Raw genomic sequence first — 288,358 nt, forward strand, 5'->3', positions numbered from 1 at the left:
AACATAGACAGGTCGGATTCAAAACGAAAACATAAAAGTCTTATTTTTCCTACAACAACCAACCAACTAACAAACCAGCCAGCCAAACAAATAAAGATGCACACATATTAGAGGAATGGCTGGCAGACCGTGACAATGAGTCAGCTGAAGAATGAAACCTAGAACTAGAAATTGAAAAATGATCGATTGAGTCCACTAAATCCACTTAGACACTGTTAGAAAACTAAAAAACAGTTAGAATAGAAAGACTCTCGAAGCACTACAATACATTGGGCTATTGTTTAATGAACTACTGCAAACTATAAAATGTCAAATTAATCATATTTAATTTCAGTGACATATTACATTACAAACATTAAAAGCACTGTAAGCAAAAAAGTAATTAAGGGTCTAATAAGGTCTGAACAAAGGTCCAGGTCTTCAGAAGCGTTAGCTCAGGCTGGTAAGACAGAGTTCTTACCTCGACTTGTGTCCATGAAGCATGAAGTCCAGTGCTCCTGTAGATATTCATGAATATTTGTCCCTGTGCATTTATCCATTCAACCATCAATCTTCTGCCACTTATCTAATTCAGGGTCGTGGGGGAGCTGGATGCTATTCCTGGTGCCACAGGGTGAGAGGCGGGATACATCTTTCACCTACAGGCAATTTAGAATCACGAATTAACCTAATCTTGGGCTGCAGGAGGAGTTCCCAGAGAGAATATGGGGAGAACATGCACACTGTACACAGAAAGCCACTACAGTACATCACTGTACTCCTGCATCTTTTTTTTTATTTTTAGACAAAGGAGTGCTTTCAGCTTACACTAATGCCACTTTAATTCTAATGTAGAAAAAAAAAGAAACTTACTGTCATCAGAATGTGCATAATGTAACTAAAAATATCACTGTATGACCTGGATGACTGAGAACCTTCACAGACATCACTGTACTGTGTTATCAGAAAGTGTTAGTGTGAAATATTTGCCTGAGGTTGGCGTGGTGCATTAGTTAGGACTGCTGCCTTACTGCAGGAAGGTTCAGAGTTCAAACACTGTCATGGTCCTGGGTCCTTTTGACCCAGCGTTTTGTGTTTTCTATTAGTGTGATTATTGGTTCTGTTCTTCCTCTGTTTAGTGTTTACTCTGTTCTGCCCGTGTGTTCCTGTATCAAGTCCGCGTTTCTTAGTTTGTGTCCTTTCATGTGTAAGTTCCTGTTTTATTTTGAAGGTCTGCGTCTTATGTGAGTGTTTTCAGTTGCCTCCCTAGTCTCGTCAGGTTAATCACTCCCAGCTGTGTCCCCCACCTGTGTGTGATCTCCCTGTGTTCTCTGAGTGTTTTTAAGTCTTGTCTTCTGTCTTAGTCGTTGCTGGTTCGTCTGTGTTGTTTCCCCTCGGTCTCCCTGTGTCTCTCCGTATGTATTTCCCCGGACCTCCCTGCATCTTCGTTTCTGGTTTGTTTTGTTAGTTTTACCCAGTTTAGCTTCTAGTTTTATGTTCCCAGTGCCACTGTTGTTTGTATTTCCTTTTGGTTTAATAAATACTCACCTGCACCTGAGCTGCCGCATTTTGGGTCCTAATATATTCCGCACGTCTGCCACATGTGACAAACACCTTACAAAACTGATTATAGATTTCCTAGTTAGAAGTTTGCTGCATAGTTATTTAGTACTAATCATATAAAACAATTATACTATCAGTGTGTCCTAGCATTGCCAACCTGTCCACTAATTAATTACAGTGGGATAAATCTCCCATTGAGGTATGAACTCTGCTGGTACCGTGGACACTTCACCGTCTTCTGTTTCACAGTCATAGTACAGACAAAAGAATAGAAGCCACGGGATCTTCAGAGAGATGTTTTATTTAAGAGATTTTCCTCTGATTTAAAGAGAGTTCATCAACTCTATGTGGAAATATTTTAGTAGACAAACACAAGGCTGCATCCCTGAGAGAGTTGTTGCTAACATGGCTGATGGATACAAAATTTTACCTGCACTCAGAAACCCAGCATCACTGGATAAGTGGGGCTTTATGAAAGCTTAAAGGTTTATTTTGAATGGTCTTGACAATGTGCATGCTGAGAGGCATTTTTGTAACTCTTTTTCTTTTGCACACACACACACACACACACACACACACACACACACACAGTGATGGCTGTGTACACATGGGGCCTCACAGAATGGCTCTGTTTTCCTCAAAGGCTGATGAGGCATGATGTAAATAAATTACGAAGCCATTAACTTCATTAAGAACATTTGATTAACAGTGTTTGAAGCAACTGCAGTGAATAATAATGAAAACATGACACATAATATGGTATTTAATACATGTTTTTATCCACTTATATCCATAGATATAAGTGGGTACTCCAGCTTCTTTCTTTCTATCTATCTATCTATCTATCTATCTATCTGAGATAGATAGACAGACAGATATTGTGGAGACGAGGCATTTAGTGCTCTGTCGCTTCTTCTTGGTGCTCCCCATTAAGACATTTAAGTTTGGGTGAAACATGCAAAAACAGTAGAATGCATTTAAAAGTACAGTGTTTTAGATAAATACACACTGGAAAACTACAGAGAGATGTCCACAGCACATCCCTGCACTTGTGCATATTTCATTCAACTTGTCTTTTGAACTCCTGTCTTTTAAGGTTTGAAATTAATGCAAACACTTAATGTCCTCTATCGTTCTGATTTTTCCACTTGCCCCAGTGGCATTTTGTGAAATTGTGATCCAATATAACTAGTTTGACTGCAGACACATGACTTAAAACTATTGGGTCAGTAGGTGGATTTGACAGGAATAGTCAACCAAGAAAATGGAGGGTTCAAATATGTGGTCAGTCTATGCTGTGATCTCTTCCTAATCCTAACCAAGTATTCTTGTTACCTAAACCCAAGCAAACAATTTCATTGACAAGGCAGTTTTGTACCTACAATTTTCACAACCTTTGAGGCAGGCTGTCAGCACACAGGAAATGAAAACAACCCATAAACCAACATCCCAAGATCATTTACTCCCGCTCATTACAAATGTGTAAAATGCCACATAGAAGCTGAACACAATTTATCGAATGTAACATTAGTTATGACTAAAAGTCTCCGTGCAAGTGCTCATATGTTTGTATGTGACCATGAAAATAGAAAAGAAGTTCTCGGTGACATCTGTGGACAATGCTCGAGTTATTTGTCATTGACTGAGCTCAGTAGACGTCTCCCTGCTCCCTCTTCTGTTCACACGCTCTAAGTGACACACACTATTGTCATTTGCAAAATGAATGTGACAGGACATCCAGACTGCTAAATTAGTTTTTCATCCACTGTGCCAGAAAGAGAAAGGTCTAAATAAACCACAAATGGAGACTGCCCCAAGGAAAGAGAAACAGACGGTGGGGTAGAAAGGAATGGAAACCGATAAAGGACAGATTTAATCACAATGTGTTTCCACAAGCTACCAGGTGGTGCTGAGGGGAATAGGGATGGGTGGATGATAGATTTTTGCAGTGGCTGTGAGGAAAACTGAGAAAAGAATGATCTACTCCTGAGGACACAATTGTAAGCCTTTTTTCAGATTCGAGATTTAATCATTGGAATGTATTCGCCCTGCCCTGGATTCAACTTCATGGATGTTTAATAAAAAATAGATGTGTAAAAATGCAGTCATGAGTTTTAATGAAATTATGAGCAATCCAATTACTAGTGTACTAGTACAAGTGTTTTTAATGCCAGGGGCAGGATTTCCTTTTCATTAATGAGGAAATTGATGTGGAACTGTACGTATCTGCTTGTCTACCAAAAAATTAGATTTGAACAGGTACCCAGAGGTTACCGATTGTAAATATAGTTCATAATTTGGACTTTAGTGAGTTGTTCACTTGGCAGTAAGTCAAGAATCATTCTTCCAGTTCTTCCTCTGTTATCTCCTTTTATGTGTCTGCCCATTCTCTTGGTCTAGTTTAAACCTTTTTGGCAATGACGCCAGTTCCATCTGTACTCTCCAATCCTCAAGGGCTTCTTCTTGTAATGAATTTGTTTCCGGTGGTTTTTAGACTGAGCTTCACATCAAGAATACCAGCAACCAGCTAGAAAGCACAATAACTGAAAAGGAATGTCGATAAAAGGGAGACAGAAAGAGAAAAACCAAAGTTGTCTTTCATTGTGGCAGACCTTTTAAAGATGTGCAGTGTAATATATGGCAAGATGTACAGAAGCCCACACGAGCTTCTAAAAATGTCAGTCTTTTCTTTTCATTTACTTATTCCATTACAATCATGTGTGCTAACCTACAGTACACAAGTAAATAGCCAGGCTTAAGTAGGCTTACGTTGTAACGGCAGTCTGACGAGGGAGGAGCGGCTAGCAAGTGGCTGTCATTGCCAAATAAAGGCCTAGTGTTTTGCCTGCCTGACTAGTTATCCAGTTAACTTTCAGACTGCACACCTGCTAGACTTGCTAGCCACTCCTCCCTTTCTGTGTGGAGTTCCACACAGAAAGACCCAGGAATTGAACTCAGGACATTCTTGCTGTGAGGTAACAGTGCTAACCACCGTGCTGCCAATGTTAAGGACCTGTTTGTATTAAATGAAACAAAACAGAAAAGCATTGCAACAGCAGGTTAATTGACGTAGAAGATGCAGTAAACTGTTTTTTTTTTACCATGCAGTGGTAGGAAAATTCATCTTCTGTCTCTTTTGCAAAGTCAAGAGACTTTGTTTTGATCTGTAGGGATTTAGGTGAGAATAGTTCTAACTGCCCCATAGAGACCCAGTATAGTTTGATCAAGGTTTTTTGGAAAGAAGAAGAAACTACTTTGTCCAAATCATTCTTGTAAGTAGATTTTACACTAGGAACACACGCACACACACACACACAGGCACAAAACACTTGGGGCATTCACAAACTTGCTTCTAATACAAGTGGTTGTTCTGACTGCTGTTGTTCGTGCCTATTCATGGCTTTAGCCTCTGCCCATCAGAGTCTCTCAGCATGAAGTTTTATTGTGTATTTTATTGTGTAAAAATCTAACTGTCATTTCATATCTTTGTCACAACTTTGGTGTGTCTGCAACAGCAAAGTTCCTAATCGACTTTTACAATAGCAATGGCATCTGTTGTGACATGCAGGCAACAGGATGTTATTGCATTTTGAGTCAATTTTCACAAAGCAGTGATCTTTAAAGATTGTCATGGTTCTTCAATGACCACCCTGGAGTGCTGTACTCTCCATGTTCACCAGGGCGGCATTCTGTGGTTCACCTGACCTCCACCCACACACACGCACCCGCGGCTCATCACGACCGATGAATCGAAACTGGATTTAAGGCCATGTTGGAGTGCTGTTCCTCGCTGGGCCTTTGTTAGTTTAGCCCGGCTCTCTCACTTCCCTAGTGCTTTACTGACATCACCCTCCATCTCCCCGTATCCGATCGTTAAGTGATGACGTGACAAATCCTACTTCCGGGCCTAAAGTAGTCTGCGTTTAATATGGCTTTTGTGTTGTTAACATGTTTAATGTTTTGTATTTTCTTCTATTTAATCTCAAAAAGCTCCTAAAACAGTCAGTGATCCCTGTTGACCTCCCTCGGCTTTTATTACCGCTAATCATTTATTTAAGCTCAGTTTTTAAAACCTTAGGATGTAACTACAGCCCAGCCCATGCAGCAGTATATGAATGACTAACCTTGTATTGTGGATGGATTATCTCAGTTGTTCTCCTGGCTGAAGTTTGGTCCTTTTACAGCATCCTGCCATGCGATTACATTTGTTCCTGACCACCGAGAACACTCATGTTAACTTTTATCGAGTGGCAAAACAGTTAGCTTGTTTATATTATGCTAACATAGCTGTGTCGCTAGCGGTCACGTAGCACATCATTATATACCAGCTAGCCAAACTTCAGTAACCCTACAAACGTCACTGCTGTTTAGTTTTCAGTCTTCATTTATGTTGGAAGTGATAGCAGAGCTGTACGTTTGAATTTGTTTCCAAAACCCCGCAGTCAGGACATGCTATATTGTATTTAGATAGAAGCTAGCGAGCTAACTTCCTGCTAACTTCTAACGCCGTTAAATATCATAAATTCCGTTTTCATGGATGCCTGGATGTTAAACTCAATTGTTACACCTGGTAGAGCAGAACGCTGATCATTTTATTAAAGATGAAAGACTTTAGACAGTTTTTCAACTCTCAGTAATGCCATAGTGATCGTTTGATATATGGACCTGCAGCGGAGTTTAGGCCCAGACACGGCTAGTGATGTCAGACTTAACTACTGGATAGACCTCCCCGGACCTGCGCCTGTTTTCCCTGGACTCGACCTGGAAGAGTGTGAGTGTGGTCACAGTGTCGGACTGGACAGCCTGATTGTTGGTATGCTCTGATTGCAACTGAAAACATCTAATATAAGCAACTTTTCTTACACTTCTCACTCTCCCAATCCACCACTTTTCAGATAAACACAGTGCTAGACACAAACAATAAGAACTGCAAGAAATGATTAAAATGTGATCGGCAAACAGCTGAAAATTGTTTGTCGGGATGATAAGACTGGCATTAAATCCCAAAGATCTAATAGTGCAACACAGAGTTGGGAGAACTGACAGTGGGCTGGATGTGTAAGAAAACTTGGATGTATAACTTTAACTGAATATGAGTATGCATATCCAAACTGTTGGAAAAAGATTAAATGTGGAGGCACATACCAACTTGGCAAATATGCCAAAAATGTTGCAACAATCACACTAAAGTTTTAAAGAAGATAAATAATTGTAAGTACCAATGGAATACCTTGGCAGTATTGTGAACTCAAAGTCAAAACATCTTTGTTGCACTGAGGGGCAGTTTGTTCAATGTAGAAAAGAATGGTTGTAAAATGATATGATTTTGAATAACAGGACATTGTATTGATATTCCAAAGTTGGGTATTTGTTTTAATATGCAGGTAAATATGCAGCTCCAAGCTCCTGTCTCTGTCTAACAAAATCAAATAACTGTGAAATCATGATGATGAAATGTGGAGGGTAAGAGGCAACAGATTGAGTCTGTCTTCTGTCACCACGAGTAGGAAACTGGACTGTTGTAAAATCCCGTGTGATAGATCCAGAGGATGCATTAAAGTTCACTCGATACCAGAGTAAATTTCTATTTAAATAAGAAACCCTTTTAAAAGATTGTTTCACCAGAGTCCTAGACAGCGAAGACTGATGGTGCAAGACTCAACATGCTCTTCATCTCAGAGTCCCAAGATGAAGAGCATGTCGCTTTATTCACCCCAAATGAGTGTGCCGCATCGGTTTGCCAAGGCCTCACAGAGCCAAAATGGCTGACTGATGCCTTTCCGCTCATTATGATTCAACAACATTCTTGGAAAGCATTCAGTCAGCTAGAATTAGCTGCACAGCATACCTTGTTGCACACAGTGAACACAGAAGAGCTTCCTACATGTTCCCATGAAGCGAAGGTGCACATATTCACCCAACAAAGATGTTATGGCGCTGGTGAAAAACGATCAATTTTCTGTTACCCGAGCACTTTTGATGTTCTGGACAAATTACAGACAATATTCACTTGAAATGGGAACCAGGCGTTGGACACAATTGTCCTTTGTAATTACGTGTCACAGGAGATAACAGACCAAAGAACATTTTTTGTCAGATCTATTCAGGCATACACCAACAGAATTAGAATTCCCTTTTAACAAGAGGGGAACAACAACAGCGTTGACGTTCACACGGTGTCAATGTGGAACTGCAGAAGTGACAATTAGGTGAAGAAATGAACGGGAGCAAGCTGTCTCATCACACCTGTGTTTATGTGTCTCTTTTGCCTTTAAAGATTTTGATCTCTCGTCTGCTTTTCGTTCATTGTTACCTTCCTATTTCACATTTGTGCTTCAAACTCACTTTTTCACTCTTTCCATCACTGGATCTTCTACTCGATCCCTCGCTGCCACCTGTCCCCCTCCTTAACCCCCCTCTTTTCCCTCTTCTACCCTCTCAGACTAATGGAGCATATAACAGGCTTACTAAAAATAGCCATGCTGCAAAGTCAGTTCATTTTTTTCTTTCTATCTTTTTCCCTTTCCAATGTTCCTATTTTTTTTCTTTTCCTTACCTCCCTCAGGAGGGAAATGAGTAACGGGGAGAAGGCCTGTCAGCTCATTTATCAGGTGGCAGCCCACGTGTAGGTCTCTGTGCTATTGGGGCTGAGCGGCTGAGGCTGTGGGACCGAGGGCTGGGGACCAGGCCCCTGGCTGCCTGTCAGGGTTGTTGCTATATGGCCATAGGGCTTGGGGGATTGAGTGAAAATGAATGAGCAGGCTGTGTTTATGGGGAGTTGTATGCACCATGAACATCACCTTCTGGTCAGGCCGGGGGCCTTAAATCTCTGGGCCAAACTGTTGGCAGACAGTGTGCTAAGAGAATACATCACAAGGTGAGAATGACTGAGATTCACTGGAGGAGAAAAGCCTCAGGCAGGTACATGAGTAAGGACTAGGGATGGGTATCGTTTAGGTTTTATCCGATACCGGTGCCAAATCGGTACTTTTGAAACGGTGCCGGTGCTCAAACGGTGCTCAAACCGGTGCTTAAAGAATGGAGAACACAAAATTGGTCCAAAAACCTCTCATGTTCAGCTGTTTTTTGTAAAAAGATAACAATGTTAGCCTTTTCTGCAGCTATGGGGCATATATGGTATCACTCTTGGCTGGAAGCAGTGCTTAAAAACTTTATCCAAAAACCTCTCATGTTTAGCCTTTTTGGCCAGGGTGAAGGGAGCATCTGCCATCAAACAAGAAGACAGCCGCATGTAGCTATGATGATGTTTGCTAGTTCACCTTACATGCATTAATGTAATAACGTGGTTAGCCTACTCAATGTAAATTACACACGAACAACATTAAGCTACTCACGCAGAGAAGAACGGCTGCTGCTGCATCATCATCCTCATCATTTCTGCTACACTGGCAGGGCTAGGGGCCAGGACTCTCCTCTACCCGCAGTAGATGTGCTCGGTGTGAGGTCTCGCAGCAAGCTATCAAATACGGCGCATTTCTCGGCTTTTAAAAAAAACCGCTATGCGTCGCCAGGTGTTTCATCGGATTTGAGGTGTTACCTCCTTTGACAGTATCACAGTATCAGCTTAAAGCACTTGTTGCTGCTGAGTTTGCATATTTTGCTGTGAAGTACAGCCAGACTTTTGACCGCTTCGCCTTGGGCATTTTTAATCTGTAGCTCTGCTCTAAAAGAACGTACGTACCTGGACCCGCCTACTATCCTCGGAAACGTAAAATGATTGGCTAGAAGTGTATCACAGCTCAGGAAAAAAAAGCACCGAAATAAAGCACCGAAATGTGCGCTGCTTTTCGGTCTGGTTACTACCGTTTATGTCAGAACCGGTGCCATCATGGCACCGGACACCGGTACCCATCCCTAGTAAGGACACAAATTTATCCTATCAACTGAGAAAAAACAAAACAAAAACAAAAAAAGCTAAAAAAAAAATGTATTAAAGGGAAATTTTGATTAATAACCTTTAGGCCTTAAACCTTTAAGGCTTAAATATGTTATTTTACACAAAACCCAGGTTAGTTGGAGAGCTCTCCATTGTAGTCTACTGTAAACAAGCAGTGTGGTTTTGTGTGCAAACAGGGGTTATTACTGATATTTTGACATTGCTTTTGATTTATCTTCACATATTTTAGTGCTGGTGATCTAAAATGCATTTTCAAGGTTATCTTCTTTTGCACCTCTGGACTGCTACCTGCTCTGCCACTACTTTTAAATGGATGACTGAAAATCCTATTGTGATGACTGCTCATACCTGTGATATCTGCTGAATTGTCTGCATTGCATCAAAAAGGTATTCCTTTAAACCAATTTTATTTTACTACAAAGTAGCAGGAAGCCAAATCTGAAGAGTAGGGCTGATTATAGAAATGGACAGAGCATGCATCCCTTTTCATCCCACTGGTGCTTGCTTAGAATAAACAGCGCATTTAAACAGAAAAAAAGAAAAAAAATGTATGTCATCAATATATAGCGATGGAGAAGTGTTTTTACTGCATGTATATGCAAAATTGCAAAATGTTCTTGATGACTGAAAGCAAAATAAATGTTTTATGGTCACGAGTAGCTAACTCAAGCTCATGGTTTAGATCATAGATGTGTTGTCAGTGCTTTGAAAGATTCCCTGAACAATGGCACGTTTACTTTATAACTTTATGTAAAAGTTCATGGTTGAAACATCACAGAAGCTCAGGGAGGAGACGGGAAGCATCAGAGGTTAATGATGCTAATCGCGGCGTGATGGCCAGCTCATTACAACCATCGTCTGTGTGTCTAATGATGCTGTGAATATCCTTCTTCCTCCATATCTTTGCACAGTGTAAACAGAAATGTTTTCCCACACATACAAAGCATCACACACAGATACGAATGCACAAACGCACAGGAAGCAGAGCTTTCTGTGTGGAAATACCCCAGCACAGTTCAACACATCAAACCTTGTTGTGGGTCAGTTGGAGTTTCTGGTTTATTGCAGAGTCAACTGGCGGCAAAGAGCTCATGTCGAGAGAACAGGAGAAAAATCTAGTGTATGAGAGTGTGTAGTTGTTCATGGCGGTAAATGTGGTTTAAGAAACTGTCTCATGTTCAATGAAACTCTTGCACACACACATTCACACACTATCTATTTTTACATTGCAATAAATTCACATTAATTAGAAAAGGATTGAAAACTCCTGGAAATAGCTTTATGCAGAAGATGGAAATTGGATTCCTTCCTCTTTTCCCTGTTCTCTTCTTGATGGTGAACATTAAAAAGCACTCTTTCAGAGATAAGAGTGGACCATTACTGTCTGTAAAGTGACGGATGCACAGTCATTGAGAAAGGCAGTAAAGCCTGCGAGTTAATGGTATTTGTCTTTTCAAAAGCCTCCTGTAAAAGTTTTAATTCATTTCAACTAATATTTTTCTGGCTGATGATGTAGTTGTAAGATATTTCCACTCATTCATCATGTCTTCAGATTTTGTAGCTGTATGGTGCCCCGTGTTTTCTCAAAGAAAGGAAAGACTGCTTCAGCGACTCTCTGTGTTGTCTCTGCTGTAAAATCATCCAGTGATGCTGCCACTTTGCCAAACAGGCATGGCTGTTACAGCAAATGAGCCGCCGTCATTCCATCGCTTACTTCTGTCTGATGGATTTGTTCAACTTAGCAGGAATAATCGGAGCAGCAGCTATGGAAGCAAACAGGAAAATGTGTGTGTGAGCTAGTCCTTCGTGTTAGAGGAGATGAGAGAGCATCTGCCGTGCCCTAGCTGTTTCTCCGCGTCCTGTGAAACCATGCATCAACATGGAGATGACACAACGAACGCTACGCTCACCCCCTTCTGAGCCACCTGCCTCCCTCTTACCCCGCAGCACCTGGCAGATGCTTTAACAGCCAAAACGATGCAGAGCGAGAATCACAATGACTAAATCTGATGCAATGAAATGGGGAAAAAATCACATCCTGAAACATTTCTGAATGAAGGGCGATTAAATGTATAGCCAGTCAGTTTGGGGAATACACTGGCTTCTTTGCAGTTCATTAGATCACACAAAGTAGACAATAATAGGGGCGGGCGAAACGAATGGAGCATGACTGCACATCCTTAAATGCTGTCGTCATGCCTTTATCTTTCCCAACAGAGACACAAGTAGATGAGGCAGAGAAAAGACATGAGGAGTGAGCTCTCGAGGCAGCGGACATTTAAAAAATGGGACGTCCTTACTTACAGCTGTCATTTTCATGCTGTATCAAATAAACATGAGGTGTGGCACAGCTGCATCATTTGTTTATTGCTTTACTACAGCAGATAAACACAACAGTGTTCAGGACAGCTTAGATATTTATGGATGCTTTTAGAGTTTAACTTCACAACAGGCCATAATGTGACAAAATACTACTGTTTTAGCTCAATTTTAGCAAACATATGAAAGAATGTAGAAGAACTATTTTTATTAATTATCTCAAATAAGGAGAATATGTCCCCAATAAATGCACAAGCGTTTCTTTAAATAAGGTAATTTGGCTTAAGGTTTTATGTAACATTTAAAAAATAGGATTATAAATAATTAATTAATTAAAAATAAATTTTTAAGCTTCTAAGTGGCTGTTTTGTTGTTCTCCTACAGGATAAACTTAAGCAGTGAGCTCAAACATTTTTCATCAATATTTTAAATATTCAACAGTCATTTTCACAAACTCAAACGTCTACGCGGCACCTGGTGTCAGTTAGAATCTATTTCCTCCAACCACAGAGTGAATTCAGATGCAGCTTAAAAGCTTTTCTCAGAACTTTAATCATATTACAAACAAAGTGCATTATCCTCAGCAGGTAGCAGCGGGAAGTGGAAGCACTCAGTCTGAGCGCTTTGACTGAGAGATCACAGCTCACTGTCTATTGTCTCTTTTCTCCCTTGCAGTCAGATAGAGTTTAACCTGATTAGAGAAGATTGGTAAGATTGGTTAGGAGCTACTGATGGAGAAAAAGCGCTTGGAGCTGTTCTTGCCGTCAGCACCACTTTCTAATTAACTCACGTAGAGCCGCGTGCTCGCGCATGTGTCTAAGACCGGCTTTAGGCTCGATTCCAGCCCAGACGTTTTGTCTGTTTGTGTTTGTGTGCTGATACCCGATCCCCACAAGACTGTGTTAGTTCTTTCCTGTGTGTCTGAAAATAAGCCAGACAACAACAACGTACCTCCAGAATGTAGCACATAACAATAATATATATGTCTTTTACCTTTGAAGCATGAGCAGTCGTCTTTTTCTTTCTTTTTTACCTACTAGAGTAATCAATGGAACTTTTCTGAGTGGGTGTTTGTCTTGTATAATGGAAATTATACTTTGCTTGCTGGACTTAGTGATTAAATTCCTCATAGACTAATCCAATCCAATTGAATGACTGTATTGTATATAGCATCTGACATATCACACTTAAAATATGATACATTTGTCAGAACTTTTGCAGGGTCATCATTTTTGTGATCATGATTTTAATAACACAACGAAGCCGAGACTGAAGTTGGCTACAGTTTGATTCTGCAGTTCAGTGGAAAAGTCATACTTTAACCTTTAAATTCATAGATAAATGCATCTTAGTAGGAGGGGCAGAGAAGCTCTAACTGTCACCACAGAAGAAAATATCAACTTATTTTTAGCCAGTTCAGGTCAGGTGGCCACTGCTTCACAGGGTGCACTGTTCTTTTATGAGAACAGTTATGTGCAAGCAACGTGGCCTTATCACTGAAGTTCATGGTGCCAGAATCAGATTTAAGAGCCAAGGAGTGGCATTCTGATCCTGCAAGATAAATGATCCGCTGTCAGGTAAACCCTGAGATCGCACGCTGTCCGCTGCAAAGGAGAAAAAGATAAAACTCGGCGACAATATCAATACAAATATCCCGAGGTAAAATGCTCAAAATAGATAACATGCACATATTTAGTATCAAACTTTCATCTGAATTCAAACAAATATGAGCCTTTACGATCAAATTATGAATCATCAATCAGCACCAATATTAACAGTCTGTGTGTTATAGTCATTGAGGCTTAAATCAAGGAGAACTCGATGAAATGACAGAAGCAAATCCCAAACCTTGTTATGCAAACACAGGACTCGGGAATACAGAAGGACTGCAGACAGCTTTCGTCAATGCCCTCCGAGGCCGGGCGTCTGCTCTTCTGATCTCCCTGATCTGAATGTCAAATCCATAATGCTTTCCATCACCCTCTGTCATCTGTAGTCATCAAAGTCATGCAGATAGCAGCCAGTTAGCTCTTATCTTGCTGCGCCACACCTGGGCCCTGATATACAGCCCTCATCGTCACTTCTTCTACGGGGAGAAGCGCATCAATCAGTACACGCACCAGTAGTTCTAACTCTCACCAGGCTTTATTACCACTCCCGTCAGAGGCTCCAGATTTGGAAAGTTTATAAAATAACATAATCCCTCCTGCTAGCCCTCAATGACTAAGTGTATTTAAAATTGAGAGGTGGGCAACGACGTCAGGGGTGAGGTATACACCCTGATGGTAATTTGGACTCCGTGATTGTGCCCACCCCCAAGATCCTATATGTATGTGTAATGAGAGTGTGAATAATGTGAATGTCTAAGTTGTGGGATAAAATTGAGGCAGAGGCAGCCAGAAGGGGACGGGGGGGGGGTAGCCTCCTCTGCACCCTGGTGACATACCCCCACTCCAAGGCCCTGCATGTGTGGGTGGTTGTGGAGGAGCGGGAAGAGGGAGGCAGCTGGAAGGAAGGGAGGGGCAGGTAACCCCTCCCTGGGGCCAGCTCCCCCGCTGACCCCAGTAGGCACTCCCACCCTTCGCGACCCGCCAGGGAAGGGGGGCCCAGGCCCATCAGACCGGGGCCCAGTGCAGTAGCGCCCTCCGGCTCCACAGAGCCCTGGACAGTCCACCCAACCCCACCACAGAGAAAACTGCACCCACCCCACCATCCACACATCTTCCAGACTACATAAGACGGTAAACGCCCAGGCTGAGATCTTCCTCCACCTCTCCTGTATCTCCCCCTCCTGCAGAGAGTTCCTGAAGAGAAGAAAGCTCCTGCAAGATGTGACCATCCCCCCCACCAGTTGAAGAGCCCCCCAGGCGGCTCGACGCACCGGCGGCACCCTGCTCCAGGGCCGGGCCCCCATGCACCCACCCGCCCACAACCCCGGCAACACACCAACCAGGACCCAAGCCCCCGAGGCCCGGCCCGGGCCCCAGCCCAGAGACGGAGCGCCCCCAGAACCTCACGCCCATCCCGGACCCACCCAGGGGCAGCCAGGTTGCCAGGTCAGTAACCCACGTCCGTCAGCACAGACCCTCCCCTAGCCCCGCTGCACGCAGCCGCGAGGAGACAGTCACCTGAGAGCCAACAGAGCCCCCAACCGGACGTGACCGCTACCCCGCTTACCTGCTGCTCCTTGGCAGGTAGCTCCATGCCCTCCTGGGTTTTAAATGCACCTTAGAACACATATGCATCAACACTACAATGAGCGGGTGGAGGGAGGTTTGGAGTCTTCTCCCACCCCCATTCTCTGCGGCCTGCTGGAGCGGGAGGGCTAGTAGGAGGAGTTGGCCGTCCGACTGCGGTCTGGGGTGTGGGGCCTCCCTGCTGCTGCGGAGTCGGGGTGGTCTGCCTCTCCCCACCGCAGGGAAAAGGGTAACACCACCTGGGTCTGGGTGCAATTCCCCCCTCCAGGGGCAAGGGTACCTAGACCCGGTTTGTAGAGTACGCTTGGGGAGTGTGATTGTGTGTACAGCGTCTCTTTATGTCTGTCTCCACGTTGGTTGAGTGTGGAGTGAGTGCATATGAGAGCATGAGGGTGGGAATGGATGTTTGTGTCTGTGTGTGCCTGTATGTCTGTGTCTATATGTCAGGTTGGGTATCAGACGCCACCTCTCTGGGGACACCTCAGGCCCTCCAAGGTTTGGAGGCCTATCTCCACCCACCACCACTTCCCCTGCCGGTGGCGGACTCCCTCAGGTGTCGGTGTGTTGGTGGTTCTTTGTGTCTGGGGGTGGGCGTCCGGGTACACACCGGCTCACTCCTTGGCGGCCGCTTGTCGGGGCCTGGGACCTGGGGCTCGCTCGGGCCCCTTTGGAGGTGGGGTGCCCCCGGCCTCTCGGCCTGGGGCTCGGTCACTCAGGCACAGCTGGGGGCCGGCGGAGCTCACGGGCGCGTCACTGCAACTCCCCCTGACTTCTGCTCCGCGGCTGCTGGGCGAGCCCTCATCTGGGACTCTCCTCAGCTCTTACTGGGACAGTGGCGCGGCTGCCCCTCTGTTGGTCTTCCATGGTCTCTTGTGTTCTGGGGGCCTCTGGATGTCTGGAGTTTTGATCTCCTCCATACCCGCTTCACACCCTGGAGGACGGGGCTGTGGCCCCCCCACACTCCCTAGCAGATCATTACATGGAGAAACCTTTGGAATGCAAGCATGCTGATCCACACAGGTATGCACACATGGGTATTCACAGACGCGGACTAAAGCTTTCTTGGCTGCTGCCTCAAAGCACACTGTGCGCTGTCTATCTTGCGTGCTGCACAATATCGTTTATTATTTAGTAAATATTGATATCTATGACTAGCTAGTTTATTGTGATGGTGCTTTGTTTTCTCTATTATTATGTTGCTCTTTGTTGTTTGCTGTCTCCTCTGTTTGTTTTTTTTTGTTTGTTTTTTTTTTTTCTCCATACAGGTGACCCAGGAGTTCTTTTTTTTTTTCTCTCTCTTCCCCCCCCTTCTCACCGTCTCTTCTCCCCTTTGGTTTTCTTTCTTTCTCTCATTCATTCCCCCTGTCCTATTTATTAAAAAAAAAAAAAAAAAAAAATGACAAAGGATGAACTGAAGCTCTGCCATCACGTAATGTCGCATACTGCTGTTTCTGATGTCATTTAAAAAAAAAAAAAAAAAAAAAAAAAAAAAAAAATAACACTTTTATATTTGTCATTAATTATCACCAGAGATGGGCAGTAACGCGTTACTGTAATCCGATTACTTTTTTCAAGTAACGAATAAGGTAAGGGATTACTATTGCAAAAAAGTAATTAGATTACTTTCCCTTAAGCACGCTGCGTTACTAAACCGTCATTTTGTTTGTGAGAGCGTCTCACGACAATGACGTAAGCGCGTGCAACATCCGTGTGCAGCTCAACAACGGATAATATGGAGCGCGGGAGTGAATGCGACCATGCATCACTTAAAGCTTGGAAGTACTCACCTTACATTAGCTTACATTAGCATCACAGTACACTCTACATGGGAAGAAAACTTCTTTCTACGGCGAAAAATTAAACTTCAAATCTGAGCAAGTACCGAGCACGCTGCCACGTGAACATTTTGTGTTAAACATGTTTGAAATGTAGCTCTTGGTCTGTTGCTATATTAGCAAAGTTGGGAATTAGAAAGACTTGTTCTTCCACCGCCTGCAGATGTCCTTCTTCCTCTTTGACGTTTTCCTTTAAAATAGTCTTACATTTTATAATATGACTCCACTTTGAGAGGGAACCACTCTCTCTGATCTTCATCTTCTTCATTTTCTATCCAGGCCCTCTGCAGTTGGTGCTTTGCTCCCAAGACTCCAGCAATAATTAATCAAGTCACACAGGAAAGCAGAATTGCTGATGGAAAGCTAGCTAACTGAGAAACAGTTTGGATCTGCGTTTTCAGGCAGCCTCAATCAATCTGTCATGTTTTGCAGATGTGTGAGAGTAATGAATATGAATTGGTGCTCCAGAATGAATTAGTTTTCAGTCTTTATATTGGCAGAAGCCCTCAGGAGGATGTCACCTGCAATGAGCCGTTTTATAGCCCTCCTTGCTCCTGCATACCAAGTAGGGCCAACTGGTTCTTAGAGACTGATGGATGTTCATATACGTTGTTGCAGGTTTTACACCATACTGACTGTGTGTGATAATCACGGTTTAAATGAATGTTGATTATTTTAGCTCTTTTGTAGGAGAAAGCACACCAAAAGGTGAAACTCAGCGATTTGGGTGTTTATTGTAAACTACAGTTTAAGGCAGACGGTTGTGTTATATACACTGACTTACAGGCTGATGTAACCCGTACTGCTTTTCTAAATGTTTAGGTTGCTGCATGTTAAGCCTGGGGACATAACACCAAGGTTTACATCACAGCAGCAGCTAAGAGTTGTAGCAGACATGGCGAGCGCCTGCTGCTGCTTCAGGCTCTGATGAACAGGAGAAATGTGTTTCACAGCCTGGCTTTGGGGTTTGGAAGGATTTATGCACATTTTACTGCATAGATGCACACGTGACCAAATAAATGGTGCCAGTCTCACCTGAAACTTAAAAGTCCAACAGAGGGGCCGATGGAGCGATATGGCAGCCTTGCTTCTGTCAGTCTGCCCCAGGGCAGCTGTGGCCTCCACCAGTGTGTGAATGTGAGAGTGAATGAATAGTGGAATTGTACATATATATATATAAATGCAATCCATTATTATTATATTGAGTCAAAACTGACACTGATTGTGGCAATTACAATACTTATCGTGCTAGAAGAAAAAAGTAAAACATGCAACATAAATGGAAAGTTTTTTTTCCCCTAAACTATGATATGCAAGATGTGGCCAAGACAAAATTTAGAAGATAAGAAGCAGAATTTATCCATGAAGCATGAGGGTGCAGCAGAGGTTTATCCTTTCATATAGGTTTGAAGTATTGTTATGTATCATTCCAAAAACTTGCTCTCTGCTTTAACCTGTTTCACTACAGTTTTTCTTTGCTCGATGAGGCTCAGAGGCTCAGAGATCAGTGGTGATAAAGCTAATGACAGAAGATTTTCATAGTTCGTAAGAAGTAAAATAAAAAAACAAACAATCTGAACTAAAGTAAACTTCACTTTTAGTTTAAATTTTATTTGCACTGACAGTGTGGTTAATCGCTGATATTTAAACTTGAGTATTTCACGAAAAATATCAGCTCGTTTTGAATTCAGTGGCAACAACAAAAGGCTGGAAAAGTAAGTAGTACTAAAATGGAACAGCTGGAGGAAAGATTTTATGACAAATTAGGTTAAGTGGGAACAAGTTCGTAACACGAGTGGATATAAAAAGAGCAATAAGACAGAAAGACAGAATTTCTCCGATGGAAAGCTCAGCAGAGGTTGACACCAATCTGTAAAAAAAAAATGCATCTACAAATTGTGGAGTAATTTCATAATAATGTTCCTCAACATAATTCTGTGAAGGGAGAAAGCTATGTGCATGAGGGACAGGGCTAAAAATCCATGCTGGATGCCCATAATAGTCAGGCCCTCAGGCAGCACTGTCTTTAAAACTCCTGTCATGGAAATCGTTGCATGTGCTCGGGAACAAAGACAAAGCCCTATGTGAACATGATGTAGGAATGCTGCCAGTTAACATGGGAAACTGTGGGCAGACAAACTTAAATGAACATTAAAAATGATTTCCGGGAAATATGTTTTGTCATCGAACTGTTGAAATGTTAAAACCTCACCTCAGCTAAAACCTCACAATAGTTGCCCCATTGGGTAACAGATGTGCATGCAGTAAAAAAGTCAGCTGACGTCCTAAAATATCTGCACAGCATTATAGGGAGGCATCGGGCCCATTGTTGGGATCTACAGTGGCCCATTTTCATGCATCTACTGTTTGGGTCATTAAATATGGATCATCTCCCTAGCAAGTGTTGCAACTGCAGAAACTTGCGCGAGAGAGAAAAACGGGAGTTAGAAGGAAAGAGAGCATAAATCACAAACAATTAACCCTCTGTTGCCTGGCAACAATTAGATGTCAAATGATAATGTTAGATCATCTCTATTTCCCCCACTCAGTTTAGCTTAGTGCAAACTATGTTGTATTCTATTTTAACTCTCTTTTCAGTTTGTCTGGGTGCTAAAACTGCGACTTTTAAGGTAAATATTATCATAAACACACAAACAAATAAATAGAATATTTAAGAGTAGAATTGGAGGCAGTCTTCAGTTTTCAGGCCCCTCTTCTATGGAACCAGCTTCCAGTTTGAATTCAGGAGACAGACACTATCTCTACTTTTAAGATTAGGCTTCAAACTTTCCTTTTTTTAAATTAAGCATATAGTAAGGGCTGGATCAGGTGACCCTGAATCCTCCCTTACTTATGCTGCAATAGGTGTAGGCTGCTGGGGGACTCCCATGATGCATTACTCACTATGTGTTAATAGACCTCTCTGCACTGAATCATACCTGTTATTAATCTCTTCCACAGCCTGTCTTTATCCTGTCTTCCTTCTCTCACCCCAACCAATCACAGCAGATGGCCCCGCCCCTCCCTGAGCCTGGTTCTGCCAGAGGTTTCTTCCTGTTAAAAGGGAGTTTTTCCTTCCCACTGTCGCCAAAGTGCTTGCTCATAGGGGGTCATATGACTGTTGGGTTTTTCTCTGTATGCATTATTGGTATTATTGTAGGGTCTACATTACAATATAAAGCGCCTTGAGGCAACTGTTGTTGTGATTTGGTGCTGTATAAATATGATTGAATTGAATTGATAAACCCCACAAAATAATAAATTTTAGAATGAAATGACTTGAACTGGAAGATGCTGTATGAATCTGGTGTATCCATACATAAAGTCTTTCACACCTTCAGACCCTGAAGTTGCTAAACTTATAAATAAATATTGGCCCATCACCAAACAGCTTTAAGTCAATGCAGGTCGAGCCCCGAATGCCCTCCTACGTGGCTGTAATCAGAATCAGAATACTTTATTCATCCCAGAGGAAATTATGTGGTCACAGCTGCTCAAACACAGTAAGAACAGTAACTAAACTAAAGGCTGTTAGAGGCTGTTTATTATATATTGCAAATATCTTACTGCACGCTCAATCATCCAGGTGAATTAATCCCAAAATGTTGATTTTGTTTATCTGGATGTTTTCAGTGGGAGAAACGTTTCGTCATCATCCAGGTGACTTCTTCAGTCTCAGCTGCAGGTTTCCCCAACCTTATAAACAGGACATTTGCACAATGACTGAAATTAGCCCACTGAATGAGCAGTGGGCTGGGGGGTCAGTTCCTTGATCATTAATATGAAAATTGTCATGAACATTGATCGACAACCTCTGATCAATGGCCAGATGAACAGAATCAACCTTTTGGGATGTATTACAAATTATTTATTTCTCTTTCTGCAAACTTTCTACACCAAAACCACTCATAACAATAGCATAGAGAAAGGCTCCGAAAATAACATTAAACCTGAAAATTAGTCACTGGCTTAAACTCGACTTCTCTTGTGTGATGTGGCTAAAGTACGGGCTAGACTTGGGGCTGGGGCTATTTATAAAAGAGCCAGCATTGGCTTGTGATGTTTTGAAGCAGCAAGCTAAGTATTTTCTTCATCACAGACTTGGTCTTTGGAAGTCAGCATGAGGAAGAACTGAGCCCATACTTAGACCTTAGAAGTTTTCCTGTTGCTTGTATGTGAATCTAATAAGTACAGTCTACCACCTTGCCTCATCAAAATGAAAAAATAAAATAAAAATGCAACAGTCAATTAATTCAGTTAGGTCTGTTTGATCCATTTCCAATGCAGACCTTTCCAGCACACTGCTCCGCGGAGCAGCCGATAATGAGTTGGAAACACAAAGCTTTATCTTTTAAACAGCACGTCTTATGTGAGCAAAAAGTCTGCAGACGTATGATACACATAATTAGCCCAGCTTTCTCTCAGTGGAATATAAAAATACACCAGCATGCAGCTTATGCTCACTGTGCCTCGAGCAATGGTCAGTCATTTCTGCATGGAATGATTGATGTGGTTATCACTTTATCGAGGTTTTCCACACTGATTTGATCCCTGTCTTGTTAGGCTTGTGTGTGAGAGTTAATCAGAAGGTTCACTTGAAACATCAAATTTCCATCAAGGTATAATAATAATACTTGTCTTTATTACCTCTGTCTGGGAGTTGGAGTCTCAGAGGATGCTATTATTTCATTGCTATTTGCTTGCTTGTTTGTCTGTCTGTATGTCAGCAGGGCTTTGCATAAACTAGGAGGTCAAATTTCATTAGACTTGACGGAGAGGTGCAAAAGTGGAAACCATACAATTTTGTATAGATTGTTTTTAAAGATGCTTTTGGTAGCAATGGTGTGAAGTCCTTAACTGTCTGTAGAGTTCAGACCATAATTATGGTTTCCAGCTTCTTGTTTATTGCTTTACACCAACATGCACCAAAACAAATGGCTCCATTGTTGGCGATAAACCTCCAGGATCACCACGACTCTCCTTAATGTCAGAGTAAACATATTTCATCATCTGAGGGGAACAACTGTCGGTGCAAGGCAAGGCAAGGCAAGGCAAGTTTATTTGTATAGCACAATTCAACAACAAGGTGATTCAAAGTGCTTTACAGAGACATTAGAAACAAGAACAAATAAAAAGCATGATTTAAAACTGAATAAAACAAGCAAATAAACTAACTAACTAATTAACAAACAAACAAACAAACAAACAAACAACAGTATATAAAATCAAAACAGATAAAATCAGAACAGTAGATAAAATCAGTAGTTAAATGTAAGTTTTGAAATTGAAGCTTAAAGTGTGGATTTGGTGCTTTATTCAAATGCAGCTGAGAATAGGTGAGTCTTCAACCTGGATTTAAATAAACTGAGTGTTTCAGCTGATCTGAGGCTTTCTGGGAGTTTGTTCCAGATATAAGGAGCATAAAAGCTGAATGCAGCTTCTCCGTGTCTGGTTCTGACTCTGGGAACTGATAAAAGACCGGATCCAGATGACCTGAGGGATCTGGATGGTTCATACTGGGTCAGGAGGTCACTGATGTATTTTGGTCCTAAACCATTCAGAGCTTTATAGGCCAGCATCAGAACTTTAAAGTCTATCCTCTGACGGACAGGCAGCCAGTGTAAGGACCTCAGAGCTGGACTGATGTGGTCCACTTTTTTGGTCTTAGTGAGGTGCCACAAATCTATGACCACAGGGTTTTAAGAAAGCAGCTAAAAGCAATGAAATCCAGTCAACACAACATTTCACAACAGCACACAGTAAAAGCTTAATAAGGTTCCCAGTCTGCCTGTCATATGTCAGTCATTTAGCCATTCACTGTGATGCAGTAGGCATGAATGATGGCTACATCCATCCTCATCTTCAGCCTCATTTCACAACACTGAGGTGCAATCATCGCAGGACAAAAAACGACTGAGAACGCTAATCTGCAATGTGTGGATATTTTGCATCTTAGAGGATTAACACTACAGTATTTGTTCTACCGCTGCAAGAATTGACAACACATATCGAGGGCCTTCAAAGAAAATTTTAATAATACGTTATCAGGTCTGTGGGTGCTTTGTGTCTTATCAGTGTTTGTGGACGAAAGCGGGTATGGCGTGAGTATGCCAGTCTCGCGGGAGAGAATGATGAACAGTGGAAGAAAGCTATCAACAAAAGAGTTGATCAGAAACAACAACACTGATGAGTGGCAGTAATGAGGTCCTGGGTTTACATGCCTGACTGTCAACTGTCTGACTTGTACTGCACAGTGTATACTGGACATGTGTGCATTTTTGTGTTTGCTTCTAAAGACATACATCTATGTTTTTGCATATTATGGGGACAAACACCAAAACCATTTAAAGTAACTGAGGATGAGTAGACATGGTTACAGTTACTTTAAGCATTAGGATAAGCATCTGGCAATTAGGGTTAATGTAAATCTCATCATTGTAATCTGAAGTGGCAGAAAACAGTACGTTGCTGTGTTTTTGAGCTTAGTCCAAATTCAAACCACTCCCTGTACAATATGTGCAAAAGGAGGACAAAGTGTTTCCAAGCAGGGAGTTCCCATTCTCATTGGTTATAGACTTACCTGCTGCAATTCACACACACAAGGTATCCTTTGGTGTCTGTGCCCTGTTGCACCAGGTCACAGCAATAGTGACAACTAGTACTGAACGGATCTTTGAAAAGCATCATATTTAAATGCACTGGGTAAATGCAATATTTGAACATGCAGAGTTGAGTTTCTTTTTCTAAAAATGTCTCTATCTATTTGTTTATTTGACCAAATTATGATATGTGTTTATATGAATGGGTTTAGTGCCTACACTTAGCCCTTTGGATAGGTCATGAGCTGCATCACAAAACTGTTAATATTAACGTCTGATAATGAAAGTACAACTACACTTTTTACTCCAGTGCTCGGTTAAAAATCACCACTTATTGGGAGTCCTGTACCAGTGCCTTGAACCCTGTGAAGGCTTTATAGTTTGCCTGCAAGATGGGAAATAGCTGCAGTAACTTACTGAAATGTGTGCAAACATAGATTTAAATACAGTATATAAACAAACACAAATCGTAGTATTTTAACAAGCTTGTATTTGTTACGATCACCTTTATTCTTCCTCTCTGTCTGAGCTCTCGTTATTCAAGGTCGATAAAAAGAGAGAGTATTACTCGTATCTTTACATGGGCAGCAAGTTTTATACAGAGTTTCAAGCTTATATTGTTCATTTTTAAAGCTCTCCATGGGTTGGCTCCAGGTTACATTTCAGATCTCCTGCACTTACCCGCTCCAACTGCATTCCTCCAGTCAGATGCTCTTACTGGTCCCACGCTCCCACTTAAAATCTAAATGTGACTGGGCTTTCTCCGTCGCTGCTCCAAGACTCTGGAACAGTCTTCCCTCTTTTATAAAGTCCTCTTTGGAAATCTTCAGACTGAACTTGAAGACCTTCCTACACTCACAGGCTTTCACAGACGGGTCTGTTCTGTCTTAGTTCTTTTGTTTTTTATCTTATTGAATGATGTATGCATTTGTATATGTATATATGTATTCATGTCCATGTGCATACCTGTGTGTGTGTGTACTTGTATAGGCATTTGTATATAAGTGTATGCACATATACATGGATTTCTTGTAATCTTTTTATCTTATTTATTTGAATTCTTCCTTGTATTTTGAGTACATTGTCCATCTGTTCAGGCTGACACTTGATGTCTTTTAAACGTGCTATACAAAAACTCGACTCGACTACAGAAACATTTTATACCTGTAAAACTGTTATCTTTGGCATTTTGTAGATTCAGCTAAAGAAATTAGAATAAATCTTTTTTTGTGATAGGCTGCAAGTAACAAAGTGCTAAAATATATCATTTAAAATTGGTTCCTTGCTAACTTGTTTCTTATGTAAAAGCACAACACCTGTTGTTGAGCCTTTTTCATGTTTTATACTTAACAAAAACAAAACAAAACAAAAATTATTTGAGCAAACTGGAAATGAGTGAAATCACCGCCAATGTCAAAAGGAAAGCTTTGAAAGATCTCTGGAAAACCTGGAGAGCTATCGCTGAAGAACATGTAAGAGCTCCTTGGAAGCCAACTATAGTGAAATGAGAGATAGCTCAAGACTTCTGCACATTACTGTATAAGCAGATGTTGAAAGAAACCCTTGTGTATTAGAAAATACCCTGTTCAACAGTTAGTTAGCATTCAGTGAATTGTTTAAATCCCAAATCAAATGAAATCAGCTTCATGCAGGAAGAAAGCCAAGGTGGAATAAATATAACTGGTTTACATATAAAGTACCACCGTCACTGAAGGAGCAGTTGATGAAAGAAGGGAATGGCATATCTCCCCTCAGCAGATGACATTAGAAAAGGCTTCGAACAAATATCTCAGAACTTCAAACGAGCGATGTTGAGAATCAGAGTTGAAGAAAATCCTCCAAAGAGCTGCTGTGAGTGAAATGTAACACTCGCTTCAATGAATAGTGTTTTACAAAATATCACTAAATAAGATGACGTTTTTCTTGCATTGGAGCTGCTGCAGTAAGCTGTGGGTGTAAACTGTGACTAAAGATCTGACTGGCCTTTGTTACTCACGCTGTGAGAGAAATACAGAGTGACATTAACCAGCAGATCAGCTGACAGCAATACAACATCGTACAAGTGGATACTTGTCTTCCTGCAAAGTAGCGTCGAGAGGCCGTGTTTAAGTCGTGATAACAATGTTTCCTTTATCATAGAAAAAATAAAGGGTCTGACTGCCAGGCTAGATATGCACACTCCTCCGTCGTTACATGGGAGAAAAATTTATTTACTGCAAAAATCAACATGTGGGATGCATGTCATCCATCTCAATTGGTGAAAGGAGGTTTATAAACATTACATGGACACTATAGCGTGTTTTCATAAAACATGAATAGCAGATATTCAAGCAGCAAGTCAGAAATGTGACTGAAAATCTGGCATGAAATGAAGACATTAGCCATTGTATTTCAACCATTCATGAAAATGATACCAACCTGTGCTTTTATTCTTTGTGTTTATCAAAACTCCACATCTTATCATTTTAATCTGTCAAATTTAATGTCGTCATCAAGGCTACAAATCAATCTTTGTATCACAGGGAAATGGGAACGAGAAAAGCATTTCATGGACGAATGTGAAACAAAGAAGCGCGAGGAAATCCATCCAACTTTGTCTGTCTGTACTCCTTTTGCCTATCAAAGCCTCTGCTACAATCTCCAAATTTAAACTGGCACAATACTTCTGATCATTTATTATCAGCCCCTCAGTTTATATTCAAATTTATATTTGTTGACCAATAAGAAATACAGAAACACTAAACACTGGCATTGAAGTCAAAATCAAACGAAGTGAGATGATTGTAAATGAAGTACACTTTTAATATGTATTAAATCTGACCTGCTGTGAACTGAATAGATGCTCAAAGCTGAATTATAAACACAAAAGTACACAAATGAGAAATATCGAACACTTCCTATATCTTTCATTCAAGTTAAGCCATTTGCTGCTTCTGTTACTTTTGCGTGTTTGTAACTACAATTCAGCAATTTCATGTTCACATACAAGAGGTGCTACTGCCTAATGAAGTTTCACGAGGCTGCAGTACCCCATCTAAAATAATGTCTACGGTAGCTTCTTAAACACCATAAGAGAGGATGAGCAATTACTCTAACTCCAGACAGCGGGCTATTACCATTCCTCTTTTATCAGAAGAAGAAAAGTGAGCATATTTTCAGCAGCAATCAACCACGTGATGACAGCTAAACAGAAGATATACATCAGCGGGAGGCTGATGAAGTCTGGTTGCTTTCTTCTCAAGCACTAGAGACTAGCATGACCTGGATGACTGAGAGGCTACACGCACATCAGAGAGGGAAAATGAGGTAATTGAAGTGATTTCAGTGCATCTCAAATTCAGATCCCGTGAGAGCGGAGAGGAGCCACGACCCAGTGAGAAAGCCAAGTCATCCACTGCCATTGTGAGAAATGGTACAGCGTATTAGAGTGAGAATAATTACACTGAGATCAAAGAACATCTGACTGCACGGTCAATGGTCTATGTGGTGAATTACTCATGTTGGGACCCTCGTAGGACCCAGAATTTATAGGTTTATCAAGTCCTCGAACTATATCAGTCTAGATCCAACATCGAAATATCTCAACAACTGTTACATAGTCATGAAATTTAGCACATGCATCAATTTTTGCAGAGATTTAATGGATTATTTTTTATTTGACCTTTTTACTGAACGCTAGATCAAAATTTTAACTTGTCCACTATTCTGTGTTATAACCTGAGCCCTTTCAGGCTCAGCTGCCTTCACGCTTTCAGGATACTGACATAGAAAACTGACAGACTGTAACAAATTTGGTGGTTATTCCATTTATTTTCTCTTTCTGCTTTTGTTTGTAGACAGAGAACAGTGTTAGGATTTGTCTAGCCACGGGCCACCATGAACAGTTCTAGCAATTGATTACTTCTGACCATCTTCAGGATGGTTATTAAAATGTTCAATATGGCGATATTTCCATTACTATGTGACGTGAGCAGTAAAGAAATTTCAACAAAGCTGATTCTTATGAAAGTTCAAGAAGGACAAAAGGAACTGTAATTTAGCTGGATTTTTAAAAATTGTGTGCAACCATATACACCTGCTAAACATCATCTTAGGGTCTAAATAAATCCGTGACGTGTTAGCACACATTGTGGGCAGAAAATGCTCAGCTTTCTGTATCGGTGTCTGCCTGCCTACTGCGTGGTGAGTGTCTGCCTTCCCTCCCTCTTGAATAATGTAACAAGTGGCCAGTGGTGTGGGTGGTATGGGGGATGGCCTCTCCTCAAAATAGACTCTAGAGCAAAAGCAGAAGACTTCAGAGGTGATATACAGTAGCATATGCCTGCATTATTAAATTGCTCTGAAGGCACTGGGTTTATGTTGTCATCACATCAAAAAATGCTGTAGCAAGAATTAAAGGTGTTATAAAGTTACAACTATAACACTGCTGTCATCATTTCTGGTAAAGGTCAGATTTAGATGAAAAGGAAAATATGTATGTATATGTGTGTAAAGTGATGGATGTTTATGGTTTGTTTTCTTTCCTGGTTCATCTCAGAAGTGAGCAGGAAAGAAGCACGTAATAGATGTGCAAACAGCAGCCAGCTCTGAAATTACCCCTCCGGCCAGTGAGACAGGAGTGGTCACTTCCTCGCACTCTGCGTGTGTGCGCGCGCGTGTGTGCGCAGATCAAGCACAGGGTGTCCTCGCTCTGCTCGGAGAGCTGGTAAACTCCAACTTTGTCTGGGCTGGCGGCGTTCGGCACTTTGTGCAGATGGGGAACGATTTAACTGGAGCATAGACTTTGATTCTGGGGGAGCTCTGTTACATTAAAGATGACAGCATGAGTGGTGCCATGTGCTTATAAGAAATCCCCCTGCACGTTTTAAGAGTCATCACATTTCCGTGCGTGCACTCGGCGGCAAATCTTTCCACTCTGCGAGGTAGCGGCGGCTGCGGTTCTATTTTTAGAAACAATGTTGCGGCAGGGGAATCAATCAAACTGGCGCTAAATCTTTGCATTCATGACAATCTTCTGCTGTTAGTGATGCAGTCTTAATGCATTCCTGCCTGCGCCTGCTGCGTTATAGGACAGGATGGTGCATTTTTATCTCAGCTGATGCCAAATTCCAAATGATGCCTTTCCCCCTAACGCTCTCCAGGAACGCACACCGGTGGACTGCAAACTTTTATACCATGGAATCCAACGCACTCTGTGGCGAGAGTGGCTGCAATGCTTTTGGGACCTCATGTAGTTTTGGGTTTTTTAGCAGTACTGGAATTTCTAAAGAACTGCACAATTTGGGATGTAAATGAGAATTCTCTGATGTCAAAGGACTGAAGGGACCGATAATCGCCAAGCACACGTTTTTTCTCTTTTACTTCTGAGTGCACATTTTTGCTGGCCCTTATGGGAATTAAGCACTCGTCCCGCTGCATGCTCCTCAGGAGAAAAATGGCGGAGTCTGAGAACACTGAGGTAAGTGTTAGAGACAGCTTTAATATTCCTGACAAAGATCAGAGTCCAGTTTTTTGGAATCTATCGGCGTCCTGGATGCCTCTTGCAGTAGCCTGCGTGTTCCACCTCTAGTAGAAGTTGCATGTCGGACAAATTATAGGATGCCGACTGTCCAGAGAGTGAGACTGACCGGACTGATAGTCTCCCTCTTTGCAAGGATGTTTACCCTCCCGAGGAAACAGGCAGTCTGTGCAGAGCAGGGCAGTTCAAATTAGTATTCCCAACCTCAAACGCACTTGGAAAAGTCTCGTTTTTTGTAGCTGCTAAAATTAGGATGCCGTACGATGATCAGGGTAAGGTGCAGGATCGACTCATCCCTTCTGCTTCGCAGGCGTTCTCCGGCAAGAGTCTATGAGATGAAGTCTGAAAAAAATATATGAATGTATTTGAAGCTCTGGGTGTTACGTGTGAAAGAATATGCTGTGAGCAGCGTGAGATATAACAGGACAGTGTGTAGCTGCTTCACTCTGCGCGCGATGGGAATTAGAGCTGTCCAAGGTACTGCAGCACCTTGCAGAGGAAAAAGAGAACGCTCAGACTTCTGGTGTGAAGCAGTTCTGCAGAAAGTAGAGTAGGTTGCTGAAGATGTCATGTCTCAGCCACTTGAACTAAATCCCCCACCCCTCACTCTAACTCTAATCGACACTAATTGACAATTTAAAGGTCGATACAGGAGGGATGCTGATTGTAATACTTAGCAGATTCAAACACCCTGCGATGTGTGCGTCACACCCCGTGATGCTCTGTTGTAATTATTAATCAGAAAAAGTTCATTCTAAGCAAGTTCATGAAAGAAGCCCTGCACACACTCATTACATCTGATCAACATTCTGACCTCTGAGAGCAGATGGTAGGAAATACTTCATAATAATATCCCCGCCACTGAGGCTGTATCCTGTTTGGGAATCAGATATCCCGAAGTCAAGTCAAGTCAAGTCAAGTTTATTTATAGAGCACGTTTAAAAACAACCAAGGCTGACCAAAGTGCTGTACAGTAAATACAGATAAAAATACAATAGAACACAATTTCGTAATAACACCTCGCTGATAAAAAATAAAATAAAAATATATAAAACAAATAAATTAAACCTTTCTAAAAGCCAATGAAAAGAGGTGAGTTTTAAGAGCGGTTTTAAAAGTTTCTAGGCTTTTGGAGAGTCTGACGTGAGGAGGTAAACTGTTCCACAGTCTGGGTGCAGCCACAGCAAACGCCCTCTCTCCCTTTGTCTTTAATTTATACCTGGGAACATCTAAAAGCATCAGGTCGGCTGACCTCAAAGATCTCCTGGGGCGATAAGTACTAAGGAGTTCTGACAGGTAAGAAGGTGCAGTGCCATTTAAAACCTTAAAAGCCAGCAATAAGATTTTAAAATCAATCCTAAAGGCAACTGGGAGCCTTCTGGCATAATGGCAGAAGACCAAAGGTATGCTCTTTCCTGTTAGAGGACTTTTTCAGTGAAATGCCTTCACCAATATGAACAGCCGACTAACATACAGCTACTACAATTAGTGTAATTTTAGTGCATTTATTAGAATAAATAATAGTTCATCACCATTTTCCATTATCCTAACTGACTAGAAGCAACAGCATAAACTTACAGGCTAAACTTCAGCGTTCACACAGCTACAACGTGGCTGTGGGTGTCCTCTCATGTGTAAGTGTGTGTCCTTCTCGAATAACAGGTCTCCCCTCAGTGTAGAGATGAGGAGTCTGAAATAGAACCCTGAATGTGTTTATTTGTTTTGAAGGTCAGAGGCAAGGATGTGCTTCACCCTCTCTTTCCTGTGTCAGGAGATCTCGGTTACACTCACTGCAGCTGCTCTCCTCCGACCGTACCCCTAACTTCACGTTAATCTGTCCCACAATGACTCTTTCCCCCTGCATTGCACAGATTCTGTATTAAACTTGGCAGTCTTAATCGCCTCTTCTGCGACTCTGTCTTATAATTATTGACTTGCTCAGTGCTCTCTTGGTGCCAGCTGTTTGTCAGCTCTTTTTCTTTTTTCACTGTTGCTAGTAATTTTTTCTTAACACGGTCTCAAGATTTAAATTGCATCTATGGTGTGCAGCTCTGAGCTGACCATAGTGTAACTTTAGGCCACCGGTCGCCTCGGTGATCCAGATGAGTAACATGTCAGAAAATGAATCCTTCACGCAGTATGGTAATGCTCTGCAATGAACTAGTGTCTCCTCTGCAGATCAACATCAGAGCTGAGAGGATTAAGTATTAAGTTCAACAGTTGGTCTCTCCTCATTAAGAATGTGGTCTTGTATGTTATCAACATCCAAAACCCTGTGAACCTCACTAAGCAGAGACAGTAATGACTTTCAATGCTACTCTTGTGCTGCAGAGAAAGTGCTGCTCACATTTTCTTTTTTTTTTAGATATTCAGTCACTTTTCTGGTCAATTATAACCAGATAGAACTCTATTTAATAATAATGATGATAATAATAATAATGATAATAATAATAATAATAATAATAATAATAATAATAATAATAATATCCATAGTCTTGATTCTCTTAACAAAATATTTAAGATGTTTCATGTGATTTAAACTCTTAAATTTTGGATCTTAATCTCTTATAATTGGCCAAGTATAGCTCATGGGATCATCTTTTCTTCCTTTGTTTGTGTGTGGTGACAAAAATAATCAGGAGCTCACCAGTTTTATTGGAAATCACCCAGACTACGTCTCCCTAAAAGGCATACAGTAGCTGATCTGACATTTCATTGAAAACTTCAAAACCTTGATGGGAAAACTACAGAAGAACTTAAAGGATCATCAGTCAATGGAATTTGAATAAATAACAGACAGGTAGCACGGCTTCTCGTATGACTCAGTAGTGAAAACCTGACATTTGACTGAATCATATCAGCTTCTCTTTGAATTCATGATTCAAGACCCATTATTTACTTTATTTTCATGGTAACTACATTCCAGTGTGTGCCATTTAAGCCCTGCGGGACAAAGGTGCAGGAGACATAAATACTGTATGATGGCCATTTTAAAGAGAGAAGAGAGAAAAGGGGACCGAAGAATCAGTTCTTTCAACCAAGGAAAAGCCAGTGCAGCACATAGAAATCTATTTTTTATACTTTGCTTTCACTGTAAAGGAGAATTGAATAATTTCATCTGCCAGGGAGGTTATCCACCTCATTAAGTCGTATAGATGTTTACGATGTATGTAGCTCCTAGAAGAATAAATTAAAGGACTGATGACAAGCTGGGCTCATTTAAAAAAAATACTTGAAACAGTTATCTGAATAACCTTCAATAACCTTGTGTAAATACAGATGGGCTTCATACAAGATAGTTTTGTTGTAATCTCAATACTTAATCTGAACATGGCATCAAAATAGATTTCCCAAAATCAAATGTACAGGATACAGAAGCATAATTAAAACTTAAATTAAAGCTGTAGAATTAAACTGAAATTGCTAGAAGATCCGACTGAATGAATGCAAACTGAATGAGGCAATAACAGTGGCAGAAAACACTCATAAAATATCGTTAATATTATGTAGAAACTGAGTGAGAAAATGTCTTGCAGTCTTTCACTATCCTTTCCTTCTTTGTTTCTTATCACTGTTGTCTGAAAATGCCTCCTATTTTTGGTGGCATTACCAGTTTATATTTATTTTTAGACGCCCAAGTTGGAATGAGAATAAACACCAGAATGGCTTATTGGCTCAATACTGAGATGTGAAGTTTCTGTTTCTCCATGCACATCGTGGTTAGAGCTTCCCAGCAGGCGTTATAGGTGATCCGGGCATTACGGGTGGACCTTCTGTGCTGAGATGAGCTTTCTTGCCATCTCTGGCTTTTGTTGACTCCATGTCAGTGATCAGCATATCCTCCAGACTCACAGGGCTCTCTGCACTTTGTGAACTCTGTGCTGGGAACATGAGCTAAGAGTGCAGGAACAAAATGGAAAGGAGAATAGCTTACGTGTAAAATCCCTGATTATGAATGCAAACCACAACCTTATTGCAGCCTGTACTTATTTTGTTTCTTACGCCTCAGGCCGCGGCACTGAAGAGGTGTTTTTCTTCTTTATCTGTGTTTTTTAGCAACCACAGTCGCAACCAGAGCCCATCCGCATAATTCCATCGCAGTCGGCACAGCCAACCGCGTTACCCAAGCCTGTGCCTTCTATCCAGCATGCGCCTCGGCCTCCTCTTCCACCGCACACGCCCCACGCCGCCAGCCTCCCTAGCTGTCCAGGGAGGGGTAAGATGGCCAAGTTTCTCAACCCAGAGGAGATGACCTCGCGAGACTACTACTTTGACTCCTATGCTCACTTTGGCATTCATGAGGTACGCCTTGTCATCGCAGTGTGGATGAAAATCACATATGTTAATCAATCAGCTTTATGGATCAATAAAGCATTTTTTAATAAACAGGGAATTTTAATTTCCATTATTGCTGCGGCACATTTCACAGAACCAGAGCATGCAATGCCCTTGTGTACTTGCAATTAATTTTAGAAAATTATTAGATTATGCATCATCCTTGTCTTAATCATTTCATATGCTCTTCTTGCTTTTTCTCTTTTAGACATGTTCTTGCCTCAGTTTGCCTGTGTGTGGGCAGGATAGTTTAACGATGATTGTGTGTGACTTCTTTTTTTTCTTGAAGTGAACCCCTCCGCCCTCTAAACCGAGAGCTTTATGTCATAGATGGTTTAGGCCATGGCAGGAGCTACAATCAGCCAGTCCCTTCAAAGGACAGAAAATCCTAACGTTCCCTGACAGAAATGTTTCCCAGGAAAACTCAGGTTTTTGCAGGTGCCCCACAAAGCTCTATGTACAGTTGTTAATTGATGTAGGATGGTGATGAACTGCCTGGAGCAGTTTTAAATGTGGTGAAACTTTTGAAAACTTGAGGAACAGAGAGCCACTTTTGAACACATTAAACGTGTGTATTGTGTATGCCTATTTGTCCACACGGTTTCCTCAGAGTTCACAGAGTTCATCTGCATTTTAGAGAACAGATGCAGGAAGCATTGGAGGCTGTATAAAAAGAGTATGTTGCGTGCGTGACCTGTAGGATGTTTTTTTTTATGTATTTGTGGAATGTAGGTCAGGTGTATTTTAGTCATTTCTGAATATTCTTTGCACTCACACATGCACGCACACTGTGAAAGAGGTACAGATAGAAAAGAGATGCAGACAGGCTGAGCCTGCGAGCTCACAGGGCTTATTCAGAAACACCAACAATGGATTTGAATGTAGAACCACAGGGCTGACAGGGAATAGAGTAAGATTAGGTGAAGGCTGTGTGTTATTTGTAAATGCTGCACTGTAGATATCGGAGCTATTCAGACCACTGACGTCCAGCCAATGTTTTTAATTTCACACAACAAACTGTCGCTTTCTGCAGGAGTTCGTGTTGCCAGGACCTTTCTTATATTTTTCTCACATGTCAAACCAGGAAATGTTGAAGGATGAAGTGAGGACACTCACCTACAGGAACTCCATGTACCACAACAAGCACATCTTCAAGGATAAAATAGTGCTGGACGTTGGAAGCGGGACTGGGATCCTTTCTATGTTTGCGGCCAAAGCAGGGGCAAAGCATGTATATGGGGTAAGATGTGTTTCCCTTCAGTAAACTGCAAACATGTGGACCAATTAGGATCTGATCTCCATGTAGCCCAAGCCTCACAAGGCGCTTATATTGTCAGCATGTAGTGCATATGTAGGTCTGCTGCTGTGTGGGTTGGATCATACAGTACATTTTAAACCATCTAATCTTGGGTAATATTTCTTTTGACATGCAGGTGATAAAACTGTGTGACCTCTCAGGCAGGTTGACCAGCTAAACCATAGAGATTTGAAAGCTATTAGTGTTATTGAGCTCTGGGGCAGAAGTAATTGCAAGTCAGAGCATGTCTGAGAATGCCTGCTGCACACACACACACACACACACACACACTGCTAGCTTGGGATGACCATGTGGAACTTATTTTTGCATGGTGGGTCGAGACGAAGTGCTTCAGGGAAGGAATGATTAACTTGGAATTGCCAAGAGACTTGTTCTGAGCCACTGAATGACATTATGTGTTTGTGTGTGTGACTATGCCTTGTGTCATGTGTTTGCTTGCCTTTCCTCTCCTGCTGCCTCAGTCAGTTTTTGTCTCCCTCTCTCTAGCATCCTGTTTTAGTACTTTAGCTGATTTGATTCAGAGTTTTGTTACTGCGGTCCATCTGGCAGGATTTTATCCACATAAATGGGGACAGGAGTTTCAGGATTTTCTTATCATACCTAAAGCTTTTGAAGTTTGATGTGAGTGCCCGGGCTCACGAGCTGGACGAATATACCCCCGATCATTCCTTATCAATAAGAACAGTACATGACAATGTATGTGTGTTTAGTGTAGTCCTTCAACAATTCCAAGTAGCAACAAGACCCTTAGGTAACATGTCCAACCTACGCATGACCTGTGCACCACAAAATCATAAAGGGTCAAGGCAAACTAGACTTGTACTAATCTATTAGCACACTATTCACTCCCTTTTGAATTTCCTGCCTGCTGCCGGCTGGATTCCTTCGTTCTTTTGGCTGCTGTCCTCAGTTAGCAGAGGAGGGTCGTATTCTGGATTATTCTTTTTCATATACTTCAGTTCCTCAAGCTCACTTTTATGTGTGATAAATCTACTCATTAGTAACACTGAATGAGCAGTGAGATGCCCTTTGATTCTGTTCACAACTTTTATGTACAGACTTTCTCGGAGGTGGAGGGTGTCCAGTTCAGTGGTCTCAGTATCACATCTTTGCTTTTGCAGATAGCAAAGTACTGGTGGCTTCACTGAGTGGTGTCCCATTGAAGCCTTTGGCTTTGGCACCATCAAGCCCGAGGCTCTGCTTCCCAGTTAGAAAAGACAAGATTGTCCACTTTAGGTCAGGGATGAGATTCTATCTCAAATTCAGGAGTTAAAGTCTCTCTGGGTTTTGTTCTCAAGTGAGAGTAGAGTAGCGCTATATAAGAATCAGTCCATTTACCCATGCTTTTGTCCGAGCTGCGGACAGGCTGCAGACGTAGCCGTGCCATTCCAGGGCTTGGTTTTAGCATGGGGGGTCTAGCCAGGACCCTTACTGGATACCGGGAGGTGTCCCGCTCCACAAGGTGTGTAGTCTTATCACTACACTATCCAGCTGGATGCCTCCTAAACTGCAAGTAAGTGAAATAGTCAATGTGGGAGAAGGTATAGCTCTCTGTTGGCCATTCATCTGGGTAGCTTTGTTTAGAGCGCCGTCCCTTTGACCTGGATAAACTGTAGAAAATAGATGAGTAACACATGAAAAGCCAGGTACTGTTTTTTCAGATAAAAACAATACATTGTTCAAAAACCTGGTTAAGCTCAGTGTAGCTGCTTTGATTATTCTAGGAGTGTTTCTAATGTCTTTATGTTAGTATGATGCAGAGTTTATTTTCTGCCCAGTAATAAAATGCTTAAGGTTGCTAATAAAAAGTAAAGAAACTAAACTATGTGTAAGTCACAGGTTAATAGCTCAGATAGAGGACAAAAAGTACAGTGATATCTGGGCAAAGTTAGAAACTTCTACTTGCTGTGTCTCCAGAGTAAAATACCAGTAGGAGCCTGCAGGGATGTCTACGGTGACAGTGACACTTTCTGACACTAGCGAGAGGTGCGAGAGGCAACCTGTGCGGGGGTGCCTCTGTCAATACACCCTGAGGCTTCAGTGCGCTCCTACTGGATCGTGACTATGACAGACACGTGGCTAATAGCTGTCTCTTATGACTTTGACTCAGAAAGAGATGAGGAAGCTTGCCAATTAGAACCTGTTATTACACATGAATAGAGCAATACAGTTACATGCGTCTCCGCAAGTGCACAAACATGTTCACACCTGATGCAACGTTAGCCTTTGCTGGTTATTTATGGATTTGGTACAGTCTTTTTAATGGGCACCAGAGGCAGCAGAAGCCTCCTTCCTCTTTCTCTGCTAATAAGCAGCAGAAAACAAGGCTGCTCCGGGGAGTCAGTGCTAATGTGAAGTCCCTACAGCCTATATGCCTGCGGAAAAACCCAAAAGGTTTATGTTCTGTATTTGAGTTACTGCAGTATAATAAGCAGAGATTGGAGCATTGGAACATTGGTTTTATGGCATGTTTAACTGGTTTCTTTCCTGTAAATAATAGCCCTCAAAGACCTCATTCTTCCATGCCAGTACAGGGTCAACTAACACCACACTGTAAAATGACTCTGTCTTACATGCGTAACTGTGAGTTAAGTAAAAATAGGCAAGTACAAGGAAAATATACTTTAAGTATAAAATAAAAAAAGCTGGTCATACTATTGAATAGTGCAGCACTTACAGATTACAAGTGCTACACTATTATCTATTATAGCATTATATTATTATTAGTAACAATTTGATGTAAAAATGGGGTTTTATTAATTTATTTGGTTTAATGGGTTGATTTAATAAATGGTTGGAAAATTCTCTGAAAATACTGAGAAATGCCATCAAAAAATCTCTGAACTAATATAAGTTTTTGCGTGAAAGTTAGAAGGTGCTTCATGGCGTGAAAGGAAGCACTGTATGAATGTACCCTACAGTAGAAAATTCAGTGTTCAGAATAGGAAGGAGCTGGGTGAGTAGCTGCCCATCTACAACCTATTTGTTTAAAAAATGTACATTTACATTTTTTACATTTATAATTTTTGTATAAAAAGTCAAATTTTTAATGTAACAAATTACTTAAACTGTAAGATAAATAAAGTAAACAAAAAAAGCTGTACAACTTACCTCTGAGAGTTAGTAGAGAACATGCACTTATTTGCACTGAACAAAAATAAGTGCCTCGTTTTTGTGGCTACCTTATCCACAAGACCCCCAGCCTGACCGGCTGCTTTGTGACACAGAGCACCCAGGGTTCATTAAAGGGTCTTCTGTGTGACTATAACCAGATGGGTCGGTTGCAGCATGCAGCAGCAGTATGCTGCACAAAAACACTAAGCAAATGGGACACAGTGTTCAAAGGTGAAAATCTATACTCTCAGATTTCCAGTGCTGTAAGAGCCTAGTATTGATTAATGTATTCTGCTGAATTATGTCCATATTTTATTTGAGAGAAGCCTTAGTGTAGTTTGATGAATCAATGAGCTTTATTATGTTATAACGATGATATCAGTGGCAACTCAATAAATCAGCTCTGAGGCAGAAGAGAACGTACAAAATATGCCAAGACCAGCTATCCAACTATTTTGGCCTCACTGGTTGAGCGCTGTCTTCACTCCTGCTTTCAGGATGCATTATGTCAACTGGACACCTACTTCATTCTCTGCTCCAGTGAGTCAGTAAGGACCTTTCATCTCACCCCCTTGATCAGATCATCTTCCACCATCGACTAAGCATCCATGATACGCAGTTATATCTAAGCACTAAACCCTCTGGTTAGTTCCCTGCTTTGTCCCCTATCAGCAGTCTAAAACTATTTAACCAATTCTCTCAAATAGAACAAAATAAAATTGAAGCCTTGGTTGTGGCTCCTACGTCACTGCTTTCAAAGCTGTCTGATTTGGGCCTTAATTTTGAGTCTTCACAACCTGGGTGTCATTCTGGACTCCATTCTTTCATTTTCATCTTATATTAAACCTATCTCTAAATCTGCCATCTACCACATCAAGAACATCTCCAGACAACATCTTATACCCTTAAACTCAGCAACAGAAATTCTCATTCAGCAGCTGGAACTCTTATTTATGCTTTTATCACCTCTGACATGGACTGCTATGGTAGTGTTCTGTTTGGGTTGCAAACAAAGCCCTGCGCACGCACACACACACACACCTGCAGTATGTTGCATGTATGTATCAATCAATCAATCAATCAATCAATCAATCAATCAAGGCTTTATTCGCCACGTGCAGGTTGCCCTGCAGTGAAATACACACACAACACAGACATCACATGGGGATACAGGTCGGAGATCGGTAGCGTTACTGAAAACAAACACTGAACTATACACTACAATGGGAAAGTACAAGAGGAAAAAAAGAGACCTCTACTCATGCTGGGCTCCTGGGAGGACAGCATGAGAACAGGAAACAAAAAAACTCCTCTGCACAAAAAAGCACATAAATGTCCACAGCACAACATTATGGAACACGTGACCAGCCACAGAGTCGGGTGGGGGGTGAGGAGTAATCCGAAGCAAACACAGCAGCCATCCTGCCCAGCGCTACCATTCCAGCGCGGGCTCAGACCCGCCGTGTTCCCAGGAGGGAACAAGCATCGAAGGCGTTTGGAACGGGAGGGGGGATGAGTGTGTGCATATTAGTGTATATGTATTAGAGATGGACCGATCTGATATTACGTATCGGTATCGGTCCGATACTGACCTAAATTACTGGATCGGATATCGGAGAAAAATAAAAAATGTAATCCGATCCATTAAATATCACGAAAGCACCTCACAAAACTTGCAACACGCCGTAACTCACCTCAGAACGTTAGCACGTCGGAGCAGTATGCATCACGTGATAGAGCAGCTGTGGCATGCGGGACCTGTGGTGGTCTGGATAGCATGTGGAGCTTCGCTAGCAACCCGGCATTTCATCTCCGACAAAGTTATCCCCGAGAGAAGTAAAGCAAGTGTGTAAGTCCATCTCTGAATGTTTGTAAAGCATTCCTGCGTTAAGCTTAACGAGCGACTGCCTCTCGCTCTCCTGCTGCTACTTCAATCGTGAAACTGCTTAAATGATCAGCTGATCGGCTTTTCTGTCGCGAGTCCGTCTCTCTGGTTTGTTTTTGGTCCACTTTGCACCAGAAAGAGGAAACCAGCGGCTGAACAACAACAGCACGTTTAAGCTTGATCAGCTATTGTTAGAATTTATTTAATATTACTTTCTACTCGAGGATCTTTTTCTACGTAGCTGACGCTGGTAACTGTGCAGGGGCGGATCTAGCAAAGTTTAGCCAGGGGGGCCGATAGGGCATGAACAGGGAAAAGGGGGCACAAAGACATACTTTTCTTTCTTATTCTCATTTAAAATGTCGAGCTTTTAATAAATAATTATCTGACACCCAAAGTTTTAATTTGATGTAAAATGAATAGAAGTCAATTACTGTATATAGTGACTATTAAGTCTAATATATACACCCTAGTAAGCTATAGTACTTTTTCCTTTGGGAAGGTACCATCTGTGCAGTCTGCAATTTTGTTGAAGAAAGATGTTGAATCTATTTAATATTTCTTGAAAAATAATTGATTTCTGTGCATTTTTTTCACACTTCATCAAATTAAGGTTGATTACGTCGATTAAGCATCATGAGGTGGAGCGTGAGGGGTGGTTCCCTATTTTTTATTTTTTTATTTTTGTTGTTGCTGGGAGTTGGAACCCTATTAGTTAGGTTTCTTAATATTTACGCTAAGTACTCTTTAAAATACCAGAATAGTGAGGATGGTGTAGGTTTAAGTTTATTAGATTGATCAGTATTGCTGAACTATGAAATATTTTTTTTGTATACAGGTATAACAGAATAGCTTTAGTGTAGTTGTTGTTTTAAACTTGAGTATGAACTTGCAGACTTGCAAAATGCAGCAAGATATTTTAAAAAACAGTTTTGTTGATTAAAAAACACTATATCGGATTCATATCGGTATCGGCAGATATCCAAATTTATGATATCGGTATCGGTATCGGACATAAAAAAGTGGTATCGTGCCATCTCTAATATGTATGTGTGTGTGTGTCCATAGTTCAGCTGAGACAGTGTCCTTCGCCCTGCCAGGCTAAGTAAAGTCTTCCAGCCAACCCAGGTGGCCTTGCATGGAATGGGAAGGAACAGACTAAACACAGTCGTTATCAGGGTGTTTTGTTGGGCTCCAGCCTTGCGACCGCAGCTGGCGCCGAAAGGGTATCCGCATGAAGTGATGGTACTTTTTACTTTAGTGCGAACAACTCATATGAATTTCAAAGCTGTTCTAACAGTCCAACACTGGTCTCTCAATCTCCCGTTGGAGAGCCATGAGCTTCTCCATGATGTTATTAAACTTGCGCTCTGCGATGTTGTCATTCTTGTGCTCAAAGAGCCGATTCTGAGAACTCACGACCACAGTGAGCTGCTCCAAGATGTCATCCAATTTGCGCTCAGAGGTCTTATTCTGAGTATCCACAGCAGCCGTCAGCCTCTCCAAGATCTTATCCGTGCTGCACTCAATGAGCCCATTTTGAGAAACTCACGCCTCTTCCCATCGTTTCAATCCCAGCGGGCAGCCTTGTGGGGGTTTGAACAGCCGGTTCTGCTTTCTTAATTCTTCGATAAGTCAGGGCCAAGCCAGCTCCAATCAGCCAGAACCCTGTTATCATGGTTCTGAATAGGTAGATATCTTCAGCACTCAGGCTCACCCAAGCCCAAACTTCTCGTTGAGAAAGGGGTGTCAATTGCATTTAGGGACCAGTTGATCAAATCCATAATTCCTCTTTTAGGTTTTAGAGAACAGACTGTGAGAGAGTGTTCCAGGGAAAACTAATACAAAAAACACGAGACTAGACAAGGACATAAGAGGCTAAGCAGGGAAGCTAAGGGAGAGGAGGAGGAGGAAAGTGTGACCACCTTCGTCAAGAGCAGAAAAAGAAAGAAAAATGTATCACCCCCAGTTTTATGCACTGGTTCCCGGTTAAGTGTTTCCTAAAAAATTCTCACCTACCAACCCATTCACTGCTCCACAGGACCTACTGGACTTTCTACCTTACACCTCATCTTGAACTCTGTGTTCCTCAGTGAAATACTTTCCATGCCCCATACAGGACTGCAGTCCTTTGGACACACATCCATAGTTGATTTTGTTGTTGTTATTGTTATTAGTATTACAGAGACTAGGTTAACAACTCTTTCAGGTTTAGTGAGCAGGTTAAATTTAACCAGGTTAAAGCAGGTGAAAGCCTTCAGGGTTTTATTCTGTTTTATTTAGGAGTCGAATGCGCAGCATCAGCTTAGAGATACTAAACAAGGATGACCTTGTTTTTACCCCAGACAGCTTTATGGATGGTTACACTGTTACACAGACATTTCTGCCTGTAGCAATGATTCAAATTTCAGTCTCAATTCTGTATTTGTTTTTAATCTCAACTCACATGGTGAAATGTGATTATCAAGTATAGCAATGTCAGTGTGACCAAAGTCACTGTCAGTGTCTGTAAGTGTCAGACAATATTCTAAAGTTTAAAAAGAAAAAAGTGTCCTTGTGTGTGATCAAATTTTGATCAGCTATTAGCTGTGGTGGACACATATAATAATCCTAGACAATTCACTGCTTTGTTGTGGAACAAACTGCTTGTCTACACGAACTTGTGCCATCTTGCAACAGTGCATCAAGAGGTTGGGCTTTCTTGTTACATTATGAAACTCTATGAACAGTTCCACCAAATCCAAAAAGGTTGGAATGGTCATTTTTAAATGATAGATTAAGATGTTTCAGTTATATTCTTTGATTATTGTAATTCGTGGGTTTTGGTTGTGCTTGTGTTATATTTTTAGTGCTAGGATTTTGGCTTTCTCGTGTCCCTCGTCTTGTCACACTTGTCTTCGTGTTCCCTCTGTCTTTCCAGTCAGTCGTGTCTCCGTCTCAGTGTCAAGTCTGCGTCTCTGTGTTATACTTCCTGTTTTACTTTGACAGTCTGTGTCCTTTGTCAATTATTCTGCTTTGCTTCCTTTGTCTCGTTAGGTCTGATTACTCCCAGCTGTGCTGCCCTTTGTCGCGTCGTACCCTCACAGTGCTGTGTTTTTCCAAGTTTACAGTTCCTGGTTTAGTTTTGTATTTAATGTTAGTTTTTTCCAGTAATAAAAGGTGCTGCTTTCAGTTAAATTCGCGTGTGTGAGACTAAATAAAGTGTGCTAAGTGTTTGTTTACACTCTGGAAATATGTCCCGCACAAAAATTAGCACAACTTTAACAAGTTACATTTGGAAAATGCTGCTAAAGTACAATTTTAAAAATATCACACAAAATGACATATTGTAACAACCTTTATTATTGTGGTATAGCACAGCCAGTGTGTGTGAGTAAAGTGGCAGCCGTTACATGCTGCTCATGTGTCTGTTCAGAGAGACCTCACCATTGTAACGGGCTGGCACCGGCGACTACCGATCTCCGTGCATGTATGTAGAGCCGTGGAGACCTGGCTTGTATGGTCTTATGTTGCTAACAACAAATAAAGATCTGTTGTTCGATTTAACTGACTGGCTTCGAGTTATCTGGCTAACCTCTACAAATGCTGGACCTGCTATCCGCTCCTTCCTCGCCAGACTGCTGTTACAGTATCAGTCGCAAGGATGAAACTGAAGCTTTTTGGTTTTATGCTTTGATTTATTGTTGTTGCCAATATGTAATATATCTGTATTTGCATGACTAAACGGATTCAAGAGTTTCATAAATTTTTTGTTAGAAGTTTGTTATTTATTTTCTATCTACTTTTGTAATTTATCATGGAGTATGCATGTAACGTTTCCAGTTTCTGCAACAGCAACGTAACATGCGGTAGTTTGGCTCCAGGGCTTCCCAGGCAACATCAGTAGGGCAGTAATATTTAAAATCACCTGCATTATAAGTGAAGTCATGTTATTGTGAGTACAGGCAAAGTGTCTGTGAAATTCTTCACTTAAATAGCTTTTCTTTTTTTTCTGCCAGATTGAGTGTTCCAGTATATCGGAGTACTCCGAGAGGATCATCAAGTCCAACCACCTTGACAGCGGTAAGAGCTGCAGCTGTTCCTCGTCTCACAATTCTGATGACACATGCACTCCATCGTCAGTGAAGAGAGCAGTAAAGTAGGTTAAAGTCATGATAGTGAATGAAGATAAAAGAGGGAGGAGTGGCAGAAGAGAACAAGAAGAGATGTGATAGCCCACAACAACAACAACAACAAAAAGGCGCTCGCTCACCCAGGAAACACACAGTCGCAGAAGAGAGAGAGAGAGAGAGAGAGCGTCACCCTGTAACCATGGTAACCGTAACGCTGCCGCCTGGAACAACAGAACAAACAAAACCCAAACAGTCCTGACCCGCGACAATATGAAACGGGAAAATACCGCCGTGTAATCCATTTATTTCAACAAAGTAACTGTATTCTGAATACCACCTTTTTAAACGGTAACTGTAACGGAATACAGTTACTCATATTTTGTATTTTAAATACATAACGGCGGTACATGTATTCCGTTACTCCCCAACACTGCCTGTGGCCATGGAAGTGATTGGAACACCTGAATTCAATGATTTGAATAGATGAGTGAATAGAGTGTAATTACACTGCATGTACCAATAGGCTAGGTTAAATATTGTATGATGAATAATAATAACGACGAGTATGTTTAAAACATTCCTTCATCATTGTTCTTTACACTGACTCATTTGTATTCATTAGCAGAAATATGCTTCCATCCTGTGTAACTTCAAAGTGTATGTTATGATCAGAGCACCTGCTGTGCGTCAAATTTCCTGCCAAGCCCCTGACTCTGCACCTACCAGATAATGGAGCTATAAACCACCCTGTCAGCAAATGCCCCGTTTATTTCTAAACCTATGAATAACAAGTATCCTTAAGTATCCGAAGAAAAGAGTTATCGGTATGTTTACTGAGTTCTGGAAAGCAAATAAGCAATCAGCAGTTGGAGTAACAGGGTTGACGTGTCATTGTGAAGACATCTGTATAATCAGGGAAACTCTTCAGTCACTTCTTTCCAAAGCAGAACAAACAAAGCTGAAGTCAGCTAATCTCAGGCAGGGCGAAGATCGACTCCTCCACCGCAGTCCCCAGCTGGTTTCATTTTCATAACAACACAATGGTTGCTGTGTTAGCCTACAAAGCATGAACAGGTGTGTCACCACTCACAGTTTCTTTTCTAAAATTACTAGTAATAAACTACGTTTTTGTTGGAAGTGGTTTAACAGATGGTGCAGCTATTCCTTCACCCAGCAAAATAATAAGAATAATTTTAATAATAATAAAAGTAACAAACAACTAATAATACAACTTTCATACGTCCCCTAAAATATACTTTACCTTATACTTTTTAGCCCCCAGAATTCCCACATGTTATTGTAAAGACTTAAAGATTCATTTAAACTTTATTATATTACGGTTTTAAAATGTTTTGTGTGTTTCAGTTATCACCATTTTCAAAGGCAAGGTTGAGGAAGTGGAGCTTCCTGTTGAAAAAGTTGACATCATCATATCTGAATGGATGGGCTACTGCCTCTTCTATGAATCCATGCTCAACACTGTCATCTTTGCCAGAGACAAGTGGCTGGTAAGGCGTCTGGATTGTGTGCGTTTGTGTATCCTACAACAACACAAGTCACCAAGATACCTGATACGCTTATGAAGAACACGTAGGCAGATGGAGTTAAATAAACACGAGCTGTTGATCATTGAAGAAAATATCAGCAGCACAACAGGGAGTATTAACAGATGATCTGGAAAGGAGAAGATTAGGGACACAGGTGAAAACAATCGTGAAGTCAGGGGGAGACAGACAGGAAGCTCACATAAGACGCTTCAAAGTAAAATGTTTTATTAGCGAGGGAGACACGAATACTAACGCTAAACAAGAGGCAAGGAAACAAAAGGGACCGAGGCATCAATACAGTCTGAGACGGAGGGAGGTGTGACAGAAACAGAAGCAAGACAAAGCATAAGAAAACTAAAACTCACGACTAGAAGCCGCAAAGTAAATCAGCAAGAGACAACAATGTAATCAGAACTTTGAAAGTCAAAGCACGAATCTAAAAAAATACAATAAACACAAAACTCTCAACTTTACACAGAGGAACAACAGAAGAACCTCAGAAACTACGAAATTCAAACCAAGCAACCACCACCGACACAAAATGTTTAAAGTAATAAAACACAGAAAGTATAAAGCTGGAATTATAATATTCTCAAATGTTAGGACAGTTGAACAGATTCAGGATTACATTTCTAATAACACTCACAGCTGTCTGCACTCGCTGTTAACAGATCTCGGCTGAAGTCCCGGGTTGATTCCATTGCACTGTTCAAATCACAACTAAAAACCCACTTATTCAATCTTGCCTTTCCATCTAGTTAATATTTCTTTTATGATTTTATATTATGCACTTTTATGCTCATTTAATTTCTTGTTTGCTCTGTACCTGTTGCTTTGGTCCTATTTCTATTATCTTCCTTCTATTCTCTATGTTACTTGTTAAGCACCTTGGCATACCCTTGGTTTTTAAGTGTGCTTTATAAATAAAGTTTATTATTATTATTATTATTATTATTATTATTATTATTTATTTATTTATTTATTTATTTTAAAAAAAAAGATCTACATGTTAGTTTTCAGTTAATTTTATTTTATTTTGGTCAAATGTTTTGCAGTTTCGATGCATTCCTAATTCATCTCTGGGGTTTTTTCCAGAAACCTGGTGGATTAATGTTTCCTGACCGGGCCTCCCTGTATGTGGTGGCCATAGAGGACAGGCAGTACAAAGACTTCAAAATACACTGTAAGTGCAGTTTAATGCCAAAATCATGTTTTTGCCACTTACTTGTCCTGTACATAGCGTGGGTAACCAGAAATACGACTTGCTGGATGGATGCAGAAAGCACCATCAACACACCCACGTTCTGCTCTCCACTGTGGGCACACACACACAGCCTTTCCAGCTCTGCAAATAATTTTAAACTATTCCTGAGGTACAAGACTGGGCGCGATAATTGATATTATAAGTCAACAAGCCTCTCCATCTCTGTATGATCCCCTGTATAAACCCTGCAAGGAGCACTGTGGCCGATTTATTGCTGCTGGACATAAAGCAGCATAAAGTCTGCGCACAACCCAAAATGACAACACAATTGTCAGTAGGCCTCCTACTCACACTCCTCCATACATCTGGGAAATTATACAACCACAGTGCACCAGATAAAATCTAGCCAATCATATCATATTGGTCTTCTTATGTCTGGCTAGTTCAGTTAAGCTTGCTGTGGCTCTGAAGTGCTCTATGCACAAAGTCACGCTGAGACAAGTGTACATATTGACGGCAAACTTTTTCCAGTGGCACGGAGCCAAAGACGACCTTTATCTCAGTTGGAAGTGCCTTTCTGTAGCACTCCAGCATTCTAAGAGCATCCTGCAGTCATTAGTGCTTCTCTGGGCTGCAGAGTAAGTTAAGTGGGCAGCAGGAAATGCAAATACACAGCATTACAAAAGCCCCCGGGGGTTTGTGACCTGTTCATTATCACCAGTATTTCAGCGCGTTCAAGTAGTTCTTCCCTGCCTCTTGGGCCACAACAGAGATGTTTGCTCACACACTCTCTTAAGGTGCTTTGTGAATAATTTATGCACCAATTTCACTTGCGCAACGAGGATATTCAGGGAAAGAATGCTGCCTGTGTTCAAGGGGCTCGTGTTGACAATTCATCGCCATATACAATGTGACTTTCATCTGTCAAAATGAAAATCATTCCAAAATGTCAGGATATATCTCTCTAGGATCTTAGATGAGACTATTCTGGGACGAGCAAAGCCCCCAACCAGAGATTTTTATTTATTTATTTTTTCATATTCAGTCCAAATGTTTACATATCCTGTGGCTTTTGCCGGCTCTATAAACCAAATAGAAACTTGGAGCAAATATAACAGAAGAAAATATTAATTCTAAATATGTTTAGAATGTGATAACAAATCATTTTGTGACGCTGTATTTACCAGGGTGGGAGAACGTGTATGGCTTTGACATGACGTGTATCCGTAATGTGGCCATGAAGGAACCCCTGGTGGACGTAGTAGACCCCAAACAGGTGGTGACCAACTCCTGCCTGGTCAAGGTTAGTGAATCATATTTTGGCTCATGGGTAATGTTCACTGCCTGATCAGCCAATATGCAGCGCTGCCATTGCTGATTATTAACTGAAGCAACAATAAAAAGGGTTTAATGCCAATTCTGAGCTTCAGATTTCATTTCTTGCTCTGGAAATACAGTTTAGCAGTTCTGTTTGTGACATAATTAACCTGGTAAAACACACCAGGGTTGCACGTTAACTACTGATTAACTACCCAATGACATTGTTTGACTGGCAAACGTATTGTCTAACATACCGGGGCTGTTATGAGTGCCACCTCGATGTTCTGTCTGTGGCTCCCTCTGTGTTTATTTGCCTGATCACACTGCCATGCATGCCAATAGCAGTCTGTCTAGTCTCCCTGATTGTGCTCCTTGTCATAGTGACCTTCTTATCGCTGGCCTTGATTAGATGGCTCTGCCCTGTCTCACCTTTGTCCCGGTGGAATATTGTTGTGCGGTTATACCTTCATTTCAGTGTTGCCTCTTTCATGTTCCCCTTTTAGCTCATACTTTTGTCACCTTACAAGTCTTTCCTCACCGCTTTGAGTTCAGCTGTTTTCAGTCCTATTACCACGCAGGCATCCCATTTGCCCTTACAGACATTTGTGAAAGAAATAATTGCTCTGAAGAGGTCAGTGAATTTGAATGTGTTACTGTAATAGGATGCAATTGTTGCAACAATTTTAGTTTGTGAAATTATTGACAAAAGGAAGCATTTAGGAACCACAGCAACTCAGCCACAAAGAAAATTTGCAGAGATCGATGAGCGCTGAGGCACATGTTAACTAAAGAGCCACAGACCTCCTCAGGCATTAACATCAGCACAAAAACTGTGCTAGGAGCATCGTTCCATGGTTTCCATTGCCAAGGTGTAACATGTAGGTGGGCCAGTACTTTTGCCCATATAGCATATACTGTGATCTGAGAACTGTCTAGAGTCAAAGCTGCTATGGTCCCATAGCAACTATATGACTATGGCGAGTATCACAGAATTATAACGTATCACGGTGTTTTGAAATCTAAATGCTATGATTTTCAGCACTATCAGCACAATTTCTGCTTCCAGTCAAACTGACGATGTATTATAGAGCATTGCAGTGCACCCACTACAAGAGTGCAGTCTCCAGTATTGTTAAAATAAGCTGAGCTCAGAGAGCAGTGAAAGATGACAACTGCAAGTAGCAAAAAGAGTGACTCACTTAAAATAAAAAGAGTGAGATTTCTTTTCTGTGAAGGTTCTCAGTCATCCAGCTCATCCTAGTCTAAATAGCTTAGAAAGAAAAGCATCTGGATTTCTTTAAGTTTCCTTGAAGATGTTTCAACTCTCATCCGAGAAGCTTCTTCAGTTCTAAGAGCAATTGGTGTAGAGTCCCAGATTTAAGCCCTATGGAAGTGTCCCCCCAAGAGAGTCATGGACCCCTTAATGATCCTCTACCGGTCCGTGAGTCGTTTGGTACCGGGCCGCAAGAGTTGAGGCTCAGGTGTGAAATGTCTGCTTTTCAGGGTTTTTATCGGTTTTCAGCGTTATTTTGTTATCATACCGGTACTAGTTTTATTTTGTTGTATTTTTCCGCGACACCTTAAAGGCCGGTCCGTGAAAATATTGTCGGGAATAAACCGGTCCGTGGCGCAAATAAGGTTGGGGACTGCTGCTCTACCTAATCACATGAGCCAAGGTGTGAAAACAGGTGTGGGTCACAATCAGCCAAGGTTTTGGGTGAAGCCTAGCGCCACCCTATCATGTGACTTCCTGAGGTCAAATGGCCCAGGATGTGATTGGGCCTTATGGTGTCTGAAGGGATCTCAAAACTGGATTCCAGATGGCAGACAGTTGGTGTCGTAAGCCACCGCCTCTGTTCAAAGATGGACATGGATGGCTTCTTTCACTCCTCTTTCTTGAATGGATGGATCTGTCTTCTCTGTCCAAAATGTGAACATTGGCATCCTCGAAGGAGTGACCTTTGTCCTTTAGATGCAGGTGAACAACCGAGTCTTGTCCTGCTGACGTGGCTCTTCTGTGTTGTGCCATGCGTTTATAAGCATGTTAGTCTTTTTAATCAAAGCAAAGGTCTGTTCAATATTTCTTGTGCAAACTAGTTGTTCATATGAGTAGTTCAAGTAACTTAAATCACTGCAGCTTAGTTTTTTAGTTTCAGTTTTCCCCCTCTGTATAAGCTGACTTAGGCAGACAGCCCTTGAGATAAAAAGTGTGTGAGGCTGATGGGAATAGGGTTGTTTTGCCTCTGGGATTGTTTTTATATCAAGGCCTTACACCATTGATACCACACTGAAAAGAGTGGTATTAATGGTGTAAGGCCTTTTAAAGACATGCAAATCCATTCAAAGTCACTGTGTTGACTTTAAATGAATTACTGATTGACCTCATTAAAGTTGTATAACCGAGGAGTAGCACGCACAGGACCCCGTGTTATTAAACCTTGACTGAAAACTACTGTAACGATACTCGGGGAGCATCATTAGCAAGTATGATCGTGAAGAAAACAACCTGTATGATGGTGCTCTTAAAATGTTTATTTTGCCTTAGGAGTAATTGCTAGAGGATAAACATTGCAATGCAGTATATTGCTGTCTTAAACTTTGAAATGTGACTTTGAGAAGTTTATACTGCATGACCAGAGTAAACATCTCGTAAATGTGTTTATGGGATTAATTATTTTTTAAAGGCAGCCGGGGAAATCTGATATTATTGTTGCAGTGTTTTATTGTCACCAAACATAAGGCTCATTCCTCTGCAGCAAATGTGGCATCTGGCACCAAAGCCATCAGTGAATATCTATTAGCACTGATGCCACGTGAAATGCCTTCATGTTTATGCTGTGGTAGCAGGTTTCAGGTAAGCTTTGCTATGTTGTGCAGTAATCATAGATAATTCTTTATGTTGACAGTAAACCAGAATCAGGAGGAACGTGCTCCACACTTAGCATGACTCACTGGGATGATATGGGAGACCTTGTAAAATTGATTGGAATCAGGGGACATTTATAGACTTGGGTTGTAGAGCCTTGCATGACATGATCCCCAACACTTGGATCATGACAAGTATGGGCACAGCTCCTTCTTCTTGTCTATCCTACACAGCGGTTACTGGCTTCTACTTGTGGAGGTAAATGGACTGATTCTTATATAGCGCTTTTCTACTCTCACGGAGCACTCAAAGCGCTCTATACAACATGCCTCATTCACCCAATCTCACACATTCATATGGATGCATCGGAGAGCAAGTTGGGGTTAGTATCTTGCCCAAGGATATTTGACAAGCAGACTGTAGGAGCCAGGGATTGAACCACCGACCTTCTGATCAGTAGGTGACCTGCTCTACCTCCTGAGCTACAGCCACCCAAGTGGAAGCTTTCCTGTAGGCTCCATCTTAATGTTGGTCATTTTTCTCCTCGCTGTATTGCAGATTAATTTTTTACAGCCTTTTAAAACTGGTAGGTTTAATTTCTTGTTGTGTGAATAAATAAAAGGTCCGGTGAAGGTAAGAGCAAAGCGCTCTATTAGAGAATTCATATACATTTCTAAAAGCACACTTCTGAGAATTTTCTTTGAATCACAGTGAAAGGGAGAACTTAATGTAATGACTCACATAAGAAACTTGTCATTTGTTTATGTAAAAAAAATTTTTTTTTACTTTTACAGGAAGTGGACATCTACACAGTAAAACCTGAGGACCTGTCCTTCACATCATCTTTTTGCCTGCAGATCCAGAGGAATGACTACATCCACGCACTGGTCACTTACTTTAACATTGAATTTACTAAGTGTCACAAGAAGACAGGTTTTTCCACAGGTAAGATACCCAGCACTTCTGCTTACTTCATATTCTGTACAAGGCCTCTTCATCTATCTGTTTGTTTGCCAGTTTATGCACAGCTTCAGTAATCGAGCTGCATTATATCTATTAATGTGACAATTAAACTTTCTGGTCATCATCAAGACATAAAAAATTGAGAAAAATAGCCTTACAGCCACTAGCAGTCTGACTCCTGGCCCTCTGAATCTGAGGTCTGTAGAGCGAGAGATGTAGTGTTGTTTTTCTTTGCAATTTCTCTGAGCATTGCACAGTCTGACCTCGAGGTGAGTTTGCCTTGGTGTCCACTCCTGGGAAGATTTGCAGCTGTCCTGAATGTTTTCCACTTGTGAATAATCTTCCTCACTGTAGAATGAAAGATGTCTTCATTTTATTTATTTATCTGCTTTTTTTTTTTTTTATTGAAAGGGCCTTATAACTCTACCAGGATTCATTGCTTTTGTCTTTCCTCCTGGGCACTGTGATAAAACACACACACATAATTATTACATATCAGAAACTTCTGATCATCTAAAGGTGATTACCAGCACCTGGTTGCTACTTTACCTTCTTAATTAGTGTGGAAACAGACTGCATAGAGTCCTGTGAAAAACGTGTTGCACCTTTGATAGACATGACCAGTGTTGGTCAAGTTACTTGAAAAAAGTAATCAGTAACTAATTACCAATTACTTCCCCAAAAAAGTAATCCCGTTACTTTACTGATTACTTATTTTCAAAAGTAATTAATTACTTAGTTACTTAGTTACTTTTTAAAAACACGATTTACAACCTGAATAGGTGATAAAGTGATAGATCTTTCAGCCCAATTCTACTTTTTCTACATAATCCATCATACAAAATGTAATCAAATGGAAAAGTCTCTTTTTAAAACTTGTTTTATTAGTTTTAATCTTTTAACTTTATGCATCAAGCAAAAATTTAATTATCTGCAACATTCACTGACTGGAAGAAATTTGTTTAATATTTAAACCTATTTTCTGCACATTTCAGCACATAAAATAAAATATTTTTTGTGTTTACACTCAGTCTTTCAAATCGATGCAAGTAAAACACAGCAGAAAATAAATAAAGTCAAAGACTCAGCGGTCCTGTTGCTCTATTTTCACCTGTAAAGCAGGAGTGGGGTAGGCGGAGGTTTACCCTGGTGCAGGTGTGCCGCGGTCAGTGGAAGAATCCGCGAGTTTCTCTGTGAGTTTCCCATTACGTCGTAGCTACTCGGTGCTTGTTTGGAAGTTTAGGGGTTTTTTCGCTGTAAAAAGAAGTTTTCTTCCCACGCACAGCGGACACTAATGTTTTTGTCACTTTTTATGGAATCAAACTCAAAGTAAGGTCAGTTCTTCCACGCTTTAAACGCTGCACGCTCATACTCTCTCCCGCACTCGATATATGATCCATTGTTGATCTGCACACAGCTGTTGTCACGAACGTCGCACTCGCTTACGTCACTGTCATGAGACATTCTCGCAAAAAAAATCACGGTTTTAGTAACGCAGTAACGCAGCGTTCCTACGGGAAAGTAACGGTAATCTAATTACCCTTTTTGCAATAGTAATCCCTTACTTTACTCGTTACCTGAAAAAAGTAATCAGATTACAGTAACGGGTTACATGTAACGCGTTACTGCCCATCTTTGGACATGACACATAATTAGAGACTAATCAGCAATTAATAGAGCACAGACATTATTTGGAGATAACCAGATAGAAACATCCAGTTATCTGCACCGTTTTTTCTTAAAAAAAACAAAAAAACAAATTAAATAAAGACAAATCTACATAAACAGATCTAAAACTATTTTCTAAAACTAGTCTCTTTTATTCCATTGAGAGAATTCTGAACTTTCTTTGGAGCAACAACCTCAAAAGGCCCGGTCTCCTTTTGTCTTGAGTGTGGAAACTAACAATAAACCCTGATAAGAAGACCATGGATTTCTACTGGTATTATGTGGCTACAGTTGCAAGAAGAATGGAATCACATCAGGGAAAACCTGCCTTTATGTTTAAAAAACCCAATCCCTTTCATAGTAGGACATACAAATAACACAAGTCACTTTCTGCAGTCTAAATTAGGAGTGATAGATTCAGAAGACCCCAGGTTAAAGAGTGTCCTGTTTCTGAAGCCCTGTGTTTCATCACAGTCCAATGAGAAAGCTGTATACTTTGCCCAGTGGGAAAGGCAAAAAACCACACTTCCTGTCAGGTTTTGTGTTCCTCATTGTGCTCACTTCTTTTCATAGATGGCAGACCAGTGCTTTCTCACCTTGCATGTTTGGAGGCCCCAATTTGTGTGAAATTAGGCCAATCCAAAGATTTGAGATTGTGGCATTCTAAGAGAATAACTGCAATTTTAAAACCTGTGTGTGACTGACCTCTGTTGGTGAAGGAGAACATTGAACTGAAATGTAAAGAGGAATAAACTGTCTTAACTGTTGGATTAATAAATATATCTTTTGGCTCTTTTGGTTAAAAAAAATGTGTGTAAGCACAGGTCACCTTTAATTTGTCAAGTACACCATCATCAAGACCTTGTGACTTATACTCAAAGAGATGTATTGTTTCCTAACATTGGCTTTTTCTGCCAAAGCACAGTCCCGTCTATTGATTTTCTGTAAGTGTGTCTGCCAAGCAAAGTTTCCAGTGTCAAAACTTGGGCCTTTCCTCCTGAAAAGGTTAGACAGATTAAAAATTACACACAAAAGGCTAAAATGGGCCATCAGTCTTTCACGCGGCCGTGAAGGACAGTGTATCAGACACACACACAGACTGTCAGGTGAGGAGGAAAAGGTTAGGTCAGTACAAAAATACCATTTCATCTACTGCAGTTGCAGAATTAGATGAAACGGAATTAGTTTCTCAGTGCCTTTATTGAACTATGCCTTAAAAAAAAGACCCTGGCCTGCGTAGCAGTATGCTGATTGGCAGGCCCTTTTATCTATGGACTCACAAAGCACAGATCCACCAAGCTGCCACACAAAAGCTAACAAAAAGTCTAATTTATTTTAAGTGGTATTGACAGCAATGGTCAGAATCCTGGCCAATGCTCACATTGGTTTTGGGACTGGGATTTCAGGTTTTACATTCATGCAAACTATATGAGTGCAGATAAAGAAAGACTACAAAGACACAAAGTGAAATGGTAATGGAAGAAGTCTGACAAAAGTTTTAGTTGAGAGGCAAGAAATTTGTTATCTGCATTTTACTTCAGAGCTGTATTCTGGATCTCAGGTGAAGACACATGCCTTTTTTGCACTTAGTTAAATTCACATCAGGTACTTAGGCAGCTGTGTATCGGTAAAAAGTCTCATGATTAATTTCTTGTATGCTTGCATAGTATTCAGATCTTTGGAAACATTGTAAAAGGGATAACTATGTGCACAGCTGCATTGGGATGACTGATTGTTGTCTTCAGTCTGGGTTATTTAGTTGGTGTATTGCACAAATTAAACACCTGAGATATCTGCAGCTGTTCATTAAAGTCAGTAAATAGTAACAAGATTTTAATCCAGACATGTGGCAATAAACACCAACTAAAAGGTCTTTTTCCAAACTGCCAACTAGTCAACAGTTCCTATAAGTGATCAATGATTTGTTTATCATTACGAAAGTCATTAGTGACATAAGTCATTTATGATTACTCTTGATTTTAGGCATTCATTGTGAGTATTGTGAAAGTGTTTCTCTGTGTGTGTTGCAGCTCCAGATGCTCCATACACCCACTGGAAGCAGACAGTATTTTACCTGGAGGACTATTTAACAGTCCGAAGAGGAGAAGAGATCGTTGGCTCAATTGCTATGAAGCCCAATGAGAAAAATGTTGTAAGTACTGGTATGGATATATTTTGAAATTAGGAGGGATGGATGGATGGATGGATAGATAGATGGATAGATAGATGTGTAAATGAGTCATTCCCTGCCCACAGCAGGCTGTTTCCTCTTCAGTTTTGTCTTCCTGTCATGCAGGCAGCAGCCCTGCAGTGACTTCAACAAACAACAACAGATTCTATTGTTGACCTTGTCAGTGTCCTCTCCTCCCCTACGGGATGGAGAAGCGGCGCCTGCTTTCTCTTCACAAACACTCTGCTTTCGTAATACCATGTTCTGCACTCTGGTCAAAAAGGAGATCTCATCTCTTGTCTTACTTGTTATTTTCTTTCTTTCTGCTGTGTATTTGATCAGTTGTTGTCTGAAGTATCACTGAACACCATCTTTTTTATTTCTGTCTCTCTGCTCACTTGCAGCGTGACTTAGACTTCACCTTTGAGCTGGATTTCAAAGGGCAGCTGTGTGAAGCAGCCATATCACATGACTACAAGATGCGTTAAGTTTCACTGCGGGGACATTGGTGCCCCGCTGAGTGCAACTCCTGAGCACCAGAGGGAGACAAAGACGCTCTCATGACCACAGACAGATGCACAGCGGGACCGAGACTCACAGAGGAAGAAATTAGACCGGGCTAAAGACCCGGTTTAGCTGGCACCACTGACAATATCAATATGGTTGCTACTTGTATGATGAAGACAGGATGTTGACTGTTAAGCAATTCTGAATGTAACTCTGACAAAATGTGTTAAGAAACTGTTCTAGTCTTGATGAATGTTAATTACTGACGTAAGTATATGTGAGATGGAGTGATGTACTTGTGTGTTTTCTTCAGTATTTGTTTTTCCACACTAACCCGGACCTTATGGAGCGATATTTGGCATTTTAAAATACAGTAATGAGTTACTCTAATGTCCACATTCTGTTACAGTAGAGAATACATTTAACTTTTTAAATGTCATGTACTGTAGCAAATGATTACCAGTAAAATGATTTATTTATTGTTGTATCAGTTTAGCAATGCGAGAAAAACTAGAAGCGACTGAACACCACAGCCAGGACAAAGAAACGTGTAATGTGAAAGGTAATGTGTTTGCATAGTCAGTGTAGTAGTGGTTTACAGTGCATGTAAAATAGAAGGTCTCAAAGTTCACACTGTTAAACTGTTTGGACATCCGGTGTGCTTTGTGTTGTCAGTTCGAGCTGTGATGTTGACCTGCCAAAAACATACTTTTTCCATCCTAAATGCCTTGACCAAGTGCCGAAGTGTACCTAGTTTTGTTCCACACTGCTGAGTTTAGCTTCTTACAGTGGTTTCATATGTAGACACAAGCCACTCTTATTCTGTTGATTTAAGATTAAGCAGTTCTTCAAATCTAGCCTCAAGCCATTTAGTCTATGCCTGAGCATAATTCATGTCAAGGAATCAAAGGAAAGCCTGCGTAACTCATATTGTTAATAATGCAGCTGGATCCTAGACAGACAACAAAGAATTATTACAAAGGGAGTCAATAAAATATTGATGACCTGCTTTAGTTATATCCCAATATCTTGGCTTCAACCAAACTGACGGATACTGAGGTTTCTTCTAGCAAACGTACGGACCACAAGATATGGTTCTTTGGTTTTTATCTCAGGCTCCCCCTGCATTGCACACTTTTGATTCACACTGGATTCAGTGTACTGATGGGGATCTTTTCATTTCCCTGTACTCTTACTACAGTCATTGCCAAGGTACCCAGTGAAGAATTTATTCAGTAAAGATCTGCAGATAATTTACATATCTGAAACCTCGCATTAGTGCTCCGGATCGCCTCACGCGTCACAGATCTTGACATTGCCAAATCCAGCCTCCATTCTTAAAACACACAGATGCCCTTACTTAGGGTTGGGCGATATGGCCTAAAATTCATATCGCGATATAATTTGAAGCATGTGCGGTAACGATATATATCACGATATATTCTTTTCTTCTGTATAACGTATTTTCCTCGCTATAAGGCACACTTAAAATCCTTTAATTGTATGAATTCTGGTTGTGCTTACTGACCTCAAACCAATTTGGGCGTGCAGAAATCTGTTAAAAAATGTTTTAGTACAACTTTGGTAAGCTGCACTGCTTGATGGATGTCAGAGCATTACGGCTGCCGTAGTGAGGAGCTTCACGGAGTAATCTGGGTCCAAAACTCCGCCCGCTTCAGGTCCCAAAGTCAAACGAACACTAAGAGTTAAAAACGGTCTAAATTTTTTCATCTTTAATTAAATCATCAGCTTTGCTGCTTTATCGGGTGTAACAATTAAGTTTAACATCCAGGCATCCATGAAAACAGAATTTATTAAATTTAACGGAGTTAGAAGTTAGCAGGAAGTTAGCTCGCTAGTTTACACCTAAACATTTCATACCATGTTCTGACTGAGAGATTTTTGAAACTAATTCAAACGTACAGCTCTGCTACCACTTCCAACATAAATGAAGACAGAAAACTAAACAGCAGTGGCGTTTGTAGGGTTACTGAAGTTGGACTACCTGGTATATAATGTTGTGCTACGTGATTGCTAGCGACACAGCTATGTTAGCATAACATTAGCACAGTGAAGCTGGAGGATGAACGCCAACTTTTTTTCCACTCGATTAAAAGTTAACGTGAGGGATTCTGGTGGTCAGGGACAAATGCAATCGCATAGCAGGATGCTATACACGGAGCTGCGAGAGAATTCAACATTAATGAATCAATGTTACGGAAGTGGAGGAAGCGCAGTTTTTGGCTTTCCCCATATTTCAAAAGTGCTTAATCTCTTTGCTATGACTGTCGCCCGCCATAATTTGCAGATGATAATGGTTTTAGCCGCTGCTTTCGACCAAAACAGGCGCAGCTTGATGACATCATCAACATGCGCTATCGCGATAGAGTCAAAATCTCTATCGTTGGCCAAATTTATATCGTTTCTATCGTGTATCGTTTATATCGCCCACCCCTACCCTTACTACCAAATTCTAAGCAAAATGTACAATGTGTGCATATGTTGGTAGTGAATGAAGATCATCATAATAAACTCATGTAATTACCAACTAAAAGAAAGCACAGCATCAAGCTGCAGCGTTGCCCTCTGAGAGCACACGGTTTGATAATTGCTTTGATCGTGTGCATTTTATACAGGATCATTGTGTGTACAGGATCAAAGCTATTGGCACAAATAAGCAATATCACGAGTCATTTATGCTTACAGTTAATTCAAATTAAAGGTTATTTATCTATAATAATACCTGCATCGAAAGAGCACCTTTAGATTCAGAAAGAAAACATATTCGGACAAACATCCGACTTATTAAACACAAACATGGCGACGGAATAAGTTATAAAAAATCTATTAAATCAGCATGCTGATTGCACATGTATTGCTTTTTTATTGTTGAATATATTGTTTCACATATTGTCATGTACTGTAAGTTTGAAAACTCAATAAACTGCAATGTCCAAACATATCCACCAGGTGATGCTGTACAATATATTTTTATTTCATGGTGCCAGAAAGGAAACAAAGTCCTCCCGTGCTTTTCACATAAACTGTACACATAGCTATTATTAAGTTATCGGCATTTCCATTTTTTATATACATATGTATGTCTACATGAGAGTAATGTGCAAGATCCTGGCAGTAGTGATTCACTGTTAGTGAGAGTACTTTTTTTTTTTTTACCAAAACCACATTGTTACAAATTACATATCAAGTTACAGGAATATCATTTTCATAAATACTTGGCACCAAACATAGTAAAGTGAAAAGTTGAATAAATATTTGTCAACTGTCTGGTCTCTTGGGAACAAGGGTGTGTCTTTCAAAATAAAGCTGAGATGAGTTCTCATGTTAATACACATGTAGCCTAGTAACTTGCAGTACTGCTATAACAACACCTGTAATATAAAATAACATGAACAATAACAGCTGTGGGACAAATACTAAATGACATTTTTTGTTTGTTCATTAAAAAGATATAACTGCAGTTCACCAAGTGAAGCAACCATAATATCCCGAAATGTTATTTAACACCACAGTTAATCTTGGTCCAAAGACTAACCACGAACTTAAAAAGCGATCTAAACCTGAACACCAAAGGCTTTTCAAAAGTAGTGTTAAATGTAATGTTGTTTGACAATGAGTCATATGCTACAGTTATTCACACTATTAAGTCCACCTGAAATGTTTGAAAAAGATGTAAAGGCGAAACATTTAAACACTGAATTCATATATTAAAAGCAAAAACTCCACATTTGAATACTACAAAGCTTTTGGAAGATTATTAAATATTGGAAATTTGTGAGTTACATTCAAATGTGAGTAAGTATCCTTCATTAAAAATGTCCTAGTTTGACTTGAAAAAGAGTGAACTTAGCTTAACATTTGTTCAGTGATATTTACATCTGACCCACGGAGGGAAATCCACATACTAGCTATGACTCGTGTTTTACTTCATCCTCGTGAATAAGTGATTTTTAAACTGTCACTAGTTTGGCAAATCACACATTTATAACAGAGAACTTTTAATGCAAAGAGTAAACAATTTTGTGATGACAATCAGCACGATATGTTCTCGCTTGCACATGTGATCACACTTTTACAACGTGTATCTACGTAAAGGGTAGTGCTTCTGTGTAAGTGTCAACTGTTTATCTGTCAGCAGCAGGATCTCTTCTTCTCTGAGTGGATACTGACGAGATGGACAGTCTTCTCCTTTTCTTGGTCTTCTTGCTCTTTCAGAATTCTACGAGACATAATGAAACAAAAATGTAGCAATTTCTAACAGGAGCCTTGATGTGCATCATGATGCGCTTCGCCCTTTGGAGTTGGATTTGCTATGAAAATGCAAACGTGCATATGCATTAACTCTGCTCTGTCTTCATCAGTGATTAGTTTTTTCTCACTATGGGAAGGGTCCTCTGGTGAAACCATGATGTAAATTCCACTTGCATTCATTTGGGTTTGTTTTGTAAGTGGTTAAGATGTCGTAACAAGTTACTTTATTTGACAGCAAAAATTGCAGACTAGCACGTCAGAGTACCTGTGCTAATAGTGCTGCTATATGCAATGCATGGCAGTGGGTATCTCTGACGCTCTAGTGTTACATTCGTGGTCTGTGGCTGCTGCTGACACTGTGCATGGACTCCCCCCTTGAGGACTGACAGAAACCACTCAGAATACTTGGGTGCTAACTACAGTACACGTTTGGCTCATAATGGTAAGTGCTGACGTTTGAGAGATGGTGTGAAGGAACCTTTTTTTCATTGTTGTGTACGACATGCATTATCTTCCTGTGTAATTTGCCAGATAGTGATAAGGCGCTAGGGATGTTTGAAAAGGTAACCAGTTTAACCAGTCCATGTCCTCGTGATTTTTTATTTTCCCCAGGAGCAGCTGGCTGGTGGTGTATGTGTGCCAAGGACTGAAACCTCCTGTATAACTGTGAGTGCATTCCATCAGACATATGGCTACTCGTGGGCCCTGCTTACAAGTGCTGGTGTTATCACATACTTTTATTAGACTCTACTGCCTGCAGAACAGGGCTCCCTTTGGACAGGCCGAGTGATACTGGAGCTTCAGGGACTGATCATGCCATCGGGCCCTTCGCATGGTGAGATACCTCACTGCATTTTCAGAGAACGAAAAATATTCTAGTAACCATTTTGTTTTCTTTTGTTTCTTGTGTCCAAGACCAGAACCATAATCCTCACTCACACCATAATGCTGTCTAGATTCACAAACCTACAGTATCCTAATTTTTAGCAGTAATTTCATAAAACAGGTTACTGTTACTCTTTTACTTTCACTTGGGCATTTTACGTGACTGCTTTCTTATTGTTACAAACTTTTGACTTACGTCTTTATACAGTACTTACCACAGTAATTACCAGTTAAAAGTAGTGGTAAATACCAAATGTTTTATGTTTTTGTAATGGTTAATCCAGTAGTATGCTCAAGCTGTGTAACTGAAACTATATTTTTAATGCCAAATTGTAATTACGGTTGTTACTGAATAATTTTAAAATGTGCTGTTTTACAAAAAAGCTGTAGAAAACAGTAAAGCACATTTTTATTTAATGCCAAATTAGTTATTTATTTACCTTCACTGAACGTGTAAAGCGCTATATAAATACAGGCCATTTGCCATTTCATGAGCAGAAAAATAAGTTTTAGTGATTAAACATTAAGCTTGATTAATTATTGACTTCTCATAAGTAAGAAGTCCAGTGTGCCAAGTCAAACTTGGCTATAAAAATGTGGATTCATTTTTTTTTTTAAATTAAATAACATGTTTCTAATATATTTTTGTTTTCTTGTTTTTATTACAGGTGGTCTAATAAATTTGTTAAGTAGTGTATTGTCACATATAAAGATGTATATTGGTGCAGGAAGAGTCTCACTGATAATCACTCCACAGTTTGCCAAACTGAAGTTTCCTGCAGGGCAAAATGTTGCTGAAATGTCATTATTTTTGCTCACCTGGCTAAATGAACCATGGACTCCACGACATTGTACCCAGAGCAGGCGCTGCACTCATAGAACGTCATCTGGCAGTCCTAAAAGAGCCAAAAGGTGACAGATTAAAAGAATCTTACAAGGAAATCTAAAACTTTTGACTAAAACTAAAACTGCTGGAACACATGAATTTCCCCAATGATCCAATGAAGGACAGTAAAAGAAAGAATGTGTACTTTATTGACCCCCTTGGGGAAATTCCTCTCTGCATTTAACCCATTCACTCAGTGAAGCAGTGGGCAGCCATTGGGCGCCCGGGGAGCAGTGTGTAGGGACGGTACCTTGCTCAGGGGTACCTCAGGGTAGCTGTTCAGTGGATTCGAACCACCGACCTTCCGATCATGGGGAAATAGGATATTTCTATTCTATTCTAAAATGACTTCTGTGCTACCTTGAGAAATGTAGACGATAAATCCTACACTGATAATTGTAAAAGCACTAAGAAAGAAACATTTCTTATATAGCAATATTAGTTCACAAGACTCTGTCCAGTAACTATAGAAACTACAACACCCGCTAGAGATTAGAAGGATAAAAAAAAAACCTAAATTATGAATATTAATTATTCATTCATGCTTCTTTTAATTCTTTTCTTTTAATTATTCTTCATGTTTCTTTCATTTGTAGTATGACTGACCAGAAACTAACAGTGACTAAAACAGAATCTCATGCTTAGCAGCAACAACAGACACAGACCTTGGCTAATCTTTCGCCGATACTTTTCTGAACTTCTCTTTGAGTCTCCTTGTCTGTTTTGTTTCCCAGGAGCATGACGGGGATGTCCTCACCTGCCCCTTCCTGTGAAGCAAGTTAAGGAAAGAGCACAGGCTAAAACAGCCTTGTTTTTTTGTTTTTTAATGTAATTTGTTTGTTTTTTATAGCAGGTAAGCAAAATAAAGCAAAACACAAAAATGGGATTGTGGTGTTTTTGTGACTGGTACTGCCTTACCTTAACACTAGTGAGCCACTGTCTTACAGCTGTGAAACTCTCCTCAGTAGTGATATCATACATCACAACCACACCATCAGCCTTACGAAAGAACTGCTTGGTGATGCTTCGATACCTGCAGGACAAGCAGGAGGAAGTAGCAAATTTATGGGTACAGCTTACATAATGGAAAAGTACTTTTTCTGCCTCTTTACTCAGGTAAAAACATGCGAAGGTTTTGTCACCGCATAAGAAAAAAAACGTTTTGCTTGATCATTGCTTCTGTTAGTTGAGAACATTTGATCACATTAGAGAAAAAAATAAGAACAGATTAGAAAGTTTAAAGATCTCAGCCAAATCCACACCTGACAGTGTCTGAAAAGCTCACCTCTCCTGTCCTGCTGTATCCCACAGCTGCAGCGCCACCTGGCTGTTATCCACAGCTATTGTTTTTACACTGTAGTCTATACCTGCACATTCAGACAAAACAAATGACATCATAAGCATATAACGCCAAAGGTTATTATACTTTACAGTTTGATCGTGTTTAAGGCTATTTCAGCCCTGGATTGAACGTTCATTGCTGACAGCACTGCACCCCGAGGAGAAAAAAACTGTCATAACCAACTGTTACATTTAGTGCTGTGCAGGCAAACGCATACAAAGCTCGAGGTCAACCACAGAGCTTCGAATGCTTTTCTTAAACCAGCTAATGTCTGTTTACACTATAAAATACGTACCCACAGTGGCGGAGGTGCCGGGGTGGAAGGCGTCATCACAAAATCGTCGGAGGAGGCAGGTCTTTCCAACACTAGAATTTCCTACCAGGACGATCTTGAAGAGGCGTTCAGGTGCTAAAGTGCTAACTTCCTCCTAAAGAAACAGGACGAACAGGAATAAGACCTAAAGAATATGAGAACTCGCTTTTTATTGCCAGTCAGCAAAGGCTCGCATATTGCATGTGTGAGAAAGTTGACGCTACAACAGCGTGACGAAGCTTACATTCATGCTGTTCTCTTTGCCAACAGGCTGGCCTCTCGGAGACGAGGGGGTTTCCATTTTCTCCATGCTTTGTTGGTGCGAGGCTGAAGACATGCGAGGATGAATATCACTCATCACCAAGTCTATATTGTCTTCATTATCTGAGACCTTCTTTCCTTCATTGCATTCTTGAAGTGGGGTTTGGACTTGACAGTCAATCAGGAAGGAGGGGAGGTGGTCCTCCTCAATTGAAATGATTCTCTGGAGATGTCCTTGGCCTCTTGCTTGTGCTGCACAAAACGGCTGGCATGACCCATTGACTAAGCGGTGCCTCATAGAGCTGGAGGTTAGTTCCTCCTCATCCTCACTGCAGATAGAAAGTAACATTGCACATACAATAAACATTAATACATAAAATAAATAGCCAAGGGTGTATAAGCTTTGGCTTGCCTTCCATTCAAGGTAATGACATTTGTTACCTTTTGAAGACATCTGTATTTATGCGTTTCCCGACACCAATTAAAGGCTTCAAACCCGATGTTTTAGAATTCTTTGGTTTCTGCAGAGTCACAGTGTTTATTTGCAATATGGCACGAGAGTCTGATATTTTTATATATATACTGTATTTGCAATCTTTTTAAAAAGGGCAAAAATAAAATGAACTGAGAGGATAAATTTAAATAATCAAGGGAATGAAATTCACACACGAAACACACCTGATAGCAAATGTCCCTTTCATCTCGTAAATGTTTGTTCATCTCCCTGAAAAGAAAGAAGGGATAAAAAATAAAGACTGAGAACTTCAGTCAAAGTGGTTCAAACATTCAAATATATACAAGGCGCAATTTCTTTGTTCTTCAAATGAAATCTTTTTGAAAAACCTTCTTTATACTTAAATCATCAGCAGAAACTTTTCTCTGTTAGATTCAGTTCAGACACTTCAGCCCATGTGTCGTTGTTGTTGCGACTGCTGTCGTTTCGGTCCACAGCAAGTGTAACGCAACTCGGTCAGATTAAGATCAGATTAAATTCACCGGTCATGATTATGCCACATCTTCGCCCTGATGATTAGGATTCTTGTAATGCTCGATATAGAAATGTTGTCTAATACGTTTTAAAGGAGCTGGCTGAATGTGAGCATGCAGAATGCTCCTGCATACTTTCCAGTGATCCAGATAATGGGATAAAACTGTGCCATTTCATATGGAAGCCCACTGTCTGTGCAGGATAACGATCATGCTGGACGTAAAAATGCAATACAAAAAAAGGGGTTGTCCCATGTTGAGTTATTTTCTTGATGCATTATTCATTCATTTCAAATTGTTGGTGCTGCAGACAGAGGCGTGAAACCGTCCAAACACACGGTCTGGAGCTGATACAGAAAAAAGCCTTTGGATAATCGGATAGGAATCGCTGTCATTTACTGTAAAGCAACATTTCTTTCAAAAGCAGCCTTAAAGGATCAAAAACTCATCTTCTGAAAAGGCTTTGAGGCTGAGAAACTAATCAGTTTTTCTTTGTTATGGGACTGGTACACTTGTAAAAGATGAATTACCAACTGAGATGTTTGCTCCTCAGTGCTGTTCTGATTTAGTTAAACAACAAATCTCACATGAAAACAGAAAGAAATTACTTTTTTGGATGACTTGTTTCGGTTGCGAAAATTGGCTTTGGAGCTCATCAGTGGGAAAGAAATAGAGACAAAACACCCAAAACTCATGTCATGTTTCTGTACACTCCAATTCTTTCTAAAGCAGACATGTACAGCTGTACCTTCTTTATTCTGATCCATACCTTAGCAGGTCCAGTTGTTTAAGGAGACTTTCTCGCTCTCTCTGCAGGCCTTCAGTTATTCTGTATATTTCTCTATTTTAAACAGCAAGACATCAGTGATTATTAATACTCTGTCATTGCATTATACTGTATTTTGCATTTACACTTCTCACATATGACTTGAACAAGTTTATAGTGTTTCGAGACAGTTTTTACAGCATTAGTAATAAAAAAAACAAAAAAAAAACACAACTGACAGACTGTGGGTTCATACAAAATTCAATATATAAGAATAAATGCCAATGAAATCAGAAATACTTACAATATGAGTAAGAGTATGAGTTCTACGAGTCCATATACGTTTGTAAATATTTTTAGATGTTTAATAGCTTATTAACCGTCGGGTTTGCATGACGGCAGTAAAAAGTATGGTGGACATTACTTTGTTTTTACAAATTATATTTATGTCTTCAGTATCAAAGTTTTGCATCCTAATCAATCAGCAACAGATAAGAAATTGAGAGAGCAAGAGCTCGAGGTACCAAAACATCAGATAAACCGAGATCAGTCATCGCTTACATCTCTTTTTCTTCATGTAGTCGTGTGGACTGCTCTTGCAGTAAACTCAGCTGCTCCTGTGCCAACATCAGCTCCTGGGAGGTGTTTTCCAGCTCCTGTGCCAACTCATCATTTGTCTGCTTTAACTTCACATTCTCCACCTTGGTCACATGCTGCTCACTGTGTAGTTCCTGGCACTGACTCTCCAACTGGAGGTAGGTGGGTAGCGAAAAAAGAAAAAAGGAAAAGAAGACACCTCTGATAAGATAGATAAATATAACTGGTTACACTGTCTCCTTAAATACGACAGCATTTCATGAATACTCATTATAAATGCCTGATGTAACTTTAACTTCTATTAATATGAGGACAGCATGAAGCTAGGATACAGTAACATCAGATATGTTACTGCATTAAGATCAGATTAAATTAGCCAGTCATGATTATACAGCCTCTTAACCCTGCTGTTTAGGATTCTTGTCCTTGTTAGTAATGTGACGTTGTCTAATACGCTGAATGTGAGCGTGCAGGATGCTCTTGTATACTTTAGGCATTTTTCCAGTTATGATTCAAGTAACAGGATAAAACAGTGTGCGGTTTCAACTAGAGGCTCAAAGTCTGTGGAGAATAACAATCCCACAGGTGTCAAAATGCCACAAAGATGCACAAAGAAAAAAATAAAATTGGGTTTTCCGCGTTGTAACTTTTGGACACTGTGTTGGTTATTTTCCTACTGCATTATTCATGCCTTCGTTTTAAAATGTTGGTGCTGCTGACAGAGCCATGTGAAACTGTCCAAACACTTGTGGTCTGGAGTGCATTCGGTGCATAAACCAGTAAAAGAGAATAATCAGCATTATCAGACTGGATGCTGCTTAAGCTGTAGCAGCCATTATGATGTGTGGTTGATTGTTCTGCATAAACAGCAAACCAGCATGACCAGAACTAATTTTCAGCTTGGTAATTAATCATAAAAGCATAAAGGTGTGATATAACCTGCTACTATCTGTCTAGCATTTATGGTGAAGAGTGAATTACTTTATGACTGCATTCTGTTATCTGTCGTGTCTCACATGTTTTAACAACTGAATTTACCTCACTTGGGTTAAAGAGTTTCATCTCTATTAGATTTCATCTAAATACTCCAGCGTGGGACAGTGGTGGAAATCATTCTGCTAAATTCAGCTCACTCTTTTCTGTTTCTGGAAGAGTTGTTCCAGCTCCTTCTCCTTACGGGACAGCTGCAGCTCCAGGTCCTGACTGCGAGACAGAAACCGCTCATAGTCCTTCAGTGGACAAAGAACAAAGTTGAAAAGTCAGATTAAAATGCAAAACATCTGACAGAGCAAAGGTAAGTCGACTCTAACAGAAAACACCAGTGATTGCTTTGTACCTGCAGCACAATTCTCTCCTTTTCACTTTTTATTTGCTGCTCCATCTCCTCGTATAGTCGCTGGATCTCATTATCATGTGTTGCTGCTTTCCTGATTTAGATATAACAGTTAGATATAATATTGTGAAATGTATATAAATAACCCTGTTGACATAACAGATCTATAAAATTTATCACTAAAATAATAATGCACTAGAGAGAAAAAGCTTCTGTAAATGATTTACACAGTGATTAAGGAGCTTTGTCGCAGCACTGTCAGTCATTCAAATCTGAAAAACCTCCAATAATATTTCAACCTTTCATGACGACTGCATCAAATATACATGAATGTTTTCTGACCTTTTGAGAGCACTCTCCATCTCCCTCTTCTCCTGGTTGGCTTCTCGGATCTGGGATGTCACTCTACCTAGGAAGTCCTCGAAATTGGATAAAAGGTGTGGTTCATCCCGGCGCAGCTGGGCCCAAAGACTGCGCACTTCAGCAGGACTGATGGGACAAAATTAAGCAGATAATTGCAGCGGCTAAGCCAATTCATTTACTGATATCAGATGTCTTTGTCACAAGGATTCATGAGGAAATAAGTACCGTTATTTGGAAGAAAAATAGAAGTAATGCGGTGGGGAATGTTAGAGATTTTACCACAGCAACAGCACATGACAATAACAATGAAGAAAAGCAGCTCCTCCGTAATCACATAATTTTTAAAAGGATATTTTATGTTTAACCTTGAGAAATCGATAATTATTATTGCACTGTAAGAATCTAACTATAACGCTCTTCATGCTGGTTTAAATGTTTTTTATGTGCTTCAATGTCTACAACCAATGCATTAAGAAAACAGAAATAGCATTAAGTCTGAAAATCAGAGTCAGAGGTTGTTTTTACACTGTCACCTCGTCCATATAATAAACTCTACAAACATGAAAATTTAGTATTTTCTAGTCGAGAAGTTGCAGCTGTTCACAGTGAAGGAATTCTTACGATACAACTTTTGATTTTTGCTTGGAAAGCATTTGCTTCAGAGCTTAAATTATGTTTGGCGAGCTCTCTGTGTCTGACCCTGAGGTACACAGAAGTGTATGTCACCCCCAACCACCGCCACTGGCAGGAGTCGCTATAGTAACCTCTCCTCACAGATTTTTACTAATCAGCTTCTGAGCAGGTCCTTTGCTTCTGATTTGGTCTTCATCCAACCTGGTACGGCCTATTGTCTTCTGACAACTGACCCTGTAGTACCATATGCACACTCAGAAATGTTCCCGTTCGCCTCTGTTCCCTGGCAACGACTACATGCTACATTTATACTGTTAGTTCATCTCTATTTCCCTCATTTAGTTTATCTTGCTATAAAATTTGCTGTATTTTATTTTAGATCGCCTAACTCTATTTTCAGTTTATTTTATCTGGGTGCTAAAAAACAAACAAACAATGACTTTAAGGTGGGTATCATGTAGTTGGTGCAAAATTATAGCATTTGATTTGAAATGGGACACTAATACTGAAAGTCACAAGCTGCTGTGTGAAGGTTCTCCATCCTGAAAGTCTTTCACACCTTCAGACCCTGAAATTGCTAAATATTGGTCAAAGACCAAACAGCTTTAGGTCAATGCAGGTGGAGCCCCCAATGCCCTCCTAAGCGGCTGTAATCAGAATCACTTTATTCATCCCAGTGATATTATGTGGTCACAGTTTCTCCAACACAGTAATAATAGCAACTAACTAAACTAAATTAAATAATACAATTTATTATATATTGCAAATATAATTACAAAATATGGAAAATATAACAACAGCTTTAATAAATACAAAAAGCTGTAATTATAAATATCCCAGTACATTACACAAAATGAAAAATATATTAAATAAAAGCAACAAGTGTTGATTTCTGGAACATCTATAACCTGTTACATTCTGTTCCTACTATGGAACAGAACAACAACAGCTTATCAACATGCCTTTAAGTTATTAGACTAAGAAAGTCAGAAACATTTTGAAATATTTATTCTCCAGGTCTGCCCAAAATCAATATCAGTTAGTGCTGCACAAATTCATCTGAACTAAAATGTCATTGTTCACCTCTAACCAGGTAGGTGGAAGCCAACAGGATGTGTAAGTCTGGCATCCACCTCCACTACTGTTTGCTTTTATTGAGTTAGAGTTGCTTGTTAAAGGTTAGTCTAGTCATGCATTTCGTAAGAGTCTGTCACTACATAGTTTTCATGCTAACAAAGAAAACTCTAAACAGACCTCAACAGCAGTTACAAAGAAGCAGTCATGAAAGAGGAAAAAACATGAAAGCTTACATTAATGAGGTTTGTGAAGGCAGTTTTAAGTATAAAGATTTTGAGAAAGTCAAGCTTCTTTGAAAATCTTAAGGCGTAACACTAAATTACTATGTTTTTAATGTAATCATATAAAAATGACTTGAAATTTTAAGCAGACATACTCTACCAAGAGGCAAGAGGTTTGCTTATAAGAGGAAACAAAGTTTTTCTCATGCTGATTAAAGTGTCAGGCTTTAAATAGGTTTTCATTTCAAATTTAATGTACAAAATGCACAAAGGTGTGCAAAGACACTCATACAGTACTCACTCTTCAAAGACATTGTTAGCTCCAAGGCTCTCCATAAGCATGCAAAAGTGTTTTTCCTCCTCATCCTCTTCTGCTTTTGCCAGGCCCTCTTCTCTGTGTGTCTGGTACAGGACCTCTGGCAAGCTGTTCTTCTCCCCCATGACTTCTTCTTCAGCAATGGTATTACCAAACAAAAAGGAACCTAAAAAAAGATCAAGAGCTTAGATGATTAATAAGAAGTGTGATGCTCCTATTTGAACATGAAACGGAGAGAAAACGTACTAAAGCCAGAGGAGAACTCTTCCAGGGTGAGGTATCCGTTGTTATCAGAATCAAGGGTATCAAATACATTCTCCAACTCCTCCGCACTTAGAGGAAGCTCACTGTTCAGCCTCTGTTAATCAAGACAGAAAATACAGCAGATATTCAAGGACATTATTAGTACTGAAACTTAACAGTAGAGTTTTATAAGGAGAGTCGTGCGCAGTGGAAATTGTGAGCTAAGGAACAGTCAGGTTATTTTCCTTTTATTCCTGGTGATTCTAAATTGAACCAAATAAGCTCTAGAGCTTCTTTAACAGATATATATCTTGTTTAGCAAAACACTGTTTCACACTCATGCAGTGAAACAATCTTTCTCGTGTAGATACAGCCTTCAGTTTGTGACCATTGGCATCTCCACTGGAAATGATGGCGATGCAAGACTATCAATCTCTCATAATCTTTCAGAATTTAAGGCTTTAAAAGGTTAATCCAAAGGAACGTGGGAAAGAGAGATTCTCCTAAAGAACTGCACATGACAGCAACTTCTTTTCTTTAACAAAAGCCAACACAGCCACACCTCTGCAAGCAATTTGAGTTTATGTGATGTTTACACTGTTGCAAATGTTGACTGATGCGCACCCTTAAAATCTAGGGCAGGGACACAGAAATGATACCATCTTTCTACAACTATCAGCTGTTCCTCTGAAGTGTTATCTGAAGAACATATCCCTTATGTTGGCAAACAGTTCAACTGTAAAGCCATCCCCTTCGTGATCGTGGTTGGAAATGGATTTTAAGCTGTGAAGCAAGTGAAAATGACTCAGCCACTGAAATTACAATGTCAACAGTGAAAATAAACTTAAGCAGCGCTGTTTATTTAGCTGTTATATCGTCACAGTCGTTGTCAGCTGAAAGCAAAGTGTGAAAACAAACCCTGTAACACGACAAGTATTGCCTTTAAGTAGAGAGCAGTCAGTGCAGATGTTCATATAAATAATTTTGAGGACTGGACTCTCATCATCATTACTAGTTAAATTAGAAACCATTATCATAAACCGCAGATCAAAGCTTATCTTCTACGTGTTTGTCCTCCTCAGAGCAAGAGCCTAGAAGTGCTTCATCAAAGTGTAAGCCGTGGCCTGGATGAATATCTGAGGGGCAAATGAATCTGCACAATAATGTGAGTGGAGGAGCTGCATGACAAAGCTTCCGCGTGGCTCTCTGTCTCTGAGTGTCTATTATGTCGCTTTGAAAAGGGTGTGCATGTCGTATCCGTGTCCTGTTCAGCATCATTAATGAGTGTGCGGACACATCCCTGCATATTATTCTGGATAAATGATGACCTGTTATCTCTAAACACAATAAAAATGTGATGTGTAAACTGTGGTTTTAGAATAATGATTGAAACAGTGCAAAAACGTAACTGATTAGGAATGATTAAAGTTGGTAGTAATGATGTTTTCTAATTCTTCTGCTGGCTACTATGAAATAAATTATTTTTAGTAATGTTAAAACAGATTATAACACTAGTTTAAAGATAGCAGAACTTTATCAGTCGTCCTTAAACCAGAAGCCTCACCTGCATGTCCCGTCGGGTGATGAAACCCTTGTTCTCGATGTCGCACATCTGGAAGAACTCGTGGGTTTTCTCCAGAATAGTGTTCTGTCCAACGTTCCCGTTCCCACTCGTACTTGCCTCATCATTGCTTTCTTGGCTTTGCCAGGCGGTATGGGCCAACATGGAGTTCATGGCACTGGTGTTGGCAAATGGAGCAGTAAAAGCTGCCATGGTAACTATGAGTTTGTTGATAGAAGACCGTTTTCCACGTCCTTCATATGAGCCAGGTACAGACTGAGGCGTGCAGGAAAAAGATCCCAAACGAGTGGAGCTTTAGTCTGCTGAACATCTGAGGCTTTCACCAATGTCACCGACTGTCATCTCTTAGCAACCACCTCTTTAATTACCAGCTCAAACCTATGAGAGAGACAAAAAGAGTGTTCAGTTATGACTGCTTTCCCATTAAATATATCTTTTTTTGTTGTTCTATATGCAAAAGTACATAAAATTGTATAGAAATTAGAGATTTGCATGAAGTGCAAACATGAAAACATGAAGTCTATAAAAGGGAGTTTTGTTTGATACATCTAATTAAACTAATATTAATTGGTTACAATCGTATAACAGACAAGAATCACTCATTTAAAATGTGTAGTTCCTTTCTCTCTTTCTGCTACAAATCCTGATTCTGTTTTTGACTTACATAGTACTAGCTGCACACCTAAAACTACTGCTGCTCTTCTCTTTACATTCAGGGATGACGGCTGCTGCTGAAAGTAATGTCATCTGACAAGTAAACCCAAAACTGCAGCTGAAACTTGTGGTATGACGAGGGTGGTCTTTACCAGGAAATATTGACTGATTACTCTATTACTGGTGGGTTTTATGCAGACAACAGTTCTGTGTGCATTGGTTTGGAAGACTGCCTTCAACTTGTGCACCGTGACTTTGCTCAATCGATTTATAAACGGCAGCTTCTGAAGCTGTGTGTGATGACCTACGCAAATGCAGACATGTGGAACAGACAGAGGAAAAATCTGACATGCATGTAGGCAGGTAAAAGAACAGATGAGAAAGCAGGTTCAGACACACACTGGCAAACCCACATGGAAGGACAAGTCAAATGATTCATATTTGCTTTGCTCATAAAGTTGACTTAAAAATGTCTGTATTATATTTAATCTAAACTGGTTTGGCAAACCTTGACGATAAAGTAAACATTTTACCACAGATTTAACTTTTTACATTTATCTATTACAGCATTTGGTGTTCAGCCATCTCAATGGTTGCATAAACTGGTAAGCAATATTAGCTATTGTTTAATATGCAACAATTGTGTAACATTTAGCATGTCAAGCCTCATGAGGTCTATGCAAAAAGACAATGATTAAGAATTTCAGAGGAAACAAGAAAGGGAACTAAGGTGAATTGCTCTTTTTTCCTCAGGCTCATAATATCAACAATAATATTGTCTATAATCGTTCCAGCCTTTAACCACATAAGCACACAAGGTTAATGCCTCCTGTGTTAAAACTTGGAAATGTTGTCAATACTTTTAGAGAAAACAAATAAATACTTTTTTAAAAAACCTACCTATGTAATGCCTGGATCCTTGTTTTCACTGCCAGAAAACTGTCCTTTTCCTAAGATCCAGTGTTTAAACACATAAAAGGTACCTGCTTTGCATAGCTGCCTTATCTGTCTCTGGGGTTGGCATGTAACAGCTGTTAGAGCTACCGCAGTTAGCAACATTTAAGCAAACATTGTGGTCAGGGCTAGACTGAGACAATTTAAGTTGTTGGTCTCCAACTAAACACAACAGCCATAACCTTTATTTTCCATTCTTTCAACTAGCCTGTCACAGATCAATAACTGGCAAAACCGAGGTGCCATTTCTCAGACCTGTTCATGACAACTACAATTAAATATAAAGTCTAATAATAATAATCCTCTTGAGAAATTTTTTAACAAGTTGACTAAAAAAAGTGGACTTTTTTGCAACACATCTTCAGAATATTTCACAACATGTAAACTGTCCTCTGCTTTCTTCCTCTTATAAAAATTGGTCACAAGTGTCACACTTATTTTGAACCTGTATTTACAGAAAATACATTTTAATGCACAGCTTAAAACAAATGACTGGGACTGTTTTTATTTAAGTTCAGCGGGTCATAACCTCCTGTCTTCTGCCAAGTCGTTCAATGTTTTTATATCGCTGCATGTGTCGGCAGAATATTTCACGTATTACAGGCTGCCAAACAAACATATTCACTCAACTTCCTAAAAAGTCAACAGCATCTAAATATAACAACCGTCGATTTTCCGCCACAGGGTGGAGTATGTCCAACTTCAATTTGTTAAATAAATACCAGTTACACCTGTCAAGCAGTCAAATTAATCGTCACATGCACATTGTACATATAGCGAAAAGAAAGCGGGGACGACGCTTGTGGTAAACGAGACAAAGCTAAGAGAAAAGAATAGCTCAGGTTTCAGTTCACGTGTGGCTTGACAAGTTAAAACGTAATGTTTACTTCATTTCCGATGTTGTAAAACTTCCTGCGGCAACTGAAATCTTCTCAATATAAAAATACTGCAATAACAACAGTGCAAACAAACGTACTGCATGAACATATTAAAAAGTCTTCCCGAAAACATACAGTTGTAACGTTTGGCTAGCAGCAACGACAATGTGCATCCTGTTACTAAGTATTTAGCGGGGAATGGGTAAAGTACGTACCCGTGACTAAAAAGTAGAATTCAAGTAGAAGAAAATAAATATCTTGCGCTGTATCGGCCTCATTCGCTTCATATGAAGTTCACTGTTTACTATAAACTCCCTTGTGTGGTTGGGTGTGTGTGTGTGTAAAGGAACTTGAGTGAGCAGCACTGACGGGGCAAACTCGGAGGGAGGGACTTCAGCCAAGTCATCGCTGGTAACCGTAGCAACGGTAACAAGGAAGTCCACACGCGGTAAGCGGCCACTCAGGAGCCACCGTCATCCGCGAGGAAACTTATACATCTTGTAAGATGTGTTATCTTTCTTGGTAGTAGTAGCAGTATTTCCTCATACTACACTAACTTTGTAAAGTATGAGGAAATAACCCAAATTCGTAAGAGAATGTGCCCTGCAGTCGCTGCTTGTTTTAAGACACAAAAGAGAGGTCGTGTCGTTGTTTTACAGGTTGTGTTACAGGTTTTACGTGTAATGAATCCAGGCACGTGCAGAGGGGGGGGGCTAGAGGGGCTTGAGCACCCGCCCCTTTCCTGATGGGTGCCCAAAGTGCCCTTTTGTTGAGGCAACTTTTTAAAAAAAAATTATTATTTTTTTTTTATGTGTGTGTGCGTGCGGAGTCCTGTCTGTGCTCCTCAACAATAATATTTAACTATTAATCACAGTTTTGCTAAATAAAAGGATCTGGCTTGCATCAGTCACATGATCACATTTAACCAATGATCGCTCTTGATGGCAGAACGCGCTGGTTACGAGCCGGGAACGAGCTCACAAAGAGCACGCGCATTTTTAGCGGTCCGGAGCTGTAGGAGAAACACAAGTTAACTCAGAGACACAGACTGATGCGACAAAACCAGTAAGTAGGTGTACAGCGTACACTGTAGTGTGTAGCACCCAGGAGTAGCTTATTACGTACACGTTGGTAAGCTGTCTTGTGGCAGCTGACGAACTGAAACAAACGAGCGTGCTGTGTGTGCAACAGCGCGACAAACATTACCTGTACGGTGTACATTTTAGGACATCGTCAGGTATCAGACAAAAAATTGTCAGGTATCAGAAAAAAAATTGTCAGGTGTCAGTTGTCAAAAAAAAAATTGTCAAGTATCAGAAAAATACGGAGCCCCCCAGGGGACATGGGAGGAAAAAAAAAATTAGGGAGGAAAAAAAAAATTAGGGAGAAAAAAAACAATTAAGACGGACTTTTGCGAGATCTCGCAAAAGTATTGCGAGATCTCGCGAGATCTCGCAAAAGTATTGCGAGATCTCGCGAGCGCTCGCAAAAGTATTGCGAGATCTCGCAAAACTCCAACAATGGCGGCAGCTACTTAGTTGTAATGTTACTCTTTCTGGGTCACAAAATACACTTTTAAGATATTTTGAGGCGTGAATGTAGTTGTGTAAATGTCAGATACCTGCTCGGTTCACAAGACATCACATATTTGCAAAAGAGCTCCGACGTTTTTGGAGATCTGACACCCACTAGCTCGAAGCTAACGGGAGGTCGAGACCTACTACAGCCGGGAGGAACACCGCTTTCCCGGCACATCGTGCCTCGACCTCCCGGTCGGCTTCGAGCTGGCGGCCTGCGAAGAATGCGGCTAAAACTTTTACGAGATCTCGCAATACTTTTGCGAGCGCTCGCAATACTTATTGCGAGATCTCGCAAAAGTCCGTCTTAATTTTTTTTTTCCTCCCTAATTTTTTTTTCTCCCATGTCCCCTGGGGGGCTCCGTAGTCCAGACATGGCTGGAAAGGACATGAGGAGGAAACAGCAGGAGCTGTGTGAGGCTACTAAAGGCAGTGCTATAACATTTTTCTGTCATCATTTTATTATAGATTAAGTGCAAGAGTTGTTAGGTGTGGATAATTAGATTATAGTTTATTGCAATAGCAAGTTGTGCCTTGTTCTCACATAGCAAGTGGAGAGTGATATATGAAATGATGGGATGGAAGGAAGAAGAGAAGCAAAGAGTGATTCACAGGCAGAGCCTAAATTATTTCTCACAGTTTTTTGTGTCCTTATGGTTCCAAGCGCTGTCACCAATCTTTGCATTTTGTTATTATCTCATGACACTTGTTTAATCAGCTACCATCTCTCCTATGGACTTTTTAATGTCTACAGTCTCAGATCAACACAGCCCTGCCCTCCAGCACTATCAGCAGCAACCCCTCAACAGCTAAAACATTGGCTACGTTTGCTTTGCCTTGTTGCCCATATTAGATTCTTGATGAATGTGTCTTGGTGTTATTCAGCCTGGTTCAATGTGCCCCTTTTTAACTTTGAGCACCCGCCCCTTTAAACCTCTCTGCACGGCCCTGAATGAATCCTTATGTCTACACAAGATCCATCGTATTGTGTGAGTGATATTCACATTTTTGTTTATGGTAGACACTGATGAAGCACTTTATTTGGAAAATTATCAAGGACAAAATTATAAACTAAACAAAATCATGATTCTATTTATATTGGGCGAGTTTAACTAGCAGAGGTGGGACCAAGTCATTGTTTTGCAAGTCTCAAGTAAGTCTCAAGTCTTTATCCTCAAGTCTCAAGTCAAGTCTCAAGTAATGTCAGGCAAGTCAGAGTCGAGTCTCAAGTCACTGGTGTAAAAGTCCGAGTCAAGTCACAAGTCTGACATTTTGAATTTCAAGTCCTTTCGAGTCATTCAAAAAAAACGAAAAAAAGCATGTTGCAGTTATATGCTAAATGTAAATATTAGACCATGTAATTTTAAAATCTGTGTTTTTCTCAACACGTGACAAAATAGTGAACTTAGAAAATATACACAAATTGTGAAATTGCACCTCTATAAAATGCAGCTCAATTAAACCTAGCTCCAAGAATAATTTTCACCGACAGTTCTGAGATAAGCTGCATGTTATTCTTGGATGCGCTTGTAGGACCAGCTTTAAAATCGCATGACAAAAATATCATACACATTAAAAAAAACTGCATCACCAACGTAGCCTGGAAAACATTTGCTAGTTAGATGAAGTCAGCTATCTCATCGTAGCATATTTATATGCATATTTATAATCATACGGTTCTTGGAGTGAGTGCATACACTCGTGAAGTTTAGCCCAGGTACAGTTTACTGACGGATGGGTACAGGACCTTGAAATGCACCGTGTAGAACGAAAGACCATCGTACGAACAAAGGTAAGTTTACCAGTCTCACAAATCGTCGTCATAAATACACATTCATTAACCGTTTATTAATATAACCTTTGAGCTCAACATTAGTAGTGGAAATAATTTCTGGTACGCGTTACAGAAATGTAGCAGTGACAATAATACTGTATGCTGTAATCGTACCGGGCAATTAGTGATACAAAACAACTGTTTTATCCTGTGAATAAACGTATATGTTTTTGTCAATGTACATAATAACAGAAGCGAAACGCAATATTGTGTCAGGACAATTCACTATTTATGCACAATAAACAAAGGAGCATAGCGCGACAATTTCTGTTCAGCGCCAGACTTGCTTGTAACCTATATCACCAATTATGTTAAGAAAAATGACGTATTAACTACTACAGCAGACTGACCTTTGTGTAAATGCTTGGAGCAGACTAACCTGTGAGCTGGAGTGTTCTGGGACGTTATATTTGATCTTTGAATGGCTGCAAACCAGACCACCTGTTTGTCACTTCGGAAACATGGCTCGAACAATTTCTCTTCAACGACGTAATCCGATAACAACCGATCTCTTTACCCGTCGGCTTCCCGTGGCTGTCATGCGACCGGCTATTGCAGTTAATAATACAACAGCTTCTTGCCATTTTTGTGTTTCTTTTTATTGCTGAATAATTGATTTCAATTGAAAGCCTGCGTGCGCTAGTACCTCTTGCCACGAGTTCCCAGAATCCTTTGCGGTTTTACCCCTGAATGACGTCACATTTTCAATCTCTATATAATATGCATGTTAAATTTTATATTTGGGGTAAAATATCAAGTCTTTTCAAGTAAACCGGTTCAAGTCCAATTCAAGTCCCAGGTCATTGGTGTAAAAGTCCAAGTCAAGTCACAAGTCTTACAACATTTTTTCAAGTCAAGTCTAAAGTCATAAAATTAATGACTCGAGTCTGACTCGAGTCCAAGTCATGTGACTCGAGTCCACACCTCTGTTAACTAGACTAGGCTAGGGACACTATATTGGCCAATTTATGTAAAAAAAAATTAATAAATAGGCCTGTTTGTACTCTGAAATTCAAGGTCTTGAGCCTCAACATATTTTTCACTGAAAATCACCTGAATGAAGCTAACCAGATAGCCGTGCTAACTCCAGAGTGACAGTCTGGCCTCTCTCTGTTTCAGAGCCCAAGCTGTACATTGAGGTTAACCTTACCTATATATACTGTCAACCTCAAGCACTAGCTCAGGGTTAACTGAGCTACAGGTGATATTCCATGTTCCCAAAGCCAGATTCGGACAGCCAGAACCTCTGCTCCTGACCTGCTCCTCCTGCAAACATAATTAACTGTTACATATGTGAAAATACCTTGCACGTACTGATTCGGCAGCAGAAATAGCCAGGTGATTGTCATGTCATTGGGCGATTTAATCTGTATTTTCCTTTTAACCACTAAAAGCATTGGGTAACTTTAAAAAAAAAAAACATGTAATCGAGTGTCATGTAATGAAACCTACCTCTGAAATGTAGTGAAGCAAAAATAGACAAAAGTACCTCTAAAGTATTTATTAATGGTAATTGGTAATGGTGCTGTGGTTCTTTTTTTGTTTTTTGTTTTGGTTTGTTTGTTTTTCGATAACTTGTGTATCTGCAAATATACACATTCTGTATTTTTCATATGAAAGAAACTATACTGTGGTGGGGCTTGCTAATTTCTTGTTTTTGATTTATGCATGTTTTGTTTTGTTTTGCTTTACTTTTGTTTCATATGTTGTTTATATAATTTAAGACTAAAAAAAAAATTTAAATGAATGAGAGGTAAAACTTGAGGGGGTAGGGACAAACAAGTAAATACTTCTGCCTACTCCTTTTCAAACAAATAATGGAATGATATTTTGTAATGATTGTGAAGGCACATGTTTGAAATGTTTGAAATAAAAATGAACTGAACTGAATTAAAAAGAAAAAACAGAAATTAACCTCATTTCTATCTTCTTTTTTTTGTAATACCAATGAGTAACAGATGAGGGCACTACAGGATGTGTTATAGATTTGCTGACATGAACTCAAACACTTTTCAACACCAGCTTTGCCATCATAAAACAGGAAACTTGTGTTTATTAAGCTGCTTTTATAAAGGATATTATAGTAGTTATTGACCTTTCAACACACTCCAGCAAGTTCTTGGCTGTCCATCTGGCCTGGTGTTTTCTAATAAATGGTGCAGATGAGTTTGGACCTACTTTTATAACTAGTGAGTCTAAGCTGCAGGGGGAAGCCTTATAATATGCCATAAAAATGTGTCTGTGCAGCAGCCAAACAGGTGTGAAAGCACTCTCCCAGGCAATGATTGTCACAGTTTCCAATTTCACTGACTGAAACTACATGGATGTTCCACATGTGTGACAATGATGAGAGCCCTTGAGCTTTCAGTGTCCTCCTCTTGAGGATGTTTTTGAAAGGCTGATTTGCAGCAAGCAGATGCATGCAAAGTGATGCTTCAGTTGAGATTTAAGAGCCAGATGTGTTTACACTGGGGGACACTGAGTAATGATCAATGCCATAGCACACATTTCTTCCATGAATGAAGATTCCAACAGTAAGTAAATATATTTCACAATGTTTTATGTAGTTTCAAGTCTGTATTTGTATGTGTTTTTATGCAAAGTTGATACCTAAAACAAAAATTAGATAGTCTCTGTTCTCATAGCCATGCAGAAATCTACTACAATAGGAAATCTAGGAGCCAGTTTTACCAGTACAGTGAAGAACTAGTGCACATTCACAAAAAGAGATGACTGGTGGAGAAGAGAGGATGACGTGTATAGTCACTGTCACCGCACAGCTCTGGTTTAAGGTCTCGGAAGGGTTGACATCACACTTGGAGACTTTCATTCTGTTCTGCATCTCAAAGTATGAGGGGGTGTGTGGTCGGGGGCCTGGAGTCATCTGTGCCACTGCTTTAGTGGTCTTTCAATGTCTTTGGGATTATGCTGGCTATGATCAGAGATATCCTTGTCTCAGTGCATGCATGAGGACAGCATTTCCATTTAAAGCTTTGGCCTTTGCTGTGTCTTTGAGACTGTGGATCTGGGTTTTTATTATGTATGTATCCCAGGAAAAACTGAAAAACACATTTTTGTACTGCATCAAAAAAAAAAGAACTTTATGGAGAGTACTTGATCCATTTCACAATCACTGGATAAACAATTCAAAACTCGCACATCCATATTTTAAAGGGTTCTTTTCCCCCCATTCTGATCTAATGATTTAGATCATTTTTGACAGCTACGAGGTTCAAGGTTCAAGGTTCTTTATTTGTCACATGCATAGTTATACAAGTATAACACACAGTGAAATGTAGGCAGTGCATTTGCCTCTTTCATTTAAGACTGGCATTCAGGCTTCATTTCCTTCACTGCCCTTTTTCTTAAGGTTCACTTGTATTTTTTGTCATGGCCTTGACATGACTTTACTATGTTTTGTTTTTTAGGTTTAATTAAAAGATAAGTCTGTTTGCAACAATAACTGGGGATAGTTCCCTGACTTCTTTTACTATAATTCATGCCATTGCATTGAACTCTCTGCTCAAATTATGTGGTGTGTTTATGTCTGAATAACCATAAACACATCTTCATCATCATCACAACTAATCACATCACAACTAATGCATCTATTTTATAAATAAATTCTTTTGTCAAAACAATTGCCAGAAAGACTTTGGCAAAGGGTGCATCTTTACTCGTAGCTCTCTTTCTTCTCATCTGAAGACGCAGTATAGGATTTGAGTTGTCTGTTCCAGGAAGCAAGACTGAGACAAGAGAAAATAAAGTGGCAATGTAATGCCAGAGGGCACTGCAAAAATTGATATTACAGTATTTTCCATTTTTTCCCCCCCACAGATTTCGATATAAATGTCAAACGATCTTCTTAACAAGCATCTCAGGCAAGTTTGCACTTTGTAGCCAAATGAAATTGCCATTTTTTGTTGCCAAACACAAAAAACCAATTGGATTTCAGCAAAAAAAATTGTATAGCTATTGACAACAAAGTGGTGAGGACCAAAAACTGTATTTAAAAGATGAATTAAAAGACGAACATAGCCACTGTGGCATCACTTATTGATTATGAACTCTGCATGCAGACTCATCTTTAGTGTTTTTTCTTGGGCTATGCTGCAGAGGGTGGAGGGTTGGGTCGTCAGCTAAAGCGTCTAAGCTTGGTTATCAGGTTTTATGCATAAATGTCATTGCTGTAGTATATGGGTGTTTTTATATAAGCACTTACAACCATGTTTTAAAAATGATCAACTTAAGTTGCCATGCTGAAGTCATCATTGCTTGTAGGTAAATTATTCATGTTTATTGTAATGCAAAATGTATTGGGGGGGGTTTCAGTATATGACAGTTGTCTCGAACATAAACCTCCACTGGAATTTCATTGTCTTACTGGAACCTGTAGGTGGCTCTCTAAAAAAGGCATGTTAATGTGAAACATGCCTCAGCACCTGTAGACTTAAGTTCTCACTAATGACTCTGGATATGGAGATAGTGGGGAATTAGCTGTATATAAATTCTTGAATCAATTAATGATCTGCGTGAGCTAAGCGTTTCCATTCTCTCATCTCCACATCTCTGAAAATCCTTAATGTTCTAGTCCTTTATGATAGCTTGTGTGAAGTCCTATTATTTTTTAGAGAGAAATGTTCTACTCGTTGCTTCGTACACTGGGAGCATAAATCTAAAATAGAAATGTTGATTTGGTTTTAATGTGCTGTTGTCTGGGAACTATGGTTAATTTGCCGTTACAGCAAAACTTCTGTTCACAAACAGCTCCATCCTTCATGTTGTCCCTCTGTGTGCTGTTACTGCCATATTTTTTTTACATCGCAGGGATGATAGATCTGACCCATCTGACATATTTTCCAAGACTGTGACAATGTTGAAGTGCAGTCATGTGGCAAACTGGCTTTTGACTGTTGCCAAGTTGGAACGGCATATTGTGCATGCAAACCAAGCATGCTGCCGGTATCGCTTCTTATCACACAAAGTCTTATTGTGCAAGACAAGCTATTATGTGCTCCATTTACAGGATTTCTGCAGAGAGGGGAAGCATTTTAACAGAAATAGTGGAAAGCTTCTAAAGCTGCCGTTGTTGCGTCAGTGCTACCATATAGCGAATATAGTTGGTGTCTTCGGATTATCTGCGACTGAGTAGTAGTCTCCTACGGTGATGAGAAATGCTGAAAATCTTCTTACTTATCTTGGTATTGTATATTTGCATCAGGGATTTCCACACCCTGTTGATCCTGAATTCCTCCAAGAAAATATGATTACGTATAAGAAACTTGCCAAGCAAACGGCCCCTCTCCCAGAGGAAAATAGAACATGTGTTTTCTATTGTTCTTCAAATGTTCCCAATGACCACACTAATTTTCCACTTGAGATTGAGCATGTCCTGCTTGCCTTTAGATAATATCACCTGAACCAGATTCGGTCGGTAAGCAGAGTCTTAAAGAACTTAGTTCTTATTTTCCCATTTGTGCCCAATAATCTTTTCCAGCTTGATGAAATAAAATAAGAGGGATCTATCTGACTCTGATAAAATACTTTTTTCATTTGATATCTGACAGCTTGAGCTGAGCAGAATCATTTTCCCAGTTTCTTACCAACTATGGTGTGTAAAACCCCAAGTTCTTTATTTTTAGCCTTTCGCAACTCATGCATGTGAAAACATTATCTTTTTTTATCTTTTAGTTGGCCTGGGGTTTCACAAGTCCTGTTTTACAACCCACAGGAGTGGAATTCTGTACCAGAAGGAAGAAAAAAAAAGCCAATTTTCTGGCCAACATAACTTCAAGATAAATGCTGCTTGCAGAAATGAATTGCAGGTGTTATTTCAATCATAAAGACCTGTTTTGCGATGTCTGAGATTTGTGTTAAAGGGAATTGAAGGAAGGGAATACACCCAAAATTAGAATTTTTCAGATAAAATGCTTAATCTGCTTTTCCTGACATTTGTCACATCATGACAGAGCTTTTGTGTTTTTGTAGGATGGCAGAAAGGCAGATTTTAATAATTTAATAGACCAACACCTTTATATATCTATCAAAATGTCCATTTCAATACTTTGTTCTTTATGCCACAAATTCAATAACTTCCTGGAAATATTCCTCAAATATTTTGGTCTATACTCCACTGTTCCAAAAAATAGTAATGTCAAAGTATCTTAGTGTATATTTTACAGTTTTGTACTCTTTCTAGAATACCATGAAATTTACATAAGTAGACTGTGATTTTACATGTCAAAGGTAAAATAACATAACATCACTGTAAATATAGTAAAACACAATTTACTTGTTTTTTAAATATATTTTTTTGTACATATGCATATTTAGATTGTAAAAATACAGTCAGAAATGTATCATAATTTCACAAATATTTGTTTGTTAAATCCAAATGTAATACTATGGAAAATTATATAAAATGATAGAAAATTAATGAGAATAATCAATAATTAAAGGAGTATTTGAATTATAATTTTGCTGAAAATTACACGTCATTCAATAATTCAGAGGTAACAAGTGAAAATATAATTAATAGGAATAAAAACTAAAAAAAAAATATATATATAAAACATTGCACGGCCACGCTGTGCTAATTATATATTTTAAAAAATAAATGTAGAGGTAGGGATTGCAATTAATATAAATCTCAAAGTATTCACAACATTCCTGAACAGAAATAGGCCTCTGCACCTGGGGTGAGGGTGTGGCCATGAAAACAATGTGACATGCCATTGGATGTTGGGACACATAATAACACGACGCTAAGCATCGGCCAGTGAATGTGAACTAACAACCACAAGGTCGCGGGTATGGCAGCACTGTAGGAAAACATCCTAATATAAAAGTATTTTACTGCATTTTACAGTTTTGTTCTGTTCTTCTAGAATATCATTAAAGTTACGTAAATAAACTGATTTCACATTTCAAATGTAAATTAACATTAAATCACTGTAATGTAATAAAACATAATTTTCATGATTTGTTTGATCACGTTAAAATGTTCCTAATCTAAAAGCACTTGGAAAAGGCAGAATCCCATGTAAAATTAACGCAACAAACTCTATTTTCATACTGAAAATAACCGTATTTTCATGAGAAAGTTATTTTCTGTTATTTTACGGTAGTATTTTGGCGCCCAAGCTGCCGGACTATTACCGTTTTTTAAAGATGTTTTTTGTAACAGTGTAACATGATAGGCTCATGCAGTTACTGTCAATATGTTTGGTTGCATGTCCATGATGCAAATCTGATGTTCCACATCATGAAGACTCTATAGGACTGGGATCTGATGGCTCCAGAGGCCATTTGAATATAGTGAACGTACTGTCATGTTTAATAAACCAGGTTGATTTGAGCTGAAATGAGTGACATGATGCCTTATCCTGCTGGAACCAGCCATCAGAAAGTTTAATGTGGTCATAAAGGGATGGAAACGGTCAGCCACAATACTCAGGTAGGCTGTGTAGGTTGCCTAAAGAGTGCACAGAAAATATCCCCTGTACCTGCACCACCACCACCAGCTGAAACCTTGATATGAGGCAAGAGGGATCTCTGCTTTCCTGTTGTTAACGCCAAAATTTGGGCATACCATTCCAGATGTCACAGCCGCAATTTAGACTTATCAGACTAAGCAACATTTTTCCATGATTATGCTGTCTAATTTTGTCAAGTGTATGGAAATTACAGCCCCAGCTTCCTTTTATTAGATGTCAGGAATGGCTCCCAGTGTGGTCTTCTGCTGCTGTAACCCACGTGCTTCAAGGTTCAACATGTGTTCAGAGGTGCTCTTCTGTAGACCCTTTTTTATTGAGTGGTTATTTGAGTTCCTGTTGCCTTCCTATCAGCATGAAACAGTCTGGACATTCTTGTCTTGACTGCTTAAAAAGAAGGTCACTGGAGTTCTTTATCCTTCTTTTTAATCAGTCTCGATGACCATCACCTGACTGATTGAGAACCTACACACCCATCTCGCCGTTCTCCTCTGACCTGCAGGTGACTGAATATTTTTTTTTCTGACCATTTTCTGCAAGTAAAAAGTAAAGTAGTTCTATGGGAAAATCCAAGTGGAACTAATAACCATGCCATATTCAAAGTAAATGAAGTTTCTTCCCTATTTTGATGCTTAATTTGAGCTTCAGTAGGTTGTGTTAACAATGTCAACATTCCAAAATGCATTATGTTATATAAAAAGTCAGATGGTATATTACACATTTGAATTATGGATGTCCTGCATCATGTCATGCATCACATGATTCTTGAAGTTCATGTAATTTGTTTACAGTTTTTTATGTGTCAGTGCAGAAATAAATCTTCTATATTATATCTTGAACCTTTGGAGGTGCAAAGAATTTACCTGTAGACATTTGCAGATAAAGCATATAATGAGACAGACAGAAACATACAGATAGAGACAGGGACTGGACCTCCCACTGATAATCACTGTGCTGAATGGGCACAGCCTTCTCGCTGGGTGGCACATCTTGTAAATGCCTGCTCTGACCAGAAGGCAAATACCACAGGGGTTGAACCACGTGCTTGGCTGGGCTTTCTGAAGGTCGTGGAATTAGTTAGTCAGCGGGACAAGCAAAAGAAGAAAGGTTTCACAACCTCACACAGGCCTGAGTAGAGAGGCTGATGCATAACAGGTTGTTTTTGTAACCATCCTGTGGAATGATTGAGTATTTGGTTGACTTTCATTGGTCTGTCAAATGTGACTTAACTTAAATATTGTACTTTGACGAAATACATGTTGCTCTAAAGTTGGTGAAAGCATTTCCAAATATTAATTCAGGGCTATCACTCAAACTAGAGCTGAATTTCATGTATGTTATCCATTATGCATCCCATTCCTTTGCTACAGACTTGATACATTTCCCATTCATATATCATAGTCGATGGCAGCAAGGCATTCTGTGAAGTCAGCCTTTTTTCCAGGGAGCTCTTTTACACCAGAAACATTGTTATTTGTGCAAGTCATGATTTAGGATAGTGTCCACTGGTCCAAGTGGAAACCTAAAAGTACATTTTGGCTGAGGATGAAAACTGCAAATGTTAACCGCTGTTCATAACTCAAATTGTTTTCTAGATTGACTTGGCAGTAGTGGTATTTGCATTTTATCAAAGATGACAGACCTTTTCTGTTAATGTTTCTGCAGGAGACGTTTTGTTCTTGTACTGTTAAAGTTCTTGTGAGACAATTACGAGCTCCACAAACTGTGATGGCTCACGTTCATTCATCAGATTCAGATCACTGATTTGTGCTGGACTGGAATCAGATGGATGTTAATATTTTATTAACATCTAGGATTTTACCAGAATGAAATCCTGCAACCCAAGCGATGAACTTATTATTTATCATCACTGGAATTACTCATGCAGTTTATTACAAATTGATTACATAGTACCAAATGGAATTCTGCAGAAGTAAAGTAACATTTGTTTCTTATGGCAGTACCTTTTAACAGTTTCTTTAAAGTTCTATGTTTTCAAAACTGAATTTAATATGAAAATGACACATCCTTAGTAATACATATTAAAAAAAAAAGGTACATTATTTAAGGTGCATGACATACTCCAAATTAATCTAAGTTTAATCATATATCCACATTGTTCATATTTTAATGTTAAATTGCATTTTCACATCAATCATTTTACAGCATGTAAAAATTGCATTATTCCTTTAAACAAAAAAAACAAAAAAACAAAAAAAAAATAGTGTTAGCACAATTTTCATCCTTGTGTAGTACCTGTAGTCCATCATGACATTTTATTCAAGCAGAAATTCTGTAATTTACTGGATGTATTATAAAGTGTTTGTGATGTGCTACGTGTGTGGTGGTTAACACGTTCGCCTTACACGTGAAAGATCCCTGGTTTGGGAGAAGTGGAAATTCGGCCTCAGGGGGTCACAATCGAGTTCACTCCCAGTGCTGGTCCCAAGCCTGGATAATTGGAAGGCTTGCATCAGGAAAAGCATCTGGTGTAAAATCTTTGCCAAATCAATCATGTGGATTCATCTGCTGTGTTCACCCTTTGGGAAATAAGGGAAGAGCAAAGTGAAGAATGATTTGACTGTTAGAGTAGCATCATTTGAGAAAAAGTGCTCGCTAAGGTTTCAAGTATTGATTATCAGCATCTAATGGATCATTAACAGTACTGACTGCTGTTGTCCATAAAGCCTAGTCTACACTGGGACAAAGGATAACTCTGGCAAAGTTTTACATAGAGTAGCTAACTTTACCAAGTGATGCTCTAGGGATAAATCAAAGGTCAAGTAAAGCTACTTTGGCTTGTTTGAACTCCATCCAGTAATTTTCTGAGGCCCATGTGGGGCCAGGTGGCAGGGGCAGCAACCTAAGCAGAGAAGCCCAGACCTCCCTCTCTCCACCCACCTCCTCTAGCTCATTATTTTCTTAAAAAATGGATTTAAAAATAATGATATGGTATGATATGGAATTATACCAAAATTGTCATGAATCGCTGTGCGGCAGGCAGGAGTTGGACCCAAAATGCAGGACTCACAGACTCAGGGGATGAACTCAAAATCATAGCTTTATTTGCTGGTCACAGAAAACGAGCAAACTAAACTAAACTAAACTAAACTAAACTAAACTAAACTAAACTAAACTAAACTAAACTAAACTAAAGAAAATATAAACTCACACTCAGCGAGGCACACGAGGAAACACACAGCTTGAGGGACAACACGGCACTGACTCAGAGAAACAGGGTTTAAATACAATGGGAAGTAACGAGGGGAATGAGACACAGAAGGAGAGCACAGCTGGGAGAAATCAGAACTGACGAGACAAGGGATCAAAGTAGGATACACTCACATGAGACACAGACCTTCAAAGTAAAACAGGAATTAGCACAGATGCAAACTAGACTAGGGGAGACAGAGCAACTAAGAAACACAGAGGGCAGCTACTAAATACTCAGAGAACTAAACAGAATACAAGAAAACCAAACTAAGACACTACACTAAAGAATAAGCTGGGACAACAAAGAGAACTAAGAACATAATACAGAAAACTCAGAGGCACAAGAAACTCAAAACACTGGGTCACTGACCCAGGACCGTGACAAAAATATAATACAAACAAATTACAAATCGGCTAAAATTACAAAAATGAAAGGAAAGAGGGTGAGGACTGTAGGGAAGATTCAGCTGCAATTAGGAAACAAAGGCCTAATTTAAATGGGCTGAAATAGTTCAGAGTTTCAGAAGTGATTTATGCAGATTTGCTTAAACTTATATAAAATTATTTCACACTGATCAAAACCAACATGCAACAGCTGGTAAGACCAATGAGTGACCTCTGGATTAACCTAGTAAACAAGCATTACAGGTAAATCGTTTTTCCTGATGTATTTATGCCAAGTGTCCCTTGAAGCTGTGTTGAATACATTCTGTAGGCTTTGAAGCCAGGTGGCAGAAAGGACCAGCTATTCCCGGAATAAAACGTCTGCATTCATTCCATAAAAAGACAAATGCGCCGATGCAGTGAGGGTTTTTTTATTCTGTGAGTGACTTGTTTACTTCAGTTAAAGCAATTTAAAAAACATAACACTTATATGGTTTGACCTTTCAGCCATAAGGGGTTTGGACCGTCTCAGTTTATTATATTCAAAGCGCATACTGCAAGCAATATAATTCTCGGTCAACTTTAAATCCAGAGTGCATCTAAAGCTGAATGTTTGATGTGATTTGGGTCTGTCAAAGTGTGAAGTGGGAGCTGTCGCTTCTCGGTATCTTAAAACCAAGCCACTTACTGTAGCTGCCATTCCTGTATGCCATGAAATAAATCTAACTATAGTGCCTTTTTGGAGACTACATCCTGGAGCTGTTGCAGATGTTCTCATGAATAGACTGTGTGTGAAGTATTCTGGTACTTGTTAGGGATTATTTGAATCGATTGCCATGTCTGTGTCAACACAGATTTACAGGGCTGCAAGTTTCACTGAAGTTTTTGCTCACTTCTTACAGTTAACTCATGGAAACTGTGTTGTGTGAGTCATGGTGGTGAACTCATTTGTTCTGCAGGAATACGATACAACAAGGTGCAGCTAAATAGACTGGAAATATAGTTAGGTCTGTAAGTACTGGGACAGTTACTCAGTTTTTGTAGTTTAGTCTCTGTGCACAAAAAACGGTGGATTTGAAATCAAACAGCCAGGATATAATTCAAGAGCAGACTTTTAGCTTTAATTGAATGAGTTTAATAGTAAAAACCATTCCATTCACTGTTTAGGAATTACAGCCATTTCATACAAAAGCCACTATTTTTGGAGGCTCAAAAGTAAGACCCGTCCCCTCAATAAGTTACTTGATTTCAGGTGTTGAACTTGCATTCACTGGAACTACCACAGTGAGGTCCAAGTAAAGGAGACCATCATTAGGATGAAAGCTGAAGATAAACCTATCCCAAGATTAACAACAACTTTAGGAGTAACCAGCTCAGCGATCTGGTACATTCTTAAAAAACAAAGAATGCATTCGCTAGCTCAACAAAACCAAAAGACTTGGAAGAAAACTTGACTAGATCATCACAGAATTCTCTCTTTTCTTGGTTCAGAAAAGCACGCACCGAAATGATGGAAAAAGAAAATTATGGAGAAGAAAAAGGAACAGCTTATTATCCAAAGCATACCACATTGTCTTTCAGACGTGGTGGAGGCAAAGTCATGGCATGGGAATGCATGATTGTCAACAGAATCAGGTCACTGGTGCTTACTGATGATGTGCCTGCTGAAAGAAGTAACAGGAAAAAATCAAAAGTCATACCAGTTACACTCTGCTCAGGCTAAGCCAGATGCTGCAAAACTGACTGGACAGCACTTGCAGTGCAAACAGATAATAACGCCAAAGCATTCTGCAAAGGCAACGCAAGAGTTTCGCAAGGCAAGAAATTTGTTTGTATTTTTCAGCGGCCAAGTCAGTCACCTGATCTGAACCCACAAACAAACGGCAGCTGAAGATTGCTGCAGCAAAGCCAGCAGAGCATCTCGAGGGAGAAAACACACCATTTGATGAGTTCTATTCTTCAGACGGTCACTGAGTGCAAAGCATTTTTAAGTATTAAATTACCTTTGAGTCTCTGCCGATGGGGGGATATGTATAAAAATAGCAATCAACAGAAACAGTTTACATTTCTAAAAGCCTTAAATTGAGATGGATTAAAGGTCCCTCTGTACACCACTGTGGTGTCATACAGAAATACAGAGGCAAAATTAAATGGTAAATGGCCTGTATTTATATAGCGCTTTTCTAGTCCCTAAGGACCCCAAAGCGCTTTACACAACCTGTCATCCACCCATTGGTGATGGCAGCTACATTGCAGCCACAGCCACCCTGGGGCACGCTGACAGAGGCGAGGCTGCCGGACACTGGCGCCACCGGACCCTCTGACCACCACCAGTAGGCAACGGGTGAAGTGTCTCGCCCAAGGACACAACGACCGAGACTGTCCAAGCCGGGGCTCGAACCGGCAACCTTCCGATTACAAGGCGAACTCCCAACTCTTGAGCCACGATCACCCCAAAATGAGTGTGTTACTGTGTTATTGTTCTTAGTGCATGTGCTAAATTCTTATAATTATGAAGTGGTAATTATGTGCAGACAGAGTAAATTCATATCTTATAAGTCTTATCTTATTATAAGATTAAGATAAGATAAAAACATTCATTTGGCATCAACCTGAATCAGAATTGTATATATGCGTGACATTAACCTGATTGATTGCTGTACATTGTGCTGGTTTTAGCCCCTTTGAATCAAATATTCCTTCAAACATTCTTTTACTTATACTGTCACACTGGGCCAACATACCAGATACTCTAAACACGCTGTGCATGTAATCTTGACATAAAACCAATGAAATGCGTGTTGTAATGGATGTCTGTGTAGACATCCTTCCAAGAAATCCCCTCAAATAAAATCATTTTTAAACTATGATGAATTGCATGTTCTTGACTTCAGTTTCTGCTTTTTAAGTTCTGTTATTGGCAGTGTTTTGCTAGCCGCTCACAGCATATTAATCATTTCTGAGTGTTGCTAGTACAGGGAACACTTTGGAACTGGATTTAAATAAGCTCTAGTTTTGGCAGAGTAAGTGCAAACTGTGAGAAAAAAATAGCAGGAATGATAATCTGATAGTGACAGAGGAGGCAGCTTTTGGCTTCAATCAACAAAAGTTATTTGTCAGTTTCTGAGAAAGGTCTCAGATTCCACCACAATTCTTGTGCAGCTAATGCAGATTTGTGGTTGTCTCAAAATCAAAGTTATTGAACTTGTTTTCCAATCCTACATCAGGAGTAGCTTTCTTTAACCCAAGACCAACTTTGCCCACAATCTCTGACTGCGATCACTCAGCTTCTCTTTGGATGGACTTTTATAGCAAGTACTTGAAATACCAGTAGTCTGTTGTGGCTCACTAATACAGTAGTATTTAGTTAAAATTGTGATGCAACATCTTCATGTCTATTGAACATAAAAATAACAACAATTTAATGATAATTTAATAAAATCACCACTCTAATCAGTTTTTGTTCCTTGATTACAAATTTCTTCTAGCTTCACTTTATGCCTACTTATTGGGCTGCACTTGGACCTAATCATTTGCTCTTAGCTAAGCAGTAATGCACTTATAGAGCGTACTGACGAAACTACTAGACTGACAACGCATTTGAAAGCACATACATTTTCGTGGGTGATGTGGAGAGCACAGCAGGTCATTTTGGGTTTATTCCATCTCACCATATGTTTCCATTTTTTATTGTTTTGGTTTTGTAAAGCGAGGACTGATCTCTCTCTCTCCCACACACACACACACACACACACACACACACTCACACAAAAGATAAGAGCCATCAAGTCGAGCAAGAAACCATGAATCAAATGTCCTGTTTTCCATGGTATGATGATGTATTGTTTGAATCTGCACACCACATGGTCAATAAATTCTCCTGGACTATACCTGGATAAAACAGCTCTTCTGCATTCTGCATGTAATCTCTGGTTGAGACAGAGCGTAAAGTTTGTTGTACAAATATCATGAAATTAACAAAAAGATATTCTTTAATTCTCGCATAAATGTTGCAATTCTCCAATTGAAACGACCAATATTTTAGTGGTTCGTCCCAGGCTTCTCGTTGTTGGATAGCACTAAGATGACCTTTGGATATGATGAATTCTACAATTCACTGTTACAAACAAAAATGACATGAATAGCCACTTGGGATAATTCTGCATTGATACGACTGCCAGTTTTCAGCTGAAATGAGAATGACTACAAGGATTTTGTTCCTGAGAAAAAAGTGCGTAGACTCACGTTACACTTTAACCTCACCTTAGAGCTCTGTTAATGAATCTTTGAAATCCAACTGAAAGATCAACAACAAGTGCATTGGAAGAAGCCTTGAGTTCAGCAAGCAGAGATGCTTAAAACAACGTTAGCTCGCTATTACAGAAGTAATATTATTTTCCCATGACAGCTAAACTTACAGACACATAATTAAAGGCCTAACTTTGGTTAGTGTGAGCTTCGAACAAGGAAAAGTTCACAAGATGTTAAACGATTGCATGCATGAGAATCACTTCTTACCATTGTGGGATATTGTATTGCAGCTATCATGCAAGAGTCGATCATTAAAAAGAAGTTTTAGGGCTTTTAAGATGTCAGTCACCGAAAGCAAAACCTCTGTAAGTAGGAAGCTAACGAGTTTCAGATGGTAACACTAAGACATTGTGGCTTTTCATGAAGAAGGGAATGTTTTGGCTCTCTGTTATGATCGTGTGGGCCCGCCATATGCACGACAAGCAGTTGTTGTCATTCTCAAAGCCATCATTACTATCAGACTAGATCATTTTAAATACGAATGTACTTTATTTTGACAGATTATAAAAGTGTCAGTGTCAAACGATCCGTGCTTGTTCGTTATTAAATAGAGCTACAAAAACATTAGTGGGAAAGAAAGAAATGACTGAAGCGTCAATAGATAATCAGCATACAGTGGAAATGGAAATAGTATTCAAAATGTAGAACTGAAAGAAGTGCTGGACAAATACAGTTTTTTACCTGGGATCGTGACTTTGTCATGTAGCAGACCATCACTTCAGGCATTATGGAAGGTGGAATCAGTGCAGTGTCACCAATATCCTTACGGTGCATTTGACTTTGAGAAATGCTGCATGAAGCATGAACTGAATTCACTATTCAAAGCATTCATTAGAATGAGTAATGTCTTTGTTTTTATGTTTTGAATTCTTGTTTTTGGAAAAAAGAATATGCTGTGTTAGATTTATTATGCTCTAAGTACTTAGTTTGATCATGTAAGCGGGTAGCATCCTTTTAATTTCCTCTTACAAATGCCCCTTTAAACTGACGATGAGGAGGAATGTGTCAGCATCAAAGGAAAGGGGGAAATATGGCTCCTTTTATGTTTACATCATCTGTGATCGGTTCAAAACCTAAAGCCAGTTCACTGTAATAATGAATCACATGTGACCAGTTTCTTTATGTTTTACGGTCAACGTTTATGATAAGCGGGCTGTAATGTATAAACACAAAGAAAAATCAGGAGAGTTGCTGATATGTGTTCCATCTGGGTGTGTAGTAAATTAAACTTGGCTCACAGGCAGCTCATCTGCTGAACCTTCAGACAAACACATATACAGGATGAAAAGATCAATCAGTTCTACTCTGCTTCTCAAATATTTGACTTGAATACAGACACCACAGCTGAGCGTTTCATACAGGACACCTACCACGGGCTATCTTAATTGTTTCAGATGAAATTCACGTTCCGTTTAATTTTTTATTTCCATCACATCACTGTGATTTATCCAGATGCTTCATTACAAACAGTCTTGGAATCTTTTTCTTGGAAAATGCGAATCAAAGAAACAGACATTTTAAAAAAGATGAAACACTTCTTTTACTAAGTCTTTTACTCATAAAGATTGAGTGTGGAATTAAACTCACCCAAACACAGGAAATTGTACCATTTGAGGTGGAGTAACCATATATACAGTTTGACTTGTGATTATAATAATAATAATAATGGATTGCATTTATATAGCGCTTTTCGAGACCCTCAAAGCAGTGATGTATTGCACACGAGCCCACACTGGGGTGGTTGCAGCTCCGGGGGCAGAGCAGGTCATTTGCTGATCGGAAGGTTGGTGTTCGATCCCTGGCTGCCCCAGTCTGCATGCTGAATATCCTTGGGCAGGATACTAACCAAGGTTCTCTCCATCTGAGTATGAGTGTGTGTGAATGCTAGATAGAAAGCACTTAAAGTATAGAAGAAAGTGTCACGTCCGGTGTGGCAGACGTGTGGGGTTGAAGATAGGACCCAAAATGCATCAGCTCTGATGCAGGTGAGTATTTATTAAACAAAAGAAAATACAAACAGCAATGGCGCGGGAACATGACACTGGAACCTAAACTGGGCAGAGCTAACAAAACAAACCAGAAACGTAGATGCAGGGAGGACGGATGGAGAGACGCAGGGAGACCGAGGTAAACAACACAGACGAACCAGCAACGACTAAGACAGAAGACACGACTTAAAAACACTCAGAGAACACAGGGAGATCACACACAGGTGGGAGTGATTAACGTGACAAGACTAGAGAGGCGAACTGAAAACACTCACATAAGACGCAGACCTTCACAATAAAACAGGAACTTACACATGCAAGGACACAGACTAAGAAACGCGGACTTGATACAGGAACACACGGGCAGACAGAGAAAGAACAGAACCAACAATCACACTAATAGAAAACACAAAACGCTGAGTCAAAAGGACCCAGGACCATGACAGAAAGTGCTTGCATGAAAGGATGAATGAGTAGGAAAGCACTATAAGAATCAGTCCATTTACCATAAAGCTAATGATCAACTGATTATCAGACTCTGCCTTCTTTCTGCAATTACAATCATCTTAGCTCTGATATTTGTCTGAGCACACTGATGCATGCTCAATCATCCAGGTAAGTAAATCCCAAAAAGTTGATTCTGTTCATCTGGACGCAGCGTTTTCAGTGGGAGAGACGTTTCGTCACTCATCCAAGTGACTTCTTCAGTCTCAGCTGACTGCAGATTTCCCCAAATCTTATAAACAGTACATTTGCGCAATGTACTGTTGATTGAGGCTAGTTTTAGTCATTGTGCAAATGCACTGTGACAAAACCTTTCTCCCACTGAAAACACTACTTCCAGATGAACAGAATCAACCTTCTGGGGCAAAGCTGAGATGGTTTTGACCTGTGCAGAGGAGGGATAGTGGATACCGTACGCTGGGCAAAAGAGCTTGAATTTGGAGCTGCCAGGCAGGAGGAAAAGAGGAAGACCTCAGGCAAGATTCATGAAAAGACGGCCGTAGTGATCGATGTAGCGTTTCCGAATGACAGCAACATCAGGAAGAAGGAACACGAGAAGCTGGAGAAATACCAAGGGCTCAGAGAAGAGCTCGAGAAGATGTGGAGGGTGAAGATAACGGTGGTCCCCGTGGTAATCGGAGCACTAGGTGCGGTGTCTCCCAAGCTAGGCGAGTGGCTCCAGCAGATCCCGGGAACAACATCGGAGATCTCTGTCCAGAAGAGCGCAGTCCTAGGAACAGCTAAGATACTGCGCAGGACCCTCAAGCTCCCAGGCCTCTGGTAGAGGACCCAAGCTTGAAGGATTGACCGCCCACAGGGGCGAGTGGGGAACTTTTTTTTAATATATATATATATACTAGCCAATCAGAAATAATAAAAAATGTTATGTTAACAAAACTGCAGTATCACTAGGTGCAGCATGTCTGCCAAAAATAATATATTAATGGTCATTAAACGTGGCTGTTTTGTAAAAGTTGGTAGACAACTAGAAGCAAGTGATTGATGTTTAAATCTGTGTTAATAAATGTTTTATTATAAGCAAATCTTCAGATAGAACTTATTCTATTCTAAAATTCTCTGTATTCTTTTGTTTCTTTGTGATATGATAAATAAATATTAACCCGAACCTCAACATAGACCACAAAAATTAGTGTCTGTGATTTGAGTAGCATAGTTTGTTTTCCAGATTTAATCTTATAAGACATATGCACAGCACATGTAGAAACCACAAACAGAGCATAGCTTCAGAAAGCTAACTAAATCAGTGCTGTGTGTGTGTGTGTGTGTGTGTGTGTGTGTGTTGCATATTAAAGTAATCTGTCCTGATTGTATAACACCACATTAGTTTTGAGTTGTGCACAAACCATAGGGGAAAATAGATCTTGCTAACAGTCAGTATTGATTAGTATATTGGACTTTTGGGGTTTTCTCATTAAAAACAATACAGACAGAAGAAAGTTTCATGTTCAATTCAAGCTGTTCTATGAAGCTGAATTTGGGAGGGATCATCATAAATCGAATGAATATTTTTAATCATGCAAACATTTTTCTTCATTTAATATACATGTGCTACTGTGCCACTAAGCTGTCCTGATGAAGAGGTTCTCAAGTACAGTTTTCAACACTGAAATAAACGCAGCATCTAGAGCTCTATTTGTGTAACATTTAGAACTGTTTTATGGAAGTCTTTGATCATACAAATCAGAAGCACGATGGAGTGTAACACTGCAACCAACTAGTCGTGTTTATGTAGAAATAAACAGTTGACAACTCTGCATAATATTTACTGCGTAGAATTGGTAAGCTGTAAGCTTACAAGTGTCCTCACATGCATCTTCTCATTCATAGCAAATGCATCTAGGATTAATTTGCCTCAGCCTGGTAGATATTCAGGCTACATTTAAATACTTGCTCTTTCTTTTTTGTGTTGCATAAACCTCTTTCTGAACTTCTGAAAAGCCAATTTCAAGTCAGAGGGTAGGAACAGCACAAAAAAGAACTGTCTGGGGCTGACCAGCCATCTAATCCCGTCTTTAAAGAGAAACTGTGCGTAATCCTGGTTACATAGGGTTATCTACAGCTCCTATGAAGCTGCAGGCATTTAATGTTCTGACACAAGATGCCTACAAACAACTTTTGACATATTAGATAAACCCACAATCAATCATAACTGGGAGTTACCACACATTGCACTGTTATGAGTGTAACCTGATCGTTCCAGTATTATACAGCAAAGACCCTGTGCAGTATCAGAGCGAGCTCCAGAAACCTGCAGTTATCTTTTAATGGAAGAGATCTCTGACAGAATCAGGCTCGGGTGAATGGAGTCTTCTGTCATGGCTGGTTTGAAGGGTCAAGGGTGAAATGATAGAAGAGCATAGAGAGGCAACTACAGGGCAAAACAGACTATGGGAGAGAACAAGCAAAATTTAATGACCTATAAGAATGGCATTTAAATGCATGGGGAGCTAGAAGAGGAGAGGATTACTGTTAGCACAAGAGGAAGTCTCCCAGCAGCCTGACTCTACAGAATTAGTTGATCTATCCCTATGCTATTCAAAAGAAAAGATTTAAACTGAAATGTAAAAATAGATAAATAGTCTGTGGTCCAAGCCCAAGCTGGGAGCCGATTACACATGAGAGAAACTTTAAAGCTGACGTCAGCACACCATTCTACTTCTGGAGACACAAGAAGCTCTAGAAATGTTGTCTTTAAGATACAAATGCATCTGATCATTTAGGATTTTGCATGTGAAGAGAGAGAATTGGACTGGCGGCCAATGAGGAGTAGCTAATATGGCAACTTTATTAGTATGATCTCTCATTCTAGTCCCTATTAATAGCACAGTATTCTTACTTAGTGAGGCCTCATCACTATTAACAAGAAAGCCATCAGCTGAAGGACAACATGTGGCTGTGCATGTCCTCATTGGTCAGATTACAAAAAGTCTAGAGGGGTCCTCAGATATTCTCCATCTGTGGATCTGTCATTAACGTACATCTTGCAACAGTGGGTTTTATTTTGTCTGTCATAACACTCTAGCTGAAGCTGCGAATAAACCAAAGTGAATTTTTATTTCAAATAAAACATTCTGATTAGTTACGTAGCTTTGCTGGCATCAGAGCACTTTAGAAACATCACCACTGTTCGATTAACTTCTCTTCTTTATTCATGATAAATTGTAATTGTCAAGCTAGAGACAAATTGTTTGTGCATCCAAGCAAATCCAATTAGAAACACATGACCTCCGTATTGCAGATGACTTTGTGCAATTTAGCTGGTTTACCAGATGATGCTGTGGGGCTCCAGCAGTACTCTACCAGATGTTGTTCTTTGGTTCCATGGAGTGATTATTAAAACATACTTTTTCACCAGGGTTTGCTGGATGTTCAACCCGTTCTCACTCCCAAAGCGTAACATTTTACGCTAGGTGACAAATCGTCACCATATTACGTTTTCGGCTACCCACCACGTTCCTAAATGACGACCTCGGAAAAAGAGGAAATCTGAGAACCGTCTGGACTGAACCTACACATGTTCGCTCCTTTCTTCAAATCGCTTAGAAACACGCTATTTAACATCATTAAAGTCCTGGTTACGGTCTGGAATAAGGTTATGGTTAGGGCTAGGGATAAGGTTAGGTTTAGGGCTGGAATACAGGGCTGGAACGTCTATTACCGCGGGAGCGTCATTGCACTGGATTCCAGCCATAACCCGCCGCGTACCATAAGAACGCCGAAGGTCTCCTTTCGCGTTCCTCAGGAACGCCGCGGGACGTGACAAAACGTCCACATGTTACGCCTCGGGAGTGAGAACGCTCTGGGATGTTTTTATGTCATGTTTATTCTTCCCACAGAGAATCCACGATTATTTGCATCAACAGCATCCAGATGCTTGTTTTTGTTGATAACCTTGCAGTATTGAATATACCTAGTTATGATAAACATGTAATTCTAGCTGAAGACCTTTTTGAATATGCAGGAATGAATGGTAAATGGACTGCTTGTTATCAAGCGCTTTTCTACTCTGAGCACTCAAAGCCCTTTCAGTACATCAGAGAGCAACTCGGGGTTTCTTACTCGTCTGCAGACAGGAGCAGACGGGGATCGAACCACCAACCTACCATAGTTGATGGTTCAATCTTTCGATTAGTGGGTGACCTGCTCTATCACTTGAGCTGCTGTTTATCACAGATAACATTGTGTCATTTGAAAGCCGTACACCCTCAACTATACTTTGTCTTCAGTACAGTTTGTTAAGATGCTAGAAGTCTAAATGTAGTGTCTGAACACTAGTAAACAATGCAACTCCAATACAGCATACTAACATCTTTATAGCATTATTATAGCCTGGCAGCACGACTCTAGGCTGGTGTGAACCTAAACTCACAGTTTGGCAAAAGAAACAAGCAAGAAGATCTATGATCAGGAGAACGTTGTACCATCCTCTAAAACTTGCTTCATGAATCAGCATAACCTTTATTGTTTCTCAGTGTACTGTACATTGGGACCAGAGTGTGTATTTTTTCTGCACCTCAGACGATAGGGTCAGATTTTGAACAAATTACCTCCATTTAAACTTTTTATACTGAAAACGAGATTTAGAATTAGTCTTCACACATTAATCAAAGCTTTGACCTTTTCTCGACGTACGGCCCAAATCACAGGAGAACAGAAACATCACAGGAAACCTATTACAGTTCAAAGCTTGCTGTTTTTGAGGCCACTACACCAGGGTGTGTCGCAAAGGGAACTCTCTTTGTCATATAATTGCTTCATAAACACTCACACCTGGGGCCTGCTGTTTCCAAACCTGGTGGGGGGGGGGGCTGAACCTCACAGTTCATCTCATGTTCTCCAGAAAGCACAGTCCACTTCTGCGTGAATGTATGAGTAGTAAATTATGGACATGATGTAATCCTAAATAGAACTGATGGCTCCCATATGGCCAGTGATTTAAGGTTTCTTTTGCAGTCTGCTTGCTTTGTTTGCGTGTTGGATAATCTCCTTATTTGACATACTTGTCCTAGCAAAGCTGCGAAGATTGCTCTGAATGAAATATGGATGTCAACAGCATGTCAACATTTCACTCAATATATAGTATTTTATATTAGCTATGCATTTACTGCTGTTTTATCTCGTGCCTTCATTTAAACAGGTTTTTTTTTGAAAGCTCATTGTTTTTCTTTTGTCTCTGACAGACTTGGGTTGCTTTTGCAAGAACTGCTGGCACCATTTAGGATGCATATCCATCCGACTGCATAAACACACATACACAAGCATAGAGATGATGGAAAGGTAATACACGTGTCAGTATAGAATTTACAGTAATTACAGAACACATGGTAAAGGCCTAATTACTGAGGAGAAGACATTCATTTCAGTGTGTCCTTTAAATGTCACTGTGCTTGTTGTGTCTTCTAGATACATCCCAATACTTAAAATGCTGAATCTTGATGGTTTTCTTCCCAAGGCAAATCCAATGGACCGGCTCACTTACATTAGCATGCAGAATTTACATTCGTTTAATCGTAATAATTATCACCTGGGTCTCACTGATCAAATGTTCTATACACAGTCATGAAAAAAACCCTCTTAGATTTGTCAGAAGATTCACAGCTTCCCTTTTTATGCCCAACATCAGTATGCTACCTCTTTGACTTTATTTTAAATTCATCTTTGTGTGTTTTATGGATCAGTCAGTGAGGTCAGTTTGTGTTTTTTGGATTAATAATAACGGGATAATTTTTGATTATATTGAATGTCCTACAACCTGCTGCCCACATATGTGGACATCACATTTTGGACTGTCTAGACCACGATACTGAATTTTGCTCTACCTGCCTGATATCCACTTACGAGGACATTATACTGAAATTTAAAACGAGTGTCCTCGTATGTGGATATCAGGCCCTTGTAGAGCAAAATCAGATAAAAAGATAATTCTTTGTTTTTACATTCATCAGGTCCCAATCAGCCCAAATAACAAAGAGAAATTAAAAATGCATGAAAGAGTTCAGGTCTTAGGAGGTTAAAAGAAAGAAAAGCGCTCAAATCACCACAGTTAATTTCTTTATATTCAGTATATTTATCATGATGTTATATTCCCCCCCCCCCCCCCCCCCCCCCCCAAGTATATATCTTTGTAGCTCCGGGGTCATCCAGGTCATGGCAGTCTTAAGTATTTAAGGTGAATGCAACAGGTTTTCCAGCTGATCAACGCTGAATGCTGAACTAAGCACCTCGAAAATATCAAGAAGCAGCTTTTTAAGTTCCAGGTCCCATACTCCCAAATTCATTTGTCACACTCTGGGCACATTTTGATGTTTGTCTGCTAATGCACTCCTGCTTTCACAAAAGCTCCGGGCTAAGATAGGTGTTTTATTTATATGACCGTTCAAAAGCTTTGCTTTGTGCAAAAATCCAAAAATTGCTGTATGTGCTGTATTTTGATGCAAGCCAGGACCTCGGGACCTACACCTGTTTGCTGTTCTGAAAATATGAAACACTGGACTGAAAACCATCAAAGTGAAATATAGTTTGCTTGCAAGAGATTCTAAAACCAAGGCAAATGAATACCTGTCTGACACAAAAAGTTATTAGTTAATCAGAAGCCAACAGCCAATGCCGAACTGAGCTTACTGAGTCAAACTCCTGTTTGAAGCTTAGAAATGTGATGCCTGGCTCTGCAGAATTTTCCACCCCTAACTCATTTCACTGTTTATTGGCTGATCCCTCCTCTCTGGTTCACTCACAATAGTGTGTGCATTGTTGCATATAATCCAGACATTTCATGTGTGTGTGCGTGTGTGTGTGTGTGTGCAGATGAACCCAAGTTTTATAGTATGAGATAGACAGGAGTGATATCATGGTTTTGGGCTTGTGTGTTTGAGTGTGAAGATGGGCTGCAGATGGTGAGATTTATGGATGAACAGTGGCTTTGTAATGTGAATGTGAGGGATGTAAGAGAAATCTGCGATCTCTGCTACTACACTGCAAAGAGTGCGTCTCCGTGTGACCCCAAACTTACCACGAAACTCCTGATTTGTGATTCTCGTCCTGTCTTCTGGCAACACATGAAACTGTGAAAGAACGGTTTGGCAGTGAAAGGGAAATAAATCCTTTATAATGTAAAGCTTCATCTTAGTTTTTCAGGTGTGAATTTTACTGGATCACTGTATAAAATGGAGACATCTGCCACAGAACCATTTATTGGTTTGTGCTAAAGGCTCATTTTGGCCACTTGTTAGAATTAAGGTTGAAGGAGTCCTTCCTGGTAGTTATACTAGTCGTTAAACTACAGCAGTTCATAACTAGTCAGCTTGGTTTTAGGCATTGTTAGAGAAGTAAACATGGTCTCTGCTATTTCTCGTGTTTTGCCCGTGCTTTTATACGACTACGGTTATTATTGTTGGTGTCAGATTGTTTAGAACGGTGATGAATGCTGGTTGAAGGGACACTACTGTAAATTGTTGCCTAGAGCTTCATCAGACTCTAGAATTACTGATACTGTATGGGCTGTCCAATCAAAAATATAATTACCTATTTACTCTTAAGTAAAGGTCAAAACATATTTCTGAAAAATATATCTGTCTGCATTTCTGCCCCATGGAAAAACCATCATCGTCAAAAGATTTAGCCAGGGGCTAATTGGATTCTCACGGACCTCAATCCTCACTTTTTGGGATACTGCATATGGGTGGAGTATGTTCACTCCGGGCTGCCCACCACTTCTAAAGGAGAGAGGCTACATGAGGGGAAAAAGGAGGCCTTGATCTGATTAAGCGCTTCAAGATGTTCGCATGTTGGTTTAAAGCCGAGAGAAAGAGGGCCACTCGGGGCATTGCATTGTCACATCCTGTTGTTTGTACGGCTGTTCTTCCACTCCACATGCTTTGTGTGATGCTTACAGAAAGCATGCAGCTATACAATGGCTGCTGTCATCATGTGTCTAACAGCTGTAAATAAATCACTTCCTACATAGAGTAAAAAAACAAGTCTGAGTATTGGAATAGATGCCCTTAACAACTTGTGCTGAATCCAAAAAAGGCCCTTCATGGGAAGTGCAAAGGGAAGAACTCACTGTACAAATAGAAAAAATAGACTCCCTGGTTCCCAGAGGTTTTCTTCAGCATCTTAAACACATTATGAATATATTTACTAATTAAAGGTATCGACAGATGCCAAAGGGTTCTAGAATAGCATGCATTTCCACGACTCCACACAAACGCTCCCCTCTCTTTCTTAAAATAAAAACAAAGGGTTCTTTATACTTGTTTATCAAGATATTATTGCAACTGACCTGTGTTTAGATGATGCTCAACAGCATGAAGTGCTGAGACAAATGGCAAAGAAGAAGCCCAGGGTTATGTGAGGGCAGCTCTCTGAAAAGATGGTTTGATTGCACGGCTAAAATGTGGACAATCTGCATTTACCTTTTGCATCTTGTCCCATTCATTATGTATCACCAAAATGATGCATAATGAATGGAGCCATGAGAGTAGTAGCATAAACAGTAGCGGCCGTCACCCTACCACAATAGAACAATACATCATGCTACGCCTGTAGTAATAATCCTATGATGTACTAGTGTAGTATAATTTCACTATCATGTATTTCTTTTCTTTTGATATATTCTACTGACTTTCTGTATAGCACTACATAGCCTGTTATATTTATATGTATAATATATATCTCACCCACTTCTTTCGTTACACCTGTTCAACTGCTTATATGTGTGCTAATATCTAATGAACTTATCACATGACAGAAACTGGTGCGTTTAGGCGTGTAGACATAGTTAAGATGACCTGAAGTTGGAATCGGGTATCAAAGTGGAGACAAATGCGATTTAAATCAAACTGAATGTGGCATGGTTGTTGAGGTCAAGATTTTCCTGGTAATGAGAGTGACCTAAAAGAAATCCATAGTGCAGCAGTTCTTTGGGTTAAAAAGCCTCGCAGGAGAATAGCCAGACTGCTTAGACTGAGAGGAAGGCAACAGCCACTCAAACAGCCACTCATTACAACCAAGGATACGCAGAAAAGTATCTCTGAATGTACAATATGTTGACCTTTTAAGTAAGTGGGCCATAGCAGCAGAAGACCGCAAGAAGAATTCCTGTGAGGAAAGGACGGGAATGTGGTGCAGGCTTGTGTGGGTTTGCCAAAATTGGATAAGAGAAAGCTTGAACATTGTTGCATGGTTAGTCAAGACTTTTGCTCTCGTTCAAATGGCAGCGTCACCATTTACTGTAAACAACATGACTGTATGACTCATTCTGCGTTGCATCAGTGGTTCCTAGTGGTGGGGAAATTGTATGGGGAGATATTTTTCTTGGTACACCTCAAATCATCTCAAACTGGTTTCTTGGACATGACATTGTGTTTATTGTACTCAAATGGCCTTCACAGTCACCAGAGCTAACTCCAGTAGCACCTCAGAAAGGTTGTGTAGCAGGAGATTCAAATCATGAATGTGCAGCAGATCTGCAGCAAATGTATAACGCCATCATGTCAACACGGCCATAATCTGTGAGGAAAGTTTCCAGCACCTTGTTAAATCTACGCCAAGAAGAATGAAGGAAGTTCTGAAGGCAAAAGGAGGGTGAAACCCAGTGCTAGATGGACCCTATGAACTATATTTCTGAGTCCATATCTATATATGTCTTTATTCATGAATTTATACTCATCATCTCTGGAATTGTTTTAATTAGATTTGTCATATAATATACTGTAATAATAAGTCAAGTTCAACAGGTTACTGTCATTGCTAATTTCCTTTTTTTTTCCATTTTATTTCCTTTTTTAAAATTCTGATCATTTTTAGGATATCAGTGCTCGCTTAAATTATTTTAACTGGGGTCCCAGTACAGGAAGTTTCTTCCTGCTTTGCTCACATTGACTTTGGGGAGCGCTTTGTTTATTCACGACTCTCTGCTCTTCTCCCGTTATGAAAGCAATTTGTTCAGCTGAACTTTGTGTAACCTGCATTAAATGATTGCAGCAAGGACAAAAGGTTGCTTAAAAAAAACTTCTGATCATCATCGTAATAATTAACCTGCTATTGCCTTCATCAAACCACAGCCTGCGATTCAAAGTCTACCATTAGTGTTCATGACAATACAATAAGTGATGGCTTAGCAACACTTGGACCTTTACAGTCTGACATTTACAGCAGTTTTATTAATGACCACTCAGATTACACGAGAACCAAAGATTGTGTTTCTCTGTTACTCAGAAACACTGTGCGGTTCGTTACCTCTGTGTTTGCTTTTGTATAAAGGTGTTGACCATTTTCTCTTGTTTTTTTCAATCGAGGGAACAGAAGCAGATCGATGCATTGAGACTGTTTCCCATCAGACCCTCTTGGAGTCACTAGGATTAATTGATTTGACTGTCACTTCCGTTTGGACCACCAAGACATTATGTTATCTAACTATGATAAAAGAGGCAGTGTTTACACATGTGTCATGTCAAAGTCTGAATTTCAAGGCAATAAGGATATTTTATGGGAAACGAATCTACTTTGCTCTCGATTTGTGAGGACACAGCGTTTCCTACTGAGTAGCGGGAAAATCCCCTGTTTAAAAATTTAATGATTAACTAAGATGACAACTCGGGATGAGCATTTGAATTTCTTTATTAGAACTCAGCATTAATACTCAGCAATAAGCTGGTGTGTTAAATTAGACATATGTGTGTCATAGAAAACCCAGGACAGCCAATTAAAAGCATTGAAAAACAGAAAGCTAGCTCACGTGCCCACATTTGATTGGACACAACAAAGAAAAGAAATCGTTTTTTGAATCGCTTCCAGATGTCCAGAACAGAAAAGAGCTCAAATAAACACACGGACCTGCCCAACGCAATCTCCTTGAAAACTGAAATGTTGAGGAAAAATATCCAAACACGACCAAGCCACTGTTTATCACCAGTCAAAATATTTTCCTCGACATCCTCCACATCTGTCCCCACCCATGTCTGCTGCGTGTGGCAGCTGTGTTGAAAAGATGTGCAGATTAAAGAGTCCATTATAGCCTCAGTGACACTGTATCCTATATCACAGGGAAGTGTGGTGGAATTGCAGAGCAGAGGGTCCGTGTAATCTAAGTTGATGATATAAACAGTTTGAAATATCACAGCACCCAAAGAACTGCGCAGGACAAAAGACATCATTATGCATGTGGAAAGATTTCACCCACGGTCATTACTCGTGATACGAGGCCACTGAGATGCTGTATCGGAGCGCTCTGTAATTTCAGATTGGACTTGGCGCCATTTCTCTCCTCTTATTATCTCCAGGGTTTTGGCAACGAGCAGGTTTGTGCATACACTGTGTGCACTCAGAAACTCTTACTTATTCATTTCTGATTTACATTAATGGGTGATTGGATCGACCGCATCAGTAAACTGGTAAACACAGTGCACTCTAATATCTGCTCTGCAGGAATATTCATAGACTCTGTGTACAAAAGGTCACTGTAGCCTTCATTACACATTTTTTCTTTGTATAAACTCAGTTGTACGATTATGATCATTTTGTTTTTGTGGAGCCAAAAGTGACCATATTTGGACAAGATAATAGTGCACTAAATTATCAGTAGATGCTAGCAAGCGTGGTTATCATTGTACATCTGTAATATAAAACAGACAGATGGCTAGAAATAAGAACTAAGTGACAGAAGTAAAGTACTAGAAATAAACTACTACAACATGAAATTAGCCACGAAGACCAGAGATATTTTTGTATCCGAATGTAAATGTTTCTATTTTTACTCCAAAGTTGAGTATTGTAATACTATGGGAGACAATAGGTTAGCACTGGTGCCGCACAGCAAGAAGGTCCTGAGTTCACTTCCGCCATCAGGCTGGTTTTTCTGTGCTGAGTTTTTATGTTCTCCCCGTGTTTGTGTGGGTTGTCTCTGGGTACTCCTGCTTCCTCCCACAGTCCAAAGACATGCAGTTAGTGGGGTTAGGTTACCTGGTAACTAAATTGCCCATAAGTGTTGTTGTCTGTGTCTATGTGTTAGCCCTGTGACAGACTAGTGACCTGTCCAGGGTGCAACCTGCCTCTTGTCCTAAGACAGCTTGGATAGGCTTCAGCCCCCCTGCAACCCTGAAAAAGGATGGATGGGAGTCAATAGCCATTCTGCCTCAAGTGGCTATTTGAGGAACTGCATGATTTGGCACTTCCATGTTGGCTTTAGCTTTTAGCCCAATTCCTGAAAAATGAGGGCTGGTTGGTTTTTTGAGACTGGAAATAATGCTAATCAGCAGCAAACAACTCCTACTGCATCTTATTCTTTGTCAGTAGAAAACAGTCTTCTGTAACAATTCAGTTCCATTTGTCTGACACGCCCAAAGAGTGAGGGGCAGAGATAAAAAAAAAAAGAAAAGAATAAACATCATTCATGTTTTTCATTGGCACATCGACCCAAATTGCCTCACAGTCAGATCCATCTACGTAAGGCCCGGCAGATGTTCTTGTGTACATGCGACATTTAAATCCAATTTCATTACATTTGATGGAGAATATGTCGAAGTTGTTTGTGGTGTTGTGGTGTTTTGAGCAGCCAGCCTTTGTTTAGTATCTGTCATCTCTTGGCCTTGCTGGCAAACATGAGAGCAGCGAGTGCCCGAGTGCTTGTTGTGCTTAGCTTGTTTTAGGAAATGCACCGTAGACTGGAGTTTAGTTATTACAGGGTTTAGATCAGTTGCATTCAGGACATATTTTTAAACCAATGCAGTATGTTCTTTTATCGCTTTCATGTATCTTGACCCTCATTGGTGCCTTGATCTCTGAACAACAAATCCAAACATAGCATGTCTTTTTCGATCAAGCTTCGGGTAAATGAAGCTTCATGGCATCGTGACAGGGACGAGCTCTGCGCAGTGTCACTAAATCTCAGTTCTAGCCCAAACACACATGAAACTTATTAAGTGTTTTTAAAAAACATTTGTATTTATTTGATCCCACTTGTTTGTCTCTAAAAGCATTCGTCTTTGTTGCATCATATATGTAATAGACATTATTACCAAAAAAAGATGTTGGTTTTCTCTGAAGTATAATAACACATAATCACCGAAACCACATTATATGGACAAATTACAGCAGAAGTGCATTTCTTTCAGTCCTAAACAGTGGGTACCGCACGTCTGCTTCAGATCAATCCATCCTAATATCCTGGTGTGTGGCACCACTTAAACACTGAAGCACCATGTGAATTCCTGGCTCTGAATTCTATACTTGAGCCGAGAAGAAAGAACGCAGTAGAAATAAGGACAAAGAAACTGGAGGAACTTGCCTTAGCCTAACTTATGTGTTGTCTTCCACTACGTAAAAAGCATGCTGAACATTTTGTCGACTGAGTGCCGTCTCCTGAGAGAAAGCATGAAAGTAAGTCAGAGCGACAGCAAGAGCAGGAGAGTGGGCACAGAGGAGAAACAGAGGGAGAGGAGGATGAAGGAGAAATAGGGCGACAAGTGTGTTGGCAAAGGCGAGAGGAGGAAGACATTTGCATGCACGGCTTTGCTTGGGCACATTAGAATTCAGTGACTAGTCATTCCCGACTATGTGTTCGCTGCGCTATAAATCATAGCACATGTTTACAGCACAGGAGCAAACTGACAGAGATGGTGTTGCTGATGCAGAGCACATCACGAGACCCCTCTGAGTGCTTCACATTCTCATTTTATGTGCAGAGATTGCAGTCTTAGCTGGATGTCTGTGCTGACGACAATCAGAAGAACATCTTGATAAAATTATTGGACTGTCTATTGACAGTAGATTCTTATTTCCCAAGAACATCTTCCAGGAACTCGTTTAAATGATTTTACCTTTTACAGTTTCTGCGATATTGTCTGTCTGACTGCTTATAGCTACTTTGAGCTAATATCAAAATCATGTGTTTGAAAAAGAGAAACTTTCAGGTTAAAAGCAGATTCTAGGTGTTTTGGAAATTTTCTGGGATATGGTTTTCCAGAAGTCATAATGCTGCTCTAGATACAGAAGAATCTAAACATACATTCATCAAGTGAATTCTGAGGACATGAGAACACGGATTGCAGCACCACAACATCCCTTATCCCCTACCACTCGATGGGAACACAGTGAAACTCTGCAGTCTCTCCAAACTTGACAACAAACAGCCAGGCTGTCCTCAAGGGCTGCACAGAGGCGAAATAAAAGTTGCCAAACAGGCAGCTGTCAGGCCAGCATCCTCCAAAAAGGCTCCACTTCTGAGGTCTGCCCAAAACAGTGAGGCCTCATCAAAAAATATCTCACAGAGAGGACTGACTTGGACAGCTGACAATAACAATCATGGGTCACTTTCAGAGAGTGACGAGTTGCCGTCATTACCTCACCAGCAGTGAAGGTTCATCTTGGCTTCACATCTTCGTATGTGACAGTAGCAACTACACAAAAACAGATTTCATGTGTTACCATCAGACAGTCTCAAAAACAACAACAATAATTAATAATAGCAATAATACCAACCATCTATTCTCTGCTGTTTATCCTTATCAGGGTGGCAGGGGGGCTGGAGCCTATCCCAGCTACCATAGCAGCCATAGTAATAAACCATAATAATAACAATATGTTCCCATTACTTTAGTTGAGCTTTATGTCAAAGATAATATACTTAGGCATTAAATCATTTGTTTGTTTATTTATTTTTTTGTTTGTTTTCCACTCATTGATAGAGATGGGCTTGTCACTGTAATCCGATTACTTTTTTTCAAGTAACGAGTAAGGTAAGGGATTACTATTGCAAAAAGGGTAATTAGATTACCGTTACTTTCCCGTAGGAACGCTGCGTTACTGCGTTACTAAAACCGTGATTTTTTGTGAGAATGTCTCATGACAGCGAAGTTCGTGACAGCAGCTGTGTGCAGATCAACAATGGATCATATATCGAGTGCAGAGAGAGTATGAGCGTGCAGCGTTTAAAGCGTGGAAGTACTGACCTTACTTTGAGTTTGATTCCATAAAAAGTGACAAAAACATTAGTGTCCGCTGTGCGTGGGAAGAAAACTTCTTTTTACAGCGAAAAAAACCCCTAAACTTCCGAACAAGCACCGAGTAGCTACGACGTAATGGGAAACTCACAGAGAAACTCGCGGATTCTTCCACTGACCGCGGCACACCTGCACCAGGGTAAACCTCCGCCTACCCAACTCCTGCTTTACAGGTGAAAATAGAGCAACAGGACCGCTGAGTCTTTGACTTTATTTATTTTCTGCTGTGTTTTACTTGCATCTATTTGAAAGAGTGAGTGTAAACACAAAAATATTTTATTTTATGTGCTGGAATGTGCAGAAAATAGGTTTAAATGTTAAACTAATTTTTTCCAGTCAGAGAATGTTGCAGATAATTACATTTTTGCTTGATGCATAAAGTTAAAAGATTAAAACTAATAAAACAAGTTTTAAAAAGAGACTTTTCCATTTGATTACATTTTGTATGATGGATTATGCAGAAAAAGTAGAATTGGGCTGAAAGATCTATCGCTTTATCACCTATTCAGGTTGTAAATCGTGTTTTTAAAAAGTAACTAAGTAATTAATTACTTTTGAAAATAAGTAATCAGTAAAGTAACGGGATTACTTTTTGGGGGAAGTAATCAGTAATTAGTTACTGATTACTTTTTCAAGTAACTTGACCAACACTGCTCATTGACAAGGTGATTCCCAAAGAGACATTACTTAAAAACTTGCATATGTTGATATTATGTGTAGCGTGTCCTTAAAAGAAATGAGGAAAATGCACAAGTGGTGGAAAAAAGAAGGCGTGTCAGGCCTAAAAAATGCACAGTTTGTAGATGAACAGTATCTGAAAGTCAAAAATCCACCAAAGAACAGAAGCTGAGAGATGTGTCGGGGCCTTCACTGAATCATCAGAAATGACTGCAATAAAAGGGTCGCTGTCAAGAAGGCATTCTTAAAGAACAGAAGCAAGAAAAAAAGGCTGAGGCACACCAAATTACACAAGAACTGCAGTGAAATCAGCTGCAACGAGTCTGATGGATTGATGAAATAAAATTTGAACTTTTTGGTTTAATTAGCTGTCAATATGTGCAGAGAAGTTAGGGAAAGTACAACAGTGAGTATAGCCATCTGTGAAACAGGGTGGAGGCTCTACCACAGTTTAAAGAAGAGTCTTGAATGTCCTCCGAGAAGCCCAGAGGACTATTTGTGAAGGCTAATTAAAGAAATTCTGAGAAAGCTTGCCAAGGAGAGTTCAGGCTGTGCTGAAAAATGAAGGTGGTCATACCAAACTTTTAAACTTGTTAGAATGATAAACACATTTTTTTAAAACTCAGTTTTTTGCCTCACACGCTATATTTTCATGTTTGTGCAAATTTTAATGAAAACATCATAGCACCTATTTCCCATAGCCTTGAAACATATACAAAATCAGGTGACTTGAGACTTTTTGCTCATGATTGTATTTTATAACCTCAGAAAGTCTACAAAGTGTCAACAAACACCAGAGGTGTGGACTCGAGTCACATGACTTGGACTCGAGTCAGACTCGAGTCATTAATTTTATGACTTTAGACTTGACTTGAAAAAATGTTCTAAGACTTGTGACTTGACTTGGACTTTTACACCAATGACCTGGGACTTGAATTGGACTTGAACCGGTTTACTTGAAAAGACTTGATATTTCACCCCAAATATAAAATTTAACATGCATATTATATAGAAATTGAAAATGTGATGTCATTCAGGGGTAAAACCGCAAAGGATTCTGGGAACTCGTGGCAAGAGGTACTAGCGCACGCAGGCTTTCAATTGAAATCAGTCACACAGCGATAAAAAGAAACACAAAAATGTCAAGAAGCTGTTGTATTATTAACTGCAATAGCCGGTCGCATGACAGCCACGGGAAGCCGACGGGTAAAGAGATCGGTTGTTATCGGATTACGTCGTTGAAGAGAAATTGTTCGAGCCATGTTTCCGAAGTAACAAAGACGCGACGGATGGCCTGGATTGCAGCCATTCAAAGATCAAATATAACGTCCCAGAACACTCCAGCTCACAGGTTAGTCTGCTCCAAGCATTTACACGAAGGTCAGTGTTTTGTAGTAGTTAATACGTCATTTTCATAACATAATTGGTGATATAGGTTACAAGCAAGTCTGGCGCTGAACAGAAATTGTCGCGCTATGCTCCTTTATTTATTGTGCATAAATAGTGAATTGTCCTGACACAATATTGCGTTTCGCCTCTGTTATTATGGTACATTGACAAAAACACATACTTTTATTCACAGGATAAAACAGGTTTTTTGTATCACCAATTGCCCAGTGCGATTACAGCATACAGTATTATTGTCACTGCTACATTTCTGTTACACTACCAGAAATTATTTCCACTACTAATTAATTACCGTTGAGCTCAAAGGTCCTATTAATAAACGGTTAATGAATGTGTATTTATGATGACGATTTGTGAGACTGGTAAACTTATGATACGTACGATGGTCTTTCGTTCTACACGGTGCGTTTCAAGGTCCTGCACCCATCCGTCGGTAAACTGTACCTGGGCTTGTTGCAGTGACCTGAAGTTACTAAACTTCATGAGTGTGTGCACTCACTCCAAGAACCGTATAATTATAAATATGCATATAAATATGCTAAGATGAGATAGCTGACTTCCTCTAACTAGCAAATGTTGTCCAGGCTACGTTGGTGATACAGTTTTTTTTAATGTGTATGATATTTTTGTCATGCGATTTTAAAGCTGGTCCTACAACCGCATCCAAGAATAACATGCAGCTTATCTCAGAACTGTCGGTGAAAATTATTCTTGGAGCTAGGTTTAATTGAGCTGCATTTTAAAGAGGTGCAATTTCACAATTTGTGTATATTTTCTAAGTTCACTATTTTGTCATGTGTTGAGAAAAACACAGATTTTAAAATTACATGGTCTAATATTTACATTTAGCATAACTGCAACATGCTTTTTTTCGGGGTTTTTTAAAGACTCGAAAGGACTTGAAATTCAAAGTTTCAGACTTGTGACTTGACTCGGACTTTTACACCAGTGACTTGAGACTCGACTCTGACTTGCCTGACATTACTTGAGACTTCACTTGAGACTTGAGGATAAAGACTTGAGACTTACTTGAGACTTGCAAAACAATGACTTGGTCCCACCTCTGACAAACACTTCAAATACACCAAATAAAGGAGGTTTGTGTGGAATTTTTTATTAGTTAAGAAACTTCAAGATCAACAATCCAAAGTCCACAATTTTAAATGCCCTAAGTTTTAAGTGCTTTGTATTTGTCATGGTTTTATGGGCTGCAGGGACATTAATAATGAGTAATTTCTGCACTTTTCCTTTTGCGAATTATGTCCAAATTTATTTGGGCATGGGTTGTTTTTTTTTGTGCTGTTTAAGTAATTGGCCAGTGTCATATTCACGAACATGTTTCCTTTTTTCCTTCTGGTTGTTTGCATCCATGTTCCCTCATTCAAACGTCTCCCTAAATGCAGAAGAGCCGAGAGACTCGCGACCAACCACCATGTAATTCTATGTAAGTCTCAAGACATCAGAAAACACAGAATTCCTTGTCATCACCAAGACGTTTATTCAAAGTTTGGCCTCCTCTGCCGTGCATTTAGCAGATACAGAGAGCAGAGAGACTGCAGGCAGAAGAGACCTGAGATGACGTTTGAAGGAATCTTCGACTCGGTTTTCTTCTTCAATCCTCTGCTGAACACATTAGCTCCGATCAGCTGTGGTTCTCATCAGAGGCACTCAGGCTGAGGATCAAATGTTACACTTGGGGAAAAAAACCCTGAAATAAACACACGCTCCTATAAACAGACACACTGGTTTATATACATGTGCAACACATCTAGACACTCGCAGTGGAACAACACAACTACAGTCCTGGGATTCATAGCTCAGGTTGTTGCGACAGATTCAGCTGTGTCTTCAATAAAAAGATTATAAACATCCTCTCGGGATATGTTTATAGGATTTGGGTGACAGATTTCACTGGAAAATCTTTAAATGGTTAAAATGATTCTTTATTTTTCTTTTTTCATGCCATTAAAAAACAACAACAAAGATATAAGAGAAAAATGTCCTTGCATCAGATTTACCTGCACATTCCTCTCTATATGCAGTCCTGAGGCCAAAAGGTGCACTTTTATATAATATATCTAATCAAGTATTGTACATATTCAGGATACTAGACTCAAAGATGATAATATAATCAATAATCAGTAGTATGCATACATGCTCTGGCAGCATTCACAAACAAATACACATTTTAAAACCTACAACCCCAGTGTCGAGAAAATCCCCAAACATAAAAACGTTTGCATGTTTGACACCTTCAGAAAATTAAGTAATGTGCCCTTAAGGCTGGAATCCCATTAATAAGCTGCATGTGTTTGCACTCTGGTAGTTTTTTGTACCTTGCCAGATACTAGTGAAAGCATCAGTAAAATAAGAACAACGAAACACAGCTAAGAAGAAAGGCAAACATGCATATTTTATATATTTTAATACTATATATTTATATATTTGGACTCTTACTGAGAATTCAAAGTTTTATCTGCTTCACACCTGCACATTTTAAATGAACCCAACATGCATCCAGATTTAAAAGGTTTGTTTTTAAAGTGTTCTTATTGGTTTAGGCCTCTGGTAAAGGCCTGGGAGCCTGAGGGTCCTGGGCAGTATCCTAGCTGTCCCTAGGACTGCTCTGTTCTGGACAGAGATCTCCGATGTTGTTCCTGGGATCTGCTGGAGCCCCGTGCCAAGCTTGGGAGTCACCGGACCTAGTGCACCTAGTGCTCCGATTACCACTGGGACCACTGTTACCTTCACCCTCCACATCTTCTCGAGCTCTTCTCTGAGACTTTGAAGTGCGTGCACTTCTAAGGACCCGAGACTCTGCCTTCAAAGAGGGAGATAAGGTGGCGCTTAGAAGAGCGAGGGCTGAACTTTCTCGGGCCATCAGAGAGGCGAAGCGCGCACACGCCCAGAGAATCCACAACCACTTTAAGGACAGCGGCGACACACGACGCATGTGGCAGGGCTTACAAGCCATCGCTAACTACAGGACGACACCACCTGCCTGTGACAGTGACGGCTCCCTCCCAGATGTGCTTAACAACTTCTATGCTCGGTTCGACAGGCAGAACGACGTGGCGGCGAGGAAGACCACCCCTCCTCCGAACGACCAGGTCCTGTGTCTCACTACAGCTGAGGTGAGGAAAACTCTACGCAGAGTCAATCCACGTAAAGCTGCTGGACCAGACAACATCCCAGGCAGAGTGCTCAGAGAATGTGCTGATCAGCTGGCAAATGTTCTCACCGACATCTTCAACATCTCTCTGAGCAGTGCCGTTGTCCCCACGTGCTTCAAGGCCACCACCATCGTCCCCGTGCCCAAGAAGTCTTCTGTGTCCTGTCTCAATGACTACCGCCCTATCGCACTTACACCCACCATCATGAAGTGCTTCGAACGGCTCGTCATGAGACACATCAAGACCCTGCTGCCCCCCTCACTGGACCCAATGCAATTTGCATACCGCCATAACCGCTCAACGGACGACGCCATCTCCACTGCACTCCATCTTGCCCTGACACACTTGGACAAGAAGGACTCACACGTCCGAATGCTGTACATAGATTTCAGCTCAGCATTTAACACGATCATCCCCCAACAACTGATCGGAAAGCTGAGCCTGTTAGGCCTGAACACCTCCCTCTGCAACTGGATCCTGGACTTTCTGACCGGTAGGCCTCAGTCAGTACGGATCGGGAACTGCACCTCCAGCACCACCACACTGAGCACTGGGGCCCCACAAGGCTGCGTGCTCAGTCCTCTGCTGTTCACACTGCTGACTCATGACTGTGTAGCAACACATAGTTCAAATCACATCATTAAATTCGCTGATGACACGACCGTGGTGGGTCTCATTAGCAAGAACGACGAGTCAGCGTACAGAGAGGAAGTGCAGAGACTAACGGACTGGTGTAAGGACAACAACCTGTCTCTGAATGTTGACAAGACAAAAGAGATGGTTGTTGACTTTAGGAGGACACGAGGCGACCACTCACCGCTGAGCATCAACGGCTCCTCTGTGGAGATCGTTGACAGCACCAAATTCCTGGGCGTACACCTGGAGAAGGACCTCGGCTGGTCCCTCAACACCAGCTCCCTGCACAAGAAAGCCCAACAGCGTCTCTTCTTTCTGAGAAGACTGAGAAAGGCCCGGCTTCCACCACCGATCCTGACCACCTTCTATAGAGGAACTATTGAGAGCATCCTGAGCGGCTGCATCACTGTCTGGTTTGGGAGCTGTGCCATGTCAGACCGCAAGACCCTACAGCGGATAGTGGGAACAGCAGAGAGGATCATCGGGGTCTCTCTACCCTCTATTGAGGACATCTACACCACACGCTGCATTCGCAAAGCCACCAGCATTGTGGCTGATCGGACACACCCCTCTCACACACTCTTTACACTCCTGCCATCTGGAAAAAGGTACCGAAGCATTCGGGCACGCACATCCAGACTGTGCAACAGCTTTTTTCCACAAGCCATCCGTCTCCTCAGCAAAAAGGGACTGACTGATAAACACGCACACACACACATACACTAACATTATCACTCAGCTTAACTCAAATACCTCAAAACATTGAGACTGGACTGACTAACCAACACAAAGCGCAAACACACTGACCTACACCACCAAACCATCGCACACACCAACCTGTAAATGCTCTTTTGCACAATATTATTACTAGATATATTATATATATATATTTTTTTTTTGCACTAACTTGTCTTGTAGCACCTTGGTTCCTGGAGGAACGTTGTTTCGCCTCACTGTGTATTTTTAAACTGTATATGGTTGAAGTGACAATAAAGTTGAACTTGAACTTGAACTTGTTACTTCTGAAGCTTCTCATGCTCCTTCGTCCTGTTCTACAAACCATTTCTTCCTTTTTCTGTATAATTTTAAATATTCCTTATGGTGCTTTCGTTCACTTATTTGTTGAGACTTTGTTAAGGATCAGGGTCTATTAAACAGTTTTAAACCATGTCTGGTTGTTGAAGTATCCTAAGGACAATATCAAGAGACAATATTACAAGATTGCTCAAGCAGAAGATCATTTCTGTGCCATAGAAAGACATAAATGTTCATTTTTGCAGCTTTTAAAGATTAAACACGACCCACAGTTATATTGTTCAGTGGAGTCGGTCCAGTACCAGCCATTATCGAGGCAGAGGTTAGGAATAACGAAGGTTTCAGTGATTTTCTCTGGAGTGGAGATGTTGATTCATCCGTGGAAAGACCTTGCTGCGGGTAATTTCATTATGCAGATGAGAAGGAGCGCCTCTGTGCCTGTGCTGAAAAGAACACGGGCGGCGTGCTGCTGGCAGCACACGTACGGCCTGGCACGGTAATCTGTATACCACCGCCACCGCAGTGATCTCCTGATCAGTTGCAGTTGTCCACTTTCCTTGGGTTGAGTTAACAGGAAAAATGGCATCCACAAAAAAGCCACAGCATTCCTCTGACAATGCCTATGTCTGTATAGCATAAACAGATGGAAGATCTTGGCTAAGCTCAGCCTGGGCTTAACTTTATTCGAGGATCTATTGTTTTTCTTTTTTCTTTTTTGAAAGCTAGAGCAGGCTGCTGCTGTTCTGGCATCTGCTCCTGTGGAGAATTTGGTTCCTAAACAAGAAGAAAGGGAAGTTACCAAAGCCACCGTTGCTAATGATAAGAAAAATTCAAGAAGACATTTAATATTATACATTTCACAGTGTTACAATAAACCATGGGAATGGTTCATTTTCTCCATCATTCTCTGGTTTTCTGTTCTTGTAGACAGTTTTTATTGTTCTCCTTCCTTTATGTCTTTGGGCCATAAAAATCCCCTCTCCTTTTCCATGTTGGCTTTAAACCATTTCTGTTGTTGTGGCAGATGTTTTTATGCTTAAAGTCTATCAAATGTTAACAATGCAAACATATTCTTGCCAGCTTTTACATCATTAGCAGAGACGACTTGTAATATGCATGCACATTTTTTAAAATCAGTTATTCTTCTATAGCTTGTTTTAATTTTCACATAGAAAATCACACGAATCTTTCTCAGAAAGATTTCTGGCTTTAAGGAAAAAAAAATCCCTTCTTCGCCAGAGATCAAGACTTTCCTTCTCTACTTAAACTTGAGAGAAAAAGAGAAGAGCAGCACGCCTGACACTGCAGGAGGCATCGCGGTTCAAAGGAAGATGCAGAGTATGTGGATGGATTCCTAAGTTGGTTGTGGATACTTGTTGAGAAAAAGGTAGTGCAGATCTTCAAAAAACAGTTAAAGAACCTGAGGTTATGTACCTCTGATTTGGGCAAGTTTGTCCTAAAGATAATAGAAAGTGCTTTCTTCTCTGCTCACAATTTAATTGCTTTTTAAATTGGATCTGTTTCTGTCTATGTACCAGCGCCCCACGAAAATGTGTTGGAGAGAGAATCTATGTGAGAGAACTGTTATCGCCATATTTAGAAGCAGTTCAGTCTAATCTTCCTGACATCACACGAGCAGGTGCCTTAAATCTCCCAAAACCAGTGCTCAATACGACACCATCCACTGGAGAAAGTCCATCAAACTCCCTTCTCCTCAGTTTGAGTCAGAGTTAATGAGCCTGTCGTGTGGACAGACTTGCAAACTCTCCAGTGAAAAAGAGAACAACAAATTATATTAATTGAAATGCCACTCCTCTTCATTTGATGGACACCTTCCTTTTTTTTTACCTCCACTCAGCATTATGTTTCCACTGATGCTTCCACCATCAGCTCTCAAGCGAAAAGTAATTTGCTCAAGATAGTTTACTGCTGAGTAAGCAGTGTCGAGATGATATTCGGAGCTCGTATCTCGAACTAATGATGTCATGTTGTCCCTGATTGCTAAAAAGCTGAGGTCTGATATCCTGCAGACAAAAGTGGGAGAACGCACGAGGAATAAAAGAAAGTTCACATTCCTAACCCTGGTCAAGATAACATTTATTACATTCTGCTGATATTAAATGTTTTCTTATTTGATATTGTGCAGAATGCATATTCCTCCAAACCGTCCACAAAGTGGATTAAGCTGCTTGGCTTCATGCAAAGCCATACTTCAGAAAGCCTGCATTTAGTGTCACTTTCTGCTTTAACATGCTCACGTTTGCATCATTATTTTCATTCCATGCACGGGCGATTTGCGGCTCAGATGTGCCGTTGAACCTACTATTAGTCGTGTCCTTGTAATTTCTTTTACCGTCCAGGATCCGTACAGGGAGGTCTTCTTCTGTCACATACATCGGGCAACACTCCCGTTCCCTCCACCCTGCCAGGACACTCTTCTTTCTCTCATTCACCCCCAGACGCACATGTTTTAACTTTGGTGAAACATTTATATGTGTGACGCTGAGAACTAACCATCATATATATATATATATATATATATATATATATATATATATATATATATATATATATATATATATATATATATATATATATATATATATATATATCAAGTGAGTTATGTTCATAATGATATATTATGAATTTTATTTAAGGATCCAGTGATCAGAGGTGTGGTAAGTAATCTATGCGCTTTGAACCTGAAAATAAATGTATTTATGGACCTGATGAAAATAAATAAATAAAAAGGAGCATGAATAATCAGTCAACAGAGACTCTAAGCCAAAAAACAGAAAAACTTTGATCAGACTAATTAATTCCTGAAATGTATTACATCACAGTGTCCTGCTGCTGTCCTGTGAAAGGCTACATTGAAATGCTGCCCTGACAGATGGGGCTTGCCTATTGAAACAACCTTGAATCAACAGCAGTCGCCAGACTACTGACTTTGTCTGCAACACTTTTGCAATTATTCTTTTCTTCTCTTCTTTCTTTGCCGCTGGTCTAATACCTCCTTGTGTTGTGCAATATACTCTTAAAGGAAGTCCAAGAATCATGTTGACGGTCGTGATGATCATTTTAATTTCGAAATGCAATGTATTGTTTTTGGAAATGTAGAAACACGCTGGCCATGTAAAACTGATAATAAAAGACTAAGTCTGGGAGAGTTTAATAATTACCAGACACTGAATTTACTCATCATGAAAAAGAACACCCAGCTTTGTTTTGCTTGTTCACTTCTAAAGTGGCAATTTTGTGCAATCACGGGAAAATCATCGGAAATGTTCGGTATTTAGCTAAGGACAATGCATTCAGTTGTATATTAGAGGCTGAAATAATTTACCTTGTTTAGTCTTCTCACAGATATTCTTGGCCTAAGGGCCCTCTAGTGGTCCCTTTGGGCCCAGCTTTACAACTTTTCCGACCCTTGTTGAGGAGAAAGAAGTTCCTGAAAACACACTGTCGCGACTCATTGTTCAGGGTGGTAAACATATAATCTGCTCTTCACATCAAAAGCAGGAAAAGATTTTCCCGTCATCATTTATCTAAGAAAGTCAGTCTTTTAGGTCAAAGTGATCTCTGCTCTCACACCATCTTGTCATTGGACTGACATAAATTACAATAATGTAGCTTTTAATAAGTAACTGTTACCTTTTCTGTCATAAGAATCGTCATCAAGGCAAGCGCACGGGATGTGTGTGTCTGCTTCAGCTGCTGCTCCCTCTATGTCTACATGTGCAGCAAACTGAAGCCACATTTAAAGTAGAGGGAAATATTTCTTACAGCCAAGCAAGCCTGTGTTTCTTTAATTATTAATTCTCCTACGTAAGCAATAATAGCTGTAGCCAGCAAATATATTATATGTTATTGTCTTTTGTAGATATTAGATGAGCGCCACAGATTACAGTGACAGGTTTTATGAAATTTAATATGATATTCGTTCATGAAGCATACCCTCGAACTCCACTCTAAGGACCACCTTGACATTATGGACTACTCTTAGCGGTATTAAGTGACCCCTACCAGCGGTTCTCAGCCCCACCTAGTGTGATTTATCCCCTTTCTAGAGGAGGGGAGGTGCGCATGCGCTCGGGTTCTCTCAAACCACATGTGTTAGGAGCATAGCTGCGTCAAGTTTGCAGAAATGCGAAGGTTTGGAGCGGAAGGAAAGTAGATTAATCGTCCATATTAAATCTTAAGGTTTGACAGAAATGAAGTTATATTAGAAAACTAAATATTAATTATTAAAAGAGTAGGCTATATATAAAAATCCTATATGGGGGAGCTCACTGAATAATATAAAGCTTTGTTAAAATGAACCTCATGTGTGGTCAAAAAGCAGTTATGTGTCTTTTACGCCTTGTTTTATCTGCTCATCTACATCCTCACACTACATCGCAGGACTTTCATTAAATAAGGCTACCGTGTTCTTTTGTCAACCTTTAGATGCACTTGGACACCTGTTTTTGTTCGCGCTGCTCACTGGAAAGTTTATTTTGAAAGTCTACTCGGATGTTGGACAATTCCAGACTGTCTGACTTGACCTCTGTCTCAATCGCGACGTTTAGCCAGCAGCGGCCGCTGAGCATCAGAGGCTGATCCTCCTCTGTGTCAGGGAGGCGTGCTGCGTGTGTTGTCACAGATCCACGAAACGCTGCTCGTGTTTTATTTCCTGCCCAACTCTCAGCGGGATAAAAAGCTCTCGGGCTCAGACCCAACATGGGTTAGAAAGAAAGCCACCTATGGATTATCCACTTTGCGCACTTCAGCGAGGATGATGGGGGGGAGAGAATGGACTTGTTTTCGCAGAGACATCCTGACAAAGACGGGGACTGAGAGGGACTAGAAACCGGGACTCGCTGCTTCTCTGTGTCTCGCTTTGCATCTTTTTAATTTTCTTTATTTTTTCTCATTTCCCAGTTTGTTTAGTTTTGTTTTTGTTAGTATTTCCCCGCGCGCGTGCGAGGCAGAAATGTTTGCAGAATTGCTGTGCGGCGCCGTGGCTCTGGTCCTGTATGTCAACACTCTGGGCGCCGATTTCTGCTACGATGACAGGTACTTGAGTGAATGAATGACATCCAAACGCACGGTGCTGTATCCACTAGCAGGAAACCTCATCAGTTCTGTAGAGAAGCGATGATTTACAACTTGGAGGAAGGAGGCATTTCATTGCGTCAGCATCAAAACAGAGCGTTGTGTCTATCACTACAAACAGTCCGCTTGAAGGCAGGTATCACGTATCGGTAGTTTGTGCTCTGAGGAGAAGCTGAGTGATGGAAATGTCTCACTGCTTTGAAAGTCACTGTCAGAGTCCACAGTTCAGACACGTGCTTGTTTGTGACATGTGTGGCAGCTGCCTTGAAAGATAATTCCTTTGGGCTAATATTTCAACAATACAGCTGATCTGTCTTGGATCACAGCTTGTTGTTTTTCCGTAAGTTGAAAAGTGTAGTCAGGCAGCGCGCCCGTACGCCTCAGAAATAACTTCTTCAAAGTCTCAAGGTCTTGAGATGTGCTGGGGAATCAATTGATCCCAACAGGAAAAAAAAACGTGCCTCATATCTCTGCAGCAGTTCCACACATGCACGAGTGTGCAGAGCGTTTTCTTATTCATTTACTTAAAAGAGGCAACGTTGTAACCCATTTCATTGGTTTGTGGGCTCAGTCGCTGTTATGCAGGGAAATGCATTACTCATAGCTGGCCTTTTGATATTTGATGGCTGAATGGTTGTCAGTGCCTCCGGCTCCTTACTCTCCATCCATTGCCTTGATGTAGGTCAGCTGCATGCACATTTTATGCTCCTATCACTGTATCAACATCCTATCAATATTACTACAGCCAGTATTCATAGTTGTCAGTCTGGGATGCTTTTTCTCTGAACAGAATATTGTGCAGTGCTGTGCATTTATTATATGTGTCTTAAAGAGTAAAGCACGCACAGAGAATACAGCTTAGTGTACAAACACTGAACGTGGTGTATTTCCTGCACATCTCTGCTCACTGCTCTGGATATAGAACATTTCCTGCTGAGCACATCCCCCCTGGTCTTTTTCTTTCTTTCTTTTTTTGCTGAAAGTGTGACACTTTTTCTTTTACAGTTGTGTGTTGCTGTGCGTTTTGCACTTGGTGCTTAGGTCGGGTGATTCACACACTTACATGATAGGAAGGTGGAGAGGTGAGAGCCGGCTGTTGGATAGCCCCTCCAAGTTTGAATGTAATACAGACGCCAAACCTTGATAATTCTATGAGGAGATGTTAACATAATTGTAAAATAATTATTTATTACCGCAGGAGTTTGGCTCCAAATTTTTTCTGGCTTTTTTGGTGAAACAGATGAGTGACCGAATTCGCCCATCCCAGCCGGGGTTTTGCTCTGACGTACAGTATTCTGTCTCTGACATCTTGTTCTATTGCAGGCTATCTGTCACATCCAGCGTTATCTGTTTTTAACACCGTGTGTTCCAGGCTTGCAATTAGCAGCCGTCTCCTGTCCCCCCCTGGGCTCCACCGAGAGCGAGGAGGGAGGAGAGTGGAAGGGTGTGTGCGGCGGTGCTGTATCATTTTAAGTACAACAGTCCTGGGCATACAAACTGATCTGACTTGCTAATGCTGGGTTAGGTTTGAAAAAAGATGATGTCTTTATGCTGTCATTATGGAAAATACTAAATTTGTAATGGCAATAAATCAGACTTCGAGCTTGCCATTACTAAACACCCTGCAGCCTTTAGAGTGGATTTATTTAAACTGTGACACTAATTTATGCATCATTCAGATATTGTTTTTCATAAACTAAAAGGACACCAGAGTTACAGAATATAACGACGGCATGCCCCAAAATAAAGATTTATAGCTTCGATTGAACTTTTTATGGTAAACAGCTGAGGAGAAAAAAATAAATATAGCTGTTTTTCACAAGGCGGCATTGATTCCTGTGGGTGAAAAGATAGATTGTGTTTCTCCTTTGCTGCTGGCTGTGAAACTAATGCCCAGACTTAAATCAGTTTGTGATTTAAAATCAAAATTCAAGATTGCAGTGTGCATAAAATGCCTGGGAGGCACAAAGATGCCATAGAAGAGACACCTGAGGATTCATAGTCGCTTTGTAGCAGTGCTTTTTTTGTTTTCTTCAAATTCATTCTTCTCATGGTATCAGGAGTGCCTCGGTCACATGCGTCTTATCATATGTGTGTTCAGTGGTTACACATTAATAACTTTATGCCTGGTAACCAAGGCGGTAACCAAGGAAGTTCACATTTAAAAGGAGAGGGGAAAATTTTGTTTACACATGTTTAATTATTTTTGTCCAGAGTCTAAATAAAATAATTCCATGCAAGTCAGTTTTCTGACCCTGCAGCCGGTAATGCCCCTCATTTGATACGAATGACAGCGTGGAGAAGCGACCTGCTCGCCACGGCCAAATTCCCGCGGGGAGGGGGCTTTTCCTTTCCCTCCCTGGGACACAGTCATCATTAGCACATACACAGCTTTGACACCTGCACTGGAAAATGGGAATCATACGTCATGTAGTTCATATCAGCACTGCTGCAATCTACAGTTAGGGCTGAGCGAAGGAATGGGAGAGCTCAGATAAACGTCAGACGAGAAATACTGGTGCAATATTCTGCGGCTCCCTGTAAGCCGTGTGCACCAGGAACTCGCGTGATAATGAAAAGACCTCCATGGTTTGATTGCAGGATTCTTTTATTCGGTTATAAAAACCTGTTGAGCGCAGGTTAATCAAGGTGACGGTGTTTTTAATGAAGCTTAAAAAGCTGCCAACTTCTCCATTTAGTAGCTGTAAACACTGGACTGTTTTTAAGATATATTTCACCCCCCAAACACACACACACACTGGCTTTATGGATTATTGTTCACTGTCAAGAGTTTGATGGATGTGATGAACTGCACCCACCTCATTTTTCCAGCCTCGTGTTATGGTGTACAATTTGACTGTGTGAGGATGTGTGAAGGTTGTGGGTCACGCTGAAGGACGCAGCCTCCCTGGGCATGGCCAGTGATTTATAATGGTCAGACAGTTGGTAACGGCGAGTCATCGTACAGCTCCACGCACTGAAAGTTTTATTAGAGAAGTTGGGATTGAGGGCAGAACCAAAAGCTGCTTTGCTGAGGCAGTTTATGTGAGGTTTGGGTGGTGACTCATGTTGACACCACCCAAATGTTATAGTAAATATGGTGAAGGAAAAAGAAACTATTAAATATTTGTTTTTAGTTCAGATTAATTCAAGTTTTCTTCAAGTTTAACTTCAGAGACGTGTAGACAACCTTAATCTGGCCTCTGAGGTGGAGACCAGAATACTTTGACCTACCTGCCCCAGTATAGGCTTGTCCATAGCTGTCTCTTCTTTGGCACAGTGTCACTGCAGTGATCTTGAACCCTACTCTCATAGCCTATACTGTAGGATTGCTGCTTAGCATTGTGGTTATCTTGAGGGCCCAAGGGCGGCAACCAAGCAGCCTGAATATCTCTTCTTTTTTTCCCAGTCAGGGTTTCTTAGCCTGCGCCCTGTAATTATCGTCCTGCCTGCAGAGAGGGACTCACGACATGGTTTCGTAGATGTAGCTACGCTGCTGTTTCTCTCTGCATCTTTTTTTCCCTCCGTCTCTCTTCCTTTCAGCTACCCCCCCAAAAACCTTTAGGCCCCCGGCTTCTATCATCCAGCGTCTCCAGATGGTCTCGTTCGGTAAGCAGTTTAGGGTTTTTCTCCCATCACCAGTTTCAGGGGGAGCATTTGAAGTGGATTCAAATGTAGGTTGTTTGTTGCTTGTAGTTGCCAGGATGGAGACATCAGAGTTCATGCTGACAGTCAGTGAAGATAGACAAAATAATATAACGCATTAAAACTCATGTATTTAGTTTTTCAAAGGGGCCATAATCACTGTTTAGAATAGATCGAATCTGTGTAATGCAACCAAAATGACAAACGTGCACATAATTATCACCTGACTCTGTGATACACAGAGCTTTCCAGCATTTTTCAACTCATCATTTATGTTACGGCCTTCAGATTAGCTGCTTTGATTCATTCTCACCGCTCTTATATGGTTTTCCATCACAACAGATTCATATTCCTCGATTGCTTTTCCCAGCACCAAGTATCAGACTGAAAAAGTGAGGCAGAAATAATATTGGAGTCAGGTTTCCTCTATTCCCGAACAATTCAGTTGAAGAAAATTAAAGCTCTTCTGTGTAAATGTGAAGAACTCTTTAATCTGTTAGTTTTAGGTTGCAGTGCTGTTCTGTTAAATTCAGTTAAATAAAACTTTACATATTAAGTCTTTTTAACTTAATGTCCTTTAATGGGAAAGAGTTCTCCACTCAGCCAGGGCTTTTCTAACATGTGGTAAACATTTACACGTGTTAGAAAGCATTAAAATAGACCCAAAAAATCATAGGTCTGTTTTTACCAAAGCTGTGATCTTTTCCTAAAACTAACCTAATCCTAACCCAGCAGTCATAGATGCAAACAAACATGAACCCCAATCTCCTGGGTCAAAGTCCTTCACGTTTGACTTGAAAGACTCTGTGATCTTGAAATTTTATGGACATTAACATATGTAATGATTCTTATCTTCAAAGTTATCGCAAATATATTAGAACAAAAATTTAAAAAAGGTATATTGCAAATTTAAATCAAGTTAAGAATGCAAAGAATTCGTTTTAAAAAAGCACAGATGAAAGAGCTGTAATGGTTTTCTTCAGTGCGACTCTGTTGTCAACGGTAAGAACCTTGGGTCCTGCATTTCCTTCCTTCGACTGCCAGACTGTATAATCTGCTGGCAGGATAGGAAGGAGACATGTGGGAGGTATCCTACTCACTCCTGGTGGCTCCACACTTTCTCTAATAAATATTCTAGCAGGAATGTTTCTGATTATCAGTTACAGATTTTTAGCTCCAGTGTGAGTCTGTTGACATTCCACGTGTGAGCGCTGCCAGTGTGCGGTGAATGTGACAACTTTTTGAAATCTTCATTACAGTATCTCTCAGATTTCCCTTCAAATGTACCAGAAAGAGAAAAGGAAGAAAGAAGATTCTTCTTTTAAAACATGACTCCTTTACACCAGCGCGGAAAGATCGGCTCACTTTCAACCACAGAAAGATTGGATCTCAATTTTCCCAAGTTCTCGTTTTCCAACAGATAGCCAGTGAGGGTAGAAATTGTTATTTTCTCTCTCACCACAATTGCAAGATAAGCTAGCCTGGCAGAAATTCGTTTGTTTCTAAAAATACCATTAATGAGGGGTTCTGATATGTTTCTTTTCTTTCCAACAAAACCCCACAGAATTGCTCGAAGCATGCGTCTTGGATGGAGTGAGTTCATATTCAGGGTAATAGGAATCAGCTGAGTAGAAACGATGCTACTCTCACTCCTACACACTGTCATTGGGCCCAGAATATGGCCACGCTGCATCTTTGTTACTGCACCGAAACTCCTGAAGTTCATTTAAAAAATGTTGGCTCTTATGTTGCATTCACTGTGGTGAGGACAGAAAGGGGGGAATAAGACAGAAAGACCTGCATATCTGTAAACATGCAATGGAGACTAAACTTGAGAAAGCGTTTCATTGGTGGATGTCCTAACATGTAAAAATGCACACAAAGAATATTCTGGTGGTTGAACCAGTAAAAAACATTCAGCAAACGGTCGTGTGGTTGTGGCACGGCAGGACCTGCTGATGCACTGAATGCTTCAGCCACAACTTCCTGTGCAGCGTTTGCGGTCTGAGGAAGTTTGGGATTTTTTGGAAACTTTTTTTTCCCCACAATGCTTTGTGTGACTTCTTGTAAACCACTAACTGTTAATTAAATACAAAGCAGATTTCAGCAAGACGGATTAAGAATCAATTTGAATTTAATGCTGTGAAATTTGGTTTTCGTATTCATGGTCTTTAGAGGATAAATTCTCAATTTTGCCAAGACTTGTGTATTCTCCCCGTACCTGCACGGGCGCTCTCTTGGTACTCTGCCTTCCTCCCACAGTCCAAAGATGTGCATGTTAGGTTAATTGTTTATCCTAAATTGGTCACGGGTGTGAATGAGAGCATGAAAGGTTTTCTATCTCTCGCTGACAGACTGGTGACCTGTCCAGGGTGGACCCTGCCAGCTGGGATAAACTCCAGCCCAGCATTTAGTTCATAGCATTGTTGTTCTGTGAGTATAGCCTCAGAAAACAATGACAACAAAGTGGCCTTGAATTTCTCTTACAACTATTAAAATATCCAGTAGAGCAGGGCGATATGACCAAAAATATTTATCACGATATACATTTGAAAATTGGCGATAACGATATAACTGACGATATAATTGATACGAAATACTTTACAACTCCACAACTTTATTAGTGCAAAAAAACCCCCATCAATGTATTTTCACTTAAACAAGCAAATTCCTCGCTGACAGTTTAACCAAAAGGCATTTCCAGTGGAAACTGGCCGACATATCCTCAGCATAACCATGTATAATATCCACAAAACCTAAAAAGAGGTTATACACACACAATACGGTAATATTATGTTGAAGCACAGTGCGTATCACTCCGCGAGGCTCCTGACTACGACAGCCGTAATGCTCCGACAATCCATCAAGCGGTGCGGCTTCGTAGCTTAGCAAAGTCGTACTAAAACATTTGACAGATTTTCGAGCGCCGTGCACATAAAATCGTTTCGAGGTCAGTAAACACAACCAGAGTTCATACATAAGGCACACGGGGTTATAAGGGGCACTGTCGACTTTCAGAAAAATCAAAGGATTGATTTTAAGTGTGCCGTATTTTCCAAACAACACGGTAATAACGACGGCCCGCTAGCATGCGCTACCAAAAATAGTGCTTTGTTGTGTATCTGACGCACGAAAGCCAAACCAGTTCCACACCACTGAAGCTGCAGCATTTTTACAAACCAATTCTGGTTCATCCATTTCATTCAACGATCCTCTTTCGCTCTTCTCATTCTGTGTCGCCGTCATGTGTGTATGAAAACAAAGGCACTGCGCATGTGCGGCAAGTTTATCGCTGCTCGTCATCCACGCCTCCCGCTGAACGCGTAGCGCTACTTTGAAGTTTGTTTTTCGCGCTACTTGTACGGCACTATTGCCTGGCGGATGGACATGTGACCAACATACCACTCTTCAACCCCGATACTGTGTGTCTGATCACATGCCCTTCCGCCAGGCAACGTAGTGCCGTACAACAGCGGAACAAACAAAACAAATCGTCTTACGATATGACAAAAATCATGCACAATCCATAGAAAAGCCGCACCTGACTAAAAGCCGCAGGGTTCAAAGCTTGTGCAAAAAGTAGCGGCTTATAGCCCGACAATTACAGTAAATGCACTTAAAAAAGCTGCTTGTTTAAGTGGAAATACATTGATGTTTTGGGGGGGGGGGTTTGCACTAATAAAGTTGTGGAGGTGTAAAGTATTTTGTCTCGTGTCAATTATATCACCAGTTATATCGTTATTAGGGCTGAACGATTATGGAAAATAATCTAATTGCGATTTTTTTGCCCCAATATTGCGATTGCGATATGCGATTATTTTTTAAGGTCTTTGTCTTCTGTATTATTAAACAAAGACAAGCAATACATCATATAGTATGGCCAATACTATATTACATTAATTTTAAACTGTTCTTTCCTGGAAGACAGACCTCTGTTATGATGACATGAGGTGATGCATGAATTGATGACTGACATTTTTATTTAACTTCTTCAATCACAACAGTATATTTGAACATACACAATAGTTTATTTTTAGCTTACAAACATCTGAGCATAAAGTGCTGACAAGGAACCCTGGTGTAAACATTAAAATGAAAGTCAGTACAATGTGCAGATTGCAGAAATATACATAAAAAAAATCAGTGGCTTTACCACACTCAGTTTTTCGACATCTGTGAACTACTAGACAGTCATTCAATTAAAAAATAATATTAAATAAATAAAACTAATAAATAAAAAATACACACATCTTACTGATCTCTGCAGTCAGTAACATTACACATAAAGTGCAAACATAATAGCAATTGTATAAACACACACACAAACACGCCTTTAAAATTTAAAGGCGTGAAATTGGACGGTCTAGTTCTGATTAGCGTCACCGCTGTCTCGGTGGAGTTTAATAAACTCGGCCGTCTGCTTCTTGCTATCTAAAATATAACCAGACACTGGTGTAAATTCTCGACTGTCTCATACTTCTGTTTAATAAGTTTTCTGTTTGACGTTTAGTCAGCTGTGTGAAAACCAAGGAGGAACCCACCCGGGGGATTAATAAAGTTTTATTTTATCTAATCTAATAACTTTAATCTCAGCCAAACCGATTTACTCACGAACAAACAAAACACTGAAAAAAGCCCAACAATAACATTTTTAGGTTGTCTAAGTGACTTATATATTACGTTTAACCCGAGCAGCGAAACTCCGCGGTGATCTGAAAATGATGTGCCGGGAGTTGTGCCGTTCTCGGCCGCATCAGTAACCCTCGAGCTCCCGGCTAGCTGTCGAGCTGGTGGGTAGCAGACGCCTCTGAAAACGTCGAAGCACTTTTGCAAATATGGGATATCTTGATAAACCGAGCAGATATTTGATGTTTACACAACTACTTTCTCGCCTGAAAATATGTTAAAAGTTTATTTTGTGACCCAGAAAGATTAGTATGAGTAATTTTAAAACTTAGTAGCGGCCGCCATTGCTGGAAACTGGAGTTTGGCTGGGCCGCGCTATGAATTCTGGGATATGGTAGTAATTTGGACAGCCTTCGGCGCGTCGCTGTGACGTAATCGGTCTACAAATGCGGCCTCAGGAGGATGCAGCCCATGAATTTGGACATGTCCAGAGTATAATTGCAGCCTTTGCGGTTAGAAAATTGCACTTGATCATGTCGCGATATTATCGCAAATGCGATATATCGTTCAGCCCTAATCGTTATCGCAAATTTTCAAATGTATATCATGATAAATATTTTTGGTCATATCGCCCTGCTCTAATTGTTACTAAATCTGATTAGGTTGTGCACACCAACAAGGCTGTAATGCTAAACCAGGTTTTTTTAAACCTAATATGTAATCCATCTTACACAGGGAGCATGCTCCTTCCTCGCTTCTGGACACACACAGGTCCAGATGGTGTCTAGACGTTGGAGAAACACGATACATACATGAGTCTTAAATACCTCTAATAGTTGATATGCTCCTAATCAAATGGCACGCTGTGATATCTGCATGCTAAAATGAAGGGAATACATTGTCTCATTGTAAGATTGAAGCTGATAATGAATATATAGCATGCCCACGAGTCCTTGAAAGCCACCTCTGTGCTCTCACCAGGCCAGATCGAGATACTTTATAGCTACTTTAAAATAATCAGGCTCTGAAGCAGGGTAATCACCCAACTGCCATGCAGTGGGATAAAAAATGGTCCATATGTAGCTGTCGGGTGTGCTGCCTGGTGGTGGATTGAGGCATTAGAGATCAGTTTTTAGAATACAACACAAGATGATGACCATAGTCCACTTTGAGTATTCTCATTGTCTCGGCTGGCTGTTTAATTAAAGTTGACAGACTGTCTTGCTTAATAGATCTTGCACGCACAGTGTACTGCAGACAGAACCACACACACACACACACACACACACACACACACACACACACACACACACACTAATTGCCTTAAACAATGTGTAATACCAGTCTAAATCCCACCCACGGTCAGTTTTGTGTGGCAGACATTCACGACCACAGTTCAGTGATGTGAGAAAGGCATTAACGCTGCCAAGAATCAGCGCATCGATTGGTAAAGGGCAGCTATAGGTTTTGCTGCCGTCGTTGTAAATATGTCTCAGATGATTAAACTCTGTTGGGCTAAGTTGGCAATGGGTCTAGACAAGGGTTTGGATTTCCAGGGCTAATGCTGGCTGATGGCTCTTAAGCCACGGCCACTCTCAGGCTCTTGGCTCTCTTCATATTAATGGGATTAACAGCACTATGGATGAGGGCGTGTAAGCAGAGAACCCCGAGCTATTAGAAACAAAAACTTCCCTGTCCCCCATATCCAACAGGGATGCTATAGTTTGGCCTTTTCATCAATGAAGAGGAAAAGGCTTCTTTTCACTGTGCCTCACCATCTCTGTGGCAAGAAGCACTGGCTCATTTCGATAAGGTTATGACACAAGTTGGCCGGTTCAGAGCCAGCACCTTTGTTCGTTGTAAAAAGAAAGCTTTGTGTGCTCCCTCTGTTCTCCCTGGACCCAGTGAAGGCGACCATTTGTCGTCAAATAGAGGGGAATTAATCCCCGTTTGTGTTGTCCTGTTGTTTATGAAGGACAAAGAATCAAGACCCCAGAGGTCACTGTTTGAACAGAGCAGAAAACTGCTGCAGCATTGTGCACCAAACCTGTCAGAACCAATTGGGCAATCCCATTACGGCTGTACGTGCTCTGTTACATGCTCTCAAAGTTCTGGCTGTTCTCAAGTGGTAAGAAGACAGAGGAATGAGGTCAGAGGATTCACGGTTGGTGATCCCAAAGAAGCCCGACTGTTATGAATATGCCAGCTAAATTATCCAGTGTCTTGGTTGTATTGCTGGAAAATCACGTCTGTCAGTGCACTCGTGACTTCCAAACTGAATACGAGTCACCTGCTTAAACAAAGCTGCCAGATACAGTAGGTTCATTTATTTGTTTAAATTGATCATCATAGCAGTTACAGTGTTTGTCATTTTCGAACCATGTTTTAATAATGAACAAAGTTCATTAGTTCAAAGTAAGAAAAGTTCATAGTCTAAGGGTTTTTTCACACCTATAGTTCTTTTCAGCTGATGAGTTAGTAAACTTGTAGCTTTTCTCTGTGGTTTGTTTTCACACAGAGAAAAATCCAAGTGAATTCCACTAAAAATTACAGTGTGTGAGAATATTTAGAAAACACAGAATTTATGTTCATTTCATGGCTGCTAGCCTGCACAGAGCGTGACACATCTATAGTACTTGTAATGTACACCTGGTAGTCGCTTCAAATCGAGGTCGGATCACGTTCAAACGAAGCGCACCGGAGTTCGAGCTGAGCCGCACCATCACCACGTCCTGTAAAGGGTCTGGGGCAGTTGTTTTGGTCCACACCTGAGTGCTCAGGGACGAAAACCAACCCGAGTTCAATTTAAATGCACTAAACACGGGTAATGTAGATGCCAGTGCTCTAACTACATTATTGCTAAAAAAAAGCAACATGGTATTAAGCATTGTTTTCAATAAATTGCATGCTCAAACAAGTCTTTTGTCTCACTCCCCTTCCTTCTCGGTGCGTGTTGACGGTCAACTTGGAACCTTGTTAAGATCCAACCATGCAAAATAAGATTTTTTTTTGCCATTTTTCAAGTTGTCTTAAACCTTTGATCGGGACTGTATTTTGGTTCCGATGTTTGTGAATCAACCTTTGCTGCATTTAGATGGTGTGTTTGAGCAATGCTCCGTTGCTTCAGTTATTTTAACATTGCAGGGTTGAGGATTTCTGTCTGCTTTTCGTCAGGTTCAGGTTCATTCCTTTAAGGGAAACAAGTGTTAGAAATCCTCTGACTTCTGTTATTATTGTGGTTTAAGTGGTTTTCACATATGATTACAGTATCTGGTGTTTCCTAAGTGTAGTGAGTGAGTCAGATGCAGTGCAGTAGAGCCTGTGGTCTGGCCGGTTGAGCTACTGTGGGTAACCTGCTGCAGCTGCTGTTCCCCCTGGACCTTTAACACTGGGACTTAACAGAAGCCTTTTGTGGCACATATTCTGAAGTTGTGTGCTGTTTGCCATTGAGCTGAGGTTGTACGGAGGGCAGATTATTGCACAGTTCAGATGAGAAAAAGGAAATTGAGAAGGACTGCTTGTTTATGAGTTGTTGCACTCCTTTTCTATATATGTGGATGGAGAAGCTGACAGAGCAAATTGGAGACTGAATTCTTGCAGACCCGGACAGTCCCAGCAGTACGAGTTGCCTCCTCCCTCTCTCTTCCCTCACTTCCTACCTCTTACCAGACCACAGCAACGGAGGAAGCACATCTTTTCACAAGCTGCCTCTAATTGATACTGTTGAGCCCTGGGAACCCAGAGTGTGGTTTTAGCGCTCTGAAAAAATGCGTGCAAAGCACAACAGCCTGCAGCATGCCACCCTCTGGGACACCACAGGTTATTTACAACCACACGACCAGTCTGGTCCAGGACCTCATATAGTTTAAGTGAATTAAAAAAGGGGGGAAGAAAACTCCACCACACTTGGATGTGGCCTTTGCCAAGCCTTTCATCAAATAGCTTCACTGGGAGAGGGCAAGAGTTGAATCCAATCCAGAGCTGTAATCTTAGCCTTGGGGGGCTGCGCTCTAAATAGTTGTGTGCGATACGAAACTCCATACAAGATAAAGAAGTAGGTTCCTACTTTTTTTCCTGTTGGTACATGTGCTTTCCCCGGCAGCTACACCTGCAAAGTATTCAGGTTATTTTCTTTATTTTTTTAAATAAATGATTTTCTGTATTTTGAATACAGCTGCGGGGCCATCAGGGGCATTTTTTTTTAAATTTTCTTTTTTGTGTTTGGACATGTAAAGGTGGAATTACCAAATCCAATCGAATGTGGTGTGAAATGACTGCTTCTAATGTAGCTTGTCATGGCTCGGTGAGGCAGACGAGTCTGACATCTCTCCAGATGGAGAACAGCTTGTGTTGTATAGTATTTCACGCGCGGGGCCAAGTCTGTAGTTCACTGTTTCTCTCTGTCGTTGTGAACACAATCAACCCGGTGACTGATTGATGGGATCGTGATTGTTTACAGGGTTGATTTTGGCGGTTTATTTTGGCTCGCGGCGCTGACCCTCGGCATTTGCGGCTGAGGTGTTTCTCTTCAACTTTGACCTTTTACGTGTGCGACTTTCGTTTTTCAGCCGTTCTGCCGAGTAAGGTCTTCATCTTCACCACGAGGTGGACTCGCACAGTTGGCACAGGTTTATTCCTGGTCAGCAGAGAAACATTTAGTTTAGCAAAGGTGTCCAAGACAGCTTTTCCCCCCTTTCTCCAACCACAGAGAAAGAAAACCACCATATCAAGCTCTCAATACTAAGGCAGTAAATTGAAGTCTGACTCTGGATTGTGAAAGTGTGGTGGTAAGTCTACATTTTTTTGCTGTGTGCAGGTCTTTTTCTGATTTAACTATGCAGTGCCTTATAATACTTACCTGATGAAATGTCAAGTGTGCCCCAAACCAAACCCCTTAGTGGCTTCTCCAAAAGAGTCCAGCATTTACAGAAGACCCACTTCTTGCCACCACATGAAGCTTACTGCGCCGTCTCGCAAAAAGACAAATGAGAAGAATGACAATTTTAATAAGAAATGTCTTGAGGCAAGTCAATAAGTGAGAAATCTTATCCTTTTGGCAGATTTCCTTCACTTGTGTAAAGAAAAATGCATTATCAGAACTGAACATGAGCACTTTCACTGCTTCCACCGTTTATTTGATGTAACGCCTAAACATTTCCTAATTAATTATACCCGTCGCTCTACTTTAACTGATAAGATTGGTGACTCTTAAACAATGCGAGTAAAGTAGAGCGAAAGTAAAGCAGGCAGGTAACCTACCTTCCTGTGCGCTCCATTGAGACGTGGCCCCTTTTCTTTGAGGAGAATAGACCTTGATTGGTGCTTCTGTTTTCTAATTGGCTAAACAACACATTCTGAAGTGCTGATTGTCCACAGGAACCCACCAGTTCATTGAGAGGTTATTGATTCTTAGCGAAGAGAAAAAGAAAAATCCTCCCATAGTTTCCCTGCGAGTGCCACAGACGGATGGTGCTTATTACATGAATAAGGATGTCGTTTGTTTCTTCCTCCAGCCGGTGCAAATCGTATTCATTCATTCAGCAAAGTGTAACCCTGCAAGGTAAAAATTACCTACTTATATTTCTGTTGCCTGCAGCGTCACAGTAGCCTACGTCTCCATTTAACACGTGTGGTCATTCCCCCTGTTTTTTTATGGCTTGATCCAAATAGACGCACTAACATGAGAATGTAAAATAATCTCTTTTGTGTTTTGCGTGTGATCTGTTGCATGTAGCCAACAATTATAGGTCAGATTTATAAAGGGGATTACTGTGTATCTGATACTTTACTGTTGGAGACGTTTGGCGGTAAATCCTGTGGATGAATGATGGATGCCAGTTGTCACTATGAACAGATGAGTTGGCAGGAACACACGCTGGCATGTTTTCCTGCTCAATGAGTTTTTAATTTGCGGTAACGACTTGACATCGGCAAATTATGGGTATTTGGAAATCAGAAAATCAGACCTCTGTGAAGGAGCGAAACAACTGTTTCATATACCTGATAGAAGAGTGCCGATAAATTGCTTGTTTTACTTTCATGCAGCTTTGTTTTTCTTCTTCATCTTTTTTGGGGCTTATTAAAATATATTATTTAGGTCCAGCTTTCCTTAAACAGGCCGACTTTTATAAGTACACAAAATACATAAAAGAAGGTGTCAGGGTAAGAAAAAGAGACATGAAGCATTAGTCAGTACAGCTTCCACTTTTTCTACTGAGCCGCAGTTATTAGACACAATTTGCCTTCATGGCTAGTTTATAGTATTTATTTGTTTAACACATATAATTATCCCTGATTCTCAGTTTGGCTATTGTTGCACATTTGTATTGTTTTCAGTGTAATTGGCTGTTGTTTTCATAGGCACTTTGTGTTTTACACTAAATTACAAACTTGGCTCTCACTCCGTGCAATTACAATTTCCCCTTTGAGAGCCGTGATTAAGCTATGCTTGGGCTCCAGACAAGGCAAGCTTTCTTATTGCAATAATCCAAAAAAAATCTAGATTTTACATGGAAATAGAAATTATTTAGAGTAGAAATATGAATGAAAAAAAAAGCACTTTCTGAACAAATTACTCAAATTCCTGTCATCTCATGCTCAGTGTTGCCAAAGTCTAATAGTTTTTAAATATGCTGTCTGAGTATTGTTGGAAGGGACGCATGGTTAGCCCTGCCATCATCACATAATTATCATTATGAATGATCTCATGGCATTTAATAAGAAGACCTCTGGTTTTCTTCAAAAAGTAGCCTGTTTAACATAACATCCACGGTGTGATTGATAGAGAAAATGACAATTCAAAAAAATATTGCCTTTTTATTCAAGCAAGCCATCAGAACCTATTTTTAATCTCAACGTTGTCTTTTAAAAGTAAACAAACAACTGAAGGAACAATGGGCTGGGAGGTCGGTTCCTTCATCATTAATATGCAGATTCTCATGACCATTGACCAACAACCGCTGCAATGTACTGGTCATAAGATGAACCTGGAGTCAGCTGAGACTGAAGAAGTCACCTGGATGAGTGAAAACGCTACGTCCAGATGAACAGAATCAACTTTTGGGGATATTTAAACATGATCACAGGCGGGTCATTAGCTTCTCCTGAAAGGACACTAAAACTGGATCAAATCAAATACAAAAACCAACTAATAGGAAACGTAAATGTAGAAATAAGATGATGCTAAATTTGAAATAACAGTATTTCACAAGAAAAAAAATACAAGAAAAACGTGCTCCATGGTCTACTAGGTAAAGTGTCGCACCATCACCACACAGTCCCAGCTCCTGAGTATGGACTGTCTCCCTAAGAAGCTTGGCTTTCTCTTGTAATAAAACAGACCAGTGCAGAAAAGAAATCAATATCTAAGCATTTCACAATTTTACATCTTTTGTGGTAGAAAGAATTGTTATATATGTGTGTGTGTGTGTGTGTGTGTGTGTGTGTGTGTGTGTGTGTGTGTGTGTGTGTGTATATAAAAATGTTATTTTTACAAAGGAGCCCATTCTCAGACTTTGGTTTACTGTAAGGATGATTCAGCTGCAGCCACAGTGTAAAGTGGATTATTGTTTAATCTTTCAGTCTGTGGTTAATTGCCTGCTTTACTTCTCTTACTTTATTAAATCCATATCCTTTTGCGAGGGATTTCTTATGCCGGTGCATGTGCTATAGTCTGGATAGTTCTCCCATACAAATAAAAAAATAAAATCAACATCAGGCTTTTCTATATTCATGATTCTTAGAGTTGAAACAGAAAGCCTTGAAGGTAAGGTGCATTTGATCTCCAACACAGGTTTCATCACAGCATTGATGAGTGAGATGAAAGAATATCAGAACTGGTCAAACATCGTGTTCTTATTTAAAACATTGATCAAAGCATCGACGTGTTCCGTCCCAGTACGGGATGAAAACCCAGTTCTCCTCTGTGGGCATGCACAGCGTTATGGCCACAGCACAGTTACTCCCTCTGACAGCTCTAAACCTTCAAGCAGAGGTCACTCGCATATTCATAAACCTCAGCACAGATGACGTGGATGCCGAGTTCTAAATATTTTCACATGTGCATAGATATTGTGGTTTGTTGAGAATAAACAGCAACACAAATGATTTCAGAGTCAGCTGTTTCCTATATAAATAGCTCGTGGCAGATTTTGTATGATCCCAACGCAGAACTCGCTGCAGCGTGACAAGACGATGTAAAATCTGGAGCAGCTGAGAGCGTTCACCTTGTCAACGTAATAAAAACCACAATGATGCAAGTTTAGCCGTGTGTGGTGCAACCGCTGTCTGATCTGAATCAGTCTCCTGCCATCTTTGTGCAGTAGCCAGCATTAGTTTTACTGGAAAATTCGCCTTAAGTCTCCTCGGGATAAACTGTGTTTCTAATATGCTACAGTTTTCTGCTTTTTCCCCTTTTTTAAAGAAATAGAGGATGTTCTAAACTCCCCTCATTCACTAATGCTTAACAGGTCAGCCACACTTTCTAAGTAGAGAAGATCGTGTTGCATGTTTGGAAAAATGTGAAATAACAGGCGATGCCTCGTGGTGATTGTTAAGCTGATGCAGGTGAATAAGTTGTTCCAGGAATGCAGAAACACTTGCCTCAATCTTTCAGCAAAGATGACTAAATCTCATTTACGTCGTTCATAACTAGATGCACTGCTGTGGAAACATTTCCTGGCATAGCACCAGCATCAGTATTTTCTCTGGTACGCCTGCAGTGTTTGAGCTCATATTTACTGCGTTGTTTTCAGCAGCGCTGGTCTGTATTATAGGCTCAGGGCGATGTGTTTATGGCTGTTGGGACTGTGTTTATTTGTTCAGGATTTAGAGTTGTTTATTTGGGACCAGCAGCTTACAGTACGTCTATTCAGGCAATTTAGACATTTATGAGCTGGATATATATAAAAAAGAGCTTCATGTTCAGCAGACTTTACCTCGAGAGTTTTGGTATAGCTAAAACTTCTTTTGGTTTTAAGAAACTCGTGAAATTTCTGAGTTTGACTCAGAAGCAAGTAAAGGCATCCATTTTTGCTTCTAAATTAGAGTTCAGTGATTTGCTTAAAAATGTTACTAATCCAGGGTTAGTTTTAATTCACTAATTTGCTTCTCTAATGGGTACGTTTGCAGATATACTATCACTAAAGCACTTCTGGATGGATGCAAACTGCATTTCGTTGCCCTGTACCTGTGCATGTGCAATGACAATAAAGTTGAATTCTATTCTATTCTATTCTATTCTATACTGTATATTAGGGGTGGGGGAAAAAATCGATACTGTGTAGTATCGTGATATTTTGTTTGCTAATAATGTATCGATACAGGGACAGCAGAAATCGATATTTTGTTACAAAAAAAGTTTTTGTGCTCTGACTTCAAAGCATGTTGATCCTTTTTCTGAGCAAGAATCCTGACATTCCTTCACTGTCCAAATGTGTTTAACTTGTTTTTTGGCAGCAATAAACATGACAGTTTACTTATTTTAATTTAAGACATGTTTTATTTTAATTAAGTTTAAAACTTTTTTATTTAATGTAAAATTATATTTTGTTTTAATTTACTTTCAAATTCTTCAGTTGCTGAATGGGCTACATAGTTTTCATAAATTGCATAGTTCAGAATAGCTGTAATTGTACCAGATGGTTGCATTCAGTTAAGTTGGACTAGACTGTAATACAAACCGTTCAGTTTGTCAACAATAAAACTGACTGAAAATGAGAGAAAGACTGAGTGCGAGACTTTGATATTAGATAAAATCAATATTGATAAAGTTTACCTTTATGTACAGAATCTGAATATCGCAAAATATTTTTAAAAATTGCAATAATATCGTATCGTGCGTTAAGTATTGTGATAATATCGTATCGTGGGATGTTTGGTGATTCCCACCTCTACTGTATATTGTGTATTTGGGATTACTTAACAATTTTAACTCTGCAGATTTCAACTGAAAGAATGCTTTGTGCTACTTGTGGTTATTTGCATTCAGCACATGGTTAATTAACGTACCATTAAACATGCAGGTTACCAAGTTCTGTCTCAGCTTTCATAGAATTTAATTAATCGAAGCAAAATGATCTTAAAATGGGCTGGTTAATCAGACATTGTAAGTCATTGTGTTGGCTCCCTACATCAAGGATAACTGGTTGCCTATAACCAGCTATCCAGTACGGCTGGTACTACATGTGGCAGGATCCCTCCTGGCTTTGTGAAATGAAATGCCAACTACAGCCCTGAGGCATAGCTGACTGGAAGAGGGGAAAAGGAAAACCCATGACCCAACAGGAAGATCAATACTACACGATAAAGCTGTGGAAATGTTGCTGCAGCCCTTTGTTCTCATTCAGCCTTTGCTATCAACCAGCCTTTTTACCACATTACAGCTGGAATCTAATTGCCAAAAAAGACAAACTTATATCAGTGACATAGGCCATTTGTTTTCACTGGCCATGTGGTTTTTCCATTCCAAGGCCGAGAATAATTCTTTTAACTGCTCACCATTGTAAGTGATATCAAGGATATAAAATACAACGTGGATGCCCAAAATAGCCTTTTAATATCCAGCACCATGACATGGAATCACCACAAATAAAGGGAGACATCACACAGAAATCCCACATTAAAAGTTGCTGAAAAGATTCAAACTCAAGCCCGTCTTTACTATTAGAGATCGTTGAGCTCACATGTTTGGATTGTAGACTCATGTGGAGCAACGTGGTGTCCGTCCATTTTCCACCGTATACTGACGTTTGCCTTCAGGCAAAGTCTGAATAATTTGTTGGTATAACATGAATAATACAAACAAAGGACACTGAGGCAGCGATGTTGTGGGCATGTTTTTTAAGTTTGGGTTCACCTTCATTTTGTCTTTGATCTATTTGTGGGTGCAGTGCACAGTCGAACCATGCAGTGTGGAATTTGGCAACATCATCTTCACAGTCAGCATTTCTCAGCCAAGAGAGGGGATAGGTCAATTGCAAGTGCACTTTTCAAGTCATAAAAATCCATATACAAGTATTTTTCTTTGGGGTTTTGAGAGAATTTTTCAGCCTCTGGAATGGCAGCTGAAGGTTTGGAGGGATAATAGCTCACTTTGCACCTCATAAAGTCCGTGAGCACACCTCAAGTGCTGCTGCTGAAGACCTTATGCTGAAGGTCTCTCAACTGACAGCCTCAGAGCAATCCTTGTAAGCTTTCAGAGGTGGAGAGGAGTGGTGTGCATCCTGTCTGCCTCCACACAACTGATACGTGTGTTTAACGTACTTCACCTTAAAACACACTTATAAGAATGATGAGACACTTCCATAAATTTAGAAAGTCATAGTTTAGCAGTCTTTTCCTTCTGGATGTCCACAGCTGCCAGTTGACTCTAAAAAGTGCCAGAAGGGTATTTCTTTGCCACAAATGCAGAAGTCTGGCTTAAACCCTCGGCTACTGAGCTGAACAAAATGTGTGTGCTGTGTGGCATTTTAACCCAGTTTGCATGACTTGAATTTTTAATATCTGCTGAGCTCCAGGAATGTACTCTGTTTCACTGAAATAACAGGGTTGGGAGACTGCAGAGTCTCATTGCATTTACTGCACTTGATTTTGTGGTTTGCAGAGCTTCGCTAACACCCACCAACATGTTTAGCACCGAGCTGGAATTGAACTTCGCTGAATGAATTATGACGAGATACACGGGCAAATGACCATTTGTTTGGTGCTTACTCTCACAGATGTGTACAGATTGGTGCTGTGTGAGTCTTTTGTTAAACTGCTCAAACGATTGGCAATACTGATTGATCATCTAAGCTGTAGGAAACACCAGAGACCAGCATTGGCTCTGATTAATGACCTTGATGTCACTTGCTTTGGTTTCATTGTTGCAAAGAACCGAGCTTTTCATCACAAAACGTGAAAATCATACTTAACAAGAATAAGAGTTTCTCGCCACGCTAGCAACTCTACGACAGTGCATGATTTAAAGCTAATCGAGTTCTTAACACACCCTTAGTTCATAATGAACCTCTGCTGAATACATTTCACGTTTGCCATTTGCAGTGTAAATGCCCATATTAAAAAATGCTTGTAGTAACACAGCAACCACAGGACACTTAGATCCATTTATAAATTCACACTTGCATTCACAAAGTTCATATAGTTGGCTAGCATAATTCAGCCCTCACCCCACTGAAAGCAGCTGTAAGCATCCCAGTTTACCCAACTGGGAGAGGAATTTTTGGAAGCAGAACATGAACAACTTGTTAGCCACCGACTCCGCCCTTGGTGGAAAAGGGGAAAAGTTGAAACTGGCACAAGCTACCACAGAACTAGCATTGGTGGAAAGGTGGGACGGAGGGTGTGAACTTTTGCCCAGTGGTGCTTTGGACAAGAACCAATATAAAGAAGCTAATATGCTCATGAATAGCAGGTACAATGCAGATAGATTAAGAAAGTGAAAACATGTAGGGCAGGGGTGTCCATCTCTGGGCCTCGAGGGCCGGTGTCCTGCAGGTTTTAGATGTGTCCTTGATCCAACACAGCTGATTTAAATGGCTAAATGACCTCCTCAACATGAGGCCTGGTAATGAACCAATCATTTGATTCAAGTGTTTTGACGCAGGGTGAGATCTAAAACCTGCAGGGCACCGGCCCTCGAGGCCTGGACCCCTGATGTAGGGAGACGTGCTCCAAACGTTGTGTTATGTTCTAGTTTTTGTTGCATTTCAATCTAAAGTGAATTTGCTAAAGAGGCTCCCGAGAAACATTTCATAGATTTTTTTTTTTTTATGTTTGGACGAAATGTTGTGCAGGTTGATTAAAACATCACGCACCATGACAACACCTGTAACATTATTCTAAAAAGAAAAATGTATTTGTCTGCTCTTGGGTCATAAGTTAAGATATAAAAGGGAGGTGATATAGAGAATGTAGTATGCAGCCAAAAATGTTTGACTTAATCATAATTCTGGATTATATATGACTTACTAGGTAGGAGGCTGAAATGAATCCATCCTCCCATTTTTAATTCACTGACTTGTTTTAGGTCAAAACGAGCATAAAACCCTGCAGGTTCATATAACTGAATCCCACTGTTTTGTTTACATCTTCTTACCATTTTCCAGACCCTGAGGCAGCTTTTGGGGGGTTTGGGACACTTTGTTTGGACGACTAAAGCTCTCTAACTTAAAATATCTTAAAGTCAGTCACTTCACAACTTAAAAAAACACAATAGCTTGTGAGTATGGATACATGTTAGTCATACAATAGGCTTGAATATTTCATCACTACTTGCTCTTGTGAGAGCATCACAAACAGAGCCAGTGCAATTTCTCAGCACCTCGCCGTTTTGGTCAATACCACGCGTTAAACGCGCACTTTCTGTCAACATGGTATTTTTGAGATTCCAGCTTTCCCGCTCCTTCACGAGGAAATTGAGTTGACACAGTGAATTTCTTTCCATTTAAGCAACCTTAATACTTAATGCTGTTTTGTCTGCCCCTGGGGCCCGCTGAGTGCGCTTTGCACTTTTTCCGAGCTGGCACAGATTCTCATTACCTCTGGAAAAACTTCCCGTGCTCATGTAAAACAGTGTAACCTGAAGCTTGAAATATTTTGTGGGAGACTTAACATCGTCCGCAATCTGGTGTAGGTGCTCCCGCTTCCCAAGGCGAGTTGGATAGAAACAGTCCAGCAGAGGACGTAAAAAGAAACGGCATCTGTTACCTTTTAACACCTTTAAAATCTGGACAGATTAGCATCTTTGTTTTCTCAAAATACCTTTTGTTAAAATAAACATTGCAGTTACTTTGGCCTCTATCGCCTCACATGTAGCAGATATCAGGAAATGTGTAACTACTGTAAGCACTCTTTGCAGAGGTGAGGTTACCTGGGGAGGGCACAGGACTATCAGCTGCGCTGTTCTCGCCCATTCCACAGATTTTCTACTTCGACGCTTTATTTATGAACATCTTTAAGGATCGAGTCGTCTCCAAATAAACGCTGATGACACGGACCCATCAAAAGAACGGAATCGCAATATGTTTACAAGAAATCATCTGTTGTGTGCTGAAGGAAGTTATTTCTTACTCCCTGGTGAGAGAATCTATTTCCACCAGCAACTTGTCATGCCGGAGCCACCCGAACAGAAAATCTAATCCCAGCCTGCTGGATAATGGGCCTTTGAATCCTCGAGGACCAGCGATAGCAATTGCCTCTGAGTTCATTGGAAAGCAGTTAGAATTTAAAAATGTGTGTTTGTTTGGGTGTACTGTTGCTGTGTGTGTGTGTGTGAGAGAGAAATGGAGCTTATGTGAGTAGATGCTTGTGTGTGTGGTTTTTTTTTATGAGCTCTTTTGAGTGATTTCCCAGCGAGGGTGCGTTTTACAGCTGGATTCCTCCAGGATGAGTCTGACTTTTTGATTGAACAGCCCCACGGCGGCCTCTCAGTCCCCAGTCTAATGAGGATCACGTCTAACAGGTGGTCCCTCAGAGCACGGCGAAAAGAGGAATTAGCGGGTAATGCTTGTTTGCTGTGTGTGCGTAGAGACGGTTATTTATATTCCAGTAGCAAAACGTTTTTTCTGCATCCAGTACGAAAATGAAATCATCAATACGATATTTCTTGGACCGTCTGTCTGTCCAAGTTCTATACTATAAACGCTCAAGAAAACCTGAAAGGTGCTCTCAGTGTGTTGGCTGATGCTATTGACCACTGTGTGAGCAGGGCCGTGAAAACGCTGCCTTTTTCCCCGCCTCCAATTTGGACGCATTACAAACAGCAAATTTTATACAGGCGCAATTAAAAGTGTTGCTGGAAATGTGGTACAAGTGTTAATTGTTTGCAGTTGCAATTCCAGTTTATTCGCTTGTACACAACGTTCGTTTGACTTCACAATAAGTGTAAAGTGTTTGCGTGATATTAAGCAGTAATTGTGTCACACTAAGCAGCTACAAATTACTAACATACAGTACATAAAGCTGTTTCTATAAATTTCACAGTAGAGAGTACAAATGTTGTTGTTTCTCCACATTAATGCGATAGAAAAAGAAAAATGCCACACACGTAGCTCGCTGTTGTTTTTTAGGCGTTTGCTTTTACAGATTCATGTAGTCACCGACCGCAGCCGTTTAATCATGACTCGAGTATGCAGGGAATCAGAAACAAAAGCATATGTTTAGCAGGCCTTTTGTGAGATCATGAAATGATGGTGTGTTAGAATGCGCTCGGGGTGGGGTAGAGTTATATGCCCCCCTCTCTCTGGTGTTGCTGCTGCAGAGGACTTTTAATGCTATCTGATTTGAAAGCTTGTGCATAATTCCCATGGGGTTGTGTTTTGTAGGTCATTGTGCCATTATGGTTTGTTCCTGGTCTGTCTGAGGCAGGATGTATGCATGCGCCTGACTGTGTGTCTGGATGTGTGCGGGTGGGGGGAGGGGGAATGGGCACGGATGCTTCATCTCCTTGTCTGGTTAAAGCATCGTAGCTTCTCCATACGTGGAAACATCCAACCCACCCACCCCCCGCCGCCACGGGCTTGACCCACAAATCCCTCCTTCTAGGCAACAAAGGGATTATGGGGGGAATGGACTAATCTACTTCTGCGAATTTACGTATTTTGGTGTTTACCGCACAAACCTGGCATAGGCTTAATGTTAGAGTGGGAATAAATTGTTGCAAAAGTTGTTTGTATTTACAGTTTTTATTCTTTTTATTACCCAAACCTACAATTTCTGTGTTTTGTGCTTCCTGTGCAGGCGAAGGTAAAAAGCCCACTGCAGTTCTAATCTGAGAGCCTTTGTTTTCTTTATTTGGGATACTTGAGAAGGAACACTGGGCTTGTAAGGGGCCACCTGCAATAACAAATTACTCCCCAGTGTCTAAGAAACATCCAAAAGCAGCACTCTGGATGATTTTTGTCTTGATTTATTAATATTCTGCATATGCCCGAGTGTACTCCATGAATTATAGCTAGAGGTGCTGCAAGATGAAAATATACCTTTGCGAACAGCTTCCCAGCCAATTATATTCAGTAGCACATACCAGAAATGACAGTTTGTTACTCGGACGTATACTTGGAGAGCACCTTTCACCTCAGAATGGTATTTCTGGCCTGCTAACCTCAAGCATCTTTGATCTCCTCTTTCGGTTTATATCTGGATGTCGTGCCTTTATCTGACGGCGAGGTGGGAGTGAAATGATAGCGAGTGAGGGAGGCTGAATAAGGATGAACGTGTCACCTCGTCTTAGGCCAGACAGATTGCGCAGAGGCTTTCGAGGTAGCTGGCTCTGCAGTGTTGTTTAAATGTTCCTGTCTTGATGGTGTGATACAGCATCTCCCAGGCTAATTCAGACAGTCCAGAGAGAAATAAGCCATGCAGCAAAGGTTAGCACGCTGGAGTGACTGGAAGCAGATACAGTGAAGTCTTCTTGGCTGGGGTGACTTTATTGTTCTTCCCCAGAAATTCCCAGACGGTTGGAAATTAGCCTGTATGTTGTTTGCACAAACTCTAAAATGATTGTTTCCCCTCCACATTTGGCCTTGTGATGAAAGATGTGTGTGATACTCTGCTGGATGATATTTATCTTGGAGGGAAGAGCTTTGATTCTGCACCACAGGAAGAACATGTGGGCAGTTTTTCTTTTTATGTTGCACACAGCCGGATAGCGTTTGACTCATTTCCAAACTTAATCCCAGATGCCGGACATGGGTGGTCACACCCTTGGTAATGTTTCACAATGGCCGTTTAATGCCTGTTTTTTGTAAACCAGATATTGTTTTTGTGTTTGTTTATTTAACTGGCTGCCCACAGAAGTTAGCACTAAACTCTCATATAGGTGTTTCCTTTCCAAAGGATGCGACCCCAGAGATGCTCCCGTCCTTTATGCCTTCCATGATGAAAGCCAGACGGTGGGGGTGGAGCAAAACAATGTGGATCATGATCACATACTGTAAATACATGAAGACAATCCATTTGACCTAATCTGTTGTTTAAAATAGGCATTACTCTTCGTTACTTTTAGTTAAAGAAGATGATCTCTGTAAGATCAGAGCCTTCTTCTGTAGATGTGGGCGACTTTCTTAAGCTGACCGCCTTTTTGAGGTCTTCATCATAATATTCTGTAACAATATTTCTTGCCCACTTCATGATAAAATCACCTCATGGAGATCTTCGTGTCCATGAACCTGGGACTTTTACAAAACACTGGAAAAACAGACAGAAAATAGCTTTAAAGATAAAATGAACAAATTTACTCCTGTGTTGTTTTTCTGTTTAAAAAACTGTCTCAAAATATCCAGTTGAGTCGTTTTTTCATTAAAAAAGTATCTTAACAGAATTTCCAGTTTTTGTTTTGTCTGACTTAAACGTCAGTTCTGACATATCTGCAGATATCATCTGACACACAGCCGTGGCCTGTTCGTGAGCCGATGGCCCTGAAAGATGCAGATATGGTGGCCTTTTAATAACTCCGAGGCCTCTCGCACAAGCGTGAGCCTCCCTGCTCCCTCAGCTCCTCTTTGCGCTCCGTATGAAATGAAAGGCCCTCTGGTGACTTGTTGATCTTGTTACTCAGAGTGTGAACGCACGGTTAGAATGACTTGTTCACTTCTTTTTTTCACTCAAATGCAATTATGAGTAGCACAGACTTTAAAACTGGAGCTTTTACAGCTGCGTAACATTAAATATCATATTTTACAGCACTGAGACACACGACCCTATCCAAGAGCAAAAGGCATTTTCCATGTTGCAGTTTATTTAACCTTATCTGAGTTGAATTCAGATGGCTGGCTGAGCTTCCTGAGCACATCCAGGCTACACTGAGGCATCCATCACTCTGTGTAATAAGCCGTTGAGTGCTGCTTGAAGTGTGCGTGTGTATTTGCAACACAGTGCTCAGTGCTGATGGATACCCAGTGACACTTGTAAGATACGGCCTAAACATCCAGGACGAGGACTGCGGGATCTCATGAGCAGCATCACCAGCCCGCTGCTCTGTGAACTGTTAGCAGCGGATAATGCGGCTCTAAAGCCTCTTGTGTAAGTGACCTGATCACCAAAGGCAGGGCAGGAGGGGACAGCGAATGACGTAAGTGTCCTCCCATTCTTCCTTCCAATTCTGCTCCGTTTTCTGATCCCGAGCACTCGAGAGGTCAGCTGCTCCTTGCCGTTGACCCTAATTCCTTAAGGAAAGGTTTCCTGGGAAGAGACACTTCTTGCTCCCTTCCCCCTTTTTGGCAGATGACCTGGAAACGGTACGGAGAGCAGCTGACGCAGACGGAGACTGCAGACGAGGCACTGAAGTGCCTGAACCGCTGGTTTTATGGTGTGATGAGGGACATTGTTCCATCTGTTTCCTGCTCCTGAAGGCTGCAGCATTTGCAGGCAGATCAGGATGAAGACAAATGAATAAACGGAAGGATGAGTCATCGCTTTATTGTCATGTTATGACAAGTGTTTCTGCTTGAGCGTGTGAGGCTGGAAATATTGACAAGGCTGTTAAATAACGTTGAACATGTTTGTTTGTCAAGGATTTCTATAAACGAATGGGACAAACAATGGGCAGCGTCGCTGACGACGTGTCTTCCTATAACTCGGTTTCCGTTGTTGGCTTCATGCTAATTGTTGTTCTCCCTTCCGAAAGCCATTTGCTTATTAGGTAGGTCTTCTTCTTTCAGCTCGTCGTCTACCTCTGCACTTAAACCCATCTGTCTCTTTCTCTCACCGCGTTCTCTCGTCTTTCTTCCTCCAGCACCTGTCAAATCTATTGTCCTCCTCGGGAGAAGAGTAAACCCAGAGAGGCATGCTCCTGCGACCTGTTGAATGGCCCTCTCCCAACAGGGCAGGTTCCTTTGTTCCTTGAGCCTTTCTTACCAAGTCTTGAAGCAATCAGGAAGGGGGCATCCGTCTTTCCATTGAGGGAGGCGTGGTCCTTGCTGCTTGCTGGGTGTGATTACGGACCACACATGGTCGTGCTCCAGTAACTCACCAAGACCGGGGGCCTCGGTTTGTGGGCACAGACCCCGACTCTGCCTCCTCTCCTTCCAGCTAGCTTCATAAAGCACTCTTCTTCTCAGCCTTTTGTTAGGACCCTTTCACATAGCTGGAGCTATGCGGGATCCTTTGTCCTCCTATCTGGGGGCCCGGTGCCCCAGCGTCCACTCCCTCAGCTTTGTTCAATCCACCTACAATATGTCACCAACAAGTATTTCAGAAATGCAGTGAATACATGTCTTTCTGTCACAGTGAACAGAGCCTAAGTAAAGAAGAGGGGGAAAAGGTTTTTAGCTTCATGTTGCTCTGCTGATGATTGGGGCTGTTTATTGAGATGAGCTGATAGCATTGATGTAATAAAAGGACTAAACTACCATCTCCTTCGTTGTTTTTATGATGCTAGTGAATAAGGAAATTCAAATCTCATGTACAATTGCACTTCAGACAACGTCGCAGCCCGCATCAGTACGTAACTCCCATCACAGCTTTTTTGATCAAACCTGTAGACATATTTATCGTACTTGCGTGAATTAAAAAGCCAAAAAAACAGGCATCAGTCTTGCGTCTGCGTCCTTTATATCTGTCCCTCATGTCTCCACGTTTACTGCGGTGTCTGACTTTGCAAGCATAAATCTTTATGTGCAAAGTGCAAACCTTATTAAGTTTCCTTTTTTTCCTTGTATCTGCAGACTGGAGCCTTTTGATGTTTGACACAAATGTCAGTCAGGTTTTTTTCAGTATATTGCTAATTTAGAAAACTTCTGTCAAGGCCTGCAGCTAGCACCGGTTATTAACACGAGGCATACGGGATGTTAATTTATGTCACTTTATTTATAACCTTATTCTTATTTTAGAAGGATTTCTCTGTAGATATTTTAAAACTGTCATTTTATGGATCTCATTGAGTCATTTACCGGTTTGCTCTGGTTTACCATACGAATGGTTATGACTTATTGGTGCTGCCAGTCTGGCTGAAGAATAAAGCACAGCATACAGTTGTTCATTTCATCAGACCTCTGCACCACATGGTCCTTTATTGTTTCGCGGCTAACCAGAATTACACTACAGAGAAACCTCAAAGAGAACTTGGGTAGAAGAGACCTTGAAAAAAAGGATTTCTTGTTTAACCCGTTCAGGTCACTGTGCTGTCGGCAGCATTCAACGCAGTTTAAAACATACATTTTTAGCGTGTAAAATGTTAAACTCGCTTTACTGACCAACATTTCATTGCCAGACACGGTCTGTGACATCACACCATCTTTTACAAACTTTTGTAAATCTGTAACATTTATCTTTTATTTATTTTAAAATATGAGCTTACCACAGGGAAAATGATCCAATCGAGCAACTCCCCCTGTGGAGTCACATGGCTGATTATTTACGCAGCCTCTTTAGCAACCAGATCCGCCCTTAGGACAGAGACTATAGATTGATGTTGTGTGATACCTGCTCTCAGACACCCACCCAAACACATCGATTTCTGCTCACGTTAGTTCAAAGCCCGCTGACCTAAAGCTAACGATTAAAGCTAACGATTAAAGCTAGTGATACAGCCTCATCAACTGTTACTTTATTGATATTATTTCAGTGTTTTGTATTTTGTAACCCGGGAGTGTCTGTGTTCAACAGCTGGCTTTGGAAAGCCTGGTAGTGCTGACTGTTGCAGAGCAGCTCAGCATCTTAGTTTGGGATTCAATTTAGCTCGACAAAGGGAACTGAAGAAAATTGCCTCTGAATGTTATTGACTTGGAGAAAAAGATTAGCTGTGGAAAGTCTTTTGTGGAGCAGTGACAGCAGCAACAATACAATACAGAGAAGACATGAAGAAGACATGGCAGGAAACAGTACTGTTAATAGAGGAAGTTTCCCATTTTTTGCTATTTCAAAGCACAAAGATTAGATTAGATTGTTATGCTTAATTTTATGGGTCTTTCTCTGTTTGCTCTGGTAATTGTATCAGTGTAGCAGTATTCTTTCTTTTGTGATTAAAAAAGAAAAAAAAAAGATTCATTCATCCATTTTCTTACCACCCGTCTAATTCAGGGCCATGCTGGGGGGCCGGAGCTCATGCTACACGAGAATGGAGCAAGAGGTGGGGTATACTGAGAAAGACCCACAGTCCATCACAGGGCTCACACAGAAAAGCAAGCAAACATACTCTCACACCTTTGGACTACTTAGAATGACATGCATATATTTAGACTGTACAAAGAAGCTGGTGTGCCCAGGCACAGGGAGATGATGCAAGAGTTCACTGTGCTAACCGCTGCCACCCAGGAGAAAACAGGACTGTCCAATAAAATCAAGGTGAGATAAGTGAATTTGAAATTATTCACCGTGTCAGTTGAGTGGGGTGAACGTTTTGTACGAAAATCTTCTGTGACACTGGAAAACAAAAAAGGAACTGTGTGTGGACAAGCTCCTCAGTAATAATTGAAGGTATGGCTTAACTGTGCCCCATCAGATTGTTTACTTGTGTTGATTTTTGCACTTTCGAAGTGGAAAAGTAAATGAGGAAATTCAGGGTCTGTAAAAAGCACAGGCCTCGGTTAAGGAGTCAGTGCGGTTTGTGCGATTTAGTGGCTGTAAAAATTCAAATGCGTAAATGAGCCTCTCACAAAAATCCAAATTGACACCATGTGGAAGACAAAGCATTTAAAAACACATAAGAGGCTATTTGGGTTTTTTCGTGGTTATGTTTATGAGTTTACGATGCAAAGCAGTCTCACGCAACGGAAAGCAACGCTGGAGATATTTATGGTAAATGGCCTGTATTTGTATAGCGCTTTTCTAGTCCCTAAGGACCCCAAAGCGCTTTACATATCCAGTCATCCACTCATTCACGCACACATTCACACACTGGTGATGGCAGCTACATTGTAGCCACAGCTGCCCTGGGGCGCACTGACAGAGGCGAGGCTGCCGGACACTGGCGCCACCGGGCCCTCTGACCACCACCAGTAGGCAACGGGTGAAGTGTCTTGCCCAAGGACACAACGACCGAGACTGTCCTAGCCGGGGCTCGAACCGGCAACCTTCCGATTACAAGGCAAACTCCCAACTCTTGAGCCACGATCACCCCTTATTTACAGTGAGCTCCATTTGTATTAACAGACAACTTCAGGCCACGGAGATGAGCCTCGTTTTATTTCAGTCATTTTTTCCCATCTTCCATATTCATGGACAAACCTCGTTTATCAAGCAGAAGCTGAGACTGTTGTTGATCTTCAAAGTATTAACTTCAGCAAACTAATCTTTCGTTTCCAGTTTCAGTTGAAATTAATAACAGATTACTCTTCATCACTGTGCACAGCCTTACACTCACACTGGTTATCTAAAGGGAAGCAAACACTAATGCAGTCCAGTCTGTCATAGACAGATCTGTGCTGAGTCCTGACGGAGCACCGGAGGCCCATCCCTCCACATTAACACCGACAGCAGCCTCATTACTATCACGTGGCTGTTGATTTGGGCTCTCTGTGAATCTGCTACATGTGCATTCAATTAGCACTGGAGTCCAAATGGGAGCACTAAGAAAGGCTGGGTTGAGAGCAGTGTGAGAACACTGGCCTGTTGTCATAGTATCTAATCAAATTAGTCAGCGCTGCATCCTTGAATGCTGCCATTCATTAATGCAGTGATTCTTTATATATTTAAATTGTTGACTGCAGCATGTTTACTACATATAAGGCCCCGCCCTCTGCAGCTTTGTCATATTTGTTCGCATTTGATTGATCGCAAGACTTCTTGAAAATAGCCACTAACCGCTATGCCCAGAGAAGACGGGCTCTGTGAGCACGGCTGCATTAAAGGAGCTTCTTCATATTTAAACAGACATAGCCGTGAGATCTGAGACGAGGCGCAGCTGGTTCTAATACTGAAGATCATGCTAGGGGTACTAAAGATGTCTTCTCCTTTCTGCTCTGTTGGCATTCTCAAAGGCCCTTCCTGCTCTTAAGCTCCCCTGCCATAAACATCACTGAACAGAGGTCTCTGCAGTGATGCTCCGTGATTCATGCTCAACCTTCGGGGCTGCTGAGTCTCGTAAAATGCCTTCGTGTAAAAAGGGAAGTATGATGGCAAAACGCTAGATAGATGAGCAAATGCACTCATGTGTTGCTTTTCTGCATACATGAACTCTTCCACAGGATTTTTCCATCTTGCTGTGGTTGTTCCATCCATCTGATGTGGGCTGGAATGAAAAGCTCCATGCTTCATCATACTCCCAACCCGAGCGAGAATGCCTAAATAGCCCAATAATGGCTGAAGGGGTCGTATACGCAAACTGAGGAAGAGTAGGTTCTCTGCTGCTTCGCAGTGTGAAAGATGCACCCTGAACACGAGAGAAGGAACAAGTCAAACTAATTTATTACCGTGTGCCCAAGAAGGTCAGAGCACGACAAAAGCCCCCTGTTGTGAGGAAGAGTGCTGTGAAGTGGCCCCCTCCAAGCAGGGCCTGTGTGACTACCACGGCATTAGACATGGGTCAGCGTTGGGGGAAAATGCAGTTGGAATAGTCTGAGGATAACAATTTTAGTCTTGTTGGGCTGTGACATTTATTTTAAAACAGTCAGTGGAACTAAACTTAATGGAAACATTTCCAGATTTTGTCTTAATTTGGTAAAAAGCCCAAAAAGACGCCGCGCGATTGAATGTTTCAGATTAGCACTGACACTTTAAACATGTTAACATGCTAAAGCGAGCAGTTCCTTACAGAACAGTCGACACAAAAGAGAAGAGTTAGTGCTTGAGAAAGAGAGGGATGTGTGTGAGAGAGGGGAGTACAGGGGTGACCCAGCAGCTCTTTGCTGTCTCTCTCAGCCCTGCACATGCTGACAGATTTATTAGATGCAATAATCAGAGTTTATATCACTCAGCTCTGCACGGGCAGCTCCTCATAATTGTCTCTTGCACCTGGAATAAACCATAAACATCACACAACTTTACACTTGGCCCGAAAATGTGACATTTAGATGATTTACTCAGAATTCTGTGGCTTTGGACAGTGATTGAGGGTCCGTGTTGTCTTTTGAAGATCGCCAACATCATTCTTTAAAACGGAAAGACAATATTTTATCCTTGTGATGCATTTTTTCCCTGAACCGAAGCTATTCGGGGAAAATTTTACTTCTGTTTTTAAATGCACAGGTTAGTAAGCACACCCTTGGGATGCAGTACTAGATTGGCCGGATTCTTATTTTGTCAGTTCTTGTTTTGGCCAAATAGAAGTGTGATTCACTGGTTGGTTCGATGGTTTGCTGAGCTGATCAGTATTCAGCTCACACCCTGCTGTGGCCATCCTGTACCCCACTGAAAGGCTGATCAGGGATGCTAGGCAGCAGGCAGGGGTATTCAGTGAGCTCTCTGCAAGCTCACTGGACGAGCCTGGCCCACTTCAGACTCAGTGTCCCAGTGTTTGCTTGTCTACTGTGCCATGAAATGGAGTAAGGGTCCATGACTGTGCCAGTGAAGCAATGCAAATACACTGCTCGGGGGGAAGACCTGGGGAGGCTTAGGAGTGCTGCTGGGTGATTTGGACACAGTGTTACTTGCTACACTCTGAAGACCACTTAGATCCTTTTGAATGAGTTTGTCTTTATTTTTTTATTGTGTGTGCATATTAAACATAGTTTTTAAACTTTAAGCGCAGATTAGAGCAAACTATCCACAGTACTGGAGTGCATGTCCATTAGAAGAAAGTAAGAATATAGATCAAAGGAAACGGGCAATATAAACTTGGGTGCACCACCAGTAATTAAACTCTTCAACATACATAGGAGACTGTAGAGCTAGGCTCAAATTATATCCACGTAATTGGCAGGAACCACGATTTCCCTCATCTCTAGCCGCCACTTTGCCACCGGCTCATCCACCCTTACCCTCATCAATTAAAGTGACTGAACGGGATCCACAGTAAGGAGTGACAATGCTCTTAATTTTCTTTTAATATTTATTGAACTTGTTTCCAATTTTCAATTCTTATCAATTACATTAAAATGAAGAAGACTGAAATATCCGTAATGTTCACTCGGGCCGTTTTAAGAAATGGTGTTATAAACATGCTAATCACATGTGTCAAGTGGAAGAAAGAAGCTATTCATTCATGACAATGGGGATTTTATGGTGGGCCCCAGCAGTGTGTTGGCTTCAGCAGATACCCCACAATGGCACTGGCTCTGTTTGTCTTCTTGAACTGTCGTCTCTTTTTCATGCATAATCTATGAAATCAGTCACTGGCTCTTTTAAACTGCAGTGATAATGAAATTTGGTTTAAGATGCAGAATGTGTGGGGATGTAAAAGCAAGCCAAATCAAATAACTTGTTTTTGCTCAGCTGAAATTACACTTACACGTTCTTGTTAATATTGTTTATAGATTTATTGTAGATCCCTGTTGTTGATGCTTGATTTGGCAACGATTTTACGCCAGATGCCCCTCCAGATGCAACCGTCCCCATTTATCTGGGGTCGTAACCAGCTCTATTTATTTCTTTATTTATCCTTCTAGTCAATTAAAAAGTAGAAAACGCACTCATGCATATACGAAGTGTAACCTAGTGGGAGAATGACCGGGTAGCGTGCTCATGAGAAGGAAAACTGGAAAGAACGTTTGGGGAACAGAGAGTGGGCTACCACTGCGTCTGAGTGGGGAGACCGAAAATACCAGTGAGCTTCGTTTAGATATCGAATCTCCACGATGACATAAAATTGGCAGATCTTCACCAAACTCTCTTCTTTTTACATGCTGAAATCTTAATAAGTATTTTATTCTGAAAGGGTAACTTTGTCTCCAGTGTACCGGCGTCCAGGCTGAGAGTTCTTTAGTCTGATCTTCATCACCTGATTGAATTAGAATCCGATGAGAACGCCTGACTCGTACAAAGATTCCTCTTACTAGTAAAATTCAAGTGTTCCACTTTGTAAAATTGGTTATTGAAATGCTTCCTATTTGCTTCTTGAGTGCTGCTGAATATTTTTTCTTCATAGGCATACGAGGCACTTGGTACTTTACAAAAACCTTTACTCTTGTGTAATTTATTTCTGGTCACATGCCCAGCCTGGATGCATTCTGTGGGGAGAATGGTTTGCCTATTTTTATGTCATTTTCCTTCAGGCTTTGGAGGATTTAAAAAAGGAGGGGGGGTGGGGGGGGGGGGGGGGTTAGTTTGGTCATACAGCTGTGTTTCCCTCATGGCTTCATCTCAAATTCATTGAGTACTTGTCATCAGGATTTTCCCTTTACATGTCCTTGGATTTCAATCTCCTTTTTAATATCCAGGCTCGTCTCCTATGTGCTGCTTAGTCTCAACCATAAAGAGCCAATCAATCTTGAATGTTCGATGGCCTTACGTGGAATCCTGCAGTCATTAGATGTGGATATTTTTCTCCACCCTGCTCCTTCTGCATTCTTATTATACATGAAATTGTTCCAGTAGCTCTTCTCTCTTGATCTGCCTAAGAGAGTAAGGAGATGGGGAGATTTCTCATGGATGTGCTGCTTTTATTCTGGGTTTATAATTGCATTGTGTGGTCATAGCAGACCTCTTCCAAGGCCGGTAGTCCACTCATCTTTAATATGTAATTTGTAACCAAACCCATGATAATAATCTTTGCTTCCAAAACACAGCATCAAAATGGGATTTTTCCCTGGCTCGTGACCCCTCGACCATATCTCACAAAATTCAGCCTTGTAGGTTCTCGCAGACAGGTAGACACAAAGAAAAGTAGGGATTTTTTTTCTTTCTTTCCAAGTCAACCATGAACAAAGAGTCTTTGACAAACCAGAAGGACTGACTGATGTATACGAGAATCGGTCCGTGCCCCGGCAGCTTTCAGAAGTGGTGTGAGAATGGAAATGATAATTTTTGTAAAGCGACGAGGAGGAGTTAGTCAGGCATGTGATATAAACAGACTCCATGCTGTCTTTATTTTCTCAGTTCAGCGGGGTCACACACACATTCTTGTTTTGGTGACCTTACACTTTTCTAAAAATATTGAGTTTAGGAAATGTTTTTAACATCTCTCAGGTTTCTAGTTTCACCACAATTATTCCAATTGGTCGCAGCATGCGTAGTAGAACACACACTCCAGGCTCACGAGCCTTAACAGCCTTTTTCTTCTTGTTAAATATTTCATGCTGTGTAAGTAAACACGCCGTTTCGTAAATAATCAAAAACTTTGCTCATATAAAAAAACAAATCTCAACAGGGATAAAAGCGCAGTTTCTGACACGACCCTGTTTCAGTCCACATTCTGACAAGAAAACAAATGTGACCGATTAAAGCACGTGAATGAGATCCAGACAACTTGTGGAGGAACTGAGGATGGTAGCCAGAAGCAGATGATTGAGAAAGAGTAATGGGAGGTAGAAAAGTTTTTCTGAGGCTTCTCTTGTTAGTGGCCACATGATCCGTCTGTTCCTTCGGGAGTCGGAGTACAGGCTGGCGGTTGGAGGAGGAATGTGCTCTCGCCTGGAAAAGGCTCGCAGTGCACAGAGAGGTCCTTCCTGCTGCCAGCTCTACCGAGGAATGGGCCCAGCCAACAACAGAAACTGAACCTTCCTCTCCAGCTGGCCTCTTAGCTGGTGCAGCAATGGGGCTTCGTGATGATGATGATGACAAGAAGCAGTGGATTTATAATTAGAAATACACCGGAGAAACTGACCGTATCCAACCGTGTTCATTTATTGGGCGTGTTTGTGTAGTTGTTGCAAAGTGGATTGTGATGTCACACCTCCTCTTTCTCTGTATTCCTCGATTCCCTGCTTGTTGAGTGTGTTAGGTGCTCACTTGCCTCTGTGACATATAAGAAAGAGACAATCTCAGAAGTGAGCCCTGGCACGGTGGCTCAGTGGGTCTTTGCCTGCCTCACATCGGCTTCTGTCTGTGCTTTGCTGCCAGAAAAATCTGGTGTGGTTTTGAGGCGATATATATTCTATCTGGCCTCTTTGGCTCCACCGCACTATGCAATGGAAAAAGAGTACACTCTATCCAGAATGGCTTTGAGATGTAATTGAACCATAATGCCTCTTATGTGAGGATTTTGCAGAGGAATGAAGATCTCGCTTGACAAATGGGCCAGAGAAAACGAACTGGCGTATCTGAGGGGTGAAGTGTAGAGTTGGGCTACTGACTCGTGAGCCTGCTTCTTCAGTGTGACTGAAGAAGATTGGGAAAAAATCCAGTCATTTGTCTGCTGACATTCAAGGCATTTCTATTATATCCCTGTTGATTATTTCCATGCCCTTTCCAACATCCTGCAGCCTGTAGTTTCCTTAGATCCATCATAGGTGGAGCTATTTCTGCTCACCAGTTTCACAGAGACTGGGTGATGGATCATTTTGTGATTTGATGACTGCTGAAGTGCACCTCACCAAACTTCTCATGAGCTTTCTGCTATTGAGAGCTGGGCTTGTGCCAAGGTGTTCTGCTTAAAGTCTCAGAGTGGCCGAGGAAGCAGTTCATTACCTTTGAGACAACTGGGTTTTTATACATAAATTCTTCTCAAATTTGTGTTTATTTTAATCATATATTTAAAAAAACTGCTCGTCATGAGGTGTTGAACACTCCGTCTCACCTTCTCCCATCTGTCTCCAGACTAATCGTGTGTTAACCGTGAGGAGAGATTACAATGGGGTGCACTTAGCTTGTTATCACCTGTCATGCACCACCTATCACATTTGCAATTACACCGCTACGCTTTTTTTGATGTCTTTGTTTGATTTGAAGAGTCGATAAATCATCAGCAGATAAAAAGCAGCAGAGGTTTGACGAGCTGTCGGACACTTTGTAGTGTGACAGAAGAGATAGGAAATCAGTTTACATCTATGTAAGGACTCCCGTAGGGAGAAATGTGCCTTCCTTTGCCCCTTACTTGACCCCTGTCGGCCGTGCCCACAACCACTGACACACAGCTTGTGGCTAATGTAGCAGCATTAGGATAGGTCATGTAGCTTCAACCCTGTCAGGGGATGTCTAACTGGTCTTTTATTTGGTGGCCACGGCTGCCAGCAGAGGCCAAAATTACACATTAAATGTTTTAATTTGTACTTACTCATGGACACTTACCTCGATTTTTCTAAAAATCTGTTCCTTCGGTCTCTGCAGCAGAAATCAAACTGGTGTCGTCTCAGTCTACCGTATTTCTTAACTTCAGAAAATTACACACCGGATGTCTGTATTTGTGGGTTTGGGTGTGGTTCTCTTGCTTAAATCCCAAAGTGGTGGTGGCAAAGATGCCCAGTACTTAAAGTTCGCCGTTTGATTTTCTGTGTGAATGCCACATGACCACACGTTCAGGCATTGCCTGTAGAAACCCACAGCAGCAAATAATGTCTTCAGTTGTCACACGTTTGTTGAATGTCAGAGACCAGTAGTCTTTGTAGTACTCAACGCAACATTCAGATCAAATACTGATTGATCTGTCCGTGTAGATAACTATTTTCTTGTTTTGTTGCAATCAGAAGTTCTTGTCTGACCATTTTTTCTCTCTCTCTTTACAGCCGTGCAATTAAGACCAATCAGGACCTGCTTCCAGAGACGCCCTGGACAAACATCTTCTACGATGATTTCTGGGGCACCTTACTCACACACAGCGGCAGCCATAAGTCTTACCGACCCCTGTGTACCCTCTCCTTCCGCCTTAATCATGCTGTGGGTGGGCTGGAGCCTTGGGGTTACCACCTGGTTAATGTGGTCCTCCATGGGGCTGTGACAGGCCTGTTTACCTCACTCGCTCGCCTGCTGCTCGGAGGAGGACTGTGGAGCCTACTGGCTGGCTTGCTCTTCGCCTCTCACCCAATTCACACCGAGGCAGTGGCAGGTGTAGTCGGCCGAGCCGATGAAGGTGCCGCCCTTTTCTTCTTGCTGTCCCTGCTGTGTTACATACGTCACTGTAGGCTGCGGGGGTGTGCTGGGTCCTGGCGGCTCGTGGCCTGGTTCCTTGGTAGCTTGGGTTGCGCCGCCTGCAGCATGCTCTGGAAGGAGCTCGGAGTAACCGTTCTGGCTGTATCAGCGCTGTATGACGTCTGCGTTTTCCACAGGCTCAAACTGCGACAGATCATTGTGCTCCTTTACAAGGTAAACTGTTTGTTCTGTTGGAGGTTTTTGGCCATTCATGTTTGCAAAACAAGGTAAGCCTTTTAAAAGTGAAGTCCATGTTTAATCTGAACTGGGCTGCCCCCTTCCATATCGTCTCTTTGTGCAGCGATTCAGAAGGATCACTCAGTGCTCCTCTTATGTTTAAATTGCAAATTACTAATCCTCTCACAAGTGGGCTGTTTTTATGCAATGGACATTGGAGGTTTTCTCCATTTTTCTGTGTGTGTGTGTGTGTGTGTGTGTGTGTGTGTTTGTGTATTCAGATGACGTGTAGCGATAAAAAGAGATGGAAATGAAAATATTTTTCAGGAGAAACAGCTAAGATAACAAAAAGCGATGGTCATTTTATATTTTCTTGTCACCTTTGAAGCATCCAGCCATTAAGAAGCCCTTTTCCCCCAACAGCTCCTGTCAGAAGTATTTACTATTTGCTGTCTACTTCCTGTGACATCCCTGAATCCCTACCCATCATCACAAATTCAATGAGACATGTGCACAGATGTGACAAAAGTGTTCCAGAGGAGCCAATGAAAGGGGATCTTTCTTTTGGAAATGCTGTGTGGTAAGGAGGGACTGTGGTCAGCAAGGCCGTATGTAAAACATAAGACAGACAGATGAAACGATAAAAAGCAACGAAGAAAATGAGAAGCCTCTCCTTTTTAGTGTGCAGCATAGTCTAAAAATGATGGTTGCGGGACTCTAGCTTCATGTCCAAGCTGTCCTCTCATGATTTAAGCCTTATCAGACTCCCGGTGTTGTCTGGAATATTGCCCATCCATTGCGGCAGGCGGACAGACCTGCTAATGGCTTGTCAGGCATGGCTAGACCAGAAAGGAAACGGGGCCAAAAGGGCTGCAGGAGATGATGCCTCAAAGCTGACAGTTTTTCTACTTTTGATTGAAAGTCCAAAAACCCTGCTGATCCAATTGTCTTTGCAGGAAAACAAAATCCACTGGAACATAGTTACAGTTCTGGCACAGTGCAGGCCCTATAGATGTCTTTCATGGTTTGCCATAATGGTCAGCTAAATTGGCAAACATCACCGGGGTCAGATATGCTCTGCTGCTGCGCTGCTCATCCAGCGTAGCTTCTGTAGCTCGGTGTGTTGCCAAAGTGCTTTACATAAAAATGTTTTAAGCTTTTTACAGATATTAAAATAGAATAAGAGTCATGTATTTCTTTGAAGTAAACAAGGTTGCAAAATTAAAAAGAGAAGTGTTAAGATTTGTCTGCAGCATGTTTCTTTGTTTTTGCAGGAAATGACAAATAAAGGCCGTCCGTCCCATTGCTGTTACTTTGTCTTATTGGTGCTGAGCCAGTCAGAGACGTGTAAAATCGAAATACAAGGTTTTTTATCAGCTCTATAAAAGAGGACACGCCTGTGTAATGCTGCTACAATGGGTGTGGTGTGGTGTGTCAGCTTTTCTCAGTACTAAAGTGTTTATTTCTACTGTAGCTGTCATAACAGAATAAAGTCACATCTGTCATTTGCTTCAAAGATTGTCTTGCAGTTGTTTTTCAAGAATTGCAAAGCCACTTAAAAGTATGCAATTTATTAACAGTAAACTTTGCCCGAGTATCCTCGTGGTGTTTGCATCAATCAGATCACCTTTCTTTAAAGCAGTGTCACGGGTGCTCAGTCACTCAAAGTCAAAACAGCTTAAAACTGGTATGAAAAGATAACAGATCTTTGCAAGACAAAGAGAAGTCAGGTCGCAGTGGGTTATTGTGCATTGAGGAGACAAATAAGGAGCTGTGGGCTGTCAGGCACACGGGGAAAACAAAGTTTTTTTGAGGCAAGACTGTAAAAAAACCCATATTTTTTGGAAGTGAGTTTGCTTGATTTTCCTAACTTTAGCTGACAACCATCATTATCGTAGCATATCATTTAGTCACACCACAGACAACATAAAAGCAAGAACAGCCAGAGACCTGTCATCATCACTTCAATCATGTTAACTCGAGACGTTTCCTTCTTATATGAACGTCTGTGATGAAATGCTGCAGTACTGTATTCTCGTGAGTACGTATGTATGCGAGTCTCGTGACCCAATCGCTTACCCAAATGGCAAACAGTTCATTACTGCACCGTGTACATTTGTCTCTCTCTGTCTCCGTGGAGCGAGGCAGTCACTTTGAGTAATGGTACGCGAGGGGGACTTATTCCTCAGGGCGAGTTGAGCCTTCAGCCGCCCATATGAAATTTAAATTGTATACAGCGTTGCAAATGACGATCGCAGTGAAAATAAATACAGTTTGCGCTTTAAATTGCGGGTTGAGATTTATCAGGTGCTGAAAATCTGGCTGCTAAGTACCCACAGTGGCACATTAATATTCTGTGATAAGAGGGAAACTAGGCATAAAATGCAAGAGAGAGGATCTGTCAGCCTGTCCTGGCTTTTTCCACGTTTGATTTCAAGGAACTATTCTTCATTCAGGTTAAAGAGGCGGGCTCGGTGAATGACTGACACGCCGTAATGGGCACTATATATTTTATCGCCAAGCTCCACTCAGCTGGAGTCATTTGACATTTAGTGTTGCTTATCTGATTGTGGCGCACAGTCAATTACATTAGAGTTTTATATCTGCTGCAAATCTCCCTTTGTGTCGTTGCGGCTTCTGTGTGCAGTTTAAAGAGTGCAGGCAGTCGAAACTCGGCGTCACTGTAATTCCATGTAGGTTCATAACTCATCTCATCGAGACTTTGACTGCAGACTCTCTGCATACAAATCAGAGGCAGGAGCTAATGCATGGGTATTATCTTGACTGATTTTTTTTTTCTCGTAATGTGTTGAAATTTGCATAACAGATCTGGGTGCATGAGAATTATGTGCATATGATGCAATATGTAAAACTAGAGCTACTAGTGTCTTTTTCTCTGAGCCTCATAATATACTTCCTTTCTGATCGTGCATGTTCACAGATCGTCTCCTCCTGTACTTTTGTCCCCCAAATAAAACAGTTCTTTCTCCCAGGCTTTGTGTATAGAAGCTGTTCCAGTGACTTTAGTTTGGAACTAAAATGAAATTCAGGACATATTAACTGCTGTAAAACTCTGGATGTGGAAAAAGGGGGTATGCATATTTGTAATTCAACTAGAAAAATTTGCATTTCCTGCGAAAATGCTGTGTGGATGCCGTAACGCTGAAGCTGTCAGCTGAAAATAGCTGAAAAAGATGAAAAGTTGCAAAAAATTGTATGGCGGTGAAGAACTGAAAATTCTGCTGAAAACAAGTGAAGAAGCAGAAATTTTTGCTGAAAAGTGGTGAAAAGCCAAAAATTCTACTGAAAGGGGTAAAGACGGAGAAATTTTTTCTGAAAAGTGATGAAAAGTTTTGCCGTGAGCAGGATTCAAACCTGGCCCTCCTGGTCTCAAGGAAGCTACTCATCTCACTGAGCCAAACTCATTCTCACAAAGAAGAGGTGCTGAAATGAGCAGAAGCTGCTGAGAATTGTGCTGATAAGAGGTGAAAAGGCTGAAAATTTTGCAGAAGAGGTGAATGAGCAGAATTTCTGCAGAAAAGTTTTTTTTCTGAAAACAGCAGAAAAAACTGAAAATTTTGCTGAAAAGAGTTAAAAAAGTTTAACTGTTAACTGAATGAAATGCTGCCATAAGCGGGATTTGAGCCCGGGCCTCCCAGTCTGAGGACGGCTGTTCATCTCACTGAGCTAAAACCTAGGTCAACCCAACAAGGAAAATCAGTGACCCCACTGATAATGTGGAAGAAATGGGCAAAAAATATTGCAAAAAAAATTCAACATCTCAAAAAGTATAGAAGTTATGAGCACCAAAAGTCATAGCAAGAAAGAGCAGAAAATATTTTAAGATTTGAACGCCGAAAAACGTACGGAAGCAACTTGAAGATCAAGAATAAAGAGAAACAGGAACTCAATAGTGTGGATGCCCTTTGAGGCATCCACACAATTACTATTGGTTACCCACTTTCATACAAGAAAATAGGCTATTGCTGCTAAAGCTGGAAGTTGCAAGGGTTGATAAGCATATTTTTGCAATGTGCATAAAAAAAATCTGTAAAGAGAGAAAACCTAATGTTTAAATTCAATTATTGTTCATGAATTTGATTTATTTGCATTGTGAACATTGAATGTTTCACACATGTTGCATTTGGAATGAAATCAAAGTGTAGGACTCTTTCTGCTTATATTGCTCGCTGCTCTGAAAGAAAGACAATGAAAGAGATTAGAGGGAAACAATAGGTGCAGACGGTAATAAAAAAACAACAACAACAGGTGTTGCATGAGCGTTGATGCCAGATTCATGGTATCTGCAGGCGTACCCCTCGTCCCATCGCCCTCACCTCCAGAATGTAACATTGGATAAGCGGTTGTGAAAATGTCGAACTTACAGTTTGACATGTTTCTTTGAAGAATCTCGCCTTCCCCCACTTATTTTTCCTCCGTGCAGTCATTAGCCTGTGTGCGATTACTGTTGACTGTACCAACACTTACTGTGTTAATATCTGTCACTACTGCCTTGTGCCTACCTTGGCTGCTAATTAGTTCTTTCTAAGACGTGTGATGTCTCCTAATACTAGAAAAAAAAAAAGAAAAACCGTCATTAAATTGTTTACTCATGTTGACCTTTACAGTGTTGATACACACCAGTTGCTTTGTGCCTGATTAAAGCTTTTATGGCCATGTGTTGCTATGTGTCCTGCTACTCCAAAGGCAATGAGTTTATAGCATTCAAATGTAGCATAGTTGGCAGTGGCGCATGTTTGGTGTAACCACAGTTTATGTGGAAAAACGTGCTTTTTATGAGACTATTTCCTGCACAGCGTTAGCTAATAGGCTCATTTTCAATAAGAGATACTGAAACGCAATTAAGTGTCCTAATTTAGCTGAGGAAGGAATGCTTTTTAATGTGATCTGACGAATTTATTCCATAGAATAATGCAATAAAGTGTTTGTTCTTGGGACCTGGTGCTCTTTCTTTGTTAGCTCACCAATAAAATACATGTTTAGACAATTGAAGACAGTGAAACTGGCCTGTTTGCAAGTTCTAACAGTGGAGAAAAACAGGACCTGTTAGGACATATACTTCTCCTTCATGAAATGCCTTTCTTTTTATTTAAGGGCCCATTTTTCTTCTCTTTGAATCATGGCCATATTAAACATGTCCTTATTTAACCAAAAACACAGTCTTGATGTTTTTTCACCTTCCTGAAAGTATGCTGTATGAGCATTTTATGCGCCTGAGTTCTTAAGGCCCCGACACCACTGATACGACTGTGTCAAGAGCAATCCTTTGAAGCTACGGTGTCGGAATCTGATGCTTTAAGAGTGTAAAATGGATAAAGAGGAATTGTCTTGGTGATGTCATGTCAATATTGCACAAGCCATAGCAACTCCCAAGTGCACAAGAGTTCAGCTACATCTTTAAAAGAAACATGAGACAGTCCTCTGCAGTCACTTTCAACATCTGACAACGAGACCACTGGAAAGTCATTTCTAAATCTAGGATGAGACCCAGCTGGCCCTTAGCGATTGTCAAAATCACAAGCATCATTTTTTCCTCACCTCTTTGTTTTCTGTTCACGCTTGTATGGTAAGTGCACAAGCATAAGGCGTGTGTGCATGGATGGAACATGTCTGAAGGGTGAAAGTTTTCTTGGACTGAGTGCTCAGGTGTTGTGCAGGTGGTGGGTTCAGCGAGGCTTGACCTCATGAGACTGGAGGCGCATGTGGGAGATGTGAGGTCCGTGCACACATACAGCATGTACACGTGTAGTGCGTGTCTACATGCCAGTTTGTGTATGAAACTTATAGAGCCTGTATACAAATGTGACATCCATACATACCCTTGCTGTGCATTAGAAACACAGCCCACCCCACACATTTTACCTGGGGCTCCACAGATGCTCCTCCATGCTCTAATGGCTTCTGTCACAGTGTGATAGATGGAGCCTGGTGGGCTCAGCTAGTGCCCCCTGCCCTCACCCACCTGCTTCTCACGTGGGGAAATACATCCCCACTTCTGGTCTTGATTGGGAGACGGTTAATCGGAAGCATAGATAATGTAAACACATTCATAGAAAACCAGGATTAGTGCTTAGGCTGCATAATTTATGATGTTAGTTGGACATTTGGGGGAAATAGTATTTAATTAAAGACATGAACTGCTTTTATAAGATTGTTGTTGTTATTATACACCTGCAATTATATTAGCTTAGCTCAGCATAAGGACTAAAATAAAGAAATGGTTAGCTTAAATGTTAACCAGGAGAGAGTAATACATTGGGAAAAACATCATTTGATCTCAAACAGTAAGAAAATTAAAAACAAACAAAATGTTACCAGCTGAGCTTTAGAAGGGCTAACTGTGTTAGCTTTGACTTGAACCTTGACATCTTATTCCAAGTTAACCACTTGCTGAAATTTCATTTTGGTTTTGTTAACATTCTCATAGATGTTCTCATCCAACTCAGTGATGCCAACACATTTAATCAAAAGTCAGAATTCTTATTTTAAAAAAAAATGCTGGAAGTGTTTGCTGATACCTCGTCTAACGCCAAAAAACAGCTCACATGCTAGCAGTGCAATATGAGATAAATTCCACACACGTACTACTGAGGCGGGCTTTCAGCCCTTGAATATCTTTCACTTCAGGCTAAAACAGTGCAAGTGCTACCACAGTGATGGAACCTGACTTTGGCTGGCTTTGGCTCAGCGTACCGATCATTAAACATAAGTGAACCTGACAGGCTCGTTGCCAGCGACAGCCAATATCGTGGCCCTGACTATGCTGACAAAAACAAAAAAGCAAAAGATTCATGCTGGTATAAAAACAGATGTGAAACAGTGCATGGGGCTTGAAATATTTCACACTGTCCCTTTCCTCGCTTCTTGCTGAAAACCATTTGTTCTTTTCGTAGCCGGCACGTCTCCGAATCGATAGCGGTTGTTATGTAAGACCTCGGCTCTAAAAAGGAACGTCCCACAGCACCAGTGTCCTACTCTATCCTTCAGTCTTGATGGAGATGTGTATGGATTTACTGTTCCTTCTGTTTCCCCAAAATCATTAAGCTTTCACAAGGAATAATTTATTCAGCCAGACGTATTACAGGGAGTCGCAGTGATGTAATTAACTTCAGTGTATTTGTTTGTTTGTTTTTAATGTTTAGTCAGCATTTAAAGTGAGCTGGCTCCTTCTTTAGATACAGTACAGTAAGGCTGACTGAGACTTTAAAGTTTTGCAAACTATAGTTTCAGTTTTTATCCGTGGCTCCTATTTAAGGATCCTTTTATGGTCTCAGCAAATCAACTGGCATATAAAATGAGTCAGTCAGAATTACATTTCGTCTAGACTTCCAGCTAACGTGCCGATATAAATGGACTAGCGCAGCCCTGTCATCTCATGTATATTCTTGTTTTTGCCTCTCTTTGAAACGCTTGACTCAGTGTCGTTTAATTTAATTAGGGAAATTGAAAATGGTCACCAAAAATTACACCCCTCAGTTTTACATATAATATAGTTGTTTACAAAAGCGCTTTGTTTTCAGAGGTTTTGTGAGGTATGGTTATGCAAAACAATCAAATCACAGTCAAAATATAAAATGTGGAATGGCTCAGAGTGGTGTGGCAGGTTTACAGTACTCCTGGGAAATTTTCTCAAGTGAGTTGTTTGTATTCTTAGTACAGTAAATACAGCTTTTAGGAAGTCTAATCAAAACAAGTGTAATCAGATATCCAGGAAACTTTAAACTGCTGCCATAAATAAAATCATTCACATGCATAACCTGGGCAGCTTGCCACTGTACACAAACTGAAGCAGGAAAAACAAATGACATGAGGTCCAAATCTAGGATTATCAGCGTGGGCGTTCCAAGTAAGATGGACAAGAACTGATGAGAAACTGCATCTGCAAAAAAGGAAGAGGGCTGGAATGTGTTAGAAGTGTTAAAGAAGAGCGATGGTAATGGATGCAACAGCCAATGTCTGAATGTCGCTACCCATGAGCCTTCAATCACTGGATGCTATTTAGGAATACACCAAGCTGGTGATGTTGAACTCATCAAATCAGTCAGTCATGAAGGATCCCTCTGGGCATTTTCAAACCATGCAAATCATGTTTTCTTTTAGGGTTTGGGGGTTTTCCTCATCCTCAAAGTCATGTTGCATTAAAAGTCACACACCTGCATATAAGACCAAATTAATAGTGTTTTATCTGCACTAACGTTATAAGATAAAACTATAGGTGAAATTCATCCATAAAGATGACATCGTGGAGTCTGAAGAACTGATTGTTTCAGCTTTTCACTCCCAAACTACTCCAGTAAACTTTTCTCTCTTTTTTGATCTAATTATGTCCGTTTAGAGCTGCTGTTCTCCTCTCAGATTATATGCTCAGCTAGTATTGAAACAAAGAGTTTCATGTGGAGCCAGGAAATTTTCTTCCAGTGTGCTGAACTTGTGATTAAGCACATGCAGCTTGTTGGGCATGCTAACGCAGCCAAATGTTGCTCTTCAGCTGTTTGCCCCTCATTTCTTGCTGTTCTCTCTAATAATCTCCCGTTCCTTCTTGTTTAGCTGCTGAGTTGCAGGTTTTTTTTGTCCTTAAACATTCAGTCATCCGTTTGGTGTGGATGGAATCTGGCCCACACCCAGTTCTAGTTTCTCTGTAATGACACACTGGGTTGATTGTTGCAGTGGTAAAGCCAAGCCACATTGAACAATCCATCAGTTGTAAACATGGGTTCAGATTGTGAGACGAAGCCTCTTCAACGATGTGATTTGTATTGAGGCTTCAATGGATTAAAGATACCTTTAGAACGTGTTGGCTGTAAAATATGTAATATCTTAAATCCTTTTATTGCAAAAGAGATGTCAGACCTGCCTGGTTTCTGTGCCAGCACATCTGTGAATTTTTCTGTCACTCCCCGACTCATTGGTAATCTCACCATACAGCTGTACTGAGATATTTTATTGAAGACCTACGGAAAGATGTCTGGGATGCCTGAATATTAAAGGTTTTTTTCCTTTTCTGTTTGATCCTTTTCTTTGTAATGTTGATCAATAATTCACTCTCTAGATCCCCATCTCTGCTTGGCCATTTTTGATTTAGTGTCTTTGCTGAAAACTACAAATTAAAGTAATTGCGTGCTTCTTTGGTGACTTTTATGATTCGCCATGGATTTTACCAGATGACGCATTCTGTGAATTGTGTGAAACAATGAGCTGAATCACTCAGTTAAGGTCTGGTGACTGTACTCATCACAACCCCAGTCTTTCCCTTTGAACGGTGTCCTGCTCTCCTGCTTCTTAAAAAAGTCGTTACTTGTGAGTGTCATAGTTAATCTGCCCTTCACTGAATGTGTCTTTCACTGTGATAGAGTTCACTATCGTAGTGAACGCAACATGAACGGTGATTTTTGGAGCCGTCTTTGTGTACTCAGGCCAATGAGGTGTGTGTCTGTTGTGCACTCTTTGATGTCTGTAGATTATTGTTGGTGCCGACATGTTTGAAATGGGTCGATTTTCTTTTTTTGTGCTTGTTTGTTCGTTGCTTTTTGTCTTTTCTCAAAGAGCATTTTGAAGTGTTTCTGTGGCCGACTGAGAGCAGGAGTCTCACTCCAAGATTTTCCTTTTTCTAATGTGTAGAAATGTTTTTACTCAATGAAACAAATAAGTGCACACACAAAAATACTGTTGTGTTCAAGAAATGTGCACATGAGCATATTTACTGTGGTATGTCAGTGAATAAAAATTATTCTAAATCAACGCAAACAGTTTCACCTTTGGGTAGAGTGCAGACAGTGCTGAGAGAAGAATGAACCCTGCACTGCTAAAAAGAAGGAGAAGGTCTGACTGTAACACCTGAAACAGTGCCTGAGGAGGAAAATGGGCAAAGCACACCCTCCCATAGTGTCTCCACGGCAGTGAGGATAGTTTAAATTAAATAATACATTTACATTTAATAAATTTAAAAAAATTCTAACATATTGAATTTCCCCTAAGACTCACTGTAAAAACACGACATTAAAAAAGGCTAAAAAACACTGGAAAACTATGACAAAGCATTTGTAGTAGTAGTAATATAAACAGAGCTCCATAGTGCAGTGGTTTACACATTTGCCTAACAAGCTAAAAATGCCCAGTTCAATGTCAATCACTGATGTGTGCTCATACATACATTTATACATATTTTATAAATATATACATATTTCTGTACATTGTTATCTGTATATGCAAATTTCAGTTGCTTATGTATATAGCACCACTTTGTTCCTTCATTCTATATTTGATGTACCCCTTGCTATAAGAGCTGTATAACACCCACATTTCTCATCTATGGGATAATAAAGGTTTATTCTATTCTATTCTATTCTAAACAGTCCGAACCGTAGTTTTGTGCCCTTCCCATTTAAGAAAATGCCGTGCACTTTTGTTTAAAATGATGATATGTGAGTGTAGCAGTGCAATATGAGGGTTTCAGTCAGGAGCAAGGTGCTCATTCAGACATAAAGCTGATTCGAATACTGTCAGATTAATGGAAATGTGTGAAAGGAGCGAGACTCACAAACAGCCGTCAAAACAAACTGATGATTCAGCTCAGATTAATTTTTAATTGTTTTTTATTTTGTGTCAACTCTTCATCATTATTACACAACAAGTCATCTTTTTGTTTTTTTACTTTACTCGGCTTCTCTCATGCTTATTACTGGCCAGTATTCACAGTAACAAATGACATGCTGTCACTATTTCTGTGGGCAACTGTAACAGGACACACCAGACAGAGTGGTTCAGAAAGTGGTTGACAGAAGGAAGAATGCAATTTCTACAACCAGCATGTGACATTCCTCCGACAGTCTATCTGCTTAGATTTGGACCCTGCTCTGGCTTTGAGTCATTCATTCATGCACCGTAGGAGCTTACTGCCGCTCTAAACCCAACAACACAATGGCTCTGATCTCCCAAATGCATAGTAATGAGAGCGAATCCAAGCATGTACAGAATAAATCTAGTCTGGACACAACTGGCAACATTTTTACTTTTTTTTCATTTATCTTTAAAGTTTCGAACTTGTACTGTAAGCAGCGCGGGGCACACACACGTCTCCCTCCAGCAACAAAAAAATTCCCCCCCTTCAAGCTTGAATCAGCATCTTGTCGCAGCGAATCTGCAGTAGCGGTCACATAGTCTGGTTGGCCCTTGCAGTACAAATAAATATGGGAAACGAAAGCCCAGAAATCGGGAACAGTCGGTTTATTTTTCAAACCATTTCTGTGGTTTCACTCAATAAATATTGTCTGTGAAACGTTAAGGCTTTGAGTCCACTTTGGTTTTCCATTGTCATTATGTTCTTATTGTTTGGGCAGCCTGACCATTTTGCCTTTTCCAGTGTGTATACAGAGTATAGAAGGTGATTTTAGAGTCGTTTCATTCTTTGTTTCTCAGATGTGACCCAGCAAATAAACTGGGAAAAACTTCACAAACTTCACAAATGCAAAATGGCAGAAGTTAGTGAATGAAATGAAATTTTGTTTCTTCATTCAGCAAGTTTGTCATCCTCCTCATGGATACAAACAGTACCTTCCTCCCTTTACGTGTAGATTTCATCCTCTCAGCTGCTCCCTCTGATTGTACAGAATAAGGTTCACCTTCTCTGTGCCATTACAAATCTATAGATGTCTGATTGCAGTTGATGACAGAATAAATGGGAGAGAGTGACTCTGTCTGACCTCTGATTGCAGCATGAAAGCATGACATGTTTTAGCCTTTTACAGTAAGGGCCTTTAAAGCGGCTCAGTTAGAAACAGAGTGAGCGAGGCTGGAATGTTGACTTAATGGTTTTGAGAGAAATGGATCCCATGTTGCTGCAGTGATTATGGTTAATAAAGGCTGACCGAGAGAGCGTGAACTGGCATATTTTGTCATGTATTAGTTGGAAATATTCTTGCTCACATTTGCTTGCTTTCATCATATAAATTCCAGGTTTTTCCACAGCAGGTGATACCACAGAACTTACAAATGAAAATGTTATTTTCACATTTAACATGTCAGTGTCTTTGATCAGTAGTGTGGTGGGATTCCCCTCCTGTAGGCCTCCTTCCCACTTTGTCTTACCTCCTTCTTCATTACAAACATATCTCTCTCACTGCAATGTACTCCACGTGTTTTGAATAATACTAATCATCATCTTAGTACTGACCAGTATTACAGTGATTATCAGGCAGCCATAAAACAGAGTCTCCGTTTTACAGGTAAATTGATGCATGGAGTATTTCTTCTTCAGTCACCTTTCTCACTCACTATGTGTTAATAGACGTCGCAGCAGATGGCCCCGCCCCTCCCTGAGCCTGGTTCTGCTGGAGGTTTCTTCCTGTTAAAAGGGAGTTTTTCCTTCCCACTGTTGTTCATGTGCTTGTGCTTGTTCATAGGGGGTCATATGATTGTTGGGTTTTTCTCTGTATGTATTATTGTAGGGTCTACCTTACAATATAAAGCACCTTGAGGCGGCTGTTGTTGTGATTTGACGCTGCATAAATAGAATAGAATTGCATTGAAATTACTGTTCATGCTACACAGTTGCACTTGTCTTTCTCAGATCAAGTCCGCAGCTTGATCCAACTAACTTGTTATATCTTACAATACATTTCAATGTACATTGCCCCTAAGTAATTTAACAGTCACCAAAAATTTGTAGTTGTGGAGGAGTTTGAAAATGAGCCACGGATGTAACTTTAAACGTAAAAGCCAAAGAGCATAAAAAACAAACATTTATTATATTTCTTTACTATAGAATAAAATAAAAGGGTTAAATAAATAATAAAATAAAACAGTTGGTCCACATGTGAGAGAAAATTGCGAGCCGCTAATTGAGCTTTATCATCAGCCATCTGTTGGTGATCCATAACACACTGTTAGGAAATGGACAGGCTCGTATCTTGTCTTACTTGCTAACTATCATGTTTTACACCCAAAGTCTGTCTAACAAAGGGAGAGCACAGCAGCTGCAGCAGCAGAGAGATAGATGGTAAATTTGTGGTCCATCAACCACAAGCTTGATTAGTTGATCCAGCAGTTAAAGATCAAAGGCACGAGCACAGAATGTATCCATCAAGCCTGCAGAAAGGTTTATGCAGACTTTTTAGGGACTCGTACTAAATTCGAGCTTTCTGGGAGTGTGTGTGTGCACATGCGTGTGACAGAGGTAATACTCACTGATTGGTACCCTGAGCTCATTTTTTCTTTCATTATAAGTCTATCAATGTGAGGCAGGATCTTGATGAAAGGCCTTCTGCAGACAATTGATCTCAGTAATGATGAAGAGGTGGGGATAGGTCAGACATGCCACTTCTTTCACTGGATTTTCAGTTAGGTGCTCGCTGAAGTGAAAGCCAGTCACAGCGCTGCATTTTGATGGGCTACCTATATGTGTTGTGTGATTGATTTTTTTTTCTTTTATTCTCTTGCGCGATAGAATAATGCCCATTTACCAAATGCAAAAAAAGGCTTGTGTGTACCTTGAGAAAAGAGCGTTTTTCTCCAAACAAATTAATTAAATTTCTCCCTGAGGTCTTTCCACTTTTTTGCCACAAACCTTCATTCACAAAACTAAATGGATGTTTAAAAGAAAAAACCTGATTGAGTTTTCTTCTCAGTCAAATGAACCTAATCAAAGTGGAGACATGGAAAAAGGCAAGCACAAACAGGGATTCTGTAATTGGCCTGTTTTGCATTTTATCTCCAAGGATATTTTATTCACACGCATGCCTTATAAAGCCTAAATTGTTTCAGTTCTCAGCTGATTGCTGCTAAAACACAAAAGAGAAGAAAAAAACACTGCCCCATGCCTCCTACAGGGTTGTGCTCAACCACCTATTTCAGACTAAACTGGATTATTGACAAAAGACACAAAGCGGGAACGCCTTGGTTTTCCTGCATAATAGAGCCGTAGCGCCCTGGGAGCCGTTGCCTGGTAGTAATTGAACTTATGCCTTTGAACAGTAGATGTTTTTAACTGGAGGCATAGTATAGAGGATGCACATGTTTGTTTATTCCAGAGATTATAGCGACGGGGTTCATGTCCCAGAATATATACATTTTCACATTTTTTTCTTTTGCCACTTATATATTTTTTTAAAGGTCAGTGCATTTGGTGAAGTATGCCAGGAGGAGTAATGGAGTTACAAATGTGTACTGAAGCAAAATCAAAGGGCTGTTTTATGTTTTGGGTGCTGCCCGAAGACTTCGATATGCATAGAAAAAGTTGAACCTCAGTGCAGCACAAGAATTTGCATGAAACACCGCCTCAGTCTGCAGCACTGGCATATGGACGTGGTTAAGGAGGAGGTGTCTGAGTGTTAGCTGCTCTCTGGGAAGAGTCGAGGCATATCTGTTTGTCACATTTCCAGGTACGAATGATTAGAATTTAGGGCTGTCACAGGTGAATATGGACTGAACTGAAACATAGTTGCCACGTCATTGTCCAGTAGACAGCGATCTGCATCACGCCAAGAACAAAAATTATTTGCAGAAAAGTACACTGTAAAAAAAATCGTGATATAAAAGTATTTTACAGTTTTGTACTGTTCTTCTAGAATATCATTAAATTCACATAAATAGACTGATTCTATATTTCAAATGTAAATTAACGTTAAATCACTCTAAATGTAATAAAGTATAATTTTCTTGTTTTGTAAATGTATCTGTCTGTACATGAGCATATTTAGATAAAATACATTCACAAATGCATCATAATTTCACAAATATTTGTCCGTTATTTGAAAGATTGAACTGTTAAATGTAATTCTATGGAAAAATATATAAAATGATTCGTATAAACTTTTTTTTACATCAAATAATAATAATTATTATTGTTATTTAGGGCGATTGTGGCTCAAGAGTTGGGAGTTCGTCTTGTAATCAGAAGGTTGCCGGTTCGAGCCCCGGCTCGGACACTCGGTCGTTGTGTCCTCGGGCAAGACACTTCACCTACCGCCTACTGGTGATGACCAGAGGGGAATTATAAAGTGGAATTGTAAAGCGCTTTGAGGGTCTCATAAAGCGCTATATGAATGCAATCCATTGTTATTTAAACCAACTGTGTATTTCTGTACATTTACGTATTATTATTCATATTGCTGCATTCATTGACCTTGTTTATAGGTAATTTCATTGTTTAATCACATTAAATTGTTCCTAATTTAATGTTTAAAAGCACTTGAAAAAGGCAAAATCCCATGCAAAATTAGGGCAACAAACTGTATTGTCATTACTGAAAATAACTGTATTTTCATGGGAAAGTTATTTTCTGTTATTTTCTGGTATTATTTTGGCGCCCCAGCTGCCGGAATATTACCGTTTTTATAGGATTTTTTTTTTTTTACAGCATAATTCATTAACAGCACTGAAACCACCTCAGAGGACATTCGATTGGAAAATATTTAATTAAGTGAATGTCTCTATTTAAAAACAAACAAACAAAAAATTCATGATGTGATATTATAGTATATAGTATATCAGAAATCTGTTCACTATTTTTATTACAAATTATATCAGTAAGGAAGCTGACTAAATATTCACTGATAATTTATGGGACAGGGGTGGGATTAAATAAGTGTATACTTCTTCCCACTCCCTTTCAACATGTAAATTAATCAGAATGTTTTTTTGTATGTAATTTGTATAGTATATTTTTTTTCTCTCATTTCTTTTCTAAATGTACTTGTATATTGTTCACATGTTGAAATAAATTACCAATCAATCAATCAATTGTTGTACGAATCGGGCGCCGTGACCGAGGACTCTCAGATTTGAACAATCTGTCAAAAACAGACGGAGCTTTTCTTCCTGTTTCTCCTGCAGTGCTTTAAGTTTGCAACTTGGTAGCGTCTTGTTAAGATTTGCTTAAACCAGAGTCATCTAAAGAGTCTGTCAAAGATCCTCATAAATCCCAGCTGGATCTCCCTGAAGCAGTCATTGAGATGTATTAACACTGCTCAGCAAGCCTCTCTGTTAAAGTCTGCTCAAAGTACAGCCGCTGGGCCTCAAAGACCATTTCAGTCCACTTCATTTCTTTGCAGGGTTCCTGCTCACCTGCTTAGATTCAAAACTGGACACAGCTTCTGTGATTTTAGAGATGATTAAAAGTGCCGGGGAAAAGAAGAGTTCATACGAAGTTCAGATGACAGCTTTTAAATCTGGGCTGTGGGGCAATCATTGACTGCTATATGTATAAGTGCATCTGATTTTCAGTGCTACCCAAAGCCAAAAAGCATGTAATTCATTCACATGTGCAGTGTGCAGCTCGCTAAGAACTTATCATGAGACAGACAGGTTATTCTGACTGGTATCGACATGTTCATTTTTGGGACTTCTTGCAGAGGTAATGATACCATGTATCATGTCTTTGCAGCAAATATGAACTAATGGCACAATGACTGACAAAGTAAAAGCCTTTGGTTCTGTGCAAAGGTGATACATCTCATGCTGACTCTAAAGCTCCCCAGTTAACACTTCTCACTTGTTTGATTTGTTTAAAATAAAATTTAAAAAGCTGTTTTATTTTTTAGGTTTAATTTAGGCCAATCAGCTGCTAGCTGTAGCTTCATATTTGCATATTTGAGGATCTGTCTCATTTCATTGTTTTATGTTTTATTTTGACCAGTTCTGTGCTTCGTCCAGCAGCGAGCAGATCATAGATAGTTTCTTTTTTTCTTTACTAGACCTTCTAACCTTTATTTTGACCTTACCACAGACAGGTGGTTAGGTCAAAATAATTGTCATTGCTTTTTATGAATTTGTCTAGCCTTTCAACATAAAATCTAAACTAGATTGATTTTTGTTTCACTTGAGTGGTTCATCTATTAGGATCCTGCACAGCGACTTATTGTTTCATTTCCCTAATTTGATGTCATTTAATAGCATCTAATGAAAATTTGTCTTCATCCTACCGTCTGCCCTGGATTTCCACAGGGAGCTGACCATAACGCTTTCAACAGTTGCTCAGATTAATGAGAAACTGTGGTCTGGATCTGACCTTTTGTTGCCAAGCGCCTAAACGACTTATCCAACAGTGGCATATCCTGGCACATCCCCACAAAATACTGAATCGCTGGGGGTTGATGTCAGGCCTCCGGTGAAGGGTTTGACAGAGCTGACCTTATGTGGGATCTTTTTTTTCATTCTTGTGATATTTCCCCAAACTGTTTTGAATAATATATCCAATATTCAGCTGCGAGTGTGTGTTGTTGTTGTTGTTGCATAAGGTGAAAGAAGCCATTTGGGAGTTGATTTATTTAACTCTTCACTGTATCACACCAGTGGGAGTTGTTACAAAGTAATTCTGTTGGTTTGCCTTTTATGTACGAGTCTTTTATATTCACCCTCTCCATCTCGATGCGCTGAATGTGATATTTTTCGTCTGTAGATCATTTCCATGGTGTCGCCTGCTGTGTTTTAAGCCTAATTTCCTGCTGCCTTTGTGTGGCAGCGACAGCTCTTTGTATTTGCAGTGATCATTAGCAGACAACAGCTGTCCCCAGAGGTTACTGAAGCCTTTCTTCACAGATACAATCTGAAATGACAACGGACAGGCGAGAAAATCAATAGTACAACCCCTAAGCAGTGGTGGCATGATGTCTATGATCACAGATGAGACATCATCATCCCCTTTGGCGTGTGGAGATGGAGAAAGATCACATTCACTGTGGGTTCAGGATTGCCTTGGGTTTCAGCTTAAATAATTGGATTACAGCATCAATGATGCCCTGGTGATTTATATGCAGGTGGCTGAGACTCTTTGGGTGAGCTATCAGCCAATAGATCATATTTTGATGATCTATATTATGTGCGTTTGGGGCGTGAAATAATATTTTCAGTTTTTCATTCATTTTATTTCGAGGCCGTGTACAGGTTTCTGCTGTAGGACACAAACATGTTTTTTTTAAGTTAGACTTTCCAACATTAGCACATTAAAAAAGGTCGGTTGGTCCTAACTTTGGAACAGGCTCGTGGAGAAACAGAGCCAGTAATTCTTCAACGCTGTGCCAGCAAATGATTAAACAACCAAACACGCTATAAATATTGCATCGGCATTTCCACACAACATTTGGGAAAGTGTTTAATATTAAGCCTGTAACACGATGAATGGAGTTTATGTAGTTGTGTTTATTTTGTTATGTCTGCAGAGGCCATAAATAGAACATTAGGATGCAAGGTCACCTTTATTTTGAAAAATTCCCAAACTGACACAGTGTTAATGTTCTGGCTTTAATAAAACTTTATGTGGTGTTCCTCCTCTTGGAAGGCATGAAGTTCAAAGAAGGGAAAAAGGTGTCACAAAACGTAATTGCTTTTATTTCACAGCTTTCTGTGGAAGCACACACTGGGCACAACTGAAGATTTTGATGAAACACATTTCAAAGCTGCTCCGTTTAGTCAACGCTTTAGGAATGGTTATTGAATCATTCACTTTCCGATGACTCGCTGCGTCTGTAGTCGAAGCAGCGATTCTGTTCTTCCACTCGTTGGTCTGGGTCAAAGTGAAAGTAAAGGTCCGAGAGTCGCAAATGTACAGTCACTGAGAAAACAGTTGCAGTGTGAGCCTTTAATGTTTGCAGTATATTTTGTAACATTTCCTACTTTCCTTTCCTGCAGATTGACGGTATAATCTCTGCTTTTGGTTTTCTTTGTCTTTCAGAGAAAGAACGCCCACCTGCTGCTGAACGTGTTTCTGCTGGCAGCGTGGGGATTCTTCCTATTGGCCTGTCGCTTCTACTGGATGGGTAACAAACCTCCAAACTTCTCCAACTCTGACAACCCAGCGGCTGACTCGCCCTCGCTCATCACCAGGACCCTGACCTTCTTCTACCTTCCTGCTGTTAACTTCTGGCTCCTCCTCTGCCCAGACACACTAAGTTTCGATTGGTCGATGGATGCCGTGCCTCTGATCAGGAGCCTTGCTGACTGGAGGAACTTTCATACAGTTGTCTTCTATTCTGGTCTGTTGTTGCTAGCTTGGTTCGGCTTGTGGACACATCGTGCACCGAGGGGAAAGGACACTAATGGCAAAGTGCATCATTACACCAATGGCAGAAATGGGAGCAGTAATGGGCACAGTTACAGTTATAATGATTATGAGCACGTGAACAATTCCAATACGGATGCTCACATAAATAATACGCAAAATGGGACCAAAAAGCACTATGAGAGCAGGACTCTGCTACCTACCACTGAAAATGTTGTGGTGTTCTCACTGGGCCTCTTGGCTATCCCTTTCCTACCTGCCACAAACTTGTTTTTCTATGTGGGATTTGTGATAGCCGAGCGAGTACTGTACATCCCGAGTATGGGCTTTTGCCTGCTGGTTGCAGTGGGGATCAGGTCCCTCTACATCCGACTACGCCGCAGATCATCCAGAACAATGTTGGTGTACTCCAGCGCAGCCCTGGTTCTATTTTTTGGTGTCAAAACAGTTTTGAGGAACCAGGACTGGCAAAATGAAGAAATGCTCTACAAGTCAGGGATTTATGTCAATCCTGCTAAAGGTAAGATGTGTGCCTTTATTCGTATATGTGTAAACATGTAAAATCACACACACTTTATATGCAACCATTATATTTATTTGTCTGAATAATTCAAAGCAAATATTTAGGTGAGGTTTGATTATGTGCACCGTCCATTAGTTTGCTATCATCCTGAATAACTCAAATAACACATTTTAACTCTCAATATTCTTACGAGTCTAGTATTATTCTAATGAATACAACAGAGCTGTACTTTTTGATCTGACACTTTTCTTATACTCGGCATGCAATCTGTTTAATTGGAAAGGCACCATCTGTGACTGGCACCTTTAGTAAAAGATCAAATATTCTAAAGCTTCATATTAAAGGTCATCAAACAATGATTCTTATCCAAACCGAAGCTCTTGGAGCTGCTGAACGGAGAAGCAGGACAGGGCCCCACAAAGCAGCAGAAGGGCATGTTGTGTTAGCTAATTTCCCTTTCAGATTCTGCAGCGGCGCTGAGGCATGACAGCTGTTTGTTTTGGCAGGCCATCAGCCGAACCAAGGAGCAGAAATGTCCACGACTCACATTCAATAAAGTTAATATGAGATGAGAAAAGAGCCCAGTCTCACACACACACACACACACACACACACACACACAAAGTGTGAAATTGTGAATACACAGAATGTTTACGACACTTTTTTCACTGAGCATTCAGAGCAGGTGAATGAAGAAAGCTTTTATTTTTTTCCTGTTATCCTAGACACTTGTGTGTTTTAAACGCTGCACATTACAGCAGTGTAACCACCCGTTAATGGATTTTATCTTCCTATTGAATGAGTATTAGAGAGGAGAGATGGAATAATACCTCAAGGTTAAAAAGTACTACTCTTACACATTTAGAGCAGCGTGCACCTCATTAGGCGCATCTCTTGAGTCATAATAGTCTTTTATTTTTAATACTGTACACTTTATAAATTATTCCAAAGCAAATTGAAGAGATGCTAATGTTGCACGCTGCCATTAAGCATTAAATCCCATTATTGTACCTTTTTCTCTTTGTATTTATTACTTAGTTCATGTTTTCTGGATGTATTTCCACACTGCAGAGTATCTGCACAATATGTACAAAACATCTTGGCAGCCTTACATCTCCTGTCAGTTACTGCTCTTTGCTATTTAATGCCGTTAGCTATTCAATGGCGCTGTGGTGGTCTTCTTTTCATACACACTGGAAAAACTGGTGGTTTATACACAAAGCTCCCCCGGTGTGCCATCTCTCTTCAGCAGTACTGTCTTGGTATGCCAGCTGCAGCAGAACAACGTCCTCCTCAGAGGTTAAAAGGCACTGAAGCCACGGCAGCATGAGGCTGTGAATAACAAAAGAAAATGATTACTTGCCATAGAAATGTTCCTCCTGCTGTTATAATTCACCGACTTTTTTCTTTTTCTTTTGATTAACCTTTTCTTTTGTGACCCTGCGTGACCCGTCAGCATGGGGCAACCTTGGAAATGTCTTGAAGAGCCAGGGAAAGATGGAGGGGGCGGAGCAGGCTTACAGAAATGCCCTGTATTACCGCAGCAACATGGCTGACATGCTCTATAACCTGTGAGTGTTTTTAATCACACTTATTGTTGCATTCAATATTTTCGTCAAACATTGGCCCCAAATTTTTTATTTGTTTGTTTGTTTTTAATCTGTTGATGCTACTGTGCATTTATAACCATCTCATTGTCTTAAAACGTGAATGAATGATTGGAAAAACTCTCCTTTCTCATGTGTACATTGATCAGAGCTCCTCTGAGAGGAAGTGCCGTCTTGTTTTCAATTCCCCGGGGCGCTGTCCGCCTGACAGCGTTATTAATGATGCTGTTTTAGTCTGAGGGGAAAACACAAAACACCGGCCAGTACTCAGTGTGATCAAATGTCTGTGGTTTGCGAAACTGTTCCCTTCACATTTATCAGCTGGCTGATGTTGGTGTTTAATCATAACAGAGGCTTTAAACTGAAACGATCTCCTCTTTAGAGTTTTTAAAGCTCTAAATTGTCAGAACTGTCTTTTCCTTTGTCTGCTCCAGTGGTTTGCTGCTACAGGAGAGCAACAAGTTCTCAGAGGCACTTCACTACTATAAGCTGGCCATTGGGAGCCGGCCAACTCTGGCTTGTAAGTACAGCTCTCCTTTTTTTATTGACAATCTGCAGCACTTGTGGTCGTGGTTGTGCTGTGTCCAGGCAACAGCGAACACTGGCTGTGGTTATGTGAAGGGAAGGGAAGAGGTGGCAAAGGCCAGTGTGTGTACAGCTGAATTAAACCTTCGGTGCAGCTGTGCGACTGCTTTCAAAGCCCGAAATGTCCACAGATAAAGCATAAACATTAAGTGATTTATTATGATTGAAGCCATGGTGCTTCTGTTTATTTTATTCTTGCTTTGTACATTTACTTATTTTTCTCTCCATTGTCCTGTCCTCCTCTGCTTTGTCTCTTCTTCTCACCACGAGTTCCTCGCAGTTTTATCCATTTCTTTTGTTATATTTTCACCTCTTTTCTTTTTGCTCCCTGATTAGTGTAAATCACATTCTTACCTGATCATGAAATAAATTAGCTCCCCGTTGTTCTGTGCATCAATCAATGACAGATAAACAGACAATCCTGAAAGTTTCTTCCTTTATTCCCCAGATTAATTATACACCTAATCAAGATCACAGTTAGACTAGAAAATTTCCATTCAGCGTGCAATTATCCAATCTGTTAACGCTGATAACAAGGTTAATTAATTACCCTAAGCAGCACACGTTTTGAAGGCGGATGAGAATGTGACAGCTAATGTGTGTTTTTTCAAGGTTACACTATTACTCACTGGCCAAACTGTTAGCTCCCAATAGTGCCTTTGATGAGGCACTATTGATTTGTGTCACTTTTTTGAGAGAAAGAATCAGTTGTTAGAAGGCTGACGAAATTGGAAAAGTTTTCCTTTGTCTCTGTTTTTCTTATCTGCCGTCCATCGTCTGCACAGCCTGTCGTTGGGAAAAGGGTTCAGATATTTACCATCAAATGCACAACAATAAGCAGAATGGGTAAAATTGTTGTAAGGTGGAAGAGTGAAGAGTAGAACATAAGCATCAGGATAACGATTTTCAAGGACGTTGGAGGGAAAAACAAAAACAAAAAGGAGTTGTTTTTTCTAGCTATTTGTTTTTGATTTGATATGTCCTGATTGATCTTCTGTTTCAAGTTAATTTATTCCAGCAGCCAGACTTGATAGGGAGTTGTTTAGAGAGGAAGGCCTACAGAGACTAATTACCCTTCAGCTGCGTATTGATCATTACTGTAGATGCCGTCTTTGACCGTTCAAGAGAAAGTTTAACGTACATTCAAAGTATCCCGCGGGACGTGTGCAAATATCAAACATACAGTAAAGCTGGAAAAGCATCAACAGTAGTTTAATGAAATTCATATGAAAATGATTTTTTTAGCCGTTGCTTCAAATCAACAGAGGCAAAAACAAGGACTTTGTTGGGAGAAGGAATCCTGGATCCCAGATAAATGAGCCACGCTACAATATTATGTGCTTTATCACTTTATATCACTGTGACTGGAGCGTCTGATGCCAGTTTATCATTGTAAGCACAATTATCACTGAGCTTTTATCGATCGAGTGAAGCGACAGGAACAGTCTAAGCTTTCTGTTTGTGTTTCGTTTGATCCCAACAGCAGCCTACTTGAACACAGGCATCATCCTGATGAATCAGGGTCGCCTAGATGAGGCCAAACGCACTTTCCTGACCTGTGCTGATATCCCAGATGAGAATTTGAAGGACCCTCACGCCCACAAGAGCTCAGTCACAAGCTGCCTGTACAACCTGGGCAAGCTGCTCCACGAACAGGGACACCAGGAGGTAATGACAGATTGCAGATCTCGTATGCTAAGAACATATTTAAGGCAATAATAACCTTATAGCATGTCATAATAAAGGTTAAGGATACAATAAAATACACCAAGTGGAGGCAAGAATACTGTTTTTTATTTATGTGAATTCCCCCCAAAACCCGCCCTTGAAACAGGAAAAGGAAATGTCTCAATTGCATTTGCAGTAATATAAATCGTTTTTTTGTCTCATCTTTGTTTTTTATATTTGTCTAACAAACAGATCCATTGCTACCATGGGAGTTGAAACAGTACTCCTCTGCATATGTAAATGTTGGAACCGAACTCAGTGAACTGAGATGAAATGCAGGCAGTTACCCAAGCAGCCTTTTGGGGAAACAAAAAAAAAAGCTTACTTTTATATGGACATGTTACAAAATGGTCTCAGTCATAGGGGACAAAGCGTATGTGCAGATACTCCTCAGGCTGTTTCTAACAAATTTTCTCTTTCATGCCCCAAAAGACCTCCAGCGCTGGCTAAAGTAACTGGTTTTCCACTTGCTGTACATTTATATTGAAAATACGCGCCGATGCTGCTGATTCAATCAGGAATGAAGCGGTCCTACGGCCGATTCAATAAAGGCCTTTCTAAATTGTTGGCATCCTTGAGGAACAGAGCATTCCCACTTCCTCTGACCTCTAACCGCAACATTTGCTTCAGCAATAAAATACTTTCAGGTCCTTCTGCCATTTAAACTCTGAGCGAGTCTGAGGTGACTTGCCGGACCAACACATTATACATGCTAAAGTCAACAAGCGACACGGCTCTAGTTGTCTTAACAGCTGTGACACTGAGGATAGAGCCTTTGTGCTCAGCTCTGTATGAAGCAGCCTTCTGGCGACCCCCAATTCCACGCTGTGTATTCATATTGTCATGGCCCCGGCTGCATGGGAGGAATGACGAGTTACCCCAGAGCCGGCTTCTCTAGCGGGGTCTCTGTGCTCTCTAATGCAAACGTCCCAAACCTTCTTTTTTGTGTGTTTCATTCACAGGAGGCCCTCTCTGTGTTTAAAGAAGCGATACAGAAAATGCCGCGACAGTTTGCACCGCAGAGCCTCTACAACATGATGGGTAAGAGCTGCTCGTGTTTCAGGACCATGAGCGTAATAGATACTGTTTTTACTGTGGAAGAAAAAAGTCTGTGGAGGTCTTGGAGGTATTATCAGCTGGTCATCACACATTTATGCTTCACAAAACACAAGAAAAGTACAAAGGCCGTGTACTTCCTGCATATTGTGTATTATTTTGGACTATATTTCTTTATTCCTTGCATAAACATTAAAGATCTGAGATTTCCAGAGCAGGCTACTATAAAAGGCAGTAAAACATGAAAACTTCAAAAAATCACTATTCAGGTCCATAATATCCTGTAAAAAGAAAGAAAGAAAAAATATTTGTAAGGCACGGTGTCATAAAAATTAGTAATACGAGCCAAAAGCAGGATTTCTGTTGGTGTTGCTGAGATTTTTTGGGGGGTCAAAAACAAAAGTTAGATAAATACACGTATAGCAAACTGTGCTAATTTAAAGGAACGAAGGCAGTGTGTGAGACAGCTGGTCTGATTCATACAGTTAGACAGAGGTAGACAATCGGAAGCTTTACAATGTCATGTTAAACAGATGCTTTTCACTGCAAGAGCAACCCAGCTTGTTGCATTACAGCTGTAGAACAGCTGCTTTCAGCCTCATTATATCTGTGCACTCCATTGCTTTTTCTTTTTTCTCTGCCCTTCCTGCTTGTTTTTCTCTCTCTCTCTCTCACACACACACACACACACACACACACACATATGAGGCTACTTATACACACACACAGAAAACCTGGAACAATAAGTAATCCAGACTAGGCAGTGCCACAGGTTTGCTTATGTGTTGGCAAAATGCAATGCGACGGAGCTCCTGAGATTATGTCAAAATGTTGATGAAAGCTTCAGGCCCCATTAAGGAGCAGCGTTGCGCCTGTAATGGAGGCACCGAGCCACAGATCTGTGATTTCTGCAGCTTAGCGTTGTTTCCTCGCTGAGCTGATTTGCACATTTGGCACACCTGCTCATATCTATTTTCAGTTTCACTCACTGCGCTGCTCTCATGCTGTTTGTCAGACGCCAAGGAGCAGAAGCTTTCATCAGAGGCGGACCTGGGTGGTAATCTGTACCCTGCTGGTCTCGCTCCAGCTCTTTCTGGTTGGCTGAGGAATGTTCCACTCCGAGGAGCTGGTTTTCAGCTCCTTGGATTCGATGTCACTTCTAATTACACGTTAATGTTTGTGCTAATCTCAGAGGTACAGAGGTCTGCTGCCAGGAAATGGAGTCAAGTAATTTGGCTGCTTTTAAGCCAATCAATATAGGAAGAGGTCGTGTCAAAATGGACCAATATGTGCATTTTTAAACAGCTCAGCACCTTGGATTAGCTATAAGTCACTGCAGGTTAGATAAGCCTCTATATAAACATGATGATTATTTATTAACCTTCGAACTAATAATTCAGTATATACATTTAAAATAACCACCGGTGTAGGACTTTTACACACAGAGGTTTTCATTATGACCCAATGGAAATGGAAAGCTTGGTGTAATGCTGCCTAATCCACTCTGCTGTTGATGGGAGTTTTGTTATTATGTAGCTACAATCTGATGGAAACATGCAGCATGAGGCTGTAATGGTAGAGCAATAATAGCTACACACGGGATCGCTGCAGCAGGTAGCGCTGCATGTTGGATTTTTACACCTGACACAACCCCAAAGGGATTTTTGGCTCCTCTCATCATCAGAACAGGGATCTTTCACTAGTTAACCAAATGTGTAAACCACTACACTCTATAACTGGAGAAAAAATAACATATTAACATGTTTTGGAATAAAATTAATATGTATTTGCATTATTTACATGCATGCATGCATCTATGTTATCACTTATATGAGGAGGTGTGTTTTCATGAGACTAAAAGGCTGTGGGCAGGCGTATGTCACCTGTTGCTTATCGCTGTCTTTTCAGTAAAGCGATTAATCTGAATCCCCACTGAATTCAAACCTCAGTCTCCTCTTGTCTAAACAACTCTTTCAGTCATTTGGCAGTTCATAAGACTTGGTGTAGATTGAAATATAAACCATATTACAAGTCATATTTTAACAAGTGGGCTTTATTCACACTTTCCCCCTAAATACATCATGATGTTGATTTTTACTGTGTTGCGTTACCAGCCAGTCAGTTTTTTCCAACCATGCGAGGGTTGCTGGATAGCTTTGTTATTTCAGGTGTTGCTTTAGCAGGCAGAGGGTCAGATGTGGTGGTGGGGGAGGTATCGGATGATGTCTGACAGGTCAGGAAGAGTGAAGGAGGACAACGGGAGAAATCTTGTCCTATTGTTCTGTAAGCATTACGGTGAATTTCTGCTATAATCAAGCACACTTAGCTGAAATGAATTACTTCAGGAAAAACCCTGAAATAAGAGCATAAATAATTTCTAACATGTTTAAGCAATTGCAACATCCTCCAAAGCCTCTTATTACTCCATGTGTTTAAAATATGATGAAAGTGCTGGAAGAAAAATCATTAAGTTTGATGACTGGATTATAGTCTGAATTTGTTGCCTCCCTGTAATAAAAATCAAAAGAATAAAAGACAGCTGTGTGATGTTTTAACCTCTGACACTTGAATTGATCCCTCATGTGACGCTGTCTTTGCCATCACAGGAGAGGCCTACATTAGACTGAATAAGCTGACTGAGGCTGAGTTTTGGTACAGAGAATCGCTGCGAGCCAAGCCAGACCACATTCCTGCACATCTCACTTATGGGAAACTTCTCGCAATGACGGTAACGTTGTTTTTGTTTTGATCCTCCCTTATCTGTGTTTCCATTCAGTTTGCTATCATACGTTCTAGTGAGTGTTCTGATTAAACACTACCCTGCGACCAACTTTATTATTTAAAGGTGTATCCCACATTTAGTGTTTGGTTTATGAGATTAATTTAAAGTTAATTTCTACTTTTGCTGTTTTATAGCATCTTTCTTTGCTTTGGAGCAAATACATCAAGTTTCAGGGCAAAACAAACACACTGATGTCCTCGGGGTCATTTTAGCTTCTCTGTAAAGTTTAATCAAACGAAATGACTTCCTGATTTTGTCGTGCCTCCACATTTGCATCTTTAATGTGTTACTAGAAGCTACTAAAACAGTATTCTTAATCAACTGCCTAGAGAGCGCTCGAATCTCTACACTAAATGGAAAGAAAGCTAACACTGCCCGGCATCTTCCAGGTCAGCAAGTGAAAGTGAAACCTGTCTTGTGTTTTACTAATGAAAAAAATGGAGGCGTCTCCAGTATAGGAGCAGTTTCCAGAGTCCTTGAGTTTATGAGGAGCTGGTCGTGCAGTCGTTCGGTGATCGACTGCAGCAAGACGTACATACTCGGAAAAGAGAAAAAAAGGGTGGAGGCCTTGTGTTCAGCAGACACCCCTTTCATCCACTGCCTGGGCCCTAATGAGAGGAGCCGGCAGCAGTGATATCTGGATTTCCAGCAAACGGCTGCACTCTTCCTGCCCCTTTTTTATTTCCTCCATGGAAACAGAATTCTTTTCAAGTTTGTTTCATTTATAGTTTTTCCTCAATCATCATTTTGTGAATATCCTCACTGATAGGTGGAGGAATTTAACAGGCAAACCAATTTTTCCACAGTTTTTAGACATAATGTTACCCTTTTTTGTGTCAACACATATAAAACCAAAAGCCTTGGAAATAAACTTGAAGTCAGTTACCACTTATATATCTGCATGGCACTGGCTACTGCCAGTAGCTAGTGAGCATAGCATAGCACATGAATTGGAAATAAAAAGCTTGGCTTCGGGGATCACTAATTAACACGTTATTTTTGGGCTGTTTAATCCATACAAAAACTGAGGTGTAAAAACCACACTTTGTGGTGTTATAACATTTTTATGTGCCAAAAGTTACTGAACCCAGCCAGGAAATAGTTTGGCATATACCCCTAAAGAAAAAAACAAAGAATGTGTCTTTTTTTTTTCGTGTGTTTTGTATAGACTGTAGGCTTGGACGGGCCGACTGCTTCTGCATTTTTTGAGTCTTCAGAAAAACCACAAACTGTCTTTCATCTGAGTTGCTGAAGTGCTGTACAGATGTGGATCATTGTTATTAGTCCTCTGCACACTGGCGGTGGATTGATTTGCCGTTCTGTCCGCTGACCGGTTGCCAGCTGAAAGAATAGATCAACTGGCAACGCAGATAAAACTCACTTATTAAGTTGACATGATCCCTGTGAAAAATTCAATGGAACCAAAACCCATCAGCAAGGATGGTTTCAGGGAATAACTCAATACTTTAAAGGAGAGTATTAAGACTTGGTAAAGTTGATTCAGAGAAGAAGTCTGTGAGCTGTGAGGAGAAACTTAGGAAAGTGTTATTGATTTGGGGGAAAGTAGAGTTCAAACCTTCGGGGATAAATCTCTGTAGCTCTCTGACCATGATGGATGGTTTAGGGGTCTTGAACCCCTGTGATCCCTTGAGTGCAAATGAAAGTGCGATCAAAGACGGGATCTAACTTACTTGGATAGGCTTACAGTGACTCTATTCTTTAAAGGAATTTCTGAAAGATTTTATTGAAATGTGTCAGACAAATGTTACCTGTGAACACAGGCTGTTGTTTAATATGTACCGACTCCGGCGTTTAATGTGATCCAAAGCAGTGCAGGAAGAGCAGCCGTCTGTCACCTCCCACCTCTGCCCTCCCTGTGCAACAACTGTGAGCGATGAAGACACTTCAGATGCTGTCAGGGACTTTGAGGTTCAGATCCCTCTGGGAGAGGCTGCAATATAAGGTTTAGCAGCAGGGTCAGAGAAGGGTGAGTGGTGGGTGGCGGAGCGAGCCTTTCTGTGGCTGCTGAGGCGCAGAGAGCAAAGAGACGGCGTGGATGGTGAGAAGAACAAACAGGGGAAGAAAGGGAGAGTTAATCACACAGATCAGTATTGCATGCTCAGCCCTGCTGACCCCCCTGCACCTTCACCGACACCCTAAAGAAGCAGGATGTGTTGTTGGTTGTGCATAATTATAATTATAATGCTCACAATATTGGATTCAGTCATTCACTTGTCATTTCCACAACTAATACAGTACAGGTTTCATTCATAATAACCTCGACACTCACAGAGCCAGGGATGCATCTGCAGTTTGCCCAATGTTATCAGGAGATTTGAGGTGTGAGGCGTGCGCAACTGAGCTCAGCGAGTGTGCGACAAACAGGAGAATATTGCACAATAAGTCACCTTGCTTAATAAGTAGATATCTGACAAAGCTGTATTCCCATGTACTCAGCAGATGTTTGTATGTTTGCATGCTAAACTAGTGTTGGACAATGACAAACAGACTTTAAACAGATTCTACTTACCATTAAACCTAAACAGCCACATCAAACTATCTTTTAGTTTGCTGAGAAAGCCAAGATACGATATCTCCACATGGTAGCGACTTGGTTACACCTTTAGCTCATGTCCTAAAGCACATCCTGCTTTATTAACTGTTTTACAATGACCAATGAAGTGATATGTTTACTGGAGTAATAAACAGAGTACAGTCATCATTTATAGACGAGGTTCCTTCCATCCCTTTCTCGTGCTGCATTGGTCGTACCTTAGATGAAAGCTATTCCTATTTATTGCCACTCATAATCATAATCATAATCATTTCGTCTGATTAAGGGGATTCGGTGAAATTAAAAAGGGTAGCACAGTTATTAATTTTGACCTATAATAAATGATTTTTTTAACAAGTAATAAAAAAAGAAAAAAGTTGTTACATTTTTGAGGTCCTACCAACATCTCGCTTATTCTGTGTATGGTCTCTGTTAATATTCTTAATGTGTCACAGCCCACATCTTTCATGCACTTAGACCTAAAACCCATTTCAGTCTGTCAAAGTTTAAGCTGTAGAGGTTTAATAACTGTAGGTCTTTGTTGAAAAAAGCAGCTGGCGGTAAAATGTCTGCATTCCCCCATCTGTGAATATAAGTATAATTAAAGCTGCAAGCAGCGTTATGAGGGCCCTCGCACCCCCGGCACGTCGAGCCACTGCCAACACCTCAAACCGGCACGTCCGATGTGATGTCACATTGATGGATTTCATGCTTTTAATCACCAGCTAACATTTCATCTTATTCAACCAGGATTATAGTCATGCCACTAGGTGGCGCTCTAACCATTATTGACAAATAGCATAACAAACATTTCCAAGCTCGAGTCTCATCACACTTGCGACCTTTGGGAGAGATTGGACATTGTGTTTTTTAGTGACAGCAGATTACTGCTTTTTGCGAGTGATTGAAACTCTACGTGCCGCCATGCCCACCCCGTTTCCCTGAACGGAAAAAGCTTCGCAATTTAACATCACAAAGGTCTTTAGATTCTACACACTGAAGAATGCTTCAATATGATGAAATCCCTTGGAGGAGTTCGTCAAAGTATGAGGCCTGAAAAGGGGGGAAAATGTCATCAAAATTACACATTAATTTTAAAATGGCTGACTTCCTGTTGGATTTGGGATATTGCTCCAAGAGACTTTTTTGTACATCTTGATATCTTACACAAGCTTACCAAGTGTCAGACTCATAGATGAAACACAGAGCAGGGGCTGATGTTTTGAAATATTGTAGGGGGCGCTGTGGAGCCATTTTGCGCTATTCAAGGAAAATGGTTACATAACAACAATGCCTTCATCCATTTGGAGGTGTGTGCCAAATTTCAAGCCTCTATAAACTTTCCAAGCCCCTCAAAAGCCACTTCATCTTTCATGATGAACCGCGTTGCCACCAGGGTGCGCCGTTCAGTTTAAAGTCACAATTTTTGCACTGAAGCATCACGAGGGACTGATGGTGATATTCACCGCTTTTGAGGTGGCCACAATCAACCTGTGAAAATCAGTACAACAAAGTTAAAGCCATGACATTTCCTGTTGCCACTAGGTGGCGCTGTCCGTATTTCCGACAATGGGCACATCAATCTGTTCAGGGCGGGTCTGACATCATGCCTGTAAAGTCTGGTACTGATCAGACTGGATTTCATTGAGTTATACTAATTTGTTTCTTCATGGCGTGACATCAAAGTTCGCCATGCTGCTGGGGTCACACCCTTTCGCGAAAACTCACAGTTTTCACTGTAACCCAAGACCAACTCCTTAAGGCTTTCCTGGAGAAATTTGAGGCTGCAGATGTCACCCATCACTATACTGTACCCCGAAGTGTAAAACATGACATTTCCTGTTCCCACTAGGTGGCGCTGTCCTTGATGTCAAATATGGCAGTTGAAATATGTTCAGGGGTGGAGCCTTATCATATGTGTTCACTTTGGTCAAGGTCAGAAAATGTATGACAAAATGAGAGGCAATAAGATTTTCATGGCGAGTCATCGAAATTCGCCATGGCGCCACGGCCTCATAGTATTGTGAAAACTCAAAAGCTCCGCAATTTAACATGGCACAAGGGTGTAGTTGACACTGTCCAAATTTGAAGTTTATAGGACCAAATCCCAAGGAGGAGTTCGTTAAAGTACAAGGCATGGAAACGGTAAAATCAGAGCCAAAATGTCACCTTCAATCCAAAATGGCGGACTTCCTGTTGGGTTTGCGTCAATGGGCCCACAGACTTTTTTGTTCGTCTTGGCATGATACACATGTGTGCCAAATTTCATACATGTAGCTCAAACCGTGTGGTCGTAGGGCTGCATTTAACAAGGCATAGGTGGCGCTCTAGAGCCATTTCCCAGTGCTCATATGTAAAACCATTAAAATACAAAATTTTTCACCAAACCTGGCATGTGTGCAAAATTTCATGAGTTTTTGAGCATGTTTAGGCCCTCAAAAAGGCCCTTGTTTGGGGTGAATAATAATAATAAGAAACGGAGCAGATACAATAGGGCCTTCGCACTCTCGGTGCTCGGGCCCTAAAAATACACAAAAGTGATGCTTTTCAGAATAAAACTTCAATCAGCTCTGTTAAACGTGTCCTTGGCACAGGCTTCATTTTCTGCAGCATCAATGGAAACTACACTCAGATGTTTACATTAGAAATTTCTGTATTTATTGAATCTACCGCTCACTGAAAATGAAGTCTGCAGTCATTAATACGATATAGGGCCCATTCCTTCTGTATGACTGAACTGAAGTTCTGCGCTAAGTGTCCCACTCATTCACGTTGTTTTTACTGGCTTTGCATAATCCAGTAATGCCTTAGTATATTAGTCTTCATGAGAAGGCTTTATCTCTCTCTCAAATGCATACTGATGGCTGCATTATTAATGCATCAGCTTTTATCGATGAGTGCACATGGTTAATTGTTGATCAGATGACATCTGGTGCCCAACTGAGATCAGCGATGTGTCAGAGTCCCAGTTGGCACTTCTATTGGCCAGCTGCTCGGTTCTGTTAGAGCTGTGATTGGTTACATGTCACAGTGTAAAGGGCCTGAGGAAGCTTTTGCGGTCTGCAGGGCTTCAGTGTGTCTTCTTCACATCATATTATGCTCGCCCCCCCCCTCCGGTATGGATTCTTTCTGGAACATAAAAACAAAAATAAAAATCATATGTGTTTGTGTGCAGTACACCTGTACTTGGGGCATTATAGACACAAGCCTTTCTGTTTTCTCCTCTTCGCTACTCACTGTCTTGTTTAATAGCAGTTAGGCCACACACACTGACAATCTGCAGCTATGCTCCGGAAGTGCTCTTTGCAAAGATAATATGTTTAATGAATGAGACTTTACCCTGTCTGGTCTGCTGTGCTAAACGTGACAGCGTCTGCTTTTGTGGGACGACACATGAGCCTGACAGAGTAACAGTAGCGATCCGTGTGTTTCGTGTCTATTTGTTAAGATTTATTGTTAGAGTACGTCTGTGGTTGGAAGAGGGACATTAGGTATACACAGAGGTATTTTGGCTGTTGAGTCGAGTGTGGTGTTTTTAGACTGAGTAGCTTTGAGGAGCAGTTGAAACAATAATGACTGTGTTTAATCCATCTCTCTCAGGGGCAGAAAACAGAAGCGGAGAGGTACTTCCTCAAGGCCATCCAACTCGATCCCACAAAAGGCAACTGCTACATGCATTATGGTAAGCACGGATATATATTTCCCTTCCAGTCTGACTCACACCAGATTTCTTTTTACATTTCAAATATTTGATTTGGAAATTTCACGCATACATGCTGCACTTGTGCAAGACGAGCACTTGTGCACCTTAGCCGGTTGTTTGTACAACAGAGTTGGCTGACCCTTCTGCCATTTCTGTTTTTATTCTTTTTGATTAGTCGAGAGTCACAGGAAGCAGGGTTGATTTCCTTAGATTGTTCACTGATTTGATGGGTGTACAGAACGTGACAATTTTAGCATATGCCTCTTCTCAAGCTTTCCATTAATCAGCAGTATTACCTCCTGGATTTAATTTCTTTCATAGTACCTTTGAGTTTGTAAAAGCATTTAAAGCCTTGTCTTTGTGATCACCAGGTCGCAAGTGACATTTAAGGAAATTGGTTAATGGTGGATTTTTGCATTTTGTTGAGTACTGTGTGTGTAGGTTAATTATCCAGCCAATCAGGATGGATTGCATTGATCCGAGCACAGAGACGGTGTTATTTCAAGAAATTACTAAACGGTACTAATAATAAAGGAGATATAATATCCATATGGAACATCCATATAACATCATTTATCTTATTTCTGTTGGCCCAAGTAAAAATATGCAGCAATTAATTTCTATTTCTTGTTCAGATCACAGCTATGGTTTAATTTACAAATATATCTATTCACAGCTAAACACATCAGATCTGCCATATACTGCTGGGTTTTCATTACTTTAGATTGACTAAGTTGTTTGTTTTTCAAAATGTTTTTTGTTTCTGAGACCGAGTGTCCTCAGGCCTGAAGAAGACTCTTCAAAAAAGGTCTTAGAGTGCACTAAAAATCATGAATTTAATTTAGCTGTGTTTATTTGATCATTTTCACTTGCCTGCCTTAGGCAGCAATGCTAGTGATGTGTTTTTTCCTATGTATTAAAAAAGGCATACACTATCCTGCTACAAATGGAGTTTCAGTCAGCATTATTAGAAGTGTACTGCCTCATTTGGGGCTTTTGAATTTTAGTTAAAAAAAATATGTAATAAGTAAAGAAGTTAGCTGATTATTGCTTTCATCCATCTATTCTGCTGGTTACTAAGGTAAATGAATTACTTCCATTGAAGAATTGAGTCATATATTAGTGATGGGTCGTTCGCGAACGAAATGGCTCTTAGAGCCGACTCTTTGACGTGAACGACGCGAGCCGGCTCCTTATCGCGAGCCGTCACGTGGGGTTTTTTTCTTTCTTTCTCTCACCCTCTCTCTCGCACTTTTTTTTCCGCTTCACTCTGCACGCGAGCCTTGTGCTTTACGCTGGGCAGAGGGGGGAGGGGCGGTAGTTACACTCAGTAGCACAGGAACAGAGCCAGAGAGAGAGAAAGAGAGGCAGGGACAACAACATTAGAAAGGTATAGTAATCATCCACAACTATTTTCGGTTGCAGATGATAAAGGATTGAGAAAGTTTATTCATGCAGGTCCATATGACAGAGAATATGCATGTTCTTTTAGTTTTCATATTATAATTTATATTTAATTGTGTTGTGGTTTGCAGTGTTTTGTGTTCTTTTCATTTTAAATTTGTGAAAGGAAAAAGCTGAAAATTTAAATAGTTAAAACTTGAAATGTGAATAGTTGATTTTTGTATTATATGATTTATTTATTACATTTTATGTGGAGTGAATAAATAAAAGTATATTTACGGTGGCCCCTAGAGACAAAGCACATACAAACTTCAAATCACGTACGAACTCTGAAGCATGTACAAACTCCAAAACACGTACAAACTCCAAAACACGTAAAAACTCCAAAACACGTAAAAACACGTACAAACTCCGAAGCACGTAAAAACTCAGAAGCATATAAAAACTCAAAACACGTACAAAAGACAACAGAAGTGCTCCAGGATGCTGGGCGCAGTGTTGAGCCTTTGTTATCTTGTGGCTACACAAGCCAGCAAGTACCAACGACCGGATTTGGTGTGTGGTAATAACAGGTAAATGAACTTTTTTTTTTAATTATTTGAATATATATATGAGTGCCTGTGTATAAATACACAAACAATACACACATGCTTTCAATTGTGTAATTTAAGTGATCTAGTAGCTCTGCTTTGGAAGTTCAGTTCATGCTAGAAATGTGTTTTGGAGTTTGTACGTGTTTTGTCTCTAGGGGCCACCGCATATATTTATATATAAACATATATAAATAAAACCACTTGTTTTTATGTTAGTAATTCCTTTTGTGCATAATTTTATATTATTGTTAATAATAAATTAATTAAAGCAACAAAACAACCTGAAGAGCCGGTTCGGAGCCGAAAGAGCCGGCTCTTTTTAGTGAGCCGAACCGAAAGAGCCGGATCTCTAAAAAGAGCCGGAAATCCCATCACTATCATATATGCCTGGGAATAGTATTAATAGGTGATACTTTTATGTTTAGACTTGCATTTCCAACTACTTAGTAAATTAAAGGGTCAAGTAAATTAATTACGCATGCATTTATTTATTTCTTGTCCAGCCTAATTGTCACATGAAAACCTCGCGTGGCGTTCCCCAGGGATCAGGTCTTGGTCCCATTTAATTCTCTTTCTATACACTGTGTAACATAATCTGTAAATAATATAGTGTTAATGTTAGTTTTAACTGTTAGGATACTCAACATAAATAACATAAGTTTTTTTACTTAGCCCGAGTTCTTTTTCGTGTTGCTCGAAGGAAAGAAAAAACCCCAAAACGTAGAAATCTGTCCTCCAGCATTAGCTAGCCCGCTCACAATCTGGGTATGAGCTTAAACTGACAAAGTCGTACAGCCGTACTTTCTCCAATTAAGAAATAATGCAAAAGATAAAAATTATTATATTTTAAGTAAAAGCATATTATTTTTGCTGTTGTGTATCAAAGTCGGGTCCGTTTTATTAGTTGATGTGTTTGTCTCTGACAGATTTGATTTCATTTATCAAAAACAGTGCAAAACTGCAGATCTGGAGGTTTTTAGTGCACAGTTGCAGCCTAAAAACTCACTTAAAATACAGCTCTTGCCTTGTCCTGCACTAAAGGCTCCAGTTTCATCCACAGTTATTAAAAAAATGCGCTTGGGTTCACTTGGTGGTTTAGCATCCTGGCACAGCATTGGAGCTTACCAAAATCAACAGTGTATTAATTCCCCCTAAACCTGGCTCTTACCGAGGGGTCCGCCCCGCACTCGGCCTTGTCAGGCTTCTATAATCCCCTCTCATTAGGCTGGTCCACAGAGGTTAACTGCAAGGAAGGCGCACCCGTAATAAGACATAACCCTCCTGCTGAAAACATTTTTATCCAAAGGGAACAGATCTATCAAGGCTGATAATCTGAACAAATGAGTCTGAAAGATGGCCAAGGAGAGATTTTATGCTGCACTTATATTTAATGTTTCATCATATTGTCACAAGTGCAGACTAGTCTGTCCCTCTGCCCAGGCCAAAAGAAACACTGCAAGGCCGTGTATCCCTACGTGCCCCTGTGGGGATCCCAAAGTGTTTTAATAATGGTGCTGTTCCCTTCTGCCCTGCCAGGTCAGTTTTTGTTGGAAGAGTCACGGCTGCTTGAAGCAGCAGAGATGGCAAAGACAGCTGCACGCCTTGACAGTGGGGAATTTGATGTGGTCTTCAATGCAGCCCACATGCTCAGGTATGTTTTTGATTGGCGTGATTTTTTTCTCTTTCTTCAGGTTTGATGATTTCCTTAGTGCAAGAGCATGCATAAAGACACTGGATGTATTTTATTCTGCCTAGATGAGATGGGTGGGCCACAGTTTTCTGTGGCTGAGTAGAAAGAAAGCTGTGTATGAGAGAGGGAGGTCTACTGTCTGCACGTTTTATCCAGGGGCTTACACCATTCCTCAGCCTCTGTGATTTACTTGGCTATACTTTGTAATCCTCTTCTCTTGCTGCAGTGCCAGCTCTAGAACTCCTGGTTTATCTTAGTGCGTAGTGTAGCTATATATCTCAGAGGGCTGTCTCTCAAATTACATATACCACTCTGTCTCAGTCTTCCATCACTGGCCAGTGCTCATATTTGAGCGCATAATTACAAATTAGTGCAAAGTTCAGCTGTTGAGGCTAAGCAGGAAAGCCCACAAACTGTTGTTTGTGAATGAGAGCCATGTGTGGGATTGTATAAATACAGCTATGTGCCAACTTACTGAATGCTTCCCCCCTCCCCCTGAATAAACCTCCAACTTTATATTAGCCAGTGTAGCGATTTCCTTGTTTAATTAGTCACCGTGGGCAACTCTCTGCATATTTGTCAAAACTACGACTGCCAGCTGTAAAGAAAGATAACTCGTGGACAAGTGCTTCGCTGGACTCACCAGAGATCTGCAAAGTTACTGTGCTTAAGAGTACATCAGTGCACTCCCACTCAGCTTTGTTCAGCGTACCTTTGCTGATCGTGTAGTATCTTCACCACCAACGGTTTCAGGCGTAGAGAGCCTCTCCTAGAGTCCAAACTCCTGGCAGCTAAGTGAGCATCAAGCAGCGCTCGGGTTGAACTCATCTCCGCCTGCTTGGCATGGGGTCTCACTCCCTCCACAGCTCGTGTTCTTTATGTGTTTGTCTTGGACGTAGATGTGGAAAGCCCATCGGTTGGTGGGGACACAAGTGAATCTGCACAGGAGAGGGGAAGAGATTAAAAGGGGGAGCAGTAGCTCTCAAATTTGCAAATGTCGTTTATTACCCCTTTGGGCTTTTGGTTTTGACTATTTTTCTTTCAAACTAATAATTTTCATCTGCTTCGTTTTAAGAGTTCTTTTATTTTTTTCACTACGAATGTAGGACAGGAAAAGTTGGGCAATAGTAAGGCCAAGAGGTACATGCTTGTACTTCCCATGAGTATGTCAAATGCCAGTGAAAGTGAAAAATTACACTGTGAAGTCGTAGAGTAAAGTACAATCTGTAGATTTCCAAAGGCAGCCCTGGGAAAAGCAAACATTATAAAACACACAAGCACTTTATCCACACGCAGTTTACCTCATACCATAACCCCTTAGTACTGTACGCTGCTATCGTGCCATAATCTTAAACCGACTATGAGACCAAATGTAAATTTTGTGAAATATTTGATGACTGCAACTAAGTGTTGAAATTGCAGCCCAATGTCAGGCTTACAAGCAGAATTTGTCTTTGTTGTGATCTCCTTTTTTTAGATGGCATTATTAGACAACAAGATCACTGGTTTTTAATTATGGACAAGAACTTTTTATTATTTTTTTATTTCATTAATGCCTGTTTTTGTCATCAGCCTCTCTCGCAGTTCCTGTGCTGGTATAGACTTACAATAGCTCCTATTCCAATGGTCGGCCTTCACTGTCTACAGTGCTCTCACAACCCACAGTCAGACGGCTCTAGGAGGTCCTGTAGCTCTGCTGGTTACAGTGTGGCAGCTTTCCAGTTCTCCTCTCTTAATGTGTTTATAAATGTGATAATGATATTATGGAATTAGATTTGTGCATTTTTCATCTCTGAAGGATCTGCTTTCTAAATATTATGCTGGCAAACAAACATATGGTTGTGGTTGGATGTGAAAGCCACATTTATAATCTCAGGACAAATTCAGCAACTCGAGTTGGTGTTTGGATCCCTGTTGGAATGTAAAATGCTTCTTTCTGAAACAAAAAAGGGAGAAACCCAGCCATAGCGTATTCTTCTGTATATCTGAATATGTAAGCAAACACAACGTATAACTTATTTAAGATCCATTTACAACACTTTGGCAGTGTGAGTTGACCCACTGTGGTCACAGACTTGAATATATCAACAACTACCATAAAGTTTTGTACAAACAGTCTTGAGAGGAAGAACGACGACTGACTGGGGGGATTTTTTTCTATAGCACCACAATGATCTTCTTATTCTAAGTTGAAGTGAACTGGAATGGACTGACACCAAATGATCACTAAACGTGGACACCCGTCAGAACATTAGCATTTAGCTAACACCAGTATGTAGCTAACGTTAGCCTCAGAGAGCTACAAGCTATTTGCATCGCATTGTTTTTCTGGAGGCTCTTTTCCTGCTATATAAAATATAAGGTATAGGTATTTTTTTCTAACTCTGAATTATAAATCATCTCCTTCATCTGTTAAAATTAAAGGATTAAGATTTCACAAAACCAAACATAGATGTATACGCAGGTCCAGACTTTTCTCTGGAACTACGCAGATGACGATCTCATAATAAAGCACGACAGCCTAAATGAAAGCATGGCTATAAAAGCTTCACTTCCTTTGATCATTCTGACTTAAGGGGCTCCACAGCCGGCCGCTGTTGACTCCGTCCTTGACTATGTCAGTGTTAAATTGTTTTTAATTGGGCAATTGTTACCATAAGGGCACAGCCTGAAGCTGTGTGTCATAAAGGTGATTTCTGATATGCCAGAAAGTTAACAACAGGAAGTGTTTTGTGACCGAGGAGCCACCGGCTTATGTGCAGTAGTACAGTGGGTTATGAAAGAAGATGATGCAGCCGTGTTGTAACTGTAGTTTTCGTGTCAGGAACAGTGTGTTTCTGGTTCCAGGGACTCATGCCGACAAGCCATCTGCTCAAAAATCCTTTTTGTCACAATTTGGCATATGCAGCATATTTTGGAGCATTCAGTTTGTACGCTCTGCTGTTCTGTTTTGGTTTTGGGGTTTTTATTGATGGTATGATTACGTTTCTGTTTAAATGGTGTTTGCACAGTTTAACTATCGCGATATCTATCAAGTGTTGCATCCCACATTTTTCCAGACTAAATGTAAACAGATATGTACAGTGAATATTCCAGATGAGCCTCGGTTTCTTGGTATGCAATGAACTAGATGTCCTGACCTCAAGGTTCAATTAGAACAGAAAGTGCTTGCAGTGCACTGCTCAGCACAGATGTTATCGAAAGATGCTATCGAACGAGAAGCCTACGGGCGATTGGATTGGCTTTTCTCATCCCTCATGCTGTTCCTCTGTGTTACTTTCTCACTGACCCTCGAGCGCTAGTAAACACGAGGGGTTCAAGGCCTCATCCGAAGCCAGCAGCAATAAAAATGAGTAATGACCGCCTCTCTGTTTTCCTTTTGCAGACAAGCCAGCCTAAATGAGGCAGCCGAGAAGTATTACGGACAAGCAGCGAGCCTGAGACCCAACGTGAGTAAAACCACAGCTAGCTAATCTTCCCCCGTTACTATTTACTCTGATGGACAATGCGCAATCGCAGTCTGGGTGGCTTTCCAGTATTATTACTCTCTGATCTGATTTTGCACAACACCATGCATTGTCAATGGAGCTCAGACAGATGAATGCTAGGTTTTTACTATGCCCAGAGATTTGCTTGTCCAACATCCATCACCAACTTCAAAGGAGAGGCCAGGGTAAGCAGAATGAAAAGAATAATGATAATAACACTGAGTCAGGGGAGTGTGACGTCTTGAAAATGAATGGGATCCAGTCTTTGAGAGCTCTGACAGGGAGGGTCAAGTTGTTTAAGTGAGGGTCACAGAAGGAGCGAAGTATGTTTGGCATGTGGTCACCCTGTTTATTCCTGCGTCTTGATTAAAAGAAATCAGTTTGGGATTAATGATCAACTATATCTGAACAATGATATACAGACAAAGCAAAGTCTAGTGTTAGGACCACATAAACCCTGGGATAACACAAACAAATACTGACAAATGGAGCAACCAAAACTTGAGTATAACAGAGGAATTCGATGTTTTTTCCATACATGACGAAATTCAAAGAGCGTAACTGTTCAGATCCCTGACCGTTCCCACTGATACTTTTTCTGATGTCTAAATAATTACTGTTAACTGCCTCCACCCAAAATGCACAGCCAGCGTTGATTAGATGTTTATAGGCCGCTTATTGTGCTCCACATTGCCGACAATAGACCGAGGTAGAGCTGCTGTGTTTTCCGTGTGCCCAGCTAAGTGAGGAACGAGATGTGAAATACTGTTCTTTAAATAACAATAATAATAATTATACATTTTTTGCTTTTAATGAAACCCGTCGGTATTGTACATCAAATATTGCAGTTTTGATATATGACAGGATGATTTATGAGCATGTTTAAAGCATAACTGGGTTCTGAAAGGTTTAAAGAGTACAAACTCATTATCGATAACACATCGATTTTGTGGAGTCTCACATCAGGTTCTTGTCATTAATCCATAACAGACTCTTACATATACAACTACAGCCAGTTTGGAGTTAACAAGTTGGCTTCAAACTGTTTGGAGAGTGTATGAAATACACACAACACCATTTCTGTGTCAGTGTTGTTCAGTTCGTCTGTAAATTAAAGTCTCGAGATGTTTGTGTACTCGGTAGTCCTCGTCCACATGCAGTTGCATCGTTTTGCCCCTGTCGGGTCCACTTTTTGGGAAACTTTTTGTTATTTGTGTTACTTTACAGCTGAGGCATTATTATAATTTAGCATCTTCATCCATCTTCCTTACCTGTATCCTTTGTTCTTTCCAATGTGATTTGACTTAAGCCACGTACGCTGTCTATCTTCATTTGTCATTTCATGCTTTACTGCGACTTGACTCTTTGCTCTCCAAAGGCCCTGGTGTTTTATATTAGGCACATATGTCTGCTTGCTTTCAGGGAGAGAGGACACTTCCTTCCATTCAAAGGATTTAACAGTCCTACAGTTCCCTCAATCTAGATAAACTAAATCGGGTTGGATGCTTGCTTAGCATCAGTTGCTCTCTATAACCTATGACATCTGCCCTTTCAAAGTTTCCAACTTTATATGGATAGTCTTTGCTTAAATGGCTATTTAAAGTCATTGCAGCCAGGTCATTCAACACCTGGTTTTACACTGAACATTCACAACCTCTATAGCATATGTTGCTTTACAGTCTAGGCTAATATGCTCTGCATCTGGACATGCCTCTGCTCCTGCATGCCTATTTCAGCGAGGGTGGGGAGGCAGAGAGGTTACAGAGCAGCAGGAAATGAGAAAAAAATAAAAGCTTTTGACAAGCCAGTGTTCTGCAGTGTGTTGCAAGGGCTAGGAAGAATGCAGAAACGGGGGTATAAATCACAAACGGCTTAGATATATGAAGAAGGGGGAGAAGCAAAGGCTTTTAGTAGTCTTTAGCTTTGAGTCTGCAGGGTAGACTTAGGAGGGAAACAAAATTCAGGGATTGCTAAGTTATGCATGGGTGAAAAGAGCAATCTTTGAAGCTATGCTGCAGCTGTGCTAAGAAGAAAACCAGCACTCTGTGGATTTTCTACCCAGGAGTCACTGCACAGTGTTTCACGTGTTACACCACTCATCAGCAAGTGTCCTGGGGAGCGGTAAAAAGTGTGAATACAAGCTTTGTTAGCTTTCTGGAAAACATTTACTTCTATTCTCCAGGATCCATCCATTCAAACCCTGACTTTGACTGGACAGAGTTTGTTTGTTAAAGTCTTACTGCCCACCTGCTTCAGTGAACTCACACATGTATTAGAGACTGGGGCAATGACATTTTTTGTTTTTTGTTAACACACAATACATCAATACATTGTGGCTCCGTTTATGTGTCGTCACTGTCACTGTCAACTGTGTCCATCTGTATAAGAAAAAATACTTTGGCTCACAATTTTCAGACTTTTAAAATGCACCAACTTGTAAACTGAAGCCTGGCGGTTATTCTATGATTTAAACATCCAATGATGGGTCAAAAAGAAGGTAATTTAGAGTGCCTCAGAACTACCCCAGCCATTAAATTCAAGAACCCTGGCTGCTAGCAGAACAAATTTAGTTTTGCCAGGATGCTTTAAATTAAAAGAAAGACCCTCTCCAACGAGCTACAGTAGAGGTCTTGGTCGTGTCAGTCCTTCCTTTGGGCCATGCATGTGTTCTATGTTTTACATTTTATGTATGTCTTTTATCCTGTCTTCCTTCTCTCACCCCAACCAATCACAGCAGATGGCCCCGCCCCTCCCTGAGCCTGGCTCTGCCGGAGGTTTCTTCCTGTTAAAAGGGAGTTTTTCCTTCCCACTGTCGCCAAAGTGCTTGCTCATAGGGGGTCATATGATTGTTGGGTTTTTCTCTGTATCTATGAAGCGCCTTGAGGCTACTTGTTGTGATTTGGCGCTATATAAATAAAATTGAATTGAATTGAATTGAATTGAATTGAATTGAATTGAATGTGTTTACAGCAGAAAATGGTTTTCTCTCAAGGGGACTGTGGTATAGTTGGGCTATACTGGTTGAATTCTGCCAAAGAGAAAAGCACTCTCCTTCTCATTAAAATGGAGATCATGCATGGAGCATCACTCATCCTACTCTGGCACTGGAAAAACTGTGAAATGTTTTGTAAGCGAACAGTCCAGCAAACGGCATCGTTCACACAATTCCTCGTAGTTGGGAATATATGAGACAAAGGCTAACACTCTTAGGAGAGCTTCTGTGCTTAAAAGTGTGACACTTAAACTCCAGATTCACATTAATATAAGAATGTAAACTGTCCAGTTATTCATCTGGGGTTGTTTATTTGGAGAGTTACTTAAATGTTGATATAGATTCAGTGTCATCTATTCAGTTTTCATCTATTATGATTTCTCCGTTCACTCTTTCAACAAGAGAAATACTTTGGGTTACCTAATGGACCAAAAGAAATTGTTCACCTCTTTAAATATCATAATCATGCATGTTTTAAGTCAGACGTGCATGTGATGATCGTTATAGTAAAAAAGTCTTTCTTTTTTTTTTTTTTTTAACATCCTCGTATTCTAGGAATTACAATTATAGAAATCACAATAGTCCGAAGCAGTAGCCTCACTACACGATTAGACATGTTTTTCACATTTCAAACTGAAATAGTGATCAGATGTGGCCCTTCCCTAGCCCGGGATATCCTCCTGACATGATTGCACCCCAGACACATTTCCTGTAGTTTGGTCCTCATGACTCACTCATTGCACCGCTGATGATTTTGCCCCTCGGCACTAACGGGAATAAACAGTATATTCATCTCAACCCACTTCAAAGTCGCGGTCGCTCCCTCTGACATCTACGGCCACAGACAAGACACAGAGACACGCAAAGCAGCATGATTACCAAACTCCAAACAGGGTCTGGGTGATCAGACGAACAGAAACCACTGTGTTAAAAAATTTCTTTCTTTATTTAAGCCTCACCTCTGGCATTTTCTCTTGCTTTTGTCATAAGAGACAAGTTACTGTTACTAATTTTTTCCATTTCCATTAAATTATGTACATCCCAAAGTGTGAACAGATGGACTTTATGTGCATTATTTATCAGCCCGTGGATGTAGTAAAATTTGAATTTTTTATTAGAACATATCTCTAGTTAAAACACTGTCCTTATGTGTATGTTAGCTCCCGTTTGCTATGTCCCAGGCAGCTGTGTTTGTACCAACTACACTAGTTTATAAACTGTTGCATTGTCTTTTGAGCTTAATCTCTGAATCCAATTGGTCTTACCCTAAAATAACTAAGATCGCTCTCTTTTTTTCTTCTTAAATTTCAGTACCCTGCAGCTTTGATGAATCTTGGGGCAATCCTCCACCTCAATGGGAAGCTGCAAGAAGCTGAAGCCAATTACCTCCGAGCACTTCAACTAAAACCAGATGATGCCATCACCCAGTCCAATTTGCGTAAGCTGTGGAACATCATGGAGAAACAGGGCTTGAGGACCACGAGCCCCTGAGCTCAAGAGATCCCGCCTACTCGCCATCTGCACACCAGACCCGGGAAAAGGACAGCCTACACGCTCCTCATTTGCTCCTGTCATCCAGAAAGGATGGAAGAGACTCAGGGAGAATGTTTGCTCAAAGAGGCCGTGACTGTACCACACAGCTCTCCTAGTGACTCCTGAGCTTCGCATACACCTCAGGCCAGCAGCTTTCCTCACAATCATTGCTCACAGTTTGGCAGACGTTATGTGGTATTTGGACTTTTAAGTACTTTTTTCAAAATTAAGGCTTTTTTTCCTTTATAACTAAAGCACTTGAAGTAAGACCAGGTACATCCTTTAACATTTGAGATGAGTTATACTTAAACTAAGCAATTCTGCTGAAAGGTTTCTCAAAAAGAATTGTTGAACTGGGTAAAATTTAATATTAGAGATAAAAGAGAGGAAAGGATCTCATAACGCTGCACTGGGGGGGAGCGGGTAGTTTCCAACACCATTAAATGAAGTTCTTGGTTTGACCAAATACTCCACTTTGATCATGAAGACAGTACATGAAGAACTAACAACATTCAAAATCACAACTTAAATTTATATCTCAACTCTCCAGCTTATGTACTGATTCATAGTCTCGGTGATGAAATTTGTTCATTAGAATATACACACTTTGCTATTATTGCAAACCATTTGTAGCACTCTCCTAATATTCGGTGACAACTTGAAAAAGGGAATTAAATTTGTTAGCCATTGCAGCACAACGGTAGCCTCTGCAAATGTTCCGCTTTGCAAAACCCAGCATATTTTGGCAGTTAAGCTCAAAAAGTGAAGAAAAATTTGCATTGTAATGACTTAAAAGGTGTAATATCTTTTTCATGAGTGTAGCAGGAAGTGTTTTTATCATTACAGATCTTCTCTGCATTGGTTAAGAAGTCACCATGGCAGTTAAGAAACTATACATAGAAATGTTAAGCTACCTTCCTGTGGAAGTAACAGACAAAAAATAGGTAGGTACTGTAGATTCAGGTACACCGCCTTGCTACATGCCCGAAGCTTTTATAGAAGAGTGTGTAAGGACCTTAAGCAGATGAAGGAGTTCTTCTAACCAAATACAAAAACTATGCTGATGCACACCTTTTAACCACAGAACAGTGCACAGTCATGGTGCATTTGAGGGAAATATTTTAATGCCTTTATGTTGATATAAGTAAGTTTAGTGTGTGTGTGTGTGTGTGTGTGTGTGTGCGCGTGTGTGTATAAATTAATTCTAATATATACCTACATAGTGTATAGTATCAAAAAAATCATCGAAAGCAGCAAAAAAGTAGCCAGACACGAATTTGACTGCGTTACTGAGCAAGTTTGGCTTTTTACATTATTACAGTATTTCTCACATTGTCAGTCTTTCAGTCTCATTTGTACATATTCTGTGTAATTTGTTTGTTTTATTGTCAGCAAGTGAAACAGCACCTTCCCAGAGGTATCAGCATGTACCATATTTAGAATAATTTGTTTGTTATTGGTTCACAAACCTCTCAGCTATCCGTGTCCTTTGTTTATTTCATTTTAAGTTATTGCTCTGTGTTAACTAGCAGCAGAACCAGCTGGTACTGTGTTTTTAGATGTAAAAAGAAGGAAACGACAGCTGTTATGTTTACTCCTGTGGTCATTATGGAGTAAATACCCAGTTATGTGGCCCGTCGTGGGTAAATACAGAGCAGCGTCTACAACGAATGGTAACGTTTTTTGAGTTTATGTCATTTGTTACAGTCACAATGCTATAACACCGTTCTGTTTTTAGCTATGATGAAGATTCACAGTTCACATTAATTCCTAGCACCGTATGTCACACACATCAGACATATCGTGTAATTATCACATGTATATATAAAGTGTTTATGAAGAAACACTGTCAGCTTGTTTTAATGAAGGTGTTTGAGAAAAAAAATGTTTCACTCTGTGTCTCTGCTCAGGGATCTCAAGCGGTGGGCTATTGCAGAAACTTGTTCACGGAGCGTTTACTAAATTAAAATTTATTTTTGAAAGTTGTTGTATTTGTATAAATTATCGAGCTTTGTAGCCCCATTTTTTCTCCTTTTTGTATTATAAAATGAACAATGTGCCAGAGTAGACCTTTCTTCCCAGTGGTGTTTCTCTTTGTTTTGTTTGTCTGCTTATCTGTTTGTTTGTTTTTCCACAATAAATTGATGGTGTTCTGCTTTGACGAGTGCCTGTGCAGCCATTATTGCTGATTAGGGATGGGTATCGTTTAGGTTTTATCCGATACCGGTGCCAAATCGGTACTTTTGAAACGGTGCCAATGCTCAAACGGTGCTCAAACCGGTGCTTAAAGGATGGAGAACACAAAATTGGTCCAAAAACCTCTCATGTTCAGCTGTTTTTTTGTAAAAAGATAACAATGTTAGCCTTTTCTGCAGCTATGGGGCATATATGGCATCACTCTTTGTTGGAAGCAGTGCTTAAACAATGGAAAAAAAACACAAACTTTGTCCAAAAACCTCTCATGTTTAACTGTTTTCCACTTTTTCTTTGGTCATTTTAGCCTTTTTGGCCAGGGTGAAGGGAGTATCTGCCATCAAACAAGAAGACAGCCGCATGTAACTACGACGGCGTTTGCTAGTTCACCTTACTGCATTAATGTAATAACGTGGTTAGCCTACTCAACGTAAATTACACACGAACAACATTAAGCTACTCACGCAGAGAAGAACGGCTGCTGCTGCATCATCATCCTCATCATTTCTGCTACACTGGCAGGGCTAGGGGCCAGGACTCTCCCCTTCGGGTTTTTGGGGGATGTTGCTAACTCCGGGTCAGATAACAGGCAACCCACGCACAGTAGATGCGCTCGGTGTGAGGTCTCGCAGCAAGCTATCATACGGCGCATTTCTCGGCTTTAAAAAAAACGCTATGCGTCGCCAGGTGTTTCATCGGATTTAAGGTGTTACCTCCTTTGACAGTATCACAGTATCAGCTTAAAGCACTTGTTGCAGGCTGCTGAGTTTGCATATTTTGCTGTGAAGTACAGCCAGACTTCTGACCGCTTCGCCTTGGGCATTTTTAATCTGTAGCTCTGCTCTAGAAGAACGTACGTACCTGGCCCCGCCTACTATCCTCGGAAACGTAAAATGATTGGCTAGAAGTGTGTCACAGCTCAGGAAAAAAAAGCACCGAAATAAAGCACCGAAATGTGCGCTGCTTTTCGGTCTGGTTACTACCGTTTATGTCAGAACCGGTGCCATCATGGCACCGGACACCGGTACCCATCCCTATTGCTGATAGTGTAGGTCACAGATTGATATTAAGGTTTTGCCAGTCACACTTTGGAGCAACAGCTTGAGTTTTACATCAAATTTCCGTTGTATTAAGCGTTAATGGGGTGATCTTCCATGCTGTGGAACAGCTTTTACAGGGTATATAAAGTTGCCCCCTGTAAATTTGCTAAAATGTGTCATAAAATCAACTCAAATGAATTTCCTCTGCTTTGATCTTTGTACAACAAAGGAGACATGTAAATATTGCCATATGGAAGGGGTAGCAGCGTGGAGCCACATATGGTCGGTGTGTTTCGATTCCACCCGTCCCACAATTCAGACCCCGTTGACAAGTAAAGGGCCTTTCCCTGTGAACGAAGCAGTCTGCCTTGTGATGTTTCTCACATGTTCTGCTTGGAAGGTCTGCGTCCATGAACCGAGCTCACCATGGTGCCCAGATTTCCTTATCGAGCTGGAATGCATGGGCGCTGCTTGCACTCACAGTCCAGTTTGGCTCTTCTTCTCATAACACAGGTGCGCTTCACTTAATCTCTGCATCAAATAGCGAAAGTTGACAGTTTGTTGGGTTGTGGAGTCACGCCGCAAATGCGACGTAGTTTTATTTATTGCTATATGAAACAGTAGGCATTTGACTGTCTTCCCATAGCTTGCTAACTGTGAAATTACACGTCAGCTCACATAGTTACCATTCCCTAAAATAGGGAATGTCATGTTTCCAGTGGAGTCTGCAACCAGACAAGTAGATTTTTATGCAGTTATTAAAACAAGGCAAACATGAACTTCTGATCATAGCACTGGTAATAAGGAAAGGGAATAATAATAAAAAAAGGGAGACATGGTGGCGCGGTGATTAGCACTGTCGCCTCACACCTGGCCAGGGTGTGTACACGTTCTCCCCCGTGTTTGCGTGGGTTCTCTCCGAGACGTGCACTTAGTGTGGTTAGGTTAATTGGTAATTCTATATTGTCCATAGGTGTGAATGTGGGTCTGTCTCTATGTTTTAGCCCTGTGACAGACTGGCGACCTGTCCAGGGTGTAGCTGTGGTAGCTGGGAAAGGCTCCACCCCCCACGATCCTGACAAGGATAAGCAGATGGAAAGAAGGGAAATGGACAGATTATGACAAGGCACTGAATTTTCAGGAGGTTTGAACAAGTGAGCTGACTAAAATAAATAATGTTTAATAATTGTTTAAATCTGCTTATTAATTATTTCATCCCATTTTTTTAGTCATAGTTGTTTTTGTCTCAAAATACTTAAGAGTAAACCCGTGCACATGTAGGAAAGATGTAAAAGTCTAGAGTTAAAGCAGGTTAACACATGTTCACTGCAGTAATGCACCTGAATCCAGGTTGTGCACCTGCACTGTACAATACTCTCCTCGCTTGTCTGTTAGTGTTGCCAAAACACTTAAGCTAGTGTTCCTAAAATGAGGTAAGAAGACACACAGTGAGCACATAACTTTGGATTTCTGTGTCAGTGGCCTTTAAGCAAACAGTAGTGTTTCTGGGTTCTCATCTGCCTTTAAAGCTCTCAACACGTGGGTGTTTATGCAAGCACATAATACTGCGAGTTCTCATTAGTACTTCGCAGCTTGGATGACTGTGGCACCAACAAGGCCAAATCACTGACAATGTCATTATGCGGTGCAGAAACCCTGCAAATTGATTTCAATTAAGAGTTTTAGACTGATATAAAGTGACATGGCCGTACCATAAATTATACAGAACTGATTTATATTTCATGCTAAAAGCGACATTTCTTTAACAATGTATGTCAGAATTGCTTTTATATTTAATTAGATGTAAAAATAGTTTCCCTGCTTCTTTTATACGCTCCACATTTCTCTCATTGTAAGAGATAAAGGATTGTCTGAAGCCAGGCCCCAAGGAAATCAGAGTCATATGACTTCTGCTCTTGACTTTAGTGCGCTTCATTGCTTGATATGACCTCTCGCACTCTCCAACTGTTCAAACTGGGAGAAAGGAATTCATTTTATTATGCTGTGATCTGGCAAATCTGCCTGCTGTTATCAAGCAAACATTTCGTGGTATGTACCGATGGACTATCGCTACTTTGATCTCAAGCACCTGAGCCAGGCGCTCACAGCACCCGACCAAGCTTGTTTGGAGTGGTTCACTGTGCGTGATGCAGAGAAGTCTTCCCCTCTGGACCCAATACCCACTGTTATTATTTGATAAAAGAGGCATTAGGATGAAGCTCCTCCATGAGATCTAGATTTTGCCTCATATTATTGAAGCGTTTTGATGTCCAGAAAGGAAATTGTCTTTCTTTGGCATTTTACAGCACATGTTGTACTGCAGCTGTTTATACAGGAGCTACTGTTCCTAAATGCAAAGAGGTAAAATGAGATATGGTAAAGTATGCAGATTCCTTTTAAAAACTTCTTTACCTGAGTTTTTATAATTTGTAGAACAAAAAGAGTTAATAAAGGCTAATTGGCACTAAAACCACAATTTTTCTGGTTTTTGCATTCTGCTGATATATTGATTACAGCATATGCACAGCCATACAGAGAACCCAGCATGTCTGTAGACTCTGTCGGCTGTAGTTTTATTTACCGTATTTTTCAGACCATAAGGTGCACCCAATTATAAGGCACATTAAGCGAAACAAAACAGTCAGATAAGTCAAACTTTACTCAACTCATTCTTCTTGCTTCCTCCACTTCCGTACCATTGATTCATTAATGCTGAATTCTCAGTCAGCTGGACTATTCCCATGTTGTTGCAGTATATTAATGACTAACCTCGTATTGTGGATGAATTATCTCAGTTGTTCTCCTGACTGAAGTTTGGTCCGTTTACAGCATCCTGCCATGCAATTACATTTGTCCCTAACCATCGGGAACCCTCACGTTAACTTTTATCGAGTGTAAAAAAGTTGGCGTTCATCCTCCAACTTTTCTGTGTTTATGCTATGCTAACATAGCTGTGTAGCTAGCTACCACGTAGCACATCATTATATACCAGCTAGCTCAACTTCAGTAACCCTACAAACGTCACTGCTGTTTAGTTTTCTGTCTTCATTTATGTTGGAAGTGAGAGCAGAGCTGTACGTTTGAATTTTTCAGAAATCTCTCAGTCAGAACATGCTATATCATGTTTAGGTGGAAACTAGCGAGCTAACTTCCTGCTAACTTCTAACTCTGTTAAATTTAATAAATTCTGTTTTCATCGATGCCTGAATGTTAAACTTAATTGTTACACCTGGTAAAGCAGCAACACTGATCATTTTATTAAAGATGAAAGAATTTAGACAGTTTTTCACTCTCAGTGATGCTGCAGTGTAGTGATGTGTCGGTCGCGAACAAAATGGCTCTTAGATGTGAACGACGCGAGCCGGCTCCTTATCGCCAGCTGCGTTTTTTTTTTTCTTTCTCTCAACAGAGCGGGAGGGAGAGAGAGAGAAAGAGAGCCAGGGACAACAACATCACATTAGAAAGGTATAGTAATCATCCACAACTATTTTCAGTTGCGGATGATAAAGGATTATTCATGCAGGCCCATATGACAGAGAATATGCATCTTCTTTTTGTTTTCATATTTTAATTTATATTTAATTGTGTTGTGGTTTGTAGTGTTTTGTGTTGTTTCATTTTTTCAAGGAAAAAGCTGAAAATTTAAATAGTTAAAAGTTGAACTGTGACTAGTTGGTTTTTGTATTATATGATTTATTTATTACATTTTATGTGGAGTGAATAAATAAAAGTATATTTACGGTGGCCCCTAGAGACAAAGGACGTACAAACTCCAAAAGACGTAAAAACTCAGAAGCATGTAAAAACTCCAAAACACGCACAAAAGACAACAGAAGTGCTCCAGGATGCTAGGCCCAGTGTTGAGATTTTGTTACTTAGTGGCTACACAAGTCAGCAAGTACCAACGACTGGATTTGGTGTGTGGTAGTAACAGGTAAATGAACTTTTTTTTTTTTATTATTTGAATATATATGAGTGCTTGTGTATAAATACACAAACAATACACATATGCTTTCAATTGTTTAATTTAAGTGATCTAGTAGCTCTGTTTTGAAGTTCAGTTAACTCTAGGAATGTGTTTTGGAGTTTGTACATGCTTTGTCTCTAGGGGCCACCACATATATTTATATATAAACATATATAAATAAAACCACTTTTTTTTACATTAATAATTCCTTTTGTGCATAATTTTATATTATTGTTAATAATTAATTAATTAAAGCAACAAAACAACCTAAAGAGCCGGTTCGGAGCCGAAAGAGCCGGCTCTTTTTAGTGAGCCGAGCCGAAAGAGACTGTTCTCTAAAAAGAGCCGGAAATCCCATCACTACAGCAGTGTTCGTTTGACTTTGGGACCTGAAAGGGTCAGAGTTTAGGACCCAGATTACTCCGCGAGGCCCCTGACTATGTTCCAACAATCCATCAAGCGGTAGCTTACCAAAGTCGTACCAAAACATTTTTGACAGAGTTTTGAGCGGCGTGTACAACATAAAATCGGTTTGAGGTCAGTAAGCACAACCAGTAGCGGTTTTAGATACGGGCGACACGGGCGGTTGCCCGGGGCGGCATCGTGGTGGGGGGTGGCATCACGGGCATCGGCAAAAAAAATAAAAATAAAAATGCTCGTACTCATGCTGCTCCGACGTCAGCGAGGGAATGGCACAGGCACCGATCGGTTTTCTATCGCCCATTTGCTGGGAGTAAGGGCGCCCTCCTGCTGCTTCTGGCAGGGGGAGGAGAGGGCGGGGCGGCGGGGGATTCTCTGGCTGGAGCAGCATCTAATAATAATCAACTCGCAAAATAAAACAAAATAAAAACAAACCAACAAACACGAAAACACCAGACATTATAATACAGACTTATAATTTGCACAGATGTTTTTTCGAAATTCTGTACACAAAAAGTGAGCGCGAGAACCCTCGGTGCGCCTGCTCGCTGCTGAAGTCAAAGTAAACTTTATTGTCCACTACATACAGTCCAGTATATAGAGAGACGAGACGACGAGGTTCCAGTTACAGCAGTGCAAGTAAACAAACAATATATATAAGAAGAGTAAGAAAATAAATATACACTTTAGGACTCGGGGTAAAGGGATCAATAACAATTAAAAATTTACAGTTTGATGATTTAAAGTCTCACACACAACCCGTCAAAAGGGGAGGGAGACCTGCTACTTCCAAATAGAGCGCATTTCATTTATAATGTTGTAAATCCAAGCCCGTTATGTATTCATGATTTGAACCTTGGGTTGTGTGAAATCCCAGAAATAAACCTTAGACAAAGTGAATCTGTGAACTAAGGTGTAGGTCTGTTAGATCATGTTGTGGTGATCCTCGGGTTGAGGGATGGGTGTTCATACTGGAGTGCAAAATTAAAACCAATGGAAGATGGACAAGAAAAGTTCAAAGCCATCAGGTCCTCAGTTTAGAAAAAATAGAAGAGGAGGAGAAACGAGCAAAAGATACAGGTAAGCAGATGTGTCATTGGATAATGGCAGGTCATCCTGAAACAATCAGAATCAGAATACTTTATTAATCCCTAAGGAAGTTATGTGGGTTACAGTTGCTCCGAGAAGAAATGGTAAAAATAGCAACAGTAACAGACTAAACTCCAAAGAAAACATTATATTACAGATTTTAATATTAATTAGTCATTGTTAATTGTTGATTTGCCCTGTTCTCATTGTATGACGAATTATGATGGCTGTTTGGTGGCCATTTGCATACTATGCATACTCTCTCTCTCTTCACATGTATGTGTGTGTACAACAGTTTTTTGTTAATGTACAATCCTTAATATGTTTTGTGTGTGGGAGGGGAGGGGGGGGGGGGCAGAGGGAGTGTTCGCCCAGGGCGCCAAACAGGCTAGGACCGCCACTGAGCACAACCAGGATTCACACATAAGGCGCACTCTCGATTTTTGAGAAAATTTAAGGATTTTAAGTGCTCCTTATAGTGCAGAAAATACGATACTTGGTTTTTCTCTAATGTGTCCAGAAAGCACCAAGTGAGCAGACCATGAGTGCACCGCATGCTCGAAGACGTATATTATTCAGCGATGATTTGTTATTTTCTCTTTGCCACATAAGAACATAATTCTATAAAACAATCAATTAATATTCTCCTCACACAACATTGCAAGTTTGTCCCCAAACTATTCTTTCTCATGAATCCCGACTACATTCATTTAGTATTAAATGAGAAAACATTCATCAAAGTGACACTGTCAAATCCTTCACTTTTAGGATTTCATGCATGTTTGCGTGCAGTGTAATAATACCCAAGTGGAATGAGTTTTTGATGTTATCATTGAAATTAGCGTACAGAGTGCTCTGGCACACCGCAGGAAATGAGCACATCGGGTGGCTCTCTGTCGTCCACGCCATAAATCTTCTTTTCAACACTTACAGCGCTTGACATTCGGCTTTAGCTTTCACACAAGCAAACTGACAAGGCACTATGACACTATGTGTTATTAAAAGTTTAAAACTGAAGTTGCTGATGCGTGTGATTCCCACAAATCAGATTTAAATTTTCAGTGCCACGTCTCACACAATCCTCCAAAACCCTAAGGAGTTGTAACTAATAACTGATAGTTGTTGATCCACTCCAACAGGGCATACACTTTATCCCTGTAGATACCAGCTACTGCAGCGAACACACATTCATGCCTGCGTGTACACGATCTTGCATGGCTAGTTATGTGTGCTTGTGCAGGTGGACATGGTTTGCAGAAAAAAGGAGTCTGAGACACAACCCAGATCCCCATGTCCCGCAAATGGCCACCCCTGAAGACATACAGAGAGCTATTAACAAAGAAATCCCAGAGGCTTTCTAAACTCACACATCTCAGGAAACGGTATCGTTTTTATTTCTACACTGACACAATGTACTTTGTCTTACTTCTTCCCCAAATGCTCAAGCTGGAATAATACCATTTTTTTGTAGAGGTATGACCGCACAAATGTGTGCGTATGTTGTCTGTGTTGAGGCGAAGGAGGAAGCAGGTGCGGTCTGTGCATATCGAGATGTCAGGATTGATTAGTTCCAGAGAAAGAGACAAGATGGGAAGATCCAGTAGTGTATTGTCAAAACAACAGGCTCTTCCCCACACAGCTGGATTTCCACTCAGACCGTCACATGTACGGCTCACAGGCTTAGAGGATCCGTGGGATAATATTTATCGGTGAATGGTGTGCGAGCCAGTGTGGGCTCTAAACTCATTGCTGTGCAGCAGCATGATAAAAAGAAATTACTCATCTGACCCGGGTGATTCCAGGTGATTTAACACATGCTGATAGCTATAGCGGCGGTCCTCGGTCGCTTAAACCAACAGCGCTACTAATCCACTGCAGCGCTCGTGAGATAGGAGATCAATAGGTTAACAAAACTGGGAGGATTCTGTTTTATTGACTGTTTTCTTTTCTGTATTGCATTACAAAACACTTTCATTACTTGATTCTTGGCACAAGTTTAATTTAGAGTCAATTACAAAAGGGTCCACTGTTGATACTGTACCTTTGAAGAAAAGGCTGCAGATCCAAATGTGCAAGCTTGCCTTATCATCTATTTTCTTTTTGGGTACTTTTGTCACAGTTATGTCATACATGTAACTTCCCTTTCTGCTCTTCCATAGTTGAATAAGGATGCTGTATGGAGGCAGTACTATTTTTAGTGACGGATGAGATTCTGTTCAGAAGGGTGTAACAGGACACGGTAACCACACAGTGACTCGCTCTTAATAACTATTGTGATTTTTTTCTGGAAGGATATTCAGAGTCACGCGTCTTTCTGCTGTATTAACTGTCAGCCAGTTCACCACAAACATCACATTTAATTGCAGTGATTTGGAAGCCAGTTTGACGTCTTTATGCTCACATCCAATCTGAATGCAGATGTGTTTCTTATTTATGCCACTGCTGCTGCTGCCAGAAGCTCTTTACCTGGAATGGCTTTTGCTTATATGCACCCTAGACTTTGTTTATTCTACCTAATATCAACTGAGAGGTGATTTGCAAGTTATTCTTTTTTTTACATTCTGCAGGATAAGTCCAAATGTATTGTATCTTCATTTGCCATCATTTGCGTTTGTGCCAAAACACATTGTAGTAATTTGCACTGACAGGTGATAGTTTTGTGTATTCATAGATAAAAAGTGGTGTCTTTCCTCCGGCTCAGCAGCGCATCAGAACAAACTAAGTAATATTAATAGAGTTTCAGAATGCAGCTTGAGTCTTAATTTAGTGATTTTCTTGCACTCAGTCATTCTGCTATGCCTTTGTCTTTTCACTTCATTACTTCATTGTTATTTCCAACCCTGCCAATACCCTTGAGCTGCTTTCCTTCCAGTAAGATCAACTGATCTTAATTACTTTCCATCTCACCTGTTTCCACCTAATCAGCCTCAATATATTTACAAGCTCCTCTTAACTAATGTTTTGCCAGATTGGCTTTATTCTTCTGTCATTGTTTTTTCTTGTTCCAAGTCTCTTTATTTGTGCATATTTTATTTAAATCTGCCTGCCAACCTGCAACCAGTCTTATGCGTCATCCTTTTGTATCTGACTGCCTTAGCATCGTGCATTTCTGTCCAGTATCTGAGTCATGAAACAGAAGTTCTTTCACCGAGTGATTCATGACGCAAATGGCTAAGCCTCTACAACTGGGCAGGTCTCCCATCTGTCAGCGTAGTGTAGCCTTGTCACTGGAGTACAGCCACCTCACTTAAACAAAGGCTCCACTGATCTCCTGATTTCTCCTTCCTCCATTACATAATGTGGTCCTAATGAATCAAACATTAGAAGGTAATCACAGTATATAAACACCAATAAACACCCACTTGGTAACTGTCAATGGAGAATCTGTAACTTTCAGTCACAGCTATGTTTTTTTACGTTTTAAGCTGTTGGTGGCAAGCTAGTTTGAGATTGGGTGCAAAAGATGTTCACTGGAGCTGGAGCATCACGACATGCAGGATGACTGCTGACAGTTCAAATAGAAAGTGACATATATGCACATGTATGCTTTGGTGAAGGCTGTAGAACTAGAGAGCATGAAGACACATAACTGATGATCAATGTTTGACTTGACTAGAGCATATAAGAAACTAAAGTTAAATAAGCCACAGTCTCAGAAAAAGAAATATTGTTATGCTTTGTCCACCAATTTTTTTCCACATCTATTACATAATGAGATATGGCCCTGGAGCTCACCTCTCCCTGGCCTTAAATACTTCTAATTGCTGATGGGAGTCAGCTGTACAAAAAAAGGTGGCACTTGAGGCAGGAGAGACAGCAGGACACACCCACACAAGGGCAACTACAGGAGGAGGCCCTGCTAGGGCTGTAACAGTCTTAGACGAAGTGTACCTTGTTATCTGAAAAGCAAAAACATAGTTTTCTTATGCTGAACAACAAATCATAAAGCACATTTTCATCCCCTGAAGTTTGGGTATTTATAATAATCGCTGTTGACGGGACACTTACAATTATATGTCGCAATTTATCTCCAGAAGCTTCTGCCAACATGACGTGTGCTTTTGAGACAGGCTCTGGGATGAAGTGGAGCGTTACCAGATGACTGGGAAATGAAATGAAATGGTGAGGGATGCTGCCAAGAAGGTGTTTGGTGTATTCTCTGGCCAAAGCAAAGATGACAGGTGGACGTAGCGATGGAATGACAAAATACAGGAAAGCACTCAAAGGAAGAGGATGATAAAGAAAAGGTTTGATAGTCAGGGAGATGAAGAAAGTAGACAGGAGTACTGGAAGCTGGACATACAGCAAAGAGAGAGGTGGCAAAGGAAAAGGCTCATAATGAGTTGTATGCAAGACCACTAAGGAAGGAGAAACGGGCTTGAATTAATTGGCTAGGAGAGATCGCAATGGAAAGGATGAGCAGCAGGATAGGGTGATTAAGGATAGAGATGGAAATGTAATCATGAGTGAAGAGAATGTGTTCAGAACATGGAAAGAGTATGTTAGAGAAGAGAACAGAACAGATGGAGGAAAATTAGTGAGTTAGTAAGTGCAGAGGCAGAGAATTAGTAAGAAAGAAGTGAGGCCAACCACGAAGAACGTGAAGAGTGGAAAGGTGACCGGTTTGTCTGTGAGAGAGGGCAATGAACTTTTTAGACTGTTTCATGCACTCATCAAAAGTGAGAGGATGCCTAAGAAAGAAAAGTTTTCAAGAACAAGGGTCCTGTGAGAAGCTGTAGTAACTGTTACTGCTGGTATGACTTCATGCCAAGAAAGTGCACTACAGATGAAATGTTTGGTTTGAGAGTGTTGATGGAGATGCACGGAGAAGGTCGGAAGAAGCTTTAGTACAAGGGGTCTGCAGCCATAGAGCTTTGACCTCAGACCTCAATGAGCTAATAAAAAGCTTTAATAGGTTTTTTTTTTTCAGTTGTGCTGTTTCTCATTTTATTAGCTCATATTGTAGATATACTTGACAAGTGAATTAATTAGATATGTTGGGCAGTAGAAACTGGCTTCCTTCCTCTGCAGTTTACTGCAGCCATACTTTAAGCAACACAGCACAGCATTCTCTCACTTAAATAATTACCCTCATGATTCTGTCTTCCCTTCTGCTGAAGTCTATTTCTGTGCTTGCAAATCCATGCATGTGTACTCTAAAATGTTGACTTGCAAACTGAATTGAGGTCTTTGTTTCTGTGCTCTCTCTCTCTCTATATATATATATATTTATTTATTTATTTTTATCGATGTAATTCTTTAGTGTTCTTAGTATTTTTTGCAAAAGTGCCATCAGTCAGCTGTTTCGTGGCTGGACCCCCTTAGAGTAGAGTTGCCCAGCTTATTTATCCTTAGTGCAGTGGAAATGGCTGATTAGGTTCCTCAGAGACCCATTATAGCAGGCAACCTGTCACACTCAGCCACTGCCACCATTCATCATGCAAATTTAGAACACGGACACTACACTCAAGTCTGCTATGGTCTGCTTTATTATACCCGGATGTCAAAAACCAGTAAAAAAGAGTATACTGCTAACAACTCTGGACACTTCCTTCAAAAAACACCCATAATAAGAGAAATGGGACACCAATGGGTGAATGTCAAAGCAGCAACAGGTTTCATATCAATAGGGTTTGGTTAGGCAGCTTTGACACCCTCCTTAGTCCTGCCCTGTATCCCTCCTCTTTGCAGTAGCTGACCCAGGGAGCTTGGTCTTGGACAGATGGCTGGCCGCTATGTGTTATTCTACACTCGACTGGTGAAGGAGGTAATTTGCAAATAGGCTTCAGGATGCTAAGCACTGGGGTTCCAGTCTAGAGGCCTCCTGACAGATCTGATATGAATTCCAATGGAAAATCTCTCAAAGTTGCGGTTTGGACATCTACCAGTGGGCCTGCCTGAGCTCCAGAAAAATCCAGGGGTCTGTTAATTCTGATACAAACAATATGTTTCCCTTTTCTGATACACTTTTAACATGAAATTCTCACGTGTTGATGATTATGACTATTTACCACTGGAACTTAAAATCAGTGACATGACCACCAACTTAGACGTTAAAACATTTGAGAAGAAAATACTACAAATACCTTTCCTGCAGCAGATTCGCTTGTGTAATTGTTTTGACCATCATTGTTTCTCTTGAAAACTTGGAATCTGCTTATCACAGAGTCTCCATGAAGCATTTGGACCTTTAAACGTTTGAGCATGAAGAAACCATTACAGTTCATATTTGAGCCAATGAAGAGTAACCCGATTTACATGCAAAACCACATTTCACTTCCCTGTTTGCTGAGATTACACCTGATTCACATCAGTTAGCTTCACACACATGCAGCCTCTTTTCTCACATGGAAAGATCAAAAAAACTGAACATCGGCTCTTTTTTGCTACATGACTGATTGTAATTGTTGCCTTTGATTGTGTGACATTTACCATTCACAGCCATGCAAGTAGTTTGATGCTAATCACGAGAGTGCTACTGCATCTGTTGTCAAACCAGTCAACACAAGATACCAAATGCAAAAGCTGTAGATTGTGGTCATTTACAGCATGAGCGCAAGACTAATGAGGCGGTGCCTTGTAAACACAGTCCACGTTTTGTGAAAAATGCCTGTTGTATATTGAATGGGGTTGAAATAATAAGATCCAATGTGGGGTCCAGCTGTCTGCTGTCATGAGACACCAGAAAAACACTTTTTCTTCTTTTGAGTAATGTCATATTTTCCTCTCCTAAAGTCAAATGTTGTGTACAGTAACAATTATTCATTTATAGTATCAGTCATGACATGAATGGATTTGATGTGTTATTCCATGCTGGAGGAAAGACTTGCCGTGGAAGCAATCAGAAGATGTTTGGTAAAATAATATTTGCTTATTTGTTTTGGAACTGAGACAACTGGTGGTTCACTTCTTACCATCATTGACATTAAGGCTGTCAGCAGCTTTACAGGCACTTGAATTCAACAAAAAGTCTCAAGCCTAGATTACACTCAGATAACCGAGTACCGTAGTTATTGCTGTTATGTTTCCTTGATGTCTGCTTGTCCACTGCCAAGGTAGCTGCATAGTTGGTGCACTGTAATGTAAATTTACCACAGACCAGGAAGGTATGTACACATCCACACAAACCTTCACACTAACAGTCTCGTGATGACATTTACATCACTGAGACCCAAGTAGAACCTACTGGAATCATGGACATGAAAAGTATAATCCCTGTTTTATATGAACAAACTTTAAGACTGTATAACAATATCTTACATGTTGCATATTATAGAAATGCAATGATTTAATACACAGGCAATTAAACTGTTCTTGGTTAGAAGTCACCTTTATAATATTCTTATTTGTGGTGCAACATACACTACAAGAGGTAATTACAATCTTTTCTGGTAAAATTATTTCTAAAGAATTAACTGCATGGATTTAGATTAAGTCGGTTTACCAGGAACCTTAAAAAGCACATTTCTATGCCTACACATTTGTAAAGGGATTACATCCATGTGTCCTAGGAAATGCCTGTATCTGTCAAAACTGCTGATGGCCAGTACCAAAACCGATCCCAAGAGCAGAGAACCCAGAGTGGAGGCAGCAGAGAGTTTCAACAACCTTTATTTTACTAGATGCAAACACAATGATAACATGAACTGACACAATGTGGCATTGGACGTGATGATAACTTGGCGTGGGCCAGGAAGGGGCACAGGAGCGAATCAGGTAATGTCTAGTGGTCACACTGAGTTCAGTTTTGTGTTTTAAACCAGTTAATAGGATTTTAAAATTGAATCCTGCTTTAATAGGATTTTCTAGGGGAACATACTGCTGGCCCTAAATTGAAAACTGATTTATGTTTTACAACTTTGGAGTTTTTATTCTCTGTTAGTTAGAAACATACAGTAACTCTTTTTTTTTTAATCTTAGCAATGTTTTAAAGATGGTTCTTTGATTTCTTTACATACAGAATACACTTTGTCATCGCAGAGTGCACTCATCAACGTATTTGATGTAAAACATTTTGCTCTGTGTGCTTCTGCAAAATGTGGTTTAACCTATGAAAGATACTGTGGACAGCGAGCTCTGTGACCAAGAGAAGAACCAAGTATTGCAGCAAACACACAGTTTAGAAGTTGCAGCCACCCTGTGCACTACTATCACTGTTATGTTGCTAATTGTCTTTTTTCTCCACGTGAAACTGACACACCCCAATGAATTTATGAGCATTGAATTTAAGTGTGATCTATTCTTCATCAATTTCAAACTTCTTTGAATACATCAAAACCTACACCATCCGCACAAAGAGGTTCATTGTGCAAGCGCTGCTGTGTAATTATCCCAGGTACGGTCAGCTTCACAGAGCAGCTCTTTGTATGATGGACACCTGGTGGAAATATAAATAGGGAGGATGGAGGTGGTGGAGAGGCAGAGCTGCTCTGCGCTCTGAGGTTTCTTTTTTTCTCTGTGTGATTTACTGTTGGATTTAGGGCTCTGCTTAGACTGAATACATTAGTAGACAGCATGTAAGTAGGTGTGGCTTCACTAGAATCCAACAACCCTTTTGATCCAAGTGCCATTTGGTTTGCCAGACCTATGACCCGACAATGATGTCCAGTGACCTGAGAGGTGCTAAAAATGTTCCCAAGCAATTACATGTTCACCACAATTTCCTGGAATTCCCAGAAGATCATAAATCACTGCTGGGTCAGTCAACTAAAACGCTTGTGTTAATAGAACCTCAAGAGCAAATGACCCTTCAAATCAACATCTGTGGACCATGTTGGACAGACTTTCCAAGCTCTTAGTGCTAGACACCATATGTGAAAGGTGATGGTGATTCACAAATGACTAAACAAAGATTTAATGTGCAGGTGAAATGAAAACAAAATTATATTCTGCCACCGTGGGAGCTGCCTCGAGGGTGTTGTTATATTTTGTTCTTGCTGGCCTTTTCCTCAGCGGCTACACAGGCTCATGCAATGACAGTTGTTGAGACACCAGATTAGCCACCACAATTACAGCAGTTTAGCTAATCAGATAATGTGGAAATCAATCTGTTTTAATTTTATTTACAGTGCTGTCCAAAGGTCTGTGTGGGAGCCACCTTTAGATTTTGCTACCAAGGAGTCAGACTTTCTTTTGCTTTTCTAAAGTGACCTTGAGCACTGGTCTGCTTTTTCACTCTTCTTCAGTTTAGTCCTTGTACCAGACAGTTTTTAGAGAAATGTTTTGGTTGTTTGTTAAGTCATTTAACACTGAGGCACAACTTAGCAAAGAACCAATTTTGAATTGTGTCTTTAGGCACATTTTGTTCCCAATTCTTTAGTTGAACCCAAAAAAAAAAAAAAAGAGGCTTAAAAATAACAGGATTAAAACTGCATCATTAGCACCAATGAGGCAATAGCGAAAGAGCTATTAGGTTGAAAGCCTCATCAGAAATAGTCTCAGTGGAAGGGCAACTGTCAGGAAACAGGAAGAAAAGGCTGGGATATGTCAGATTACACAAGAAATGAAAATCAGTCTAATGGAGCGATAAATCAAACTTTGGCTTAAATCGGCATAGTTAAGCACAACAGTGAGTGTCTGTAACAATCAGTAAAACACGGTGGAGGCTTGGTTTGAGCCTTTTACACCATGACAGTGCACCCTAACAAACGGCCACTCCACCGCTATCAGTCATGGATCGGCCTCTCCGGATCCCGGACCTCAACATTACAGTGTTGGATCATCTTGAGAGAGAACACAACAAAGAAGAGCTTTGGGATGTCCTTTAATGACAGTCCAAACTTTGCACGATACTATCCACAGCCCCACTTCATATCTCTCATAATCACATTAGGGCAGCGGTCCCCAACCCCCGGGCCTCGGACCGGTACCGGTCCGTGAGTCGTTTGGTACCGGGCCGCGAGAGTTGAGGCTCAGGTGTGAAATGTATGGTTTTCAGGGTTTTTATCGGTTTTCAGCGTTATTTTGTTATCGTTTTTATCGTTAACTCTGTTTTCCTGGGTCTTTTCACGTGTGTTATGAATAAATCTTCTTTTTTTCGGTACCGGTACTAGTTTTATTTTGTTGTATTTATCCGCGACACCTTAAAGGCCGGTCCGTGAAAATATTGTCGGGCATAAACCGGTCCGTGGCACAAAAAAGGTTGGAGACCGCTGTATTAGGGCACTTTCAATTGTAGAGTGTCAACAATAATTTAAAGGAAATCCTAACTCCTCATCCGGTCAGGCTGTGTCAGAGTCACCTTAAACCCATTTGTTCAGATTCCTCATTCACTAAAGTGAGTTACTGTGCCCATCATCATTGCTGAACATGTAACCATGGTGACCACGAAAGACTGTGTGTGTGTGGCAGCAAAGAAAATGCTGAGAAAGGCAAATGGAAGAAGATGTTTTTAACATTTCCATCCAAACCATAGCCTTTTGTCTACACTCACCCAAGCAGTTCTAGCGCCTTAACCTAACGGAGCATCATTATTGCAAGTTGAATTCTGCAATCCAAACTAATAACAACAGAAAAAGAAGTCAAAAATAAAAGGAAAAAGAGCTGCAAACGAGTAGCCAGAGACAGGCCCCGGACTCTTCTGAGGGTTGTGTAATTGTGTCTTGTATCTTGAAAAATCCACAGTATTTTCCATTTACACTAATAGGGTGCCCTTTGTGTTAAAATCCGTATCTCAGAAAATGTTGTTCATATTAAAATACGAGAAAATAGTCTCTGACCAAGACTGAGAAATAATGCTTAGAACCGATGATGTGTTTCACCAAGCATTAGGTGTCAGTGTGGAGAACAAACTGGTCATCTGTGAGGCTGAAGCACCGTCAACAACGTGACTGGTTTGTGTTGAAGAACGGTTTCGGTATTTGTGCCGTCGTACTGGCACGTGATGCTGAAGAGAACAATAGCGGAATCGTTTTCCCACACCCAAACTTTCACTCTTCCATTCTGTGGTTTTGGAAGTTTGATCTTCTTGTTTGGAGATATAGCATAAGATTATGTTATATGAGAGTAGCAAAAGCCTTGAAATGACGGCCTGAACCAGCTCACAGGCTTTGTTTCATAAACACCGGTGCTGTGGGGGAATGATGTGTGTCTCCGTTGTTTGCTTTCATGGAAATAAACTATTGCAATCAGTAAAAGATTCAAACCATTTTCTGTTCCCGGTCCAACTGAAATTGTTAGAACTTTGTAGGAAAGATGATTGTATAAATCTGTAAGGTAAACACAAACATTCAACAGTGCCTGCTGCCTCACATGAGTACATAATATCTTCGTGGGGGGATAATTTGTATGATCATTTTGTATAGCAGATGAAAAAGAGCCAACATGCAAACAAGTTTTGGTTTTTTTTTAGCATTTTGCCATCACGTCAACTTCCTCTGCCAGATCTTTACATGTGCCTGATGTTATCAGTGAACAAACAACCAGTCAAAGGAAGATAATCTAACAAAGCGAGCTTAGCATCAGAGATCCGAGAAGCTTTGCCCGGATTAACCAACGAAGATCGAGTTTCTTATCACATTCTGCACTAAACCAAAGTGGATCCCAGCTGCTATGCTGCGATTGTCCATACTGTAGAACAGCGGTCCCCAACTCCCGGACCGGTACCAGTCCGTAAGTCGTTTGGTACCAGGCCGGGACAGTTGAAGCTCGGGTGTGAAATTTATGGTTGTCAGGGGTTTTATTGATTTTTTTTAAATAATTTTTTTAGCGTTTTTATCATTAACTTGATTTCCCGAGGTCTTTTTCCCGTGTGTTATGAATAAATCTTCTTTTTTTTGGTACTGGTTTTATTTTGTTGTATTTATCCGCCACACCTTAAAGGCCGGTCCATGAAAAAAGGTTGGAGACCGCTACTGTAGAACCATGTACACCTCTACTTTTGAAAGCGTGCTTCTTTTCTGGTCAAATGTTAATCCTTCATAGTTTGTTTAGACACTCAAAATGTGAGCTTAGCTTTCGTTAGCATACTGCAGAGGCATTTCAACGAGGGCTGGGTATCGTCGCTGATTTCTAGAATCGATTCGATCCACGATTCGATTCAATTCGATTTTAATCTGGGAAATTTTGCCTCAGACAGTCAGAAATATTATAATTCAGATCAGTACATTTACATATTTTTGTATCTATAAAAAGGAAGCTGACACTCGCAAGACTTTATCAAAGGTGTGAGCATCACAGCAGAGGCCTTTGTGTCAAAGTAGCTGAAGATAAAACACAGAAAAACATGAAGGTGATTTTCCTGGCCTGGGATTTTATAAAAATATTCTGCAGTACATCAAAAACCAAAGAAAACCATTAATCAACTTATGAACATTACCTCTGAAGTTACAGCGGTTTTGTTAGAGACACGGCTGAGCATTTTTCCTTTTGCATAATTTTAAAACGTTTAAATTTGTTCAGAAGCCTGTTGAACGGCAGAAATTAGGTTTTATTTTCGGAAGTAAGTAAAAGGGAAAAAAAACATCGGCCGACAGCCTGTAAACAACGGTAGACTTGTGCGTAACAAGCAAGCGAATAATGCAGAAAACAGATTTCGGGGATAGACGGGAAACTGTTCTTGAAGAGAGAGAGAGAGAGAGAGCTGTGCATGAAGTGTGATTTTTTTGTGGTGAAAGCAAAACAGCAAAAGTCAGAGTGAGTCCATGACGATGTTTATGTGAAGCGTAGTTTGGATCTTCTTTTGCTGCTGTTCGGTCAATATTGTTTGGAGGGAGATCAAACTAACAGCTTTAGAATCAGCGCAAAAAGGGCGTAAACACAAAGCGCGGACCCGCCGAAACATCAGAATCAGCGAGCTGTCGGCTTTCAGCCCCGACCGTGTCCCTGCCGTCGGGTGAGAAAGGCGACATCTCACTGATTCTGATCCGCGGGGTCTGCGCTTTGTGTTTACGTCTTTGTGCAGAATCTGTGTACCTGCTCTCATCTACTGTCTTAAATGTTTGGTGGTTGTCAAAATTTTGTGACGTTTCACCTGAGATTCTGGAATTTGGGGCAAAATACATTTATATAAAAAAATTGATTCAGGAGTTTAATGAATCAATATCACGTTATCCAAGCCAGAATCGATTTTAATCGATGAAACGATTATTAAAACCCACCCCTAATTTCAACAGTTTGCCACATGCAAAAGCTTAATTTAGGGTAGGAAGGAAAATATTACAGGAAGGTGATTGTGCTTTTAGAGTCTGTCGTGTTTTAGAAGGATCGTGGCAAAAGAAAAACACGTTCTACTCATTTGGTAGAAAGAAAAGGTACAGTGGAGGAGAGAAATTATTAACTGCATTAAAAAATGGATGCAAACAAGGACAGAAATGGCATTAACCATTCTTTTTTTGCATGACTCTGCCTCTCAGATGGATGGATGGATTTTGCATGGCTGAATATAAGAGGCAACTATATTTTGTGTCTACTTCAAGTAGTTTGAGGTTTTGTGTTAGCATTGACTATCATTATCACACTTTTTGACAAAAGGCATATGTCTTTGCAGCAGTAAGAGCGTAAAACAAATTGTCTTAACCTTCAGAGCTGATGGTATCAAGCATGACTTACAGTTGCACCCAGATTCAAGGCTGTGGCATGCACCTCTGCACATGAATCAAATATATTAGTTTCCAGTTGCTCTCCTGACTTACTAAACACACTTGTCTGCACGATCATCAACAAGAATTTGACGCTTCACCATCTGTGTTTTATCATCGGCATCCTTTCCCATCACTGCTCGCAGTTTTTTGGATAAACAATCCCAAAGGTTAACACGGGGGAGAAAAGCACAAATGCATGAACAAGGTCTGGTTCAGTAATCAGCTTTAACAGATGTCCACGGCTTCCAAGAAAAAAAATCATTTGGGAAATAAATACAGCTTATTTCTTAAAAGGTTCCCAGTAGGCATGACGCTCCATTTGTAGGAACATGAAAGAATATCACCGGTTTTCCGAGAGGCGAAGATCTACACCGTAGAATAGCGAGACGTGTTTGAAAGGCTCCTTTTCACCCACACCTGAGTGCTTACAAACTGGCAAAAATCACAGATTGCCTAGTGTTTCATCACAGCCTTCATCCAACACAAGCACAGACAAACCTATAGTGTGCTTGGTTTTCCAAGACTTGGAGACCACATTCTCATGCAGACATGGTTCATTATGAATAGGTTTGTGTATTTAAAATTAAATCACGAGCCTCTTGTTTCTCTCTTATGTTTGATAGTTTGCAGAAGCCTAATTCCACACGGAACACAAAAGTACTGTTCTTAAATGCATACTGTTCCAATCTCAAGTCGATGTGCAGCTGACCCGGTCTGACACTTGTTGCATTATTTGTTATTCGTGAATAATGAACCAAACATCACAGCAGTCTTGTGTAACCCTTTGACACAGCAGATACAAAAATGTGCACAGTTCATTTTAGGGAGCCAGAGGATTATTCATTTCTCTCTGTGTGACTCTTCTTCAAGTGAAAAACTGCAGCCAATACATGGATGCTTTCAATGAAAGGTTAAAAAAATTCACCATTAACATCTCGTAAACGCTTCTTGTGAAAGTAAATAATATTTCATTTAACATTTTAATGATGAACGTGTGTGAAATGCCCTGAGGAGCAAGAGAAAGTTTCTATTTGTGCCAAAACTAAACAATTGTCTATTTTTTAAATTCTTGAACTGCGTTTCTTTTGTGACAAAAGTATTTTAACAAAACACGTTTGTGTTCATCTCGCTCCCAATAGACCGTATTCATGTGTGCACACTTCACTAGCTCAGAATATTGGGAAGTGAAATAGACCAAAAAGTCCTTTTGGGAATGCTGCTTTGCCATTTTGCTTCATTGTACTAGTATGCAAACTTGAATATTTGCAGCATTGGGAAGGTTACCTTAAAAGTGTATTCCACTACAGATTACAGATTGCATGCCCCAAAATATTTTGTAATATATTCTGTTAAGTTACTCAATGTGAGTAACGTATTCTGAATACTTTGGATTATTTGATATATTGTCATGCTCTTTACAACCACATGAATGTACTATTGCTGTGGGATTTATTACTATTACTGAAGGCTACTCGCCACTGAGCTAACATTGTTAGTTAGCGTTAGCTGAGGTTAGTTCATAGACTGCAGGCTGTCAGACTTGATGGATAGCATTAACAACTTGCTAGCTGCAAATAATCATGTGCAGCTTTGAAAGCAATAGCAACTAGATTTTTGAATCTTAATATAAAATGAGTAACAGTAGGGTGCACATTAGGTAAGGCTGCACTTTTTGCAGTGATCTCGTATGAAAATCTATTTTTCTATCAGTAATATGTTTCATTTCTGTCTGCTTTCAGAATTGCACATGATTATTTACAGCTAGCAGGTGTTAATGCAGCCTTCAGTAATAGTAATAAATCACACAGCAACAGTACGTTGAAGACACTGAAGTGACATATAAGCCAGGTAGCTACCACAACTAAAACAAGGTAATTGCAGCACCGTAATGTTAGTTTTATTTTATTTTTTAAAACATACTTCCAAGATGTAAGAGAGTTTGCATTGAACGGTCAGATTTCGCCCATCACTTTCTTTTTTAAATGTAAAGTGGTGTCAGAATTCCTTTAAAAAGACAGGGAAACAGCCTTACTCTAACTATGCTGGTTTAATTATGTCTGTCTAATAAAAAATATAACTTTGCATTGCTTGCTGCCTTTGTGTGCGATTAGTAGGTTTGTAACCTGTGCTAACTCTCAGCAAGGGACTAAATATTTTGCTAAAGCATCGTAGCGATGTGAACAACCTTTAATTGTGGGGTAATTTTACACATTCTTCTTTGTTTGCCTGAATGAAGCTGATGCTGCCCGCTGTGAATCGTGTTCTGCCCACTCACTAAGTTTCTCTCTGTGTTAAAATAAAGAGCTGGCTTTCACACTTGTCATTCCTTTGCTAATTCAAGATCAGCCTTACACTCCTAATTACTCACTCATTCATCCTCTTCACACAGTCTTTCTTCCATTCTGTTTCGCTGCAAAAGCAGCCAGGAATGCTGGGAGAGTGTCCTCATTATAGTGGAGACAGCAGTTTGGGAATACTTCTTCAAACAAAGGTTTGGTAGCTGCTTTACTTGGAGAGATACAATCAACCTTGGAGTGTCCCTGTGGGGGAAACACTAAAGCTGAGTTATGCGGCTGAGTGTGGGAAGAAAAGTGTAATATCTTTCACCTGAATGCTTCCACTCTACCAAACACCACGGGTTTGTCATTCACAGGCATCAGACCCCCCCCTGTATTCAGAAAAGGAGGCCTGCAGGGATCTAGCACTAATGAGGCAGCAGGCATTTCTTTGGCTCGCTACAAACCGCTGTGTGTGGACCCTTTCGCTTGACTACAAGCTACACCCGGTACCAGCTACTATTTCTCACAGTGAAAAGGATTCACAATTAATGATGCAATTATGCTAATGATGTTGCCAAGCTACTAGTTTGCTTCTCCTCCTACTAAGTATCAACGCTATGAAAGAATAGCACAGCGCAAGCATATAGACCTTATATTAGACTATATATGAGTTTATTGAGAGATGGGGTGTAGTGCAATGCTGATAATAAATTGCTTAGTTCACATGAACATAGATGGTCCGCCAGGTAGGTGTACTGAAATTTATTTCGAACGATTTCTATATTCCATATTTGCTCTGTGACATTGTTCTATATTGCTATAGCCATAGCAAATATTCTTGCATGATACTGCATTTTCCTTTTATTAAGCAAGGCCCAAACTTTTCCAGCCACCTTTAATTTGCATTCACCTCTGGAGAATGTCTGATTTACTTTTTCTTGTCATTCATGGAAAAACTGTGCTTTTCATCAGACCATATGTGTCCACCTTGGCCATAAAGGCAAGTGAAAAGGCTTCATAAAAGGCATGCGCCATTATGCATAATTTCCTATTCAATGACAAATGACCAATTAATGAAAAGAGGCCAGCAACTGTTTGTGATGTCGCCATTACGGTGGTCATGATGGAAAGCCAAGGGAGTAAACCATGTTTTCACTGGCACCTCTACTATCACGTAATTAGAATCAGTTTATTTCTTCTATTTCGACTCAAAACCAACGCTTAATTTTGTTCACAGTTGAGTTAACCTTCCAAATAGCACCATAAAAATGTGCCAGTATCAACAGCAGACAAGTCAGCAAACTGTTTCAAGCATTTAGGAAATACAGTTTCAAGGGAAACTGTTATTAAAAGCATTTTTTTTCAAAGAGTAATCCCGCTTGTCATTGTACACTTTGAAAAGCATAGAAACTGTCTCAAGAAAAACATCTAAACTTAACATCTCTTGGATTTTATTCACACATTTGGTAAAAGTACATTAATTTAGAGCAATGCTGAAAGTGCTTCAGATGTGTTTTCTTCAGAAAGGAGCTCTTTTGGTTTTAAGCATCGCTATATGTAGTATAGCTTAATTAAAAAAGTTATGTAAAGACTTGGATGGATCCAGAAGGAGCTGTGTTAACCCTGTTAAGTATTTTAAGTAGCATCATTTGAGTCAGCATTGCAGCTAATTTAGGAAGTGATCAAATTTCCACACTTACTATTAATTCAGGGCTACATAGCAGCTAATTCAGTCAAACAAATTGTAGGTAGCTGAGTTTCATTGTGACTGGCATATGTACCAAGTTTGAATCCACGAGTCTGGCATTTTGGTTCTTTCTTTTTGGTGTAATCTTATCCTGTTCCAAAGGGTAGGCTAAGCCTAGCACTGACATGGTTAGCAAGGTGCATCAGTAAGTCACCTAGCAAACCAAAAGTTAGCATTTAGTAAACTCCACTCTAACGCAAAACGGCACTCCTTTGCTGTTAGAAAGCTCCCTGTTTACATGTTGTTTACTTGGCTAGAGTGTTATGGTTCATTTATTGATAGTATTTGTGCCATAGACATTGATATGTCCAAATCAGCGGTCCCCAACCTTTTTTGCACCACGGACCGGTTTAATGTCAGACAATATTTTTAGGGCCGTCCTTTAAGGTGTCTCGGATAAACACAATAAAATTAACTGATCCGACCAAGACAAAAACTGTGGTATTTTGTAAATATAATAATAAACGCGAATTCACTGTGTAACTGTGTAACTTTATTAGCAGCGTCCTCCTGAAATGCACCTACAACATTGAGAGTAACATCCTCCTCTGTGCCCCTTAATGCAGCGGTCCCCAACCCCCGGGCCTCGGACCGGTACCGGTCCGTGACTCGTTTGGTACCGGGCCGCGAGAGTTGAGGCTCAGGTGTGAAATGTATGGTTTTCAGGGTTTTTATCGGTTTTCAGCGTTATTTTTTTATCGTTTTTATCGTTATCGTTTTCACGTGTGTTATGAATAAATCTTCTTTTTTTCTGTACCGGTACTAGTTTTATTTTGTTGTATTTATCAGCGACACCTTAAAGGCTAGTCCGTGAAAATATTGTCGGGCATAAACTGGTCCGGACCGCTGCCTTAATGCTTTCTGGTTGCTATGGTAACATGTAAATACACGGAAAAAAAGACGCAGGGAAACCGAGTTAACAATAAAAATCCTGAAAACCATAAATTTCACACCCGAGCCTCAAACGACCAAACGACTTCAGTCCGTGGCCCGGCGGTTGGGGACCGCTGTCCTCCATCATTGAACTCACCATTCTATTCTATTCTATTCTATTCTATTCTATTCTATTCTATGCTAATGCTGACGCTCCTTGAACACAATACATAGGGACTCGATGGCTGCCGGTCTGCCTTCTCACTGATAGCCAGTATATTCCCCTTTGTCCTCTCACCAGCAACCTGTGTTTTCTTGGTTTATTGCTGTGTGTGAATGCGAGAAGGTGGGTTCTGCTTACATTATGTTGTGTAGGTTGAATGATATTGTGTGTATTTGTTAACTTGTGAGTATGCTAATGCTATCTTATGCTAATGCGCTATGCAAGCTATTAAGCTAAATGATGCTAGTTATAAACCTTGTGTGAGGTGATTGTTGAAGTTGCTGATGGATGTGGGGGCTGATAGTTTCCTCCTGTAATCTTGGTTCTAGACTTATGTTTGGCTGCATTGAATTAGTGGGGATAGGTTAATTTATCTATCTAAATTGCCCATAGATGTGAATGTGAGCGCGAATGGTTGTCTGTCTCTGTGTGTGTTAGCCCTGCAACAGACTGTCGACCTGTCCAGGGTGTACCCCGCCTCTCGCCTTATGACAGCTGGGATAGGCTCCAGCGCCCCCGCGACCCTGAAAAGGATAAGCGGAAGCGAATGGATGGATGCACTGAATGTTTGACGCATGGTGTGCTTTATGTATCATTACTACAGACCACAGCTGAATGAATCAACCAAACTTGGAATCTGCCTCCGTGTTCTTTAACTGGAACACACCCACCATGCCTTGCTACTCTAAATCAGCTACCCTCCCGGAGACAACAGTCTCTCCATTTTATTTGCTATTCACTGGACACAGCCGTAATTATGCACAGGTTAAGACCTTAATACAGTTGGACAGAGAAATTTATAAAATTCAAAAAAAAAATCCCCCATGCAGTTAATAGGTAAAGACATTATCTTTTGCATCAGGCTGTAAACAAGTTCATTTATGGTGTAAAGTGGTCATGTTAATATGGGACCTACGGGGACTGACTCATATTTGGAGCAACCATCAAGCAGTCGTTTAAAGAACTGCAATATTTGGCACTTTTGCTTCAGTTTCTCACATGCCTCGCTGAAGTTTTGCCACTTTGTTATGTTTTTTTTGTGTGCAACGCTAACTCAGGTGGGGGCTTCTTATCGTGCTTTTAACGTAATATATCCTCATGTTAAGGAAAACAAGGAAACAGCACATTGAAAAGCTAATCTTATTAATAATGTAAAGCTGTGCAATCCTTAAAAATGTTCTTTTTCTCTCACGTTTGTTTTTATTTATTTATTATCAGTACGGCTTTGCACAGATACAAAAATCCCCCCTGGTTTCACAAGCTTGTGAGTTTCACGGTTTAGAAGTCACAAGCTTTTGCAGAGTGAAAGTGTTGAAGATTTTTTTTTCTGTACTGTGCAAGTGTTTGTCTTCATTACCATAAGCTGCAGTCAGTTGCCATTGTTTGCTGTCTTGGCTTTGGAATCATCTGAAATGTTCGATGGCCAAAACAGTCAGCTTGGATACGAGCAGCTAGTGCCAAACTGCTGACCACGCCCACTAAACAGCAAAATCAAATCAACACATTTGTTAAATACTTAAACTAAGCAGCTCTTTTCATTACAAAGACAGACTGAACACAAGGAATTTGTGATTTTTTTTAATGCTAACTCAAGACTTACTGAGAATAATTGTTTAAGCATTTTTGACAGTGTACCATTCAAAATTAAAATAACTACACAGTGCGCAGCCAAGCCTGTAAACTATAATTCAGAAACATTTCAGTGCTGATTCTCTTGGGCGGTTGTGTTTTGATTAAACTGAGAACAGCAGTAATTGGAAATGTTACACCTGTGAGTTCCTGCATAATCATATTCCCCATGTGAAGATCTTTCTACTCCTCCTCATGTTATTAGAGCCAAACTATTTGTGCGCATGAAGACGTTTGTATAATTGTTTTGCTGTGGTTCATATGGGCGAGTAAAGGTTAATTATATAAACAATGCACACGGGATTTCTAGTTGTCAGCAGCATTAAAATGTTGAATTAACTGGCTATTCATTCTGTGACAGCGTAGTAGGGACATTCCAGGTAACGCAAATAAAATATGGAGAGGGAGCAGGAATGTAATACATTTAAATGGAAAAAATGTATATTCTCTGAGATTAGTGAGTCATTTTTTCATGAAACAAAAGCTGTAAAAAAAAACACATTTATTAGGCCTGCAGTACATCATTTAATTAAATCTAATTTATCATCCGGGAAACCCCTGCAATTTTATCCCAGAATCACCACAAGCATCACAATATTGAAGCAACATTGCCATTAATTAGACTTGGAAAAATAATATTGATTTTGCCTTTTCTTACTCACACCTGTGTGTCATTCGCTGTTGACGAGGCTCTGTGGTGTTTTCCTTTGCTTGGATCAGGTGATCTTAATCTATCCAGTTACGCTACAATAGGCCTCGGCTGCTGACAGCTTCCCATGATGCACTGAGCATTTTTTCTTCGCTCACATCTTTCCACTCTGTGTGTTTATACGCCACTTTTCATTAATCATCATCATCATTTGTCCTGTCCTGCTACCCTGACCCCCAACCGGTCGCAGCAGATGGCCCCGCCCCTCCCGGAGCCTGGTGCTGCCAAAGGTTTCTTCCTGTTAAAAGGGAGTTTTTCCTTCCCGCTGTCACCGAGTGCTTGGTCATAGGAGATCGCCTGATTGTTGGGTTTTTCTCTCACCATTTCATTTACAATAAAAGTGTCTTGAGGTAGCTGTTGTTGTTTTTTAGCACTATATAAATAAAAGTGAACTGAATTGAACTGCCAGGCTGATAAAGCCTTTGCAAAGTGAGGCCATGTTGTTCACTGACCAGAAAAATGCAAGCAGAGCATTTTCCCTCATAAAAGAGAATTTGTGATTTATTTATTTTTTTATCAGACATATTTACCCATTGACCAAGCTCAATAATAACGGTCTTAATAACAAGTTGTAGCTTTCAAAGTCACAGAAACAGGATCATGTCTTGTAGTTTCTGCATTTTGTTCCAAGACCTTATCATTTTATTAGTTTCTTGCATGATGCTTTTTTCTCATTTTGTCTTTAACAAGCTCAATGCCAGGTTCTATTCTGCTTCACTAATAATAACTGTCACATTACACAACATTTAAAACCACACTACACAAACGGAATAATAGCTATCCAGAGCCTTACAATCAGTCAGGAGAAGAAATGAATACTAACTAATGGCAGACAATCCCGTCTGTGTTTGTAAGAGCTTGTAAATGTTGGGGGGAGTCTGCTGAGGGGTTCCCATGAGATTTCCCTCCAATGAACAATAGCAAGACCGCCACAGTGTTTGCTCTTGTCAGTCACCTGTCAGACGACAACACAGACCAAACATTCAGCAGCAGCTTGAATCAATACCAGATTATGATGGGAGGCGAGTCGTGCAGCAACTGAGCTGCCTCACTTCTGTCAAGGTGATACAAAAGCAAAAAGGCTTGTGACCTTTTTTTTTTGTAGATCTTGGAGTAAAATGGCTATACGGGTAAAAATGCATTCAATCAATTAATGTATATTTCACTTTAAATTTAATGTTAAACTATATAATTTCATTACCAGCTCTGTAAGAACAAAGTGCAATGTCATCTACATGAAGTTGTACTTGGGGACTACCATGATTAAACTTGATGTTTACTCTTCACCATGCTAGGTCGCATTTCACACAAAGCCTGTGATTAAAAATAAAGAATACAAATTTAAAGTAGAATGGGAGGCAGAGCCTTCAGCCTCCAGGCCCCTCTTCTGTTGAGCCACCTCCCAGTTTAGATTGAGGGAACAGACACCCTCTCTACGTTTAAGAAGATGCTTAAACTTTCCTTTTTGATAAAGCTCTGCATGTATTTCTGGCTCTCCCACACTGTGTCTTTGTCCTGTCTTCCTCTCCCCGAGTGCTCCTGCTTCATGTCTTTCCTTTTCACATTTTCATATTTTTCCCTAACAGGGTTTCTTTGACCACCTAATTTACATTTCAGTGGCAGTTCTTGGAGAAAGACTAACAAGGAGCCTTCAAAGGCTTTGCCCAGGGCTTCTATTCAGATGTGGTCCACTGTTTGACAGATGAAGCACTGGTCAATCCCCACTCCATTTCCTTTTTCTATTGTAGGGAAATGCTGCCTGGCTGACTCGCTGAGCGAGCTCCATGTCTTCAGGTCTATTACAGCTTCACAGAGCACTGCTCCTGCTTAGACTGAAAGCATGATTGCAGCGTGTGATGACGTTTGACTCAGTGTGAGGCAGAAGTTTTAGTCTGTTTGCCGTTAGGCAGAAAAGAAGGAATCTCCTTAACTGAATCCAGGGTTCAAATAGGAACAATAAAAAATGTCTTTGTGTTATAAACAGGAACACTAACACTGCAACAGGTGGCTTAATGCACAGAGATAAAGATCTCTGGCTTAGAATGATGAGTAACCAAGGTAAATGAGTGTCCCCTGCCCATCTTTTCAAAATGTGTCCCACTCACACTGTGACATTTCAGTCATGTCCCCCATAACAGAATGTCAACCTGGGCGCTGTATACTGGGCCATTAATCTTCCTAATTGAATAAAGATGAAGAGAAACCACTGTGATGAGAAAGGGCAGAAGAGTGTCTGGGGTGTGATTTAATGACCCGAGTGATTTATGGCAGAGGATAACACCCCTCTTAGGACTGTGTGGGTGGCGTGTCAGAGGACAGCTCACAAAAATGCCCTTTCCACCGTCCTCCCTTTAGTACTCAGGGAAAGCGCCCCTGTTGCACCTCAGCATCGTAAATTTCAAGCCCACAGAAGAGAAGACTGGCCCAGAGTGAGGAGCAAAGTTTGTTTCGTTCGTGGCATGCGTAAGTAGTTGGTAAGGAAAAATAGCATTGATTTGATAAATTAAGGTCAAACATTTGTGGAATACACTCTTTTTACAGCTCATTACTATACAGGCCCGTGGCATTGACCTCCCACATCATGAAGACCCTGGAAAGGCTCATCCTGGACCAGCTGCGACCCATAGTAAGACCACACCTGGATCCCCTTCAGTTCGCTTATCAGCCTCGTCTCGGAACTGAGGACGCCATCATCTACCTGCTCAATCGTGTCTACACCCATCTGGACCAGCCGGCGAGCACTGTGAGAGTCATGTTTTTTGACTTTTCCAGTGCTTTCAACACCATCAGGCCGACCCTCCTGGGTGATAAGTTAGCAGCGATGCAGGTGGATGCTTCTCTGGTGTCCTGGATTGTTGATTACCTGACAGGAAGACCACAATATGTACGTCTCCCACAGTGTGTGTCTGACAAGGTGATCAGCAACACAGGGGCACCACAGGGGACTGTCCTCTCCCCCTTCCTCTTCACCCTCTACACCACAGACTTCAGCCACTGCACAGAGACCTGCCATCTTCAGAAGTTTTCTGATGACTCTGCGGTGGTTGGATGCATCAGCAGGGATGATGAGACAGAGTACCGGGCTGTGGTCGACTCCTTTGTCACGTGGTGTGAGCAGAATCATCTGCAGCTCAACGTGGCAAAGACCAAGGAACTGATCGTGGACTTCAGGAAGACCAGGAAACACTTGACCCCTGTTTCAATCCATGGGGTCAGTGTTGACATTGTGGAGGACTATAAATACCTTGGAGTACACATTGACAATAAACTGGACTGGGCTAAAAACACCACAGCACTTTACAGGAAGGGCCAGAGTCGTCTCTATTTTTTGAGGCCACTGAGGTCCTTCAACATCTGCCAGAAAATGCTGAGGATTTTCTATGAGTCTGTGGTGGCCAGTGCGATCCTCTATGCTGTTGCATGCTGGGGGAGCAGGCTGAGGGTCGCAGATGCCAACAGACTTAATAAACTGATCCGTAAGGCCAGCAATGTTGTGGGGATGGAGCTGGACTCCCTCAAGGTGGTGTCGGAGAGGCGGATGCTGTCCAAGATAAAGACAATGTTGGATAACACCTCCCACCCACTCCATGACATGTTGGTCAGTCACAGGAGCTCGTTCAGTGAGAGACTGAGATTACCGAAAAGCACCACTGAACGACACAGGAAATCATTCCTGCCTGTGGCTCCCTGTACAACGCATCCACTTAACACACTGTTTGCTGCTACAACTACACATGTTTCTTTTCCAAATATTTATTTATAAGTGACTTATGTATGTATGTATGTATATATATGTATATATTGTACTATTCTTAGTTAGCGTATTGTCTGTCTTGTCTTAATGTTGGTTTAAAATGGAGCACTGTAACAAAAAATAATTTCCCCCAGGGATCAATAAAGTATTCTGATTCTGATTCTGATTAGATTGTTTCATATTCTGTATGGTATACGTCTGCCCCGGTTTGATTAAGACCTCACCACAGGATGAATAAATGAGAAACAGTGCTGGATTCGTGCTTCCTGATTTATTCCTGTGACCGAGTTTAAGTGTGTGTATTGCAAAGAGGCGGGTCACACTGCAGTCTGCAGTTTAAAATCTGTACGTTTTCTGGGTTCTTTAGTTTTTCGAGCAGGAAGGAGTAAACGAGCGCACACCTGTTTTTAAAAACTAAAACCTGCTTCCTCCTTCCCCAAACATTTCAAAGGGAGGCTAATGACATTCACAGACTCCGTGTGATTACATGGCATGTTAGCGCTCCTGAGCACAGTCATGTCTAAGGCCTTGAAGGGAAATATATTTTACAGCAGGGGCAGCCTGACGCAGATGTTAACAGAATCACCATCTGCCTCGAGGTGGTCTGTAAGTCATGCCCTGTTTGTGCACAGTCACGGCATGAGCTGTCAGTTTATTCATAATGAGGGAAAGGGTTAAATGTGCTCATAGAAAACATTGCACGGGTAGCACACGAGCACAGCGACTGAGACTTCTCTTTGTCTTAGCACTGAAATCTATCGCAGTGACTGCAGGTTGGTTATTAATGAGCTTCTCAGCATGTCTTAGCCTGCGGGTGCTATCACACAGTGTCTGTGAGTGTAATATTAGATTCTCAAATACAGCAGAGATGTTGCCACAAGTGTCTTGCTGCAGTATTTTTATACGAGCTGCTGGCTGACTATGTGGGCTTGTTTTAATATCTGTGAATTTACCTTTAATTCATTTAGCGATGCCATTATTCCAACTTCAAGACATTTGGCCTTAGCAAGCTAAATATGCAGGTATATACTTCATCATTAAAGTTTTCTAACAAGTACAAAATGCAACATAATAACTCAACGATCAGCCAATGACGATGCAGCAGATCTTTGTTGCCAAGTGAAGTGGGAAGAGTCCTAAACAAGAGGAAATGGGCAGCAGCTGTGAAACGGCACAGCGGTACCCTTGGATGACTGGCACTAAAAGCACGGTCGGCTTATTTTTAATGTTGCAAAGAAAAGAAGAGGTCAGTGTTTTTAGATTACAGTGAAAATGCCTGTAATAGAGAAGATGACAGGATGAAAAGAAATGAGCCAAACTACCTGTGTCACAAAGCTCCTCTCCTCCGTTTCATGCAGTCTGAGTATCATCACATTTGTGAAGCTTTCACTGGAAGCTGCTTGAAGTCTCATCAAACACCTCAAGGCCTGATTGAAGTCAAAGCTGTAAAGCTCTCCAGAAGAGTAATTACACCTTAGTGGCAGTATTCTCTGCAGCTGAAAGTTCCCCTTCAGCAAATTCACATATATTTGTGTCCCGTATAGCCGCATTTACAGAAGATGAACGGTAGGCGCTCGCTGCAGGCGAGGAAAAAGAAGCGAGAAATTCCCCGATACAGGAGAAAGTCTACTGGATCATCTCGAGCATGATGTTTTATGAAGAACACATGGCTCGCATTATCTTTAAAGATACTCCATCTTTGCATATACCTCATAAATATTGAATTAACCCCATTTCTAAGTGTGGTCTGTGTCAGTGCCATTTACAGTAATAAGTAACTGTGTTAAAATGCTGAGATGGAAAAATGATGATAAGTAGGATAAATGCTGAGTGGGTTTGTGGTATCGACTAAATATTGCTGAACATTTGCTTTTGAGAAAAAACAGCAGATTTGGTGACACTTGCACAGTTTTTCTAAGTAAGAACTATTATGTAACATTGATACTGTCTGTGTACGTAACCTAGGTTACACGTGTGATCAAATTATATTTTAAAGTGCTAATATACTTACCTGGAGCACAATTTTACTTACAATCTTTTAAATCCAATCAAGCAGACCAGTAAAGGATTTAAATCAGTCATGTGAAATTAGAAGTGAAGTAAAGTGGCCCACAGAAATTCTTCTTAATACAGTTGCTGTAAAAATCCATTGCAACCACCACAACTTTCATCTTATCTGATTTTACCCTTAAATTGTTCAAAGATGACTTATCCAGGCTCCATGAAGTTGCCAACATTTGTTGTGCAGCTAAAGCAGAACCACCCAATGAAAAAAGCTAAAGAATAAGCCTCCTCGTGGTATTAAATTGATTAAAAACCTGAATCAGTAATGTTCCTTAAATAATATTGCATTATATCCCTCATCAAATCCCAATTATGTTGCGGTCTGTCAGAATTTCCAGTTTTGGGAGGGGTTCAACCTGCAGTCTATATTAAAACTCTTAAACTTTTAAGCATGTTTTTCTTCTGTCCCTTTGCGATGTTTGTGGGTGAGGAAAGTTTCTCATTCTGTATTCTAACGTTACATCCAAGGGTCATGTGGTTTACAATGATGTGAGTGGTGTTACAGTTTCCAGCAGCAGAGGGTCAACGAGGATAATAAATGCTAATCTATTAAGTATAATAACATGCTCTGAGAAGATTGTACTGCTGCGGTACTGAGATGAGCTCTGTGACAGATTGGCGACCTGTCCGAGGTTCACCCACGGACCAAATAAATGGATAGAAGGACTTTGAATGTAATATAATATAATACAAAGTAATACGTTATTTAAAGCCAATAAAAACTGCAATCTTAGATTTGTGTAAATCTTGTGTAGATCTAAGTAATAGTCCAGTTTTGCAGCTGTTTTCCCAAGAAAAGGATATAAAAGAAAGAATGGTTGCCCGACTCTATACAATAAACGAAATAAAAAGACATTTATAATTATAAATACTGCCCTACTTCCATGACCCTGTAGAAGTCAAATACAAATAAAGTGCCTTCATTTATCCTCAAAGCTTCCCTCTGTTATAGCAACACATAAGGAGAAACTCTGTTGCTTCTTATGCTTAAACATTACTACGAGTCTCTAAAGATATATCTCGACACATAGAGGTTATGGAGATATGGAGTCAAGTGTTGGATTGGTAGTAAAACTGAGACATTCCCTTATTGAGGTTCAAATCAAGCATTTTTACTCAACTCTATCTTGTACACATGCTCCAGTGGGGTCTTAGCTTTTGGTTTTAGTCTCACTGCAGATCAAGAATTTAATACGATAATCTCCTCTGAAGTCTTCCCGACGCTGCACCCGTCCCTGGATGTCACTGTCATTCAATAAGACGCTTTGAAATATTAGGAACATTCAGATAATTCGCAAATCACAGTAACTGAAGACTCCAGCCTGACAGGCTACGTCAAAAGGCCTCATTCCAGCTTCCTCTTGCACCAGTCCATCAGTGCATAATGATTCATTATGCGCTAATCTGATCGTGCTTACTGCTCTACCCTGTCTTCACTTTACTCTTTTTCTGTTCTAATATGTTCATGAATTATGTATTAGTCCATATATGGCAGAGGTGGATTTGTTGTGTTGCTGCTTCCGTTGCAAAAGAGTGCAGAACACTGTAAATTATAGATCTCGTCATCCTTTCTCGATCTCTGTGTAGTCAAACTGCTGAAGTTCTTTTTTTGGTTTGTTTGTTTTTTTTTATTGCGCAAAAATGTTAATATATTCCAAAAATAGTGAGAAACTTGGGTGTTACACGTTACTCACTTACTTATTTATTTCAGAGTCTGTGTTGAAATGGGATTTTGTTGCTTCAGCTATCTGAAAGTTTATGTCGGCACATATTACATGAGCTCCACATCACTTCTGGAAATACTGTATTATTTCAAACCAAAAAATGGTTTTCTCGTCTTTTTGCTTTATGAGTGTGTGTCAAGACTCTCATATTCATCAATCAACCACTAATATTCTATAAGAGCAAAGGCATGCAAGGTTGGCAGTTCTTCCTTGATAAAGATGAAGACAGATTTCTTTAATATCTTTGCCATAACACAGCCGTGACACCTTACCCTCGTCTTGCACTTCGCACTGATATTTTTCAGTCAAAGCTGATTATAGTTTTCGGGTAAGCGGGCCACAGAGGGAAAAAAGGGAGCAAGTGTCAGTTCGCTGGACAATGAGATAATCCGTCAATTCTTTTGACTGCTAGAGGGGAAAATAAGGGAGAGGATAACACAATAGAGTGCACTTAGAAAAAATGAGAAATTAGGGAAGTAAACGTTTGATGCATTAACATGTAACCACCTTGCCGTACATAAACAAAGACCAAATGCAATCTCGTTCATTTGCAACTACCCTAGAATAATGCTTGGAGAACCTTGTAGCTTGACTGTGTGGGTACAATCTCCAGAGCTCATCAGATGACGTCAACAAGGGCACAAAGCCCTGCGCCAAGGGAAGGACAGACCAACCTCCGGCTAAAGGCGAGCACAATCACATTAGCCATCTCTGCTTTTTCTAACCAACTTTGCAGACTGAATAAACCTAAAACTAGTGCAAGAGGAAAAGGAACTCTTGGCATAGTCAGTGTTTTAACTTGATGGCACCCTTTTGAACACAAACTCCCAAGAAACTCTCCACATACTGCATGCCAGCAAAAACATATGTTGGAGTATGAATAATAGTTCAGCAGCAGAACATAATGTAGTCAGATGCCATGCGATGGCTTGTCTTGTTGTAGGTCTACTTGTTCGATGGCTTGTCTTGTTGTAGGTCTACTTGTTCGATGTCTTGTCTTGTTTGTCAGACCACTTCAGCTGAGGTTTAGCCACTAGTTAGACAGGAGAGAGAGAGGTGTAATTATGCATCATAAATTCTGTCAAAAATGTATTTAGCCAGTTGTACTTTATCATAAATTATCATCCATTTAAGCTTTAAAAGGGTTTATAGCGTCATCAGCAGCATGTACCCTTAACATTTGTAACATTTTCTTACCTTTACTTCTTTGGAGAGCAATCATAGACTCTGGTGGACTGAAAGATAAATGACAATGCTTAATCTAAAATCAAATCTCCTTGGATGCTTCTTGGAGACAGAGGCAGTGAGTTTCAGGGAGCTAAAACATCAGTATAATTCAATTTGTTGAGGTTCATTTCAAAGAACGGACCAAAATGCATGAGACAGGAAGCAAGTGTGCCAAACACAACACAAGCTTTATTTGCTTAAGGCAGAATTAAAAAAACACACAGAAACCACACAGGCAAACAAATGGAGAAGCTTTGCCACAAAAATTCTCAAACAAGACAAATAGAGTGTAGGTTTCAAAAACACCGAGGCACAAAACGAAAACTGCACAACAGGTTATCCGACACGGAGCGAGCGAAACCTAAAAGTGTAAATGCTGTTCTGTAACCAAGCAACTAACTGTGCACTAGTTTCTCCATGGCATCCACACATCAACAATAACAGCCACAGATTACTAAATTAAGTAGGCCAATGTGAGTGCGCTGCTGTTTTTGACTAGCTGACCAGAATCGAGGAAGGAGAAAAAGAAGAGCGTCCATTACAAACCAAAAACCATACAACAAATTGTCAGATCCAGTGAATGTTAGAGTCTCTTGTGTTATGTGAATGATTTTTGAAATGATCTGCAAATGTCATGAGTCTGAGGGCTATTTCTAAATCAACCCCAAATTCCCACAGGGCTCACATTTGAGTTTTAACGGTAAGTTAAAACTCAAATCCAAAAGATGTTTTATGGAAAACCCTTGGACTAAATACAAAACAAAATCATAATAGCACTTGAATAATTTTCAATGCAAAACTGATTTCTTAGACGTTCAGCAATGGCAGTGTGGTTAAAAACATCCTAAAGGGGCTTACGGGGTGAGAACAGACTGGAAGCTATTAAATCTTATATCTGCACCACACTCGACATATAAGAAAAACAGGACAAAAGAGAGAGGTTGGCCTTTTAAAAACCAGCCTCTTCCTACCCACAAGAATGTGAGTGAACAGTATGTTTTCAATTACATGAAACCAGCTCAACCATTGGTTGCTTCATTTAGTTGCCTGTTACCGAGTACACATAATGCTCTTTTTCCTCACAGAATCACAGTTGAGAAATAAAACACACCTTTTGTTCCCTCGTTGCTAATCAGACAGAAAAACTTCTCACAAGCTTCTAATTTTCAGATCAAACCAGCTGAGGATTACTGGACTTTCACGCAAAAATAGACTTTCCCTCCTTCAGGCAAAATGCACATTTTTGTGGGATCCAAGAAAAGAAAATGCCACAGTAACAATTACGAAATCTTCACATTACATATGGTATTATTTTACACTGGAAAAGCAGTGAATAATGTCAGTAAGTCAACTCCTTGGTGTAAAGAAGGAGATTCAGCAGTATTTGACATCGTGTATCGGCACCACAGACATAAATACTTTCATGCGACTTTTATGAGCAACATATTTCATAACTGTGCATAAAGAGGGTAACAACAAACGATGATCTGCATTTGTAATTATGGCAAAACTTGGATTCTTAAAGTCCTGTATTGTGGTTTACCAATTCTCCTAAATAACTTATAAGCCCAACAAATCTTTCCCAGATTTTCTGTGCGCCAGAGAGAGATTTGTTTAATTATTTCCCAAATGACGGGACCAGCGAGCACAATGTGTGTTATTATGCTCATCCACTGGGTGCTGATTTTCATGTTGTGCCCCTTTGCACTCAGGGTTTCAGACTTTGTAATTTCCCCCAGGTCTCTTGAACATGGTTGTCAGCTTAACTCTGGCTCATAGCTGGGAAAGTGTCCACGTTCTCCTAGGCAGACATCTCATACCCACTTGCCTTTGGCTTGGAGACAGCAGGCTCCCAGTTCCCAGACCAGCTTCCTGATCTCCATGGAGGGCCCGGCTTGGTGTGTAGCCCGGGAATAGAGGTTGAGAGGTTGGAATGGGGACAGAAAGGAGGGAGTGGAGGCGAGGGGGAAGAAGAAAGGGGTGCATTTTGAAGGGATATTTCCTTTCATAGCTTCCGCTCTTCTCATTTTCTCCTCATTATCAAGATGGCTGGTGCCAGACCTCCAGCCTGATCCAGCTGAGGTGAGAGATGATATACAAAGTGCAGACAAAAAACTGAAAGTGGCATGTGATCATTTTAAGATGAGGGGAAATGCCAACTGTGGTACTAAAAGCTCTGCTTTGGATTAGGCTTTTCATAGTTTTCCACCAGGAGGGGTTTCAGAAAGAACACTAGCCCCTTTATTTCAAAAAATACAAACAACGTATTTATTCATCTGCCCACCCACTTCTCTAAACCTCCTTTAGAATAATCCTCATCAGCAGCTTATTCCTCTTAACATCTCAGCATGTGCTGCACCTCTCTGACTTCAGCTGCCGTGCTGTTCATAGAGTCCCACAAAGGCATCTGTACTACCGCTCACACAACCTTGAAGGCAAAGGTTTTGTCATTTTTCAGTTACGCTGCACATTGTAACTGCGCATACATCCACCAGCAGACTATTGCCCTCGTTCACCAGGCCTCAACCTACACTGTGAGCTTGTGATGAGTTGTGCAGCTACACCAAGCATTTTTACTGGGGGGGAAAAACATGGGCAGGGAATACAATTATTATAGACAAAAGCGGCTCTGCAGGGCCACTGAGGGACGGAGGGGTTTGTCTGCCACAAGGATCCACAGCACAGTGGGACAGCAAGCATTACTTGTGAACGTTCCACAGACATTCCAGACATGTGCATGCATTGTTATAGAAACCACTGAGTTCTTTCCTATTCTTGAAGTTTCATCTTCATCTGGGTGATTTGATTTCTCCTTGTTGCATCAAAGTTGTTTAAATTACTGCACATCATGTGTGTTTCATGCTACTGTAAACACAATCGCACTGATATCTTCAAATACACTCTTTTTTTGGATTAATCAGTATTTTCTCCCCCATATATTTATCATGTTTAGAACTGCAAGTCTAGCCATATGGAAAAGAAATAGTAAAAACTTTACTCATGAAAGTGGCCACTTTCTCATTACTTTCATATGTTGTTTTAGTAAGTATCCAAAACATACAAGTTTCATTATATAATTTTTCAAGGGATCTTATATCTGTTTTCACTCTTGTATGCTTTTCATACAAGTTTCACACAAGACAGATACAAACTTTATAAGATTTATATATATCTTTTCCATATGGGTATAATCCTGACTGACAGCTCACATGGTCATTGTCTTCCACCGTGTAGTCTGTCCTTTATAATTAAATCGAATTATTTAATTCTTTTGGCCTTTTTCACAGTCCGTGAAACATTCACGGTGCCAGGGTTTCGTGCTGATTGTTGAGTTATGGATCCCTGTGGTGGTTACCACACGTCTACTCATGCTGAGCAACAATTCTTGTTTTATTTGAATTCTCCACTGCTGTTTCAGTCTCTTCACTGTGTTTTAATCTATGTTTCATTTATATGCTTGTACTTTTTTTTTGTGTACTTGTCCCTGACCTCTTGTTCAGTGCTAGCTCACATAAGTGTAAGTTTTCTTTTGGTCATTTCCTGTTTTAATTTGAAAGCTGCTGTTCTGTGTTACCTCATTTTAGTTTTGCTGCTTTCTTTCTGTTGATTGTCTGCTTCTTGTTTCCACCTGCGATGCTTTCGTCCTCTGTTCTGCCCTCGCCATTGTTCAGTTTTGCAATTAGCCTTCTGTGTACACACTGCCCACTCCCTTCCTTTGTCTGATCTTTTCATTATCAGTCTGAATTTTTGTTTGTTTGTTTGTGTCCCCTCACACCACAAACCCGCTCTCCCACCCAGTGTGCAGGTTCCTTTTTATACTTTTGCTAAGCTTACAACACAGTCAAACAAAACCTCTGCACGTTTTATTTTGTGGATTTTATTTTGATGGCAAATGCAATTTCCTTACATCTCATTCTAACACTCACAGTGAAGCACCATATCATGCAATGTTGCATGTAGCTGTGAAATATTCTCAGAAGCCTGAAAAACTATAGAGTAAGGCTGGACTGCAAACCTCTCTTTCTTTTTCAGACAATAAGAAATCTGAAGCCACCAATAAGAATTAGCAGATTACAGCATAAGAAATACAGTAAAAGCAGGGTTGATCATTACCTTACATGAAGCTACAACTCTGGTTTCGCTGTGAATAAAAAAAATCCTCCAGAATCTGATCACACTGTGTGCACTGACTTTTAAAACTGCCTGAATTTCCCCTGCAAATCTTTTTTTCAGGATAACATGTAAGCTTCACTGTTTTAAATTCACTCCACTGTATGAAAATGGATTATGTGTTAAATCAAAAGTGACTGTCAAGAAAACAACACAGAGAACCTGCTGACAGGCCACGTACATACAAATAAAGACACTATTGATCCGGCGCAGTTTATGGCTTTAAAAACAGGGTTTCCATCTGGCCAGCATTAATGAGGTTTGCCAAACTTTGCAACCCAAAGTTACCGCGGTCTCCCAAACAGCTAACAGTCTCTTTGATGCTCGAGATGATTTCATTATTTCAAAAAACCTTTGAGATGTTTACAGGACTTGGTGATAGTTTGTTGGGTAAATGGCCTTAAAGCTACAAACATTCTTCTGAAGTGGTAGCGCGCTCGGCTCGGTATGTTACTTTAATGTGTGTGCGGGTAGTCGTAATTACTGACATTGCTGCCGTTTCCCTTTGCTACAAGTCATCGTCATGCCTGATTTTATTGCTAATTATAAATGCAAGCAGCATAACAGTAACAACTTTGAGAGTGTGCTATTTTGCAAGAGACACAGTGACAGGATGGACAACACAGAGGGAGAAACTGGAGAGCGAGGCTCATTATGCAGCTCTGACCTCTGAGGTCAGGGGCAGGAAGGAAGCTGGCAGACACAGCACTGAAATGTTTTTAAACTACAGACTACAGACAATGGGATTTATTGTTTTCTACAGAAACGCGATGTATATAGGATCTTTTAACAATAAAAATCAGTGTTTATATTCAAGTTATTTGGAATCCAAGTAATAACTGAACAAAATATGTCATGATACTTACAGTGAAAGAGGTTACTCCCCCTGCATTACTTACAATGCAGAAAGTATCTACTAAGGAATGTAAAAAAAAATTACATTGCATGTTTTCTGTATTTATTTGTGATGCTCTGCAAAGAGCCCAAAAAGCTGCACCAGGCTTTACATACATAGCCAGTGATTTACATCAGAGTCGCTGCAAACGCTTTGGCAGAATCCCAATGTGTTGTGAATTGAAAGTGGGTTTTTTTTTTTCTGTGAATAAATGAATGTAAACTGGTTGTACCTCCCATGAGACCAAGTCATTAAATGTGATGAAGCTCTGCTGGAAGGACAAAGGGGGGTGAATAAGGAAGGGACGGAACGGGGAGGAGTGAAAGGGGGGGGTGAGCAGAGGAAGGATGCAGTGAGATGAGAGAAAACACTTTAGCTTAATTAAGACTAATGTGCTTTGGGTAAGACTCATCATGTTTGGGGAGAAATGGTGTGGAGAGTTCAGCACAGCAGGGGAACGTTACAGTAGAGTTTCACAACAGATGAAGCATGGCTGGATGTAATAAAGAGTTTGTTGCCTGCAGCGTTGATCATGTTTTGCCACATCCAGCGGGAAGGGAAGGTCAAGCAACTTTACCGGAGGACAATTAAGACTTAAAAGCACAGATTTGTTTCAATAAATGAACTCGCAATATATGTGTATGTCAAATATGCATGTGAAGCCTTTTTCCAACACGTAAGCATCGTCTGCCGTTTTTAAATGAGCCGATTTAGAGGGTGAGGGTGAAAGGGTGAGACTGCATTGTTTTTAAACATGTGGAAATTGTTATGATGATATAATGACCTTAAATTGTAATGGATATGCACCACATTTGTCTCTAAGTAAAGCCAACAAAAACCAAAGTCACCATCGCTCTAAAAAATCATTTGCAAAGACTAACTGCTCTGGGAATGCACAGCGAACGACTGCAGACAAAGTGAGCACTTTTGTCTTATTTGTCTTTGTGGAACTATGTTTAAAGAGCCAGTGAGATGACCAGATATACTGTTCCTCCCTTCCTATGTGCAGTTTGTGTAACTTTTAATTTACTGCAAAATATGCGTTGCAATAGCACATATATTAAAGTGATATATGTTGGACATACATAAAATAACAAGGAGTGCACCAAGCTAAATACATAGTGGACTATCTTGTTTGTTTGAGATGGACTAAGCACTAATCTCAGAGGAGTCAGTTCTAACATTTTCTGCCTTTAACAGCAATATTTGACAATACTTTACATGGTAAACTAGAGAGGAAGAGCGGGACGGATCCATTTGATTTAACTCTGTTTCTTACTCTATTACTCTATTACTCTATTACTATTTCTTCATGTTGCACTGCTGCTCAAATGTGCACCTTCTTTGGTTTGTTTTCTTTCTTTCATTGGCTCTCTATATGGCTCAATACTGCATGGCACTCTGTGGTTGTGATGGGGTTTGTCCTTTGGTCAGTCTGCAGCAGTGATACAGTCGGTCACAAGAACTTTTCGATGGAGTGCTGTAATGATGGATATATGATCCCCTAACCTTTCCTTTAGTGCCATGATGCAGTTGACAAGTCTTAAGTTACTCAGCAGCTTTGGGGTCGATTCTGACATCGTAGAGAAGTTAAGATGAAAAACATATTTTAAGATTAACTGGATGAATTCACATGATGTGCAAAAGAAGAAGACCTTGGCTATTAGTCCGAGTCATGAGGGAATGAATGGTAAATGATTCTTACATAGCGCCTTTCTTTATACAACATGCCTCATTCATACTTAAGTGCTTTCTAACTAACATTCACACGCCGATGGATGCGTCGGAGAGCAACTTGAGGTTAGTATCTTGCGCAAGGATATTTAGCATGCAGACTGGAGCCAGGGATCGAACCACCAACAGTCCGATTAGTAAACGACCTGCAGTATCTCCTGAGCTACAACCGCCCCTATAAGAAGAAACATGCTTATGATCTGAATGAATGTGATGTGAAACCGGTGATAAACGTGGTGGGAGGAAGCATGGACACTAATTCTGAGGCAATGTCAAGAGGAAACAGGTGGAGGAGGGTTGCATCGATGTGAACCTGTCCAACACTTTGTAATATGGCCAATTATGCAAATCTCACCTCAAAAGTGCAGGTGTGTTGATATTTAAGGTAAGATTTCAAGTTGTTGTTTCCCTAACCAGCGCTGTCTCCAGTGTGTTGAGGTTTAAAGTGAACAGACAAAAGAAAAACCACCGCTGCCTTAGAAATGTGGCAAAATTTAATTCCTTTATTTACCCATTCTCTTCCCCACTTATTCCATTTCATGGGGTCTGGTATCAATCCCAGCATGCACTCTGTGAAAAGTCACGTTGTGGCAACGTTTGATTTAAGCAGTGTGAGGTCTGGAGTTTTATTGCTGTCTGTGTCAAACAGACAGTGAAACCAGCGTAACTGCTTCCTCAAGACCTCTTCAGAGACCAATTTTATAGTAATTTAGCAACAGATGATTGGCACTTCAAACAGGATACACACTCTGACGCTGTCCTTAAATCTTTTTAAATACTTATTAACTCTGCTCTTTCATTAAATGTACTGCTAACGTGTTTAGAGACGCCCTCAAAGAAAGATATTTGTGTTTGTGCCTTTAATCAGACACGCTAGGAAACATCTCACGGGAAAGTGTGAAGTAATGATGTAACACAGGGTGATCCCCAGCAGTGTGGTGGATTTATGCGATTATGACACTCAGTGACTCTCATACACAGATTCTCATCAGCTGCTGGAGTCCACGCTGGCTGTGAAGACCAACCAGCTGCTCTCACATATCACCTTTCCCTACCACACCAAAGGAGGAACTCTCTGGGCCTGCTAATATCCGTGTAGACACAGCAAGCGAGGAAAGGTCACAATTCCCCACTGGATGTTAATCGAGCTCATCAAGCATACCATCAAAGCCACAAAAACACACATGAACCTCTTCACGTTTTTGTTTGGAAAAGCAGTATTCCTTCAAAAGTATAAAAATCGGGTGATTAAAGTAATAACGTAAAATGTAATTACACCGTGCACAGTGATCTGTTTTTGTTCTGGAACAGTCAGACGCTGCTAAATTGGTTTCATTTATTATTTTAATCCACATCTGCAGTGTATTCTAATAGCATAACACTCGTGATTACAGCAGCCTAGACGATCTGGGCCTTATTTTACGTAGCATTCCTTTTTTCAAACATAATCCCAACCATTTTCCCTACTTTAAATTCCATCCACTTAAAATTGCAACTATCAACCGGTCCGACTGCACGATTAATGAGACACTGCAGCAGATGAGGAAATTACACAAAGAAATATTGCTTTGCAGACAGTAACACTTTAGTCACGTATATGTTGCACATGTTGTTGGTGACCTGCGGCCCACCTGTATCAAAATACTTTTAGTATTTCCTACAACTAAACAGCAATGCTCCAGCTTTAATCTGGATCTTCCAATTGCACTTTAATTAAATCCCTTATTAGAGCAAATATTGTGCTTTTTAAATGTAAAGTTGTGGTGGATATCTTTTTCATTGACTTGGCATTGATGTGTTTCTCGTCAGCACTCCAATAACAGTAAAAATCCACTTTTTACAGTCAGTGTATTGCTCACATCCTTGTTTTTACCCTCGACAAACCATTAGTCACACTGCTGTCCGTTCAGTAGGAGACCCACTGTCCGTGGTGTCCGTCTGTTATTGTTTATAGCACGCTATTTCTGCCTCGCTAAATCAGACAAAGTAAAGGTTCAATGTGCAACCGGGGGCTCCCCGAGGATATGAAATTTAACAGGTTACTCGAGATGGTAATTTTTGGCAAGTAAACCAAAGAACTAAATACAGACTCAGAGTGAACTAACCCTCCTTTGACTGCGTGACACAGTTAGAGGTCAGACCACAGAAAGAGTGAGCCGGCATTCCCGTAGACAGAAAAGTTATTTTGACCCAGTTTCATGTGAATGAGAAATTATCCCTAAAACAGCACAAATCTGATTCCAGTAAAGCAATGCCACAAGACCAGCACGGTCATCCCAGTAGAGCATTTTCATCATTGTTGTCATTCACCTTGAAAAACTTGAATGAATTTAAAGATAAAACACTGAATATACAGTTAGAACAAGTTTGTGAAGTGAGAGCTGTACGCGTGTATGCTCCCTCTCTCTTTCAGCTAAATACTGTAAAACTAAGCAGGTCGAGCATTTCTGTATTAGTGGCATCAACACAAGCACTCTAACATTGTCTATGATGACTCATGAAAAAATGACTGTATTCCTTTGGGCTGTGAAAGCATCTTAATCTGCAGCTCTTCAGCATAAAAGTCAGAAGTTATTTTTAAAGAATATATTCAAGATGTCATCTGTAACTGCATCTGTGCCTTTCGCTGAAACCACCCTGGATGCTCGCACACACAGCAGGAACCCGAGTGCAGCAGTAACCTCATCACTCTCGTTGCATTAGAGATGGATCCCTACATTTAGCACTGCCTGGGTCTATGATTTCATTACAGATGCTTAATTCAATACTAACAACTCAAATGACTTCAGGTCAATTACTCAATGACAGCGCTGCGGGCAACACCATCAGTCACTTACAACTAACCTTCATTTCACGTCCTGTTCACTGTCAGAATACACTGCAAGTTCTCCTTGCAGGTTTTGATCTTAAGTTGATATATACCACTCACTCCAGCATAAAGCTTCGTTGCCAAGGGCACAGCTTTGAAAACAATCATTTCACATTTATTTCCCAGTCCTTCTAGCGTTGGATCATTTGTGTTTTTTGTGTTTCAGCAGGTCTGTGTTAACAGATGGACAAAGTCAGGCTTGTCCTTTAATAACCCAAGGTCAGCCTGTATCTGACGCACAGGAAGATGTTCAGATGGACACACACAGTGAAAGAAGACATAACCTAACATGACTCGGAGATTACAACCATGCTAGAGATGCCTTAATGCCTGTCACAAATTTCAATTTCATCTGGGAACCACGAAGGGCTTTTTAAAAATAAATAAATAAATGAAAAGTCGGCTCATTAACTATTGTTGTTTTTTTTGTTTGTTTTTTTTGTTTTTTTTCGCCTGTCCCATTTGGTTCTTTAGCCATCAGAATTGTTGTCTGAAGACCAACAAGGATACCCAATGGATTTACTTTGCCAAATGGATCTTCGTGGCATTGCCGTATTGGTCCATTTGGTCGATCTTTGTTTTTATTATTTATTATATTTTATTTTCAGATGTTACAGACGGGACAGACATGAGTGAGAGATAGGAAAGGGAGAAAGAAAGAGGAAAGAAAGGAAAAACAGAAGGGGAGAGGGACAGTGAGAAAGGGGGGGAGAAAAAAAATAAAAATCTCCTGGATCACCTGTTGAGAGAAGAATAGAAAACAAGCAAAAAAGACAAAAAAAAAGAAACAAAGCAACATACTAAACACAACACCATCGCATTAATCTAGCTAAGTGTAAACAGCAGTAAATACTAAATATTCAATGTTGTTGTGCAGCACGCAGGACAGATGTGCTTCGAAGTAGCAGCCAAGAAGGGTGTAATTTGGGTCTACGAGCAGTGAACACCCGTGTGCATACCTGTGTGGATCAGCGCGCTTGTATTCCAAAGGTTTCTCCATGTAACGATCTGCTAGGGAGTGTGGGGGGGCCACAGCCCCGTCCTCCAGGGTGTGAAGCAGGTATGGAGGAGATCAAAACTCCAGACATCCAGAGGCCCCCAGAACACAAGAGACCAAGGAAGACCCACAGAGGGGCAGCTGCGCCACTGTCCCAGAAAGAGCTGAGGAGAGTCCCAGATGAGGGCTCACTCAGCAGCCGCGGAGCAGAAGCCAGGGGGAGTTGCAGTGACGCGCCCGTGAGCTCCGCCGGCAGCCAGCCGTGCCTGAGTGACCGAGCCCCAGGCCGAGAGGCCGGGGGCACCCCACCTCCGAAGTGGCCCGAGCGAGCCCCAGGCTCCAGGCCCCGATAAGCGGCCGCCAAGGAGTGAGCCGGTGTGTACCCGGACGCCCACCCCCAGACACAAAGAACCACCAACGCACCGACACCTGAGGGAGTCTGCCACCGGCAGGGGAAGTGGTGGTGGGTGGAGATAGGCCTCCAAACCTTGGAGGGCCTGAGGTGTCCCCAGAGAGGTGGCGTCTGATACCCAACCTGACATATAGACACAGACATACAGGCACACACAGATACAAACATCCATTCCCACCCTCATGCTCTCATATGCACTTACTCCACACTCAACCAACGTGGAGACAGACATAAAGAGACGCTGTACACACGATCACACTCCCCAAGCGTACTCTAAGCCCCGGGTCTAGGTACCCTTGCCCCTGGAGGGGGGAACTGCACCCAGACCCAGGTGGTGTTACCCTTTTCCCTGCGGTGGGGAGAGGCAGACCACCCCGACTCCGCAGCAGCAGGGAGGCCCCACACCCCAGACCGCAGTCGGACGGCCAACTCCACCTACTAGCCCTCCCGCTCCAGCAGGCCGCAGAGAATGGGGGTGAGAGAAGACTCCAAACCTCCCTCCACCCGCTCATTGTAGTGTTGATGCATATGTGTTCTAAGGTGCAATTAAAACCCAGGAGGGCATGGAGCTACCTGCCAAGGAGCAGCAGGTAAGCACATGGTCCCTCCTGATAGCCCTCAATGTCTACGTGTATTTAACATTGAGAGGTGGGCAACGATGCCAGGGGTGAGGTATACACCCTGATGGTACTTTGGATTCCGTGTATCGTGCCCACCCCCAAGATCCTATATGTATGTGTAATGAGAGTGTGAGTAATGTGAATGTCTAAGTTGTGGGATAAAATTGAGGCAGAGGCAGCCAGAAGGGGACAGGGGGGGGGGGGGGGTAGCCTCCTCTGCACCCTGGTGACATACCCCTACTCCAAGGCCCTGCATGTGTGGGTGGTTGTGGTGGAGCGGGAAGAGGGAGGCAGCTGGGGTCAGCGGGGGTCAGCTCCCCCGCTGACCCCAGTAGGCACTCCCACACTCCGCGACCCGCCAGGGAAAGGGGGCCCAGGCCCATCCAGACCGGGGCCCAGTGCAGCAGCGCCTCCCGGCCCCACAGAGCCCGGGACAGTCCACCCAACCCCACCACAGAGAAAACTGCACCCACCCCACCATCCACTCATCTTCCAGACTACATAAGACAGTAAACGCCCAGGCTGAGATCTTCCTCCACCTCTCCTGTATCTCCCCCTCCTGCAGAGAGAGTTCCTGAAGAGAGGAAAGCTCCAGCAAGATGTGACCATCTCCCCCACCAGTTGAAGAGCCCCGCAGGCGGTTCGACGCACCGGTGGCACCCCGCTCCAGGGCCGGGCCCCCATGCACCCACCCGCCCACAACCCCGGCAACACACCAACCAGGACCCAAGCCCCCGAGGCCCGGCCCGGGCCCCAGCCCAGAGACGGAGCGCCCCCAGAACCTCACGCCCATCCCGGACCCACCCAGGGCCAGCCAGGCTACCAGGTCAGTAACCCACGTCCGTCAGCATTAGCTATTGTTGATAAATCTTTCTGAAAAGTCAAAATTATTAACAGGCTAATGGCAGTAGTGGAAATGTTGGCTTAAACCTCTGGTGAGATGGGATCTGAATTCTTAAACATCTTTGCAACATAGTATTTGTGCAAAGCAGTGGCTCTATATTGCATCCCAGCAGCCATGGCTCTGGCATGGCTAAGAAGGATGAAAAAGGCTGGAAAGCAAAATTCAGGTTAAGTGGAGAAAAGTGCAGAAGACAGGCTGAAGAAAACAATTAAAGCTGAAGGGGCTAACACAGTCCCCATCAGCCTGTGAAAGACCTTATACAGCAAGACAGTAGCCTTAATGGTAGAATCAAGGTCCATTAGAAGATTGATCACAGTGTCAAAGAAACTGGTAAACATATAGTCTGATGAGCTCCTACTGACATTTAAGTGAGCTTGAGGGAGGGAATCGAGAAAATGTGTGTGCTCAGACGTCTGTGAGAAGTTTTTCCTTCAGTTTTCTTGTTCAATATCTTCTGTTATGGGCAGTAAAAGATTAAAAGAACGATTAAAGAAATCTTTTCCATTATGGGCAGTGGGGTGAAATGCAGACTCCCAGCTCCCAGCAGGACCTGCAGTCATAAGTGAGGTAATGGCCTTGAACTGCAGGCGTCTGTGCAACCTGAAAATGAGCCCTACGGTCACTTGCTCAGATTACTGAGCCATTACTACAGCTTAACTACAAGAAAGCAGTGGAACTGAACTTACTTCAAAGGGATGCGGTTGTAAACTGTCATCCCTAAGCAGTGTGAAAATATAAAAAAATAGTTTTGCATATATGTCAGTGCTCTCAATTTCAAGGTCGAGACAAATGAGGGGGAAGCTGCATAAAGAGGGAAGAGGAGAATAAGAGGATGGCGAGGAAGAGGGAAAAAAACGAAAGACCTAGGATTTACATAAGTGAAGACTGTGGATATAGCTAAGGATTTACAGACACACACGGGATATTCTAATACAAGTACACACACCCACAAACTCTAACAAAGACTCAAAGAACTGAATGTGAGCAACGAGGGGTGCGAGGCCTCGCCACTGCAGACGGCTCATCTGTCGTCCTTGAGATAAGAGAGGGATTCAGGCACGATGGGTTCAGACTGTTTCTGTCTGCAGGCTGAGCATGCGAGATGCAAGTTGTTGCATAAAAGCTTCGAATGAAACAACAGGCATTATGCAGAATTACATATTCAAAGATTTTCTTGCAGTTTAGATCTGACAATGTTAGATGGATGTCATGCAGTCAATGTAAAATGTATGTTATTATATGTACGCATTAAAATATCTATGAAAAATAGCACATATTTCTTTCATCTTTCTTCCATGACTGAGACCATAACACGTCGGTGCGTTCAGGAAGCGTTAATGTGCCACATATACCGACTGCAAGTTCAAAAACTGGAGATTTAAAAAAGATCAGAACATTTCTAATTTATTAGCAGCTAGTTGAAATTTTTATTAGATTATCGAAATGCCAAAATATTACCTGATGGTTTTATAGCGGCTTGATGATTTTATGGTTTTAGTGCGCTTGTGCAAGAGTGCGTCCATGTGGCGGCAACACGTCAGGAAAGCGTTACAAGCGTAACTTTTTTAGCATCAATGTGAAAATATATGATTTTGTAAAGCAACTCTAATTTTGTTGCTAAAAATAAAATTATATGCAAATAGTACATGATTTATTACATGTTCATATGCATACAATGAGCTTTGTTCCATGGGACACCTTCAGCTTGTAGGAACCACGGGGACCACAGCCAAAATGCGGGACACCAAAAATCACGTTGGATCTGAAGTTTAGCTCTTTAATCGAGGCTGTGTTGATGCGCATGTTTCAAGGAAAGAAAAAGGCGCTCGCATGAACAGGTAAAATACACAATACTGTATAAAGAGAGGGAGAGCTGGTGTGGAGAATTCATCATGTGAGAGTGATGACGGTGGATGAAAAAGAAGTGAAATTGTCATTGCTCAGTAACCAAGAAAAATAACAGACAAAATAAGCAGTTATTATCAGAAACCCAAAACAATGACACAGCTTTAGTAAAGAAGACAGTACACACATTTCTACTATCTGTACTTTATTTTATATTCAAGAGACGTCTCCTGTTTGTTCCCATTGCATTTAAGCTTTGAGAAAGAATACCAGGATAGCATATTTATCACATGTATTCTCTTTATTCTGAGACAATCCAGCTGTTGTTCATGATGGGAGTGGATATTTGTTGCAACCCAAACCCAAATGCAACAACATAGGTCATTTGTCAAAGTATGGTAATTGTGTTCCCACTGGAATCCAAAGTCCGCTCTGTTCCCACAATGCTATTTTTGTAGTTTGGATGCAGACTGTCCCAAAAAGTCACATTTCAACTGCATTTTAGGGGATTTTGAACTTCTCCATACAGCTAATTACAGTCGTGCCTATGGTCTGTGTCTATAACAAACAGATGGAAGTTGAATTAAATGGCTGGTGATGTATTACCGTTGCAGCAAAAGGCCAGGAGAGTGTCCCAAAAGACAGAAATGATGAGGAGTCAGTATCCCTTTAAAAACAGGAGGGTGGCTAAACGGATCATAAAATGGGTTTGGCTTGAGGACAGCAGCATACAATACAGCACAGTGATGACAGATGGTCTGTGAAAAAGCTGGGATGTCTGCTGCCAGGCTGTGAAGTGGCAACTGCCCGTGATATGCTGAATATAGTAACCGAAAAGAGAAAATGCTGATGGGTCGATGTGAAAATGTGAAATTATCAACACTGTGTTTTTAGAGACATTTTTACAAATGTACATTTTTAAGACTTGAGAAGAAATTTACCGAATATCTTGTTGCAAGTGACAACAAATAAAATGAAAGTTGCAAAAATTATTTGCAAATGCAAATGTTTTCACATAACTGAAAATAAAAACAGAGGAAACAGGTCAACGTTTTATCTGGACGTCGTTCTGTGGCAGGACGCTAGCTGGAAATTGATGCTGGCATACGGTGCCATCTAGTGGACAAACATGGCTGGTACAGCTATGATTACGGTGTAATCTTTAGTGACATTTAGACGAATATAAGTAAATATTTTGTGTCATACGATCTGACAGATGGAAACACATATTTATTTATTCTTGTATGGCTGAATTTTGTGCAGGAAACTTTCCAGTTCATGATGACAGATTTGTCAGCATGCTGTTAGTGCTGTAAGTATACAAGATCCCAAAGGTAGTCTTCTCAGTTCAAATCTGATTACTGCCATCGAATCGTGAAGTAGTACTGGAATGGCGGTCACAACATGGTACACGAAACTTGATTGTGCCCCAAAGAGTTTGAATGGAATAATCCCCACAGCGTGAAAACACCACCAGCAACGTCTGCTGATATCAGAGCCAAACTCCACCACCTGCAGCCTCAGTCAAAGTAATACACTCATGCATTAAACACTCCTGTATCAAATGTTATGTTGACTCTTTGATCACTTCGGGCTCAGATTGTGAATTCGAAGAGTCATTTCTTCTCGCTACAGCTGTAATGAGCAGTTTTCTGACCTTCTATTGGCCATTTTCATGGCTTCTCTTGTCAATGAGGCGTTCCTTATAGAGAGCTGCTGATCTATTAGTTCTCAAATATAAGATATAATGTTGAGACTTCTTTCATCTGACCATCTTGTGATATGCCGCTGCGCTCTGTGTACCGCTTGGTGGTGTTAGAAAACAGCTGTTTTCTATGATCATTTTTAAAACATTATAAATACAATTCAAAAATATCTACTGACACAAACTCTTCTTTTCATAGCAGGAAGACAACAAATCCTTGTTAAAATCAAAGATGGCTCTTTTAAACATATGAGGAATCTACCACTATTGAGGCTCACACATTTCATGGACACCTTTGTGTAATAGTACACAGAGACCTCATTGCCTTGTTATCCATGGAAAAAGACTCACGTAGCTATTTTACTTTGGTAATAGCAGGAATCCCCCTGGACTAAGAAAAATACTCCAATGCAAGCCAAAGTCCTGCACGTTTTCTTCCATTTATCCAGTTTAGCAATCCAGGGCCCTGTAGCCTATCACAGCTGCCACAGGGCAGGCGGCAAAGTTCACCATGGACATAGAGAAGGACAACCATTCACATGCATGAGCCATTTATAATCACCTGTTAACCTAAAAAGCTGTGGGAGCAAGCCAAATCCCTGTTTTAAATCCCCGAGTCACCAGTAACAGGTACAGCACTGCATAACTGTGATATTAAAATTCCAAGAATTACATCTTGCAGCAATGCTTTTTTACTGTTTTCCAGATAAGTATTTATCTGTGTTGCTCAAAATGGTAACATGAAAGGTCAGTATTACTTCACGTGCGATGCTACTGGGAGAGATGTGAAGTCACTTGGTGCACAGTTCATAATATACTGCAGTCGCAACCACTGGACAGTCTCTTTCCCTGTCGTGTGATGGATGTCGTCAGTCCTCAGGCATGTCTGGCAATCCTGTTTCTTTTCTTTGCCATTGCAGAGAATTATCTGTTTTATTCCTAATAATCTAAAAGGCCAAATTTGTCTTAACACTAAACATCTACCTCTGAGTCACTCACTGAGTACAGCAAGAAAGCAAATTATTTGGGGTCCTGTACAGCCCAGAATAACATTTTTTATTGAATGTGAAAGAATCGTATGTTTGTTCAAGTTCTAGAGCTGTGGTTCTTGGAGGTCTTACAGAGGTCATAGCTCTCCTACCAGCTTCAGCACAGCCTGCGTCTGCATTCCTCTGCAGCAACACGACCGCCACATCTCTGCCACTGAAACACATTCGACTGCACTAACATGACGCATACCAGAACTTTGTGCTGTGCTCAGGCGTTGGCATCAATTTGAACTCCTACATGGAACAAATTGGGACTAAAATAGCGCTACAACAGATAAGTGATATTTTACACGGTTGTATTTTTGGTTCGTGTTCCTCAGGCTTGTGTAGAAGGTGAACGGTGCCAGGCAGTGAACATAGTGCCTCTTTGTGGTTTCTGCAGATGTTTTCAGTGCGGACTTCAGGGTGTACACATTATACAGTTAGAAATAATCACGTAGCCGAGTTTCATGTTCATGGAGTGTGAACTTTTTACATTTCTCATACTGAAGAACGGAGACCAAGCTGTTCAGTGCTCATCCTGGCACCGTCACATATGCTCCAGCTGAGGTACACCAACTGTTGGTGGTAAATACATAGCTCATGACTTTATAAAATATATGTATGTAAGCACATTCTTTCTAGAGACAGTTGGATGAACAAATAACTCTTCATTTAACAGCAAGTGACAACAACTTTGTTACATGGCAAGTTGTTTCTAAGGCTGAAGAGCCTGTGAACACTGTGCATACTGGAAATCAGCATATGCTTTTCTGGTTGCAGCTAAATCATGACATGAATTGCAAAGGTTACACTAAATACAGATGAGAATTTTAGATTTGATACGAAGTTTTTCTGTGACATTTCAGTGAGAACATATTTGAACAAAGAAAATCGCTGCTGCATCCATGAAGAGGACACGAGACAAACACATCAAAGTTGTCCACATGTACAAGAAATAGGGGAGACCAGAAAAATGGTGCAAAAATAAGAGGGTGCCTTTGAACCTAATGATAACCAGATGGAAGCATTGTAATCCTGCTCATGAGAGCAAAAGAGAGAGAGGAGGTGGAGAGAAAACACAGTTCTGAAGGCAGACCGAATCCGAGAACACGAGTGATGAATAAAGCGTGCCATCTGATGCTGTGTGTGGCTCCAAATGCTCAGTAAATTTAGAGACCTCTGTGCAGTTTTGCAACCAACATCAGGCAACCATGCTGCCCTGGAAGATGCTTATAGTTGCTCTTTTCTGCTGCTGCATCGAGGCAGGTGCCACACAACATCGGGCTAATGGTAAGACTCAAAATGCATGTATGTAAGTTTGCTACAGAAAAGCAAACAGTTCAGTTTCTGCAAATACTTTTTGAGTATTGGGAATCTTTGCTGAACACAGAGTGATCCTCGTTCCTCACCTGTTCTGTAATCCAGCACCTAATATGTGAGTTAAATAGTTTTAAATGTCTATTTTTAGTCAAAGCATGTTTTAATGTTGGCGGCAGCTCTGGGATCACAGATCAGCTGCACCTGTTTCTAATGGGAAACAGTGGCTTTAGCTGTAAACTGATCTGAGAGAAGGAGGAAACACTGTGAATAATAAAAAGCTTTGAGTGTTTTTGTAAATCTTGATTTCATTGCAATTCAAAAAAAAGTACGCCACTCTAGGAAAGCGATTAAAAAGAAGAGATGAGTGTGGGTCACTGACATGAAGGCAAGGATGAAAGCAAGTAGGGATGAGAAGCTGCAATCATCAGGATTAGATTTTTTGGGCTCTTTTTTAAGATCAGCTGATAAACATGGGCACCATGTGCACTTTAGTGTTATGATGTTACACCGCTTTGGGCATTTATCCCAGTGTTTCAAACAACTTCCTCCCGCTGCGATGTGAAGCTGCCACAGAAATAAAGTTGGTCATCGAGATTTAAGACTGCAGTTAAAGTCCAGGATCTTTTTTGGAGTTAAAGTCTTAGATGAATAACTTACCATGGCGCAGCACCAGTAAAAACCATGCAAGTGGAACCTCATCCAACCTCACGTGCTTGAAAAAATGCTAATTTTAATAATTTGCTTATATAATATAATATATATATAATTATATCATTTAATATATGCTATTTAATAACTAGGAACATGTGTCTAGTTGGCTGTTTTAGCTTGTTGCGTTGTTACCTATTGTTTGTTGTCCTCTTCTATTGTTTGTTTTAACTGTCTCATGTTTTTATTGACTGTGAAGCACTATGGTCAACACTGTTGTTTTTAATATGTGCTATATAAATAAATTTTGATTTGATTTGATTTGATTTGATGTATGTACATGAAAACATTTCATGTAAAACTGTGCAATAAGAGAGAAGGAAGAGAAAACAGTGTTTGCTGTGATATCTTCTATCAGCAGAACATAAAAGTGAAAACAGGTTTGGATATGCTGGCATTTAATTACTATTTTATGCAGCTAATTATGAATTATGTCCTGACATAATCGTAATTACCTAAACATGTAATTCAGAGTAATATGTTTCATGAAAATGTTTAATCGCTGTGAATTGGAGAAGTTACTAAAAAGGAAACGCTATCCTGTTCAATAATGCAAGCTCTCGCCGGCCTTATTGAACTGAGATTAATGGAGATCGTTAGCTTAACATAATGACCGACTTGCTCGGTTGATTTAAAGTCTATTAAAATATCATCTCGTTTCATCTGCTGAAATAAACACATGCTGTGAACGTGCTGGCACTGGGTAAGTGGCTCTGGCGTATCAATAGCAATGAATTTCTTAATGTGCTTCCTTTTTTATTTTTTGAACTGAATCACCACTCTGCCGATATTACTGCATGCCGGAGCAGTTTGCTGTCTGTCTTTTTGCACGGTTCCCTCCTGTTTTCATGCTTTTAGGAAAAGAAATTCTGTCACCTGGATCTCGGAATTGCAGAAACTCCACTTTTAGGCATTAATAAAACCACACCATTATTGGATGTGAGAGACTGGACAATGAAAACTGTAACTTTGTTCCTTTTAAACATGTTAGTTCCATCACTGTCAGCTCACTGGGTCCACCACTTTGACCATGTAATCTAGATTGATAGAATTATTGTGTAGTCATTCATGCTCTTCAGTGTTTTAATCCAGTGACCTCCTGGACTTTTCATGTTGTTTTCTGTTTTTCATGAGATTTTCACATCACCCTACAACGCAGGCTCTCGAACTCTGGTGGTTTTACACACTGACATGTGGCACCAACACCTGGACAGAGTTTTGTCAGATACCTAATGTTTCCATTAGACTCGCTGAGTTTAATCCTAATTAGTGAGCCTTTTCTGAGGGAAAGCAGTTAAAAGTAAGGCAAAGGAACAATTCTGCTTTTGTAAAATTCATATTCAAGTTAAAAAACGAGAGCTTCTGAATTGCATTTGACCCATCAACTTGTTTTTAACATCCTGGCTTAAATCATAAGCATAAGGAATCCCATATACAGCTCTGTACAATCATCTGGAACTTGTTGTACAATCCATGTGCCACTCCACCTTTGATTTCTGTTTCCTTTGAAGTTTGAGGTCATGTCTCATTGTCTGCTGATAGGATTCATAAGAAAGGTTACCGATCACAGACTTTAAAACACCTATTATAGATTATCTGCTGCTGTGAGCTGGATGAACCTGGATTTCACATCTGTCACAGGCTTCACCTCACAGTAAAATCTGCATTTCATTGTACCATGCAGGGATTATTGCTTACTTGTCACAGGGATTTCCAGCTGAAAAGATTTAAACTGTCTTTTGGATGCATAGAAATAATCCAGATGTGAAACTGCGCATGCTTTCATAACACCCTTGATTCTTATTGTCTGTGTCTCTTGGTGCACCAGCCTTATTTCCAGCTGCAAGTAGTATAAAAAGAGGAGTGACAGCTGCGGTGAACCCCACTTTCATCAGCTCCATCAGTGATGCTCACCTGCTGTTTGAGGTAAAAGAACAAACCTTTGAGTTTTTATGAGTAAAAAGCAAACACTGACAATGTAACTATTAACAGTTACTTCTTTTCTTGTCACTAAATACAGATACTGATGTCTGGCATACAGTTTGAATCCAGTGGAGCGTTTTCGGTCACAGATGCTGAACTAGCTTCCCTTCAAAAGACAAGAAACCTGGATTTCATCTGCGAAGAGATCATTCCGAAAAAGCTAACAGACATATTGAGGCTCATATCCGGTCTTTCAAATCATACTGGCTACCTGCATCAGCACGATTTTGAGTGCACTGTCTTGACTTTGGTGTACACTGCCCATCAGATGGTCAGCTCCGCTACTGAATACCAAAGAGACGTGTGGGCAGAGTCCTTTGTAAGCCTATACAAATCCATCAAGAAGGATCTGACACTGAGAAACTGAGTAAGCAGTGGTGCTGTGACACAATGACTCACTGTTTAATATGCACACAGATGAAAAGCTGAAGTGTTGGAGCTTGCAGCTGGATGGCTGACAGATTCTGATGGAAATGTCCTGTCAGTAAACGTCAGCATGAATTCGTAAAGTGCACAGAAAGAAAATAAACACAATCATTGTAAAATATTAACTGTTACAGCAAATGTTCATCCAAACATGAGGTACTGTATATGAAACAAATTCATATCTTGAATGTAGCATTAAACATTGTGGATTTAATCATGTTCCTGTCATTTCAGCGTTTGTTCACTAGCACCCAGATGTGACGGCATTTCGAGACTAATATGAAAGAATAAAACATCAAGTTTTGAACCAATGAGAACTGCAGGTCTGGATTCAGATGACTGCTCAGGTTTTTTAAGATATACATCATCAACAATTATCATATCACCAGTATCACCAGTTTACAAAAAAGTCTATCTATACTACCTTCCCAGTCAAAGATGAGCCACAACATTAAAACCACTTCTCACGCTGTGGTAAAACAGTCTCCTCCTTAAAGGAAAGTGTTACTCGTCTACAACAATGTTTAGTTGGTTGAAACGAGCGAAAGTCGCTTCCCCATGAATGCCAGAAACGAAGGCTTCCCAGCAGAACATTGCACTGTAATGAAACGATCACTTACCCACTAAGTGGTTGTAACTTTGTGGCTGATCATGTACCTCCCAGTGCAGGATATAATTTGCAAACGTCACCTTAAAAGGTCCTTTAAATACTTTGCACCGTGTTGTTATATTAGAGTGCCCTTTACAAGGTCCAAACTGAGCTGCCTGTGATGGAACTGGTTTTGGAAAAATCCCCAAAATGGCACGCTGGAGTGAGTGCACCGCTCACAGGCCAGCTCCAGTAATAACTTGTGCAGGCTCTTGTTGTCCCAATGGCTGTTTAGGTTCCACGGAATTAGCAACTGCCCCGCATCCATCTGAGGAGTTGGGCATGGTAGGAGGACAAAAGGGGATGTACCGGAACCAGGAGGAAGAACACAGATGAGAGTTGATGCCAAAGGGAAGGCTGTAGACTTTTCCGCTCTCCAGTGTGTTGCTGGAGTCATCCTCATGAGCCTTGTTCCAGGCAAGGATACCTCGTTCATGCTTCGATCCTGTTGGACATGTTCAATGTTTTTAAAAAACCTGACTCTGGATTATCTCTATTTCCTGATTTGGTTTGTTTATCATAAATGTTGACAACACTGTGTTGTTGATTCTCTAATAGAATATCTCTAAAACATTGTTCTTTTAAATTTAGCTGAAGTGAAAGACACTAATGAAAGGTTAAAAAATGTTACTTATTTTGCTGTTTTCATTTTTAAAGTCCTGTGAAAGAGAAAGTAGACCCTCGCTACAATGACAATGATAATGATCCCAAGCACGCCACCAAATCTAAACCAGAATAGGTAAAAAAAAAAAAAAATCAAGGTGTTGTAAAGACCCATCAAACTTTAGAGCTTGAGCAGATTGAAATTCAGTGCTCCCTTACAGTCAGACCATAAGAGGGCTGTGCATAAACAAATACCTGCAAACCTCAATAATCTCAAGCAATGCCGTAAAGGAGAGTGGGTCAACATTCCTCCACAATGATGAGGGTGAGAAAGGAAATGATTATTTCACCTCAGAGTTCTCATAGTCCTCACTGTAGAGTCATAGAGTCTTGTGTAAACTTTCTTTTTCACATTACTTTTCATTCTGACCCTTTCTTAATTAATTGAATAATCACTAAACTAAATGAATATGTCCACAATACTCAATACCCTAAAAGCATTCTGAAAATCATTTTCATCAGTTTCATTAAATTGCCATGTTTATCATAACCTCAGCTCTGTGCTTCAGTGTTTTAAACATGGTGAATTAAATACATGCAGAACAGTAACAAAGAGCAATACCTGGAACGGTGTTGTCCAGTATGAAACCAAAGAAGCCACCGACAAACATGCTGGTTGTCAGAAGTACCTGTAGGACCTGATCAAGTTCTACCACACCTGGACACAATGTAAACAGTTAGACCTGTGTTTAAATGATCAGGTTTTTTGAAAAAAAATTCTAAGATTAGTAAAGATTTTCTGTCCACCTGTAGAAATAGCTTTGGAATTCTTCAATATCCAATTTGGAATAACCAGACCAGTGAACATGGAGAAGCCGAAAATGAAGATGTTTCGAGACGAGTTCATGTCTGCGTACTGAAAATGTGACCCAGAAACAAAGTCTAGTTAAAACCGACTCAAATCAAAAGAAGAAAATGTGCCGACACGTTTGAGCTTCAGTACAAACCTGCAGATTTGAAACTCCGGCTGCAGAGATGACACCAAACATAACCATGAACATTCCTCCTATGACAGGTGACGGGATAGTGGTGAATATAGCGCCCACTTTACCAAATATACCCATGACAACCATCAACACTCCACTGGCCACAATCACCATCCGACTGCCCACCTGCAAAAAATAGAAATTCTCTCAGTTTTCCTGAGATCTGAGTGCACTGAAATTTGTGCTTAAAATGCCAAATTTAAGGGAGGAAAAGAACTAACAATGCAAAAAACTGCACAAAACACCAAAAAATCCAAACAGTAGCAAAAACTTCATAAAACAGCAGGTCATCTCACCTTTGTGATACCAAGGGCTCCGACGTTTTCGCTGTATGAGGTGGTACCATTTCCAGTACCCCAGGCACCTGCCAACAGGCAGCCTATCCCCTCAATACCGATACCCCTGTTGATGGCATGTTTTGGGGGTGGTGGAGCTCCAGATAACCTAGCACAGGCGTGGTAGTCCCCAACAGACTCTATCATAGAGGAAATTACACCAGCCAAGATGCCAATCACCCCTGCCAGGCTGACAGTAGGTCTCCCCCATTGTCCTAATTTTGGAAACGCAAGCAAGTTGAAAATGTCACAAATGCATAATCTGCAAAATATTATTCTGAAAATAAGATAACTTTGATGACTCTGTGAGTTTCTTCCAACACATCACTGAGCCACACTGTGGTACTGGATGATATTCCTCGTCATTAGAAAGAAATGTGGGTGGAAACAATGATCCCATTCAGTCTGAGTTTAGTTAAAAATCAGAAACAAAGAAAATGACCAAAGTTGTTTTAACGGAGCTTTTCTATCTTACCTGGGTACGGGAAAACCAGCCAGGGAGCCTGACTCATGACATCTCCCTTTAGATCGGTGCGTGCAAGGTAACCATACTTGTCTGGTTCAGCAGGAAGTACATTGTAGACAGTCAAAATGTAACAAATGGTCCAAGATAACGTGATTCCAAGCAAAACCTTGTGATGCATTAAAACAAAAACACCTTGTTATCTGTTTTGTTTGGCTTTAATATTAAAAAATTAATAGAAAAAAGAAAAGACTCAATGTCTTCAACGTACAGGAAGAATCTGAAAGACGTAGACTGGAGAGGTGTGCAGTCTTTTATCCTTGTTATATGCTGGAAAGGGCACTGGTATGTGACGGAGGTACTGCGAGAACAGGATGATGAGTGCCGTGGTCCTGTGTGACACAGACATAAAGGGGAAAAACATCGTGTAAATATTGCTGAGATGTAATGAAGAAAAAGGAAAGTAGCTCAGCTGTACTGGATGTTGGGCAAGAAAGTTTTAATAGGCTTTTCTCTGCAGCCTTAAGATTAAAGCTTTACTGGGTTGAAGGCGTATTATTTTCTAAAGTCTTGCCCAGGCAGGACTGGGAGCACGCTTAACACAACCTAACACGCATTTTATTGAGAAACCTGCTTTAAGGTGGCATGAAATATTTTTTATACAAATCTCTCTGGCAGTCTTTAAATATTCGTTTTGTCATTTTTATGTTATGTAGAGAAATGGGGCCTTTTTAGGGACTTTATTTAGAAGTTTTACCCACATTGCAGAGATGCCCCAGTGGTTCCCAGCACTGCTACCCGCTGAGTCAAAGAGGGACAGTCCAATGAGAGAAATAGTAGGAGCGATGGTGAGAGGCCCAATGAAGCGCATGAAGAGGCCAATGAGGCCTGAAAAACCAACCAGCACTTGGAAGACTGATCCCACAATAATGGATCCCTGAAGCTTAAGAAAACACAAAAATGTTGACAGTCAGAATTTGGAATTCGTAACCTCATTAACCTTTTTGTACTAAAAAACATTTCTGTTGTTATTTGCTGACAAACATTTCCATTGCCTTCCATAGACTTTTGGGATAAAATTCTATCTGCCTCACCCTTAAGTGTTTCTGTTTAACAGGACATGTACAAGTCTATAAGCCAGGAGCTGCAACCTCCACCAGAGGGTTCCAGTCTGTGGCTCAGCATCATGCATGAACTTGAAGGCTTCCAGCATAGGCACTAGGACCACTACAGACGCTAATCTGAAATCTTTGTGCCTCCCTGGAAGCACTTTTTTTTTAACAAGCTCAACTAGTTTGCAGTTGGAGAGAACAAGTCAGACGAGTTTTTAGAAAAATGTAACCAAAAATGGGATCAAAGTGCTGAAGGTTCAGACTGTCACAGTTTACTTACTGCTCTCATTCGACTTTGCCACACTTCTATGAAGTGTGTGGACGAGGTGTTGACTAGGCTGGCATTTTGAGTCCATGCAGGACACGTCCACTCTGGCATGGAGAGCAGTGCCATGGAAGGAGCCAGTAATGTGAATGTGCCACCTTGGAGAATCGGCAGCCTGGAAATAATTAACACAATACGAGAGAGCAAACCATCAGTTACTGTATCTTTGGGTGATTGAAATGCTTAGACTGACTGAGACAGTGTCTTCTGTGCATGCATGTGTTTTTTAAGACCTCTTTGACGGCATCTGCAGTCTATTTATTTGAATCGTGTACAAGGAAATGGTTAATTTAAACCATGTGAAGAGAGTGTGACTTGTTATGCAAACTGTTAGACTGAAAGTTAAGTCAGTTAAAATAATCTGCCACGTAATGACCCTCATTATGCTATTCTCATAAGCAGTGCATCATTCACACACGTCGCAGAAGAAGAGAAGTTTTCTTGTGAAAAACAAAACATGCAAACATTTCTTTTGATGAAACATCGGAAAGTTTTCGTTGTGTCGTCGGGACGCTAAAAGCACCACTAAGTGCGAGGCTTGTTTTCCCTCACAGCTGACTTGCAGACATTTTGGGAAAGACAAGAAAGCATGAGTGGTGCTAAGCCAGAACAATGTGGACTTAGCAGGAAGTAGATTCCAAACATAATAAGATAGAAATTCCTCCGTTAATCCATCTGTGACACCAGTATTCAGGCAGGCTGAGTCTGCAACCACATAACAGAAGTTCAGAGCAACAACATACAAGTTTGTAGGCCTCCAGAACAGTGACATCATGTTCGCTCTCCTGTGCATGTGTCACTGTTTACAAGGAAGTTTCCATACTGGTATTTTAAGCAGAAATTAATTAGCAAAACAACTAAATACTATTTATTTGACAATAAAAGCTGAGTTCTGTACAGTATAAAAGCTCAAATAGACTTATTTCACCTCCATGAAGCTTTCAAATACTACTCGGTGTTCATGAACATTCATTTTGGCAGACATAATAGTTCAAAAGAGGTTAAGAAGAAAGGCAGAATGGCTTCTCTGTTCTGGCTGTTTAATAAGAAGAAGAAGCTTAGTTAATTCCATCCTGCTGCACCACTGCGTTGGACAAATACTCTCAGAACATCAAAAAGCACTGAATGAACAATAAATTAATGTAAATCATCTTACATTAAATAAAAGAAATATAAAGCACTCCAGAATCCCACAATGTAATTCATGACTGCAAAAATTCCTAGTGCATATCCCCAGGAGACATCCCACAGATACAGACAGCCACGTAGCCTTACAGCCTGGTTTTCAATAAGTAATGTTCCTGCTTGTTTCCTTACCTAATGCCAAAGACTACTTGCAACAGAGTGCAGACCCCAGAAACCAAGAAGATTGTACTGATGAGATGGCTCTGTGTGAGGCCATCATGCTGCAGACACAGTCCCTGGGACAGAATCAGGGGGATGGCAATGATACCTCCAAATGCAGTCAAACAGTGCTGAGAGGGCAAAGTTGGGGGAAAACAGAGATTCATTTAATCGTTGTAGGATTTACACATTAAAAAAAAAAGGTACATGGTTGATGTTTGTACACCACCTGAGAGATTACAGTGAAGGTTCGGTGCAATTAAAGTCCAATTTCACTATCTGGCTTACACAACTAAAACCAAGCAACTAACACTCAAGGAAATGTCAAGCGAAAGCTGGTCATGTTTACATTGTTACTTTAGAAACAATGCAGCAAAGCTGGCTCCTAATCATTGTTAAACATGACCAAAGGGAAACAAATCAAAGAAAAAACCTTTGTTGACATACCTGGATTCCTAAAATGATGCACAGGTACCAGGGAGGAACATCTGTTACACAGTATGCTAGTTTGTTACTGCACTCGTCCGTAGAGGAGGCTGGTTCTTTTTCGTTGTCGGGCAGATCACAGAAACGTCCTTCCAGCTTTAGTTCATTAGAAGAATAAGCAGACATGTCAAACTAGAACATTCTGCAGGGATCTATCAACACTTGTGATCCTCAGTTCACTGTATGCATCATTCACAACTGACTGCCCTTTGTTTAAAAAAAGAAGCATGTATTGATATGTTTTTACATGTTATCTATAAAATGTATGTAAATAACTATAATTAAAGAACTTAATTTCATGTTTCTCATAACCAAAATATTAGAATAAGATGAAAAGAACAGGGCAGTCAGATAAGTCGTTCCATTTTTCAACACTAGGAATCAAGAATTCCTTCTATAATCATGTGATGGTAGGAAAACCTTCATTTCACAGATACTTTAAAAAATCTACTCATGCTTCTGTTTCACTCAGCAAGCAGCTGTTTGATCTTAAACTAATATGAGGCTGTTTAATCATATTAGTTACTGCAGTTACTGCAGGTAAGAATGTGGGTTATTATTTATAATCCACATGGACACCTGAGAGTTATGAATGCCAAGATGTGATTCTGAATCCAGTGCTTACAACTGTGTAGAGATTATGCAATCTCTCTAATCATTTCCTAATATAAAATTAAAAGCAACACTCACCGCAAAGGTATAGTTGTCAAGTCCATTACTTTCCTTTTCTGGAGCCATGTCAGGCTATAGGTCCAGTTTGTGGTCTCCTGAGCCGAGAAACAAAACAGAATGAAAACCATTAATCAGAGGGGAGGGATCAGGAGAAGCATCTGATAGAGGGGAGAGAGCGTACAGACGGGTCGGAGCAGGCAGAGTATTACGAACGCGCAGAGTTCAGACATGAGACTGCAGCTTTTGTTGATCAAAATGGATCCCACCTGCAGCTCATGTGAACCGAATTACAACAGAATCAGCAGCTGACCGCCCGGCATTTGGCTGGCAGGAGATAAAATCTCTTACCAAGAACTCTTTAGGCAAGAAAGTATTAAAAGATTTAATTCCTCAGCATAGGTCATATAATTCTAAAGCTGAAGAAGCAGCAAGTCTGCTGTATGTGGTGACCTGTGCTCAGCTCTGCAGTCAGAGATGTTTAACAGTTAAAGAATACAGCCTTTAGTTTGACAAAGACTTCCCCCTCCCAGAGTTTCTTTCTAAATTTAACACCAAATGTTTGTTTTGGAGGGTAAACTTCTGCAGTGATCACATGTTGACAAATAATCACAAAGCTGGTATTGATAGATGACTAGAAAATGTTCTGTAGATGTTAATTTAATTTCCTAATTTACTGTATATTTCTACTTCCCGTAAAATGATAGTAAACCAGATTATATTGTTAGGAGTTTGATAACAGCCCACCACCACTTCATTAATGTGCTGGACAAGCAGCAGAAGCTCATCCTCACACTGCTTGCATCCATTTCTGTGTGCATGTCATATGATTATTAGTGCACATCTCTTCTTATTCCAAAATCAGGATCTAAGGCACACGCTGGCAGCACAAAGACACCAGTGAAAAGCAACCAATATCATTCATCCTTAAAGGATACGAATGCCTGTGGAACTCTCCGTTCTGTCATTGCCTGGACATTTGAATTCTGCAAAGGTTTTCTGAAGGAAAAGTCAGGTGATCACCAAAATGAGAAGGTTTCCTTGTCAGGAAGAGCAGAAGTGTTAGAACTAAATTAGAAAATACAATTTTAAACTAGAATCCTGAGAAAGGGTTTATCCTGACTGCTGTGGAGTATTTAAATAGTTGAGCTGGAATCTTGGGACGTATCCAACAAATAAAATAGCTGAAGAAAATTGAGGTCACATGAAACTTACAAACCCAGGAGAGTAGCAGGAGTGGGGCATCATGCGGTCTACTCTGAGTGCATGTGACTCACATGTCAGCGAGCAAAGGCCCGATTGTAGAAACAGTGTTATTTTTAAAGGCTTAATATCATTTGCAAAAAAGAAACAAAAACAAAAAAGAGAAGTGAATATTAGAGGATAACTAATAAATACAAACACTCAGCCGGGGTGTAACATAAAAGGTACCAGCAAAAAATGACTCTTAAACCAAAACTATTGAACAAGCCTTGGCTCTGCAGCATCTTACTTACACAATTAAAGCGTATAAGAAGAGGTGAAATGAAGAAAAGGAAGCAAATGGACGGTCACAGCAGACGGCTGCTCCTCCTGGAGCCAGTTCTGTTTATTATTGTTATTACTTTGTTGTGATTTGGTGTTATCAAATAAAACTGAATTCTGACTGAAATGAACACACACACACACACACACACACACACACACACACACAGAGAGAGTGAGAGAAAGACAGCTCTCTTCCAAGAAGACCAATAGGAGGCCAAAGGTCAGTGGAGTAGCAATATCTGGTCAGTGATTGAAATACCAATGGAAAAGAAGTCTATACAAATAATGATTTAGCACTGAAACAAACAAAACTGCTGAACGACACTAAGATTTAATGAAGCTCTTATTCTTGTAACATGCTGGGAGGTGCAAATGAGACATAACAACGTTGACTGTAATCTTTTACGGCCTCGGTCTAAATGTTTTGGCTCTTATCTTGTGTCTGATTGCATCCTGTGACCTTCATAGTTTTATGAGCCGTGCAGTTTGGTTTGAACTTACCGGAGTTTGCCGGTAAGAAAGCGCATGTTGTTACTCCTTATAGTTTTCTCACCATACCTTCGATTAAGTGTGAGCTTGCTATAATTGATTAGCTTCTCTTGGATATGATGTATTGTGTTCGTGTCTTTATCAGCCCTACTTAGCTCTGACTTGGAATGGTGCATACCGGATTACCTAGAGATCACAAGAGGCACATGTGCGTCACATTTTGTGACTCATAAGTGGTTAATGAGTTAATATAAAGTATTTAAACATGTGCATTGCTTACCTTCAGCCCCCCAAGCTCAGAGGGTTCATGCTGTTCATGAGGGTTCATTATTATATTCAGAGAATTACAAGCAGGTTCACTGAGAGGCCGGTACCACTAGATGGAGACAGACCACTTTCTCCTACACTCTGCAGCTCAGTGCTTTTTTTTTTTTAGTTGAACTAAAGTGTCAGAGTGCATACAGAGGCCAAGGTGATAAAGATTACCTGTGCAATAAATCAGGCGATAAGAAAGAGAAGCAATGATTTTAAATTTGTTTATGGTGAAATTTTATCAAGGTGATAATCAAGCTGCAGATTTAGAGTACAAATCTATCCTACAAAACAGGAACCTGGTGTCCTGCTGATTCTGCTGAAGGAAATAAAGACTCAGAGCAAACTGAACTATTCAGTTCTATCGTGATAACATCGTGATAACAACCAGATGCCATTATCTGGAGAATTAATTGAGCACACACCTTAAATTAATAGCTTATATATGAAAGATTAAAACTTTGAATGCTGGATGCTGAATGCAGTATTTCTTTTTCAAAAGTATGCTGTGGCATAATGCAGTAGCTCCTCCTCTTTATGATCATGTGACGCAGGTCAAACACTTGCTCATAGCAGTGGGAGGACACTCATGTGTTCTCACCTTGTAAAGCATTGAGTGTAACAAAGATCCCAGACAGAAGAAGTCAGACATCAAGAGATTTCTATTCTATTTCTATTCATTTTGTTTTTACTGAAAGAGCCTGACAGAGCACAAGGAATATTTTGTATCTTTTATACTGGTGACCAAGAACTGACTATAAAAGGAACATATAATGACAGATGAGCTGACGGTAGGCGATAAAATGATGGAAATATGGAAGAGAGGAGACTCAAAAAAAGAGTTATCCCAAATAGATAAAGGAATGGAATCTCAGCCGAGGAATAAAATACTGCATTCAATTGAAGAAATTCTGAAAAGGCCCTCATGTGTCAGAAAAGAGAATGAAGTACATCGGAACTGGTCTGTCATCAGAGAAAACAGCCAAGTATATAACCAGCATCCATGTACAGGTATGTTTTTTAGCCTTACTGTAAAAAATATTGGTTCAAATATTGTCAGAACATGTGTGTTCTCCTTTTGATGTTGAAATTTTTACTCTGTCAATAGAAACTCAGAATATGGGACTACATGAAGAGGCTCCAAAAGCTGCAGGAGACTGCAAGAGTGCGTAATACATTTATATATGAGTAGAAAAATCGATTAAAAGGATGATTCAAGAATGAATCAGTTTGAAATTGAACCACTTCTTTACTATCATATGTTTCAAACTGTCTGCTCACAGGTCAAAGAAGAAAGAGGCAAACCAGGGTCACTTTTACACCATTCCAGGTGCAGGAGCTCGAGAAGGTTTTCCAGCAAACCCATTATCCAGATATTAGCACCAGAGACCAGTTAGCCTCTCGCCTGCAGCTGACAGAGAGCCGAATACAGGTGGGATACATGTTGTTTGGTTTGGTTTTATTTTCAACTTAAAATAGTGAGATTTTTAATACTGGCCACATAAACAGAGTAATATTATTATTGGCGCTACGTTGGTATCAGTCACTACTTTATTTCCATTTGATCAAATCAGCAAGCTCCAAACACTCCAACTGTCTGACTGATTGCACTAACGAGTCCATCCATCCATTCTCTTCAGCTTATCCTTATCAGGGTCGCGGGGTGGCTGGAGCCTGTCCCAGGTGTTTCAGGGTGAAAGGCGATGTACACCCAGGTCCAAATTCATGGGCTGCATCCTCCAGAGGCCGCATTTGTAGACCGATTACGTCACAGCGACGCGCCGAAGGCTGTTCAAATTTGTAGACTCCCCCGAATACAGCCGACAAATGCGCCCTCTTTTCCCCGAAGTTGAAGGACTCCAGTTTCCAGCAATGGCGGCCGCTACTAAGTTTTAAAATTACTCTTACTAATCTTTCTGGGTCACAAAATAAACTTTTAACACATTTTCAGGCGAGAAAGTAGCTGTGTAAACATCAAATATCTGCTCGGTTTACCAAGATATCGCATATTTGCAAAAATGCTTCGACGTTTTCGGAGACGTCTGCCACCCACCAGCTCGACAGCTAGCTGGGAGCTCGAGGGTTACTGATGCGGCCGAGAACGGCACAACTCCCGGCACATCATTTTCACATCACCGCGGACTTTCGCTACTCGGGTTAAACGTAATATATAAGTCACTTAGACAACCTAAAAATGTTATTGTTGGGCTTTTTTCAGTGTTTTGTTTGTTCGTGAGTAAATCGGCTTGGCTGAGATTAAAGTTGTTAAATTAGATAAAATAAAACTTTATTAATCCCCCGGGTGGGTTCCTCCTTGGTTTTTACACAGCTGACTAAACGTCAAATAGAAAACTGATTAAACAGACGTATGAGACAGTCGAGAATTTACGCCAGTGTCCTGTTATATTTTAGATAGCAAGGAGCAGACGGCTGAGACAGCGGTGACGCTAATCAGAAGGCTAGACCGTCCAATTTCCCCAGCCGTTTACTTCCGGCCTACCCGACCTTCTGAGGACCTGGCCCACGTAGACCGCGAAGCCCGGGTCCTCAGGAGGATGCAGCCCATGAATTTGGACACGACCATTGGCACTCACAGTCACACCTGTGGGCGACTCATCAGTTAACCTAATCCCAGTAACTGTGTGTCTTTGCACATTAGTGCAGAGACAATAATGGTCTTTGGACAGAATTCTTGCACAAGCCAAAACCTCAAATGATTAATGATAAGGTGAGACGGGATAGGAGCACACATTTAAAATCATTAGCTCCAAACTGCAACACTGTTTAGGGGTTTTTATAAAAATGTTTTGAATCATTGTTAGTTTTAGATGTGATGCAGGCATTTTTATTACAATGCAAAATACCCCGAGACTCCTTTTATTGTGAACTGGTTCATTGTAGGTAAATTAACTGCATTAACATTTCTTCATGCTTGTATTACTATTATTGAAGTTTAGTTAATTGTTCTAAATAAATGGTCATTGTGTGTGTTGTTCAGATTTGGTTCCAAAACCGCAGGGCCAAATGGAGGAAGGTTGAAACACTCAGAGACATAGAGCTGATCAGCAGGCAGCGCTTACTTTCGACCAATCTTCACCGGCTTTATTATGAGGTAATTTGACATATATTTTTGTAAAATGTGTATTTATTATTCTCACATGTTCTGTTATGAGGCTTCCCTCATATTCCCAACGCAGCTCGAAGCTCTTTACAATTAAGAAATAAAGCACACAGCTTAGACATATTTAAACAATAAAATGTTTATGATATTATAAAGTCTTTGAATACAGCGTGACTTTCTTAGTAACTGAGCCATTGATGAGGTTCATAAGTAGAATATCTTGGTTATTCCTGTGAGATAAACATCTTTCTCTGCTCTCACAGAAGCCCCAGCTGCAAGCAATGTGCTGCCTGCCCTGCTGTTTACCAAAACCTCTTCAAGCAAGGCTGTATTTCAGCTCATCAACAACACCGGTTGTGCTGACCGCCGCACATTCTCCTGGTCACAGGACTCTCTATGTTGACATGCTGGGAACAGAACGATAGCACCTTCACCAATTCTGCACAACACTTTTTTTTTCATTGTTTTTAATTACACGAGGCAAAGAAAAAAGTTTGAGATGATGCTCAAACGTAAACACGAATCTGTAAAATACTGTAGCCGTATATTTTGCTTTTAATGTGTCACACTGTGTGAAGCTGAAATAAAGGCACTGATCTTTTTCTTTATCTCAATAAAGCTGATTGCTTCAAACGTTCTGATGTCTTTCTTCGAAATAAAAGTCCTCGTGATTAGTCTGTACTGATGTATTTGTACAGATCAAGGTTTGAGGGCGTCCTGTACCGTGATATACTTCTTGGTAGAGAGAGCCGTGTCACTGTTACTGTGCAGCAAAGCATTTGGCTGTGTTTTTTTTTCATGACACGATTTTTCCTTGTCACAGATAAGATACAGCTTTGCCATGACCTGTTCATCTGTTTGACTTTCTGACAACCTCTCCTTATCTTAATTTGGGCTTGTAACTTGAGGTTATTGGCAGGTCAGATTTAGACAACATGTGGGATCAAAGGAGAAATACAGGGTGAATCATTACTGTATATTGGGGCTATAGAGCTATATAAATAATTGTGTTCTAGGCGAACTTAAAGAGTGAAAAGTTTTGATTCATTCTTGTTCCTTTGCCGAGCAAATGTTACATATTTATATTAAGTATTGTTCGTGGCCTTCCTTTAATGACTTGTGCTCACCAGTCACCTTGAAACCTGCTGCGTGCGACAATTCCAGGTTTTTCTGAGAAGTGTTACATAGGCCAGTTCCCAAATAATTACCAATTATAAGAGAGATAACACAGCGTCCGTCGCCTTCGCTATCAATTCAATAATTTACTTGACAGGGTCATAACTGATTACATTTAACAGGGCTCTGAGTATGGCTAAACTTTTCACCCTGGCCTTATCTTACTTTATTGCATGTGTTTGCTGTAAGATAAACCACACTGGTGGCTGAATGGGAGGGATTACAGTAAGAGGACAAAAATAGTTGTTGGAAAGAGAAAAAACAACAACCTTGAGAACCTCATAATCGTACTTTTATTGGATTTTGTTATTGTAATTCCAAACTGGCACCTTACATTTCCTAAAAGGCTGAAATAATTCCTGGGAAACCTTAGTTACTGATACCAGACAGGTTATCTTATGCCAAATAGCTGTTGCAATGTTTTACATCGAATGTTAGTTTATTGTTCACATTTGATCTTAATTTATTATTTTATACTTTGTCACTATTCTTCCATTAAACTTTTATTGTCTCAGTTAGAAAGGATCCACATAGATTAGCTGTACCTGCTTACTTTGAGAGTAAGATCTTTTCCATATAGTTCGGAGACTTTACTGGCCACGAGTGCCATAAAGGAATCAACACAGGAAGAGATTACCCAATACAGGGTTGTACACCATTTTCCTTTCACCTTAAATATATCGCAGTCTTTGCAACTGTAAGAAAAACTTCTTTCACTAAGGCACTAACTTGCATCAGGACCCCTGTCTGGTATAAAAAGCATATTGATGTCAGTAAAAACAATTTTTTAAATGTAATGGACACAAATAACTTTTATGGTATAAACACAACCTGAGAGTGATATTAAACACTAAATTATATATATATTTTAGTGTTTCCTGTTATATCTGCAGTGAGACTTTACTATATGTATACAAGTAGTTTGATTAAACTTTTTATTAGATTATAAAAATCCACAACTGATTATATGACATAAAAGCTTATAAATTGCACCTACCTGGTTGATAAAGATTTCAAAATTCACCAGTTTTTGGTTTAATTTTTTCATATACGAATTTATTATTATTTATTTCCATAAGAAAACGTAATGTAATCATTAAAACATTTAAAAAGCAGAAGGCATCCGTTTACTCAGTAACATTTACATGTTTGCGCACGCTCAGATGGGAAGCGATACACCAGAGTAGCCGACAGATGGCGCCCCTGCACCCATGAATAAGCAAAATTGATGCTCTCAGTTTTGCTGTGTGTCAAACAGAAGACACCACTGACCTGATTTTATTCTGTCATTTATTTAAAGCTCGTTTTTTTTATCAGCTGTTGAATGTTGTTCAGAATACTGAAGCACTAAAACAGATTTATTTTTGTTGTTGTTGTTTTTACTTTGTGCTTCGTTTCCAGTCTGCAGCTGGCTCTCAGTGGAGAGGAGGGGTGGGGGGCGGATATTCATCATCTCGCAGCCTCCGCCCGCCTATCTGGCTCATCTGCCTCTGTCCAAAGCGGTGGAGAGACGGGGGGAACCGCAGACAGACAGGGGGACATAAAGCTTTTAGTCGAAGCGAAAGCGCGAGAGAGGGGCGATGGCCGCTGGTGCAGGATGCGGGGAATCGGTGGATCAGTACCGGGCCGAGGTGGAGCGGCTCGCCCAGGAACTGGCCGAGGCGAACCGGGAAAAGATCAGGGCTGCGGAGTGCGGTTTAGCTGTCCTGGAGGAGAATCAGGCGCTGAAGCAGAAGTATACAGAGCTAGAGACCGAACAAGAGATCCTCAGGAAGGAGTTGGAGCAGTTACAAGAGGTAAGAGGAGAGGATGAGGCAGTGATTCTATTTATTTATTTGTTTTCATTCTGTAGGGAGGGGAAAGCACTGCAGTCAGGTGTGTGACTCGCTTGCACCTCAATTGAGTGACGCTCAGCGGGTATCTATAAACCTGTTTGACGCCCAGAGGCAGAGTGGGGGCGGCAATTTATCAGGGCTTTCAAAAAGAGCAATAGTTTAATGCAACTTAAATATGATGCAATTGAAGATCCTCCAGCTGGAAAATGTGCAACACTGTATGAATAAATTGCTTCATGAATAAATTATAATGTAAAATGCTGTTTGTGCAGTGGGTATATCGAGCAGCACTGAGCATTACAGTGTCGGAATTGCAAGCACACAGTAACAGTCCACTTCAGCTCCCACAACAGGAAGTTTCTTTGTTTTCCATAGTAAGAAGAGTCATTAGGGAATTTCAGGGACTCTTTTAGGACCTTTTTTTTTTTTTTTGCTTAGATGTTTCTTGAGGGTATTTCACTGCAGGCCATATGGTGCTTCAATAATCAACTGGTCTGAATTATAAGAGATAAAGTCACATCAAAACATGTCGTTAAAATTCAAGATATTTTAAGGTAGGTGTCGACCTGGCTAATGACTGCAGGGTGTCGAGTTACTCAGTGCATACATGTTGCAAGAGGCAGATGCTGACAGGGCTCCCTGGTCCAAGGTCGCCTATGGAAATTGCTGACCATTGGAAGAAGGAGTTGAAGGCTGGTTACACTGGTGCGGTGAGTGCTTGTGAGTGTCCGTGGCATCGAGATAGGCCCCGTCATTATTTACATGGAGTCATCTATTATCACTTGAACATCAGTTGCTTTGGTCGAACATTTAAGTCATCGAGTCACAAGAAAACTTTTAATACCCTGTTTATTTTTTCTGAAAGCAAATAATAGAGGACTGTCAGAATGCATCATGTGTTACAGGTGATCTTTTTGATATGTTAAGGGTGTTAGCTAAACCTTTCAAAGATAGCCAACAGCCCTGGTCAAAGTAATTCTCTGAATTATTCTTTTTATTGTTTCACTTTTTCGCATAAGAATCATTTTGATTCTGGTTCACGTGTAGCCCATTTGAAATAAACCTCTAAAAGTCCACATTCATCCTACACATCAGTGACTCTTTCTTGTGCAACTAGCTCACCAAATATAGCCAAATAAAAAAGAATCCACATAGTACATTAAGCATCACTTATCACATTACATTTTGCATGCTTAATTGTATTTATACTTTGTTCCTCGTACCCTTTTATTCCACTGCTTAGCTTAACATTTCGGTTTGACACGCATGCAGAATCTGAACGATCTTAGTGCAGATAACAGCACAGCAAGAAAGCTGAGGAGACAGCGTGATACAGCCAGCAGCTCAGCAGTGTCAAGCTGATAACTCACACTTATGGATTACAGAGGGATGGGTATTATGATGGACTATGGTGAGAATATGTTGAGAAAGAAAAGATAATGGAGAAGAAATATAAAGACATGGCCGTGTTTTAAGAGGGGAGACGATTATAAGACTAAAGCATACTGGAAGAACTGACTTTGTTAGAGGAAGTTGCCTCTACCTCTAAAAAATAAATTAAGCACGTCAACTGCTTTTAAGCAGTAGTGTAGGCAGCTGCTCGTACATTATTCATCCTTTTAGTTTTCACATTTGTAGTAAAACTTTGATTTTAACTGAAAAAGAACATCAGGTCAGCAAAAAACCACCAACCATTCCTCAGTGTTGTGGTCGGCTCACATCTGCTTGCCTGTATGATTGACTTCTCGCTTGACAGAGGCAACATTTTCTGTATGTGATATTGCTTCAGCAGAAAAAACCCCACCTCTGGGATCCTGTGTGTCTGCTGCACACTTCTATGAATAAGAGACCAAATGGCAGAGTGCAAACCTGCCACTTCAATAACATCACATCTGCTCTCCCCGTACTCGGGAGAGGTGCAAAATAAAAGGTGCAGAAATTCCAGATAGAAACTGAAATTGCTTCTGGGATTAAGTGGAATAGAATATATAATTACAGCGAAAGGTAGACACCTTTTTTGTTTCAGATTACAATGTTTTTCTTCAGTCGTATTGTTTGTATTACATTGTTCTATATTTTTCAGCAACAACTGACAAAAGGCTACTTTATCATACTTGTAGAAACAAAGAACAAATGCCTGAAGTGTGTATTTGTTATCCAGATGCCACACAGATCATATGCCATTGTGTCTGCATGTGTGTATGTCCAAGCTGCCCAGATTTGCATGCATGTTCCTACTGCGTTTGCATACGTTCTGTAGGCACACATACGGCAGCACTGTATTCCCCGTGTGCTCAGGTTGTTTGCCCTCAATCCAGGTCCCAGCTGGTGGGGAGACGCTGGTTAGAGCGCTGCTTGTGCTGCACATTCAGCTCACAAACTAAACACGTGGAGAAACCTATGCAAGACACAAGTGCCTCAGCTACTGTAACACAGGACTAATTTGGGCTTGTTTTACAAAAAGTGTGTATCTGTGTGAGTATCTGCTATGCAATGAACCACAAGGACTTGGATATGGAAAGTCATGATGTGACGTGACACATCAGCATCCTCCACGCAAATAAGTCAAACAGTCTTTGTGTGTACAATCATGCACAAAAACGTATTTTTTGGACATTTTTGCTTTTTGTTGTTGTTTTTGATGATGATGATGATCCCAGTCCTTTGTAAGAAATTGATGTTGCTCCAGTGGTATTCATCCTACTTTTGCTTCTTCAGAAATAACTGCAATTGCATCTCTTTGCTATCTGCAGGGTCCAAGAGCATGTGTTGGCACTGAATACATATTTTATTTTATTTTTGTCCACTGTTTACCTATACATTGTTTCCCTCACCCAGCTCCGTCTCTCCCTCCCCGTCTCAGTGTTTGCCTCACGACCCAATCAGCCGTTCCTTGTTTCTCTGTGTGTATGCACTGTATGTCTCTGGATAGCTGCCTAAGCAGTGACAGAGACATCACTACCCTGTGGCTTTGGCTTGTTAGCGCTATCTCTGGGCAGATCAACCTCAGGAAGGACACATAGTAGGAGGCAGAAGGAGGAGGATGCCACTGCAGAGCAGAATAAGTTCCATCATGTTAGTGAGGTTATATGCTTTCTAGGGATTCACGCTGTCAGCAAAGCTTGAATTTACCTTTAAGAAGTATTGGAAGAGAATCGCTCTGCTATCATTTCATAATATAATTATTTATTTTGTTTAGTTGAATTAAAAATGCTTGACATGTTTCGAACACCTTGGATCTGAGGAAGCATGTGAAATAAAAGTTAGCAATATCAGCTGCTTTCATAAGTCATCTTTGGGTCTTTCGGATCAGAAGCTTGCAGAAGAAATGACATTTGTGATAAGTTGGGAACAGGCAGTTCACAGGTCAGTTTGTTCCCTCTGCTTTGGGCCATGAAAAATGCCAGCTGAGATCTGTGTCAAAGACTTCACATGGTAATCTCAAAGACCAAAAAAGAAAAGCTGAGTCACGATTCATCAGATCAACGTGGAATTTCCTAATCAGATAAGTAGAACGTAATGCTAAAAGACCGGGCCCTGCACTTCCTTCTCCTGTAAGGTTTAAGCTTCATCATCAGACATTTTAACAACTTGTTTGCATTGTGTTGCACAAGCACAGTCAGCTGAGATTCTCCCACAGCCAGCAACAAACAGAAATGAAAGGAAGTCTTTTGTATGATGTGCACTTTACTTTTAGACAGAACAAAAAAGGAGACAATGAGTGAGATTTTAGCAGTTGCTCGCATGTTATAAAAGTGTGTTACTGTTAAATTACTCCAGTTATCAGTTATGTCTACTGGCTATTAAGCTAATGGGGGGGTGATAATATGTAGGTTGCAAAATGGTCCAAAAATACTCCAGCTAGTGCATTTTTCAAAGGTACACAAGGTGAAACTTTGCTTTACATTTGGTCTGAACACACAGCTGTTTATAGCTTTCCTGTCCATGACACCTGTAAGGGGGGATTTTATAGCAGCCCTGTTTAAATTGTATTCAAATCGGTAAAACGTCTATTTAAGTTGTATTTCATTATAAGGGGTGTGGCCACTAAAGGTTGGCGTAGTTTCTTCGTCTTCAGCCTCCATCTTGTTCTACTGGACGGGCTGTTCAGCTTTGTATACAGCCTGTTTATCATCTGCCAACGTTAGCATACCATCTAATATGTCAGTGAATTATGGATTCATCTTGTTATCTAACCAGTGCTAGTGTTAGCTGATACCTCCCCAGCTCTACAGTTTGTGCATATGGTCAAGTCTGGTTTAAAGAAAAGAGGAAGAAGATGAAAAGGATGGCAAAAACCTGAACCCAAGGCTTCAAAAACATAGTCCACAATCACGTGAATGATTTCACTATGACTGGAATCTTTGGATATTTAAGGATTTCTTAATTCATAAATTGTATCCAGAGGAAAGAAGCTGAAGAAGAGCAAGCTTACTGAACAAGAATGCACAGGTTTATCTGTCTTTTTCAAAGAAGCATGAGAAAGAGCTGGACTGTATAATTATATGTGTTTCTTTTGAAATCCTATTGGCTGTTATCAAAGATGATCAACTGTATGTGTGATAAATACAAAAACAGTATTATATCCATTTTCTTTTAACATCATGGAACACTGAATCTAATTAATATAGAAGTCAGTATAAGAACACTGTATGACTGTTGCCTCATCCTTTCGCCTTGTGTCTCTTCCTCACCTGCTTAATTTGTACCTATAGTAGGCGGGGCTAACCCTGACCTCAAAGCGCTTTATAAGTGTCGTGTGATTTCTAAATATTCACAAGCTTTGTGTTTGCATGGATTCCTGTAGCTTGCAGTGGACGATACCTAAACTGAGCTGCAATTTCCCGAGTTTGAATCTGGGTAGGGACATGTGTCATTAAACAGTTTATTGTCTCCTTTCCATAATTTGTGCCTCGTCTCCTTTCTCCTCCATCTTCATGCCTGTGACCTGGAAATTGATCTCAGTGTGCCATCTCGGAGAATGTCCCAATTTCTAAAAAGCATTTGAAGAGGGAGAAGGGAAAGAAATCAAGGATGAGAATAAGAGGAGGGAAAGGGGGAATACTGTACTATAGATTGTACTTGTTTAGTTTAGATTTAGTTTATTTTGGTACTTACTTGTCTCTGGTGCCTTGTGTTTAGTTTTACTTCCCCCATCTGTCTAATTGTCTTTGATTACCATCACCTGTGTCTCATGCTGTGTCCTGTTTCCTGTTGTGTATAAATGTTGTTGTGTTCCCCACATTCTTTGTTGCAGCACTGGCTGACCTTCCTTGTGTGTTTCTGTTTGTGTGCCTTTGGATGAACTTGTACATCAGACTGAATAAATATCTCACTCTCTCCTCTGCAGTTGAGTCCTAGCTCCACATTAGATGACTGAAACAGTTTCTTGAAGGATTTGCCCAACTTAATGTGATATGCTGTTAGTCAATGATCGTGTGTGAGAAATTGCTTTAGATAAACTTTTTTTAGAATGACCAACCACCACCAAGTTTCAAATGTGCTGTTTCTTAAGCAGACATGGAACAGTGTAATCTGACTACATTCAAGATGAAGAGTCACTTTTTCCCTGCTGTGCACATCTGGCTTTTTTTTAATTAGTACTGTCACTCTATACAGGGAGTGCAGAATTATTAGGCAAGTTGTATTTTTGAGGAATAATTTTATTATTGAACAACAACCATGTTCTCAATGAACCCAAAAAACTCATTAATATCAAAGCTGAATGTTTTTGGAAGTAGTTTTTAGTTTGTTTTTAGTTTGAGCTATTTTAGGGGGATATCTGTGTGTGCAGGTGACTATTACTGTGCATAATTATTAGGCAACTTAACCAAAAACAAATATATACCCATTTCAATTATTTATTTTTACCAGTGAAACCAACATAATATCTCCACATTCACAAATATACATTTCTGACGTTCAAAAACAAAACAAAAACAAATCAGCGACCAATATAGCCACCTTTCTTTGCAAGGACACTCAAAAGCCTGCCATCCATGGATTCTCAAATCAAATCAAATCAAAATTTATTTATATAGCACATATTAAAAACAATAGTGTTGACCATAGTCCTTCACAGTCAATAAAAACATGAGAAAGAAAGTGTACTTTATTGGTCCCCGTGGGGAAAATCCCTCTCTGCATTTAACCCATTCACTCAGTGAAGCAGTGGGCAGCCATTGGGCGCCCGGGGAGCAGTGTGTGGGGACGGTACCTTGCTCAGGGGTACCTCAGGGTAGCTGTTCAAGGGAATCGAACCCCGACCTTCCGATCATGGGGCCACCACTCTCTACCTACTGAG

The 288,358-nt window shown here is 40.6% G+C and overlaps 7 protein-coding genes across 16 annotated transcripts in view; 5 read left to right on the forward strand and 2 right to left on the reverse strand.

The window, feature by feature from the left end:
- The first annotated feature begins 6,276 nt into the window (after positions 1-6,276).
- On the forward strand, positions 6,277-212,858 carry LOC309711248 (protein arginine N-methyltransferase 8-B). Of its 4 annotated transcripts, XR_014277917.1 has the most exons (11): positions 28,328-28,868; positions 32,985-33,230; positions 34,348-34,503; positions 43,579-43,642; positions 45,058-45,200; positions 46,335-46,422; positions 47,631-47,746; positions 51,424-51,574; positions 55,291-55,412; positions 55,835-57,856; positions 212,752-212,858. XR_014277917.1 is itself a non-coding variant. In XM_082541428.1 (10 exons), the coding sequence occupies exons 2-10, from the start codon at positions 33,150-33,152 to the stop codon at positions 55,916-55,918; spliced, it is 1,005 nt and encodes a 334-aa protein (XP_082397554.1). In that variant the 5' UTR covers positions 6,277-6,313; positions 32,985-33,149; the 3' UTR covers positions 55,919-58,803. The 4 variants fall into 4 exon arrangements, 3 of the variants coding, with proteins under 3 accessions (XP_082397554.1, XP_082397553.1, XP_082397552.1); XM_082541428.1 differs by lacking the exons at positions 28,328-28,868; positions 212,752-212,858 and adding an exon at positions 6,277-6,313 and having other exon boundaries at positions 55,835-58,803; XM_082541427.1 differs by lacking the exons at positions 28,328-28,868; positions 212,752-212,858 and adding an exon at positions 24,215-24,285 and having other exon boundaries at positions 55,835-58,803.
- On the reverse strand, positions 58,944-74,913 carry cracr2aa (calcium release activated channel regulator 2Aa). Of its 2 annotated transcripts, XM_082541425.1 has the most exons (19): positions 74,716-74,913; positions 73,569-73,679; positions 71,997-72,392; positions 70,436-70,547; positions 70,175-70,355; positions 67,922-68,068; positions 67,583-67,673; positions 67,380-67,475; positions 66,211-66,398; positions 65,653-65,724; positions 64,575-64,620; positions 64,338-64,417; positions 63,880-64,225; positions 63,618-63,750; positions 63,266-63,347; positions 62,899-63,013; positions 62,646-62,747; positions 61,914-61,990; positions 58,944-60,177 (listed from the first exon to the last, which is right to left on the reverse strand). In XM_082541425.1, exons 3-19 carry the CDS (start codon positions 72,204-72,206, stop codon positions 60,090-60,092), a joined length of 2,166 nt encoding a protein of 721 aa, XP_082397551.1. In that variant the 5' UTR covers positions 72,207-72,392; positions 73,569-73,679; positions 74,716-74,913; the 3' UTR covers positions 58,944-60,089. The 2 variants fall into 2 exon arrangements, with proteins under 2 accessions (XP_082397551.1, XP_082397550.1); XM_082541424.1 differs by lacking the exon at positions 73,569-73,679 and having other exon boundaries at positions 74,716-74,912.
- tmtc2b (transmembrane O-mannosyltransferase targeting cadherins 2b) lies at positions 122,337-208,586 on the forward strand. Its single transcript, XM_082541423.1, has 12 exons — positions 122,337-122,811; positions 160,596-161,172; positions 179,861-180,707; positions 182,167-182,281; positions 182,752-182,837; positions 184,386-184,570; positions 185,593-185,671; positions 188,293-188,414; positions 194,623-194,704; positions 198,259-198,373; positions 201,798-201,861; positions 206,204-208,586. The coding sequence occupies exons 1-12, from the start codon at positions 122,729-122,731 to the stop codon at positions 206,381-206,383; spliced, it is 2,535 nt and encodes an 844-aa protein (XP_082397549.1). The 5' UTR covers positions 122,337-122,728; the 3' UTR covers positions 206,384-208,586.
- Positions 212,859-263,163: 50,305 nt separating the features above from the next.
- On the forward strand, positions 263,164-266,776 carry LOC309710268 (protein FAM180A-like). Its single transcript, XM_082539573.1, has 3 exons — positions 263,164-263,415; positions 265,982-266,079; positions 266,174-266,776. The coding sequence occupies exons 1-3, from the start codon at positions 263,337-263,339 to the stop codon at positions 266,501-266,503; spliced, it is 507 nt and encodes a 168-aa protein (XP_082395699.1). The 5' UTR covers positions 263,164-263,336; the 3' UTR covers positions 266,504-266,776.
- Positions 266,498-274,058, reverse strand: slc23a4 (solute carrier family 23 member 4). 3 transcript variants are annotated; one of them, XM_082539571.1, is made up of 13 exons: positions 273,946-274,058; positions 273,616-273,692; positions 272,887-273,021; positions 272,413-272,570; positions 271,051-271,210; positions 270,420-270,601; positions 269,930-270,050; positions 269,671-269,827; positions 269,157-269,410; positions 268,822-268,986; positions 268,622-268,730; positions 268,437-268,532; positions 266,498-267,656 (listed from the first exon to the last, which is right to left on the reverse strand). In XM_082539571.1, the coding sequence occupies exons 2-13, from the start codon at positions 273,661-273,663 to the stop codon at positions 267,388-267,390; spliced, it is 1,854 nt and encodes a 617-aa protein (XP_082395697.1). In that variant the 5' UTR covers positions 273,664-273,692; positions 273,946-274,058; the 3' UTR covers positions 266,498-267,387. The 3 variants fall into 3 exon arrangements, with proteins under 3 accessions (XP_082395697.1, XP_082395698.1, XP_082395696.1); XM_082539572.1 differs by lacking the exon at positions 273,946-274,058 and adding an exon at positions 273,779-273,794; XM_082539570.1 differs by having other exon boundaries at positions 273,616-274,058.
- Positions 274,059-276,456: 2,398 nt separating this feature from the next.
- Positions 276,457-279,628, forward strand: LOC309712039 (uncharacterized protein). Its single transcript, XM_082542622.1, has 5 exons — positions 276,457-276,933; positions 277,031-277,087; positions 277,206-277,354; positions 278,921-279,034; positions 279,307-279,628. The coding sequence occupies exons 1-5, from the start codon at positions 276,696-276,698 to the stop codon at positions 279,466-279,468; spliced, it is 720 nt and encodes a 239-aa protein (XP_082398748.1). The 5' UTR covers positions 276,457-276,695; the 3' UTR covers positions 279,469-279,628.
- Positions 279,629-281,500: 1,872 nt separating this feature from the next.
- The window catches only part of bicd1a (bicaudal D homolog 1a), a 31,923-nt gene continuing 25,065 nt past the window's right edge, over positions 281,501-288,358 (forward strand). For 2 of the 4 annotated variants that reach the window (XM_082541413.1, XM_082541415.1), the window contains exon 1: positions 281,502-282,015. In XM_082541413.1, coding sequence (XP_082397539.1) covers positions 281,800-282,015 — 216 coding nt within the window. In that variant the 5' untranslated portion in view covers positions 281,502-281,799. Of the gene's footprint in view, positions 282,016-288,358 lie in introns of all 4 variants that reach the window. The other 2 variants (XM_082541412.1, XM_082541414.1) reach the window with 2 other exon arrangements.

Source organism: Aulonocara stuartgranti, assembly GCF_965226115.1.
Source record: "Aulonocara stuartgranti genome assembly, chromosome: 7".
NCBI lineage: Eukaryota > Metazoa > Chordata > Actinopteri > Cichliformes > Cichlidae > Aulonocara > Aulonocara stuartgranti.

What these genes read in the sequence shown, in the direction of transcription:
- LOC309711248 (XM_082541426.1), top strand. Translation starts at nt 28,800, where the DNA reads ATGGGAATTAAGCACTCGTCCCGCTGCATGCTCCTCAGGAGAAAAATG. An exon ending in CTCACTTTGGCATTCATGAG is followed by an intron (nt 33,231 to 34,347) that starts GTACGCCTTGTC and finishes ATGTCAAACCAG; the next exon opens with GAAATGTTGAAGGATGAAGT. An exon ending in GTCCAACCACCTTGACAGCG is followed by an intron (nt 43,643 to 45,057) that starts GTAAGAGCTGCA and finishes TGTGTGTTTCAG; the next exon opens with TTATCACCATTTTCAAAGGC.
- cracr2aa (XM_082541425.1), bottom strand. Translation starts at nt 72,206, where the DNA reads ATGGCAGCTTTTACTGCTCCATTTGCCAACACCAGTGCCATGAACTCC. An exon ending in AAAGGGACATTTGCTATCAG is followed by an intron (nt 64,418 to 64,574) that starts GTGTGTTTCGTG and finishes GTGACTCTGCAG; the next exon opens with AAACCAAAGAATTCTAAAAC. An exon ending in CGGCACCTCCGCCACTGTGG is followed by an intron (nt 63,348 to 63,617) that starts GTACGTATTTTA and finishes CTGAATGTGCAG; the next exon opens with GTATAGACTACAGTGTAAAA.
- tmtc2b (XM_082541423.1), top strand. Translation starts at nt 122,729, where the DNA reads ATGTTTGCAGAATTGCTGTGCGGCGCCGTGGCTCTGGTCCTGTATGTC. An exon ending in TCATTGTGCTCCTTTACAAG is followed by an intron (nt 161,173 to 179,860) that starts GTAAACTGTTTG and finishes TTTGTCTTTCAG; the next exon opens with AGAAAGAACGCCCACCTGCT. An exon ending in GGAAACTTCTCGCAATGACG is followed by an intron (nt 188,415 to 194,622) that starts GTAACGTTGTTT and finishes CATCTCTCTCAG; the next exon opens with GGGCAGAAAACAGAAGCGGA.
- LOC309710268 (XM_082539573.1), top strand. Translation starts at nt 263,337, where the DNA reads ATGCTGCCCTGGAAGATGCTTATAGTTGCTCTTTTCTGCTGCTGCATC. An exon ending in CACACAACATCGGGCTAATG is followed by an intron (nt 263,416 to 265,981) that starts GTAAGACTCAAA and finishes TTGGTGCACCAG; the next exon opens with CCTTATTTCCAGCTGCAAGT. An exon ending in ATGCTCACCTGCTGTTTGAG is followed by an intron (nt 266,080 to 266,173) that starts GTAAAAGAACAA and finishes CACTAAATACAG; the next exon opens with ATACTGATGTCTGGCATACA.
- slc23a4 (XM_082539571.1), bottom strand. Translation starts at nt 273,663, where the DNA reads ATGGCTCCAGAAAAGGAAAGTAATGGACTTGACAACTATACCTTTGCG. An exon ending in TTGACAACTATACCTTTGCG is followed by an intron (nt 273,022 to 273,615) that starts GTGAGTGTTGCT and finishes AATGAACTAAAG; the next exon opens with CTGGAAGGACGTTTCTGTGA. An exon ending in CAAGTAGTCTTTGGCATTAG is followed by an intron (nt 271,211 to 272,412) that starts GTAAGGAAACAA and finishes AATTATTTCCAG; the next exon opens with GCTGCCGATTCTCCAAGGTG.
- LOC309712039 (XM_082542622.1), top strand. Translation starts at nt 276,696, where the DNA reads ATGACAGATGAGCTGACGGTAGGCGATAAAATGATGGAAATATGGAAG. An exon ending in TGACAGAGAGCCGAATACAG is followed by an intron (nt 277,355 to 278,920) that starts GTGGGATACATG and finishes TGTGTTGTTCAG; the next exon opens with ATTTGGTTCCAAAACCGCAG. An exon ending in TTCACCGGCTTTATTATGAG is followed by an intron (nt 279,035 to 279,306) that starts GTAATTTGACAT and finishes CTGCTCTCACAG; the next exon opens with AAGCCCCAGCTGCAAGCAAT.